The sequence below is a fragment of the Apostichopus japonicus genome, chromosome 23 (genome assembly GCF_037975245.1).
Source record: "Apostichopus japonicus isolate 1M-3 chromosome 23, ASM3797524v1, whole genome shotgun sequence".
Lineage (NCBI taxonomy): Eukaryota > Metazoa > Echinodermata > Holothuroidea > Aspidochirotida > Stichopodidae > Apostichopus > Apostichopus japonicus.
Genome location: NC_092583.1, coordinates 8,909,569 through 9,142,534, shown reverse-complemented (window position 1 = coordinate 9,142,534; position 232,966 = coordinate 8,909,569). Strand labels below are relative to the sequence as shown.

Below are 232,966 nucleotides of genomic sequence, written 5' to 3'. Positions count from 1 at the left end.
TCTAAATAAAATTAACATGGTAAGCCCTGTTCAAGAGTATACCGGTTTTTAGGAGAAACCTTAAATATATATATATAGTCTACTGCTTAAATGTTTAACTTTAAAAGTTCGTAGACAACACTGACGTTATGTAGCACCTTGGACTAGCCACAGTGTCCTTTTAGCTTGAGCTGGTTGTTTATTCTAACACTTCAAGTCAAACAGTCTATGTATGTCACCAAGAATTTGATTTTGTATTCTAATAAAACTGTTTTTGTGTTAAAAGTTCGTTATTGTTCTCACTTAAAGTAAATATTTAAATAGTTGGGTAACGCTGATGATACTTAGTCTATATGGCTACACGTTTACTGCCTTCACATTGCTGTTCCAATGCAGCCTGTCTAACATAATACCATATACACATGGCACCGTTTATGGAAAGTTCACAACGAAGTTTCCCCATCCTGTATCTATAACAAGACCATTTCCACGCTGCGCGTGTAGAAATGAACGCATCGCGACCAAGGTTAAAAGTGACGTAGATTTCTTTTTGACATTTGGGGGGGGGGGGGAGAGTTGGGTGATCCGCAGATTTGAGATGAACGCAAACGCCAAACAATCGCCTGAGAGGGGGTTGAGGGGACGGGTGTCTCCTCCCCCTTCAGAAATTTAAGACAATGTAGAATAATGAATGGCACGGGTTCAAATCCCGGTGGAGGCTGGAAGTTTTTTCACTGTTCTGGATTTCCAACTCACTACTATTTCAATGTATTATTTTAATGTAATTATATATATATATATATATATAGTAATTCAATAAAGAATAACACACCAGAAAAATTCCACTTCACGACCGGTGTCGTCCTTTTGGGACTCATCAGGCGAAGGTAGGAATCGAACCCCGGATCTTCGTGTCACGAACCGAAGTCCGTACCACTCGACCACAGTGATTCTACTGGTGTGTTAAAGCGTATAAATTGGCTTTGAATAACTGTCATGAAGGGCGTATTACCCAAGTGTTATGATTGTACAGAGTGCACCCCTGGCGCTTTAAATCTGACAATATATATATATATTTATATTGTTACGAAGTTGTGATTCACTAAGTCTTATGAGAACGTATAAGGTCAAAGTTGATGTTCTTATTATCAACCAAGATTTTGAGTTACAAACTGCTATACAACTTATTATCTAACTTGGACAAAACAAATGTAATTATGTTATCTTTTCCATATTTGGATTAGTCGTTCATTGACTAGTTTATTGATTGACATAAACCGTTCTTATTTAAAGCGTACATCATATCTATAATTTTTAATTAATGGCGGTTTGCTAACCTTGAATATTTTTGCATTCCTAAGATGATTTTGAAAGGTTTTGACCGCGTACAACTTTCCAGTTTTCATGCTTTTCATTAGTGTTACTACTCCATGCGCTCCTCTGCCAAGGGTAATCGGTTTGTTAGTGGTTGGATGTAAACCATGCTGAAGATCACTCTGCAATAACAACTCACATTCTGGAAATAAACGTTGTAGCTTTGGCGTTTTCTTTACAGCGGTTGTTTTCCTAAATTGAAAAAAAAATAAGGAAACATGAAGAGACTGTTATTAAAACTCGACCATAATTCTACTTTTTAGTATATATTAACATATGAGTGTTATTTCTCGTCCCGGAGTACAAACATCACACAAAGTTCTCCAATTAATTGAATATGAATCTTTTCACGAAACTATGCGTTCAATTCATCATTGCTTTTCCTTCGCTGGTTGACATCACTCTGGGTTAGGGACCTATCTTTCGAAAAACCTCAGAGGGTTCCCTTTACATAAATTTTAATTTTTTCCATTGTGTTAATGGCCAAAAATATAATTTCGCGTAATTAAAAAGGTGTACTCTTTTTATAAAAAAGAGTGCCTCTTTGATGAGAAATTTAAAAAGATATTATTAAAAAGTGCTCTTTATCGCGAGAGTAAAAATTATAATTTAATTTCCGTTTGGTTGAAAAATGCATCAAGGACCCATTTTGTCGAGCCGTATTGAGTTGAGTTTGTGTCTGTCCCATCGAATCAGTTAGCATGTCTCAATGTCCCTGTGCTCATTCTCAACGTACCCAAATTAAACTTCTTCCTCTGCCTCTGCCCTTAGAATAGAATCAATGAGAAATATTGATCTCTACCATATAAATCCTCCCCGCTCAGATCTAACACCCCCCCCCCCCCACTTCTGCTTCATCGTCTAACTCGTCAGAAAGTACAGAAGCATTAAGCTTAGTATAACTTCCCACATTCTGTCCCATTTCGCGTTCCATACGTCAGGTCTATAGAACAATATTCGATATAGATCGTCACTCAAGATGTTTCATATTCAACTTCGTCAGTTGGAATGCTGGTCATTTTGTTCATGTGACAATTCAATCAATGTAAATTTGTCCATATACAATCGTTCGCTCATGCTTTCCCTTTTCCAATTCGTTATTATTTGTCATCGTAATCCACGTGACTATTGAGTAACCTGCATGTTCATAATATCTGTCGACAGTTTGGATTATTCTGGACAGATTTTAATCCCATTGTAAATCAAAGAAATTCATTTAATTCATTTTTCAACTGGCGGAAACAAACAAACTTAGTCTCACCTTACAACAATTTTCTTTTCCTGAGTCTGCGTAGACTTGATCGTGACTGGTTCAGCCGTTGCTTTGACCGGTTCAGCCGTTGCTTTGATTGCTTCAGCCGTTGCTTTTTGTGGTTTAATCGTTGCTTTGAGTGGTTCAATCTTTACATGGTGATTATTGTGGACGGATTTGGCAGTAGTAATCTGCAGGAATAAGCAATATCTACAAACGATTGTCCGTTTCGATTAGCTTTAGTCTGATAATCTGTCCCGGATTAGATTTTATATGAAGTATGTACATCAGTTTGTCCGTCCGTCCGTCTCCTTGGTCCATGAGTGGTTGTGACTGCATTTTGTAGCGTTAATTAACCCTCGGAAAGCTTCGCCTTTGGCTACGCCTTGCCTAACTGCTTTACGTCCAACCAAATTCACAGACGATCGCACGATTCTACCATCACCACCTTTGACCCTGGATACATTTGGGGGCGGCTGTGTAGGGACTGTGGGTGGTCTCATTGAACTACCATCTAGATTCATCTCTTTGATAACCCCAACCAGGGAGCTGCTAGAGTAGCAGCTCCCTGCCCCAACCACGAATTATTGTAAACGGTAACTTAAATTGTTATGACTGATAATGGTTGGGTTTGGTTCCTGATTTGGGACAGTTAACCCTCCTGGCAACAAATGAGATGTTGGGATTTTTTCTGGGGCACGGATTTGGTTTAATTACTCTTTGGACAAATCGCTTGTTGCTTCTGCTATTTCGTACATCGGGTATCTTGCAATGACTAAGTGCAAATGAAATATGTGTGACGTCACAAGACTCCGGTGGTTTAATTTGTCCTTGTAAGGCCACATCGGGTGTATATGTTATATTCGCTTGATTTGTATAAGACAAGCCTGAAGAACTTTCTTTTCTTATGTCAGGTCAAAGCAGAAAGTAAAAGATGCAATTGTTTCTCTTAGGGCACCACAGGCTGATAATATAGTAACTGATAGTCAGGATCTCGCAGATCTTTTGAACAACTATTTTGTGTCGGTTTTCACAAGGGAAGATACGAGTAGTATTCCAGATTTTCAGGGGGGCAGTGATAGGCCTTAACTGGATACGGTCTTATTTTCGAATGAGGTTGTCTTAAAGGAGCTGCTTCGTCTAAATGTTTCTAAAGCTTCTGGACCGGATGCAATCCATCCGTATTTGTTGAAGACTTTTGCACATCATTTCTGCGTTCCACTCTCGTTGGTTTTTAGTAAATTTATGGATGAAGGTTATGTTCCTAGGGACTGGAGATGTGCTAATATTACCCCAATTTTCAAGAAGGGTGATAAGTCTAAGCCCTGTAATTATAGGCCCGTTAGTCTCACTAGTGTAGTTTGTAAGGTCATGGAGTCTATTGTTAAAAGGTCTATGGTCTGTCACTTCAGCAGTCAGTCTTTGACCAGAGAGTCTCAACATGGCTTTTGTCAAAAAAGGTCTTGTCTCACTAATATCCTTGAGTTTATGGAAGATGTAGCAAGTTCACTAAATAGGCAGAGGTCTGTAGATGTCGTGTTCCTGGATTTCCAGAATGCCTTTGATAAAGTTCCCCACCAGCGTCTTTTACTTAGGCTGAAGAGCATGGGTGTCATAGGGAATTTACTGTCTTGGATCGGGAATTGGCTTGGTAATACACTGCAAAAACTCGGGTGTTAAATTTAACACCCATGGTGTTAAATTTGTATTCTTTTTGGAGTGCATATTTGCCAACACCAGCGGGTGTTAAATTAACACCAAGTTGAGAATCCTTTTCTTTACACCACAAAGGGTGTTAAATTCATTATCTTTGGTGTTGATATTGTTACTCTGGTTGGTGTAAAATTAACACTAACTGAATTGATTTTAACACCAAAAATGGTGTTATTTAGATCTTCCCACTGATGTTGAATTGCAAGTTTCTTTATCCAATCCAGATCGTGTTAATTCTGTATTTTGTAAAACACCTTTCCAAGGTATCGCCAAAGTCTGGGCTGGACAATACGCATAAGCAATAAACAACAGATAAAAGCCATAGATGCCATTTTAAATGTGTTACACGTTTTTTATATTCATCTTAGAAGCATCAGTTGTACAGAAAACACCTTATTAAGTGCATAAACAAGAATGAACAAAAGCTTGTCTAACATGAGCAAGCCCATAAACTGATTAGAAACTTATTTTTTAATGAAGATAAATCAGATCATAATGCTTGCATATTATAAATGCTTAAAGTTAATATTATACCTTTGTCTTAAACTGATAAACACATGCATGGAAACCAATGATATCACACTTTAATACCCGGATGTATGTATACAATGTACACTGTGTATTCGTATCTTTACACTTGAACTATAACACAGTGTTACTTTGATAATTATATGTTTGAACATAACTGAACCATTGGCAATCACATAACACTGATTAAAAGGTAATTTGTAGCATGTTCTCTAATATTCTAGCTGGCGAAACAATTTAATAACTGTTCACAGATAAAAACAATTGTTAGAAACGAACACTGACTGGGTTACTTCAGCCAAAAAATGTGCAAAATTAACTCATTGAAAAATTATGTGCCTTGGACAGACATAAGTGTATGATCACATCTGGATTGAATCCTCAGTAATGACAGTGGTTTGAAGTCAACAAGTTCACTGGTTTTCCTGACAGAAGTCTGCTGAGGTACTGCCTCTTTCACAGCAAATCCATGAAACAATGGTTTGTAAAACAGTGTGCTACAAACAAAACTCTAACAAAGTTTTTTATGGTGGAGTATAAGGATCGCGAGATACAATGTCTCAATTTGACAAAGAAAACGTGGTGAAAATGACTGATTGAAGGTCAATTTTGACCGAAAATGTTAGGTCACTCGCAAATTATAAGAATATGTGAAAATGAGAGTGCGACAGTTGGAAAGTTTAAAGTGCGACAGTCGCAACCCCCACACCCCCTCTAGCGACGTCCATGCCCATGACAGACATATCTCCCCCGCACACTTGTAAATGCATGCAATCCACAGTCTAATAGCATACATGACACCAGTCAGAATACTTTGTGTCATACTCACAAGGCCTCGAGTAATCTTGAATTGTGGAAATTCCTCTATTATATGCCCTGCTGAATTCATAGCATTGACCATGTTTCTCCTCACTAATAGAGTATTTTTCATCCTCTCAGAGACCAAATTAGAATCTGTAGATACAGCAGGGGTATGTTTCATCCAGTTTACATCTGCTGTAGTGTTATCTTCAGATTGCAGGTTATCAGACACAGCATGTAATGGCCTTTTAAGCATGGGGTCTCCATCTTGCTTGCAGGCAGGGTCCTTTGGAGTTATGTTTGATTGTTCAGAATGATGTTCTCCTCTATTGACGTTTTTTTATCCTTGCTGCAAGGAATCCTCCTTTGGTTCTTTCATCATAAAAAGCTTCCTGAAAATAATAATGAAATGTACTTAGTACTAGCTGTGGTTCATTTTATGTACCACTCTCCAGTTGGAGATTTCTTAATAGCATTTCCCAAGTTAAGCTGTAGGTTGAAAATTGCTAGGAGTTTTCATAAGTAGCTTCCAAGACATCTTTACCATCAAAAACACTCTCAGAAATTATGAGTATGTGGCAGTAATTTTAGTTTGAACTAGCAAAACTACAGCGCTTATACAAGAGACCTTTAACCACAACTTCCTCTGTTTCTACTGAAGTCATGGGCATCTAAAGGAAGAATTGCAAAGGGGGGGGGGGGGAGATGAAATGTTTTCCATGGCAATGTCCAGTTCCAAATCATGCATGTCCCAACATTTTAAGTGAGAAAAAAAGTTCTCCTCTTGTCCTGGAAAGATCATGATACCTATAATGTAAAATTTGACTGGCCCTGCATTAGACAAACCATTTCCCCTCCTATGCATGTATGCCTTTTCCCTGCATTTAATGTTAAACTATGATACTGCAGAACAACTGTTTTGAAGTATAGTTCCAAAATTTACAATAATGTCCCTATGACAGCAAGTGTTTAATCCAAAAACCCTTGGTGGGGGTTTTGGGTCCTCCTGCAGTTTATTTAAATTAATTACTTACATGACCTGTTGGTGTGTATGGGTCTTGAAGGTTTTCAAACAGGTTGACAATACCGACTGCATTTTTCTTTTTTTCTTTTTGTGACCGTAGGTGGCGTCCGTCTGTGATGGTAGATGTAGGGGGAAATAAAGTGTATTATAATATGGTGTAATAGTATATTATATCATAATAAAGTGTGATATTAGTGTATTAGATGTTTGCCTTACTAAATGAGTGATTACTTAAAGGCCCTTTTCTCTCACCACAAATCTGCCATAAACCTGCAATACTGGTCAGTTCAAATGTTGTGTATTCTTAAAAACAACAATGGACCAATGCTGAATTTAATAACCTGGGTCTTGAAATTCACTTGCACAGAGGAGAAAGGGGTCTTTAAAGGCGCTCAGCTATCTGCTGTATTGGTCAGAGCTCCCAAATATAACATGCTATGAACTAGGAAAGTTTCTAACATAATGAAATTGAACTGCCTGGGTTAGCCCAACTAAGTTTGTGTACACAATTTCAATAACATGTGTCTTTCAGCATATGGTATTGTCTGTGGAGAATATTTAAAATGAAAAGCAATACCTGGTGTTCAATGGTTAATACTGATCATGTCACATCACTGTCCTTGAAAGCAAACACATTTTTTCTATTATTGTGCTAATTTGGGGCCAATGCAGGAGATCTTTAAGGCTAAGTTTACAATGGATCCCCAGCTCAGGATCAGATCTGACAAAGCAACAGACAACTCATTCTGTAACAGGAACATACCAATTAGCCTGATTAAAAATTGGCACAAGTGTGGCAGTCAGAAATTGTTACTGCCACTCTCCAATTTCCCAACTATCTTCATGGGTTGACCAGCTAAATGTTTCATCAATGGAGCACTTACTTACTTACATGTGTCAATTAATCCATGTTCATAGACATGTTAAAGTTTTAAGCATTTCATTGCAGCAATCATGATTTTCTCTGTTTACAACTACAAAAATAAAACTTACCCATGTACTTCCATCATGTTAGCAACTACAATGTTTACCAACAATCTCCTGGACTTTTCGTTCAGACACTTTTGGGCTCTGTATTCAGCTAAAACAGTGGCTCCACTTGCACTTTTTTTGAAGAACTGCACTTAATAAAGTGTAGAAAAAAATACAAGGATTCTTGAAAGTTGTAATGAACTTTAGAGATTCATAATTAGAGCTTTTGTAACATAAATTAGTAAAAGACCTTCATTCTTTTTATTTTAATATTAGTATTATTGTTTTCTAATGTCCTTTGAAATCCTAAATTGGATACCCAAAGACCATTCCAAATCCAGAGATGACTTCTACAGGAGATCTTCCCAGCATCAAAACGTCAGTCCCACTTATTTTCCCACCAAATCCATTCATATTTTACATTGGTGACACCCACCTCAACCCATAATGCTTAAGGCTACATCAATTTGTTAGGTTACTGACTGTTCAGAATCTTAAAAATTAATAGCAAATATGAAAATCTCAAAAGTAATATTTCTGTTCAGTCCAGATGTCAAACCCCAAATCCAACACCAATGTATGCAGCTCTTGAGTTGTTTTATGCTATATATCCAAAGTCTTTGGGAGCAAAGTGGATTCAAGCATTATTAATAAATACAATACATTGTCACAAAGATTGTTAAATGCAAAGGAGGATACCAAAACTTTCTAATTGGAGCAAATGTTTTGCCATGTTGTAGGTTTCCATTGAATGGTATAAAGCCCTCAACATTAAAAGAAATGTTTAAATGTGATTACCTCAGCTGCCTCATCTGTTGTTGCTTCTGTTTCCTTAAATCTTTTCATGGGAGGTGCAGAACTGGTGGAGGGAAGATTAGCATAATCTTGAGTATCATCTTCCTCAGAAATTACATCAGTATCTGAATTGCTGTCTATTTTAACCCTTGCAGCTGCTGGAGATACTAAATAAAAGAAAATCTGCTGTTAAGCACATAGCTAGAGATAGGTGAACACATTTCTTGTAATGAATAGGAATGTGCATTTTCTAACAATCCATGAACTGATAACCGGTCAAATTTTTCAATCGGTTAACCAGTAATCAATCCTACAACCACACAAAAAATGGCAATTAATGTAACACATTGATTTCAAAACTTCACAGAACTAGCCATAAGAACCAGACATTAAAACTGCTGCAGAGCTGCTACCCCTTAGTTGCAATTAAGTCTTATCTGTTTTGCTGTACTTGCATATACCCTCACTACATGAGACATTTCTTCAAATCTTCTGTGTTTTGCGTTTGGGAATTGCCAAAATTATGGGAAAAACAGTACAACGCTGATAAACTGCAGTCAAAATTCAACGTTCAACCCTTGTTATCTTGACCATATGATTGTGACTGCCACTGTATAAACTATGCTTACACACTACTCTCAATGTGGTATGGAAAGTAAACAAAATTCCCAATTTGAAATGCTGGGGATCAAGGAGCCAGTCTGAGGTGTTATCCACCAAACGAGGCGAAAACAACAACAAATGTCATTTTTGAGGAACCTCTGGGATCTTTTCTGTGACAAAAGGTATAGGCTTATTCCTAATTAAGGAATTGTTGTCAGAGATCCCACCACACTAACCTTCATTTTCCCATTGGAAATTATTGGTTATTCATGTAAGCAGAGTATTTTGCATTGTCTGTAGCTCCTTATTTGCCACTAACCCCACTTTTCACCTCTCTTTAACACCATGATGGCTGTGTTTTGCTCCATTTCAAGGAGAGGTACAAGAGAATCTTCATCAAACTCTGCTCCATCCTCTCTATCCACAAGTATCACATCTTCAGCAATTTTGAATTTCTTCTTTGCTGTATCATATATGAAAGAAAATAGAATAAACCAGCAAGTATCATACTTTTGATTTAGTCATGCATATATACTTAAGTCTATTTTGTTAGGACTAAGCCCTGAAATAGGTCTGTACGCATTAAATTTAACAGCCCTTGACCTTGTATCATTAAATTTACTCCCTTAAGTTGGCCTGCACAGAGAGCGTCATGTCTAACTCATGCTCAAAGTCATTTTTCTCAGCAAATTGCATGTTTGCAAGATAGTATACAAACAGAAACATAGTGACCAAAAGTTGGGGCTTCATTTGTCTGAATTTGTAAATCAAATGGTAAAAACTGCTGATTTTTTAAGAATTTGCCCTAACGAGGCAATTAGCCAACATTTAATGGTAATAAAACTACCATATAGACTGCAATACATTCACCCTACACATGCCTTGCAGAAAAAGCCTACAGTGAAATCACTTAGACCTGCAGTACAAGTTTTACTTTGAAAATCAAGATTGACAATGTAAATATGTAATGAAGTGCTTCAAAATTATCTACTTTTTTGCCTTTCTAAGCATGTACGCTAGACATATGCTTCCTTTCGCAGTCAAAAGTTGGCCAAAACCAACATAACAAACAAGCTTTACATAGTTTCTTTTAATCTAAGATATGCAGTCTGTCATCAATTGGAAATATTGGAAATCATATAAGGCCTATCACATATTTGGTCTTTGTGTTGGCTAAATCTGCATCAAATGTTCTTGTGGATTATTGAGGGATGCAAGCTACTAGGCATGAAATTTGATGCCCTATGGCTTTCCAGTGTAACAATTTCATTTAAGTCTACTAACTACTTATAATAAAAAGTCTATTCATGAACACAGAGATGATTAGACATGCTCAACAGCAAGAGATTCAATGCAACTTATTTATTATGTCTTTCGACAGCAGCTTAATGCAGCACGAAACGATTGAGAACCCACCTCAAAATTATATTGCTTGCATTATAATCAGTGTGATGATGAGTGTGAGGCTATTTAAGGACCTTACTCTAGTTTTGTTGGTGGCCAATAGAACTGTAGGCTTCAACTTACAGTAGGGGTACGTCCTTATTAAGTTAAACTAGCTGGGGCGTAAACTATACATATAGGCTAGGTCAAGTCGTCGACGACCCTTTGAACTGGGCTAGGCTACATCATACATGCATTATATTCGAGACTATGGAGTATGGAGTAGGCTAATGGTATAACTATCACTCTCCATTTCACATTGAATTAGTAAAAGGGAAAGAAGTACTCTTAATTTAAAAGTGATACATATAATAGTGATACACAGCCCTGTTCAAGGGAAAGTAGTAATTAAACTGCCAGCTCTATAGGCTTACGCAATGATTTATAACGTTACAAATGATCTATAGGCCTAGGCTTTGGGCCTGTAGAGGCTATAGGGCCTTCGGCAACAATTAGCCTAGGCCTAGGTTACGCAATAGGCTTCCGTTAGGCATCTGCCTATGATGAAGTTATGAAAGGCAACCTTCCCTTGCCTCCGTGGATTGCCTATCATTTCACGAGAAAGTTAAAACCTATAGGCTATACACAGCTTATCTCCAAAAGAATGCATACCTGTTTCAATCAAATCTCTGAATTCCTTGAACACCACAACTTTCCTTTCTTCATTTCTAAAATAAACGAACATATTGCCCCCTTCGTTTGCACCTCGTCTGCTTTGCGCAACTTTGGCTGTAACAGCTTCGCCGACAATATCGATATGATAATTACTGCCACTACTATGGACCAATTAGGAGTCCCGATTTCTATGACATCATGTATTTACGCGTTAAGGAGAGTAACTTGGAAAAGGATTGGCTGAAACTTCTACCTGAACGAGGTTGAAGGTCAGATTGCATTCTCTTTGGTGTCAAATCAACACTGAATTCAACACCGACAAGCTAAATCCAAAATGTTAACACCGGAGTTTTTGCAGTGTAGGGAACAGAGGGTGGTAATTAAAGGCTGTGCTTCTTCTTGGCAGAACGTTACTAGTGGGGTTCCACAAGGGTAGGTCCCTTGTTGTTTGTTGCCTATATAAATGACATGACGGAGATATTTTGTGTAAAGCTAAGAAGTTTGCTGATGACACCAAATTGTATTCTGAGGTCTCTTCCAAAAGCGATTCTGAGAAATTTCAAGCGGATTTGGATAAGATTTTTTCCTGGTCTCAGGGGTGGCAAATGCTTTTTAATATTGATAACTGTGAGGTAATGCATATTGGTAGTAGTAACCAAAAGTTTACATACAATCTTAATGGTGTGGAGTTACAGGAGGTCTCTGTTGAAAGAGACCTAGGTATCTACATTGACTCATCTCTGCAACCTTCTAAACATTGTCTTGAAGCTGCTAAAAGAGGTAATAGGGTTTTAGGTATGATCAAGAGGAACTTCAGTTTTCTGAAAGAGGACATCGTAGTTAGGCTTTATAAGCAGTTGGTTAAGCCTCATCTGGAGTATGCTGTGCAGGCTTGGAACCCTTACTTTGCTAAGGATAAGGAAGTACTTGAAAAGGTCCAGAGGAGGGCTACTAGGATGATTAGTTCCTTAAAGAGGGTTCCTTATTATAGGCGGTTACAACTGTTGAATCTCACCACACTGGAGCTTAGGAGGTTACGTGGGGACTTGATCCAGGTTTTCAAGATTGTGAATGGTTTCGACAATTTATCCTTTACCGAATTTTTCTTGTTTGCTAACAGTAGTTGTACTAGAGATCATTGTCTTAAACTCCAAAAGTCGCATAGTAGGATTAATATTCGGCATAATTTTTTTCTAATAGGGTTGTGAATGAGTGGAATGGTTTGCCTGAGAAAGTTGTACTTGCAAGTAGTGTGAATGGGTTTAAGAATGCTTTGGACAAGCACTTTAAGCATTGTAATCGGGTCTGAGTGTCTGTGTGTTCATGTTTTTTTTCTCTCTCTCTCTATAGGGTCCTTGATGGGGACTTAAGTGTCCCTCCTGATCCTTTTTTCTACTAAACTAAACTGAACTAACTACATAATAATTGTCTTGTGATAGTTTGGTTTTGCGAATGATAAATTTCCATCACTTTGTTTTAATTGTATTATTATATTTTCCTTAAAGTACAGTTTACAGTATCTCTCATTATACACAACGCCACGTCATAATCAGGCTACGTTGGATTTGTATCACTTTTACGCACCAGTGTGCTGTACGTCATACTCATCGAATTTTATAAGATTTATATATTCAACCCTCGATTCAAGTCGCTGTATGACTGAAATATAATTCGCGTACTGAGATAGGGGTAATATCATCAATATACCACCATCACATCCACGCATTATAGTTTCAATTTTATTCCGAGTTGAATCGAGTGTCGAATTTGAAGGCGGGTGTTGGCTGGTCTCTGCAAAGTAGCGTCGACCTATTGGAGGCATTTTAAAATTATTTCAACAACTGTTCACAGTTTGAACATGATGTTAGGTCAGTGGGTGAAAGTGGGCAGTATTTTAACCCACTCGGAAGGGGGTCAAAAAGCTTAATAGAAATACGGTACGTATTAATCTTATAAAATCATCTTAATCATTTGTCCTTAACACAACAATCTTTGCTCTGCCAAACATTCGGTTATAAAAACAAAAACTTCCCATGTAGTTTGCTTTATTCCGTTTGTCGTGTTAATGATAAAATTGCAGGAGTTTAGGTTTACGTGCTGAGAGAATTTTGAGTAACAAGGTTAAGTCTATTTTGAGATTTTTTTTATTAGAGAAATGTTCTCTTTTGTTATAGTTCGCCCTCACTTGCAGTTAAAATGTGTTTAGTCATGGAATACAGCATGTTGCAATGAATGGCTTAAACGGCTTGTAAGCTATTAACTTATAGTTAGCAGGCCTGACGAAGAGGGAGACATATAGGGAGGGTTTTTTGTTCCGGCCTACATAGGCTGGCCGGTAACAAATATGGGATAAAGAACAAGATATTCTTATACCAATATGATATGATTCATTTAAAAGAACGTTGTAAAAATGGCGACCCAGCAAAGAGTTTCTTCGTTGTTATAATACTGTTTCATTCTTTACAAGTTATGTTAGTTAACCCGACTTAGTTTTCAAAACAGCCACATTAATTTTAATTGCGTTTTATTCAAAATCCGAGATAAAACAAATTTGTCATCCCTATACTTACATATTGTTCTGTGTTTTTAAAATTCTTAAATATTTACCTTGGAAACCTTACAACAATTACACGATCGATAACCGATCATTAGTAAGACACGTTTCAAGATATTTATCTTATAAGTAACAATGGGAAAATTACAAACATTACACATATACAAAAAAGCAGTTCATGTTGTAAAGAGGCAAAGATTAATGATACATTGTCTAATATCTTGCATTTCTATGTTTACTTTATGCCATTATTCATAGATTCCAGCAGCCAGCCTTGGCAGATAATCTCTTAAATAAATCTGTTATGAATAAAGATAGATGTCTGAATCTTTTGTGAGTGCATGTGATTAATTTAAATTACAGAAAATAAAAAATCTTGTTGCTTGTTTTGCTCAACGAAAACAACGTTTGACGATAAACTGTGTTACAAACACAGAAATTTGCGTAAGTGTGTGGAGTAGAGAAAGAGAGAAAGGGGGGGGGGGGGTTCATTCAGCCGGGAATAATTAGTACGCCATCTTTTCAACCACACACAAAGAACAAGAGTGTTTATCAGCACAACCTTACGTATAGAGCTAATTATAAACCTAACCTATAGATTACAAATATACCTCATAATACACCATTTGACGTCTTATTTATTTCTAGGTAAAAACCCATTCATTAGTCTTAAAAGTCTCTTCCGGATTCATCTCTCCTATCTGACTTTTCCTTCTCATCTCTCTCATAATTTTCTTTATCTCATTCTTTTCTGCAGTCTCTCCGATCTATCTCATCTGTCCATTTCTGTCCTTCATCTTTCTCCTCCATCTTATCCCTCATATTTGTCTCGCCTGCCTCAATCGCACCATCTATCTCATCCCTCTTATCAGTCTCAGTCTTACCATCTATTTCATCCCTCTTATCTGTCTAAGTCTTACCATCTATCTCATCCGTCTTATCTGTCTCACCTGTCTCACTCTTACCATCTATCGCATCCGTTTTACTTGTCTCACTCTTACCATCTATCTCATCTGTCTTATCTGTCTCACCTGTCTCACTCTTACCATCTATCTCATCCGTCTTATCTGTCTCACCTGTCTCACTCTTACCATCTATCTCATCCGTTTTATCTGTCTCTGTCTTACCATCTATCTCATCCGTCTTTTCTATTTCAATCTTAGCACCTATCTCATCTGTCTTATTTGTCTCACCTGTCTCAATTTTACCATCTATCTCATTCGTCTTACCTGTCACACTCTTACCATCTATCTCATCCGTCTTATCTGTCTGATTCTTACCATCTATCTCATCCGTCTTATCTGTCTCAATCTTACCACCTGTCTCATCCGTATTATCTGTCTCATCTGTCTCATTCTTACTGTCTTATTAGCGTCACCTGTCTCAATCTTACCATCTATCTCATCCCTCTTATCTGTATCGTTCTTACCATCTATCTAATCCGTCTTTTCTGTCTCACCTGTCTCACTCTTACCATCTATCTCATCCGTTTTATCTGTCTCAGTCTTACCATCTATCTCATCCGTCTTTTCTATTTCAATCTTAGCACCTATCTCATCTGTCTTATTTGTCTCACCTGTCTCAATCTTACCATCTATCTCATCCGTCTTACCTGTCACACTCTTACCATCTATCTCATCCGTCTTATCTGTCTGATTCTTAACATCTATCTCATCCGTCTTATCTGTCTCAATCTTACCACCTGTCTCATCCGTATTATCTGTCTCATCTGTCTCATTCTTACTGTCTTATTATCGTCACCTGTCTCAATCTTACCATTTATCTCATCCCTCTTATCTGTATCGTTCTTACCATCTATCTCATCCGTCTTTTCTGTCTCACCTGTCTCAATCTTACCACTTAGATAAGTGGTAAGATTGAGACAGGTGAGATCATCCGTCTTATTTGTCTCACCTGTCTCAGTCTTACCATCTATCTCATCCGTCTCATCAGTCTTACCTGTCTCACTATTACCATCTATCTCATCAGTCTTATATGTCTCACCTGTCTCAATCTTACCATCTATCTCATCCGTCTTATCTGTCTCAGTCTTACCATCTATCTCATCCGTCTCATCTGTCTTACCTGTCTCACTCTTACCATCTATCTCATCCGTCTTATATGTCTCACCTGTCTCGATCTTACCATCTATCTCATCCGTCTTATCTGTCACACTCTTACCATCTATCTCATCCGTCGTATCTGTCTCATTCTTACCATCTATCTCATCCGTTTTATCTGTCTCAGTCTTTCCATCTATCTCATCCGTCTTATCTGTCTCACCTGTCTCACTCTTACCATCTATCTCATCCTTCTTATCTGTCTCACTCTTACCATCTATCTCATCCGTCTTATCTGTCCCACCTGTCTCACTCTTACCATATGTATGTGTGTACGTGTGTATGTTTGTAAATATATATCTATATATCTATATATATATATATATATATGTATATATATATATATAAATATATATATATATGTGTGTGTGTGTGTGTATATATATATGTATCCACAAGAAAAAATGGAAAAAATGATACTTTCATTTCCAACTTTATTACTTAGAACGTTAAATCGGTTACAAAATATTTCGAGCATCAACACGGCTCTTCTTCAGTTGCAGTAATGAAATGGAAGAAACTAGACCTTATTGGTATTTAGCTTAGCATATATACTCCTAAAAGAGAGATCTCTGTTGAGCCCATTGTTGTGTGTGTTTTGATCTAAAAATGCAGATAGTTTTCTGTTCATTTTTGTATTAAGCCGTCAAACCTCCGTCACTAAAAAATCCCCTCTATAGTATAGTGCACAATGAAAAACAGGTCGTATGTTTGTCTAATCACATTCTGGCTTTCGTTATTTTTGGTATTTTGGCTATTCTGTTTACTACGCCGTAGTCAGAATTTTTTAAGAAGAGTTACACAAAAAAATAGTAATCATTTTCGTAACAATAAATTTGAGTACGCACAATGAACCTAAGGCCAAAGTTTCTTCCGCATTGCTAGCCGCACATCATTGCTATTCTATTTCATTCGATGTGGTCACCGTGTCAAACCCATATGTGAGTTCGTATTTTAGCAGCACACTAGCCAATGGTAGTGCCATGGTGAGGTGAGGGTGGGATGGGGGCGGGGTTAAGTGATGATAACGGAGCTACGTTTGGGGTCAATTTTTAAATATGGCTTTAATATTTAAAATACAATAAATGGAAGATCATAGATAATAGTTTTAGATTTATTTTTAATTATTTTAATTTATTTCAGTTTAAAATTTCTTAAGGCATTGTCAAACATTGTTTTATATTCATTGTTATCGTATCATGTTGTTACGTGGGCTAAGGCATTAAGTTTTGTTTGGAAAGGTTTTTATTTGAAAGAGAAATATTGCTCACCGTATAGATGCATTCTTTAATATAGTAAAAAAAATAATACTTTGAAGAACACAATTGACAGGACATTAACTAAACAATATGGACGTTGCGTAAATGGACTCCAAAGAATCCCTCATGTGTCGCGTTTTTCTCGAAGTTGCTGGAACTAATCGAGGGCGCTATGTCGTATATCAGCGTTACTCGAGAATTTTGTGTGTAAAAGTTGATTTCACACGGCGGAACTCTGTGAAACATTACGTCACAAGGCAAAATCCTCTAAACGATAATCATTGTTTATTTAGTTTTCATAAAGTTTCTCGGCCGGATGCCATCCATGTGACGTCATTGTCTAGCATTGCTTCCTCCCTATATATGACGTCAGTTCCTCCTTGAGTTTCTTCATCGTTGGTCTCTGACGAAAATCGTCATGCATGCACATTTTGCCAATCTTTTTCAAATATTTAGATCGGTCTCCGGCCATTCTAATGAAGATCTTACCTAATGAATACATTTCTGAATTTTCACTGTATGGCAATAACCCTAGGACTACTTCCGGGGCGATGTGGGCGGACCTTTGGAGGACCTCACCTTGCCTCTCTGGTGTGAGATGTTCGTATTTTGGTTTATTAGCCGTGCTTACTGCTCTTCCAAAATCGATGACTTTGATATGAGGATCTTGCCCTCCTTGAAGCTCAGGCATCAGCATTATATTGTCAGGTTTAAGGTCACAGTGAAAAATTCCTCGTGATTGAACATCTATGAGGGCTTTAACGATGCTCAGAGCAACACGAACGATAATATCAGCAGAAAAGATCTTCTTGCGAATAGCGGTTTTAATAGTACATGTCATTAGAGTGTCTTGGTCACCGATAAATTCTTGAACGACAGAAGGAACCCCGGTGTTCCCCTCTGCTGGAACAATACCGAACAGTTCTGGGACGCACTTCAAACCGCGTAGTTTAGTTAACATCTGAACCTCCACCTTTGCGTCCTGTCCAAAGGAAAAGAGAATCAGTTATTACACAGTGAGTAAAGAAAAGATGAAGATACGGACAAAAATAATCTTTGATATTCGTTTCATATTTTATTTATTTTTTCTAAACTGGCTTTCGAACTTTGTTAGCATTTGTAAGGAACGCACAAATTATTAAATATGCATATTTATCAATTTACGATAACTGATGGAGATGTCCTGCAGCGGAAAAATGAGAATTGAACATTCAGAAAGTAATGTGGGCCCTTATGAAAAGGTGGAATGGTATGGTTTATTTTAAAAACTAAACCTACCGAGATCGTAAATCTTATTCATTTCAAAAATTATTGTTATAAATTATCTTTGTTACAAGTATTAACAGACACATCACAATTAAACTGAATGTTTATTGGTATATTGAATAATTTATTTCTAATACTATTTTTTTTTAAATGAGTGATTTTCTTGATATTCGTTTGCAGTACATATCATTTCAGATTATATATGTAATAACGAACAATTATTACAAAGATAAGATTTCCTACACCTTCTTGGTTACCAAAGACATGATAGTTTCGATGCCATAATATTTTGTCAATTTGATATACAAAATTAATTAATTAATTAATAAAGCCATAAAGCCGTAAACTGAAGTCATAATCGTGACGTCAGAGAAAACACGCCACAAAACTCTGACGTACCGTATGAGATCAAGTTTGGTAAACTAAATTTTTTCGCTTTGCTAACCTTGAATATTTTCGCATTCATAAGATGATTTTGAAAGGTTTTCACAGCACAAAGCCTTCCAGTTTTGATGTTTTTCATTAGCCTTACTACTCCAAACGCTCCTTTGCCAAGAGTTATCGGTTTGTTGGTGGTCGGATGTAAAATATGCTGAAGATCACTTTGCAATAGCAACTCACATTCTGGAAATAAATGCTGTAGCTTTGCTGCTGTTGTTTTCCTAATGAATGAAAATAGATTATTAGAAGCTGTTATATGCAACGTTTATGAAGGTGTTCTACTTTCTCATCAAGATCAAGTATACCAGATGAAATAGAATTAGAAAAAATTGAGATGAGTGAAATAAAGTAAAGCAGAACATTATTTATTGCTTTTTAATTATTTGTCACCATTGCAGAACCCCACCCACCCCTCCCCACACCCTTACTAAGACAACGGAGAAAGTTAATGCTGACTTGGCAAGTAACAAAAAGTAAGTTTGAAAATCCTTACAAACATTTAGCTAGATTTTTCAGAACATTTTGCTCACCTCACAACAACATTCTTGTCTGGAGTTAGCGTATGCTTGGTCAAGACTAGTTCAGTCATTGCTTGGACTGGTTTAGACTTTGCATTAACTTGTTCAGCCGTTGTTTTGATTGGCTTGACAGTTTCTTTGACTGGTTCAGCCGTTTCTTTCACTAGTTCAGCCTTCGCCTTGAAAGGTTCAGCGATTGCTTTGACTAGTTCAGCCGTTGCCTCGACTGGATCAGCCGTTGCCTCGTCTGGTTCGGCCGTTGCTATGACTGGTTCAGCTGTTGCTTTGATTGGTTTAGCCACCGTTGCCTCAACTGGTTCAGTCGTTGTTTCGGTCTTAATTGGGGCAGGTTTGGTAATAGCAAACTGGAGGCATAATCGACAAACAAGTTGTTCAGCCGTTACTTTGAGTAGTTCAGCCGTTGCTTTGACTTGTTCAGTCGTTGGTTTGACTGATTTAGCCGTTGCCTCGTCTGGTTCAGCCGTTCCCTCATCTGGTTCAGTCGTTGCCGTGACTGGTTCAGCCGTTGCCTCAATTGGTTCAGCCGTTGCATCGGTGTTAAATGGGACAGGTTTGGTAATAGCAACCTGGAGGAATAATCGACAAACAAGTTGTCCAGATATAATTAAAAGATCTACAGATAATTACAGATGACCGATAATGAAAGTGGAAGACTCAAATTGTGAACTAACGTAAAGCTACTATTATGAAATGGGTTGAATTAAAATAAATTTAATGGACTAATCATGAAGCTAATACGGACTACTGTTCAGTTTAAACATTTGCAATTGTTTAGTATAATCTATTGGTGTTACAATGTAAATTTTTAATCAATTTTCATTCGATGTGAAAAATAATCGACGAAATCCACGTCTGAAAGTCATTATGTTTATTGTTTCATTTCTTATCGTTTGTTTTTCCTCTTGTTGTTCCTAGATTTATTTATTTTTGGGTGTTTTTTTGCAACATTATTCATCGAAATTTCTACAATTAATATCTGTGAGCCTGAATACCTTTCGTGGCTGTGACCAGTTGACATTTGGATGTATCAAAGGCGCTTTCTCCGAGGGTAACTCATTTCTTGATACTGATGGATATCGGGCAATGTTGACATTTCGTATCAGGACTTTATGTGTTTTGGCTGCATACCCGTCTAGTTCCACTTCGCTCCTTGAGCCTGCTACCAACCCATCCACTCGTGAGGCATCGCCATCTTGTTTGTTAATCGCTAGCTTTGGCTCTTGGCCTGGGACTAACTCTCTCGGTACAGGAAGAGGTGTTAGCTTCAAAGGTTGCTCACTATGGCTTCTGGCTCTGGTTGATGAATGTGGTTTAATGGGTGTTTGGATGATGTGATTGATGCTCCCGTTATTCTGTGCGTTGCGTACATTGACTAGGTCAATTGCTAGTGGAATATGGCTGACGTCACGAGGTTTTGGTAAGGCGGTAGCGTGTGCTAGGGTCACATCTTTTGAACAATTGAAGTTTACATTGTTTTCCTGATCTTGAAGTCTTAAACAGGATGATTGAGGCTGGAGAGCTAACGCCTGAGGTAATGCCGGTGATCGAACTGCCTGACGGCATAAAGAGGGCAGTATTTGTAAATGGCGTTGATCAAACTCCTGGTCAAGCCCGACGGCGTGGCATGGAGTCTTTGCTTGACACCTTAAAAAAGACTTGATGAAGGATTTCTGCCGTTTAATTGTTTCATTCAAAGATTCTTGACCGTCTGGTGAAAGAGACTGTAAAGTATGAAAGCTGATCGACTTTGCATATTTGATGATGGTCGAAACATCTTTCAGATCGATACCACGTGACTGGCATCTTAGTTTGGTCGTCCCTGATTGGTTGGTGAGAGGAGGGCGCCCTTTATTTACCAGGGTGTTGGTGGGCTGGATAAGAGTGACCTCTCTGTTCTTTGGAGAGGTCTGACGCTTTCTTGAGCTGGAAGATGTTTTTACCTTCCGTTGAACCTTTGGTGTTGCGTTTAGCGGCGACTTTGGTTTGGTAATTAGGTTGAAAGCTTTCCGTTGTCAAGGGTGAAGATCTTTTCCCTTGCCTGTCGGTCACATGACCAACTCTCTGCTGTGAGCTGTTTCTCGATCCATGAGATGAAGTTATGGAAACTGATGAAGGTCTTGGTTCATACTGGTCCGGAACTTCGTAAGTATTAGATCGAGAATGGCCACAGCAGTTCAAGGTCGAAACGACCTTCTTCCAAACCGAGCGTCTATAAAATGAAATATATAGAATCGTCTTAATTAACCATGTCAAAATGTAGAAACTATTAGCAATTTCTTTTTTCGTTTTGATAAAATCACATTCTTTGTAATTAAATATACATATATAATAAGTGTGTTGTTTATTTGGGGGTGGGGGTTGCAGCTCCATGTCACGTGTTGAGTATGTTTTGTGACTTTTTTGCTCGGAGTCACCGATGTAAAATTGTCATCCTGCTCACATGTAGGGTCAAAGTTGCAACCAGCGGGGAATAATTCCATAAGGATACTGATCATTACAGTAGCCTAGTATGTAAATTCTTCAACCATACTGGCATACGTTTCATTGCTAACGTTATGTAACATCTACCAATTCCCATTAAGTTTACTAAGCTAACGACACAAGGCTCCTCGATACCACTACAAAATATTTCTTGCAATGAACGGGTAACGGATAAATAATTATTCAAGTACCGAATATTCCAACGTATGCGAATTTCGCCTTTGCTTACGGAAATCAGTTTTAAATTAATGATATAAAATTGGCTGGACGAGTTACGCATCAGAAAAGGATATTCCATTCCACAGCCAATTTTCATACAGACTTTAATCTAATATACAGTAAACAATGAATTTAATATACAGTAAACAATCAATATAATATATATATAAACAGTCGATACAATACATAGTAATCAACCCGTATAATATACAGTAAACAATCAGTATAATATATATGAAACAGATTAAATAATATATAGCAAACAATCAGTATAATATACAGTCAACATTTGATATCATATACAGTAAACAGTCGATGTCATATACAGTAAACATTCGATATAATATACAAAAAAAATCAAAATAAGATACAGTTAACAATGTTCTCATGCGCATACCATTAATGCTAAATATACATAAATTAACTCCATTTACCTATGAAGAGCCGGTTGGGTTTGGTGGTGTTGGAATTCGTTCATATGTCTGGATAACATTGTTACCAACTGAAATTTAAAAAAAACACAGTTTACAACCATAAAAGTGTGTTATATAAATATATAGATAGCTTGTATATACATTGCGAGTGTTTCATGTGTGTATTTCATGAGAACCAAAAATCTAAACAAAGTATGGGTTGTTGCTTTGCAACAGAAGACTGATTTCGTGAGGGGTCGCATTTGAGGCGTCGAATGGAGGACATTCCACATCTTAGTCCTTACGTCATGAGGATGGCTATTTGAGTCTTACATTTTCTTCGATATGCGATAGCTAGTCAAGACCTCGGGAAAGACAAGGCCAGTAATGACAAAGTTGTTGTTAGGTTATGCAAAGTAAACATATTGTTAGCTGTTATGCTATGCTAGGTTAGGTTTAATATAGCTGAACTGAAATTACGATGCTATGATATGCTATACTATTCTGTGCTATGTTAGACCGACTTGTGGGTAATACATGGTTATGCCACAACTAGAGGTTAAACTTGTCTGGATTGTTGGCTTTTCTATGCAAGGCCATGTTACGCTACCCTCGAGCTGATGTAGGCCTATAGACCTTCTAAGCGTATACCTATGTACGCTAGGATAAGCTTAACTTGGCTAAGATGTAGTGTGGGTAAACTTGCCATTAAATTATTACAGGATATTTTCTTTAGATATACTAGTACTTGTAACTACATAATGTTGTTCGAAGGGAGATTAATGTAATAAAACTAACGGTTTCTAAGGACTGTTTAAATAATTGTATCATTCAATATTGCAATGATATAATTATGACATAGGGCTAAATGTCTATTTTCTATGTATGGTTTTATTAATGAGTTGAAATATACCGCATATACCGTCGACCAGGTAATGACTATATAGTACCATCTTCAAGAAACAATGAACTCATTATCCCGAAGTGCTGACGTTTATGTAGTTGGTTTCATATCATTTACCCATTCACAAGGCGTGGGGATGAAAACCCCACCCCCCCCAAAAAAAAACTATTTATAAATATTTTTCCCAGGAATTAGGTTCTGCCTGCCCCTGGAAATTTTTTATCCCCCTCCCCACACCCGAAAGAATGAAGTCTAGCTATGCCCCTGGGTGTCCATATCAAATTTAATGAATAGCAAGCTCAGAATTATAACTATAAGGAATATTCATTACACCAAACTATAGCTGCATGTAATGCAGCAATGCGTGGCAAATACAGTAAATATTATTATTTTCTGTAAGCAAACGCTAATCAAATTGATTTAAAGAGAACGTATACTCACCAGAAATATGAATTTGAAGCAGTGGATTCCAGTTTCTGGAAATAAATCGCTGTATTCGCTAGGTAAAGCAAGTACTATGTGTTCGTGATGCTAGGCAAATTGAACTGAAGGATACCGTTGTCAAGGTATACAATACTCTTAGTTTTATGCCTATGTGACGTCAGTAAACCTGCGTGAAGAAAGCGTTGACTTTTGCGCGCTCGAACGCACTAAAGGCATCATATAACATGCCTTAAGTAGCAAAGCCTAATCAGTGGTTGGGATGGAGCGACGGTATCATGTTCAACCCAAAGAATTTGCGTAACGCCAAAAGCGCTAGATTGATAACTCTTATAAGTCTTACACACAACAAAGTGAAGCGAGTACACGCGCGCGCCTGTGTACGCAAGTTTTATTTCTTGCATCGCGTTCGTAAATAAGGGGTTAATCAACGGTCTAGCGTGCGTTACTCACAGGATTAATGCACGATCGTCGGGGGATAATGCAAGCGATGCACGAGGGCGGAGCCCGAGTGCATCCAGCCATAGCAGTAATACCCGGAGTGCATTAATCATGTGAGTAACGCACGCTAGACGGTTGATTAACCCCGTTCATTCATACACTACCATTTGTGTGGGGGAAAAATCATAAAACAAAACATTTTTGGTTACATATAACCAAAGATTTATTAAAGTGATGCCCCGTTATTTTACCGTGCGTTACTCACAGGATTAACCACGGTCAGCTGACCTGAATGGACCAATAGGATTTAGGAATCTTTACTAAGTATGAATGAACACTTAATGATGGAGCCAACTTGCACTTATACGCACGCGTATTCGTTTGATCTGGCCGTTCGTTTCGTGACACTGCTTTGCCGTATTTCTACGATGGCACTTAGTTTTTGTCTTCGTAATATAGATAAGGAACCGTAACAGTTGGATTAAACAAGAACTCAAGCAAGATTTTGATGTTCATTATGACTTAAAGACAGGAAATAATGATTCTAAGGAGATATAAGGGATGTAGAAAGAACCATTGGAGAATCAGACGGGAATATCCCAATTTATATGCAGCCTTACTATTCACCTAATCAAAATATTCCTTATACGGCAAAAAAAAAATACAGTAATGCTTCACTTTCAGTGAGAAGTCAAATATCTGATGACTCCTATACATCTTAAACAGACAAAAAGAGAAGCGAGGAGTCTGAGGAGTGTTAAATTATTCTCGACTTCAAATTGAAACTGTTCTGAAATGTAACTTTTACTCCAGAGACGCGGATTCTAGTATGCTATATACAGTAAATATGCCAAGTTGTTTGATACGGACGAGGCCGTGAATGAGGAAATATATATATAATATATATATAATATATATATATATATATATATATATTTATATATATATATATGTATATATATATATATATGTTTATATATATATGTATAGATATATATATATATATTTATATATATATATATATATATATATATATATGTATATATATATATATATATATATGTATGTATATATATATATATATATATATCTTTAAGATGCATTCCCATAGGACTTAAAGGAGTAATTGCTCTTACTTCATGTGACGTCACTTCCTGAGTGTTCGGATCCAACGATGATGTCGTCGTGAATGGCGTTGTAACGGCGCCACGGCGGGCGTGGTGTTCTCAGAGGTATCTGGTGAACCAAATCGATCCTTTATTTGTTCGACTGAGCGGACACTTGTATAAATTTAACCAATAGCACACAAATAACTTATAACCATCTAAATGGGGTCATATCAAGGGCGTTGTAACCGGGGGGGGGGGCAGTGAAAATTGTGGGGGGCGGAAGTATCATTCCCCCATATCCCCCCCGGTTCGCAAGTCAGAAAACCCCTTTTTCATTTCCAAATGAGCAAAATATCTCATTTGGAGCACCAAATTGCATCTAAGGCCATGTGAAAATACAAGTTTACAAAATGGAGTGGGTGTTGAAGTGTGCTATATTGCACCAAATTGCATCTGAGGCCACCTGGAAATGCAAAAAAATCCAAAGGGGAGGGGGACACCCCCTTCCCTTAGACCCCTCCCCCAGGCCGGCCGTCAGTCTTCAGCCCCCCCCCTCAAAAGTACCTTCCTACGCCACTGGGTCATGTTAAAATGTATACGCCACAATGCCTCATGCACCCCCCCCCCACCTCACTGAAGTACGTACCAGTTAGTTACTTTCATGTACATCTTCAAGTAGTACTTGCTCTTACGTTATGTCATTACGTCATTTCCTGATTGTTCGAATTCAAAAAAGAGTCGAAGTGAATGATTTTGCAAATATCGTGTATTTTGTCACTTGTGAAATTGTCTTCCCATAATATTGGCACTGATGGGTGGGAGCAGGAGTCTGCAAGAGGGGAGGGGGTGGCAGACCCATTTGCCCGGGCCTGGCTGTACCACCACACTGTTTTCCTTCAAAGTAATTAATGATACAATGCAGTTGTCAAGAAATGCCCACCCCATCTCGACACTTATAAGTATTATTCATGTGTAAAACTCAACGAAAACATCGGAAAATGAAAACAAGGGAAGTGTGATTTTGCAAAGCTAATGAACGATATTGTAAAGGGTGTATCGTAGGCTTTTTTTTAATTTAGGAAGTGGACATCACAGGGGAACAGCTGCCTCTTGCCCCCACCCCCCCCCCCTCCCTTGCACACAGGCTACGGCCGTGCGGTTCACATAAAAATAATCACAAAACAGCAAAATGCGAAGATTAATTTTATTCTCTATATACAGTTTCTATATACATGTTCTGGCTGTGTTCAAATATATCCCAAACTATCCAAGATATCGACAAGTCAAGGATGAAAAAGTTATAAATATCAATATTCATTCTTAAAAAAAAAAACTTTTAAATCACCAAAGCACATAAGATATCGCGTTGAAAGGAGAGTAAAAGTTGTCGTTAACAGGTTGAGGTCCCACTTGCTGGGTCACATCAAGAGAACTAGTACTAAATGAATAGAAGAGTTACTTGATACATGTGTAGGAGTTAATGTTTGCCCGAGTTTCTATAGGAATGCCCCCCAAAAAAATCTGTTCAACAAAGGTATATACGTATGGAAGGGTTGTGGTTTTTTTTAAAAAGGGTCATGAACGAATAGGTATGCCAAAGTAAAACCTATAATCAAGGTCTTCATGAGAACCATTTGATCTCTGTACTTAAATGAGTATTGAGAGTCCTGTTGTAATGTATTTTGAATCTGTTACTTCCACTTTATCCAGAGATACATTTGGTAATGGCATAGTCCCCCTCCCATCACCCTTAAACTTAGAGGTAATACCAACTCTATACATTCATAATCAATGATTACTGAGTTTGTTTATGTATTGTCAATAAAATAAAGTGAATATGTACATTTCTTTGAAAGCCAGATAGTTCATCAGCTCTCAGCTTTTATTGAAGATTGTTTATACTTCTATACATACATGATATAGATACTATGAAGAACAGAACACATTCAGCTCAATTACCATCATGACATTCATTCTGTTAATTCCAGATGCATTCACAACTTACTACGATCATATTTAACAAATTCATATCTTTCTACAAAGATAGGCTATTCGGATGTGGTTTGACCAAAGGAAGCAGTAATTATCTAAGAATTGTTTGATCCACCGAATATACCTTTCAGAAGTAGCCAATCGTGATGGGAATTGTCAAACATCATCTTTAAGTAACAGGTTGATGTACAAACTGACACATCAGTCCAAGTGTGACAAACAATGGACCTTCCATATTAAAACTCTTTCAAAGTTACTATTATTCTGATATAGAACGATTTCACATTTTGCCATATTTGGAACTTATATGACCTTTGAGAGCCACCACAACATTCACAACATTGTAATCACAATAGGGAAGCTATACATCAATAGTATCAGGATTGTCAACATTAATAATGTGGTTGAGATATTATGTTGACAAAGTACGGCATCTTACACGCACACACATACTGAAATGGTTGCATATGATACTTGTTATTGTTTGCCTATTAAAGGCAAGTATACCAATATGGACGTAGTCACATAGAGTATATATATATATATATATATATACATGACCATATTATACAGAGAGGAGAATATTTCATGTAACTCCTACATTTGTAATTACACTTATAGTCCTGTGCTTATAAGCTCTGATTGTAAATAACAGTTTGTACAAAATGCCTCACAGACTTCCGCACCCCCTCTCAAGTGAATAAATTCCTGGGTACAGCTCCACTGGTGATATGATGTTCATATTCATCATTATTTGCTTACAATAACCCACAACATGTTTTCAGTCATTATTCTGGGCACATTGTTGCTTGAACTACAGGATTTTTACTTCTGAAGTTTCTGACAAGTTTTGCACATTCTTCATTGCCTTGTTCTGTTAGGGCATTTTCCAATTTTGTAATGTTTGTGGGAGATATCAGTGATTTTTTGGTCAGCTTCTCTAACAAAAAAATTCCTGGCGTTTTGTGCTTCTTGATATCAGAGATTCCTTCCTCGGGAAGTTTGAAAATATTTGCCAGCAGGGTAGATTGGTCTACATCAAGGTGTTCTGATAAGTTCTGCTTTAGCTGATCAAAAGAGTTGATGATGGCTGTGAGGTTGAAAGAAAAGGAAATTGTTCATATTAAATATATATTACTCTACATACAGTAAAATCAGCAGAACCTGTTTCGTGCAAACAATATTCAGAATTGTGAGACAGCAGTGATGTGTTTCTTACACACACGGGCAAAATAGACAAATGTATATTTTGAAACAGGTTGTTGAATTTCATGAATTTTTAATTTTTACTGCAGTGAGACTTCAATACAGTATATATATATATATATATATATATATCAAGTCTTTAAGTGTTTTGCTTTGGTGTCAAAACTGATGTTTTCTTAATATCAAATATTGCAAATAGCTGATAGTTGGTCTACCAGTTGACATGGCAACTGCACCACGGGACTCCTCTATGCAAAGGAGGATTAGGTGTATACATCTCATATGTAAGGAATTATAGGCAGTATGTAAATATTGATTTATGAAAAGTAAGATTGCATGTATACATCTCATATGAAAGGATTGTAAAGCAGACATCAACACTTAACATATAGCATACAGTTAAGTACATGCTTTTAAATATCGTAATTAATTACTCACATTCAGGTAGGATGAGCTGGAATGGAGATGTGATTTGGTCAATATGTAGTAATTTGTCTATCTGTGAAGAGGAAATGAAGAGGAAAAGCTTGATGATTCTCTTAGAAAATTAGTTTGTGCACCTCTTGAAATTGACAGTTTGTATCAAAATGTGGTTTAAGCGATAATGTTAAGATATGCTAAGTAGTATTTACTGTTAAGGATATTTCGTATGTATTACATTTGTGATATGAAGACGGCTTGTCATATGGATTTTTGCTTTGTGTAAAATTGTCACATAATATTTCAAACCTTTATTATGGAAATCACTTCATTAATTTAGGCAAACAAAGTAGAAACTTCAATAGAAATGGAAACATGACTTAGAGAATGTAATAATGGTAATAATGGTAAAGACACAAAAATAAATAAGTATAAAAGAAATCTCAGTAGATAAGAAAAATCCCAAAGTAAAATGTTAAACTCATTGTATTAAATTTTTCTTTGTGTTAATTTAAACCAAAATTAAGTTACCTGCAACTGAATATCCAGCTGGAATAGACTCTTCATGGACATCCCATATCTTGCTTCTATTTCCAGATTGACAGTATCTTTGATCCCTTCATTCTGAAGATGGAATTCTACCTTGTGTCTGTTGTTTACCCATAGGGTTTCCATAGCAACATCCTTTAAGAGAGAAAAATACAGAGATGATTAATTATTATTTAATTTACCTTTTGAGAGCCTTGAGCACGATGGTAAACTTGTTAGGGCACCAGGCTTGCAATTTAAAGAATGCAGGTCCCAGTACTGGTCGACTGGACAGTAACGACCTGGCATTGAGCAAGGAATTAACCTCAATTGCCAGTCTTTATCCAGGTGTATACATTGGAATATGCAAAGTAATTTGTAAATATAGCTGTGTGCTAGACTTTGACCGCACACATGTCTCCCAGTGGGAACACATATGGTGAACTGAAGTACTTTCAGACCAACTAATGGAATTAGGCATATTGAGATTGATGGATGTTGTAAATTCATTTGACCAGGCTTTGGCCTTGAGACTATAAACTATCAACATCATATTCTATTCAGCTCATATAAGCTTTGAACAGAATGATTATTCGTATTATCAACAACATACAAGACAAGTAAGAGACCATAACAGTTACACACACATTAAAAAGTACTTATATAATTAATACATGGACAGTCAATGAGGATGGAATGAAGGACTAGTCCATAATGAAATCAACTGTATAGACAACTGCAGCCGGGACCTTTTCATCCATTGCATATCATAGGGATGATAGAAGGAGACAGTTTTAAAATTCATGATGTTTATTTGTATAACAACATATGCTTACACCATATACATACCACTCAACATATGCATAGAACTATACTTCCAACAAATGCAAATTACCTGTGGAACAGGAATTAGATGCATTCATTGCATTTTGCCGACACATAAAAAAGAATATTTTACAAGTATTACTAACCACTTTTCTAGGATGTGGATTACACTGTGATGTACTGGAGTTAGTGCTAAGATGTAAAGTTGAAGTCATAGATTTGAGTTGAAAAGATAGAGGATCATGAATTATTGTTCCCTTTTGCTGGTAGATTTCTTCATTGAAAAGACTCTATTAACATGAAAAATGAAACAATTTAATATTATATTATTATTAATGTAAATTTGAATATTAACAACAATGCACACACTGCTTAGATGTCCTATGTACGACCAAGAAGCAAAAGGAACTGCTCCCAGAAAATGGCCCACCTGGTCATTCTTCGAAAAAAAAGGAGATAGAATGGAATGTCTGATAGGATGCATTATCAAAGATCATTAATAGTCTAACAGCCTTTCTTCTGAACTATAAATCTTTTCTGTCTCATCTTGAACACCTGGTCAAGGTGTGTTTACAAACGTGTCTGTAATCACAAGTTTGTTGTCAGTTGTCAATGACCACCAACAATAAATTATTGAACACTCAGTTTTGTTCTCGGACATTTTATCATTGTGTTTTTGACCACTGTAAAGTTATAGTTTTCAACCATTAATGACCACAGATAGCCTTAAAAAGCTTATCTCACTTGACCCTTCCCTTAACTATATCATCACAATTTGACTGTCGGAGAGATTTGAGCTTGTAGGGTATCAAGCTAGAATTTAATCATTTCCATCGCTAAATAGCAATGGCTAACGATGTATTAACCATGTACAATTCTGTGTATGAACCATGTGTCATTCAGAAAGACAGACAACTGGAATCCATGAGATAATTAGCAATACCACTCGAATGACAAAGCTGTTACTTACTTCATGCTCCAGTGTATCATCATTATGAAACCAAAGATGGATTGTCAATTGATCCCCCGGATCAGAAACTCTGTTTATGATCGGTAGAATACAAACACGCTTCCTCATCTTAGGTACGAAAGGGACATGAAGACCAATGAGACAGGGTTTCTGAGCTTCAACTGCAAGGTGCTGACTATTCATAGAACAGCTGAGGTGTTTCCTTTCTAAGCTCCATTTGACAGATTTATCTGAAATTCAAAAACAGTTTGCTAGTAAGTGTTTATAAGATGATGAAAGGTATAACACCAATCCTAACCTATACCATAGATGATTTTAAAGGGACAATCTGGTGGTAGAAAATGCAGCACTGCATATAGAACATCGAAATAGTACGATATCATGTGTCTAACTCTATGTATGGATGCAAGGTCACTGGATGAAACCCTCAAGTTTAACATAGCTTTAAGGATATTATTTCCCTTTGGAAATGTTGCTTATTTCTCCCGAAAATGTGCAACATTTGAAATGTTTGCTCTCAAGGTACAACTGAAAGGTTCCTTGAAATGGGAAATATCTGTCTGAACCTTACCTCCTTCGTGAGATATTGACGTTTACATCACACAGAACCAGAAGGCTTAGTGATTTTTGTTCCTATATTGTGTTTGTGTACTTAGATGGCTTCACATATCAATGTCACTATCCTTCTTGCTTTACTTTAGCAGTTATGAAGGTTTTGAATGTTTTCAGGCTTTGACACATATTAACCTCAAATGACCTATTAACCAGAGCAAAACACTTTAAATTTGTTTCACATACCCTAGTGGATCCGAATAGTACATATATGTTCACAAAACCTTTGTTGAATCATTAATTGTGCTTACAAATGTTTTAGAATTTTACCTCAACAGATAAGCATGGATTTGTATTCATTTAATATGGCACCACACTCCCAGTGTCAAATAATTCAATTATGCACTTTCAACTATCATGTCAAGAGATGGTACACACAAGCTCATAAACATACTTCTGTTAATGAGACAAATGTTAGTAACTTTACATCAAGCTCACTGGAGTAGAAAAACACAACACAACACAAGACAAAATAATGAAACAGACCTTTTCGTAAGACACCAGAGTACACATTAATACCCATCTGGTTTGTTGTAGTAAAAGCACAGTGTGGAATAATCACGGTGACAGGCTTGTGAAAGGTAAGACTTTCTGGACCAAATTTCACAAAGGGGGTCAACCTCAGACTCTTGTTTGAGAAAGGTCCTTTAATGGCAGGTTCAGTAGAAACCCACAGACTAACAATCCTTCCAGTGTGTAGTGCCCCAGCTGGAACACGCAGAATGACACCTGCGATAACCACCTCTCCTCCACGCTGATCAAAGTATTGTTCTTTATATAGATTTGACCCAGGGAACAAAGGAAGTCTCTCTGGAGGAGAAAAGTTATATGTTTCATGTCAAAGGAAAGTATTTTGCCACTATCATTAAACATCTGTTAATTACATATACTGTTTCAATTCACATCATGAAAATAGCCTCTCTTACCCAACGCTGCTTCTATTGGATATTTGTCTACAATAATGAAGAATCAAACCATACTTGACTGTGGAAGAGTGAACATTAGACATGTTCGATGCGATTCATGGAAATAGATATAGAAGAGAATTTTCATTAACGGTGACAAGAATTAGGTTTATTTACCGCATCTAGATTATATTCTATTTTTCAGCTATTTTTTGCGTAATATTCCTACAAAAATAAATAACAAAATCCTTTTCTTTCCATGAACACTGAAATAGACAAGGGCATGAAATGAGGTCCTAGAATGTCATATAAGATTGAGGTTGATTAAATCAGGAAGACATAAATAAGAAATACCAATGTAGCTGAATATATGGGTACTTTACCATGCTCTTCCTTAGCAAGCAGCAATAGCCGTCTTCCCAAGTCCAGCTTTCCATGAGACAATTTCAAGGCTCCTTGGATATCCAGTCTCTTGTATCCCTCTTCTATCAAAATTTTGAAATTTACTGACAATTGTGGTTCCCTTTTTGACATGACTACCTGTTTCTCTGGAACTTTTACCTGAAGGAATAATGTTGAAATATTAAAAATTGTTTATAAAATTCACATTTTATTATTCTGTCATGAATATAGAAAACTAATTACTGCATTTGATTTGGCTTAGTAAATTTCTACACACACTTCCTGTACATTTGATCTCTACAAATGTAACTTTAGGTAAGCAAAAACTGTTACAATTAGTGGAAGGAAACATTTCAGACAGACTTGCATGAGAGTAAAATGAATACTTTACATATCAGAAATAACAGTCTGTAATAGGCCTTCTAATCTTCTAAGATCTTGATTTCATGCAAAAGTGACATTTTGTTTTGCTTTCACGCTTTAATTATTATGTCTTAACAAGGTTTTACTAAGCACATACTATTTTCTTATCATCTTTCGCTCCTTCCTTTTCCTTTCCATTCTTCTTCTGTGACGTATCAATGTACTTCAGCACCTTTGTTGCCACCTTATTAAAGTGAATAGCTTTCAGTCCTTCATACAGTCCAATCATTCTATCTGGCATGATGAGTTCTCTTTCATCCAATATTTTCATCAGTATCTCTCCAGATTCTGGTGTTTTCTGAATTGTTTCTTTTTCTGCTGGTGTGAGCCCAAAGAACATGCCTAGCTGTTCACAATGTTGTTTATCCAGAAGCTTTGCAATCTCTCCTCTCCTCTCTTCATATTTGTCTAAGTCTGAAGTGAGGACAACAACATTCACAATACATTCAAATGAGAGAAAAGACTAGATTCACATGTATAACTAAGAGTGCATGAATCACAGGCTACTTGTGTGCCCGGTTTGAACAATGATCAATGTTCACAACTAACATGCACAAGTAAGTACACAACTGGCCCACAAAAAGAACGTTGGTGCGTGCACACAATAAATTGGTTAATGATACTGTCCAAACCTTTCCTGCAACTTTCAACTTTTACCCCTCGTCTTGTGCATAAATTCTAGTCTTGTTTACAGTTTCATTTTCCAAAGTAGATTTGAGCTACAAAGTAGCTTTTGATTAAATGTGTCCCAGTAACCTTAGTTGTTATAAGTGACACTCAGGTGTGTCTACTTGTAAAACCAAATGCTATTACATTTTCACGTCTATTTAGACACTCACCTGGGTCCATGTTCTGTATGTTTGCTTACTTTTTCATCTCCACTAACACATGCTTACCTGGTGCATGTCTAGGATAATGAGCATTCATTTTAGTTTTTGTGCCAACTTCACTTTAGATGCAGGTCAGAGTGGACTTTTAAATTACCTAAATCCAACCATTCATTAAAATTCCACTTAAAAACTTACCTAGATGTAGTTCTCTGAAAAGAATTTTCTGACTTTCTGGAGATAAGAGAATGTTTTTCACCTGAAGAAAAACACAAAATATATGACCGATTAAAACGTTTAATGTATGAATGTTTAACATACAATATTGCAGACAATCTATCACACCCCTGTGGGTGATACGGTTTAAAGTAGAAACGTAATGTAGAAAAATAGGGCTGAAACAGACATTGAACAACACATAATCAATGTGTGAAATCCCAAGGGAACGGATTATGTTTATGACAACATATACCTATCACTTATGGAGTATTTAATTGGTACCTAAGATACCCACGAAACAAAGTTTCAAGTAACTGTTGACCAGTGCATAGCATAAAACACTTGTGATATGTAAATTGTTTTCAGCATTTCACTGCATTTTGAGTTAAATATTTTTAACAAAACACCAAAGACTCCGAAAACGGTATCAAAATAAGAAACTTAGGTACACCAGTATGCGACTGAAAAAAAAGATAGTACTTGAATAACAGACTATTATAATTCAATTAAATTCAATTGTCGTCCACCATCAAGTTTACAAAGAAAATGATTCATGAGAGAACATGCCAACAAATAACTAGAATTCAGTCACAGCACTACATTATTTAGTATACCTGAAAACAGTTGCAAGACTTCCAACAGACAGGACATTATGATCAGAAGAGAGAATATGCCACTTAATATTACATAATGAAGAAACATATGAGAACCTAAACAGTTGGAAGACAATCAGCAGACAAAACTCACCTTTGATTTTAGGATAAGGGCTGTCTGGTTCTTCTCATGTTGCGATACTTTTAACTTCACATCAACCATGTCAGTGTCTCCACCGATGTTTCTTTCAAGTCTGAACTGATGAGAGACTCTACTGGCAGCGCAGAGGTGATCAATGTCTACATGCTAATTGATAAAAGATATTGAAAATCAATTATACTGAGGATGAGAATGCTTGATATGTACTCAAAGAAACAATGCCACAAACATATAAAAGAATTATGGAAAAATTGGTCAGGAACCCCCAAACAGGCGCGTAGCCAGGACTTTGCCAAGGGAGGGGCGAACCTGTCGGCAAACCATCAGAGCCATAGATTCTGCATTGAACACTATCTAAGCGTAGCGCCACCATGAGTTGGCGCTACGCGTACAAGAAAATCTTGGCTGTAAAAGCCTCCCAGATTGCTGGAAATGGCACTTCCCAGGCCTTGTAAGTTGCATCTAAGCTTGAAATTACTAGCGATATCATAAAAACACACACAAAAATATGCTCAAGGGGGCGGTCGCCCCCTTTGCCCCCCCCCCCACCCTCGGCTACGCGCCTGCCCCCAAGACATGTGGCCATGTACAAAATCCTCATATTTCATGGGCAGGTAATGAAGATTACACTCTCTGTTTTAATAAAGAATTCCGTCACAACATTCAGCTTTATTATGTCCCATGGGATAGGAACCCTTCAGAAATATAGTCGAGCCATGGATGTTCATGTGATTGTAGATGTATACCAGCTATATCAATCCTTCTGTTTTCAATGAGTGTTCAGAGAATTACTAGGAGGGCATGTAATTAGCTAACTCATTCCTGCTCACATGACAGCCACCTTCTCAACAATACTTTAAATACAAAGGGAGGTGAATTAAAGACATCCCAATTGATCACCATCTGAGTGCAGCCATGATGAGTGAAGCTTTTTATGAAACAATGTGATACAATATAGGACCGAACTTCACAATTCATGAACCGAAATACCAACCCTCACAAAATTCTGCTCAACAACACTGCCCACCAGAATTTGTGCATAGATTTTGGTCCCTGTTGGGTTTTTTTATAACCAGAAAGTAGTAGTTGTAGGGCCAAAATTCTAACCACTAAAACATTTTGATCCACTTTATGTAACCAATCCTTAACTACAAGTCTTACTTATAATGTTAGGAGACAAATTTGAATAGCATTGGTGATTACAAACCTTTGTTGATTCTTCCTTCATCATATGGTAACTATCACCGGGCGATGACATCATCAGATCAATGTAAGAAGCAGAATCTCCGCCGTCATTCAATGTCCGGGTAACTTGAAATGTTGTATAGTTTCCTAGACTCAGTTTGGACTGGTAGTCTTCTAACAACAACTAAAATATCAGAACATGGAATAGTTAATCAATTATGCAATTTGTTGTGCGGCTTCAGTATTCTCCATCAATACTGCATTAGTAAGTAACAGCAGCTTCTGTTCCAAATGAATAAAATTACCAATTAATGTTGATTGTTTCTATCAGATCCTCTTCCTTGTTGCAAATTAAGCGTAAATGTTTGTATTTCAAATGTAACAGTGCTTTCCTTTTTATGTGCTATTGTGAATCAATAAATATGTCACACAAATGCACCATTAACCAGTCACTTCATAGTTTGCGAGTATAACATGATAAAATCCATCTTACAAATCGTGAAAGAAAGCAAGATTCCCAGTATCCGACTTATAGGTCACAGTAAGAAGCAGAATTCACCTCAAACTGCTACAGATATCACCATAGTAACAGGGGATTATCCTCACCTTGTAATCTTCATCACTGTCCTTACAGAAACAAACAGTTATTAAGACATCATCTTTGCTATCAAGTATCCCATCGATAAATGGAACAATACGGAATATATGCTTCTGTTCCGTTTCTTGGCTGACTAAATTAACAAACACGTAGCTCAGGGTGTTAATATCAAGACTGATCTTCTCCCGTTCTAGCTTCGAATCAACAGATTTCTCTTCAGTCCAAGTTATTTCACCTATGATAAGTAATAGCATACAAAATATATTACTTGGTAATCCTAAATACAGTAAATATCAATAGATTATTAAGTAAAATATATTTTACCATCATCATACTGAATCATACGGATTCTGAGTATCTAACTCATTTTACTTCTCCTGGTAAATTCATCAAATGCATTTAAAGTGCTCTTTGTTCACCATATTTACCTTCTTGTAAATGTTCTTTTCTTTTTAAGCCAGTGAAGATGATAACATCATGTCGATCTGGCTCAGGGATAATAGCCGAGTGAGGAATAGTCAGATGGGCTGGCTTGTTGAGGGCGAGTCCTTCTGGCTCTAGTTTTATCAGGGGTGTCATTCTGCCTCTACAAGCACTTCCAGGAAGGTGTATGGTGGGATCATAAATCACTTTAACAGAAATTACACCTTCACCGGATAAAGCGTCTTTAGGAATAGTCAGATGTACCCCCATGACGCTAATGGTTCCACCTTCACATTTTATCCTATGTTCAATGTATGAGTGATGATGCCTCATTTCAAGTATTTTTGAATGTTTTTCTTGTTTTGGTAGTTCTTCTCTCTTTGTTCTCTCCATCAAACTCTCCTTACTTTGGTCATAATCTTCCTGTCTTTCATCAAAACCTTGTGCTGCTGTCGATTTGTCATCAGGGACAAATGTATCATTTTCAGCTAAAAATAATATAATGGAAACACTGGTAACGGAAGCATTGACATACAATAAAAAAAAATTGCCATACTGAGCATCGTGAATAAAACGTTCTTCAACAATACAATAGCCTTGCCAATGATTTATGAAAGAGGTATTATTGAAGGAATCATAATAAAAAATGTAATAGATATGTTTCACAAGCTTTATGTTGTTAGAGAATTTGACGAGTGGCAGCAGATAACAGGATTATCAAAAGAATCCAGCATGGTGTATGAGGATCACCAGATGGCTTAAATGGATCCTTGGCTAATCCTTGGGACCTAAACTAGGGATAATCTTTGTATTTTAAATCTTATTTACGATAAAGATATGAACCAAATGGCAACAAATAATTGGTCAAAAGATGTACTTGATTCCTTTAACCTTACATACACCGTGATAGTTAATAGTTTAAATCAACACTTTGCCTGAAAGCTGAATATTAACCCCTGACTAACACACATTTCTAGAGTTTTACTGTACTGGACTATTTTTGTTTATGTTTTCTGATTGCATCCTTACATTTGTTCTTACCTGGCCAGTCAAGCAGTTCTGGTGATTGGTTTTCTTCAAACTGAAAGGTGTCAATTTTAGCCTGATATGGAGCTAATATGTATTTATTTGTTTGGTTTCGCTGAATATAAACCAAACCCTTTTGTAGGTTAGTGACATCGTACATGTTGATGATGTTTCGTGTTTTCATGAATTTAATCAGAGTGATTCCTGGTGTCTCTATCAGAGAGACCCGGCGTAGCATATCAATTTCTGCCGGTGGTAGACCAAACAAAGTTGCTAATTTCAGAGTGCTGTCTAGAGTAAGATCTTCAGCAACATTGACCATCAATCTGCCATAATCAGCTGAGATGTAAAGAAAATAAAAAATCATAAAATGTAGTTAAAGATCACACTCAGCACAACAAACCAATTGATAAAACTGATTAATAAATAATGGATAAGATCACATTTTCCTATTTATCATTTGATTATAAGAAAGCTTTATATCGCATTAATCTATAACAACAAAAATACATTTCTTTACCACAATGCAAAAATGCATAGTGGTTATGATGATGTAACATGAGCAGTTCTCTTCATGAATCTGTCATAATGTAAAGTGAGGGTGTACAACATACTTGATCTGCGTAATACAGTGAAAAGCAGTGTGATGTGACAACAAAAAATTCACAATGACACAGGCTGACCTGGAATGACCATTGACCTGAACAACAGGCTTCTTGTACAAAATGAGATAGATACATCAACATACTTAATATGAAATATGTCGTTGTTGAAATATTGTGTAAAGCATGGTTTTCACAATTTGACCCCTGGTGAACTCAAATGACCATTGACCTTTGCCCACAACATTAGGCTTCTTGTACTCAATGTGGTACAATTACATACCAAAAAAATTGCGATCTGTCCAAGCTTCCCTTGTAATATTATGATTAGGAAGGTGTTCTAGTGTAGGGAGACAGGTCAGAGGGACGTGAAGTAAATTTTTGGCATTTGTTTACTTCAAATGACCTTTGACCTCCACCAAAAGCAATAGTAGGCTCCTTAAATATGAGGTCTGCCAAGCTTCCCTTCTTGAGATATCATGTTTACAAGGTTTTCACAATTTGACCCCTGGTGACCCCAAATGACCCTTGACCTGCACCAAAAGCAATAGGCTTCTTGTACTTAATGTGGTAAGTCTACACACCAAATATGAGGTCTGCCCAAGCTTACCTTCTTGAGAAATCGTGTTTACAAGGTTTTCACAATTTTACTCCTGGTGACCCCAAATGACCTTTCACCTCCACCAAAAACAATAGGCTTCTTGTACTAAATAATAATAATAAATAAGACTATTATAGCGCCAAATCAGTAAACAAAAGTCACTGCTCAAAGCGCTTTACAAAGAAAGTAAAATTAATTTACAAAAGAACATGTGAAAAAATGGGTCTTAAGTAGACTTTTGAAAGTAGAAAGTTTATAGCATGTTCGAATGTGATCTGGTAACTTGTTCCAGAGATAAGACCCAGAGTATTGGAAGCTTCTGTAACCATAGTTCTTCAATCGTGGTTTTGGAACAGTTAAATACAGTTTGTTGGAGGAACGAAGTGTGCGAGTTGGAGTATATGGCAAGAGAAGTTGTGACAGGTACACAGGCCGTTCCAGATGATGAGCACAGAAGATGAGAAGAAGTAGTTTCTACTGGATTCTGTAGCTGATAGGTAGCCAATGAAGTTCCTTCAGAAGTGGGGTGGTTCGGGATTTTCTTCCTTTCCTTTTCACAATACGGGCAGCGGTGTTTGAGATCTTTTGGAGATTCTGGATGGTCGAATCAGGAAGGCCGAATAAAAGTGAATTTAGAAAATCAAGCTTTGATGTCACAAACGCATGGACCAGTATCTCGCAAGTCTTATTATCGAGGTAATTCCTCATCAAACTGATTTTCCTCAGTTGCCAATTTGCAGAACGACAGAGATTAGTAACGTGATTTTCAAGTGACATGGTCTGGTCAAAATATGCACCAAGGTTTCTAACAGTCGAGGAGATATTAATAGAGTCTTTACCAACAGTAAGTGGTGGAAAATTAGGTGTAACTTCAGAGAAACGTGATCGAAAAACAATAAACTCTGTTTTATCACAGTTAAGTTTCAACTTATTAGTTGTAAGCCAAGTGTTTACAGCACTTATACAGGTTTCCATTTTATGAAAAGCATTTGGCACATCATCCTTATCGAAAGCAAGAAGTAATTGAGTCTCATCCGCATAATGATGGAAATGAACACCATGGTGCCGAATAATATCACTTAACTCCGCAAGATATAAAGAAAAAAGAACAGGTCCAAGTACAGAGCCCTGTGGAACACCAGTAACTAATGGACGAGGAGACAAAAGAACATCATCAATTTTCACCTGTTGATAACGCTCAGTAATGTAAGAAATGAACCAGGATAGAACAGTACCACATAATCTATACTTTGACTGCAGTCTTTCTAACAAAATGGAATGATTAACTGTATGAAAAGCTGATGATAAAAGAACTAAAAGGATAAAGCAGTCTTCATCAAGCTTGGATGTAATAAAATAATGAACTGCATTGAGGGCAGTTTCCGTACTGTGTCCAGACTTATAAGCTGACTGGTATGGTTCAAGAAGATTCTCCTGTGTAAGATAATCCATTAAGCGAGATAAAACTGTCTTTTCCAAAACCTTTGACACGAAACTCAAGTTCGAAATAGGGCGATAATATTTTAAGCAGTTTCTATCTAAGCTGGTCTTTTTAAGTACAGGAGTCACATGAGCAACCTTAAAGGAATCAGGTACTGTTCCTGTTGACATGGAATTATTGACAATGTTCGTGATGAGAAGAATGAGTTCTGTTGAACAACCTTTAGCTAACCATGTTGGCAGCGGATCAAGCATACACGACTTTGATGGAGAGTTTTTGATAATTTTAAGTATTTCATCTTCAGTAGCTTCAGAGAAACTGTCAAACGAAGATGCAGGTGATGGCTCAGTCAAACAATTTGCAGTTGGATGAAGGCCTTGACGATTTAACATAGTACAAAGTTCCAAGATCTTCTTGGAAAAATAAACTGAGAATCTCTCAGATAACTCTGATATATGGCAGGAAAAGTTCGGCAGAATGGCACACTTCTGTTTATCTGAAAGAAAATCAACAGTCTTGATTCTTTTACACACCACATATGACCCCTGGTGGCTCCAAATGACTTTTGACCTCCACCAAAAACAAAAGGCTTCTTGTACGAAATGTGGTACATCTACACACCAAATATCAAATTGGTCCAACCTTCCCTTCTAGAGATATCGTGTTAACAAGCTAGGCATCACGAACGCACACACACAAACGCACGCACCCACACACGCCATCATGAATGCAAAGGTTACGATTATTTTCGAAACCAATAAACAATGATGGTGCAACAGATTTTCGAAGTGCCATATTGATGCAGGTAGGTAGGACAATGTTTCTGCTATATGTATATATAGACTTCAAAATGACATTAAACCAAAGTAAGCGATAAACAACATATTATTTGCGAAAAACAAAGCAATCACCCAGTTAGTGATTATCTATTCTCTAAACTAGGTCACACTTGCTTATCGTTTCTCTTGTACAGCGAATAGTTTATCTATGGCTAACACTGCAAACTCATCAAACCTGGACATATTTCATTTCCCCCGTGAGAAGGAAATAGCGCCTTCTCTTATTGAGAGAGTTCCGGAAATTTCAATGACGAAGAATTGCAGGGTCTTTACTTAAGCGGACACCAAAACTAGCCATTCCACAATATCTTTCCCCGCTACGTAAGCGCGATATCTCTCAGGTTTCATTGAATCATTGCGATCGGTAGAGAATCAATTTCATCGATCAAAGTGGCAGTATCCCCCCCTTCAGATGTACTCTTCTGCTAAATTTCCTCCTCCACCACCCATCATCATTTGAATGTAAAATAATGAAACTTACACGACAGAGATGTTTAAATTCTACATTCAGTTCAGGTGTAATATCGAACCCATTTCCTTTGCACCCATGCAGACATGGCTCCTCTCAATAGTTGAGAATCTTCTTTACCGTATAAACTTAATTTTCACCGATAGAAAGAACACCTAATTTGCGACTGATGTACATACTGTAGCTACTGTCGGTAACCGCATGTTAAAAGTTGCTGAGGGTGTCACGTTTAAGGGTGAATTTAACAAACAATTAATGTCAATGAATTGGGGGCTGATAATGACAATTATGGCAGTCGAATGCTAAGTAAGGCTTGCAGGATATATACAGTTGATATATACTATATTGTATATGAAAATGTCACAAGTATATTGAATGAATTTTGAATAACGTTTGCATTTTCATTCCAAAATATTCCTACTTGACCTTAATGCCACAACTATGAGTGTTCACATAATTGGACAACAACGGATAGAACTGAACAATGTTTAAGCCTTTACTACAAATCCTCCACAATATGAAGGATCCCATCTTCAGTTCCTTAAAGTAAGTTTGATTCAATATATTGACATGAAGAGATTGAAACATTGGCAAGGAGCATCATATTATTTCTTAACATTATTCAAGAAAGTAAACTAACTGTTAATATCAAGCATAATTGGTATATGCATCACAAAGAAATACAAGCACTAAAGAGACAAAAACATCATTGTGGACAGAACAAAATTTGCGGTACAAGATGGGAATCAAACTATTTATTACTAATAGGATTATTATTCAGAGACTTCAAGTCCAAACCAACTAAAACAACCCACTTACTTAATTCTTTTGACCATTCCAACATTCATTCACACATGCATATCGTCTACTGTGAATTTGTTCAGATCTTGTAAATTCCGTAAATCATTTCCACTTAATAACATCACTGCTTGTTTGTTGAAAATCTCCTCACTAGATGATATCACGTTTTCGTTAAAAGTAATGAAAAATTTATAAAAGCTTCTTAGATGTGCAGACAAATGTAGGATTCTCATAAACTATCGTGAATAAACTGAAATAATCTTTCGTCTGATAAAAGTATTCAAACCATAGAAGTTGAATAATATAATGTATAAGGGGACAGATTACTTATGTTAACTTCTTCATTACACATGGTGATGTTTCACTAAAGCAATATTAACGATGGCTACAAATTATGAAGAGACATTAAACCTAACAGGCATTGGGAACATGTTAACTAATACCACCTTCTGCTATGATCTGAAAATGACAAGTTTGACAAGCCCCACACGTGGCAGGCATTCCTAACACAAGCTATCCAAACTTGAAATTTCCTCAATCTTGAATAATTATCCTCGGATGGTACTTCTAAAGCCACTACAGTAACTGAATCTGAAGGATACAATTTTGTTTACTACAATATATATATAGCTGTCCGTGAGAAGAGGGGCTACTAAAGCTGAGAAGTCATTAACAAATTTTCCGATTCAGTTTTGAATTCACGCCGGCAAAAGACAAAAGCATGCGTATTACTCGAGTCTACCAATAAAGTTATTTAAAACTGAAATGTAGTATCCACTTTGACACTAAATCACATAAGGTGTAATTTACATGTTGCCTTGAGCTAACTTTAATATTATTCGAATATTCAAGCTACATCAGGTGATTGGACTTATGTTACTTGTTTTTTTTTTTAAATTAAAACAATATCTTATGTTCCTTATAAATTATAAAGATTTCATTTATTGCTATTCGCCCTTCCAGAAAATAAATAACTTTAATTGATATCAGACAGCACGGAGAAGGAAAGGTATATTTGTACAACATGATTACCGAAACGAACGATATACAGAGTCACATATAGGTTTGGTTTACAGGGTAAGTCAACTATCATCATTCCAAGCTAGTACAGCCAACAGCATGGCGATTTCAAGACATATAGTGTGCATGTTCAAATGATTAATAGAAACCCTGACCACCGTACAAAGGAAAATACATATAATCCTCAAAATGTATTTTGAGGAATATGTAATTAATTCGTTTGGCTGTTTTACCATGTTATTGAACACAGACTTTACTTGGGAGAACTTGTTTTGCATTTATAGGATACACTATGCAAACAAAACTCCTGTTTTTACATATACAATCATGAATAGTACTGCAAACACAACATGCTAGCAGACAATTGTATTGATCTGGTGGTGGTCCCTGGTGCTTCTACACTTGTTTTGAATTACCATACCCACAGGAAAGAAGGAGGTATAAAAGTTAGACAATACAAGGATCCACGGGTGGGGTGGGGAGGGGGGCTAGGAAGGGCGCTGGGTTGGTTGTGTTTAACACTGCCAACACCGAGAAAACAAAAGGATGCATATGATGGGACCATCATTACAGATTTGAACATCCCTGGTAGGCAGAAAAGGTTTGTTGATAATGGGTAGGATTAAATTCATTACCAGTGACTGTAAAGTTGTTGGTCTTTATTGAACTAGGGCTATGGATGGTTTGGAAGTCACATATGACCTGCTTAAAGGAGAGCAGGTTCACTGTTAGCTCACTTTTAAGTGAAAAGAGTAAACATAGGGTAATTAAAGGCTAAAGTATCAATGCATCGTCCTTCTTGTAAAGCATCTTTACGAGCTAATGAAAGGTTACTATCAAAGAGCATTTATAACAGATATTCCAAGATGCCCACCTGTCTTAGAGGTGGAATAAAAAGGTGGAAAATAAATAGTCCATGTATTTATTAGTTCCAAAAGCAAAGCGCATCGGAGATGAGACTAGTGTGTATTGAGCACACATCAATTTTTATTGTTGTTTCTTTGTTGTTTAACTGTAGATCAATAACAATGGATTTGAATCGAGCGAAAGCAAACTCTTGCAAATCTGGCGTTCACTGTAAACTGCCTTTCTGTACAATATTATATCTTTATAACTTTGATGAAATATCACTATTTACCAATTAACCTTTAATCTTAAAACTAAACCATTATCATTAGAACTGTGCTGCAGGTTGTCCATAAGTTAATGGAGAAAGTTTTGGCTTAGTTCCATATACAGGGGAAGGAGTGGAGCATTTGTGCAGTTAGCTACTTTTTAAAAAAGATTCACATCCCTCTTCACGTCTCAACCAGAGTGATTTACAACCCTAAACAGTTGACCTCACCACAGTGTTTTAAATTAACCTTTAACTATCCATAAGGAGAGCTAATCAACCACACATCACTCCTCTGAATACTTTATAGATGCCAAAAAAGAAATGTTTGAAAAGCTTTGCAAATGTAACTCACGGCTTGATCATATGTGCAAAATACACTTTGACCCATAATCCTCTCATCATGTACCAGTTGCTACCGACTTAATATAGAAAGAGAGAAATAAAACACACAACGACCAAATGAAAGTTTACATACATTCCAATCACAGGCTGACATCCTCCCACGATTGCAATGATTTTTCTCACGATGACAAAGATATAGTCAATGCTTCTGGGTAAACAAATAAGAGGAATGCAGGAGATTTGTTTGGGAAGAAGACCGCCATTAGTACCCGAAAAGTCCCTTCCAACCCCCCCCCCCCCCCCCGAAAAAAAAATATTGAGTCATTCGAGTGTTACACAAAAGACCAGCAGCAATACAATTAATTTTCAAGGTTGAATAATCGCGCAGGAATTCCGCTCTTTGATCGCAATGGTATACGTGTTTGACATTGCTTGGATACGAATGGAATACATAATATTAAATTTAAAAATTTGGTTAAGTAGTCATACGGTTGAACGGTTCCTTTCTGCTGAATTGAAGGCCTGCTGCTATTGTGGTGTTTCTTATTGTTGTTATTCTATGACGGTTGAATATCGCTGGCATAGATTGACAAAGGGACTCAATCGTGTGTGAGTAGCACACGCAAACCTTAAGATAAGTATTAAGTTTGGCACGTTTGGAGTCACCAACACACCATGCAGTAGTTATACAACTCTTAATGAAAAAAAAAACAGTGTGGGAAAAAGAACAACTTTGGGTGGTACAATGAGAAGGGGAGCACGGATCAAAATTATTATAATTAATATTATTACAATAGAATAGATAATGTTGAAGTGTCTTATATAAGTTGAAATTGATTTTATCTTCATAATGTTTTCACTTATAGAATTCCAGAGGGAAACATCAGAACATCTAAGCTGAGCATTATAAAAACAAGTCCTCCTGTTCATTCTTCTATGACGCAGTGTATTTCGATCAATAGTGACAATCAAACAAAGTTGGGCGTCCATAGCTTCATAATGGTTTACACTGCACTTGTTCCTATTCACGATACCCCATTCAAATATAGCGATGGAATTTCCCCTTCAAACCCCTTCGAGGCTATTGTTGTCTCACCGCACTCGAAAACATAGGTCAATTAGAACAACTCTATTTGTATACAAATAGCATAGGTGTAATTGCAGTGCACGGTGAAGGTGGAAGTTAGCTGTTGATATTCAATGGAAGGGTCTTTGTAACTGCAACCCGAGAGCAACGTAGAGCAAAGTTAGGCTATATTGTTTAATGTTTATAAACATTACTCTAGCTAGCATGCGCCTGCAATATAAACGAAAAAATGAAAACTAAAACCATCTCAGATTAACCGGACAACCAAGCTGTCAATCAGAATTAACGCCGGTTTCGGACGTGAGAGAGAGGTGGTTTACACCGTAGGCCTAATTAAAGCCCGGTATATTTCCCAGAATGCAAAAATGCATTGTGGTTCCTATGATGTAATATGAGCAGTTTTCTTCATGAATGTTACGTAATGTATAGTGAGGATGTACATGTTTACAAGGCTTTCACAATTTGACCTATGATGACCCCAAATGACCTTTGACCTCCACCAAACACAATAGGCTTCTTTAACTCAATGTGGTACTTCTACACTAAATTAGAGGTCTGTCCAAGCTTCCAGTATTGAGATATCGTGATTACAAGGTTTTCAAAATTTGATCTTCGGTGACCTCCATATGACCTTTGATCTCCACCAAAAACAATAGACTTGTTGTACTCAATATGGTACTTCTACACACTTAGTATGAAGTCTGCCCATGCTTCCCACCTTGAGATATCGTGTTTACAAGGATATCACAATTTGACCCCGAGTTACCCGAAATGAACTTTGACTTCAACGAAAAACTTTAGGCTTTTTGTACCTACTGTGGTACTTTTACACACTAAATATGAGGTCCTCCCAAGCTTTCCTTCTTGAGATATCTTCTTTACAAGGTTTTCACAATTTCACCCCTTGTGAACCCATACGACCTTTGACTTCCACCGAAAACAATAAGCTTCTTGTATTTATTGTGGTACTAATACACATTATATATGAAGTTGGTTTGATCTTCCCTTCTTGAGATATCGTGTTTACAAGGTTTTCACAATTTTACCCCTGGTGACTCTAAATGACCTTTGACCTCTATTGAAAACAATTGACTTGTTGTACTTATGTGTTGCTTCTACACACCAAATATGAAATTGGTCTGATCTTCCCTTCTTGAGATATCGTGTTTACAGGATGGGCGTCACAAACACACACACACACCCACTCGCACCCATACACAATCATAAATGCAAAGGTTACGATTATCATCAAAGCCAAAAATCAGTTCAATAGTGGAAGAAGATATAATTTATGTGGAATATGAATAAATTTAGTTCCTTTTTGAAGTACTCTTGATGTAACTGCTCATCTACACTACAAGCATATGTGATACCATAGCTACTTAACTGTCACCTTTTTAGATGAATATTGATTTCAAATCTTAAATATACTTTACCGTTATAAGGAGGGTGTGATCTACCTCACTTGATGAAAGAAAAGTAGAAACATAATAAAGAGGAATTAGGTGGGGCTTTTAATTTCTACAATATTTCACAAGAAATACATTGCAGGTGTTGATATGCCTTATGTTATTTGCTTGTATGTATATATATATATATATTTATATATATATATATATATACAAGCAAATAACATAAGGCATATCAACACCTGCAATGTATTTTGATCACATTAGTTGTAAAAGGGATACATTTATACAATCAATATGATAGAAGTTATAAGTCTTACCATTGAGCACATAACATGACCCTCCATGGTTGTTAAGTTTATTTTTTACACATCTCCTATTTGACATATTAAAGTGGTCTAGTCTCCCTAATATGTCTATGATCAACTCCCAAATGACCTTAGTTTCATTGGTACAAATTTGTTACAGAAATGCAACAGATACCCTGATGTGTTATACCCCTTGATATAGTTACTCACTAAAATGCTCACTAGAATTGCAATAGTATATCTCAACATGATCGACAGTATAACAATGCATCTATACTTATTAAATCAACTCAATGCCCACCCCCTTTGTCCCTCTTCCTACATCTCACCTGACAGCTTTGAAGATCTGCAGGTTGGACTCTTTAAGAACAAAAAGACATATAAGGAAACATTGTACTGCCTGCTTGATATTTACATCGAGCAACAGTAATTATTTTTCATTGTGATCCTACCTGCCAAAGTTGATTCCTGTGATACGTCTGGAGTTTCACACTCTTCAAGTAGGGTTTCTTCCCCCGTAACAGATGCAAATGAAACCTGCATTGTAAAAACATAGGAAAGATATCTTATTTGATGAGACCAGAGGGAAACGCCTCCCAGCGGTTACCTGCCTTGATAATCCAACCAAAATGAAAGGGTTCTTGTACTCACTATAAGAAAGACACATGCCAGATATCAGCTATGTCATGTAACACATTTAGACATAATATGTTTACAAGGTTTGTTTATAAGGCATTAAAGAATATAACCTTTGATGACCCCAAATGACCTTTGACCTCCACCACAAGCAATACGGTTCTTGTATTCATTTTAAGGAAGCCACAAAGGAGAGCCAACAAAGTTTCCTATTTTGAAGATATTTTTTTTTACTCCTGGTGACCTAAAATAAACTCTTGACGTACACCAAATTGTGAAGAAAAAATGTGCAACTACATAAGGCTATCATACAATGCATATGATCTCCTTTGATGTTCAAGTTGTGGAGATTTTTTGAGATTTTCACATTTTGCCAGCTATGCTGACCCGAAATGACTTTTTGACCCCCATTAAAACCAATAGGGTTATTTTGACGAATTGTGGGGAAGCCACATGCCAAATATGACAACTGCAGAGGTTACCGATCTTGAGATCTTGATTGTGTTACTAGCTAGGGCGTCACATGGACACAGCACACCCTTGCACCCACACACACGAACAAGCCAACTTGACTGCATAACCTGTTTTCATATCTTTCAACTGTCAAGTTACACCAGTTATGCCTTCAGCTGACACAACCAACTGATTTTAGCATAGGTGAATGTACATTTCTTAACTCATTGAACAATTTTCTGTAAAGCTCGAGATTATGTTTTCACCTTGTAATACCTTCAACTGTGGAATATTTTATAATAAATTCAAAGCATTAATAATTTAGTCACAATATGATCCTAACCTTCATAAACACAAACTTCTTGTCTACTGATGGTATACTGGGTACACATACACACTGTTATAAAGTAATAATTCACTTTCTAAACTTAATCATACTTTTAAAGCACATTTCACACCTTCCCAGATGACGCGCGCGGTAAATTAATGTAAATAAATGAAATTAATGTAAATTAATGCAGAGAACTGTAACCTAACTTCCAAAAGGAACTTCCAGAAATGGTGGCCGAACAACTGTCTTAGAAAAATGAATGTAGGCCTATCACATTGAAAGACAGACCTTCAATTACATCAATTCGTTTGATTAATTTTCTGTTTTGTTGGTCAAAAAGTCACATGATATGCTCTAATCTACTACATATTGTGCCATAGAACATGCAGCATTCCCCTGTTTAGTTTTGCTAGTCAACTTAAACTATCACTTGTTACTAATTAGTTAGAAAAATGCAGTGTAACTTCAGTTTAATAGAGAACTTACACATAAACAAAGCACACTACCATGCATTGCAAACTCTCTAAAAGAGACTTCTAGATATAAAGGGAATAAATATTTTTACCTGTGTGAAAAAGAGAGACGTGTAGGCTAGGTGTAGCACTTAAAGATTCAAATAAAATAGGGATCTTGTACTTGCAAAAGTTTCATGCCAAGAAAGATCTTTTTCAAAAATCCTCTTCTTGATTTTCATACCTTTCCATGTTTTGATTGACCTCGTTTAATCTCAAATGATCTTCGACCTATATTAATATGTGTACATTTAATGTACATCATATGAACTAAATATCATGCTTGTATAACATTTTTGAGAAAAAGAGCTGTTAAAAGTTTGCATCATTGGACCTCTAATGTTGGACATCATAAACATTCCCTAATTTCAGAAAATACATGTTGTGTTTGGAATGGTAAACTAACAATTCACTGCTACACCACTAGATCAAACAGAATGATCATCTTGTTCATAGTAAATACATTTCTCATGACCCAAGTTAGGTAACTTGGTCATCAGATATCTATAATCACATGCTATGTGAAGTCTAACCTCTTTCTGCTGCTGAAGTAATTCTTCTTTTTCATCTTCCAATGTTTTCAGTTTGTTCTCAGTTGTATTCAATCTATATAAGAAATGTTGTCTTTCCTCATCTTTTGTCTTAAGTCTTCCGGTCAACTGTTGTCTTTCCTCCTGTGTTGTCTTTAGTGTTTCATTCAGCTGTTTTCTTTCTTCCTCTGTTGCCTTCAATACATTGTTGAATTGCTGTCTTTCCTCCTCTGTTGTCTTTAGTCTTCCTATTACTTGCTGTCTATTATCTTCTGATATTGTTAGTTTATCACTGAGTTGTTGTCTCTCTTCCTCTGCAGCGTGAAGTCTTCCAGTAATTTGATGCTTTTCACCTTTTGATATTGCTAGTTCATCAGTGAGTTGTTGTCTTTCCTCCTCTGTTGTCTTTAGTTTGTCAGTGAGCTGTTGTTTTTCATCTTCTGATTCAGTAAGTTTGTGATAGATCTCTTGCCTTTTGTCTTCTAATGCCTTTAGTTGATCCTTTAGTACTGTTTTCGTAAACTTTGAATCTGAAACAAACACATGATATGCAAATATGGTTAAAGATTATCTTCTACATAAGAGATATAGTTATGTTAATAACACAGTTCAATGTATCTTAATAATGTATGCGGTTAACTTCCAGGAAAATGTTGTGACAAACTTGCACCAAATTTAGTGAGCTCACATTTTGGTCCAACTTTAGCATGTTATTTGAGGTAACACTGTCAATCTTTCACTTTCCTTGGTGTTGATTTTGGCCATGCTTCTGAGCAATTGAACACAGTCAAGTCCCTTCAATGATCCTCCAAATTATCAATTTCAAAAGGAAAGGAAATTCCAAACTTTTACCAATCTTGTCTGAACATATCCCAAATCAAACGTTTGAGTATATCCCATAAGTTACAGGCTTATGCACATATTTGACTGTAATGCAAGACCTTGACATTGCATGAAACATTTAGTGTGGAATAATTACTCTTCTGAACATCCAAATTGGATTCTCTTTCACTGGTTATTCAATTCCTTGCCAACACATTTATCACCTTATCTGTATCAAGGTCATGGGTGGAGTGTCCATTTTTTCTATCAACAGTGGGTTAGGTAAGTAAGTTAATACAAGCATATTACCTCAAATTGTATATATTCTTTGTGTTGGTAATGCATTTGAATAATTTGCGATTCATAACATATTGAACCTTTAAAGCAGCATTTTGCGTCCTTTTCTATGATTTTTCTCAACCTCACTGATTCCACTTTGCCATAACGACATACATAACTAGCTAATCTATTTATATTTTACTTCAAATGGTGGCATAAAAGTCGAAAAAATTGCAACTTTCAACTTTGTTGTTCTCCAAGATATTTTCCGTTGGGAACCCAATAAACCTCGCCCATAATATGAATATTTAAACACTACGAACGTCATTGACAGATACGTAATATAACACCACGCTTGATTTGTGTACAGTCTATATGGCAGTTGTACCAGGGAGTTGCATAACAACTCCCTGGTACAACCAACGCGAAGTCTTGAATCTATTTTTAGCAACGGCTCATAACTTAACCTGCATCTCTGATTGGTTGAATTCAAACTAGTGGGTTTGGCGGAATTGTATGCGATTAATTTTAACTGTGAAATTTGTCGAGGACACTCTTCTCATTTATCGACATAAATCGTTAATTACTCGCTAATTAACGCTCTTGGCAGGGTGAAACTTGGATGGTATCTTAGATTGCTGTTTTATGATTGATACATGTAAAAAAAATCGATGCACATATTAAAAAAGTGGAAAAAAGCGACCCAACGCAAAATGCTGCTTTAAGCTCTCTGATATAAACATACATTGAGCTTGTTGGAAGAGAGTCAATACTGCCATCAATTTACTCAGTCCATTGTCAGAGCAAGCTGCCATTAAATAGTTGATGTCATCAGAAGAAACCTCCCCTGCCTCTTTGAGATGGTGGACAAGAGATGAAAAGGGTGTACCACTCTTCATAATGTCCTTTGATGTCTTGGCTGGAACTTCAAGGTAGGCAAGTAGCTTCTTACAGTCATTTTTTTCAATCAATAACTCCAATGATGTGAGGCTGTCAAAGAGGATGTCACTCTATAGCAAAAAGACAGCAAGAAGAAAATGAAATAAATATACTGGTGGTAGCAGACTATAAAACAACATAGATGTAGAAATTTGAGGTGTTGAGACAGCAACACATATATTTAAAGAAAGGGAGTTATTTCAAAATAATGAAGGTATGGATTATGTGACTGTGATTTACCTGAGTTCCTTAAAGTACAATATTATATGTATTTCAGAATAAATTAAAAGTATTGATTGATTGATTTTTAAGACTGTACAGACAAATGCTTCTATTCACGAAGCTGTATCAGTCAGATTGTTGTTCATCTATATATTCATGATGCCACCAACTTATATAGTTATATTGGGCTAAACATTATTCTCCATATTTAACCAATTGGGACCCATTTGTCTGGGAATGTGATCATAAAAATAGAATAACTAACGTGACTTCTATGTAGGTGATCAGTAACAGTAAAGTTATTAATTTAAAACACACACAAACAACCCTCTCACTACCCCCCCCCCCCCCCTTCTTACGTCTAACAGTTTCCTTAATTATTAACAGTGTTGTTTTATATGAGTATATATACTATGTCAATCATTGATGCAGTATTGTATTTTACACTGTATTTTACTTACAGAAGATTAATTTATTTAATCCTAAATGCTTGTAACTTACACAGCTAAACTACATGTGCTGCAGCTCAATGGCCTGAATAATCAAAGTCCAGTTGCACTGTCAAGACTTTTTAAGACTGGTGTATAGTGTATACAACTAACTTTTATGTGAGACTACTGCAGTATGAGATATGCACAGCCTAATGACAAAGAATGCATGTAGTGAAACATTTAATGATTGCAAACTTAAGTGCAACTATCAACTATAATGCTAAACTAAGTTTCCTGGATTACTTAATCCCATTAGACATAAATTACTATTTTATGGTGTGGCCTGATGACATGTTTTAAGACCTTTAACAGGCAGACCAATGTTCTTTCACGGGTTGACATGTGGTAATGCTTTCTCATGCAATGGGTAGCAATGATCATGTTTAATCCATGTGCATATAGCAATTGCATACATTACACTGTGGGCTTGGTGACAGCTAATAAATGGGGGGTCTTCACTTTTTACAGTTAATCGTTACTGTCACATAACTGACAGGAATACACAGCAGTAACTAATTACCTTCTTAGTTACCTTCTTAATTTTAAAACGTAAAAATCGACATAATTTTCAAAGTAGTTAACCTTTGCCTCCTTTCTCCTGCTTAATCCCATATGACCTACATTATGAGTGAATATTACAGCTAAATTGTACCTACTTCTTTTTGTCAGGAATTAATCCAAAATCTGTTACTTATTGTTACTTATATGGACTGCATTACACCGAACATTCTTCATAATGGAAATCATAGGCCATAAGTGAAATGAACCACTTGAACAGAACAGACAAAAAGACTGACAACTGACTCAATGTAATCCCTATTAAAGTAAAGCCTTTACTTAGCTACAACTTTCTCTCCTCAGAAGTAATGAAAAGTGATTTCAATTGCTGTGTGAATTTTGCAGTCTTTACTCTGTTGACAATATGAAAATAGCACCACAAGGCTAAGGTCACATTTTCCCCTTCTATTTCTTTATTTTTGACTAATTTGCACTTAAATAAAATGCACTACATCCCAAAATAGAATCAAGATTGTGTCAATATCATTTTATCAAGACTTAAATACTGTCATCAAATCAAGGTATGATCACTGTAGTATTTGCTATACATGTGCACTAGTGTCACTATGGCCTAAATTAAGATTCACTTATACCAAACTTGTAAAAATTAGCAGCTTGTAAGCTCAGAAATAAGAAAAAAACATTTTCAAAATTTGGTGTGTTGTTCTAATCTTGCAAAGTGCAACAAGAATCCAATGCCCTAAATTTTTCATAAAATTTTGCACTCACTTTTCCACCATTTGGATCTCACTCTTCAAAAACAAGTAATATTATTCTATATTTGAAGTAATGAAGACTGCGAAAATAAGGAAAACCAATTTTACTTGTACATTGACAGTACAAAACACTTCCATGACAACCTTACCAGAATCAGCAAAGCCCAAGAAAAAAAATGTCCTTATTTTTCTTTAAATTTTGCAAAGCAGATCTCAAAACATATAAGAGTTTCTTCTCCTTACTTGTTCGCATAGAATGATACCCAACTTGTTGAGCTTCAACCAATGGATTGCTTTAATGAAAGTGATAAATAGTCCTTATTTTTACCATAGGCCTGTAGTGACCGCACTGCAAGCGAGCCTATATATTCCCTCTCGCAAAGTGGAACAGCCTACGTATTTTGTTGATAGACATTCTGTCGCCCAACTTTCTTGCTTGTCTCCACTCCCATTTATAATAAACTTGAACAAAGAGGACCCGTGTCCAACGAGAGAAAGTTTTGGGGTCATAAGTTCAAGTGTACAGCGACATATTTTATCAGTCACTTCGTTCAGTGAATCGGTCAGCGAAGGTTGTTTCCTAAGCCGTATTACTTTAGCACTACGATATATACCATCGCCTACACCACAGCGATAGCTGGCTAAAAAGGCCGATACTTCATATACTTTTCGTATGTTCTTTGGGAATCCACCGGACATTTTATGTGTGGGATGTAGCAATGCAACCCACCAATTACTAGCGCTTCGGATTCAGTTATACAATTATTCAATTATAAGGATTTTGCTATATATATATAAATACGGATCTATCTTGTAACTGGCAGTTCAAGTTCCCTGGACTGACGCCAAGGAGGGTTAAACTAGACAGAACTATTATTAAAGGTTAGTAGTATTTATTTATTATTATTAACAAGACCTCTAAAGGCCTATATCCTGTATTAGTACTTACTGTGTGATATTCATATACTTCTCCAGTTCCAGTAACCACAAACAATCTGTTTATGCTATTATTGATCCTGATTCTCAAAGAATTACCAGGAACTTTAAAAGAAGCCAATATATGACCCCCATAGATGAAAGAATGACCCACAGAGATGGGAGAATGACCCCCAGAGATGGGAGAATGACCCCCAGAGATGGAAGAATGACCCCCAGATAGAGAGTAAACAACAACTTGACTACCCTCACCACCAAACCATAATATAAATATTAATCCTTTCTCTTCACTGACTGTTATACTATATGCATGTCTGAACTGTGTGTGTGTATATTCTTGTTCTACTTCTCCCTCACTATTGTACATTAAAGCTCTCGCACCATAGTATGTACAAATAAACAGTTCTGTATTACTAACTGTTATATCATAGGGCCAGTCTCTACTATCTAATCCTTTTAAGGTGATTGTCTTCATTATTCTCAATTCTCTCGCATCTAAGACAATCACCTCATTGGATTTTAAACCGACATACACTAAACCATCTCTGGTTGTCATACACGAGGCATTACTGTAAAACAACTCCCCTTGATTGACCAGACCGCCATTATCACTATCGCACAATGCTATCGTATTCTTACAACACGTTAAAAACAGACGATCATCCAGGAAACAAAAAAATCGCCATTCTGAACCAAACTCGGTAAATTCCTCAGAATAGTACGGCTCTGACGTCAATAATAACGGTTTTTCTTGAGAATCAGGATCTAATTGTAACATAAAAAGATCAATAAAGCTGCATTTTGTCCAGTAATTATGTCCAGCGACAGCCAAACGGCCTGTATCTAGCACGTCCATTGCCGACACACTGTAACCATCTTGCACAGTAAATCGAGGTATCGTTGTATGCACTCTGTGTGTGTGGAAGGCAAAAAGTGAAAAGTTAGGTCAGGGTTGGAAGGTTGTATCCGTGGTAACGAAGAATTTAGAGTTGATTTTTAGATCGAAGGAAATGTTGATGAACAGCTCTCAGCCTGCTGAGTAGCTATACAGCCCAGGTCTTACAAACGGCACTAGATTATTTGAAAAGCTGTTGATTTATGCATGGAACTACAAAGTCGTTACCCACAATAGCACTAAATGTCCAGAGCAAACTATTCGACATTGTAATATCGAAGATATAAGAGATGAGACGTTCAAGGCCTAATGTAATAATAAGGATACTGGCCTGTAGATCCATGACGTAAACTTATGCTGTATTGGCCCCAAATATGCTAGATATTCAAATATGGTCACCTTTGGTCAACATTCTTAAACTGACTTTATTACAACCTTCGAGGAAATTTTCCTCACTGGGACCTTCAGTCATCTTGTGTGTTCCTAAAAATGTCTGAGAACAATTTGGATAATAAAGGCCTGCAGGAAAATACTTGTCGAAAACTTCTAGCAATTATAGCATTTTCTCATTAAGACCCTCTCCCGCATAAACGTGAAGAAAATACATTTCCGCATGAATGTATATATGGCGAGCGGAGTTAAAAAGTGCTAGAAATTGGAAAATCGACCGAATCAAATACTTTCCTAGTAAATTTTCCTATTAATAGAAAAACATTTGAAATTAGTAACTGTGTGCATATGAAATATTCCTTTCACAAATGTTCTCTCACATATAACAACACCGACTATAAGAAGCTTGTTAATAAGTCAGTTTCAGTCAAATTGATGAAATTGCATAGGCTATATTTAGTTTATCTTCAACTTCCATCGTTATCATATGTATCATCGTTATCATATGTATGTCTTTATGTAACGTTCTGATTCAACTTTTCCAGGGTGTTGATGCATGAAGTACATTTTTAATAATTTTCATTTAGCGGCCGAAAAAGGAGAGAGAGAAAGTAACGCACAAGTTTGTAAATGGTGGCGCTATTCAAAGAAAACTGACTGTCAACAAGCTCCGCTAATTAAAAATAATGGCGCTATTAAAGTAAGCCAACCAGAGCCGTATATCTCTCTATACGGCTCGCGTATTATTTTTTTCCCAGGACGAATGTGGGCATCGGCCAATCAAATACCTGGTTTCCAAACATGTGACGCTTTTCAAAAGACATGTTCTGAATCTTTTTTCCTAGTTTTGACCCCAGACTATGAACGACTTGGAACTCGATCTGTAACCCACTTTCTAAACCCTAACTCTGATTTCAAACGAATTTGTAAATTCCTGAAAAACCTGAAACCCTAATCCGTCCTGGGAATAAAAATTAGGCATACGGCTCTGGAGCCAACCAGAGCCGTGAATACAGAGAGGATCCATTATATTGACGATTTGAGTTGGCTTTGTGCTTTAACTCCTCAATGCAACAACACTGTGATGTCCTACTACCCTTCAACACTAAACCCTTTCCCGTATTTCAGGAGTTATCTGAAGAATGAACAGCCTGTTTATTTTCAGTATAAAACAAGGGTGGGCAACCTTTTTGAATGAATGGGCCAGATATAAGGAGTGAAAGATTGACTGCCTGTATGAAGGACAATGTAAAGTAAACAAATAATCAATACTTTTTTATATTGCCATGTAAGATTGCCAAGTATATAAACCCATTTCGATCTTGTGTTAGTTTTTGTTAATAATTATGATAATACTTACGAAGTTTTTGCGCTGGCCATTTTGATAGGCCTATGTGGTTTATTAGTTCAACGAGAATTATATTTAATGCAGCTGGAGTCCTGATCTGCGGAGAAAATTAGAAACATTTTTAAAAAACAAATACGACTTTCTAAAATAATTCTTATCGAGGAATATCGCAATAATCACAGAGATCATAGGGAAACAAAAGAAGACTTATGCTGGGTGAATCCTGTGGCCTGTTTTGATGATTAACGAGCAACATTGAATTTAATATAATGGATGAAATGATGGTTTTGGTCATCCCCGATTCTAAAATCACACTGTCTACGATCAATAAAGAAGTTTACGTTACAGTTATATTTGTTCATGCTGGATTGCGAAAAAATCGGCGAAAGCGTGAGAAAATGTTTGGAATTGCGAGAAAATGTACGATGATCAAAAGTGGAGATTTTCTCTAAAGAAATTTACATTTTTTATCCAAAACAGGTATGTTGTACAATTTAGCTATACTTCCCTAAACTGGAGTGCTGTTTATAAAAAATCAATAAATGTTTTATTTTACTTACAATGACAGACGTCTGTGTTGGACAGGTGCAGGTGAGGTACAGCTAATATTCTTCGAAAGGTCTTGAATATAAACTTGTGCTTGATATAATTCGTTTTGTTTTTTATGTTGAGTCGCTGGCACGTCAAGAAAGCGAGAAGTGATAACACAGATTTCAAACAGAATGCCCTTTTATTTAGATCACATAAAAGACAACGAAATGCTCTGACTTTGATCAGAGAATCAAACAAATTCTCAACTGAATATTAGGTAATAAACGCTGAAGTGTGGAGCACGAAAGAGAGTTGAATGCTTTAGTAAAAGAGGAGGACAGACTTGATCTGAACTGGTATATATAGCAAATGAATCAAATAATAAATTACGCCCACTAACCCTTGACCTTTTAGATATAACCATATCGCGTGATGTTTGAGTCAATATTGAACTTAAAGCAGTTCGGTGAGATTTTCATATTTTTTCATGTTTAACTGAACCACTTTGAGTGTAATTTTGAATGTTATGACGTAGTTAATAAATATATCGAATTTCCAAAACTGAAAGGAGAGAAGGGAGGAGGGAGGGAGGAGGGAAGGGGGTTCGTAAAGTCAATACAGGTGATCTGCCTGTCTACAGACTCCACAGACCCTACAGTCTACAGACCATCGAGATAATCACATAACCTGAGATACCCCCCCCCCCCTCTCCCTCTTCCTCAGTATATCTTCCATTGAGTTAGTGGGCCACTATTATTTGTCTCCCTAACCAGTCCAACATATATGTCTGGAAATGACGAATACAGTTATAGTGTCTTTCATTTAATTGCGGCCGATTTGTGTGGAAAACGGTCCTATAGTCTTCTCTATAATAGTGGAATATTGAAAACTCTACGATTTCCCCGTTATTATTCAAAATAGAAACCTGACAAAATAACTCAGTATATTGGACTATTTGGATAGGTGGGGGAATGTCAACTGGTTGACCTCCGGGTGACCTTTGTGTGTGAAGTTATGTATACAAGTTCAAAGTTAATTTTTAGACATTTAATGCAATTAAATCCCAATGCCAAGGTGTGACACGGTTGATATTTTGGGACAAGTTGTGAATGGGGTGGTGGAACATTTTCAAACTTAAAGGTCATGTCATCTGAGGTCACCAATGTTATCATATCTGTTGACCCGCTTGTAGGTGACCTTATATTTCTTACGTTTTCGAAGCCATATTTAGATCTCAAAAGTGCCTATTGATCAAAAATCCGATCACATTTTGTGATCACAAAAGTGTTGGCTATAGTGTTGGTTACTTTATAGGTACATGTAGGACCACAATTACTTGGACTATTTGAGCCCAATCTTGCTTGATAATATCATGTGTATTGTCATATACCCCAAGCAAGGAACCACAGTGCCCTTTGGGCTCTTGTTTAGGAGAAACCTTAAATATATATATATATATATATATATATATTTATATATATTTATATATATATATATATATATATAGTCTACTGCTTTAATATGTAACTTCAAAAGTTCCTAGACAATTCTGCCATTATCTAGCACCTTTGACTAACCAAGTACTATAAAGGTAGTTTCGTTTTAGCTCTAGCTGGTTGTTAAATCAAACAATTCAAGTCAAACAGTCTATGTACGTCACCAAGAATTTGATTTTGTATTCAAATGAAACTGTTTTTGTGTTAAAAGATCATTATTGTTCTCACTTAAAGTAAATATTTGAGTAGTTGGGTAGTGCTGATGATAATAAGCATAAAGGGCTACAAGGTTATTACATTCACACTGTTGTTCCATTGCAGCATGTTTAACGCAATACCCTATACAAATGGCACCGTTTATGGAAAGTTCACAACGAAGTCTCCTCATTTTGTATCTATAGTAAGGCCCATCCCATTTGAGATTAATGCGATCGCCAAACGATCGCCGAGAATGGGTATGAGGGGAGGGGTACCCTCCTCTCCCTTCAGAATTTTTAGAAAATCGAGATATTATTAAATGATGAAAAATGGCGCAATTTGGAGATGATTTTTTTTGCACTTTTTCTTCACATATACCGATACCACACAAAAGTTTCATATTTGAGATGTGAAAATGAAAATATCCAACTTTGTAACAATTCAACACAAAATTAAGCCTCTTTAGCCTCTTCAGTCAATGATAGACCAAAGGTGTCTGTTACGGCCATATAATTATCAAATTGATTGTTTCCAATGGTTATCCTGAAGTAATTAATATTATTGATTCATTGATTAATTATGAGGAGAGAATAAATCATCCTGAAATTAACAGAATTTTTATCGTTTCTTTGACTGGCGCTTCTTAAGCAATGGATCTAGGTTTCCGTTAATAAAGACAACGACGTTTGACGTATGATGTCTTTTTTTCAGTTCGAGAATAACGAACCAAATTAGAGAATTTGAGGTATTGTTTTGAAGAAGTGTGCTACTAAATGAGAACTATGGTTTAATTGTTCGCCGACACAATTCTTTGCAAATCCGGGTCTAGATTTTGTCCTTCGTCCCAACCTTTGATTTTTGAGATTGCTATGAAAAGTGTATATTCAGCTGGCATTCACGTGAAAAATGTAGATTCCTAATACATGACACGATTCTAAAGGGCGGCCGTCTTTTTAAATAACAAAAGTAGGCATAATTCATAAAATACAATGTCGCAATGTTTGGCGTTGGATTAATTTGCAACAGGGGATTGTATAGCAGCACAGCTAGTCACTGAATGCTATAAAGTAAAAAAATGTTTCTCATTGGTACGTAAATTTGATGCATGGTGTTAGTTGTTTACACCTTTTTAGGGAAATTTATTTATTATAATGAATGGGACAGGGAGGGTTTCTCTAGCAGGTTGTTATCCTTTCGTGAAACAACACACAAAAAAAGGAAAGAGGTCAGTTGGCTTAAGTACCTTTTGGTGAAATAAAACAACGAAATAAGAGGTCAAGCAGGAGTTAGTAAAGAAAAAGTAAACAAATAAAACTACGCGCAACAAACTCATTATACGCTGGATGTAAAGACTAAAACCTAATCATATTTCTCTGCGCCATGAAGACTCATCCCGACGGAAATCACATTTTTACTCGATGAAGACTGCAACTAAAATAACTTCCATCTACTTCACATGCCCGGATTTTGCATAACAGACAGAAGGCTACACCCCTATATACTTCAGGCAGCTCTCAAGGACAAACATTTCATTCTTAGACACCAAAAAAAAAATGGCACAGCATGAATTTGAACTGCTTCTTTCCCCGCAAAAGAAATAATATATATATATATATATATATATATATATATATATATATATATATATACGAATATATACTGCATAAGAACGTAACATGGCATAATACAATTATCTATTCCCGTTCTATTGGGTTTAAGTCTAATCATTAGGTAATGTACATGACGTTAGTCCTTTTCTCAATGGATCTGAATGCATCTACCCACAACTATGGCAAAGCTAACGAATGATATCACGTGATCATTGCTAAGTAACCGGCAATAACATTTAAACGTACACAATGCCATAATCTTATGAAGTTACCGTTATTAAACTGTTACATAAATATTGAACCATATATATATAGATATTTCTGACAAACAACTGCATACGAAGCGTTAGCAGAATCGCAATTGAAACGATATGTGTAAACACCAGTTAGAATTATTAACAGAGGTTGTTTTTGCTTTCGATGATAATCGTAACCTATGCAGTCGTGCAGGCGGATTTGTGTATGTATGTGTGTGTGTATGTGTATTGTCTCGCTTGTAAACACGAATCTCAAGAAGGGAAGCTTGGACCAATCTAATATATAATGTTTATGAGTAACACTTTGAGTAGAATAACCCTATTGTTTTGTGGGGAGGTCAAAGGTCATTTGGGGTCACCAGGGGCCAAATAGTGAAAATCATGTAAACACGATATCTCAAGAAGAGAAGCTAGGATTACACTTATTTTTCGTAAGTAGAAGGACCTTCTTAGGAAAAAAGCCTATAGTTTTGTGTGAAGGTCAAAGGTGATTTGGCGTCACCAGGGGTCAAATTGTGAGAACCTTGTAAGTACGATATCTCAAGAAGGAAAGCTTGGATCAATTTCTTTTTCGTGTGAAGGAGTGCCACATTGAGCTCAAGATCCCTATTGCTCTTGGTGGAGGTCCAATTCATGTTGGGTTACTCGGGTCAAATTTTGAAAACCGTGCACACGATATCTCAAGTAGGGAAGGTTGGACGAATTTCATATCAGTATGTAGTTGTGGCACGTTCAGTACAAGATGCAAATTGTGTTTTATTGAGGTCAAATGTCATTTGTAGTCACCAGACGCCAAATTGTCGTAACCTTGTTTATGAGCTACCGTATCTCTCACCGACCAACCTTTCCAATAACATGTGCGTTGCGCCTCCTACGAATAGGAGGCTATTGGCAATTGGAAATATGCTCATGGGCATCCGTAGAATCTAAAACTCAAAACGGACAACTCGAAAATATTTGCATATGCTTCAAAGTGCCGCTCGAAAGTCTTACTTACCCTCTTCCGTCGTATTTCAGGTTGGATGTAGGTTGGATGTAGTTTCGTTGTGACCAGGCGCCCTTAATGAAACTTAACAGTTCATCTAATTAGATTTTCCAGTATGACCAATCTCAATGCAAACAATTGTAGAAAACGGTCTTAGTTTGGCAGTGAGTTCAAGATTGCTTTGCTTTAATGGAGTAATCGGAGGTACTTTTCGCAGCTAATAGACAATATAAATATTGGGGCAAATGTAACATCTTCTTTCCTGTTGATTTTGTTGCTTACAAAACCTGTAAAAACGCGTAAAGACAGATGACATGAATATATATATATACAATATATATATAATTAAATATATATATATATAAAAATATATATATATATATATATATTATGACAGATGTATGATGATCGCTCAACGCGTGAAACTCTGAGTACATATGTATATATATGTATCCGACGCTATATAAATTGGTTCTATAATGGGGTTCGAAAAATAAATTAATTCCAGGAAAGAAAATAGATTAAGAAAGGAGACTGGTCAGTTAACTAACGAATATTTCTGCCTAATTTTCCTAATTCTGCGACCTATCCCAAAACACACAACAATATATGTTTGGCAATAAAAAATATTTTTATAATACCATTGGTCACAACTGATGTAGTTTTTACTCCATCTAAAGTTGTTTTTACGTTTATCATCCATACCAGCAGATGTAAGAATATCCGCATTGTATTACAATTTCTTAGGATCATGGTTATAATACAAATTATACATAGGTATCATTTTGCCACCTTGTTATTCTCCCTTACACCCTATACACACCCAACGAGAGACGTGTTGAAGGAGAAACGGAGGCCCTGACCATGACGTTGTATTTAACCGTAAGTTTTCAATATGAGAGAAAGAAATCAGCAGGTTGCAAATTATTTACCAATTGAATATATCTAAATATATGAATAGAGAGTAGAGTTCACGCCTCCACACACCCCCACCCCCTCCCACTAAATGTTTCCCTGAATAAGTTATAAAATTCTACAAAGGTTGGACCATTGTGGCCAACAGAAGAACACACATTTGTCTGTACTTTTGTTAAAGTAATTTACATCTTTCAGTACATTAATTACATTTGTATTGATAGGGGGCCTGCTAGACCTAGCATCAGTAGCTAACATTGCTCCAACATGCCAGTTCATGTCATTAGTTCCAAGATACATCAAACCATAATTTTAACATACAATGTAGAAACGGCCTATTGTTAGACCTTATGGGCTTTAGCCAAAGTTCGAATTACAGTAGAGGGCCTAGCACTAACTTACGCTGTGTGATTTATGTCCTAGTACTTCATAAAAATCAAAGTTTCACCTTATTATATGTCATATGAAAGTGAGGTGGAGGAGGGGTGGGTGTTATTAAAATGTTTTCTTGATTACTTGCATATGCAACCCTGTGTTTTGGCAGCTGTACAGTATTACGCATTTTACCTCATATACAATTGATAGGTTCAAGCCTAACTTAGACCTAGCCTAATGACTGTCTCCCATTGGCATTGCCTGAGCTTGTATTGAAATACGACGGTGGCATGAAAACAGATTTGTGAAGGCCTAAAGGTCATGTATACTTAATCCATTTAACTATGTCGGCATTACACATCAAAACGTGATAAAAAGAAAATTGTTCGAATGATGCAAGCGGGTGTCAGATTTCGCTGACAACCTTTACTTTAAATTCGCACCTATTGTACAAAGTTATGCAGCTTACGTAGTCTAGCCAAAGTTCACATAATATCTCAAATATTTAACTTTGCCACCCTCTTCAAACTATGTCTTATAAGCTTATCTCAGACGGTAACGTATTCACATGGTCGAGAAATCCACTGTTATGAATTGATTAAAACAGAATTCCCTGTGTCACCTCCGGAATACATCTAAGGTTTCCGACAAACGTCTAAAGTTTGCTTCAATTTCAGAACAAAACGTTGCCAAATTGTTTACAGCATTGCCTTGTCGTTCAAGAGCAAACAGCGTGAATATTATACCACCATGCGCCCATTGTTTACTGTATACTGTTTACTTAGCGTGTTAACATATACGTAGGCGCCAGCCAACACGATACTTGGATATTTTCAGTCACCAAAGAAATCTATAAATTTGACTTCAATTCGCATCTCTTTCAGAATGAATGGTTTAGGTTACCAAAATTATATTCAGTGTTTTTGCAGATTGTATGACTTCGCACAGCCTGTTTTAACTGGAATAATTTTTTTCAACTTGGGCAAAACAGAGGAATTTTTCTTTAATTATTATTGCAACAATTATCATTATTTTCATTTATCAATTTAATTTCATGCTCATAAAATAATGATCCTTTACTTAAAGGAACAATAATTCAAATCTTACCCAAATGCTAGCCATGTAGCTGAGCGTGTGGCTATGTTGATTGTATCTACCACAATATAACATTACTGTTCAAACTCATTAAGCCTATGTATGCGTTTTTCATTACAATAATCGATGGGCGAAGGACGAAAAAAACACGGCGATTATGACCAAGGTAGTGCACAACACCAGCGCCGATTCACTGGGCCTAGCCAGTATACAGCTCCGTATGTAGCGAACACTTCACGGAAGCATACTACGATCCCTCCTATTTTATGAAATAAAACAAAAACGGGTCGACATAAACGATTTGTTCTTCTGTAAAGTGTTCCACATTAAACACTCCTAAGACTAGATTGGAGAACAGAAAACCTCCAATGGGGCAAGTGGTGATCATTGTACATGTATATGAATACATAGCCAACACAATGTACATGTGTGTTGTAAGTCACCGTAACACAACGCATAATACGGTTTAGGGGGTTCCACGAATTCCAACAACACATGCACAAAATGGACTGGATTTGTTTTTAAATGCTTCGTTAATAAATTCTTACCACGTTGAATGTTCCGAACGGGTTTGTTCTTCGATATGTTGTGGAGCTTTAATTTGGGCTCGTTTAACAGGCTCGAACTGATAGGGCCTACGGTTCTAACACCTCAGGTCAACCCTCAACGTTCGGTTCAATATTGGCATGATCATCGCCTTCACTCTCTGCTTCGAATATGAGAAAGGGCACTCTAATTATAGCCCAATTTCACTACCTGGTGAAGAACCACTATCACTCTGAACTTCGGTTGCCGCATTTGGTTTTAAATCTGACATTCCAAGGGGAATTTCGATCTGATTGCGCGCCGACTTGTTATCGATTGTTTTGTGTATTTATGTACACTTGTCGTACTGTAAGTATGATATGTGTTCGGAGGAAGCAGCGAGAGTTAAATCGTGTTCATAACATGACGTTATCAGATTAGGAAAATTTTCAGCCGAACAAACTTTTCAAGCCCGAAGAGGGTAAATTAAATCTCAATTTTCGAAGGCCAAAATCAAATTTTTAACTGACAAAATGTTTGATATATGTTCTAGAGGGCATGCTTAGATGGATTCTAAAAAGACAGGACGTTGAAATTGTCGTGTCCTGGCCACTTTAAAGTGTACCATTTGTTGTATAAATTGTATGATTTTGTCTGGTAGAGGTGGGGTAGGGTGGAGGACTCCTTGAACCTTGACACCATCTGCATGATATAGTTCACTTCAATGACTTAATACCGCACTTTGCCTCTCCAAAGTGCTGGATTCGCCTCTTACGTAATCAGAACCGATAAAGCGAGGCTTGTACGTTTCAAAGTTGTTTAGTAATTTAAAAAAAAAGAATACATTGAATTGTCTGACTGCATTAAACTATTAATATCTAGATATATTAAGAAGTAGCTAAATGGTTGAAAACACTCTTTAAAACATAAATTACTCATAGTAAGATCCAAGATTTTGTGTGAATATTTCATGATTCCATTAGAATTATACAAAGTTATATAACCCAATACAAAATTTAGCCTTAACAAGTGACTGAATATACCCAATGAAATAGAATTCTCAATTGTCGCTTGACATTGCCCATCTCGCTTGTTTCTCTTACTATTTGCTTTCGCTAAAAAGTACCATTGAATGCGTCATAGCTTTTGTTTATATGTGGGTGGCGTGGTAAGGTAAGGGAGAAGTGAAGGGGTAAAAACAAGTATATCATGACAGGAAAGATGAAAAAGGGAAAGAATTTCTTTCTTATTAATGTTTTTATATTATCGTATGATTGCATTTCGACTTTAGTTAAAATCATAGCAATTTTATATGTATGAAACAATATTATTGTTATATATTTGTTCCAAGTGATCGTTGTTACAGAGACATTGGTAATGATCCGCGCTGATGCCGTACCACATGTTTTTGTCGTAATCATAAGATGCTCTTGGTTGCCAATCGCCGAGACGGCAATCTTGGCAATCTCGGCGTACATACCGCCCTCGTTTTATGACGTAAAGTTTTTTATAAGATACCTATGTATGTCGTCAGTAACATCAGGACATTGTCCTTTGTTGATCTTTGAACAAAGTTCTTATTCACGCACATTTCGCCAGTATTTTTCAAGTATGGAATCTGGTTTCCTGCCATTTGCATGAACATCATACCGAGTGAATATATCTCTGAATATTCAGTGTATGGCATTGTCCCTAAGATGACCGCCGGGTCGATATGGTAGCACCTTTTAAGAACTTCTGCTTGTCTCTTTAGTCTGAAATGTTCATATTTTGGCTTATCGGCCATATTAACTGCCTTCCAAATCGATAATTTTGATTTGAGGATCTTTCTGGTTTTGAAATCCAGTCATCAGCATGATATTGTCAGGTTTAAGATCACAGTGAAGGACACCTCTGGAGTGAACATCAATAAGGGCTTTAACGATGCTCAGATCAATACGGACAATTGCAGCAGTGGAAAGGATCTTCTTCTTGAGAGCGGCTTGGAGAGTCCATGTCTTCAAAGTGTTTTCGTCACCGATAAATTCTTGAACGACAGAAGGTACCCCGGTGTTCCCCTCTGCTGGTACAATACCGTACAGTTCTGGGACGCACTTTAAACCGCGTAGTTTAGTTAACATCTGAATCTCCAACTTTGCATTCTAAATATAAGCAAAAGAATTTTTCTTTATTTTCCATTTTGAGCATATTTGCATTTAAGAAGCAACTATATTATGACACTATGGCGTTGACTCACTAATTCTATGTTTGACTCGAGCTGCATAGCTATCTTTGCAGCAAGATCTTAAAAGAACATTTGTTCAACCATTGGGTTCTCTTCAACCAACACAGTTTATAAGCAAATAAGTATAATGTTAATATCTGCTATGACAATGCGATACAGAATATGGAGAGGGCTCAGTGAGGTGGGAGTGGGAGAAGGCTTTAAGGGAGGGAGCTTTGAGGGAGGGGGATTTGAGGGAGGAGGATTTGAGGGAGAAGGAATTGATGGAGGGGGACTTGAGGGAGGGTGCTTTGGGGGAGATGAGGTGGTTGGTCGTAATGTCAACAGAAAATGATCACTTACTCTACCGTAAGTGTTTTAAGAAAACGGTCATGGGAAAATGTAGGTGGTAGCAAAGAGAACACAATTTATTGTGCTACATTTGGGCGCGATGTGTTTTGGTGGTTAATAAAACAGGCAGGGGTTGGTTGGGGGAGGGGGAAGGGTAGGCGGGGAATGTTTATCGTCTTTCCAACTCATGTCCCATGTCCCCCTTCGCCATCATATCTCTACGGTATGATTGCAGTCGACTATATGTATTCTTTTGTAAAAAGCGTATGCTACCTGGGATTGGTGGGTATGGTTGAAGTCAAAAAGTTCGTTCTAATGGATATTCATGTATATAAATCCTAAAAATTGTTGATTTTTCATGGGAAAAGTAACGTTAATGTTAAAACTGTATTATTAATTCGGTTGTTACCGATTTGCTGACGAACAAATAAAAATTACATGTTAACTTTTTGATACAATTTTAAATATATGAATTTGATGTTGACTAATGATATATCGATATTATTTGATACATTATTATATCAATAAAAAGTTATCATCAATTTTTAGTTCAATTTAATTGGTTTGCTAACCTTGAATATTTTCGCATTTCTAAGATGATTTTGAAAGGTTTTTACAGCACAAAGCCTTGCAGTTTTGATGTTTTTCATTAGTCTTACTACTCCAAACGCTCCTCTGCCAAGAGTTATCGGTTTGTTTGTGGTTAGATGTAAAACATGCTGAAGATCACTCTGCAATAACAACTCACATTCTGGAAAGACACGTTGCAGCCTTAGCATTTTCTTTGTCTTCCTAAATGGAAATGAAATATAAAAAAAAAGTGATAGCTAAATGTGCCTTACATTGAACGTTTATTATACCGTCTTACAAGTATAACGAACACGCGTAAACGTGGAATCAATTGTATGTGAGTCTTAACTAAACATATGTTAAATGCATTGTCGTTTTCGAATAATATTTTTTCGCTGTCGGATTATAATTAATGGGAAATGATCATCCATTCCACACATTAAAACCTCCCTGCAATCACTCCGCCTCTGCCCGCATTACCCCTCCTACACCCCTTCTCCTCCTCCTATTCCACCTGAATTTACGGAAACATTATTTTAGGACAGGTCTATACAGAAAAATCCCAGCTGGTACCATTTTGTAGGCTTGAAACATTGATCTTTATTTATTTTTAATGAAAATAAAGTCGTTCTTTCATGTTTTCCAATCCGTATTAATCACTAATATTTCATCAAAATCCACCATCGATCATACGAAAACAGTTACAGTAGCCCAGTATGTATTCTGTATTGTTTTAGTTTCCTATCTCCAAGTGTTTGGCGACAATTTCACTGGGTTCTTATATAATTGTTATCTACAGCTGTCGATAAACTTTGCTCTTCTCTGTTCTAATGTGACAACTCATGTCAAAATACTACTTAACTGAATGAAACCAAATATTTGGTCTCACCTTACAACAACTTTCTTTTCCTGAGTCTGTTTAGGCTTGAACATCTTTGGTTCAGATAGTGCTTTAACTGGCTTAGTCGTTGCTCTGACTATTTCAGCCATTCCTTTGACCGGTTCAGCCGTTCCGTTGACAGGTTCAGCTATTCCTTTGACTGGTTCAGCCGTTGTTTTCTCTGGATCAGTCAGATTGATACCACTTAGCTGGCATCTAAGTTTGGTCATATCTTGTAGCTTGGTGGGATGACGGCGCCCTTTATTATTTACAAGGGTGTTGGTGGGCTGGATAAGAGTGACCTCTGGAGAGGTATGAATCTTTCTTAATGGGCTGGAAGATTTCTTGACCTTCCGTTGAAGCTTTGGTGGTTCGTTCAGAGGCGACTTCGCCTTGATAATGCTGCACTTTGTTTGAAAGCTTTGCGTTTCCAAGGGTGGAGATGCTTTCCCTTGTAGGTCGGTCACGTGACCGACTCTCTGTTGCGAGTTGTTTCTCGATCCATGAGATGAAGTTTGGGCAGATGATGATGGTCTTGGTTCATACGGTTCACAAACTTCGTAAGTATTAGATCGAAGATGGCTACAACAGTTCAAGGTCGAAACGACCTTTTTCCAAACCGAACGTCTGCAAAGAAATTACGAAGCAAGAGTTAACAATTTTACGTCGGATTTTTAGCCTTCTTAATTGTAATATTTCTCATTCAGATGACATACCTATGTTGTTATCGAAACTCTAAATATAATCGATGTACCATATACATGTTTAATAATCCTGAATAAATAGGGGAAAAAATTGTAATGTTTCTCACTTCCCAAAAGAATGGTTAATTAAGATGACTCGTATACATTTACAATGCGAGATGGGGTGACAGGGAGAGGGGCTATATTTTCGCTTTGTGGCTCTGTTTATAACATTGATTCAAACATACTTTAACTCAAGGAACTAAACAAGAAAACACAAACACGCTGCGAAATGTTCCCCCATTAATAATGAAATTTACGAGAAATTATTCGCAAATGTTTAGTTATTGACGAAGTAAGTACCACCCTGATTATTATCTATGGAAATTAGTATTTTGTTCTGGAACATCTGTTGTGACATGAAAGTATTCATTTATGACATTCCATTAATGACAGACCACAATACGTATTGCACACATGGAGCCCCTTAAAGTAACTGCGAATTTATATACAGACCTAAAACTATATACAATTTGTTTATTTGTCGCCCCAATTCATAATTTAAATCGAAAAGGTTTATTGAACTTACCTAAAAAGAACCGGTTGGGTTTGCTGGTGTTGAAATTCCTTCATATGTCTGGATAACATTGTCATCAACTGAAAAGTAAAGAAAAATTTCATAGTGTTATACGTAAATATCATTGTTTTATAGTTTACTTTTAGTTTGAAAAGGTCTCACTTTTTCCTAAATGTAAACAAAGTAAACAAGACAGGCACTTTGTAAGAATGAGTGGACTATGTTAGGGATATAGTCTATGCTAGGATAACCTATAGCCGGCGTGTAAGTTATTCTCAACAAGGTCACACATTAGCCTATGCAGCGTATATTGTAAAGTACAACACTTTTGTTAGCCTCATAGATAATTAAAAGGTATCGGTTATTTACTTTTTTATTTATGACAAACCGGGAAAACCAAACATATAGGCTACAAACGCTACACACATACAAAATTGAAATAGCGCGATAAACAAGGCTGAACAAAAGATGATTTGTTAACAAAATATTTTTAATGCATTCTAATATTAAGTTTATTGTTCTTGCAACATGTTCCTTTTTGTAATGTGTAATTGTTATAATTCCGAGAGACCTCCACCAACCCTACTCCCTAATCCCAACCCCACTCCTCCACCACTTTCACACTGCTGAATCAAACCGTCCGATATGTTAGCATCGGGCCTTAATTGTTAGAATTAATATGGTGGAAATATTTAGTTTTAAACAATAAAGTATTGGAAAATCGTACGCATAATGAAACCCCTATCACACACCATATAAAGGTGTACATCTACGGTAAATAAGCTAAGTTCTCAATATTTTCTGGTGGTAAATTGTGAACAAAATTATCTAAAGAAACTTTATACTCACCAGAAATATAAATTTGAGGCAGTGGGTTCCAGTTTCTGGATATAAATCGCTGTATTCGCTAGGTAAAGTAAGTACTATGTGTTCGTGATGCTAGGCAAATTGAACTAAAGGGTAAGTTGCCACGGTATCCAATACTCGTAGTTTTCGTCTGTGTGACGTCATGAAAACCCTGCGTGGCGACCATGTTGACATGTGCGTGGTGGAACGCACTGCGCATCGTAGTGCTCAACACAATATACTTGCAATGCGTTGACATGGTCATCGATACGCATTGATATAGCGTCTTCGGAACTTCTGGAAAGTTCTGTACAGTACAGTTTCAGATATATATGTACAGCGCGTGAAACATCTTTGGGTGTAGTTATATGTTGGCTGAGTACGGGTATGCACTATATGCTTGCGGGTTATGTTACAACAACGCGTATAAAGATAATGTAAAGCGTCGATTGCGCTCAATTCATAACTCCTATACTTTCCACAAAAAAAATATGAAGAAGCTACACGCCAGTGTCGGCATGCGCACTGAAATATATATTGCAGGGCGCTAGTTTATATGATGAAGCCAGCTTATAGTAGTAGTAGTAGTAAGTTGAGTCTCGTCTATTCGACATGCTCAGTGATTAACCTCCGCCACGTTTTACGATCTTGCGCAAGGTTTATTGCTTCCTCGAAACTGTTAATATTAATGTCCTTGAATTACGACTTTATTTTTCCAAGCAAGGTAGTCACGGGCCTTCCAACTGGTTTAGCAGTATGTCTCAGTGCTTCTCTTAGAGCAACCTTTGCTGGAGCGTCCTCTTGGAGTCTTGCTACATGACCGAAAAATCTCAATCTTCTATGTGCGACTATCGATGACCAAGGTGTTTGGTTGGTTTCGTTGTAGAGCTCATCATTTGATAACCAATTATTATTGGTCCATCTAATGTTGAGAATATTTCGAAGTAGTCTCCTTTGAAAAGTGTCAATTTTGCGATCAAGATCCTTCGTTGTGCCCCACAGTTCGCAATTGTACACAAAAATACTCTTTAATAAAGTCTCAAAGATCCTGAGCTTAATTTTCCGGCTTATGTTTTTGCTTTTCAAAATGCTTGACAGTGTGTTGAAGCACCGTTGGTTATACCAATTCTTCTGTTAATGTCTTCTTCGGTTCCCAGCAAGCTTCCAACATATTTACATTTCTTCCAACTGTCATTTCCTTTTCTTGTGATTGTAAATTTCTCAGTTTTTGTGCAATTGATTTTCAGATTTCTTACTCAGTTGGAAGTCTGACCTCAATATATGACCGTTACTAGCAAATTTTCGAGCACAGCTACTTGACACGGAAGTAATTGTTTCGCGCAAATCCGGTTCTACGGACTTCGGTTCGCTACTTCCATGTATGGATGTAATCGGTAAAATTCGCAAACATCCCAATGTCATTCGGGTTTACGAGTATCGTAGCTCGATAAAGGATACTTTAGAGATTCAAATACGATCATTTCCGGAAAGAAACGAAGATTTTACCAATAGAACAGTGCATTTTCTTATCGACGACCAACGCAAAAACATAAAGGTAAGTCAAATCGAGTCGACGTCTATCGTTATGTGACTTTCGCGTCTTAGACAACTTTCAACCGTAAAAATAGCATTTTTGTAATATATAAGCTTGAATCTTACTCATATTTGTCAGAAAAGTTGTAACTCCCCCGAAAAGTGTGATTTTTTGGTCAACGAAAATGGTGCTCCTATGTGGTTTTGGTTGCCCCTAATACATGTATCCTAACGTACATAATACACATATACACGAAAGTACCGTATCCTATAACGTGCAGCCTAGCGCTATATGTCGACTATGATGTAGCAAATGCTAGATTGCAACGTCTCGTATTTTTCGTAATCTTTCTATTCGGCATAGATTCCCTTCATTTTTTTGCGTTAATATGGAAAAATCAGGGAGTTGATAAGTCACGGTACTACTTATGGCTACTAAATAGTTAAAATTTAAAAATTCGAGGGCATAGCGGACAGTAATATTACTGTACTAGGCCCCTAGCCGATAGGCCTAGTACTTTTGTATTTACTAAAGTAATATACTACGACAAGTTTTTACTACAGGTAGGCCCTAGCCTAGTTTTAGTAATACTAGAATACCTGCATAGTTTAGTCCAATTTTAATAATGGACTAAGGCTTATAACCTTTAGTTCTTAGCCTACGCCTTCTTGTCCTTGTGGAATAATTCTAAGGGGCCTGTTCTTGAAAAGATTTGGACTGCATAAGATACAATTTAGTATTATTATTATTATACAAAAATTATTAGTAGTACTTGTAGACTGCCTTTGTACTATGTATAAGTTAAGATCATGGCTTATTATGAGTTTTATTAAAGCTGGACTGGGTGAAAATTTCCTCCATCCTGGGATCGGGATCCATTTCAATGTCACTTTGTTACAAGTGTTCAAGACCGGTATTAGATCCATGACTTAAGTCTAGGCCCAATTCCCTATGCTTAATATGTAGAGCAAGATACGTAACACAGAAATAAAACTAGCTTGCTTTATACTGCTTACACTTTATACTTATTGCTATTACAGTTAGACCTACTGCTGGTACTTGAGAACAATTGCACCTCATAGAGCCATGTAGTTGTACATAGCTACTTATAATTCCAGGTGACTTAAAACAATATCAGGGATCATTTTGTGACAACATGTTTTGCTGTTAACGAGAGTTTACGATCTTTTTATTGTTATGTTGTTTTCTATGATAGGTACAGTAGTAGAAGTACTTAGTTAGTCATTCACGTGCAGTCTTCCCTATGTGTGTGTGTGTCACACACAGATTTCTCTAAGGTGGTGCTTTCCCATGTATATATGACCAAAAAAAAGTTATTCCCAAAAAGAAGAAAAGTTTCATTCACTATTAGATTTGTTTTGTTATGTATAATGACTAACATTGCAAAATGCAGTTCCACTGGTATTAAGTATTAGCCCAGAGAGCTTTTAGAGTTTATTACATCCTCATGTTTATTATCCTCATATCTGAAGTCTTCATATAAGAGTTTATTTATAGAAATCTGTTAATAAATGTAGTCTCACATTCTATTTAATACTATATATCTTTTAAGTTCCTAGCTCTGTTATATGTACCCGTAGTAAGAAGGAATGCAGCCTGTGGATCAGTTAAGTGCCTGTTGTTACAACTCTGCTCCAAACTATTGTTTGTTTAATCAGGTTGTATTATTAGTGTGCTACCTTTAAGCAATTTTGTTTTCTATATATATGTAATTTACATTTTTCCTCAGTTTCTGTTATACTCTTATAGAAAGAACAAGTTGTGTGCAGCAGCAGGCTGTAATATACTCAGCAGTCTCATGCCTATTCTCTAGCTAACTCGAACAGGTTATTGGCCCAGACACATACACTGGAAGTTAACTGTGTACAATAGATTGTTGTTTGGAATTTATGTGCTGATTTTGGAACCATTTCTTGGGAAATGTCGGTACTTAAATTGGTTAATTTAGTCGTGACAACTGACCAATATGGCTGGAACAACAGAAGATATGACGTGGAAAATTAACAAAATGGATGGAGTGAACTGGCTGACATGGAATTTCCAGATGAGACATTTGTTTCTTGCAAAAGGCCTGTGGGCTATGAGGATGGCTCATGAAAGTTGGGGGTTACTGTATGTGAGAAGTAGAAGAGTGCAAACTTGAAAAAGACACAACTGGCATTTTTCACCATTGTGCTTGCAATAGCATCTAGTCAGCTGGAATTAATTACAACAAGTGACAAACCAAGTGATGCTTAGGATGCCTTGCGTACTCTGTTCGAAATGGATTCTCTATCCAACAAAATTCAACTCAAGAAAAAGTACCTCAGAACTGAAATGGCAGAGGGCAAGTCAGTTGGAAATAATTTGAATTATATGAAAGGAAGTATAAACGTTCGGATGCTATTGGTGCTCCTATTTCTGAAGAAGACCAGGTTGTTAAAGTTATATGTCAAGTTTGGACTTATTTATTTACTTTCTACTCTTACCTTTTACTTTTATATATTTGTCTTTTAATGTTAATCTTATGCTATATGTCACAGGTATATCTCACCATTTCAAAGTTACAAAACTATCCATCCTGCCACCTGAACTGTTTTTGCTATGTCATGCCTTCACTATGCCACCTTGAAATACCCCTTCCAGTCATAATGCACTTGACATTGTGTGTGATTTTTTTTTCAGACAATATTATTGTATGAAGTCTTCACAGTATGAAGTGTGTTTCATTTCAAGAAGTGTTCAAAGTTTGTTAAGCTATTCCTTCCATTTGAACAAAGTATTTCACTTTGAAGTGATCGAAGTAATTTATTTTTCATGCCCATATTTTCACAGGACATTAAAACATGTTCTTTCATGGAGAGTGTCACACCAAATGTTTTTTGTTTTCTTTTTTCTGTTGCTTAAAGTGCCTTATTGTTACAGTTATAAAATCAATAAAAGACCAGGCAACTCTATTTCCACTGTTGACTAATGTTCTACTATGCATGTGCAAAAGAAAAAGAAAACAGCCCTACTCAAAATATTTGGTCAGAGTATCCATAGAACGTGATGTATCCAAACGCGTCCTGTGTACTGAAAGTCCGCTTTTAATTAAAGTCCCCATATGTGGCAAAACCACCTCATCCCTCCAAAATACCCTAACTCTTCCCAAAGCTGGTGAACACCACACCCATCCCAAAGCTGGGAAACTCCAAACCCTTCCCCAAATCCGCTAAGCACCACATTCCCTCCCCAAAACCCCTAAAAACACCACACCCCTCCCCTAAACAACACACCCCTACCCAAGCCACAATACTTAACTTCAATATTGGCAAGTGGTTATGTAGTGTGATACATGAACCAAACAAGGATTGGTATTGACTGGAAAACTGTTAACTGATATTTATTGATGAATATAAGCAACAGATGAGTACCCAGCTTTGCAGAATCTCACTGAGTAAGGGCTACTGTGGAATTATGGTAAGTGGGTAAGTATAAATCATTTGGTATTGTTGGAAGTTCCTTAGAAAGCAACTAGAAATAAGGTTTGGCCTAGGCCATGTTACCTTTGTATATTCGACATGTGGTATGACCCCTTCAGTTTTGACAACAGACTCAGGAAAATTTGTGTTACCTTAATAGTTACCACCATTAATTTAGCTAGAAAGGAAACACCATCTCCCTTGCCCCCTCCCCCATTTTGTCTCTCTTACCCCTCCCATACGCAGCTCTCAGTAATTTCACATTTTACCTAATCATATATTAGAGTTTGGGACAAAATTTCTTCCAAACCTTAGCACAACTTATATTACTTAATTTCACGCCACAAAACCTAACATTCCTAATAGACCGTACACTAAAGGAATGGGTTCCACTACATTGAAAACGATTTGAGTGAAGTCTTGTCGGTAGTAGCCCATAGCATGAAAACGGCTTGGCGAAAGTCTATCTAATTTCAAAATGGCGGCGACAGCAACAAAATCGCCGATTCGAGGTAATCGTTTTGTGACTGGCCGTCTTAGACAACCATTTCACCGAAACTTTACAGCATCATGTAGGAGAGTACAAGATCCACAAATGGGAGAACTTTTTTGCTGTAACTCTCTTTCGTTGGTTCGTTTTGACCTATTTTGTGTCAGTTAGGAATACATGTGTGAGGACGAAGTTGGATTGCAATCGTTGTTTCATAGGTTTTCGTTGATTTTTTCTCGGGTATCTTTGTCCTGCCATACATCGGAATTACTTTTAATCCATTCTGTGAGGTTCCGGTAAGTTGTAAACTATCAATGTCTGTAAATTCTGTGAGTGAAACGTAGGACCGACTTTACGTTAAATGCGGGCAAATTCAAATTTAATGATATGCGTGATCGTTGATCATTCTTCGAGGTCACGGGGTCAGACTTCCAACTGTACTGCCAGTTTGTCAGAGACTCGTTTTTCGATGTCTTGCAGTATATGCTGACCAGTTGATGCCCAAGAGATATCATCAGCGTATTGTTGGTCTACTGTGAAAAAAAGAATTAGTGGTGGAAGTGCTGTAATCATGATCAACTAACTGCGATGGCAGGATAACTGCATCGATATCATTATCATCTGATTTCATAAAGTTGGCTAGATAAGTTATAAAAAATAGTGCACTTGCACTATCTCCTTGTGGTGAACCAATGTTAGTGTTAAAAGGAAGTCCTAGTTTGCCCTCTAATTTGACGGTGTAGGAGACGTTATCGATTAGTAGTGATATCAGGTGAAGTTCGTCGTTGTCAAGAACCTGTTCTAGGTCAGTTAGCAAGGATCCTCTTTGAATTGTGTCGAACGCCTTGCTCATATCTAGCATCAATAGATTTATAGTGTAACCTATGGATGTTATAGCTTTTTCTGCTAACACTTTAAAAGCGAAGACAAGTTCAGCTGTGCAACGTCCTGAAGTGTAGGCAGTTTGGGTAATGGGGAGGATATGCTCATCAATTGACGGACGAATCCTCCTGGCCACACAAACCGCAAGAATTTTCCTCAGTGTTGATAATAAAATTACTGGTCTTAAGTTTTCTGGTGGACCTTTAGTCTTTCCCGGTTTTTGGATAGGAGTTAGGATTCCTTGTTTAATTTCAATTGAGAAATCTCCTGATTCGGCTATACTATTTAAGATATTTGCTATGTGTTTGTGTGTGCATGGGGCATATTTGAGATGTTCGGCTGTGACCTTGTCACAACCTGGGGTTTTATTATTTTTTAAGGATGAGACTGCTTGTTTAATTTCATCTTCATCAAAGGGCGTGTTTAGTTTCTCTGGAAACACGTTTGGTTTGGGATCTGGAATATTGCAGTTAAAAGTCTTTTCGAAATGTTTGCTGATTTCTTTAATTTTTGCGTCGGTATCTCCTATATGTTTATCGCCAATTTTAATTGTAATAGGGTCTCTCTTACTCTTTTGTTGTACTATTCTTATTGCTTTAAAGAAACGATGGGAGTCATCCTTACAATTTTCAATTTCGGAAATTTCGTCAATTAATTTTTGTTCATGGGTAGTTTTGACTAGAAAATGTTGTTGTTTAATTATTTTGTTCCTTTTAGTTTTTAAATTTCTCTTTTGATCAATATCTTTACAGTTGTCAATCTGTAGTCTTAGGTCTTTTTTTTTCTTGGATAAGCTTGCTATTTTAGTATTATTAAAACGTACTTTTTTTGTTGGTGGATTTAAGTTTCGGGCATTGTTTAAACAAACTGTTGACAGTTCCTTCCAATACGTAGCTGGTGATTGGGAAAAATTGGTTTAGTTTAATGTGTTAAATACGTTTTCATTATAGTCAATTTTGTTTGATTTAAGATGGCAGGAATTACTACTTTCAACAGTCTTATTGACTGGATAAATTTGTCTTCTTGTTGAGCTATTCAGGGTGAAACTACTCATAATGATTTTGTGATCAGTGTTAATATGAAGGCCATTATAAGCTCGAGCATCAATATTAATAATTTTGAAGTTTAATGGGGCTATGATATAGTCAATTTGGCTCCTGATTGGGTTTCTGTGATTATTGGGTATAAAATTACTTGTATAAGTGTTGATATGCTCAAGTTTGTGTTTGTAGAAAGTATTACATAAGTATAGATCGTTACGTACAATTAGGTCTGTTAAGAAATCACCACTAGTATTAGTATTTCCAGTGGTGTATTTTCCAATATGATTAGGAAAGAAAGGATTTGATGAGCCAACTTTTGCATTGAAATCACCACATATAATCACTTCTTTTTTATTGACAGTATTTAGTAGATCTTCAAGATTTTGGTAAAATTGTTCGGTTTCTACAGGATTCTTATAAGTTATTGCTGATGTAGGGGCATAAGCATTAATAATATGTAGTGGGTGGACTTTATTATTATAAGTTCTATAAATTGTCAACAGAGCAAGGCGATCAGATATGGTTTTAAAAACACAATCAATTCCTCTCTTAACAAAGAAACCGACACCGTGATATAAATTGCTACAAGCTGCTTTAAAAAATGTATATGAATTGGATTGATCTGACCTTGGTAGTTTGACCTCTTCTGGACCTCTAATCTTTGTTTCTTGCACAGCGGTGATGTCAAGATTGTATCTTGTGATGTCTTCAATTAATTCAAGTTGTTTTTCTTCTTTGGAAATCCCACGACAGTTAAGAGTACCGACTTTAATAATCTGTTCGTTTTTACGCATTCCAATAAAGAGAATGAATCCAAAATAGACAAGAAATATTCACTCCTGTGGTAGGCTATCGTATAGGCTGCTAAAATATGACTGATAGGTCAGAAACGCGTACGAATTAGATGATTTTGATATAGGCTTCGTTAAACTGCTTAGGCGTAGTGCTAAGATAACTAACGAAACTATGTGTCTTTTGTAGTTCACATACGGAGCCGTAACAGCAGGGTAAAAAGGAAATCAGATCAGTATTCCCAGTTATTGCAAGGAACTATAGTGTCACTTAGAAATGTAGGGTAAGTTGTAAAATGTTTCACAATATCCACTGTTCGTTAACTATTCTACAAGTAGATTAAAACTTTAAAAATCCATTGCTGCGAACAATCATATACATTTAGCAATTTAATGCAAATCAAACCGTGTTGAAAGAAATAAACAAAAATATCAAATAGTTGAAGATTTGTACTCAGTAACTACTAATCCAGACTTGTGATACTCGATTCTGTACTCGTTCTTGAGTACATTTTTCCCACTCGAACTCGTGGGTTTGTATTTGGCGTTCACATTCAGCAAAACTTGAACTTTCGTACTCGACTTTTAAATTGTTCGTACAATGTCCCAAACACTTTATGAAATCTACTCTAGTATGACTCAAGTTATGGAATTAAATAATCTCTTTAGCATATCTGATGGTTTTTATTTACTTACTTTTACACATTCTCTTACACAGGCTCTCAAGTGTATAAGCAGTTTGCTAACATTTTTATTCTATTTTGGTGTTTATTAACGTTAGACTAGGACAGTGTACAGTAGAGGCTACCGTACTTATATAAATCGAAGAATAAAAAATTATTAATTACATGCACGAAATTATTATAGCGCCACATCTAATTTTTAAAATTCCAATGGGATCAAACATCAATATTAGTGTACAAAGTATGCCGCAAACGTTCCCTTAAACCTCAAGTTGAAACTTGGTAGGCGCATGAAGCCTGAGCATTGGATGCTGTGCCACCTTAGAGTATAAGGTTATACATCAGAGGTCCAAAGTCGTAATATCTATAAACAAATAGTGCATTGCAATTCCCTTAAACGATCAACTGATTGAGATAGTAGGTTGATTACATTGCTTTGTTGGTATGAGGTGGATATTCCACGAAATGATGCAGTAACGGTGTACTTATCACTGTGCTTACGGACTCACTCACTCTAAGGGGGTGGGGGAGGGGGGGCTTGGCAGGGCCCTGGTAGCGGCCTCATTATTTACTAATAAATATAAAACATATATAAAAGAAGATAATAAGAAACGGAAAATCTATGCAGTTCATTGCTGACACTGCATATAGTTACTGATATATCACAGTGAGATCATGTGTCGTAAAAGATGCCACATCTGAATTATTTAATACAGATGGGACTAAGGACTAACTTTTGCGTTTGTTTTCTTTTTCAGGTTTCCAGTTACATGTGGCACTTTCATGGCAACTGTTGTCGATAATGCTGCTTTATTTCTTCATTGCGAGTACTGAATTGTAATTAAAAGGTGGAAGGCCATTAATATTACGAGTACCGCATTCTAATCAAATGTGGAATACCATTACCACTACTGAGTTGTAATCAAAGGTGGAAGGCCATGACTTGAACATTTTCTGTTTTTTTTTTCTGTAGAGTGTTATGGTACTAGATATATCCGAAAAGATTTTATATGTAAGATAATAAAGATATAAAATACCGTTTACATATAATCAAAATATGAATATTTTTGGTACAGTAGTTCTCTTTATGGTATATATTTGGATATGTTTAAACAGAACTCTTTCTTCATATCTCGTGTAAGATTCTTTAAAACCTCTGTTGTTATTTTCGTTAACATTATTATAGAACGATTGCTCTTAATAAATACAGTTTTTTTTGTTGAAGTTTCATTGATATTAGCATTCCTATAGCCACCTGATTTCAATGGCGTCCGCAAGGAGGCGGGTGAAGGGGGACATGTCCTCCATCGCCATTTTTAGTCGGATGTCAGATCACTCCTCCGGGCCCAGGAGGACCTGGGACGCGAATACAGAGTTTGTGGGAGGTGGTACATTCCCATTCAAACACAGACAATAGTTTCCGCATAACATTGGCTTATTTGGTTTTTTGTTGTTGTTTTTTTTTTGGGGGGGGGGTTAGGGGTGGAGTCCAAATAATTTCACAGTAAACTTAATAATCCTGGCAATTTTTCTTTCCTCTTCTATACTTCACTCTACTTTCAGGTACATTTAAAATATTTTATTTACTTCCCCTCCAACTCCATAACACCGTACGTTTCCATTCGTTTATCGTCGATTATGTCAGCCGGTAGATGTCTGAATAACTAAATATATCATAGCAATTAGTAGGGGAAGAACCGGATGAAAAGAGGGCAGGGAATGAGAAAGGAAGGGTAAGACATAAGGAAGTTTTAAGGAGAACATAGGACGGGGGAAGGGAATTAGTTGAAGTGAGTTCAGAAAGGGAGATAGAGAGGGGGGGGGGGTGTTTAATTCCACTAATCCCTCCCCGTTAGATAGTTGGAAACCTCTTCATCGGGAACTTAACTTGCATTGAAAGCACAATAAAAATGAGGAAAATGCGATCCATGACCTTAACGTTTCCAGTCCTAAATGACAGTAACGCAGAATAAATTATTCACCAAAAAAATAAACACTTCATAACAGTTTATTCTTAAAAAAAAATGAACAATAACAATTACAACAAATCACGTACAATTTTGGAACGGTATAATTGAAAAAGACTTTTATCCGGTGGGCGGTTTCCTTTTCAACTGCGATGAACACAAATTAACTAAGATTAAGCCGCAAAATAAGCTCATATCGAATATCCAGGTTTTGGCACACAGTTCAGAGTTAGGACATGTCAGTTAGATCTACTTGGTTGACGTAAAAAACAACGACGCATAATCTAACTAGCCAATATGTTAATCAGACCAAAACAGTTGGACGACAACGCATGCGCGTTTGTGACAAACCATCGATAAAGATGACTTCTTATGACAGCTTTTAGTCAAAATTAAATGAAAATTAACAATAAACGTAAATATGAAAACGAAAGAAAAAAGAACCAGAGGAAGCTAGTAAGCTTTTCTAGTCCGGTCCTTTAACTGAGTTGGCCTTCATTACGTACACCACTAGATTATAAAAAACAAACATATGGATATGACTCTTTTGCATTTAGCTCGAAAATAAATAACAAATTATTGCTAGTTGTCTATGTCTCTTATTTTAATCCAGATACTGTACTCAATTCAAATACATGATGAGATACATTTCTTTAAATATTTCTTAAATAGATAAATATATGATCAACACTGGTAGGTATTTACAGTAACCGCAGCACCATCATTTGACGTACATGAGAAGACCGTTGGTATATATGTTAGTGGAATTGCAAGTATTGGTAGAATGGCGGAGATAGCTTGGAGTAGAACGAAATGCTACATTTTTTCCAATGAAGATTCCCTCCCCCCCCCCCCCCGACAAAGCCGACTGCGAGCTATTTATACTCACTGCTGAATTATATCATTAACATAACATAACATAACAATTAATATTTATATAGCGCTATTCCATCTAGATCATAGCGCTTTATCATTATGTTCCTATACCTTGCATTATATGCCTCCTAAATTCATTTATGCATCATAGTTTTCTTTATTTGTCATATCAATCCTATTATTGTGTGTTCTTAAGAGTATTCAATAGCATATGCTTATGATCATAGGTCATTGCCTATCTTTAAATATCTGACCATAGCTTCTGCACCAGCGAAGAATTCTTCAGCCGAGGGTTGAATCTGATCCGCGGGGAGAGCAAACCCGTACTGACCCCTGTCTCTCAACTCAAGAGCGTATGAATGTTTAATGCCTGCTACATCATAGGCCCAGTCCACTGACGAACCACTTGCCACATCTGGAACGCGAAAACAAAAACAAACACAAACATAGGTGTATTCCTTTTTCATCTTTCCTCTGATGTCCTCTAGATATGTGTGTATATTTCACCCAGTTCAAGCTACTACACATTACGATTGTTCAAATCAAGGGGTTAATTGGCAAAATCAAAGACTAAGCGACACTATCAAAGAAACAGGGTTTTTTTCATGTCTTTTGCTAGAAAAGATGCAATTTTTAAATAGTTTGGTGTTGCGCCACTGTATCAGTCACTGTGGTATCTACAAGCAGGATACACGCATCAACATGCCACCAAAAGATCAATCTGATACATTCCATAAATGTTTTTGAAACCTCATAAATAATGAACTTCTATTGGAACAATTGTACTGTGTTTAAAGTATAAACCGTACCGGCACGCATCATTCTCTTTACTTACATATCACATTAGCAATGCTGCCGTATTGGAACCATTTTCCATGGGTAGCACGGATAGCCTGGACGGCTGGAAGCACCATACTGTTGGGTGGGGAAGAAAAGAACGAATTGAATGAAAATTGGATATAATGAAATCAATATTGTTTGTACAAAATTCCAAGAACTGAGGATATAAGAGAAGAAAAGAGCGAGAGATAAAACAGAAGAGTTGGTAAGAGAAATGAAGAGGGTCTTTATTACAGACGAGCGGTCTGCAGTGTTTTCTTGGTGTTTGTTTTATCCGATTTTTTACGTTAGAGAATAGGCAGCCACTAATTGTGCCATCGAGACAATGAATATCATACAAATCACACGTTTCTTATGCTAAGTAATAAAGCTTGCTCTATTTGAGGGGTTTTTGTTGGAAAATTATTGCTACTACTTCACGTGATGAAAATGCATTTTCTTTTTGTTTTCATTGGTATTGCTTGTGATTTGACTAGTATAGGCCTTTATCTGTATACCTAAAGCACGTTAGTCTATTTCTTCCTTTAAATAGCAGCGGCATGACATGTATTTCCTGACATGTCACCACGTAACATCAAATGGTATACTCTTCAATTACTAAGTTTTCTCCTTTTGCATGCTAACAGTTATCCTTTATGAAAACGATACTGGGGGTCTCACATCATTTATCCCCCCCCTCTATCCCTTCCCTCAGCACCCTCACATATAATATGAAATAGATCCAGGAACATATTTCAAATTTCTTACTAAATCATCGTTATCTTCAGGTAGTTCGGTTGAATACCCATAAGGGTACATCCAGTACTGGCTGTAAGCATGGACGTCCATGAATATCTTTACTCGATCTTTGATAGAGAGAATGTGGTTCTGCAAGTTGGAGACTTTAATCTCAGAGGCTGGCTTGGTTCCCATGTAGGTATCTGAACAGGGGGAACTACTGGAGCCCCCAGCTTAAACACAAAACAAGAGGAAAATAAAATATAATCGTACATATCGTTTCCTAATAGATTGAAAAGAAGCATGCTCGAAGACATGCTGTGTCGCAGCCGTGAGGTAGGGAGGTAGGGGGTATGGGTTGTGTGTGGGGTGGTGTACCCCCATTCAAACTAAGGTTCCCCCTCACATACCACCACGTGGACGCAAAACTTCGCAAGTCACCTTTTTAAATTGTTGGTGCCTCAACTTAGAATTCTTGGCTGCAGGCTTGAAGAGAAGTATAGTATGGTTTGAGAAGGGGGCTTAATAAACCAGGAAGGGGGTGTCAGAGATTCTAAGATAGAGATTTCCTATAGAGTGAAATGGTGTGTTTTAGAGTAAATCTTTATTTACCTCTACCTTGAGGTAGCGTCTAAACTAATAATATATTATTCGACGTAAAGTGACAACATTGTTTGGAATGCTGGGTACAAATGGATTCAACAAAGTTTGTGTACAATATGTTCTTCAATTACAAGTAAATTTAAGTGTTATAAATAAAATAATAAGTAACATTATGTCAGGGCTACGAATGTTTCCAAATCGGATGTCAGATAGTCTGATAAAGTGACCAAATAAAAAGAAGCAGAAATTGACTCTAAAGAACTTTTAATAACCAATAAACGATGACACAAGCATACGTAGCGTCGATGTTGCTATGGTTACTTAATTTGATACTCACTTCCCCATTGACAATCAAAGTTCCTGTTAGGATCAGTTCCGTCGCATCTAAACGAGGAGGGAGATCTGGTCTTGCGCCACATTCTGTCCTAAAATTGTGTGAAAGAACAATATTCATAATGAATGTTTTTTCTGCTCACCTAATTATACCAATCCATAAAATAAATTAAACTTCAAAGACAAGACTAAAATATGGACCAAAATCACAATTGCGTGACAAAAGTATCCGCGCGTTCCACGAGGGACAATAAAGAAGAGGGGGGAGGTAGGGATGATATATATAGCCTTTCTGTCCTGGCATGTGATAATGGTATACATGTGTATAATGGTTGCCAATTTTTTGAAACTTAACATATAGCATAGATGGAGCAATTTTTGGTGTCCCAAAACCTAAGGCTGCAGTATGATTAACGTGCGGAAAAATTGAAATCGAAATAATCGTCCGTTGGAGCTTACAAATATCCATTCACTTACATTAGTCCACGTATATTCGTAGCCGTCTTGGTTGAATACTGGAACAATATGGAACTCCATGATATCTAGTAAATTATCTCTCTTTGATGAGTCATACTGCTCCACTAGCTAAGAGAAAGGGAAAAGGAAAATACAACTTATACCGAACATTATACAAAAGAAACCTGATATGAAAGTTGCACATATGTAATTACATTTTTAACTATGGTTTTCATGAATGAAGAAAAGAGCCTGTTGAATCCTAAAGTATAGGTAAGAAGTCTGTTTCTGGTTTAGACTTCGTCTGGATTGAACCGTGAAGAGGTACATGGAATCCAAAACGCGAAACAGCAGGGCCAACTCTGGCTGGTATACAATAACACGTAACTGCTGTTGAACTGACAATATTGTCTAAAAGTGTTAAGAGAGATAGTAAACATTTGAGATAAAACTGGGGGGAATGCACCGCATACGAGCAGCTGCCTACTCTCTAACATTACACCTAATTGAAAGACATAAAACAGGTGGAAAGAGGTTCTAAACTTACAAACTTGGCAGTGTACATCATAGTAGCTGGCGTAATCCATTCTCGCGCATGCGTACCACCAATGATGAAAAATACTGGCTTCGATTGATCAGACAAATCCGAGGAGAGCTAACAGAACGAATAAAGTAAACACAAAATGACTTAAAAATAGAGGAAATATGGGAAATTACGGCTACGTAATTTCAGAGAGTTTGCGGTGACTACTGTAACACATTGAAGGCTCGTAACGGGATGGAGATTCAAAGACAACGATGAGTCTACTTTCATGAAAATTTCAGCCAGTTTGGACAATTTCCTACTGCTATTACTACTCTATGCTGTCCTCCCATACCATGCTCCAAAACACTATTACTGACAGTACAAACAGTTCCTAACCTTTATCTGATAGAATCATGACATTCATACTGTCACAACGATTGCTTTGAAACGGGACATGAAAGTACAGAACATTGTCCTATTCGAGTGAAACCAACTCAATTTGTAATGTTGATCACCTCTTTCAAAGGTTTTTTCACTAACCGAAAATGAATAAAGTAAAAAAATAATGATTTAAAAATACGTAATTTCAGAGAATTTTCAAAAAAGTTTAAGAAAATATGATTTAAAAAAGATACTGTAAACATTGAAGTCTGGTCAGCCAAAAGGGATGTGACACAAGATGAGCGCACTAATAACATTTAATCACATTTTTGTTCCTTCGTTTATTATCATTTATCATCATGTAATCATAATTTGCTTATGATTTGTAATATAAATTCATCATTTTTTAAGTATGTTACACGAAACAACACCTTGCGAGTACATGTAAAGTAGGAAAACATGTTCAAGTAGGAAATGGAATTGAAATAAAAACCAAATTGAATAAATCAGGACACAAGGAAAGGGCGTGTCACAACTTCACAAAAGTAACGTAATATGTTTCCTTGATCTGCAAGTTCTTAAATAGTTGAACCATTCAATACTAATGATGGATTTGAATATAAAAAAAAACCTCATCGACATTTAGTCCGCTTATCATGACCAGCAGTTGGTTTTATCGACCAATAAAATGTCTGTAATCTTAATCCAGTTACATAGGCAACATAATCAGCGGGAAAGGTGGAGAAATCTCCAACCCCGAAAAGTCCAATGCCCGCTACCTTTTACGCCAGACGCAAATTGTCCTGACATCATTCACACAGTTATCTCAGATAAAAAAATCATGTTACATTGACTCGCTGCTTCAGTAAAAATAATTGTTTTCTCTTGTTGTGAATTTTTCCTTTTAGTATTTATATTCATTCTGTCCTAACGGCCATGAAATATGGATTACTTCTTGCTTTTAAATTTATTTAATTTCAATTTACCTTTATTTTGTTCACGGATCTTCCCTCATACGTCTTAGCAAATGCCTCTAATTCTGCAAATTCATTGTACTCAGCAACAAAATCCGTCATCCACGCGTTGATCTAACATATGCGATGAAAATAAAAATCAATCAAATCTTGTAAGCATGGATAATATGGCTTTACATGAAGTGCTAGGAAAAACAACAAATCCACAAAACATGGCTGCAACGTTTTACATTAGAGAACGAGCCAGTAGTTTAGAGAAATACACATTTAGGTACAGTAGTCAATGTTCATTGGGCGTAAAATCAGTACCAAAATATTTTCCTTCGTGCTATATGGTTCAGTGAAAACAGTTTGTTTTGTGATAATATTTCTTGTTCCTCTCAAATTATATTATAAAATATTCACAAATAATCATAATAATGGAATTTTCATCCTACGTTTACATTATCCATAAGGTTGATCACAACATATTTCTTTAAACCTACGGATTATTTTCGATAAACATTAATAAAATTTATAAAGAAAAACGTGACTGGTATTGTGTTTGTACAATCGCATTGACATATACCGGCAAATTTCTGTTCACATTGACGGAAAACGATCAATAAAACGGAGGGGAAAAAATACATTTACCGGTAAAACACATTGTCGAAAATAAGTGACATTTCTTCTCTTGTTAAAATAACAAAATCACATCACTGTATAGATAAATTAAATCAACCTGGATGTTTGTTTATACGCATCTTATCGTTAATCACGCATACATCATATATACAAGCAAGTGATATTTCAGACAGTCTAACAAAAGAACAGAATCAAAAGCAGACATAACAAAGTGAGTATAGATTTCGCAGAATTGGGTATTTTCTACCATTTGTATATGTTTGCTGAAACAAAGCGTATCAATATGACACACTATCTGTTTTAATTTTTCCTCAAATAATATATTCCTTCTTTTTTAACAGAGAATTTATGATTTGGTATTCCATTAAAAATACTTGCGCATTGGATTCAAAATTACTTAATGTGACGTTAGTTTAATATCCTTTATCCTTACCTGAGAAATATCAATAGAAGATATATCATTAATATTTTAGTTAGTAAAAAAAGAGAACAGCAAATATTTACATATTAAAATTCCTGATGTATGTTACGCATCGCTTTGCGCTTAGTATATGGCGAAAGTAGATCATATTGATTTCACTTACATTTTTTGTGGGGGTTATGTTGTTTGAAGTTGTTACTACAGAATATTGAAAACAAGTATCAGGAATTGTTTAAACTGATGTTTTAATTTTTATATTTTAGCTATCAATGATAACAACAAAGATTTTGTCCAGCCTGGTATTTGACCTGATAATCATAAAGAAATATATGCTTAGTTACCTTCTACTTCGTCATTTTATATCAAGACAAGATCATGAAATAAACCAAGGTTGTACATGTAGGTAAGCTTAGCTTTATCTTACGTTCATTCCAAAATTTAATTAATTAATTTTATTATTACATATCAGATCAAATTGCCATTTTCTTCATTATACTCTTCTTGTTTTTACGAAAGGTTGCACATTATATAGCCAGGACAACTAAAGCCTTATTTTAACATCAAGTTGACATGTTACGCTAACGTGACGTCAAATTGTCAAGTTTCTGCGTTACGTCAATAATACTCGACATTTGTCAAGTTGACAAATTACTCGACAACATATTTTCGACGTATTGTCGTTTTGTATAACACGTACGGTAAGTCTACAATTCGTCTGTCCCTTAAGGACTACCGTAGTAAAGTGAACCAACAAGTAAATGAATATCGCAGTGGTAATCAATATTAGGTAAACGTCTGCACTAGATTCAATTAAATCACCATGGCAACAATGTGAACACAAAGCAATGAACAACATGTAAACCTGCTGCCTTCAAAATTGTCCATTTAAGTGGCCATGGTAACATATCTAGCAAGTTTTAAGCCATCGAAATATAATTTCTTTAAAATGAGAACGCAATAATAAGCATCAAAACAATAAAAATATATAATAATAAAAACAATAAAATAACAATGACTCCTTACGTCATCCAAATTATGATAACTGTCGTAGTCAAAAATTGTCCGTTTAAGTGGCCATGGTAACATATCTAGCAAGTTTTAAGCCATCGGAATATAATTTCTTTAAAATGAGAACGCAATAATAAGCATCAAAACAATAAAAATATATAATAATAAAAACAATAAAATAACAATGACTCCTTACGTCATCCAAATTATGATAACTGTCGTAGTCAAAAATTGTCCGTTTAAGTGGCCATGGTAGCATATCTAGCAAGTTTTAAGCCATCGAAATATAATTTCTTTAAAATGAGAACGCAATAATAAGCATCAAAACAATAAAAATATATAATAATAAAAACAATAAAATAACAATGACTCCTTACGTCATCCAAATTATGATAACTGTCGTAGTCAAAGGAAGCGGATGTAGAGGGTATCTTTTGGAGGTCAAATAGAGGTTGTACGTCATCAATCATCGTCATGACGTCATAGCCACGTTCCTCCAACTCTGATGCTAACCAAGGATGGTCTTCGGCTGACACCATAATATCAGCGGTTGAACCAACCTCTCTGGATTCTTGCCAGAAGTCAAACTTGAAAATGAGAGAAACTTATCGATAAACCAACAGAAATAGTGATCATTTTTGATAAACAGAAGATAAAATGTGTATTCGAGAATTGTTATGCTATGTGCTTAGAGTGAACACTTCTTCCATTATTAAATGTAGTAAAGTAAACATCTAAAGTCAATTAATAGAACAACAAAACACGAAAAATACAGTCAATACTCAAAAAAATGTGTCTTCAGGTTGAAGAAGAAGCTTAAAATAGAAAACGCAATACACATGACATTAAGTTACAGTTAAAACTCATGCAAAAGTAAAAATGTTCATAGGTCCAAGTCATATCTAAAAAAATCATAGAAAGAAACTCCAAATACCAGACGCCGACAATCAATATCCAAAGAAGGACGGGGGGTAGGGGGAGGGGTTGAACAACCGCTTCGTGTATATTAAGCCCTAGCCAGCAAGTACTCAAAAACCCATAAAATTATTACAACTGAACAATAGGCAGAAATGTGTACTTTTCAAAGTTTATGAAATGAAGTTATGGTACCGTGAATGAAGATATACAGTGCCCGTGTCAGGTCTATGCAGGCAAGCAGCTAGCCCCCTTTGAACATGTTTTCACAAAACATAAGCCTGTTATAAACTTAGTTTGATCATAACAAGTACGGCATACGCAGTGGTTGGACTTTTAGCACGCCTCGCACAAATGATTTTCTTCCACGTTACCGATGTTTTCTTATATAGGTTGTATAATGTCTTTATGTAGTACATGTAGTACAACTCCCCCAACACCATCCTCCCATACCCTTGGACAAATCCAGGATCTGCCATAGGTAATAAAGAAAGTTACAACCAGAACGAACATTTAACAATTACGTTACAGATTAATATAACCTATAGAATGTAGGATTCTTAACCTCCAAACCTGACCCCCACCCCCTATACTGCCGTAACTCACACACACACTACACAAACCACCCTCTTCAGTTTCCTTATCAGCATTGTTTGGGCAAGAATAGTCTGTTGTTGGTACTGTACAATTACTAACAGGTATACTTTACTTACCTCTCCTGCTAAGCCATGGAGATTATGAAGTGCCGATTCTTCTCGTGGGATAACGCGAATGACTTTGTGTCTGCAATAAAAGTTAAACGTGTATATGCATGTATGTGTGTGTGTATATATATATATATATATATATATATATATATATATATATATATATATAAATATATATATATATATATATATATATTTATATATATATATATATATATATATATATATATATATATTTATATTTATTTATATATACAACTTAAACCTTTTGTCCCATATAAAATTTTTGCTTCGGATAATATTTTAAGGGTTGCATGTTCAATCATACTAACATTAATGCTGTATGTTGTATGTTAGTATGTAGGGTTCGACTAAAGTTTCTCATCTGGCAAATTTCATGCTAAAAGCAGCTGCCTTTAAGGCGCTTAATTCCGTCGGTGCTGAAATTAACTTAAAATCTACATTGTATAAGCTGATTTCCTTATAATTATTATCTTAACTATTTTTTAACTTTGATATTTCACAAGGTGTTCTTGCTGTTCAATGATGTTATTTACAGTCATTGGCACTTACAGCGTTGCAGTGAATCTTTAGAGACTGTTTCAGCCCGCAATGTAAGCTATGCAAATGATATTCAAAGAGCGATTGCAGATGTTTCCATCCGTCTATTTGCTGATGATATCGAACACACAAAAACTAAAAAGGTTACATGTTAGGCGGGTATTCATACGTATATCTCATATTGTTACACAAATAATGTTTTATTTTAACTTACTATAGAACGGCAAAGAAACACACACTTAAATCATCGAACACATCAAGTGTATAGCATTGCATATACAACTATGTTTCATCTGCTTTTCGAAGCTGCTTTTAGGAAAAGTGTAAGTTTATCTATTTGATGCGTTCATCGATATATAATTGTAAAATAATCAAACACGCAAAGTATGTATGAGTACACGTATGTGAAATAGATTTTTGAAGCATACACGGGAAAAGTTTTTACGGGAGATTTATGAACAGTAGATAAGTGATAGGATTTATTCATTATATGATCGCATTCAGCTTCAATTAGGCCTTATTGCTTATAAACAGTAAAGATGGGTACGCATTCCAAAGTTCTGAGCAGGTTTCTAAAATTGTGATTTTTTAATAAGTTTCACCTGTTCTAATTTGACGGTTACTTGGTTTACAGTTTAATTGTTTTTATTGTAATTATTTGGGTTGTTAACCGGCTTTTGAAAACCAGAGATTTGTTTGCTTCTCCTACGGATTTTTCTGTTCGGCGGACTTTCCTGATTTCACCAGACTTCCCAATCTCCTCAATGTTTGTGAGTAACTGGGATTTGCATTTAACCCCGCAAAAAGTATTCCCCCCCCCCCCCTCCCGTCACCCAAGAATATAAACAAATCAAAATAATATGAGACTCATCCACATTTGATCATTGATTTCATGCAATTTTGTTGGTATACAGTATGCAAATGTAGCATATCGCAATTTTTTGAAGTATTTATGTTCAAGGTTTAACATTTTTATGATTTTTCCACTGCAATTGGCAATATTATTGCACTAAAATGGGATCCCCACTTTGAAGACCATGGCCTTAAGTAGAAGGAACCATTTTCTCGGATTTTGGTTAAGTCGCCTTGACAACTCGGTATATTGAACTGATTTTTTACCATAGCAGTGGCGAAATGATATACGTGCCCTTCTATTGTTCACCGATACGTACCCCTTCCCCCTCGATAATGTATCTTACTAGCAACAACAGCCAGAAACGTATTTAGTCAGTAGGGCTTGCCTATAAAAGGGGCTATAAACAGGGAGAACCTGAAAATAATTCAAGTTGTTGCTAAGAAACATATATTTTCAGAATATGATTTTGCCAACGTGCAAATATTGCACACTACTGACACTACTTCCATAGTCCAATAGACTATTGAACTATGGATAAAAATATATTTATGCTACAAATATGAATGTTCCTTTTACATATTTATAACGTTTTTACAGTCTAGAATAATTTAGATATCACCTTATTCCACTGAGTAGCCGTTAAGCAAAACATGGGACACAATTATATATTTTTTCAAGTGAGTTTGTTAATAACTCATACAATCAAAACATACGTTACAAACATGAAGTTTTGAAATTCTTACCCTGAATAATCCTTTGCGGCTGCAAAACTCGTCAGGACAGCGACGAGGAAGGTGACGAGAAACATCCTAAATCAGTTGTAGATGACAATTAATGTCAATATCGTTCCTTCAAATTGGATATAAGCTGTTTTATAGTACTCATGGGATGTGATAACCATTGCGCTTGCGTCTAACTTTAAATCACATGGTGTCGTGTGCAAAGAAAGACGTGGTCTTAACGTAATGTTGTACCGCAGTGGCAACATGTAGAAAACGGTCATTAAAATAATGAACCGTGAAAGTGAAATCAATATATTGCAATGTTGTGTAAATACTTGACATATGTTCTTTTTTCAACACAGCTATATCGAGACAGATATGTGATTTTTTTTCTTCATTTGTCTTCATTGTTTTAATGTGCATAAACCGCGCAATTATGAAAATGTTGTGGCAATTGTGATAACAACGAGCAAAAAAAAGACGTAAGGTGTCCTTAAGTTAATATCATAGATCCAGCAGCGTACTCATCGGTGGTGAAGGGGGGGGGGGAGGTCAGCCCCGAGAACCAGTCTTTGGGGGTCGCCACATGTTCATGATATAATCAGTTAAAGTCTTTGTAAAAGATAGCACCATTTTCCATCAAATCCATCTTACATAAACAAAATGTCTCAAACGAGAAGGGGGCATCCCTCTTCTTACCCCCTCCCCAGGACGGCATCCCCTGCATGGGGTGACAAGGAAGCAAACGCCGGGTCGCCATCTATACTAGGTATACCCCACATGCATAACCAATATTGGTATTACGAGATAGCGAGAGTTGTCAATGCAGCTCCAACTCAAGAAAGAAACAAAAAGTAACTATAATTTAATGGGTTCTTTGGATATCTGTTAGAGGGAGGTACGTCATTATTTATATACACTCACATGTAGGCTATTTCATATATAACTGATGATCGGCAGTTGCAGGGTACTTGTCTCTAGAGTCAGCCGTTCTATCTGTTTTCCAACTGCAAAGAAGTTTACAGGAATGGTACGTTAACACAGTTGCAAAAGTGGTTCCTTTGGAATCTTCCTCTTATACTTATTTCTTTATCTTATTTTCACCCAAAAGTAAGAAAACTGGAATGATTGTGCAATACACTACAACGAGCTTCTCCGGTCATATTTTTAAGTAATACGAGGTTTACCACAGATCATTTGATACGCGGAATAAGTGTGTGAAACTTGACCCGAAAATATCTACGCCAGTGATTGAGCAATGGGAATATCCAGCCGCGCCCTAAATCGACAAGGGCGAGTTAATATTGGTATTGTCTAGTTCCTCGAATCTTGACAAGTTGCAGTCTCTGAAATCACCGAGAATTACTTTGTGATGTATGTTTAAAGCGCTACACAAAATCTTTAAATATCTGTAATTGGGAAGATCACGCACTTTAGGACCCAGAGCTGGACTACGGCACTGTTATTACCAGAGCCATCTCTCTACACGGCTCTGGTTGGACCAAAGCCGTATATTTAGAATTACTCTGGTTTGGACAACATGATAGCGCCCTCGATAGGAACGCTGAAATATCCACATTGCAAAAGAAACAAGTTCAAGGCGATGTTTAACTTCACGTTTAGAATTTGCACGACGCAGTCTGTTATGTCATTGGGGGAGGGGGTATTCGGGTCCCTCCCACTGCAAAGACACGGAACTATGACGGACGGCAACAGAGGAGAGTGAACTGCCAATATGGACTGTCACTGGACTATGTTAAAGTTTCTTTAGCGAGATGATATGAGTAATGGCGGCACCCAAACATCTGGTTACATAGGGAATTTTCGAATACAATATGAAATGAAGGAAATCCGATTTATGTACAAAAGAAGTATTTTCTTTTGGAAATTGTGGATAGCTTTGGTCATAAGTAACTACATAGTAAAGCAGTCCATCTTTGGAAAATACTAGATTGAAAATGCTGCGATAAGAAAATGTCAGGACACATACGAGACATTTACCACGTCAATATATACGGCGTGGGACAACAACAGGTGTGTGGTTGGATGCTAATGGCTAAAGAAGCTCTTCTGCAGAAAACAAATACTACTTTAAGGGGATTTCTGGATTAATCTTATTAAGGCATTTAAATCCTAAACCTCCCTAGGATTATATAGTTGTTTTGCGAAACAATAACACAAATGACGTAACAACTGGTTACTGCTGGTTGAGACAAGGATGTAGCAGTTGAAATTGTACACGAATATAAGGAGTGCAAGCGACGGGTAGAAGTGGCGAAGGTTAACGGTATCCCGTATACAATATATATATATATATATATATATATATATATATATATATATATATATATCAGCCACAATAGGGAGAAGAGTGAGACAAGGATGTCTTATGTCTCCAGTCCTATAAAACATTTACGCAGATGCCATGATAACTGACGCACTTGATGAAATTCAAGAAGGAATACAAGTTGGAGGACAATGGATGAAGTCGGTACGTTTTGCAGATGACCGGGCAATGTTAGCAAGCGTGGAGGCTGGACTTCAACGTATGATGGAGAATACCAACAGAGTTTTCAACCAGTATGGGATGAGGATTAACATCAAGAACACGAAAGTCATGAAGATTGGAAGGGAACAAAGAAGAGTTCATATAGAGATAGAGGGGAAGGAACTTGAACAGGTCAGACACTTCAAATGTCTTGGTAGTCTACTGGCGGAAGATGTATATTGTGAAACCGAAATCAGAGCAAGAGTGGCAATGGCCAAGGAAACTTTCAAACCACACAACTCTCTTTTTACTGCTAGTCTTGAGTTACAATTAAAGAAGAGATTAATGAAATATTTTGTGTGGGGTTTATTCCTGTATGGCTCAGAAACCTGGACACTTAGGAAAGAGGACAGAAAAAGAATAGACGCATTGGAGATATAGCTTAGGAGAAAATCTGAGAACATAAAGTGGTCAGACAGGGTCACAAATGAGGAAATTCTACAGAGGGTTGGTGAGGTCCGCAGGCTGGGAGAAACTATTAAGCTGAGAAAGAAAAGGTGGATTGGGCACATCTTGAGACATGACGGACTACTGAAAGATGTGCTTGAAGGAAGAATGAACGGGAAGCGACCAAGAGGGAGAAAGAGAATAATGTTGATGGATGATATCAGAGATGGCAGAAATGCAGAAGAGCGGTTCTTATGATTTTGTGTTTGGTGAGGGACCCGCCTTAAGGCAGATCACCATTAAAGAGAGAGAGATATAAAACATATACATGTGGGGGCAGAAGTTTGTACGAGGGGGAGTGGGAACAGACCCCTGTGCCCAGGCGGCCTGTACCACCACAATTTTCCTTCGACATTAATGATACGATGCAGATTTCAATACCCCCTCACCCCACCCCACTCCGACGCTCTTTTCTTATTAGAATTATTCATGTGTAAAACTCAACGAAAACATTTTATGCCTTCAAATTTTAATTCTTAAACAGAAAATGAATTGAAGTGTGATTTTGTAAAGCTAATGAACGATTTTGTTAGGGTGTTTCCCATTTAGGAAGTGGAAGTCACAGGGGGACAGCTTCCCCCTACCCCACTCCCTGCAAACAGGCTACTGCCATCCAGTTTACATAAAAGTAATAATACAGCAAAATGCGAAGATTAGTTTTATTCTCTATATACATGTTCTATATACATGTCCTGGCTGTGTTCAATTATGTCACAAACAAGTCCAAGATATCAATAAATCAATGTAATAATTATCAATATTCATTCTTAAAAATACTTTTAAATCACCAAAGCACACAAAACATTGCGTCGAAAGAAAAGCGATGATTGTCGTTGACAGGTTGAGGTCCCGCTTGCTGGGTCACGCAAAGAGCACCACTAATAAATGATTAGAAGAGTTACTTGATACATGCTTAGGAGTTAATGTTTTCCAACCTGTCTACAGGAATGCCAAAAACCACAAGTTTCCACAAAGGTATATACGTCAGCAAGGGTTGTGGTTTTTTTCCAAAAGGGTCAAGAACGAATAGGTATGCTAAAGAAAGACCTATAATCAAGGTCTTCATGAGAACCATTTGATCCATGTATTTTAATGTGCATTGAGAGGTCTGTTGTAAAGTATTTTGAATATGTTGCCTCCACATTATCCAGAGATAAATTTGGCATTTCCATAGTCTCTTCCATCAACCTAAAAAATCGGGGTAATAACAACTCTAGGAATAACCCATGGTTACTGAGTTTGTTTATGTATTGTCAATAAAATAAAGTGAATATGTACATTTCTTTGAAAGCCAGATAGATCATCAGTTCTCAGATTTTCTTGAAAATTTGTATACCTCTATACAAACATGATATGGATACTAGGAAGAAAAACAGAAACACTTTCAGATCAATTACCATGATACCATATGCATCCACAACTTACTATGATCAAATTTAATAAATTCATATCTTTCCACACAAAAAAGGCTATTCGGATGTGGTTTGGCCAAAGGAAGCAGTAAATATCTAAGAATGGTTTGAGCAACCGGAATATAGTTTTCAGGCCAATCTTGATGGAATTTACTGAACATCATCTTTAAGTAAGATGCTAAACATCAGTACAGACATCAGTCCAGGTGCGAAATGTTATCCAACGTTATCAAATGACAGAGAAATCTGTATAAGGTGTCTAGAAGATTGGCAATTTTTGCATTTCTTAAGACACCATGTTTACAAAATTTGTCAGGTTTCAACATCTGTTGACCTCAACCCATCTTCATCAAACAGAACTGTTAGATATTCTAAAAACAATGCGCCTTCCATATTCAAACTCTGTCAAAGTTACTATTATTCTGATATAGAACGATTTAACATTTTATGCTATTAAAGGTATAAGTATACCAATATGGACTTGGTCAAATAGAGCATATACATACATAACAGTGTTAAGAAGGAGAGGAGAATATTTCATGTAACTCTTACAGGTGTAATTACACTCATAGTCCTGTTTTTATGAGCTCTGACTGTAAATAACGGTTTGTACAAATGTCTCACCAACTCCCCCCCCCCCCCCCGCTTTTAAGTGAATTAATTCCTGGGTACATCACTAATGGTGATATGATGTTCGTATTTATCATTGTTTGGTTACAATGAACCACATTATGAATTCAGTCATTATTCTGGGCACATTGTTGCTTGAACTACAGGATTTTTACTTCTGAATTCTCTGAGAAGTTTCGCACATTTTTCATTTCCTTGTTCTGTTAGGGCATTTTCCAATGTTGTGATGTTTGTGGGAGATATCAGTGATTTTTGGGTCAGCTTCTCTAACAAAAGAGTTCCTGGTTTGTTGTGCTTCTTGATATCAGAGATTCCTTCCTCGGGAATATGGAAAATAGTTGCCAGCAGGGTAGTTTGGTCTACATCAAGATTTTCTGATATGTTCTGCTTTAGCTGATCAAAAGATTTGATGATGGCTGTGAGGTTTAAAGAAAAGGAAATTGTTAATACTATATATATATATATATATATATATATATATATATATATATATTACTCTACATACAATAAATTCAGCAGAACCTGTTTCATGCAAACAATATTCAGAATTGTGGGACAACAGTGATGTGTTTCTTACACACACGGGCAAAATAAACCTTAAAAGCTCAGAGTTTTCAATGATCCTAAATATAAAATATGATTTATCTCCAGAATGTTTTTTTTTAAAGAGGTGGTTGTATTTCATTAATTTTTATTGTTCACTGCAGTGATACTTCAATACAGTATACATACTCAGTCTTTAAGTGTGTTGCTTTGGTGTAAAAACTGATTTTCATTAATATCAAATATTGCAAATAGCTGACAGTTGGTCCACCAGTTGACATAGCAACTGCAGCCGGGACTCCTCTATGGAAAGTAGGATTAGGTGTACACATCTCATATGTAATGATTGTAAAGCAAACATCAACACTGGTCTTCGATTTAATAACATGCCTTTAAATGTTAATAACGTTATAAAGTACTCACATTCAGGTAGGGCGAGCTGGAATGGAGATGTGATTTGGTCAATATGTAGTAATTTGTCAATCTGTGAAGACAAAATGAAGAGGAAAAAAATGATGATTCCGCTAGAAAATTAGTTTGTGAATATCTCACCTCTATCATCTGACAGTGTGTATCAAAAAGTAGTTTAAGTGGTAATGTTTAGATATGCTAATTAGTACTAACTGTTTAGGATATTTTATATGTATTACATTTGTAATATGAAGAGAGATTGTCACAAGGCTGTATTTTGTGTAAAATTGTAACATTATATTTCAAATCGTATATTGGAAATTAGTTCATAAATTTAGGCAAAATGAAGTAGAGATTTCCATAGAAATAGAAACTTGACTAAACTAGAGTATAAAAAACAAGTATAATACAAGGTAAACATAAAACGAGTCTCATTAGATAAGATAAATCCAAAGTGAAACATTAAATTCCTTGTATTCATTTTTATCTGTGTTTATTTAAACCACATATTAAGTTACCTGCAACTGAATATTAAGCTGGAAAAGATTCTTCTCGGACATCCCATATCTTGCTTCTATTTCCAGAGTGACAGTATCTTTGATCCCTTTATTCTGAAGATGGCATTCTACCTTGTGTCTGTTCTTTAACCATAGGGTTTCCATAGCAACATCCTTGAAGAGAGAAATTAAGAGATGATTACTTATTCATTTGTAAACCTTTTGAGAGTCTTGAACATGGTGGTCAAGTTGTAAGGGCAATGGGCTTGCAATTTAGAGAATGCAGGTGCCAGAACTGGTCTACTGGAATGTTACAATCTAGCCTTAGGCAGGGAAATAACTTCAATTGTCTTCATCCAGGTGTATACATTCACCCGATACTCATAGCTAGTACAGTAACTACTGTCCATGTTTCACAAGCGTGCATCAGTAACTACTGCGCTGTGTTTGCAACACTGTAAAACACGTATTACAGTTGGCACAGTAGTTATTGAAAGCTGTTACACGTGAACTACGAGTCTGACAGTTTAAAATTTGCAGTAATTTTAAATGAAAAAACATAAACGTTACTTTTTTTTAATTTTTAAAACTTAAAATTTGTAATTTGAAATTTGCAGTATGAAAAAACTTGCAGTAATTACTTTGCCAACACTGTCACACATGTTACCGTGTTACAAATACAACGCAGTAATTTATACTGATGCACGGTTGTGAAACATGAACAGTAGTTACTGTACTAGCTATGAGTATTGGCTGATACATTGGAAACTGCAAGGTTATTTGTAAATATAGCTGTGTCCTTGACTTTGACTATACCTATGTCACCCAGTGGACAAATACATGGTAAACTGAAGTACTCTATGACCAACTAATGGAATTATGCATATTTAAATATAATTGGCATTGTAAATCAACTTGACAAGGCTTTGGTTTTCAGGCAAGACTATAAACTATCAACTTCATATTCAAATTCAAGTCAGCTCTTATAAGCTTGAACAGAATTATTTTCGTATCAGCAAAAAAAAAAAAAAATAAGAGACCATCACACTCATTTCAAAGTATTTATATAATCAATACATGGACAGTTGATGAGGATGGAATGAAGGACTAGTGCAGATTGAAATCAACTGTATAGACAACTGCAGCTGGGACCATCTGACCCCATTTTCATTCATTGAATATTAGGAATGACAGGAGACAAGTTTTAAAATTAAATGTTTATTTGTATACAAACATATGCTAACACCATATACGTACCACTCAACAGTACATATAACTATTCTTCCAACAAATGCAAATTACTACCTGTGGAACAGGAATTTGTTGCTTCAAATAAATAAGTATATTTAACAAATATTACTAACCACTTTTCTAGGATGTGGGTTACACTGTGATCTGCTGGAGTTAGTGCTAACATGTAAAGTTGAAGTCATAGATTGGATCAGAAATGACACAGGATCATGAATTATGGTTCCCTTTTGCTGGTAGATTTCTTCATGGATAAGACTCTATTAATATAAAAAATAAAACAATTGTAGATTTTATTATTATTTATGTAAATGTTAATATTAATATTAACATCCATGCACACACTGCTTAGTGGTCCTATGTATGACCAGGAAGCAGAACTGCTCCTCAGTATGGCCCTATCTGGGGTGGTCATTGTTTGATAAATAAGGGAGATGTTGTTAATATATAATATAATGAGGTGTGACTGTCTGGTATGATGCATTGTCAAAGACCATTAATAGTCTAACAGCCTATGTTCTGATATAAACATCAGTGCTGTCTTATCTTGGACACCTGGTTAAGGTGTGTTTATGTGTCTGTAATTACAAAACTTGTTGCCAGTTGTCAATGTTCAACAACAATAAATTATTGAAGATTCAATTTTGTTCTAGGACAATTGATCAGTGTGTATTTGAGCAGTGCAAAGTTATAATTGTCAACCATTGATGACTACAGACTGCCTTAACCAGCTTATCTCACTTGATCTTTCCCTTAATTATATCTTCACAAGTTGACTGTCGGAGAGGTTTGAGCCTGCAGGGTGCATCAAGCTATAACTATTTCATTTCCATAACTAATATGGTTAACAATGAATCAACCTGTATAAATCTGTGTATGAACCATGTGTCATTCAGAAAGGCAGATATTAAACTGGAATCCACGAGATAATTAGCAATACCACTTGAGCTGATAAAATCTGCTACTTACTTTATGTTCCAGTGTGTCATCATTGTGAAACCAAAGATGGATTGTCAATTGATCCCCCGAATCAGAAACTCTGTTTGCAATCGGTAAAATACAAACACGCTTCCTCATCTTAGGTATGAAAGGGACGTGAAGACCAATGTAACAGGGTTTCTGAGCTTCAACTTCAAGGTGCTGGCTATTCATAGAGCAGCTGAGGTGTTTCTTTTCTAAAGTCCATTTGACAGATTTATCTGAAGAAAAATTCAAAAACATTTTGCTAGTAAGTTTAATAACATGGTGAAAGGTAGAACACCAATCCTTAACTATACCATAGATGACTTTAATGGGACAGTCTGGTGGAAGAAAATGCAACACTGCATATATAGAATATCAAAATAGTAAAATATCATGTTTCTAACGCTATGTATGGATGCAAGGTCAATAGATAAAACCCTTAAGTTTAACACAGCTCGAAAGGTACTATTTCCCTTGGGTAATGTTTATTTTTCCCTTAAATGTGCAACATGTCAGAAGGTACAACTCATACGAGAAAGGTTCCTTGAAATGTAAATGATTTGTCTGGACATAGCCACGTTCTTGAGATATTGAATTCAACATTTCACAGAACCAGAAAGTTTAGTGATTTTCTTCTCAATATTGTATTTGTGTACCAGATGGTTTTATATATTAAGTGTGACTTTCAGTCCAGCTTTACTTCAGCAGTTATGAAGGTTTAGAAGGTTTTCAGGCTTTGACACATATTGACTATAAATGACCATATGACCAGCACAACACACTTTAAATTTGTTTAACATAACCCATCGAATCTAAATAGTACCAACGAAGTTCACACAACCTGTTTTGAATCATTGTGCTTACAAATGTTTCAGACTTTGACCTCTACAGAAAAACAGGGTATTTTGTATTCATTTAATATGGAACCACACACACAGTGTCAAATAATAACCTTATACACTTTTTGGCTATCATGTTTACAAGTCGAACAAGAGGTGGTACACACAAGCTTATATGCATACCTCTGTTGATAATACACATTTTAGTGACTATATATATACATGTTCACTGGAGTAGAAAAACACATGGTAAAAGAAGAAAGGAACAGACCTGTTTGTAAGACACCAGAGTACACATCAATACCCATCTGGTTAGTTTTAGTTAAAGCACAGTGTGGAATAATCAAGGTGACAGGCTTGTGTAAGGTAAGGCTCTCTGGGCCAAATTTCACAAAGGGGGTCAACCTCAGACTCTTGTTTGAGAAAGGTCCTTTAATGGCAGGTTCAGTAGAAACCCACAGACTAACAATCCTTCCAGTGTGTAGTGCACCAGCTGGTACAAGCAGGCAAACACCTGCAACAAACATCTCTCCTCCACGCTGATCAAAGTATTGTTCTTTATAAAGATTTGACCCTGGAAACAAAGGAAGTCTCTCTGTAGGAAAAAAAGTAATATATTTCATGTGAAAGGAAAGTATTTTGCCACTATCATTAAACATCTGTTAATTGTTACTGTTTATTTTTTAATTTGTTTAAATGTTTACTGTTTCAATTCACATTATGAAAATAGCCTCTCTTACCCCACACTGCTTCTATTGGATATTTGTCTACAATAATGAAGAATCAAAACCATACTTGACTGTGGAAGAGTGAACATTAGACATGTTTGATGCGATTCATGGAAACAGATAGAGAAGAGAACTTTTCATTAAAGGTAACAAGAATTAGGTTTATTTACAGCATCTAGATTATATTTCTATTTTTCAGCTATTTTGTGCGTAATATTCCTACAAAAATAAATAACAAAATCCTTTTCCTTCCATGAACACTGAAACAGCCAGCGGCATGAAATGTTGTCCTACAATGTCATATAAGATTGAGGTAAATTATATCAGGAAAAAATAAATAAGAAATACCAATGTAGCTGACTATATGTGTACTTTACCATGCTCTTCCTTAGCAAGCAGCAACAGCCGTCTTCCCAAGTCCAGTTTTCCATGAGACAATTTCAAGGCTCCTTGGACATCCAGTCTCTTGTATCCCTCTTCTATCAAAATTTTGAAATTTACTGACAATTGTGGTTCCCTTTTTGACATGACTACCTGTTTCTGTGGAACTTTTACCTGAAGGAATAATGTTGAAATATTAAAAATTGTTTATGAAATTCACATTTTATCATTATGTCATGAAGATAGAAAACTAATTACTGTATTTGATTTGGCTTAGTAAATTTCTACACAGATTTCCTGTACATTTGATCTCTACATATGTAACTTCATGTGAGCAGAAACTGTTACAATTAGTGAAAGGAAACATTTCAGACAGACTTGCATGAGAGAAAAAAAATATATACTTTACATATCAGAGATTACAGTCTGTACTAGGCCTTCTAACCTTCTACGATCTTGATTTTATTCAAAGTGACTTTTGTTTTGCTTTCACGCTGTATTATGTCTTAACAAGTTTTTACTAAGCGCATACTATTTTCTTATCATCTTTCGCTCCTTCCTTTTCCTTTCCATTCTTCTTCTGTGACGTATCAATGTACTTCAGCACCTGTGTTGCCAGCTTATTATAGTGAATAGCTTTCAATCCTTCATACAGTCCAATCATTCTATCTGGCATGATAAGTTCTCTTTCATCCAATATTTTCATCAGTATCTCTCCAGATTCTGGTGTTTTCTGAATTTTTTCTTTTTCTGCTGGGGTGAGCCCAAAGAACATGCCTAGCTGTTCACAATGTTGTTTATCCAGAAGCTTTGCAATCTCTCTTCTCAACTCTTCATATCTGTCTAAGTCTGAAGTGAGAACAACAACATTCACATTACATTCAAATGAGAGAAAAGACTAGATTCACATGTATAACTAAAAGTGCATGAATCACAGGCTACTTGTGTGCCAGGTTTGAACAATGAGCAATGTTCACAACTAACATAAACAAGTAAGTACATAACTGGCCCACGAGAAGCATGCAACCTGCATGGAGAACGTTGGTGCGTGCACACAATAAATTGGTGAATTATACTATCCAAACCTTTCCTGCAACTTTTCAACTTTTACCCCTCGTCTTGTGCATAAATTCTAGTCTTGTTTACAGTTTCACTTTCAAAAGTAGCTTTGAGCTACAAAGTAGTTTTTGATTAAATGTTTCCCAATAACCTTAATTGTTTTAAGTGACACTCAGGTGTGTCTACTTGTAAAACCAAATGCTATTACATTTTCACGTCTACTTAGACACTCACCTGGGTCCATGTTCTGTATGTTTGCTTACTTTTTTATCTCCACTAACACACACTAACCTGGTGCATGTCAAGGATAATGAGCGTTCATGTTAGTTTTTGATCCAATTTCACTTTAGATGCAGGTCAGGGTGGACTTATAAAACCCCATGTCCAACCATTCGTTAAAATTCACTTAAAAACTCACCTAAATGTAGTTCTCTGAAAAGAATTTTCTGACTTTCTGGAGATAAGAGAATGTTTTTCACCTGAAGGAAAACACAAAATTTATGACCGATAAAAACGTTAAATGTATGTATGTTTAACAACAATATTGCAGACTATCTATCACACCCATGTGGATGGTACGGTTTAATGTAGAAACATAATGTAGAAAAAAAGGGCTGAAACAGACATTGAACAACACATAATAAATGTGTGAAATCCCAAGGAAGCGGATTATGTTTATGACAAAATATACCTATCACTATGGAGTATTAAATTGGTACCTAAGATACCCACGAAACAAAATTTCCAGTAACTGTTGACCAGTACAAAGCATAAAACACTTGTGATATGTATATTGTTTTCAGCATTTCACTGCATTTTGAGTTAAATATTTTTAACAAGACACCAAAGACTCGGAAAACGGTATCAAAATAAGAAACTTAGGTACACCAGTGAGCGACTGAAAAAAAGATAGTACTTGAATAAAAGACTATTATAATTCAATTAAATTCAATTGTCATCCACCATCAAGTTTACAAAGAAAATGATTCATGAGAGAACATGCCAACAAATAACTAGAATTCAGTCACAGCACTGACATTATTCAGTGAGCCTGAAAACTGTTGCAAGACTTCCAACAGACAGGACATTACTAAGCAAAGAAATGATCAGAAGAGAGAAGACGCCACTTAATATTACATAATCAAGAAACATATGAGAACCAAAACAGCTGGAAGGCAATCAGCAAATATAACTCACCTTTGATTGGAGGATAAGGGCTGTCTGGTTCTTCTCATGTTGTGATACTTTTAACTCCACATCAACCATGACAGTATGTCCATCGTCGTTTCTTTTAAGTCTGAACTGATGCAAGACTCTACTGGCAGCACATAGGTGACCAATGTCTATATGCTAATGGATAAAGGATATTGAAAATCAATTATACTAACGATCAGAATGCTTGATATATACTCAAAGAAACAATGCAAAATACATGTAAAAGAATTATGGAACAAGAGCCCAAGGGCACTGTGGTTCCTTGCTTGGGGTATATGACAATACACATAATATTATCAAGCAAGATTGGGCTCAAATAGTCCAAATAATTGTGGTCCTACATGTACCCATAAAGTAACCAACACTATAGCCAACGCTTTTGTGATCACAAAATGTGATCGGATTTTTTATCAAAAGGCACTTTTGAGATCTAAATATGGCGTCGAAAATGTAAGAATAAAGTCACCTACAAGCGGGTCAACAGATGTGATAACATTGGTGACCTCAGATGACATGACCTTTAAGTTTGAAAATGTTCCAACCGTGTCACACTTGGCATTGGGATTTAATTGCATTAAATGTCTAAAAATTAACTTTGAACTTGTATACATAACTTTACACACAAAGGTCACCCGTAGGTCAACCAATTGACATTTTTGATTGGTGACACCTTAATAGAGCATCAAAACTGTAAAATTTCAAACGTTTTTTCTTTGCCCATTTTCTCCCCCAAAATACTAGTTTTTTAACATCATCTGACCTTTGATGACCTTGGATCACATGACCGCTAAGTTTGAAAATATTCCCCTATACCATCCGCAACTTGTCAAAAACTAGAGCAACAATGGTGCAGAAGCTCATACCTTTTCAAGCTTAAAAATGTAGGGCCCACAAAACTTTATGGCCCACCAAATTTCAGGCCATTTTTCAGATTCCACCAATTTTGGGCCCATGAGGCATAACCCCCCCCCCCCTCAGTTAGCAGAATCCTGGCCACACCACTAGCTATAATTCCTATTTTCCCCCTTAAAATCCTGTTTTACCCACTATCTCAAACAATACCTTTCCACTGACCTACCCTATTAAACTTTCTCCCCTCTACCTTAGCAGACCTGAAGCACTCCTTGCCAAAAGTTTGGCTGGCTGCCTACATACCTCAGGCTCAAAGACTTCTAAGAATGGGCAAGTGCTGATTGGCTATAGGGCTCTCATGCTTACAGTTCAACAGTTAATAACAACTCCCAGTCCTGCTTTAATTCCACTAACAGCCTCTGCAGAGCTTAACCACAAATGTAAACAAGCACTGCAGAGACTGGGAGACAAATTAAAGGAGCTTTGGCAAAAGGTGAAAGCTCAGATTTTTTTAAACAATGGGGATTAATTGTAATTAATTAACTTTTGACCAAAAATTATTAGGCATCACCTTATTTATACATAATCCAACAATCATCAGTTCAACTTTGAATATGATCCATCAAAATCTTGAGGAGATTGAGATATTTGAAAATATTACAAAGAATGACCCAGATGACCCCCTAAATGACATTTGACATCAATTTTCCGAACAACCCTCGTAACTCTCATCCCGAGGAACGTTGTGACCAAGTTTCATTATAACTGGCCATACACTGTACGAACAGGAGCATTTTGAAAGTATAGGGCCGCGGCCCGGGCCACAAAAGACCCCTAGTTGATCTTTGATCTCAAATTCATGAACACCCTGAAGGTAAAACTTCCATAGTACTATCGTGACAAACCCTCAACATTGTACCATGGAATCTGTAGGAGAAGAAGAATTTTGCGTATTTCCACAAAATGGCCCAATATGGCCCACAGGTGACCTTTGACCCCAAATTTTGGACCATCTCTGAAAGCCCTATACCTAATGGTCCTTGTGTCCAAGTTTCATGAAACTCCATCGAACACTGTGCGAGTGGGAGCGGTTTTACCAATTGTTGACGGATAGAGTGATAGACGCCGCACTGTAACAATATCTCACACCAGCATGCTGGTATGAGCTAAAAATCAACCTTGTCACACCTTGGCACTGGGAGTTATTGCATTAAATGTCTGAAAATTAACTTTGTATAACCTAGTATAACTTCACACACAAAGCTCATCCGGGGGCCAACCTTTTGACATTTACGATCAGAAGGTACCTTTAACATCTGAAAATAGCATCGAAACTGTAAAAATCCCAAAACGCGAAAAGGTCACCAGAGGTCAAATTGAGGTCAAGGGTCACCCAGATGCGGGTCGACAATTGGATTACATTGAAGCAACTCCCAACCCTAACTGACAATTCGTTCTCAAGTTATCACAAAAATACTACTTTTTCATCATTAATTGACCATTGGTGACCTTGGATCACATGACCGTTAAGTTTGAAAATATTCCTATGTACCATTTGCAACTACTTCAAAAATATCAACTGTGTCATACCTTGGAACTGGGAGTTATTGCATTAAATGTCTGAAAATTAACTTTGACCTCGTATAACTTTGCACACGAAGGTCACACGGGTGTCAACCCATTGACATTTATAATTAGAAGGTATCTTTGACATCTGAAAACAGCATCGAAACTGAAAAAAATCCACAAAACACGAAAAGGTCACCAGAGGTCAAATTGAGGGCAAGGGTCACCCAGATGCGGGTCGACAATTGGATTACATTGAAGCAACTCCCAACCCTAATGGACAATTTCCTCTCAAGTTATCGCAAAAATACTAGTTTTTTATCATTAATTGACCTTTGGTGACCTCGGATCACATGACCGTTAAGTTTGAAAATATTACCCTATACCATTTGCAGCTTGTCCCAAAACATCAACCGTGTAACACCTTGGCACTGGGAGTTATCACACTAAATGTCTGAAAATTAACTTTGACCTCATATAACTTAACATACAAAGGTCACCTTGGGTCAACTTATTGACATTTTTGATCGGTGAGACCTAAATAGAGCATCAAACTATACAAATTCAAACATTTTTTTATTTGCCCATTTTCTCCTCCCAAAATACTAGTTTTTTAACATTAATTGACCTTTGGTGACCTCAGATCACATGACCGTTCAGTTTGAAAATATTCCCCTATACCATTTGCAACTTGTCCAAACATATCAACCATGTCACACCTTGCAACTGGGAGTTATTGCATTAAATGTCTGAAAATTAACTTTGACCTCGTATAACTTCACACACGAAGGTCACACGGGTGTCAACCCATTGACATCTTTGATCGGAAGGTACCTTTGGTATCAAAATGTAGCATCAAAACCAAACATTTTCTTTTTTGCTCGTTTCCTCCCAAGATAAGCACATTTTTTTTTAATATGACCTGTGACCTTTTGACCTTGGTTTCAGATGTAGTTTAATCTCCTGATTCCAAAAAAAAAACGACAAGTCTGTACAACCATCCTAACTCCGACCAAAAAACTTTGACCCCATAAAACTTCGCACACGAAGGTCACACGGGGTCAACCTATTGACATTTATGATCAGAAGGTACCTTTGACATCTGAAAATAGCATCAAAACTGTAAAATCCCCAAAAACATGTAAAGGTCACCAGAGGTCAAATTGAGATCAAGGGTTACCCAGATGTGGGTCGACAATTGGATTACATTGAAGCAATTCCCAACCCTAACGGACATTTCGTTCTCAAGTTATCGCAGAAATACTACTTTTTTATCGTTAATTGACCTTTGTTGACCTTTGAACACATTACCGTTATGTTTAGAAACGATCCCTTACCCCATTCACAACTACTCCCAAAATATCAACCATGTCGGACCCTGTCAATGGGAGTTATTGCTGTTTTTAATATATTGGTTTTTGGTATCTAACTGACCTTTGGTGACCTTTGCAGGCACCAAATACAATAGGGATCTTCCTCTTACTATGGGCTATCCACCCAACAAGTTTCATCATGATACATCATTTCCTTATTAAGATATCGTGTACACAAGCCAAGCGTCACATACACACACACACCCTAGCACGCACACACACGCCAAGTTGAACGCGTAGTTTCCTTGCTTGCTTGGAACCCCCAAACATGCGCGTAGCCAGTAATTTGCCAAGGGAGGGGCGAACCTGTCGGCAAACTATCAGAACCATAGATTCTGCATTGATTCTGTATTGTGTTGGCGCTACGCATACAAGAAAATTTGGCTGAAAAAAAAGGTGTGAAAATGCCTCCTAGATTGCTGGAAATGGCACTTCCCAGGCCTTGTAAGTTGCATCTAAGCTTGATATTACTAGCGATAACATGAAAACATACAAAAAAATATGCTCAAGGGGGGCGGTTGCTCCCTTTGCCCCCCCCCATCCTTGGCTACGCACCTGCCCCCCCCCCCCAAGACATGTAAAAGACCATGTAAAATATCCTTATATTTCATGGGCAGGAAATGAAGATTACACTCTCTATTTTAATAAAGAATTCCATAACATCATTCAGCTTTATTATGTCCCATGGGATAGGAACCTTTCAGAAATAAAGTCGACCCATTGATGTTCATGTGATTGTAGATGTATACCAGCTATATCAATCCTTCTGTTTTCGATGAGTGTTCAGAGAATTACTAGGAGGGCATGTAATTGTCTCACTCTTTCCTGCTCACAGGACAGCTACCTAATCAACAAGCTATTCCTGCAACTGCAAATCTGCCACATCACCTGAACAATAACTAAAACTACAAAGGGAGGTGAATTAAAGACATCCCAATTAATCACCACCAAAGTGCAGCCATGATGAGTGAAGCTTTTTAGGAAACCATTTGAAACAATATAGGACCGAACTTCACAATTCATGAACCGAAAATACCAACCCTCACAAACTTCTGCCCAACAACACTGCTGACCAGAAGTTGTGCATAGAATCTGGTCCCTGTTGGATTTTTTTATAACCAGAAAGTAGTAGTTGTAGGGCTAAAATGCTAACCAGTACAACATTTTGATCCAGTTTAGGTAACCAATCCTTAACTACAAGTCTTACATATAATGTTAGGAGACAAATTTGAATAGCATTGGTGATTACAAACCTTTGTTGATTCTTCCTTCATCATATGGTAACTATCACCGGGCGATGACATCATCAGATCAACGTTAGAAGCAGAATCTCTGCCGTCATTCAATGTCCGGGTAACTTGAAATGTTGTATAGTTTCCTAGACTCAGTTTGGACTGGTAGTCCTCTAACAACAACTAAAACATAATAATATGGAATAGTTAATTAATAAAAAAAAGCAAGAGTCAATTATGCAATTTGTTGTGCGGCTTCACTATTCTTCATCAATACTGCTATAGCAAGTAACAGCAGCTTCTGTTACCTTAAATGAATAAAATTACCAATTAATGTTGCTTGTTTCTGTCAGATCCTCTTCCTTGTTGCAAATTAAGAGTAAAAGTTTGTATTTCAAATGTAACAGTGTTTTCCTTTTTATGTGCTATTATGAATCAATAAATATGTCACACAAATGCACCCTTAACCAATCACTTCATAATTTGCCAGTATAACATGATAAAATCCATCTTACAAATCATGAAAGAAAGCAAGATTCCCAGTATCCGACTTATAGATCACAGCACAAGGCAGAATTCACCTCAAACTGCTACAGATATCACCATGGTAACAGGAGATTAGCCTCACCTTGTAATCTTCATCACTGTCCTTACAGAAACAAACAGTTATTAAGACATCATCTTTGGTATCAAGTATCCCATCGATAAATGGAACAATACGGAATATATGCTTCTGTTCCGTTTCTTGGCTGACTAAATTAACAAAGACGTAGCTCAGGATGTTAATATCAAGTTTGATCTTCTCCCGTTCTAGCTTCGAATCAACAGACTTCTCTTCAGTCCAAGTGATTTCACCTATGATAAGTAATATTATACAAAATATATTACTTGGTAATCCTAAATACAGTGACTATCAAGAGATTATTAAGTAAGATATATTTTACCATACTAATTCTGAGTATTTAACTAATTTTACTTCTCCTGGTAAATTAATCAAATGCATTTAAAGTGCTCTTTGTTCACCATTTTTACCTTCTTGTAAATTTTCTTCATCTTTCAGACCAGTGAAGATGATAACATCATGTCGATCTGGCTCAGGGATAATAGCCGAGTGAGGAATAGTCAGCTGGGCTGGTTTGTTGAGGGCCAGTCCTTCTGGCTCTAGTTTTATCAGGGGTGTCATTCTGCCTCTACGAGCACTTCCAGGGAGGTGTATGTCAGGAACATAGATCACTTTAACAGAAATTACATCTTCACATGATAAAGCGTATTCAGGAATAGTCAGATGTACCCCCATGACGCTAATGGTTCCACCTTCAAACTTTATCCTATGTTCAATGTATGAGTGATTCTGCATCATTTCAAGTATTTTTGAATCTTTTCTTTGTTTTGGTAGTTCTTCTCTCTCTGATCTCTCCATCACACTTTCTTTACTACGGTCATGATATTCCTCTCTTTCTTCAGAACCTTGTGCTGGTGTCGATTTGTCATCAGGGACAAATGTATCATTTTCAGCTAAAAATAATATAATGGAAACACTGGTAACTGGAGCCTTAACATACTAAAAAACAAATTTGCCATACAGAGCCTCGTGAATAAAACGTTCTTCAACAATACAATAGCCTTGCTACTGATTTATGAAAGAGGTATTATTGAAGGAATCATAATAAAACAAGAGCCCAAGGGCACTGTGGTTCCTTGCGAAGGGGTATATGACAATACACATAATATTAGCAAGCAAGATTGGGCTCAAATAGTCCAAGTAATTGTGGTCCTACATGTACCCATAAAGTAACCAACAGTTTAGCCAACACTTTTGTGATCACAAAATGTGATCGGATTTTTGATCAAAAGGCACTTTTGAGATCTAAATATGGCGTCGACAATGTAAGAAATATAAGGTCACCTACAAGCGGGTCAACAGATATGATAACATTGGTGACCTCAGATGACATGACCTTTAAGTTTGAAAATGTTCCACCACCCCATTCACAACTTATCCCAAAATATCAACCGTGTCACACCTTGGCATAGGGATTTAATTGCATTAAATGTCTAAAAATTAGCTTTGAACTTGTATACATAACTTTACACACAAATGTCACCGGTAGGTCAACCAATAGACATTTTTGATCGGTGAGACCTAAATAGAGCATCAAAACTGTAAAAATTCAAACATTTTTTCTTTACCCATTTTCTGCCCCCAAAATACTAGTTTTTTAACATCAGCTGACCTTTGGTGACCTTGAATCACATGACCGCTAAGTTTGAAAATATTCCCCTATACCATTCGCAACTTGTCCAAAAAAAGCAACCTTGTCACACCTTGGCACTGGGAGTTATTGCATTAAATGTCTGAAAATTAACTTTGACCTTGTATAACTTCGCACACGAAGGTCACACGGGGGTCAACGCATTGACATTTATGATCAGAAGGTACCTTTGACATCTGAAAATAGCATCCAAACTGTAAAAATCCACAAAACACGGAAAGGTCACCAGAGGTCAAATTGAGGTCAAGGGTCACCCAGATGAGGGTCGACAATTGGATTACATTGAAGCAACTCCCAACCCTAACGGACAATTTGTTCTCTAGTTATCGTAAAAATACTAGTTTCTTATCATTAATTGACCTTTGGTGACCTTGGATCACATGACCGTTATGGTTTAAAATATTCCCCTATTCCATTTGCAACTTGTCCCAATATATCAACCGTGTAACACCTTGACACTGGGAGTTATTGCATTAAATGTCTGAAAATTAACTTTGACGTCATATAACTTAACATGCAAAGGTCACCTTGGGTCAACTTATTGATATTTTTGATTGGTGAGACCTAAATAGAGCATCAAACTATACAAATTCAAACATTTTTTTCTTTGCCCATTTTCTCCTCCCAACATACTAGTTTTTTAACATTCAATGACCTTTGGTGACCTCGGATCACATGACAAGCTTTACGTTGTTAGAGAATTAGACGAGTGGCAGCAGACAACAGGAGTATCAAAAGAATCCAGCATGGTGTCTGAGGGTCACCAGATGGCTTAAATGGATCCTTGGCTAATCCTTGAGCCCTAAACTAGGGATAATCTTTGTATTTTCAATCTTATTTACGATAAAGATATGAACCAAATGGCAACAAATAATTGGTCCAAAGATCTACTTGATTCTTTTAACCCAACATACACTGTGATAGTTAATACAGTAGTTTAAATCAACACATTGCCTGAAAGCTGAATATTAACTCCTGACTAACACACATTTCTAGAGTTTTACTGTACTGTACTATTTTTTTTATGTATTCTGATTGCATCCTTACATTTGTTCTTACCTGGCCAGTCAAGCAGTTCTGGTGATTGGTTTTCTTCAAACTGAAAGGGGTCAATTTTAGCCTGATATGGGGCTAATAGGTATTTATTTGTTTGGTTTCGCTGAATATAAACCAAACCCTTTTGTAGGTTAGTGACATCGTACATGTTGATGATGTTTCGTGTTTTCATGAATTTAATCAAAGTGATTCCTGGTGTCTCTATCAGAGAAACCCGGCGTAGCATATCAGTTTCTGCCGGTGGTAGACCAAACAGAGTAGCTAATTTCAGAGTGCTGTCTAGAGTAAGATCTTCAGCAACATTGACCATCAATCTGCCATAATCAGCTGAAATGTAAAGAAAATAAAAAAACATAAAATGTAGTTAAAGATCACACTCAGCACAACAAACCAATTGATAAAACTGGTTAATAAATAATGCATAAGATCAGATTTTCCTATTTATCATTTGATTATTAGATTGCTTTATATCGCAATAATCTATAACAACAAAATACCGTTTCTTTACCACAATGCAAAATGCATAGTGGTTTTGATGATGTAACATGAGCAGTTCTCTTCGTGAATCTGACATAATGTATAGTGTTGGTGTACAACAAATCTGAGTAATACAGTGAAAAGCAGTATGATGTGACAACAAAAACTTCACAATGACACAGGCTGTCCTGAAATGACCATTGACCTCAACAATGTGGCTTCTTGTACTAAACGAGATAGATACATCAACATACTTCATATGAAATCTGTCGTTGTTGAAATATTGTGTAAAGCATGTTTTTCACAATTTGACCCCGGGTGAACTCAAATGACCATTGACCTCTGCCCACAACATAAGGCTTCTTGTACTCAATGTGGTAAAAATTACGTACCAAAACAATTGCGAACTGTCCAAGCTTCCCTTGTAATATTATGATAAGGAAGGTGTTCTAGCGTAGAGAGACAGGTAAGAGGGGATTGAAGTAAAGTTTTGGCATTTGTTTACTTCAAATGACCTTTACCTCCACCAAAACCAATAGTAGGTTCCTTAAGTATGAGGTCTGCAAAGTTTCCCTTCAAGGTGGTGACCCCAAATGACCCTAGACCTCCACCAAAAACAATAGGCTTCTTGTACTAAATGTGGTTCTTCTACACACCACAAATGACCACTGGTGGCTCCAAATAACTTTTGACCTCCACCAAAAACAAAAGGCTTCTTGTACGAAATGTGGTACATCTACCCACCAAATATCTAATTGGTCCAACCTTCCCTTCAAGAGATATTGTGTTAACAAGATAGGCATCACGGACGCACACACACACAAATGCACACACTCGCACCCATACACCATTATAAATGCAAAGGTTACGATGATCATCAAAGCCAAAAATCAGTTCAATAGCGGAAGAAGATATAATTTATGTGGAATATGAATAAATTTAGTTCCTTTTTGAAGTACTCTTGATGTAACTGCTCATCTACACTACAAGCATATGTGATACCATAGCTACTTAACTGTCACCTTTTTAGATGAATATTGATTTCAAATCTTAAATATACTTTACCGTTATAAGGAGGATGTGATCTACCTCACTTGATAACAGAAAAGTAGAAACATTATAAAGAGGAATTAGGTGAGGCTTTTATTTTCTACAATATTTCACAAGAAATACATTGCAGGTGTTGATATGCCTTATGTTATTTGCTTGTATATATATATATATATATATATATATATATATATATATATATATGCAATATAAATATATACTGTATATATATATATATATATATATATATATATATATATATATATAATTGTTTCCATCTTCATAAACACTCATCAATACACAGAAGAGTGAGGAGAAACTTTAGTAGTAAATTAGTACCAGTGTATTGCTTCAATGATCTCAGGTAAGAAAGAAGATCCGACAGAACCAGGAATAGATTAACAAGGTAGACTACACATCTTGTACAATCATTTCCGTACCAAGTCTGCATCTGGCATAATATGTCACAAATTAAAATATCTCTGGACAATTTGCTTTTAATAAAGAAGTTACCTGTTTCAGTAATACCCCTTGATATATTGACACCTGTGCACAGCTCACTAGAATTGTAATATCTCAACATGATTGACAATGCATCTACACTAATTTAATTGACAAAAGGCCCACCCCACCCCTCTGTCCCTCTTCCTCAGTGGCAGAGCGTCCATACAGTCAGGAGGGGCGGATGCCCACCCCTTGATGGACTCAAATGGGCTGCTGGCGTCCTTTTCAGCTTTTAACACTTTTTACTTCTTCGCGATTATTGATTTTTTTTTATTGCGCTCTGATCTACCAATTGGCATTTGTCACATTTTGTTGGTGTAATTTTCTGACAAAATGCTCTAACAGCGGTCTTTAATTTACGGCACTTTCCGTTGTACAAAACTATTTCCATGAACTGTACGGGGTTTTCGATCTATTTTAAGACGATACGCCACGCACAGTGGCTGAAATAGTAATAAACACCAACTTTTAAGTCGGCATGCAGTCCATGATCAGTGTGTTGATTAGTGCAGTAGGTAATTTGTTAGGATAAAAATGATAAAAAACTACCTTCGATCAACCATGGGTCAGACTAGGCTCTATAATCTTGCTATTATAAGCATGGAGCGCAATATAGCTGACCAACTTGATTTGGACAATGTGATTGATCGATTCTCAAAATCAAAGGGGAGGAAAATGAAGCCAAGATAACACTTTTTGTGCTTGTCGAATGTGAATGTTCCCATGTCTCATGAATGATTGATCGTTGAGGTATGCTTCTTTTTCAATTTATAGTAGTATATTTTAAGTATCATACTATCATGTGACATATTTCTGTCAATATAGGTGTTGGCAAAATGTCGTCCCCCAGATGTGGTATTGTTGGCATTTACAGGTCCAGAATACCTAATAGGCACAACAGGCATTGTGTCAGGGCTACGAAAACATGAGCACTCACATTGTGATGAAGCGCAGGTACTTTCAACACTCATATAAACTTTCGAGTTGTCACAAATGGCGATGACACCTATTTATTCGTCGTTTATCTGCAAATTAGCAAGGTCCGGAAAGGGTCTTTTCCGGCGATCTAGGGAGGATCTTTACTCAAGAAATGCCTGTACGCTCCGCGCCAACCTGTGGTGGCGCTCCGCTTAGGTAGTGTCGAAAGCGCCCCTACAGACCATTCCTGTCCCCCCCCCCCCGACGACCAATACCCCTAGCTCCCCAACTGCTCTTCCTACATCCCCCTGGCAGCTTTGGAGATATGCAGGTAGGAATGTTTAAGAACAAACAGACTGATATAAGGAAACATTGTACTGCCTGCTTGATATTTACATTGAGCAGCAGTAATTATCTTTACATTATGATCTTACCTGCCAAACTTGATTTCTGTGATATGTCTGAAGTTACATTTTCTTCATGTAGGGTTTCTTTCCCCGGAGCAGATGCATATAAAGCCTGCAAATAAATACATACAAAAGATATCTTATTTGATAAACTGAAACTAACAACTCCCAGCGCTTATTTGCCTTGACCTCCACCCAAAATAAACGGTTTCTTGTACTCACTATAAGGAAGACACATGCCAGATATGAGCTATGTCATGTAACACATTTGATATATATCATGTTTACAAGGTTTGTTCATAAGGCTTTAAAGAATATGACCTTTGATGACCCCAAATGACCTTTGACCTCCACCACAAGCAATAAGGTTCTTGTACTCATGTTAAGGAAGCTACTAAATAGAGCCAACAAAGTTTCCTATTTTGAAGGTATTTTTATCCCTGGTGACCTTAAATGAATTCTTGACGTACACCAAATTGTAAAGAAAAATGTTTAAACTTCATAAGGCTATCCTACTATACATATGAACTCCTTTGATGTTCAGGTTCTGGAGATGTTTTTAGATATTCACATTTTGCCATCTGCTGACCCGAAATTACTTTTAGACCAGCACCAAAACCAATAGGGTTATTTTTATGATATGTGGGGAAGCCACATGCCAAATAACTGCAGAGGTTACCGATCTTGAGATAATGTGTTTACAATTGCTAGGGCGTCACATGTACACAGCACACCCTTGCGCACCCACACACACGCACAAGCCAACTTGACTGCATAGGTTTCTCGCCTGCCTGGCAAGTAACCAAAAAAAACTGTTTTCCTATCAATCAACTGTCAAGTTACACCAGTTATGTCTTCAGCTGAAACAACCAACTGATTTTAGCATATGTGCATGTACTCATACTAACTTTACACTGCATGTAATCAAATGGAGCATGAATAAAGAACATTTCTTAACTCATTGAACTGTTTTCTGTAAAGCTCAAGATTATGTTGTCACCTTGTAATACCTTCAACTGTGGAATATTTTATCATAAATTCAACACATTAGTATAGTCTAGTCACAATATTTTCCAAACTTCATAAACTTCTTTTCTACTGATGGTAAACTGGTGCACATACACACGATTCTATAGTAATAGTTCACTTACTAAACTTAATCATACGTTTAAAGCACATTTTACACTTTACCAGATCACACGCCCGGTCTTGGCTGACCGGTACATCCGGCATGTGATCTGTGGTCTGATCTGCCATGAACCGAGAGGTTACGTAGCTATCTGTGGCAACCCGTACCGATCTGTAGCGGCCTTCAGATACGTGGAAAAGTATTGAAAATGTTTAAACACTTTCGAGTCTAACCAAGGATCAACAAGAGCCGAAGGGCACTGTGGTTCCTTGCGAAGGGGTATATGACAATACACATAATATTATCAAGCAAGATTGGGTTCAAATAGTCAAGTAATTGTGGTCCTACACGTACCCATAAAGTAACCAACACTATAGCCAACACTTTTGTGATCACAAATTGTGATCGGATTATGATCAAAATGCACTTTTGAGATCTGAACATGGCGTCAAAAATGTAAGAGATATGAGGTGACCTACAAGCAGATCAACAAATATGACAACATTGGTGACCACAGATGACATGACCGTGAAATTTGAAAATGTTCCACCACCCCATTCACAACTTGTCCCAAAATATCAACCGTGGCATTGGGATTTAATTGCATTAAATGTCTAAAAATTAACTTTGAACTTGTATACATAGCAACACACACAAAAGTCACCCGGAGGTCAACCAATTGACCTTTTTAATCGGTGAGACCTAAATAGAGCATCAAAACTGTAAAAGTTCAAACATTTTTTCTTTGCCTATTTTTCCCCTCAAAATACTAGTTTTTTTAACATTAATTAATTTGTAACATTAATAACTTTGCACACGAAGGTCCCACGGGGGTCAACCCATTGACATTAATGATCAGAAGGTACCTTTGACATCTGAAATAGCATCAAAACTGTAAAAATCCCCAAAACAAGTAAAGGTCACCAGAGGTCAAATTGAGGTCAAAGGTCACCCAGATGCGGGTTGACAATTGGATTACATTGAAGCATTATCCAACCCTAACGGACAATTCGTTCTCAAGTTATCGCCAAAAAACTAGTTTTTTATCATTAATTGACCTTTGGTGACCTCGGATCACATGACCGTTAGGTTTGAAAATATTCCCCTATACCATTTGCAACTTGTCCCAAAATATCAATCGTGACACATCTTGGCACTGGGGGTTATTGCACTAAATGTCTGAAGATTAACTTTGACCTCATATAACTGAACCCACAAAGGTCACCTTGGGTCAACTCATTGACATTTGTGATCGGTGTGACGTGAATATAGCATCAAACTATAAAAATTCATACATTTTTGTCTTTGCCCATTTTCTCCCCCCAAAATACTAGTTTTTTTTTAAATTAATTGACCTTTGGTGACCTCGGATCACATGACCGTTAAGTTTGAAAATATTCCCCTTTACCATTTGCAACTTGTCCAAAAATATCAACCATGTCACACCTTGGCAATGGGGGTTATTGCATTAAATATCTGAAATTTAACTTTGACTTTGTATAACTTCGCACTCGAAGGTCACACGGGGGGTCAACCCATTGACATTTATGATCAGAAGGTACCTTTGACATCTGAAAATAGCATGGAAACTGTAAAAATCCCAAAAACAAGTAAAGGTCAACAGAGGTCAAATTGAGGTCAAAGGTCACCCAGATGCGGGTTGACAATTGGATTACATTGAAGCAATTTCCAACCCTAACGGAAAATTCGTTCTCAAGTTATCGCCAAAAAACTAGTTTTTCAACATTAATTGACCTTTGGTGACCTCGGATCACATGACCGTTAAGTTTGAAAATATTCCCCCATACCATTTGCAACTTGTCCCAATATATCAACCATGACACACCGTTGCACTGGGAGTTATTGCACTAAATGTTTGAAGATTAACTTTGACCTCATATAACTGGATCCACAAAGGTCACCTTGGGTCAACCCATTCACATTTTTGATCGGTGTGACGTGAATATAGCATCAAACTATAACAATTCATACATTTTTGTCTTTGCCCATTTTCTCCCCCCAAAATACTAGTTTTTTAACATTTATTGACCTTTGGTGACCTCGGATCACATGACCGTTTAGTTTTAAAATATTACCCTATACCATTTGCAATTTGTCCAAAAATATCAACCGTGTCACACCTTGGAACTGGGAGTTATTGCATTAAATGTCTGAAAATTAACTTTGACCTCGTATAATTTCGCACACGAAGGTCACAGGGGTGCCAACCCATTGACATTTTTGATCGGAAGGTACCTTTGATATCCAAATCTAGCATCAAAACCAAATATTTTCTTTTTCGTTCATTTCTTCCCTAAATAAGCACATTTTTTCTAATGTGACCTTTGACCTTTTGACCTTGGTTTCAGATGTAGTTTTATCTTCTGATTACAAAAAACAAAACGACAAGTCTGTACAGCCATCCTAACTCCGACCGAAAAACTTTGACCCCTTATAACTTTGCACAGAAAGGTCACACGGGGTCAACCTATTGACATTTATGATCAGAAGGTACCTTTGACATCTGAAAATAGCATCGAAACAGTAAAAATCCCCAAAACACGTAAAGGTCACCAGAGGTCAAATTGAGGTCAAGGGTCACCAAGATGCGGGTCTACAATTGGATAACATTGAGGCAACTCCCAACCCAAATGGACAATTCGTTCTCAAGTTATCGCAAAAATACTAGTTTTTTATCATTAACTGACCTTTGGTGACCTCGGATCACATGACGGTTAAGTTTGAAAATGTTCCCCTAAACCAGTTCACAACTTGTCCCAAAATATCAACCTTGTCGCACATTGGCACTGGGAGTTATTGCAGTTTTAATAGTTTCTGTTTTTGGACCATAACTGACCTTTGGTGACCTTTGTGGGCACCAAAAACAATAGAGCACACCTTCTTCATATGGCGGATCTATAGTCCAAGTTTGGCCTCAATCCAACATTCCCTTATTGAGATAGAGCGTACCCAAGCAAGTGTCACAGACGCACACACACACACACGCGCACACGCACACATACACACACACACACACACACGCCAACCTGACTGCATATGTCCCTTTTGCTAAAGCAAGGAACCAAAAACACTGTAGGAGGACCCGTAGAACCAGTAGACAACCAGTAGACGCTATGTAGCAACCCTATGTAGTGGACCATGTAAGGTGTGATCATGTGATCTGTTGTTACATATAGAAACAGATCGTGCCAAGTATTGGTACGTATAAACTACGGCTTGATACAACTTGCTACGGGTTTGAACATGTTGTGAAGGGTTGGTAATATTAAACCCGTCATTGATATGTAACAGCCCGTAGAAAACAATATTGGAACCCGTAAGTTATACGTACATATACGGGATAGACCCGGGAATCTATCTGTAACAATCCTTATCAACCTGTAACAACGCCGTAGTAACCCATACTGGACCCATATCAACCCGTAACAACCCGTTCTGGGTGCGCATCATCGCCTTGCACTACGGATTGTTCCAAATCGTTGCCCGATCTGGGAAAGTATGAAAGGGGCATTACCATTTCTTTCTGATTCAAGGCTTCCCTAGTCTGCTTCAAGACCTCTTGTAAGACCATGGATTCTGTGGCATATTCCAATTGAGACTTCACAAGTTCATCTTTTGTAGCTCTCATACTTGATTTAGCCTCTTCCAGCTCCTGTAATGTAAATAGCACAGTGAATGAGACAAGAGGGACGCACCTCCCAGTGATTACTTGCCACATATTAAAATGTATACTAGCATTGAAGTATCTCCGGTCTAAAGGGAACATATTCTCCAAGTTGACAAATTTCTTCACATTATTTTCAGGCAGGCTGAACTGATAATATTTTGATCTTTACTTGAGGATGTGACTGCACATTTACTACCTGCCTCAGAGAAATCACATGTTCAAAGTAAATTAATGCAGAGATCTGTGACCTAACTTCCAAAAGAAACTTCCAGGAATGGTGGCCGAACAACTGTCTTTGTAAAATGAATGTAGCCCTATCACATTGAAGGACAGACGTGCAATTATATAAATTTGTTTGATTAATTTTATGTTTTGATGGTCAATGAGTGCCATAATATGATTTAATCTATTACATATTGTGCAATAGCATATACATAGTTTTGCTAGTGAACTTTAACAATTGGGACAATGTTGTAAAACTTCAGTTTAGTAGAGAACTTCCATATAAACATAACATTCCACCATACATTGCATCCCTCTGAAAGATGAGTCACTGATATAAAGAAATTAAATATTTTTACCTGTGTGAATCAAGAGAGACCTGTATACTAGGTGTAGAACTTAAAGATTTAAATACAATAGAGATCTTTTACTTGTGATGTGAAAGTTTTACGCCTAGAAGGATCTTTTTTCAAATTTCCACTTCTTGATTGTCTTACGTTTACATACTTTGATTGACCTTGCTTAACCCTCAATGACCTTTGACCTCTATTAATATGTAAATACTAAAATTTACATCATATGAACTAAATATCACGCTTGCACAAAAATCCTTGAGGCAAAGAGCTGTTAATATGTTCATCATTGGACCTCTACTGTTGAACATCATAAACATTCCCTAATTTCTGAAAATACATGTTGTATTTGCAAATGGTAAACTACAAATTCACTTTAACACCACTAGATCAAACAGAATGGTCATCTTGTTGATAATAAATAAATTTCTCATGACCCAAGTCAGGTAACTTGGTCATCAGATATCCATATCACATGTTATGAGAAGTCTAACCTCTCTCTGCTGCTGAAGTAATTCTTCCTTCTCATCCTTCAATGTCTTCAGTTTGTTCTCAGCTGTATTCAATGTTTGTCTGAAGTCTTTGTCTGTTGCCTTCAATGCATCTTTCAATTGTTGTCTTTCCTCCTCTGTTGCCTTCAATGTTCTTTTCAGCTGTTGTCTTTCCTCCTCTGTTGCCGTCAACGTATATATCAATTGTTGTCTTTCCTCCTCTGTTGTCTTTAGTCTCCCAGTCAGCTGTTGTCTTTCCTGCTCTGTTGCCTTTAATGTATCTTTCAATTGTTGTCTTTCATCCTCCGTTGTCTTTAGTCTTCCAGTGAGCTCTTGATTTTCATCTTCTGATTCAGTTAGTTTGTGAGAGAGTTCATGCCCTTTGTCTTCTAATGCCATTAGTTGATCATTTAGTACTGTTTTGGTAAACTTTGAATCTGAAACAAACATTTAAGATGCAAACATGGTTAAAGATTTTCTTCAACCCAAGAGATTTGGTTATGTAAATATACACAGTTCAATGTATGTTAATTATTTATGCTGTACAACCTTTCCGGAAAATATTGTGACAAACATGCACCAAAGTTAGTAAGCTCAAATTTGGTCCAACTTTAGCATGTTATTTGAGGTAACACTGTAAATCTTTCACTTTCCTATGGTGCTGAAACAAAAATATGAGATGCAAATATGGTTAAAGATTGTCTTCTACATAAGAAATTTAGTTATGTAAATAACACAGTTCAATGTATCTTAATAATGTATGCGGTAAACTTCCGGAAAATATTGTGACAAACTTGCACCAAATTTAGTGAGCTCACATTTTGGTCCAACTTTGGCATGTTATTTGAGGTAACACTGTAAATCTTTCACTTTCCTTGGTGTTGATTTTGGCCCTGCTGCTGAGCAATTGAACACAGTCAAGTCCCTTCAATGATCCTCAAAATTATCAATTTCAAAAGGAAAGGAAATTCCAATGTTTTACCAATCTTGTCTGAACATATCCCAAATCAAACGTTTGACTATATCCCATAAGTTACAGGCTTATGCACATATTTAACTGTAATGCAAGACCTTGACATTGCATGAAACATGTATTGTAGTGTGGAATAATTACTCTTCTGAACATCCAAATTGGATTCTCTTGCACTGATTTTGAAGTACTATACAGGCCATTGCGGTTATTCAATTCCTTGCCAACTCATTTATCACATTATCTGTATCAAGGTCATTGCTGAAGTGTCCATTTTATCTATCAACAATGGGTTAAGTAAGTGAAGTTAATACAAGTATATTACCTCAAATTGCATCTATGCTTTGTGTTGGCAATGCATTTGAATATTTTGCGATTCATAACATATTGAACCTTTAAGCTCTCTGATATAAACATACCTTGAGCTTGTTGGTAGAGAGTCAATACTGCCATCAATTTACTCAGTCCTTTATTAGAGCATGCTGCCATTAAATAGTTGATGTCATCAAAAGAAACCTTCCCTGCCTCTCTGAGATGGTGGACAAGGGATGAAAAGGGTGAATCACTCTTAATAATGTCCTTTGATTCCTTGGCGGGAACTTTAAGGTAGGCAAGTAGCTTCTTACAGTCATTTTTCTCAATCAATAACTCCAATGATGTGAGCCTGTAAAAGAGGATGTCACTCTATAGCAAAAAGAAAGCAAGAAGAAAATGAAATAAATATACTGGTGGTAGCACACTATAAAACGACATAGATGTAGAAATTTGAGGTGTTGAGACAGCAACACATATTTAAAGAAAGGTAGTTATTTTAAAATGATGAAAGTATGGATAATGTGACTGTGATTTACCTGAGTTCCTTAAACAACAATATTATATCTATTTCAGAATAAATGAAAAGTATTGATGGATTTATTTTTATGCCGCCAACTTAATAATTTATTGGGCTTAACATTATTCTCCATATTTAACCAATAAACATTCCAATTGCGACCCGTTTGTCTGGGAATGTGATCATAGAAATAGCATAACTAAAGTGACTTCTATGTAGGTGGTCAGTAATATTAAAAAATTTAATTAAAAGCACACACAAACAACCCTCTCCCTCCCCCCCTCCCCACCCACTCCTCCCCTTCTTACGTCTCACATTTTCCTTAATTATTAACAGTGTTGTTTTACACGAGTTTGTTGAGTCCATTTGCACTGTCAAGACTTTTTAAGACTGGTGTATACACTACCTTTGGTGCAGCTACTGCACTATGAGATATGCAGATCCTCATGACAGGGAATGCATGCAGTGAAACATGTAATGATTGCAAACTAAGTGCAACTATCAACTATAATGCTAAACTAAGTTTCCTGGGTTACTTAATCCCATTGAGATAATTTACTATTTTATGGTGTGGCCTGATGACATGTTTAAAGAACTTTAACAGGCAGACCAATGTTCTTTCACGGGTTGACATGTGGTAACTCTTTCTCATGCAATGGGTAGCAATGATCATGTTTAATCCATGTGCATAGCAATTGCATACATTACACTGTGGGCTTGGTGACAGCTAATAAATGGGGGTCTTCACTTTTTACAGTTAATTAATGTACTGCATATTTAGACGATTGGGCAGGATATTGTGTATCGTCACATACACAGAGTGATGTCCATAATCGTTAGTGTCACAAAACGGACAGGAATACACAGCAGTAACATATTACCTTCTTAGTTACCTTCTTAGTTACCTTCTTAGTTTTAAAACGTAAAAATCGACATACTTTTCAAAGCAGTTAACCTTTGCCTCCTTTTTTCCTGCTTAATCCCATATGACCTACATTATAAGTGTAGTACAGCTTAATTGTACCTACTTAGTATTGTCAGGAGTTCATCCAAAATATGTTTACTGATTGCTACTTATAAGGACTACATTACACCGAACATTCTTCATAATGGAAATCATAGGCTATCAGTGAAATGAACCACTTGAATAGAACAGACAAAAAGACTGTCAACTGACTCGATGAAATCCCTATTAAAGTAAAGCCTGTACTTAGCTACATCTTTCCCTCCTCAGAAGTAATGAAAATGATTTCAATGGCTGTATGAATTTTGCAGTCTTTACTCTGTTGACAATATGAAAATAGCACCACAAGGCTAAGGTCACATTTTCCCCTTCTATTTCTTTATTTTTGACTAATTTGCACTCAAATAAAATGCACTACATCCCAATATATAGAAGCAAGATTGTGTCAATATCATTTTATCGAGACTTAAATACTGTCATCAAATAAAGGTATGATCACTGTTGTATTTGCTATACATGTGCACTAGTGTCACTATGGCCTAAATTAAGATAAAAATGTTGCCCTTAATTTTTCTTGAAATTTACCTCTTTTCAAGGAAAATTGCACCTGTTGTGTTCTTAACAATAGTTTGCATTGTTTTGTGCATTTTTTTTTATTTTAGTGGACTTTGACTGTCAAAATTCATGGTAAAGGAACTACACTTATTTGTCTGAGCTGTATGCCATGCAACATTCATCTTGCATCACTTTTCATAGAATTTTAGGCCTAGGTTATCATGATATAGATATCATTGCGCAAGAAATAGCACTTATTGCGTTATTAAAAATAATTAGCATTCACTAATATCAAATTTTGCACAAAAAAAATGTCAGCTTGTTGCCTAAATTTTTCATAACAGTTTGTACTTAGTTTTCCACTACTTTGATTTCCCTCTTAACAAACAAGTAATAGTTGTCTTCAAATTTTGTGTGTTGCTCGATTATTGCAAAGGGCAACAAGCATCCAATGCAGGCTTGGGGTAATCGTAATCAGTAATCGTAATCGATTACAATCGATTACATTTTTTGAAGTAATCGTAATCGATTACTTTTGTGAAAATTACAAAGTAATCGTAATCGTAATCGATTACAAGGGCAAAGTAATCGTAATCGTATTACATTTATGATTACAGTGAAATTTGAATGAGAAGGGCAAAATTAGTAGAAATGATTAAAACTAATTCTTACTATTGGCTTTTAGTGTGACCAAAGAAGTGTTCCTGCTTCTAGAATTTGGTGGATCAGAATTTGCTTTACCAGAGTTGAGCACTTTTTGATGAAAATAATTTACTTTTACTTTGGCCTTCCATGTCCCATGTACTGTGGAATGCCCCATTTCAAAGCTGTTTAGTTTTATTTTGGGTTATAATGTAAAAGAGTTTTTAGTTTTGCTGCTATGCAGAAATTATTAGTTTACAAAATATATTGTTGCATGAAAATCTTCATTTGTTTTACTTTAGTATATGTCTGTTTACTCTTTGTCTGTTTAAATTGTATTTTTTACTGGACTTATGGGTTACACATCTTAAACGTGTTAAGGCATAAATGTGTAATGCCTGGTAGGAATTGTAGATATACAGTACTTCCACAATTTTGTCCGTACATACTGTAAATGCCCTTCCTTTGCCCTATTTCATTGCCCTATTTCCCGGCAGAGAGTTATATTAAACAGTTATGCAGAGGATTGTGCAAGTAACCACAATGTAATCATGAGTGTAATCACGATTACATTACAATGTAATCGTAATCAATTACTTCAACTTTAGGCTGTAATCGTAATCGTAATCATACATTCTCAAGTAATCGTAATCGATTACATTCAGATGTAATCGCCCCAAGCCTGATCCAATGGCCTAAATTTCTTTAAAAAATTTTGCACTCACTTTTCCACCATTTTGATCTCCCTCTTAATCAACAAGTAAGAGTTGTGTTCTTAATCAAATTCCGCATTCACTTATACCAAACTTGTAAAAATTATCAGCTTGTTAGCTCAGAAAATAAGAAAAAATATTTTCAAAATTTTGTGTTTTGCTCTAATCTTGCAAAGTGCAACAAGAATCCAATGGCCTAAATTTTTCATAAAATTTTGCACTCACTTTTCCACCATTCTGATCTCCCCCTTAACAAACAAGTAATATTTGTGTTCTTAATCAAATTCCGCATTCACCTATGACAATTTTGTCTATATTTGAAGTAATGAGGACTGAGAAAATAAGGAAAACCAATTTTACTATTACACTGACAGTACGAAAAACCTTGATGAAAACCTTACCAGAATCAGCAAAGCCCAAGAAAAAAATGTCCTTATTTTTCTTTAAATTTTTCAAAGCGGATCTCAAAACATAGAATAGTGTCTTCTCCTTACTTGTTAGCATACTGTAGAATGGTACCCAATTTGTTGAGCTTCAATTAAAGGATTGCTTTAATAAAAGTGATATATAGTCCTACTTTTAACCATAGGCCTATACATCCTGTATTAGTACTTACTTTGTGATATTCATATACTTCTCCAGTTCCAGTAACCACAAACAATCTGTTTATGTTATTATTGATCCTGATTCCCCAGGAATTATCAGGAACTTTAAAAAAAGCCACGATATGACCCCCAGAGATGGAAGAATGACCCCCATAGATGTAAGAATGACCCACAGAGATGGAAGAATGACCCCCAGATAGAGAGTAAACAACAACTTGTCTACCCTCACCAGCCCTCCATAATATAAATATTAATCCTTTCTCTTCACTGACTGTTATACTATATGCATATCTGTACTCTGTGTTTGTATATACCTGTTCTATTTCTCGCTCACTATTATACATTAAAGCTCTATCATAGTATGTACAGATAAAAAGTTTATCATTACTAACTGTTATATCCCAGGGACAGTCTTCTTCTACTAATCCTTTTAAGGTGATTGTCTTCTTTATTCCCAATTCTCTCGAATCTAAGACAATCACCTCATTGGATCCTAATAAACCGACATACACTAAACCATCTCTGGTTGTCATACACACGGCTTTACCGTTTAACTTCCCTTGATTGACCAGACCGCCATTACTACTATCGTACAATGCTATCGTATCCTTAAAACACGTTAAAAACAGACGATCATCCAGTAAACAAACAGACCGCCATTCTGAACCAAACTTGGTAAATTCCTGAGAATAATACGGCTCTGACGTCAATAATAACGGTTTTTCTTGAGAATCAGGATCTAATTGTAACATAAACAGATCAATAAAGCTGCATTTTGTCTTGTGATTATATCCAGCGACAGCCAAACGGCTTGTACCTAGCACGTCCACCGCCGACACATTGTAACCATCTTGTACAGTGAATCGTGGTATCGTTGTATGCACTCTGTGTGTGTGGAAAGCAAAAAGTGAAAAGTTAGGTCAGGGTTGGAAGGTTGTATCCGTGGTAACGAAGAATTTAGAGTTGATTTTTAGTTTGAAAGAATGTTGATGAACAGCTCTCGGCCTGCGAAGTAGCTATACAGCCTAGGTCCTACAAACGGCACTAAATTCATTAAAAGCTGTTGATTTATGCATGGAACTACAAAGTCGTGACCCACAATAGCACTAAATGTCCAGAGCAAATAATCGACATGGTAATCTCGAAAATATAAGAAATGAGACGTTCAAGGCCTAATAATTAGGATACTGGCCTAACTGTAGATCCATGACTTAAACTTATGCCGTAAGGCCCCAAATATGCTAGATATTCAAATATGGTCTCCTTTGGTCAAAATTCTTAAACTGATTTTATGACAACCTTCGAGGAAATTTTCATCACTGGGACATTCAGTCATCTTGTGTGTTCCTTAAAAATGTCTGAGAAAAATTTGGATAACAAAGGCCTGCAGGAAAAAACTTGTCGAAAACTTCTAGCAATTACAGCGTTTTGCCATTAAGACCCTCTCCCGCATAAACGTGAAGAAAATACATTTCCGCATGAATGTATATATGGCGAGCGGAGTTAAAGTGCTATAAATTGGAAAATCGACCGAATAAAATACTTTCCTATTAGAGTATCCTATTAATGGAAAAACATTTGAAATTAATTACTGTGTGTTTATGCAATATTCCTTTTACAAAAGTTCTCTCACATATAACAACATCGACTATAAGCCTTGTTAATTAGTCAGGTTCAGTCAAATTTATGAAATTGTATAGGCTATGTTTATAGTTTGCTTGAACACGATTTATTTATCTTCAACTTCCATCGTTATCATATGTGTGTCCTGATGTAACGTTCTGTTTCTACTTTTCCTGGGTGTTGATGCATGAAGTACATTTTTAATTATTTTCATTTAGCGGCCAAAAAGGAGAGAGAGAAAGTAACACACAAGTTTGTAAATGGTGGCGCTATTCAAAGAAAACTAACTATGTCAACAGGCTCCGCTAATTAAAAATAATGGCGCTATTAAAGTAAGCCAACCAGAGCCGTATATCTCTCTATACGGCTCGAGAATTATTTTTTCCCAGGACGAATGTGGGCATCGGCCAATCAAATACCTGGATTCCAAACATGTGACGCATTTCAAAAGACATGTTCTGAATCTGTTTTCCTAGTTTTGACCCCAGACTATGAACGACTTGGAATTCGATCTCTTACCCACTTTCTAAACCCTAACTCTGATTTCAAACGAATTTGTAAATTCCTGAAAAACCTGAAACCCTTATCCGTCCTGGGAATAAAAATTAGGCATACGGCTCTGGAGCCAACCAGAGCCGTGTATACAGAGAGGATCCATTATATTGACGATTTGAGTTGGCTTTGTGCTTTAACTCCTCAATTCAACGACACCGTGATGTCCTACTACCCTTCAACACAAAACCCTTTCCCGCATTTCAGGAGTTATCTGAAGAATGAACAACCCGGTTTATTTTCAGTATACAACCAGGATGGGCAACCATTTTGAATGAATGGACCAGTATAAGAATGGGCCAATGGGCCAATATAAGAAGTGAAAATTGACTGCTTGTATATAGGACAATGTAAAGTAAACAAATAATCAATACTTTTTTATATCGCCGTATATAATTGCCAAGTATAAACCCATTTCGATCTTATGTTAGTGTTTGTTAATAATAATAATAATAATAATACTTACAAAGGTTTTGCGCTGGCCATTTTGATATGTGGTTAATTAGTTCTACGACAATTATATTCAATGCAGTGGGAGTCCTGATCTGCGGATAAAATTAGAAAAATTCTTAAGAAACAAATACGACTTTCTAAAATAATTCTTATCGAGGAATATCGCAATACTTACAGAGATCATCGGGAAAGAAACGAAGACTTATGTTGGGTGAATCCTGTGCTCTGTTTTGATGATTAACGAGCGACATTGAATTGAATATGATGGATGAAATGATGGTTTTGGTCATCCCCGATTCTAAAATCACACTGTCTACGATCAATAAAGAAGTTTACGTTACAGTTATATTTGTTCATGCTGGATTGCGAAAAAGTCGGCGAAAGCGTGAGAAAATGTTTGGAATTGCGAGAAAATGTACGATGGTCAAAAGTGTAGATTTTCTCTAAAGAAATTTACATTTTTTTATCCAAAACAGGTATGTTGTACAATTTAGCTATACTTCCCTACTCTGGAGTGCTATTTATAAAAAATTTGATAAATGTTTTATTTTACTTACAATGACAGACGTCTGTGTTGGACAGGTGCAGGTGAGGTACAGCTAATATTCTTCGAAAGACTTGAATATAAACTTGTTCTTGATATAATTCGTTTTGGTTTTTATGTTGAGTCGCTGGCACGTCAAGAAAGCGAGAAGTGATAACACAGATTTCAAGCAGAATGCCCTTTTATTTAGATCACATAAAAGACAACGAAATGCTATGACTTTGATCAGAGAATAAAACAAATTCTCAACTGAATATTAGGTAATAAACGCTGAAGTGTGGAGCACGAAAGAGAGTTGAATGCTTTAGTAAAAGAGGAGGACGGACTTGATCTGAACTGTTATATATAGCAAATGAATCAAATAATAAATTACGCCCACTAACCCTTGACCTTTTTGATATAACCATATCGCGTGATGTTTGAGCCAATATTGAACTTAAAGCAGTTCGGTGAGATTTTCATATTTTTTCATGTTTAACTGAACCACTTTGAGTGTAATTTTGAATGTTATGACGTACTTAATAAATATATCGAATTTCCAAAACTAAAAAGAGTGCAGGGAGGACGGAGGGAGGGGGGCTGGGGGTTCGTAAAGTCAATACAGGTGATCTGCCTGTCTACAGACTCCACAGACCCTACAGTCTACAGACCATCGAGATAATCCAATAACCTGAGATACCCCCACCCCTCTCCCCCTCCCTCAGTATATCTTCCATTGAGTTAGTGGGCCACTATTATTTGTCTCCCTAACCAGTCCAACATATATGTCTGGAAATGACGAATACGGTTATAGTGTCTTTCATTTAATTGCGGCCGATTTGTGTGGAAAACGGTCCTATAGTCTTCTCTATAATAGTGGAATATTGAAAACTCTACGATTTTCCCGTTATTATTCAAAATAGAAACCTGACAAAATAACTCAACATATTGGACTATTTGGATAGGTGGGGAAGGGATTGTGGGTGGGGATCCAGGTGGGAGTAAGTAGGGTGGATGAAAATATGTTCAAATTCGGTTCATCGTGTATGTCAGTGCACATGGATGTGAAGGATGCTGAGCTTCCTGTATGAGCTACGTTCTTAAATGGGTCAGCCTAAATGTCATTCCCATTGGAACACAATTCCGGCCTCTAAATACAATTAACATGGTAAGCCCTGTTCAGAGTATATCGGTTTTTGGTTCCTTGCTTTTTGCAAGCAAGGAACCTATGCGTTCAACTTGGCGTGTGTGTGTGTATGTGATGCTTGGCTTGTGTACACGATATCTCAATAAGGAAATGATGTATCATGATCAAACTTGGTGGGTGGATAGCCCATAGTAAGAGGAAGATCCCTATTGTTTTTGGTGCCCGCAAAGGTCACCAAAGGTCAGTTAGATGCCAAAAACCAATATATTAAAAACAGCAATAACTCCCATTGACAGGGTCTGACATGGTTGATCTTTTGGGAGTAGTTGTGAATGGGGTAAGGGATCATTTCCAAACATAACGGTAATGTGATCGAAGGTCAACAAAGGTCAATAAATGATTAAAAACTAGTATTTTTGCGATAACTTGGGAACGAAATGTCCGTTAGGGTTGGGAGTTGCTTCAATGTAATCCAATTGTCGACCCGCATCTGGGTGACCGTTGACCTCAATTTGACCTCTGGTGACCTTTACGTGTTTTGGGGGGTTTTTAGTTTTAATGCTATTTTCAGGTGTCAAAGGTACCTTCTAATCATTAATGTCAATAGGTTGACCCCGTGTGACCTTTTTGTGCGAAGTTATATGGGGTCAAAGTTTTTCGGTCGGAGTTAGGATGGTTGTACAGACTTGTCGTTTTGTTTTTGGATTCAGGAGATTAAACTACATCTGAAACCAAGGTCAAAAGGTCAAAGGTCACTTTAGAAAAAATTGCTTATTTTGGGAGGAAACGAGCAAAAAAGAAAATGTTTGGTTTTGATGCTAGATTTGGATATCAGAGGTACCTTCCGATCAAAATGTCAATGGGTTGACACCCGTGTGACCTTCGTGTGCGAAGTTATACGAGGTCAAAGTTAATTTTCAGACATTGCAATAACTCCCAGTTCCAAGGTGTGACACGGTTGATATTTTTGGACAAGTTGCAAATGGTATAGGGCAATATTTTCAAACTTAACGGTCATGTGAACTGAGGTCATCAAAGGTCAATTAATGTTAAAAAACTAGTATTTTGGGGGAGAAAATGGGCAAAGAAAAAAAAATGTGAATTTGTATAGTTTGATGCTCTATTTAGGTCTCACCGATCAAAACTTTCAATAATTTGACCAAAGGTGACCTTCGTATATGTTAAGTTATATGAGGTCAAAGTTAATTTCAGACATTTAGTGTAATAACTCCCAGTGCCAAGGTGTTACACGGTTAATATTTTGGGACAAGTTGCAAATGGTATAGGGGAATATTTTCAAACTTAACGGTCCTGTGATCCGAGGTCACCAAAGGTCAATTAATGATAAAAAACTAGTACTTTTGCGAGAACAAATTGTCCGTTAGGGTTGGGAGTTGCTTCAATGTAATCCAATTGTCGATCCGCATGTGGGTGACCCTTGACCTCAATTTGAACTCTGGTGACCTTTTCGTGTTTTGTGGATTTTTACAGTTTCGATGCTATTTTCAGATGTTAAAGGTACCTTCTGATCATAAATGTCAATGGGTTGACCCCCGTGTGACCTTCGTGTGCGAAGTTATAGGAGGTCAAAGTTAATTTTCAGACATTTAATGCAATAACTCCCAGTTCCAAGGTGTGGCACGGTTGATATTTTGGGACAAGTTGCAAATGGTCTAGGGGAATATTTTCAAACTTAACGGTCATGTGATTCAAGGTCACCAAAGTTCAATTAATGATAAAAAACTAGTACTTTTGCGATAACTTGAGAACGAATTGTCCGTTAGGGTTGGGAGTTGCTTCAATGTAATCCAATTGTCGACCAGCATCTGGGTGACCCTTGACCTCAGTTTGACCTCTGGTGACCTGTACGTGTTTTGTGGATTTTTACAGTTTCGATGCTATTTTCAGATGTTAAAGGTACCTTCTGATCATAAATGTCAATAGGTTGACCCCCGGATGAGCTTTGTGTGTGAAGTTATAGGAGGTCAAAGTTAATTTTCAGACATTTAATGCAATAACTTCCAGTGCCAAGGTGTGACAAGGTTGATTTTTTTTTGGACAAGTTGCGAATGGTATAGGGGAATATTTTCAAACTTAGCGGTCATGTGATCTAAGGTCACCAAAGGTCAGCTAATGTTGAAAAACTAGTATTTTGGGGGCAGAAAATGGGCAAAGACAAAATGTTTGAATTTTACAGTTTTGATGCTCTATTTAGGTCTCGCCGATCAAAAATGTCAATTGGTTGACCTCCGGGTGACCTTTGTGTGTGAAGTTATGTATACAAGTTCAAAGTTAATTTTTAGACATTTAATGCAATTAAATCCCAATGCCAAGGTGTGACACGGTTGATATTTTGGGAAAAGTTGTGAATGGGGTGGTGGAACATTTTCAAACTTAAAGGTCATGTCATCTGAGGTCACCAATGTTATCATATCTGTTGACCCGCTTGTAGGTGACCTTATATTTCTTACATTTTCGAAGCCATATTTAGATCTCAAAAGTGCCTATTGATAAAAAAAACCGATCAAATTTTGGGATCACAAAAGTGTTGGCTATAGTGTTGGTTACTTTATGGGTACATGTAGGACCACAATTACTTACTTCCTATGTTTGTTAATGCCATCTATCATATATATATATATATATATATATATATATATATATATATATACATATAGTCTACTGCTTTAATATGTAACTTCAAAAGTTCCTAGACAATTCTGCCATTATCTAGCACCTTGACTAACCAAGTACTATAAAGGTAGTTTCGTTTTAGCTCTAGCTGGTTGTTAAATCAAACAATTCAAGTCAAACATTCTATGTACGTTACCAAGAATTTGATTTTGTATTCAAATGAAACTGTTTTTGTGTTAAAAGATCATTATTGTCCTCACTTAAAATAAATATTTGAGTAGTTGGGTAGTGCTGATGATAATAAGCATATAGGGCTACAAGGTTATTACATTTACACTGCTGTTCCATTGCAGCATGTTTAACGCAATACCATATACACATGGCACCATTTATGGAAAGTTCACAACGAAGTCTCACTCATTCTGTATCTATAGCAAGGCCCTTCCCACGCTGCGCGTGTACAAATGAACGCATCGCGATAAATGTTAAAAGTGACGTAGATTTCTTTTTGACATATGTGGGGGTTCAGATTATCCGCAAATTTTGAGATTAATGCGATCGCCAAACGATCGCCGAGAATGGGTATGAGGGGAGGGGTACCCTCCTCTCCCTTCAAATTTTTTAGAAAATCGAGATATTATTAAATGATGAAAAATGGCGCAATTTGGAGATGATTTTTTTTTTGCACTTTTTCTTCACATATACCGATACCACACAAAAGTTTCATATTTGAGATGTGAAAATTAAAATATCCAACTTTGTAACAATTCAACACAAAATTAAGCCTCTTTAGCCTCTTCAGTCAATGATATACCAAAGGTGTCTGTTACGGCCATATAATTATCAAATTGATTGTTTCCAATGGTTATCCTGAAGTAATTAATATTATTGATTCATTGATTAATTATGAGGAGAGAATAAATCATCCTGAAATTAAAAGAATTTTTATCGTTTCTATGACTGGCGCTTCTTAAGCAATGGATCTAGGTTTCCGTTAATAAAGACAACGACGTTTGACGTATGATGTCTTTTTTCAGTTCGAGAATAACGAACCAAATTAGAGAATTTGAGGTATTGTATTGAAGAAGTGTGCTACTAAATGAGAACTATGGTTTAATTGTTCGCCGACACAATTCTTTGCAAATCCGGGTCTAGATTTTGTCCTTCGTCCCAACCTTTGATTTTTGAGATTGCTATGAAAAGTGTATGTTCAGCTGGCATTCACGTGGAAAATGTAGATTCCTAATACATGACGCGATTCTAAAGGGCGGCCGTCTTTTTAAATAACAAAAGTAGGCATAATTCATAAAATACAATGTCGCAATGTTTGGCGTTGGATTAATTTGCAACAGGGGATTGTATAGCAGCACAGCTAGTCACTGAATGCTATAAAGTAAAAAAAAATGTTTCTCATTGGTATGTAAATTTGATGCATGGTGTTAGTTGTTTACAACTTTAGCGAAATTTATTTATTATAATGAATGGGACAAGGAGGGTTTCTCTAGCAGGTTGTTATCCTTTCGTGAAACAACACACAAAAAAAGGAAAGAGGTCAGTTGGCTTAAGTACCTTTTGGTGAAATAAAACAACGAAATAAGAGGTCAAGCAGGAGTTAGTAAAGAAAAAGTAAACAAATAAAACTACACGCAACAAACTCATTATACGCTGGATGTAAAGACTAAAACCTAATCATATTTCTCTGCGCCATGAAGACTCATCCCGAAGGAAATCACATTTTTACTCGATGAAGACTGCAACTAAAATAACTTCCATCTACTTCACATACCCGGATTTTGCATAACAGACAGAAGGCTACACCCTTATATACTTCAGGCAGCTCTCAGGGACAAACATTTCATTCTTAGACACAAAAAAAAAAATGGCACAGCATGAATTTGAACTGCTTCTTTCCCGCAAAAGAAATACTAATATATATATATATATATATATATATATATATATATATATATTTATATATTTATTTATATATTTATTTATATATATATATATATATATATATATATATATATACGAATATATACTACATATATACTATATATATAATACATAAGAACGTAACATGGCATAATACCATTATCTATTCCCGTTCTATTGGGTTTAAGTCTAATCATTAGGTAATGTATTTGACGTTAGTCCTTTTCTCAATGGATCTGAATGCATCTACCCACAACTATGGCAAAGCTAACGAATTATATCATGTGATCATTGCTAAGTAACCGGCAATAACATTTAAACGTACACAATGCCATAATCTTATGAAGTTACGGTTATTAAACTGTTACATAAATATTGAACCATATATATAGATATTTCTGACAAACAACTGCATACGAAGCGTTAGCAGAATCGCAATTGAAACGATATGTGTTAACCACAGCTAGAATTATTTGCAGAGGTCATTTTTGCTTTCGATGAAAATCGTAACCGATGCAGTCGTGCAGGCGGATTTGTGTATGTGTGTGTGTATGTGTATTGTCTCGCTTGTAAACACGATATCTCAAGAAGGGAAGCTTGGACCAATCTAATATATAATGTTTATGAGTAACACATTGAGTAGAATAACCCAATTGTTTTGTGGGGAGGTCAAAGGTCATTTGGTGTCACCAGGGGCCAAATAGTGAAAATCATGTAAACACGATATCTCAAGAAGAGAAGCTAGGATTACACTTATTTTTCGTAAGTAGAAGGACCTTCTTAGGAAAAAAGCCTATAATTTTGTGTGAAGGTCAAAGGTGATTTGGCGTCACCAGGGGTCAAATTGTGAGAACCTTGTAAGTACGATATCTCAAGAAGGAAAGCTTGGATCAATTTCTTTTTCGTGTGAAGGAGTGCCACATTGAGCTCAAGATCCCTATTGTTTTTGGTGGAGGTCCAATTCATGTTGGGTTACTCGGGTCAAATTTTGAAAACCGTGCACACGATATCTCAAGTAGGGAAGGTTGGACGAATTTCATATCAGTATGTAGTTGTGACACGTTCAGTACAGGATGCAAATTGTGTTTTATTGAGGTCAAAGGTCATTTGTAGTCACCAGACGCCAAATTGTCATAACCTTGTTTATGAGCTACCGTATCTCTCACCGACCAACCTTTCCAATAACATGTGCGTTGCGCCTCCTACGAATAGGAGGCTATTGGCAATTGGAAATATGCTCATGGGCATCCGTAGAATCTAAAACTCAAAACGGACAACTCGAAAATATTTGCATATGCTTCAAAGTGCCGCTCGAAAGTCTTACTTTGCCATTTTTCCGTCGTATTTCATGTTGGATGTAGGTTGGATGTAGTTTCGCTGTGACCAGGCGCCGTTCATGAAACTTAACAGTTCATCTAATTAGATTTTCCAGTATGACCAATCTCAATGCAAACAATTGTAGAAAACGGTCTTAGTTTGGCAGTGAGTTCAAGATTGCTTTGCTTTAATGGAGTAATCGAGGTACTTTTCGCAGCTAATAGACAATATAAATATTGGGGCAAATGTAACATCTTCTTTCCTGTTGATTTTGTTGCTTACAAAACCTGTAAAAACGCGTAAAGACAGATGACATGAATATATATATACAATATATATATATATATATATATATATATATATATATATAAATATATATTATGACAGATGTATGATGATCGCTCAACGCGTGAAACTCTTATTATATATGTATATATATGTATCCGACGCTATATAAATTGGTTCTATAATGGGGTTCGAAAGATTAATTCCAGGAAAGAAAATAGATTAAGAAAGGAGACTGGTCAGTTAACTAACGAATATTTCTGCCTAATTTTCCTAATTCTGCGACCTATCCCAAAACACACAACAATATATGTTTGGCAAAAAAAATATTTTTATAATACCATTGGTCACTACTGATGTAGTTTTTACTCCATCTAAAGTTGTTTTTTACGTTTATCATCCATACCAGCAGATGTAAGCATATCCGCATTGTATTACAATTTCTTAGGATCATGGTTATAATACAAATTATACATACGTATCATTTTGCCACCTTGTTATTCTCCCTTACACCCTATGCACACCCAACGAGAGACGTGTTGAAGGAGAAACGGAGGCCCTGACCATGACGTTGTATTTGACCGTAAGTTTTCAATATGAGAGAAAGAAATCAGCAGGTTGCAAATTATTGACCAATTGAATATATCTAAATATATGAATAGAGAGTAGAGTTCACGCCTCCACCCCACCCCCCCCCTCCCACTAAATGTTTCCCTGAATAAGTTATAAAATTCTACAAAGGTTGGACCATTGTGGCCAACAGAAGAACACACATTTTTCTGTACTTTTGTTAAAGTAATTTACATCTTTCAGTACATTAATTACATTTTTATTGATAGGGGGCCTGCTAGACCTAGCATCAGTAGCTAACATTGCTCCAACATGCCAGTTCATGTCATAAGTTCCAAGATACATCAAACCATAATTTTAACATACAATGTAGAAACGGCCTATTGTTAGACCTTATGGGCTTTAGCCAAAGTTCGAATTACAGTAGAGGGCATAGCACTAACTTACGCTGTGTGATTTATGTCCTAGTACTTCCTAAAAATCAAAGTTTCACCTTATTATATGTCATATGAAAGTGAGGTGGAGGAGGGGTGGGTGTGATTAAAATAGTTTCTTGATTACTTGCATATGCAACCCTGTGTTGTGGCAGCTGTAAAGTATTACGCATTTTACCTCATATACAATTGATAGGTTCAAGCCTAACTTAGGCCTAGCCTAATGACTGTCTCCCATTGGCATTGCCTGAGCTTGTATTGAAGTACAACGGTGGCATGAAAACAGATTTGTGAAGGCCTAAAGGTCATGTATACTTAATCCATTTAACTATGTCGGCATTACACATCAAAACGTGATAAAAAGAAAAGTGTTCGAATGATGCAAGCGGGTGTCAGATTTCGCTGACAACCTTTACTTTAAATTCGCACCTATTGTACAAAGTTATGCAGCTTACGTAGTCTAGCCAAAGTTCACATAATATCTCAAATATTTAACTTTGCCACCCTCTTCAAACTATGTCTTATAAGCTCATCTCAGACGGTAACGTATTCACATGGTCGAGCAATCCACCGTTATGAATTGATTGAAACAGAATTCCCTGTGTCACCTCCGGAATACATCTAAGGTTTCCGACAAACGTCTAAAGTTTGCTTCAATTTCAGAACAAAACGTTGCCAAATTGTTTACAGCATTGCCTTGTCGTTCAAGAGCAAACAGCGTGAATATTATACCACCATGCACCCATTGTTTACTGTATACTGTTTACTTAGCGCGTTAACATATACGTAGGCGCCAGCCAACACGATACTTAGATATTTTCAGTCACCAAAGAAATCTATAAATTTGACTTCAATTCGCAACTCTTTCAGAATGAATGGTTTAGGTTACCAAAATTATACTCAGTGTTTTTTTCAGATTGTATGACTTCGCACAGCCTGTTTTAACTGGAATAATTTTTTCAACTTGGGCAAAACAGAGGAATTATTCTTTAATTATTATTGCAACAATTATCATTATTTTCATTTATCAATTTAATTTCATGCTTATAAAATAATGATCCTTTACTTAAAGGAACAATAATTCAAATCTTACCCAAATGCTAGCCATGTAGCTGAGCGTGTGGCTATGTTTATTGTATCTACCACAAAATAACATTACTGTTCAAACTCATTAAGCCTATGTATGCGTTTTTCATTACAATAATCGATGGGCGAAGGACGAAAAAAACACGGCGATTATGACCAAGTTAGTGCACAACACCAGCGCCGATTCACTGGGCCTAGCCAGTATACAGCTCCGTATGTAGCGAACACTTCACGGAAGCATACTACGATCCCTCCTATTTTATAATGAAATGAAACAAAAGAAATGAAATAAAACAAAAACGGGTCGACATAAACGATTCGTTCTTCTGTAAAGTGTTCCACATTAAACACTCCTAAGACTAGATTGGAGAACAGAAAACCTCCAATGGGGCAAGTGGTGATCATTGTACATGTATATGAATACATAGCCAACACATTGTACATATGGGTTGTAAGTCACCGTAACACAGCGCACAATACGGTTTAGGGGGTTCCACGAATTCCAACAACACATGCACAAAATGGACTGGATTTGTTTTTAAATGCTTCGTTAATAAATTCTTACCACGTTGAATGTTCCTTGCAATAGTTCCGAACGGGTTTGTTCTTCGATATGTTGTAGAGCTTTAATTTGGGCTCGTTTAACAGGCTCGAACTGATAGGGCCTACGGTTCTAACACCTCAGGTCCACCCTCAACGTTCGGTTCAATATTGGCATGATCATCGCCTTCACTCTCTGCTTCGAATATGAGAAAGGGCACTCTAATTATAGCCCAAGTTCACTGCCTGGTGAAGAACCACTATCACTCAGAACTTCGGTTGCCGCATTTGGTTTTAAATCTGACATTCCACGGGGAATTTCGATCTGATTTCGCGCCGACTTGTTATCGATTGTTTTGTGTATTTATGCACACTTGTCGTACTGTAAGTATGATATGTGTTCGGAGGAATCAGCGAGAGTTAAATCGTGTTCATAACATGACGTCATGAGATTAGGAAAATTTTCAGCCGAACAAACTTTTCAAGCCCGAAGAGGGTAAATTAAATCTCAATTTTCGAAGGCCAAAATCAAATTTTTAACTGACAGAATGTTTGATATATGTTCTAGAGGGCATGCTTAGATGGAATCCAAAAAGACAGGACGTTGAAATTGTCGTGTCCTGGCCACTTTAAAGTGTACCATTTGTTGTATAAATTGTATGATTTTGTCTGGTAGAGGTGGGGTAGGGTGGAGGACTCCTTGAACCTTGACACCATCTGCATGATATAGTTCACTTCGATGACTTAATAGCGCACTTTGCCTCTCCAAAGTGCTGGATTCGCCTCTGACGTAATCAGAACCGATAAAGCGAGGCTTGTACGTTTCAAAGTTGTTTAGTAATTTAAAAAAAAAGATTACATTGAATTGTCTGACTGCATTAAACTATTAATATCTAGATATATTAAGAAGTAGCTAAATGGTTGTAAACACTCTTAGAAACATAAATTACTCATAGTAAGATTCAAGATTTTGTGTGAATATTTCATAATTCCATTAGAATTATACAAAGTTATATAACCCAATACAAAATTTAGCCGTAACAAGTGACTGAATATACCCAATGAAATAGAATTCTCAAATGTCGCTTGACATTGCCTATCTCGCTTGTTCCTCTTACTATTGGCTTTCGCTAAACAGTACCACTGAATGCGTCATAGCTTTTGTTTATATGTGGGTGGCGTGGTAAGGTAAGGGAGAAGTGAAGGGGTAAACACAAGTATATCATGACAGGAAAGATGAAAAAGGGAAAGAATTTCTTTCTTATTAATGTTTTTATATTATCGTATGATTGCATTTCGACTTTAGTTAAAATCATAGCAATTTTATGTGTATGAAACAATATTATTTGTTCCAAGTGATCGTTGTTACAGAGACATTGGTAATGATCCGCGCCGATGTCGTAACACATGTTTTTGTCGTAATCATAAGATGCTCTTGGTTGCCAATCGCCGAGACGGCAATCTTGGCAATCTCGGCGTACATACCGCCCTCTTTTTATGACGTAATGTTTTTTATAAGATACCTATGTATGTCGTCAGTAACATCAGGACATTGTCTATTGTTGATCTTTGAACAAAGTTCTTATTCACGCACATTTCGCCAGTATTTTTCAAATATGGAATCTGGTTTCCTGCCAGTTGCATGAACATCATACCGAGTGAATATATCTCTGAATATTCAGTGTATGGCATTGTCCCTAAGATGACCGCCGGGTCAATATGGTAGCACCTTTTAAGAACTTCTGCTTGCCTCTTTAGTCTGAAATGTTCATATTTTGGCTTATCGGCCATATTAACTGCCTTTCCAAAATCGATAATTTTGATTTGAGGATCTTTCTGGTTTTGAAATCCAGTCATCAGCATGATATTGTCAGGTTTAAGATCACAGTGAAGGACACCTCTGGAGTGAACATCAATGAGGGCTTTAACGATGCTCAGAGAAATACGGACAATTGCAGCAGTGGAAAGGATCTTCTTCTTGAGAGCGGCTTGGAGAGTCCATGTCTTCAAAGTGTTTTGGTCACCGATAAATTCTTGAACGACAGAAGGTACCCCGGTGTTCCCCTCTGCTGGTACAATACCGTGCAGTTCTGGGACGCACTTTAAACCGCGTAGTTTAGTTAACATCTGAATCTCCAACTTTGCATTCTAAATATAAGCAAAAGAAATTTTCCATTTTGAGCAATATTTGCATTTAAGAAGCAAATATGCTATGACACTATTGCGTTTACCCACTAATTTTATGTTGACTCGAGCTGCATAGCTATCTTTGCAGCAAGATCTTAAAAGAACATTTGTGCAACCATTGGGTTCTCTTCAACCAACACAGTTTATAAGCAAATAAGTATAATGTTAATATCTGCTTCGACATTGCGATACAGAATATGGAGAGGGCTCACTGAGGTGGGAGTGGGAGAAGGCTTTAAGGGAGGGGGATTTGAGGGAGAAGGAATTGATGGAGGGGGATTTGAGGGAGGGGGCTTTGGGAGGTGAGGTGGTTGGTCGTAATGTCAACAGAAAATAATCACTTACTCTACCGTAAGTGTTTTAAGGAAACGGTCATGGGAAAATGTAGGTGGTAGCAAAGAGAACACACTTTATTTGCTACATTTGGGCGCGATGTGTATTGGTGGTTAATAAAACAGGCAGGGGTTGGTTGGGGGAGGGGGGAAGGGTAGGCGGGGAATGTTTATCGTCTTTCCAACTCATGTCCCATGTCCCCCTTTGCCATCATATCTCTACGGTATGATTGCAGTCGACTATATGTATTCTTTTGTAAATAGCGTATGCTACCGGGGATTGGTGGGTATGGTTGAAGTAAAAAAGTTCGTTCTAATGGATATTCATGTAAATCCTAAAAATTGTTGATTCTTCATGGGATCAATTTTTCATTAAATTTAATTGGTTTGCTAACCTTGAATATTTTCGCATTTCTAAGATGATTTTGAAAGGTTTTGACCGCGCACAGCCTTCCAGTGTTGATATTTTTCATTAGTGTTACTACTCCATACGCTCCTCTGCCAAGAGTAATCGGTTTGTTGACGGTTGGATGTAAAACATGCTGAAAATCACTCTGCAATAACAACTCACATTCTGGAAATAAACGTTGCAGCCTTAGCATTTTCTTTGTCTTCCTAAATGGAAATGAAATATAAAAAAAAAGTGATAGCTAAATGTGCCTTACATTGAACGTTTATTATACCGTCTTACAAGTATAACGAACACGCGTAAATGTGGAATCAATTGAATGTGAGTCTTAACTAAACATGTTAAATATATTGTCGTTCTCGAATAATCCTTTCTCGCTGTCGGATTATAATCAATGGGAAATGATCATCCATTCCACACATTAAAACCACCCTTCAATCACTCCTACTCTGCTAACATTACCCCACCTACACCCCTCCTCCTCCTATTCGACATGAATTTACGGAAACATTATTTTAGGCCAGGTCTGTATACAAAACAATCCCAGCTGGTACCATTTTGTAGGCTTGAAGCATTGATCTTTTTTCTTCTTTTTTTTTGAAAATAAAATCGTTCTTTCATGTTTTCCAATCCTTATTAATCACTTATATTTCATCAAAATCCACCATCAATCATACGAAAACAGATTACAGTAGCCCAGTATGCATTCTGTATTTGGTTTAGTTTCCTGTCTCCAAGTGTCTGGCGACAATTTCACTGGGAATTTATATAATTGTTATCTACAGCTGTCGATAAACTTTGCTCTTCTCTGTTCTAATGTGACAACTCATGTCAAAATACTACTTAACTGAATTACACCAAATCTTTGGTCTCACCTTGCAACAACTTTCTTTTCCTGAGTATGCTCAGGCTTGAACATTATTGGTTCAGATAGTGCTTTAACTGGCTTAGTCGTTGCTTTTACTATTTCAGCAGTTCCTTTGACAGGTTCAGCCGTTCCCTCGACAGGTTCAGCCGTTGCTTTGACTGGTTCAGCCGTTGTTTTCTTTGGTTCAGTCAGATCGATACCACTTAGCTGGTATCTAAGTTTGGTCATATCTTGTAGCTTGGTGGGATGAAGGCGCCCTTTATTATTTACGAGGGTGTTGGTGGGCTGGAAAAGAGTGACCTCTGGAGAGGCATGAAGCTTTCTTAATGGGCTGGAAGATTTTTTGACCTTCCGTTGAAGCTTTGGTGGTTCGTTAAGAGGCGACTTCGCCTTGATAATGCTGCACTTTGTTTGAAAGCTTTGCGTTTCCAAGGGTGGAGATGCTTTCCCTTGTAGGTCGGTCACGTGACCGACTCTCTGTTGCGAGTTGTTTCTCGATCCATGAGATGAAGTTTGGGCAGATGATGATGGTCTTGGTTCATACGGTTCACAAACTTCGTAAGTATTAGATCGAGGGTGGCTACAACAGTTCAAGGTCGAAACGACCTTTTTCCAAACCGAACGTCTGCAAAGAAATTACGCAACAAGAGTTAACAATTTTACGTCGGATTTTTAGCGTTCTTAATTGTAATATTTCTCATTCAGATAACATACCTATGTTGTTATCGAAACTCTAAATATAATCGATGTACCATATACATGTTTAATTATCCTGAATAAATAGGGGAAAAAATTGTAATGTTTCTCACTTCCCAAAAGAATGGTTAATTAAGATGACTCGTATACATTTACAATGCGAGATGGGGTGACAGGGGGAGGGGCTATATTTTCGCTTTGTGGCTCTGTTTATAACATTGATTCAAACATACTTTAACTCAAGGAACTAAACAAGAAAACACAAACACGCTGCGAAATGTTCCCCCATTAATAATGAAATTTACGAGAAATTATTTGCAATTGTTTAGTTATTGACGAAGTAAGTACCACCCTGATTATTATCTATGGATATTAGTATTTTGTTCTGGAACATCTGTTGTGACATGAAAGTATTCATTTATGACATTCCATTAATGACAGACCACAATACGTATTGCACACATGGAGCCCCTTAAAGTAACTGCGAATTTATATTTAAATTTATATACAGGCCTAAAACTATATACAATTTGTTGATTTGTCGCCCCAATTCATAATTTAAATCGAAAAGGTTTATTGAACTTACCTAAAAAGAACCGGTTGGGTTTGCTGATGGTGAAATTCCTTCATATGTCTAGATAACATTGTCATCAACTGAATAGTAAAGAAAAAATTCATAGTGTTATACGTAAATATCAGTTTTATAGTTTACTTTTTGTTTGAAAACGTCTCATTTTTTCATAAATGTAAACAAAGTAAACAAGACAGGCACTTTGTAAGAATGAGTGGACTATGCTAGGGCTATTATCTATGCTAGGATAACCTATAGCCGGCGTGTAAGTTATTCTCAACAAGGTCACACATTGGCCTATAGGGTCAGCGTAAATTTTTAAATTGTGAAGTAAAACATTTTCGTTAGCCTCATAGATAATTGAAAGGTATCGGTTATTTACATTTTTATTTATTTTTTATTTATGACAAACCGGGAGAACCAAACAAATAGGCTACAAACGCTACACACATACAAAATTGAAATAGCGCGATAAACAAGGCTGAACAAAAGATGATTTGCTTACAAAATATTTTAAATGCATTATAATATTAAGTTTATTGTTCTTGCAACATGTTTCCTTGTTGTAAAGTGTATCAACCAGCCAATGACCACACATTGTTATAATTCCGAGAGACCTGCCTCCACTCCACTCCCCCAACCTCCAGGCCCAAGCCTCCACCATTTTCACACTGCTGAATCAAACCGTCCGATATATTAGCATCGGGCCTTAATTGTTAGAATTAATATGGTGGAAATATTTAGTTTTAAACAATTAAGTATTGGAAAATCGTACGCATAATGAAAACCCTATCACACACCATAAAAAGGTGTACATCTACGGTAAATAAGCTAAGTTCTCAATATTTTCTGGTGGTAAATGGTGAACAAAATGATCTAAAGAAACTTTATACTCACCAGAAATATAAATTTGAGGCAGTGGGTTCCAGTTTCTGGAAATAAATCGCTGTATTCGCTAGGTTAAGCAAGTACTATGTGTTCGTGATGCTAGGCAAATTGAACTAAAGGGTAAGTTGCCACGGTATCCAACACTCGCAGTTTTCGTCTGTGTGACGTCATGAAAACCCTGCGTGGCGACCATGTTGACTTGTGCGTGGACGCACTACGCATCTTAGTGCTCAACACAATATACTTGTTATGCGTTGAAATGGTCATTGATACGCATTGATATAGCGCCTTCGGAACTTCTGGAAAGTTCTGTACAGTACAGTTTCAGATATATTTGTACAGCGCGTGACACATCTTTGGGTGAAGTTATAATGTTGGCTGAGTACTATATGCACTATATGCTTACGGGTTATGTTACAGCAACGCGAAAAAAGATATCGTAAAGCGTCGATTGCGCTCAATTCATAACTCCTATACTTTCCACACAAAAAGATGTAGAAGCTACACGCTAGTGTCGGCACACGCACTTCACTATATATTGCAGGGCCCTCGTACCGTTTATATGATGAAGATTGCTTATATACGCGCGCGAATTATATGAGGTTGATATAGGCTTCGTTAAACTGCTTAGGCGTAATGCTAAGATAACTAACGAAACTATCTGTCTTTTGTATAGTTCACTTACGGAGCTGTAACAGCAGGGTAGAAAGGAAATCAGATACAATTCAGATCAGTATTCCCAGTTATTGCAAGGGAACTATATAGTGTCACTTAGAAATGTAGGGAGAATAATAAATGAGTATATGCAATGCAGAACCCCTCCACCCCTCGGCCCCAAAGAAAAAACTGAATTCCGTCAGAAAACCAATTAGCTAGCGCTAAGGCGCTACGACAGGTATCTTTCGGCGACTTGATTGTCAAGTTGCGATTCAACTCAGCCTAAGATTCAACTCGTCAAACAACTGAAAGTTAACTCGCGCAATGGGACACACAGCCATCGCTGCAACAACTATACCATTTTGTGCATCGAGTCGTAAAATGCTTAACAATATCTAATGTTCGTTAACTATTCTACAAATAGATTAAAACTATAAAAATCCATTGTTGCGAGCAATCTTATACATTTAGCAATTTAATGCAAATGTAATCGTGATAACTTGACGAAACAAATAAACGAAAATATCAAATAGTTGAAGATTGGTACTCAGTAACTACTAATCCAGACTTGTGATACTCGATTCTGTACTCGTTCTTGAGTACATTTTTCCCACTCTAAATCGTGGGTTTGTATTTGGCATTCACATTCAGCAAAACTTGAACTTTCGTACTCGACTTTTAAATTGTTCGTACAATGTCCCAAACACTTTATGAAATCTACTCTAGTATGACTAAAGTTATGGAATTAAATAATCTCTTTAGCATATCTGATGGTTTTTATTTACTTACTTTTACACATTCTCTTACACATGCTCTCAAGTGTATAAGCAGTTTGCTAGCAGTTTTATTTTATTTTGGTGTTTATTAACGTTAGCCTAGGACAGTGCACAGTAGAGGCTACCGTACTTATATAAATCGAAGAATAAAACAAATCATTAATTACAAGCACGAAATTATTTTAGCGCCACATCTAATTTTTAAAATTCCAATGGGATCAAACATCAATATTAGTGTACAAAGTATGCAGCAAACGTGTCCTAAACCCCAAAGTTTAAACTTGGTAGGCGGATGAAGGCCTGAGCATTGGATGCCATGCCACTTAGCGTATAAGGTTTTACATCAGAGGTCCAAAGTCGTAAAATCTATAAACAAATAGTGCATTGCAATTCCCTTAAACGATCAACTGATTGAGATAGTAAGTTGATTACATTGCTTTGTTGGTATGAGATGGATATTGCACGAAATGATGCAGTAACAGTGTACTAATCACTGTGCTTACGGACTCACTCACTCTCAGGGGGTAAGGGGGGGGGTCTTGGCAGGGCCCTGGTAGCGGCCTCATTATTGACTAATAAATATAAAACATATATAAAAGAAGATAATAAGAAACGGAAAATCTATGCAGTTCATTGCTGACACTGCATATAGTTGCTGATATATCACAGTGAGGTCATGTGTCGTAAAAGTTGCCACATCTGAATTATTTAATACAGATGGGACTAAGGACTAACTTTTGCGTTTGTTTTCTTTTTCAGGTTTCCAGTTACATGTGGCACTTTCATGGCAACTGTTGTCGATAATGCTGCTTTATTTCTTCATTGCGAGTACTGAATTGTAATTAAAAGGTGGAAGGCCATTAATATTACGAGTACCGCATTCTAATCAAATGTGGAATACCATTACCACTACTGAGTTGTAATCAAAGGTGGAAGGCATGACTTTAACATTTTCTGTTTTTTTTTTCTGTAGAGTGTTATGGTACTAGATATATCCGAAAAGAATTTATATGTAAGATAATAAAGATATAAAATACCGTTTACATATATTCAAAATATGAATATTTTTGGTACAGTAGTTCTCTTTACGGTATATATTTGGATATGTTTAAACTGAACTTTTTCTTCATATCTCGTGTAAGATTCTTTAAAACCTCTGTTGTTATTTTCGTTAACATCATTATAGAACGATTGGTCTTAATAAATACAGTTTTTTTGTTGTTGGAAGTTTCATTGATATTAGCATTCCTATAGCCACCTGATTTCAATGGCGTCCGCAAGGAGGCGCGTGAAGGGGGACATGTCCTCCATCGCCAATTTCAGTCGGATGTCAGATCACTCCTCCGGGCCCAGGAGGACCTGGGACGCGAATACAGAAAGTGTGGGAGGTGGTACATTCCCATTCAAACACAGAATACAGTTTCCGCATAACATTGACTTATTTGGGTTTTTTGGGGGGGTTGGGGGTTGGGGGGAGTCCAAATAATTTCACAGTAAACGTAATTATCCTGGCAATTTTTCTTTCCTCTTCTGTACTTCAGGTACATTTAAAATATTTTATTTACTTCTCCTCCAACTTCCATAACGCCGTACGTTTCCATTCGTTTATCGTCGATTTTGTCAGCCGGTAGATGTCTGAATAGCTAACTATATCATAGCAATTAGTAGGGGAAGAACCGGATGAAAAGAGGGCAGGGAAAGAGAAAGGAAGGGTAGAACATAAGGAAGTTTGAAGGAGAACATAGGACGGGGAAGGGAATTAGTTGGAGTGAGTTCAGAAAGGGAGATAGAGAGAGGTGGGGTGTTTAATTCCACCAATCCCTCCCCGTTAGATAGTTGGAAACCTCTCCATCGGGAACTTAACTTGCATTGAAAGCACAATAAAAATGAGGAAAATGCGATGCATGACCTTAACGTTTCCAGTCCTAAATGACAGTAACGCAGAATATTTTAGTCACCAAAACATATAAACACTTCATAGTTCAGTTTATTCTAGACTTTAAAAAATATGAACAATTAACAATTACAACAAATCACGTAGAATTTTGGAACGATAAAATTGAAAAAGACTTTGAAGGGCGGGTTTCCTTTTCAACTGCGATGATTACAAATTAGCTAAGATTAAGCAGCAAAATAAGCTGATATCGAATATCCAGGTTTTGGCACACAGTTCAGTGTTAGGTCATGACAGTTAGATCTACTTGGTTGACGTAAACACACCGATGCATAATCTTACTAACCAATATGTTAATCAGACCAAACAGTTAGAAGACAACGCATGCGCGTTTGTGACAAACTATCGATAAAGATGACTTCTTATGACAGCTTTTTGTCAAAATTAAATGAAAATTAACAATAAACGTAAATATGAAAACGAAAGAAAAAGGAACAAGAGGAAGCTAGTAAGCTTTCCTAGTCAGGTCATTTAACTGAGTTGGCCTTCATTACGTACACCACTAGATTATAAAAAAAACATATGGATATGACTCTTTTGCATTTAGCTTGAAACTAAATAATAAATTATTGCTAGTTTAATATATATTATTTTAAGCCAGATACCGTACTCAATTTACATACATGATGAAATACATTTCTTTAAATATTTCTTAAATAGATAAATATATTATCAACAAGGGTTGCAGACACATCTGTCACACTGGTAGGTTTTATCAATAACACCCAGCAACATGAGTTGACGCAGATAAAAATACCCTTTGGCATATATGTGCGTGGAATTGCAAATATGGGTTGTTGGAATGCGGAGATAGCTTGGAGGAGAACGAAATGCTAACAAATTTCCCATGCAAATTTCCCCCAACAATTCCGATTGTGAACTATTTATACTAACTGCTGAATAATACCATTATGTCTCATACCTTGCATTCGTAAGGTGTACACTCGGAATAGTAGCATATACTATAAAAGTTGAGGGCGTCATCCATGTTCAGTTATAATTTGCATCTGGGCTACGGCTTCCGGCATTCGTCACATGTCATTTCAATCGTCGATTTCGAAATCGCACTTTTGAGAACCCAATTTCGTAAGTTTTACCTTTTATCATTAAATATTACATGTATTAAGAGTAATATCAGTTGCATTAATGTTTAAGGAAAACCTATATATTGAATTTAGTGTTCGACAAGCCATATTCGCCAAGATTATTTTAGACTTTGCCAAGTCATTTTTCTTCGTCACCATTCGTATATTAAGCGTCAGATTTCTCGTAAAATGTTCTGTAATTTTAACTGTAATTTCAAACCTGTAGTATCTAGGTTAAGACATATTCATTCCCATGTGTATTATTTCCTTTGCTGTTTAAGTAATTATGAACCATGTTTGATGTAGACATTTAAGATACAATTTTGTCTATTTTCTTTATAGATTGAACCATCACCACTACCACACCATAGCTATATACCGTACTAGACTACGTGCATATGTTATACAAGGTTTTACGTTACGCCATCATTATTTTTGTTGAACAGTGCGTTCAACAAGTGTCAAGAGATCAAACAATTATTTCGTCATTTCTCCGCAGTCGTGTGTTTTTCTGAGTCAAGAGTTTGTACCGCTAACATAAGGTCCTAAATTCTTTAATGCATAATATTTTTCTTTATTTGTCATATCAATCCTATTATTGTGTGTTCTTAAGAGTATTCATTCGCCTATGCTTATGATCATAAGTCATTGCCTATCTTTAAATATCTGACCATATCTTCTGCACCAGCGAAGAATTCTTCAGCCGAGGGTTGAATCTGATCCGCGGGGAGAGCAAACCCGTACTGACCCCTGTCTCTCAACTCAAGAGCGTATGAATGTTTAATGCCTGCTACATCATAGGCCCAGTCCACTGACGAACCACTTGCCACATCTGGAACGCAAAACAGAAACGAAAACAAACATAGGCATATTCATATTTTTTATTTTTCCTCTGATGTCCTCTAAATATGTATGTATATTTTACCCAGTTCAAGGTACTACACATTACGATTGTTTAAATCAAGGGATTAATTGGCAAAATCAAACACTAAGCGACACTATCAAAGAAACAAACTGTTATCGAGGAGGGAAGTTTTAGGGATTTTTTTTTTCATGTCTTTTGCTAGAGAAGATGCAATGTTTTAAAAGTTGGTGTTGCACCAGTGTTTTAGTCACTGTGGTTTCAAGGAGGATACACGCATCAACATGCCACCGGAAGATCAACCTGATACATTCCATAAATATTTTTGAAACCTCATGAATAATGAGCTTCTATTGGAACAATTGTACTGTGTTTAAAGTATAAAACCATACTGGCACGCATCATTCTCTTTACTCACATATCACATTAGCAATGCTGCCGTATTGGAACCATTTTCCATGGGTAGCACGGATAGCCTGGACGGCAACTCTGGAAGCACCATACTGTTGGGTGGGAAGAATGAACGAATTGAATGAAAATTGGATTATAATGAAATCAATCTTGTTTGTACAAAATTCCAAGAACTGAGGAGATAAGAGAAGAAAAGAGCGAGAGATAAAACAGAAGAGTTGGTAAGAGAAATGAAGAGGGTCTTTATTAGAGACAAGCGGTCTGCAGTGTTTTCTTGGTGTTTGTTTTATCCGATTTTTTACGTTAGAGAATAGGCAGCCACTAATTGTGCCATCGAGACAATGAATATCATACATATTACACGTTTCTTATGCTAAGTAATAAAACTTGCTCCATTTGAGGATTTTTTTTTTTTGAAAATTATTGCGACTATTTCACGTGATGAACATGCATTTTCTTTTTGTTTTCATTGGTATTGTTTGTGATTTGACTAGTATAGGCCTTTATCTGTATACCTAAAGAACGTTAGGCTATTTCTTCCTTTAAATAGCAGCGGCATGACATATATTTCCTGACATGTCACCACGTAACTTCAAGTGGGATACTCTTTAATTATTCAGTTTTCTCCTTTGCATGTTAACAGTAATCCTTTATGAAAACGATATTGAGGGTCTCACATAATTAATCCCCCCCCCCCCATCCCTTCCCTCCGCACCCTAACAAATCATATGACATAGAACCAGGAACATATTTCAAGTTTCTTACTAAATCATCATTATCTTTAGGTAGTTCGGTTGAATACCCATAAGGGTACATCCAGTACTGGCTGTAAGCGTGGACGTCCATGAATATCTTCACTCGATCTTTGATAGAGAGAATGTGGTTCTGCAAGTTGGAGACTTCAATCTCAGAGGCTGGCTTTGTTCCCATGTAGGTATCTGAACAGGGGGAACTACTAGAGCCCCCAGCTTAAAAACAAAACAACAGGAAAATAGAAGTACAATATAATCGTACATATCTTTTCCTAATAGATTGAAAAGAAGCATGCTCGAAGACATGCTGGGTCCCAGCCGTGAGGTAGGGAGGGGGTATGGGTTGTGTGTGGGGTGGTGTACCCCCATTCAAACCAAGGTTCCCCCTCCCATTGGTACATCACGTGGATGCAAAAACTTATCGGGTCACAGAGCAGAAATACTTTACACCTCCTTTAAATTTTTGGTGCCTCAACTTAGAATTCCTGGCTACAGGCCTGGAGAGCAGTATCGTATGGTTTGAGAAGGGGGCTTAATAAAGCAAGAAGCGTGTGTCGGAGGTTCTAAGATAGAGATTTCCGATAGAATGTAATGGTGTGTTTTAGAGTAAATCTGTATTTACCTCTACCTTGTGCTAGATTACGTATGCATATAAGTCTTATTTATTCGTATGCTCCTTAAACTCGTAGCATGATATTACGACGATGTTTTAACCAACGTGTTTTATACTCTAGCTGACGTATATATACCATTTTTTTAAGTTGGAATCAGGGTGGGGTCTGTAATATTTGTAACCGTCTAAAATGTTACTATATTAGTCGACGTAAAGTGACAACATTATTTGGAATGCTGGGTACAAATGGATTCAACAAAGTTTGTGTACAATACGTTCTTCAATTACAAGTAAATTTAAGTGATATAAATAAAATTATAAGTAACATTATATCAGGGCTACGAATGTTTCCAAATCGGATGCCTGATAGTCTGATAAAGTGACCAAAAATATGAAGCAGAAATTGACTCTAAAGAACTTTTGATAACCAATAAACGATGATACAAGCATACGTAGCGTCGATGTTGCTATGGTTACTTGATTTGATACTCACTTCCCCATCGACAATCAAAGTTCCTGTTAGGATCAGTTCCGTCGCATCTAAACGAGGAGGGAGATCTGGTCTTGCGCCACATTCTGTCCTAAAATTGTGTTGAAGAACAATATTCATAATGAATGTTTTTATCTGCTCACCTAATTATACCAATCCATAAAATAAATTAAATTTCAAAGACAAGACTCAAAAATGGACCAAAATTACAATTGCGTGAAAAAAGTATCCGCGCGTTCACGAGGGACATGAAAGGGGTGGGGGAGGTATGGCTGATATATATAGCCTTTCTGTCCTGGCATGTGATAATGGTATACATATGTATTATGGTTGCCAATTTTTAGAAAATTAACATATAGCATTTATGGAGCAGCTTTTGGTGTCTCAAAACCTAAGGCTTCAGTATGATTAACGTGCGGAAAAATCGAAATCGAAATAATCGTATGTTGGACCTAACGAATATCCACTCACTTACATTAGTCCACGTATATTCGTAGCCGTCTTGGTTGAATACTGGAACAATATGGAACTCCATGATATCTAGTAAATTATCTCTCTTTGATGAGTCATACTGCTCCACCAGCTAAGAGAGAGGAAAAGGAAAATACAACTTATACCGAACATTATACCAAAGAAACCTGGTATGAAAGTTGCACTTATGTAACTACGTTTTTAACTATGGTTTTCATGAATGAAGAAAAGAGCCTGTTAAATCCTAAAGTATAGGTAAGAAGTCAGTTTTCTGGTTTAGACTTCGTCTGGGTTGAACCGTGAAGAGGTACATGGAATCAAAAACGCGAAACAGCAGGGCCAACTCTGGCTGGTATACAATAACACGTAACTGCTGTTGAACTGACAATATTGTCTAAACGTGTTAAGAGAGATAGTAAAAATTTGAGACAAAACTGGGGGAAATGCACCGCATACGAGCAGCTCCTACTCTCTAACATTACACCTAATTGAAAGACATAATACAGGTTGAAAGTGGTTCTAAACTTACAAACTTGGCAGTGTACATCATAGTAGCTGGCGTAATCCATTCTCTCGCATGCGTACCACCGATGATGAAAAATATTGACTTCGATTGATCAGACAAATCCGAGGAGAGCTAACAGAACGAATAAAGTAAAAACAAAATGACTTTAAAATAGAGGAAATATGGGAAAATAGGGGGAAATAGGGCTACGTAATTTCAGAGAGTTTGCAGTGACTACTGTAACATATTGAAGGCTCGTAACGGGATGGAGATTCAAGATGAACGCAAAGACAACGATGAGTCTACTTTTCATGCAAATTACAGCCAGTTTGGACAACTTCCCAATCCTATTACCACTATATACTGTCCTCCCATACCATGCTCCAAAACACTATTACAGACAGTACAAACAGTTCCTTAACTTTATGTGATAGAATCATAATATTCATTGTTACTGTCACAGCGATTGCTTTGAAACGGGACATGAAAGTACAAAACATTTTCCTATTCGAGTGAAACCCACTCAATTTGTAATGTTGATCACCTCTTTCAAAAGTTTATTCACCAACCAAAAATGAATAAAGTTAAAAAATAATAATTTAAAAATACGTTATTTCAGAGAGTTTTCAAAAAAGTTTAAAAAATATGATTTAAAAAAAATACTGTAAACATTGAAGGCTGGTCAGCCAACAGGGATGTGACACCAGATGAGCGCACTAATAACATTTAATCACATTTTTGTTCCTTCGTTTATTTATAGTTCATCATCAATGTAATAATAATTTGCTTATGATTTGTAATATAAATTCATCATTTTTTAAGCATGCTACACGAAACAACAGTTCGCGAATACATGTAAAGTAGGAAAACATGTACAAATAGGAAACGGACAGAATCGAAATAAAAACCAAATTGAATAAATCAGGACATAAGGAAAGGGCGTGTCACAACTTCACAAAAGTAACGTAATATGTTCTTGATCTGCAAGTTCTTCAATAGTTGAACCATTCAATACTTATGATGGATTTGAATATAAAGAAAAACTCATCGACATTTAGTCCGCTTATCATGACCAACAGCTGGTTTTATCGACCAATAAAATGTCTGTAATCTTAATCCAGTTACATAGGCAACATAATGAGCGGGAAAGGTGGAGAAATCTCCAACCCCGAAAAGTCCAATGCCCGCTACCTCTTACGCCAGACGCAAATTGTCCTGACATCATTCACACAGTTATCTCAGATATAAAAATCATGTTACATTGACTCGCTGCTTCAGTAAAAATAATTGTTTTCTCTTGTTGTGAATTTGTCCTTTTAGTATTTATATTCATTCTGTCCTAACGGCCATGAAATATGGATTACTTCTTGCTTTTAAATTTATTAAATTTCAATTTACCTTTATTTTGTTCACGGATCTTCCCTCGTACGTTTTAGCAAATGTCTCTAATTCAGCAAATTCATTGTACTCAGCAACAAAATCCGTCATCCACGCGTTGATCTTAAATATGCGATGAAAACAAAAATCAATCAAATCTTGTGAGCATGGATAATATGGCTTTACATAAGGTGTTAGGAAAAACTACAAATCCACAACACATGGCTGCAACGTTTTACATCAGTGAACGAGCCTGTAGTTTGGAGAAAACACATGTAGGTACAGTAGTCAATGTTCATTGAGCGTAAAATCAGTACCAAAATATTTTCCTTCGTGTTGTACGGTTCAGCGAAAACAGTTTTTTTTTGTGATGATAGTTCTTGTGACTCTCAAATAATATTATATAATATTTGAAAATAATCACAATAATGGAATTTTCATCCTACGTTTACATTATCCATAAGGTTGATCACAACATATTTCTTTAAACCTATGGATTTTTGATAAACATTAATAAAATTTCTTTAAACCTATGGATTATTTTTGATAAACATTAATAAAATTTATAAAGATAAACGTGACTGGTATTGTGTTGGTACAATCGCATTGACATTTACCGGCAAATTTCTGTTCACATTGATGGAAAACGATCAATAAAACGGAGGATAATAAAGACATTTACCGGTAAAACACATTGTCGAAGAAAAAGTGACTTTTCTTCTCTTGTTAAAATAACAAAATCACATCACTGTATAGATAAATTAAATCAACCTGGATGTTTGTTTATACGCATCATATCGTTAATCACGCATACATCATATATACAAGCAAGTGATAATGACAAATAGTCTTACAAAAGAACAGAATCAAAAGCAGACATATCAAAGTGAGTACAGATTTCGCAGAATTGAGTATTTTCTACCATTTGTATATGTTTGCTGAAACAAAGCGTATCAATATGACACACTATCTGTTTTAATTTTTCCTCAAATCATATATTCCTTCTTTTTTAACAGAGAATTTATGATTTGGTTTTCCATTAAAAATACTTGCGCATTGGAATGAAAATTACTTAATGTGACGTCAGTTTAATATCTTTTTTTTCTTACCTGGGAAATATCAATATAAGGTATATTATTAATATTTAAATTAGGAAAAAAAGAGAACAGCAAATATTTACATATTAAAATTCCTGATGTATGTCACGCATCGCTTTGCGCTTAGTATATGGCGAAAGCAGATCATATTGATTTAACTTACATTTTTTGTGGGGGTTATGTTGTCTGAAGTTTTTAGTACAGAATATTGAAAGAAGTATCAGGAGTTGTTTAAATTGATGTTTTAATTGTTATATTTTAACGATCAATGATTACAACAAAGATTTTTTCCCAGCCTGGTATTTGACCTGATAATCAATAACAAATATATGCTTAGTTACCTTCTACTTCGTCATTTTATATCAAGACAAGTTCATGAAATAAACCAAGGTTGTACATTTAGTTAAGCTATACTTCGTTTTACGTTCTTTCCAAAATTTAATTAATTAATTTAATTATCACATATCAGATCAAATTGCCATTTTCTTCATTATACTCTTCTTGTTTTTACGAAAGGTTTCACATTATATAGCTAGGACAACTAAAGCCTTACTTTAACATCAAGTTGACAAGTTACGCTAACGTGACGTCAAATTGTCGAGTTTCTGCGTTACGTCAATAACACTCGACATTTGTCAAGTTGACAAATTACTCGACAACATAGTTTTGACGTATTGTCGTTTTGTATAACACGTACGGTAAGTCTACAATTCGTCTGTCCCTTCAGGACTACCGTAGTAAAGTGAACCAACAAGTAAATGAATATCGCAGTGGTAATACATTTAGGTAAACGTCTGCACTAGAGTCAATCAAATCACCATGGCAACAATGTGAACACAAAGCAATCTACAACATGTAAACCTGCTGCCTCCAAAATTGTCCATTTAAGTGACCATGATAGCATATCTAGCAAGTTTTAGGCCTTTGAAATATAATTTCTTGAAAATAAGAACCCAATAATAAGCATCCAAACAGAAAAAGTAAATAATAATAAAAAATAATAAAAAACAATGAATTCTTACGTCATCCAAATTATGATAAATGTCGTAGTCAAAGGAAGCGGATGTAGAGGGTATCTTTTGAAGCTCAAATAGAGGTTGCACGTCATCAATCATCGTCATGACGTCATAGCCACGTTCCTCCAACTTTGATGCTAACCAAGGATGGTCTTCGGCTGACACCATAATATCAGCGGTTGAACCAACCTCTCTGGCTTCTTGCCAGAAGTCAAACTTGAAAATGAGAGAAAGTTATCGATAAACCAACAGAAATAATGATCATTTTTGATAAACAGAAGATAAAATGTGTATTCGAGAATTGTTATGCTATGTGCTGGGAGTGAACACTTCTTCCATTATTAAATGGGGTTTTCAAAAACGCGAAACCATAAAAGTAAACATCTAAAGTCAATTAATAGAACAACAAAACACGAAAAATACAGTCAATACTCAAGGAAATGTGTCTTCAGGTTGAAGAAGAAGCTGAAAATAGAAAACGCAATACACATGACATTAAGTTACACTTAAAACTCATGCAAAAGTAAAAATGTTCATAGGTGCAAGTCAATATCTAAAAAAATCATAGAAAGAAACTACAAATACCAGACGCCGACGATCAATATCCAAAGAAGGACAGGGGGAAAAGGGGGGGGGTGAACAACCGTTTCGTGTATATTAAGCCCAGCCCAGCAAGTACTCAAAAACCCATAAAATTATTACAACTGAACAATAGGCAGAAATGTGTACTTTTCAAAGTTTATGAAATGAAGTTATGGTACCGTGAATGAAGATATACAGTGCCCGTGTCAGGTCTATGCAGGCAAGCAGCTAGCCCCCTTTGAACATGTTTTCACAAAACATAAGCCTGTTATAAACTTAGTTTTGATCATAACAAGTACGGCATACGCAGTGGTTGGACTTTTAGCACGCCTCGCACAAATGATTTTCTTCCACGTTACCGATGTTTTCTTATATAGGTTGTATAATGTCTTTATGTAGTACATGAACTCCCCCAACACCATCCTCCCATACTCTTGGACAAATCCAGGATCTGCCATAGGTAATAAAGAAAGTTACAACCAGAACGAACATTTAACAATTACGTTACAGATTATCATAACGTATAGAATGTAGGATTCTTAACCTCCAAACCTGACCCCCCCCCCCCCCCACTGCCGTAACTCACACACACACACTACACAAACCACCCGCTTCAGTTTCCTTATCAGCATTGTTTGGGCAAGAATATTCTGTTGTTGGTACTGCACAATTACTGACAGGTATACTTTACTTACCTCCCCTGCTAAGCCATGGAGATTATGAAGTGCCGATTCTTCTCGTGGGATAACGCGAATGACTTTGTGTCTGCAATAAAAGTTAAACGTGTATATGCATGTATGTGTGTCTATATATATATATATATATATATATATATATATATATATATATATATATATATATTTATATATATATATATATATATTTATATATATATATATATTATATATATATATATATATATATATATATATATATATATATATATATATATATTTATATATACAACTTAAACCTTTTGTCCCATATAAAATTTTTGCTTCGGATAATATTTTAAGGGTTGCATGTTCAATCATACTAACATTAATGCTGTATGTTAGTATGTTAGTATGTAGGGTTCGACTAAAGTTTCTCATCTGGCAATTTTCATGCTAAAAGCAGCTGCCTTTAAGGCGCTTAATTCCGTCGGTGCTGAAATTAACTTAAAATCTACATTGTATAAGCTGATTTCCTTATAATTATTATCTTAACTATTTTTGAACTTTTATATTTCACAAGGTGTTCTTGCTGTTCAATGATGTTATTTACAGTCATTGGCACTTACAGCGTTGCAGTGAATGTATAGAGACTGTTTCAGCCCGCAATGTAAGCTATGCAAATGATATTCAAAGAGCGATTGCAGATGTTTCCATCCGTCTATTTGCTGATGATATCGAACACACAAAAACTAAAAAGGTTACATGTATACGGGTATTCATACGTATATCTATATTGTTACACAAATAATGTTTTATTTTAACTTACTATAGAACGGCAAAGAAACACACACTTAAATCATCGAACACACCAAGTGTATAGCATTGCATATACAACTATGTTTCATCTGCTTTTAGGAAAAGTGTAAGTTTATCTATTTGATGCGTTCATCGATATATAATTGTAAAATAATCAAACACGCAAAGTATGTACGAGTACACGTATGTGAAATAGATTTATGAAGCATTCACGGTAAAAAGTTTTTACGGGAGATTTATGAACAGCAGATAAGTGATAGGATTCATTCTTTATATGATCGCATTCAGCTTCAATTAGGCCTCATTGCTTATAAACAGTAAAGATTTGTACGCATTTCAAAGTTCTAAACAGGTTTCTAAAATTGTGATTTTGTAATAAGTTTCACCTGTTCTAATTTGACGGTTACTTGGTTTGTAGTTTAGTTATTTTTATTGCTAATTATTTGGCTTTTGCAAACCAGAGTTTTTTTTCTTCTCCAAGGTTTTTTTTTTCGGCGGACTTTCCTGATTTCACCAGACTTCCCACTTTCCCCAATGTTTGTGAGTGACTGGGATTTACATTTAACCCCACACCAAGTATTCCCCCCCCCTCCCGTCATCCAACAATATAAAAAAAATCAAAAGAATATAAGACTCATCCACATTTGATCATTGATTTCTTGCAGTTTCTTGCACATGTGGTTATATCGCAATTTGTGAAGTATTTTTGCTAAAGGTTTTTTTTCCATTTTTATGATTTTTTCCAACAAAAATTGCCAGTATTATTCCACTAAAATGGGATCCCCACTTTGAAGACCATGGCCTTAAGCAGAAGGAACTATTTTCTCAGATTTCGGATAAGTCGCCTTGACAACGCGGTATATTTGAAATGATCTTTTACCATAGCACTGGCGAATTGATATACGTGCCCTTATATTGTTCACCGATACGTACCCCTTCCCCCTCGATAATGTATCTTACTGGCAACAACAGCCAGAAACGTTTATAGTCAGTAGGGCTTGCCTATAAAAGGGGCTATAAACAGGGAGAGCCTGAAAATCAGTCAAGTTGTTGCTAAGAAACATATATTTTCAGAATATGATTTTGCCAACAAATATCGCACACTACTTCCATAGTCCAATAGACTATTGAACTATGGAAAAAAAAATATTTATGCTACAAATATGAATGTTCCTTTTACATATTTATAACGTTTTTACAGTCTAGAATAATTTAGATTGCATCTTATTCCACTGAGTAGCGGTTAAGCAAAATATGGGACACAATTATATCTGTTCAAGTGAGTTTGTTAAAAACTCATATAATCAAACATACGTTACAAACAAGAAGTTTTGAAATTCTTACCCTGAATAATCCTTTGCGGCTGCAAAACTCGTCAGGACAGCGACGAGGAAGGTGACGAGAAACATTCTAAATCAGTTGTAGATGACAATTAATGTCAATATCGTTCCTTCAAATTGGATATAAGCTGTTTTATAGTACTCATGGGATGTGATAACCATTGCGCTTGCGTCTAGCTTTAAATCTCATGGTGTCGTGTGCAAAGAAAGACGTGGCCTTAACGTAATGTTGTACCGCAGTGGCAACATGTAGAAAACGGTCATTAAAATAATGAACCATGAACGTGAAATCAATATATTGCAATGTTGTGTAAATACTTGACATATGTACTTTTTTTCCACACAGCTATATCGAGACAGATATGTGATTTTTTTTTCTTCATTTGTCTTCATTGTTTTAATGTGCATAAACCGCGCAATTATGAAAATGTTGTGGCAATTGTGATAACAACGGGCAAACAAAGACGTAAGGTGTCCTTAAGTTAATATCATAAATCCAGCAGCGTACTCATCGGTGGTGAAGGGGGGGGGGGGAGGTCAGCCCCGCGTACCAGTCTTTGGGGGTTGCCACATATTGATGATATTTTCAGTTCAAGTCTTTGCCAAAGGTAGCACCATTTTGCATCAAATCCATCTTACATAAACAAATTGTCTCAAACGAGAAGGGGGCATCCCTCTTCTTACCCCCTCCCCAGGACGGCATCCCCTGCATGGGGTGACAAGGAAGCAAACGCCGGGTCGCCATCTATACTAGGTATACCCCACATGCAAAACCAATATTCGTATTACGAGATAGCTAGAGTTGCCAATGCAGCTCCAACTCAAGAAAGAAACAAAAAGTAACTATAATTTAATGGGTTCTTTGGATATCTGTTAGAGGGAGGTGCGTCATTATTTATGTACACTCACATGTAGGCTATTTCATATATAACTGATGATCGGCAGTTGCAGGGTACTTGTCTCTAGAGTCAGCCGTTCTATCTGTTTTCCAACTGCAAAGAAGTTTACAGGAACGGTACGTTAACACAGTTGCAAAAGTGGTTCCTTTGGAATCTTATTGTCGTATTGTCTAGTTCCGCGAATGTTGACAAGTTGAAGTCTCTGAAATCACCGAGAATTACTTTGAGATGTATGTTTAAAGCGCTACACAAAATCTTTAAATATCTGTAATTGGGAAGATCACGCACTTTAGGACCCAGAGCTGGACTACGGCACTGTTATTACCAGAGCCATCTCTCTACACGGCTCTGGTTGGACCAGAGCCGTATATTTAGAATTACTCGATGTTAAACTTCACGTTTAGAATTTGCACGACGCAGTCTGTTATGTCATTGGGGGAGGGGCTATTCGGGTCCCACTGCAAAGACACGGAACTATGACGGACTGCAACAGAGGAGAGTGAACTGCCAATATGGACTGTCACTGGACTATGTTAAAGATTCTTTAGCGAGATGATATGAGTAATGGCGGCACCCAAACATCTGGTTACATAAGGAATTTTCGAATACAATATGAAATGAAGGAAATCCGATTTATGTACAAAAGAAGTATTTTCTTTTGGAAATTGTGGATAGCTTTGGTCATAAGTAACTACATAGTAAAGCAGTCCATCTTTGGAAAATACTAGATTGAAAATGCTGCGATAACAAAATGTCAGGACACATACCAGACATTTACCACGTCAATATATACGGCGTGGGACAACAACAGGTGTGTGGTTGGATGCTAATGGCTAAAGAAGCTCTTCTGCAGAAAACAAATACTACTTTAAGGGGATTTCTGGATTAATCTTATTAGGGCATTTAAATCCTAAACCTCCCTAGGATTATATACTTGTTTTGCGAAACAATAAGACAAATGACGTAACAACTGGTTACTGGTGGTTGAGACAAGGATGTAGGAGTTGAAATTGTACACGAGTATAAGGAGTGCAAGCGACGGGTAGAAGTGGTGAAGGTTAACGGTATCCCGTATACAATATATATATATATATATATATATATATCAACCACAATAGGGAGAAGAGTGAGACAAGGATGTCTTATGTCTCCAGTCCTATTAACAATCTACGCAGAAGCCATCATAACTGACGCACTTGATGAAATTCAAGAAGGAATACAAGTTGGAGGACAATGGATAAAGTCGGTACGTTTTGCAGATGACCAGGCAATGTTAGCAAGCGCGGAGGCTGGACTTCAACGTATGATGGAGAATACCAACAGAGTTTTCAACCAGTATGGGATGAGGATTAACATCAAGAAAAACGAAAGTCATGAAGATTGGAAGGGAACAAAAGAGAGTTCATATAGAGATAGAGGGGAAGGAACTTGAACAGGTCAGACACTTCAAATATCTTGGTAGTCTACTGGCGGAAGATGTAAATTGTGAAACCGAAATCAGAGCAAGAGTGGCAATGGCCAAGGAAACTTTCAAACCACACAACTCTCTTTTTACTGCTAGTCTTGAGTTACAATTAAAGAAGAGACTAATGAAATGTTTTGTGTGGGGTGTATTCCTGTATGGCTCAGAAACCTGGACACTAAGGAAAGAGGACAGAAAAAGAATAGACGCATTGGAGATGTGGCTATGGAGAAAGTCTGAGAACATAAAGTGGTCAGACAGTGTCACAAATGAGGAAGTTCTACAGAGGGTTGGTGAGGTCCGCAGGCTGGGAGAAACTATTAAGCTGAGAAAGAAAAGGTGGATTGGGCACATCTTGAGACATGACGGACTACTGAAAGATGTGCTTGAAGGAAGAATGAACGGGAAGCGACCAAGAGGGAGAAAGAGAGTAATGTTGATGCATGATATCAGAGATGGCAGAAATTATTTCACTATGTAGAGGAATGCAGAAGGGCGGTTCTTATGATTTTGTGTTTGGTGAAGGACCTGTCTTAAGGCAGATCACCATTAGAGAGAGAGATATATATAACATATACATGTGGGGGGCAGAAGTTTGTACGAGGGGAGGGGTGACAGACCCCTGTGCCCAGGCCGTCTGTACCACCACAGTTTTCCTTCAACATTAATGATACGATGCAGATTTCAATACCTCCTCACCCCACCCCACTCCGACGCTCTTTTCTTATTAGTATTAGTCATGTGTAAAACTCAACGAAAACATTTTATGACTTCAAATTTTAATTTGTAATCGGAAAATGAAATGAAGTGTGATTTTGTAAAGCTAATGAACGATATTGTAAGGGGTGTTTCCCATTTAGGAAGTGGAAATCACAGGGGGACAGCTTCCCCTATACGTCCAACCCCCACTCCCCGCAAGCAGGCTACGGCCGTCCGGTTTACATAAAAATAATCACAAAACAGCAACATGCAAAGATTAAATTTATTCTCTGTATACATGCTGTGTTCAACTATGTCACAAACAAGTCGAAGATATCAATAATCAAGGATGAACATGTAATAATTATCAATATTCATTCTTAAAAATACTTTAAATCACCAAGGGGGACAGCTTCCCCTACACCCAACCCCCACTCCCCGCAAAAAGGCTACGGCCGTCCGGTTTACATAAAAATAATCACAAAACAGCAAAATGCGAAGATTAATTTTATTCTCAATATACATATTCTTTATACATGTCCTAGCTGTGTTCAACTATGTCACAAACAAGTCGAAGATATCAATAATCAAGGATGAACATGTAATAGTTATCAATATTCATTCTTAAAAATACTTTTAATCACCAAGGGGGACAGCTTCCCCTACATCCAACCCCCACTCCCCGAAAACAGGCTACGGCCGTCCGGTTTACATAAAAAAAAATAATCACAAAACAGCAAAATGCGAAGGTTAATTTTATTCTCAATATACATGTTCTATATACATGTCCTAGCTGTGTTCAACTATGTCACAAACAAGTTGAAGATATCAATAATCAAGGATGAACATGTAATAAATATCAATATTCATTCTTAAAAATACTTTAAATCACCAAGGCACACAAAACATCGCATTGAAAGGAAAGCGAAGATTGTCGTTGCCAGGTTGAGGTCCCGCTTGTCGGGTTACGCAACGAGCACCAATAATAAATTAATAGAAGAGTTACTTGATACATGTTTAGGAGTTAATGTTTGCCAACCTGTCTACAGGAATGCAAAGAAAAAACCATCTGTTTCCACAAAGGTATATACGTCAGCAAGGGTTGTGTTTTTTTTTCCAAAAGGGTCATGAACGAATAGGTATGCTAAATGCTAAAGAAAAACCTATAATCAAGGTCTTCATGAGAACCATTTGATCTATGTACTTAAATGAGTATTAAGAGGTCTGTTGTAAAGTATTTTGAATCTGTCGCCTCCACATTATCCAGAGATACATTTGGTATTGGCATAGTCCCCCTCCCATCAACCTCAAACTTAGAGGTAATACCAATTATATAGGAATAATCAATGATTACTTAGTTTGTATCTTTATTGTCAATAATATGAAGTGAATATGTACATTTCCTTGAGAGCCAGATAGTTCATCAGTTCTCAGATTTTCTTGAAGATTTGTATACCTCTATACAAACATGATATAGATACTATGAAGAAAAACAGAACACTTTCAGATCAATTACCATGATACCATTCATTATGTTAATGACAGATGCATCCACAACTTACTATGATCAAATTTAATAAATTCATAACTTTCCACAAAAATTCGGATGTGGTTTGGCCAAAGGAAGCAGTAGATATCTAAGAATGGTTTGAGCCACCGGAATATACTTTTCAGGCCAATCTTGATGGGATTTACTGAACATCATCTTTAAGTAACATGCTAAACATCAGTACAGACATCAGTCCAGGTGCGAAATGTTATCCAACGTTATCAAATGACAGAGAAATCTGTATAAGGTGTCTAGAAGATTGGCAATTTTTGCATTTCTTAAGACACCATGTTTACAAAATTTGTCAGGTTGACCCAACCCATCTTCATCAAACAAAACTGTTAGATATTCTAAAAACAATGCACCTTCCATATTCAAACTCTGTCAAAGTTACTATTATTCTGATATAGAACGAGTTAACATTTTATGCTATTAAAGGTATAAGTATACCAATATGGACTTGGTGAAATAGAGCATATACATACCTAACAGTGTTAGGAAGGAGGGGAGAATATTTCATGTAACTCTTACAGGTGTAATTACACTTATAGTCCTGTTTTTATGAGCTCTGACTGTAAATAACGGTTTGTAAAAATGTCTCACCAACTCCCCCTCCCCCCCCCCCCCGCTTTTAAGTGAATTAATTCCTGGGTACATCACTAATGGTGATATGATGTTCGTATTCATCATTATTTGGTTACAATGAACCACATTATGAATTCAGTCATTATTCTGGGCACATTGTTGCTTGAACTACAGGATTTTTACTTCTGAATTCTCTGACAAGTTTCGCACATTTTTCATTTCCTTGTTCTGTTAGGGCATTTTCCAATGTTGTGATGTTTGTGGGAGATATCAGTGATTTTTGGGTCAGCTTCTCTAACAAAAGAGTTCCTGGTTTGTTGTGCTTCTTGATATCAGAGATTCCTTCCTCGGGAATATGGAAAATAGTTGCCAGCAGGGAAGATTGGTCTACATCAAGATTTTCTGATAAATTCTGCTTTAGCTGATCAAAAGATTTGATGATGGCTGTGAGGTTTAAAGAAATGGAAATTGTTAATACTATATATATATATATATATATATATATATATATATATATACATATATATATATATATATATATATTACTCTACATACAATAAATCCAGCAGAACCTGTTTCATGCAAACAATATTCAGAATTGTAGGACAACAGTGATGTGTTTCGTACACAAACGGGCAAAATAAACCTTAAAAGCTCAGAGTTTTTAATGATACTAAATATAAAATATGATTTATCTCCAGATTTTTTTCTTTTTTTGAAAGAGGTGGTTGTATTTCATTAATTTTAATTTTTCACTGCAGTGATACTTCAATACAGTGTACATACCCAGTCTTTAAGTGTGTTGCTTTGGTGTAAAACTGATTTTCATTAACATCAAATATTGCAAATAGCTGACAATTGGTCCACCAGTTGACATAGCAACTGCAGCCGGGACTCCTCTATGGAAAGTAGGATTAGGTGAACACATTTCATATGTAATGATTGTAAAGCAAACATCAACACTGGTCTTCCATTAATTAACAAACCTTTAAATGTTAATAACGTTATTAATTACTCACATTCAGGTAGGACGAGCTGGAATGGAGATGTGATTTGGTCAATATGTAGTAATTTGTCAATCTGTGGAGACAATATGAAGAGGAAAATTTGATGATTCTGCTAGAAAATTAGTTTGTGAATATCTCATATCTATCATCTGACAGTGTGTATCAAAACGTAGTTTAAGTGGTAATGTTTAGATATGCTAATTAGTACTAACTGTTCAGGATATTTTATATGTATTACATTTGTAATACGAAAAGAGATTGTCACAAGGCTTTATTTTGTGTAAAATTGTAACATTATATTTCAAATCGTATAATGGAAATTAGTTCATAAATTTAGGCAAAACGAAGTAGAGATTTTCATAGAAATAGAAACTTGACTAAACTAGAGAATTAAAAACAAAACAAGTATATTACAAGGTAAACATAAAACGAGTCTCATTAGATAAGATAAATCCAAAGTGAAACATTTAATTCCTTGTATTCATTTTTATCTGTGTTAATTTAAACCAAATATTAAGTTACCTGCAACTGAATATTAAGCTGGAAAAGATTCTCGGACATCGCATATCTTGCTTCTATTTCCAGATTGACAGTATCTTTGAGCCCTTTATTCTGAAGATGGAATTCTACCTTGTGTCTGTTCTTTAACCATAGGGATTCCATAGCAACATCCTTGAAGAGAGAAATTAAGAGATGATTACGTATTCATTTATAAACCTTTTGAGAGTCTTGAACATAGTGGTCAAGTTGTAAGGGCAATGGGCTTGCAATTTAGAGAATGCCGGTGCCAGTACTGGTCTACTGGAATGTTACGATCTGGCCTTAGGCAGGGAAATAACTTCAATTGCCTGTCTTCATCCAGGTGTATACATTCACCTGATACTCATAGCTAGTACAGTAACTACTGACCATGTTCCACAAGCGTGCATCAGTAACTACTGCGCTGTGTTTGCAACACTGTTAAACACGTGTTACAGTTGGCACAGTAGTTACTGAAAGCTGTTACACGTGAACTACGAGTCTGACAGTTTAAAATTTGCAGTAAATTAAAAAAAAAACATAAATGTAATTTTTTTTTATTTGCAGTAAGAAAAAACTTGCAGTAATTACTGTGCCAACACTGTAACACATGTTACCGTGTTACGAATACAACGCAGTATTTACTGGTGCACGGTTGTGAAATATGAACAGTAGTTACTGTACCAGCTATGAGTATTGGCTGATACATTGGAAACTGCAAGGTTATTTGTAAATATAGCTATGTCCTTGACTTTGACTATACCCATGTCACCCAGTGGACAAATACATGGTAAACTGAAGTACTCTATGACCAACTAATGGAATTATGCTTATTTAAATATAATTGGCATTGTAAATCAATTTGACAAGGCTTTGGTTTTCAGGCAAGACTATAAAATATCAACTTCATATTCAAATCAGCTCTTATAAGCTTGAACAGAATGATTTTCATATCAGCAAAAAAAAAATAAAAGACCATAACAGATACACACATTACAAAGTACTTGTATAATCAATACATGGACAGTCAATGTGGATGGAATGAAGGACTAGTCCAGAATGAAATCAACTGTATAGACAACTGTAGTTGGGACCATCTGACCCAATTTTCATTCATTGAATAATATAGAAATGACAAGAGACAAGTTTAAAATTATATGTTTATTTGTATACAAACACATGCTAACACCATATACGTACCACTCAACAGTACATATAACTATTCTTCCAACAAATGCAAATTACTACCTGTGGAACAGGAATTTGTTGCTTCAAATAAATAAGTATATTTAACAAATATTACTAACCACTTTTCTAGGATGTGGGTTACACTGTGATGTGCTGGAGTTAGTGCTAACATGTAAAGTTGAAGTCATAGATTTGATCAGAAATGACACAGGGTCATGAATTATGGTTCCCTTTTGCTGGTAGATTTCTTCATGGATAAGACTCTATTAATATAAAAAATAACACAATTGTAGATTATATTATTTTTAATTATGTAAATGTTAATATTAATATTAACATCCATGCACACACTGCTTAGTTGTCCTATGTATGACCAGGAAGCAAAACAGCTCCCCAGTATGGCCCTATCCGGGTTGGCCATTGTTTGATGAATTAGGGAAATGTTATAAATATATAATATAATGGAGTGTCTGATATGATGCATTGTCAAAGACCATTAATAGTCTGACAGCCTATGTTCTGATATAAACATCATTGCTGTCTTATCTTGGACACCTTGTTAAGGTGTGTTTATGTGTCTGTAATTACAAAACTTGTTGCCAGTTGTCAATGTTCTACAACAATAAATTATTGAAGATTCAATTTTCTTCTAGGACAATTGATCAGTGTGTATTTGAGCAGTGTAAAGTTATAATTGTCAACCATTGATGACCACAGACTGCCTTAACCAGCTTACCTCACTTGATCTTTCCCTTAATTATATCTTCACAAGTTGACTCTCGGAGAGGTTTGAGCCTGCAGGGTGCATCAAGCTAGAACTATTTCATATCCATAGCTTATATGGTTAACAATGAATCAACCTGTATAAATTTGTGTATGAACCATGTGTCATTCAGAAAGGCAAATATTAAACTGGAATGCATGAGATAATTAATAATACCACTTGAGCTGATAAAATCTGCTACTTACTTTATGATCCAGTGTTTCATCATTGTGAAACCAAAGATGGATTGTCAATTGATCCCCTGAATCAGAGACTCTGTTTACAATCGGTAAAATACAAACACGCTTCCTCATCTTAGTTATGAAAGGGACATGAAGACCAATAAGACAGGGTTTCTGAGCTTCAACTTCAAGGTGCTGACTATTCATAGAGCAGCTGAGGTGCTTCCTTTCTAAGCTCCATTTGACAGACTTATCTGAAGAAAATTTTAAAACATTTTGCTAGTAGGTTTAATAACATGGTGAAAGGTGGAACACTAATCCTAAACTATACCATAGATGACTTTAATGGGACAGTCTGGTGGTAGAAAATGCAACACTGTATATATAGAATATCAAAATAGTAAAATATCATGTTTCTAACGCTATGTATGGATGCAAGGTCATTAGATAAAATCCTTAAGTTTAACACAGCTTGAAGGGTACTATTTCCCTTCGGTAATGTTGTATATTTCTCCCTAAAATGTGCAACATGTCAGAAGGTACCACTAATATGAGAAGGGTTCCTTGAAATGTAGATGATTTGTCTGGACATAGCCACGTTCTTGATATATTGATTTCTGCATTACACAGAACCAGAAAGTTTAGTGATTTTCTTCTCCATATTGTATTTGTGTACTCAGGTGGTTTTATATATTAAGTGTGACTCTCATTTCAGCTTTACTTCAGCAGTTATGAAGGTTTAGAAGGTATTCAGGCTTTGACACATATTGACTACAAATGACCATTTGACCAGCACAACACACTTTAAATTTGTTTTACATACCCCAGCGAATCTAAATAGTACAAACGAAGTTCACACAACCTTGTTTGAATCATTGTGGTCACAAATGTTTCAGACGTTGACCTCTACAGAAAAGCAGGGTATTTGTATTCATTTAATATGGAACCACACACACAGTGTCAAATAATACCCTTATACACTTTTTGGCTATCATGTTTACAAGTCAAGAGATGGTACACACAAGCTTATATACATACATTTGTTGATAATACAAATTTTAGTGACTATATATATATATGTTCACTGGAGTAAAAAAACACACGGTAAAAGAAGAAAAAACAGACCTGTTTGTAAGACACCAGAGTACACATCAATACTCATCTGGTTAGTTGTAGTAAAAGCACAGTGTGGAATAATCAAGGTGACAGGCTTGTTTAAAGTAAGGCTTTCTGGACCAAATTTCACAAAGGGGGTCAACCTTAGGTTCTTGTTTGAGGAAGGTCCTTCAATGGCAGGTTCAGTAGAAACCCACAGACTAACAATCCTTCCAGTGTGTAGTGCCCCAGCTGGTACAAGCAGAATGACACCTGCGACAAACATCTCTCCTCCACGCTGATCAAAGTATTGCTCTTTATAAAGATTTGACCCTGGGAACAAAGGAAGTCTCTCTGTAGGAGAAAAGCAATATATTTCATGTGAAAGAAAAGTGGTTTGCCACTATCATTAAACGCCTGTTAATTACATATATTGTTTCAATTCACATAAAAAATAGCCTCTCTTACCCAACACTGCTTCTATTGGATATTTGTTTACAATAATGAAGAATCAAACCATACTTTACTGTGGAAGAGTGAACATTAGACATGTTAGACATGTGATTCATGGAAATAGATAGAGAAATACATTTTTCATTAACGGTAACAAGAATTAGGTTTATTTACCGCATCTAGATTATATTCTATTTTTCAGCTATTTTGTGCGTAATATTCCTACAAATATAAATAACAAAATCCTTTTCCTTCCATGAACACTGAAACAGCCAAGGACATGAAATGTGATCTAGAATGTTATATAAGATTGAGGTTAATTAAATCCGGAAGACATAAATAGGAAATACCCATGCAGCTGACTACTGGGTACTTTACCATGCTCTTCCTTAGCAATCAGCAACAGCCGCCTTCCCAAGTCCAGTTTTCCATGAGACAATTTCAAGGCTCTTTGGACATCCAGTCTCTTGTATCCCTCTTCTATCAAAATTTTGAAATTTACTGACAATTGTGGTTCCCTTTTCGACATGACTACCTGTTTCTCTGGAAATCTTACCTGAAAGAATAATGTTGAAATATTAAAAAATGTTTATAAAATTCACATATTTTATCATTAGAAAACTAATTACTGCATTTGATTTGGTTAATACATTTCTGCACAGACTTCCTGTACATTTGATCTCTACAACCGTAACTTCAGGTGAGCAGAAACTGTTACAATAAGTGAAAGGAAACATTTCAGACAGACTTGCATGAGAGAAAAATGAATATTTTTCATATCAGAAAGTACAGTCTATACTAGACCTTCTAACCTTCTACGATCTTGATATAATACATAGTAACATTTTGTTTTGCTTTCACGCTTTAAGTATTATGTCTAAACAAGTTTTTACTAAGCACATACTACTTTCTTATCATCTTTCGCTCCTTCCTTTTCCTTTCCATTCTTCTTCTGTGACGTATCAATGTACTTCAGCACCTTTGTTGCCACCTTATTAAAGTGAATAGCTTTCAATCCTCCATACAGTCCAATCATTCTATCTGGCATGATGAGTTCTCTTTCATCCAATATTTTCATCAGTATCTCTCCAGATTTTGCTGCTTCTTGAATTTTTTCTTTTTCTGCTGGTATGAGCCCAAAGAACATGCCTAGCTGTTCACAATGTTGTTTATCCAGAAGCTTTGCAATCTCTCCTCTCAACTCTTCATATTTTTCTATGTCTGAAGTGAGGACAACAACATTCACATTACATTCAATTGAGAGAAAAGACTAGATTCGCATGTATAACTAAGAGTGCATGAATCACAGGCTACTTGTGTGCCAGGTTTGAACAATAATTTGGTGAACTATATATACTGTCCAAACCTTTCCTGCAACTTTTCAACTTTTGCCCTCGTCTTGTACATAAATTCTAGTCTTGTTTACAGTTTCACCTTCAATAGTAGCTTTGAGCTACAAAGTAGTTTTTGATTAAATGTTTCCCAATAACCTTAGTTGTTATAAGTGACACTCAGGTGTGTCTACCTGTAAAACCAAATGCTATTACATTTCACGTCTACTTAGACACCCACCTGGGTCAATGTTCTGTATGTTTGCTTACCTTTTCATCTCCATTAACACAGGCTTACCTGGTGCATGTCTATGATAATGAGCATTCATTTTAGTTTTTGTGCCAACTTCACTTTAGATGCAGGTCAGGGTGGACTTTTAAAACTACCTAAATCCAACCATTCGTTAAAATTCCTCTTAAAAACTTACCTAAATGTAGTTCTCTGAAAAGAATTTTCTGACTTTCTGGAGATAAGAGAATGTTTTTCACCTGAAGAAAAACACAAAATATATGACCGATGAAAACGTTAAATGTATGAATGTTTAACATACAATATTGCAGACTATATATCACACCCCTGTGGATAATACGGTTTAAAGTAGAAACGTAATGTAGAAAAATAGGGCTGAAACAGACATTGAACAATGACTGAAATCCCAAGGAAACGGATTATGTTTATGACAACATATACCTATCACTTATGGAGTATTTTATTGGTACCTAAGATACCCACGAAACAAAGTTTCCAGTAACTGTTGACCAGTGCATAGCATAAAACACTTGTGATATGTTCCTTTTTTTTCAGCATTTCACTGCATTTTGAGTTAAATATTGTTTACAAAGCAACACCAAAGACTCGGAAAACGGTATCAAAATAAGAAACTTAGGTACACCAGTGAGCGACTGAAAAAAAGATAGTACTTGAATAACAGACTATTATAATTCAATTAAATTCAATTGTCATACACCATCAAGTTTACAAAGAAAATGATTCATGAGAGAACATGCCAACAAATAACTAGAATTCATTCACAGCACTATATTATTCAGTATACCTGAAAACAGTTGCAAGACTTCCAACAGACAGGACATTACGATAAGCAAAGAAATGATCAGCAGAGAGAAGATGCCACTTAATATTACATAATGAAGAAACATACTAGAACCAAAACAGTTGGAAGACAATCAGCAAACACAACTCACCTTTGCTTTGAGGATAAGGGCTGTCTGGTTCTTCTCATGTTGTGATACTTTTAACTTCACATCAACCATGTCAGTGTTTCCATCATTGTTTCTTTTAAGTCTGAACTGATGAGAGACTCTACTGGCAGCACAGAGGTGATCAATGTCTACATGCTAATGGATAAAGGATATTGAAAATCAATTATACTAAGGATGAGAATGCTTGATATGTATTCAAAGACGCAATGCCACATACATAGAAAAGAATTATGGAAAAACTGGTCAGGAACCCCCAAGCAGGCGCGTAGCCAGGAATTTGCCAAGGGAGGGGCGAACCTGTAGGCAGACTACAGTACCGCTCACGTATAACTGGACATGTGTACGCGCACAGAATCGTATAAACACGTACACTCGCGTATAAACTCGTTGACAAAGAAATTGCCGCGTAGACACCGCGTATAATCCCTCTACGAGTTTATACGCAGGAAATGCTATTGTGCTCAATGAATAGGGATTAAAGTCGCCGAAAGAGTTAGTGAGATGTTTAAAACAGCCGTTTCTTACATCGTAGTTTAAGAGGTGATATTCACTTTGCAGCGAAGGGGACGAAGGTAAAGTGTTTGATGGCATAGAATGTTTTTTGTTAATTGGGTTTCTATTCAGTGTTTCTTTCCCCGACTTTATTTTTCAGTTGTAGAGGTTCTGTTCCACGGAGGATTAGTTTACTTTGAATAGTTGTCAACATTTTGAAGAAATAATAAAGTATTACTAAGCGTTTCGTTGTCAATTTTTATTTAATTTACCGTTGGTTCGTTGGAACTGAAGCAGGGCCGGTTGAATCCCGGCTGTCTATTCGGATTACAAGCAATCTAAACTATCATTAAATAATATTTTGTAAAGGAAGCCACGTATTCCGAACTAGTATTAAAGCAATGAAAAGAAAAAATAATGGCCTCCCGTTTTTTTTTCAGATTTCGTACGAGAAACAATATTTTATTTGAAAAAAAAGAACAACTCAAACGTATGGTAATTCTTTGTCGCAAGAAGTGTGTTATTGGAAAATATGTATTGAAAGAGGCAGAGAATTTGCCGCAAAACGGCGGACCTTTCATATGAAAATATGTAAACCTTCATTGAACATTCTGTTCTCCCTCAGTTGATTTGAGTAGGCCTATGCTAAAACAAAACTTTGAACAAAAAAAGAGGTGTTACGTAAAAAAAACTTATACTTCTTAGAATGTAGGAAAACAGTTTCCAATTGCATGACTTTTTCCCTTGAATGTCCGTTTGCCAAATAAAAAACATTTAGGATCCACAGACTGATTGGCCATGACAAAAGTCTTCGAGCACAATTTAAAATGGCGCTAAGATGCTTACCAGCTCCATTCAACTTGACATTATAAAAGAACCAGTTGTAACCGAACATCAGAAGAGTAAAATCCACGTATTCCAACAGTTTCATTTGAGGTTTTCGTTTTCCCATGTCTTGCGTACTAAAACGTGATCACCAAATATCCCAACTGCAGGTGCGCGCGCGGAATATTGACTACCCTGGAAATCTAGGTCATGTCCTGGTTTCTGCTCACAAGCCTGACACCTGTTAATTTGCATTCCATTCTGACCTAACAAGGAGTTGTTACAACCCTGGCAAACTGCCAAAAACCTGCAACACTATATTAACCCGTCTCGTAAGAGAGGAGGGGTGGCCCAAGCAGTCTCCCAGGTACCTTGCTTAGCGCGTGTGAGCTCAACCTTTGCAGCAACGAGCTTTACCCTGAATTCCTGGAAGTTCAAGTATGTTCGTGACATTTTACGCCCTGGGATTTGTTTCTCAATATGTTCAAATTTTGCGAATAACATTTCCTCATTGTCAAAAACAAACTTCGATAACCATTGAAGATAAAAAAAAGGAAAATAACCGGACGATTGAACGGTGAGAAAAAATACACTTAACGTAGGGGTAAAACGTTCGTTACATTTGCATATTACTAGTACTTTCAGATGTTTCCGACTTTTTAAACAGTGTTACATTTCGTGGCGCCTTGTGTGTCTGGTAATGGCGGTACGTTCGGCGTTATCAATAAAAAGCTTAGCAACTTTTAAGGAGCTACGGGAGTGACATGTTAAAACATTGAAATTATTTTTTTTTAAAAGTTCAATACGTATCTCCGTGTTACATATTAAACATTAAACATTTTCGGTTGTGTCGGCAGGAGGTAAACATTAAAGTAACGATGCTGTAGTGTACCGTATTTATATTCGTTGTTCAGTCTGGGATTTATTGGATTACTTCATGTGTACCGTTGTTTTGAAAAATATTTTGTGCGACGTTTTGAGCCTAGGTAAAACGATGGCCATTATCATCAATATGTCGATATTTCTCTTATTTCGTGTTACTGCTCCCCACTCCTTCTGCTTGAATTTTTGTTTCAAAAGGTTAGTAAATAGTTATTGTACATTGAATGCTTTTGTCAAAACATGACGTTACTTCAATATATTTCTTCGCAGCAATTTTGTGTTCAAAGTTGTATCACCTTTGACTTTGTTCAAATCATTAATTCACCTTACACGATTTTTCAACACTTTCTGAATGGCCAGGCCGCGTATTTTTTTCCCAGGACGAACGTGGGCATCGGCCAATCAAATCCCTGGATTCCAAACATGTGACGCTTTTTCAAAAAAACATGTTCTCAATCTTTTTTCCTAGTTTTGACCCCAGATTATGAACGACAATCCTGAAATTTCATAGAATCTGTTTCCTTAACCCACTTTCCAAACCCTAACTGTGATTTCAAACGAATTTGTAAATTCCTGAAAAACCTGAAACCCACGTTCGTCCTGGGAAAAAAAACGCGGCCATCATCTTATTTGCTAAGGGCATCTATGGTCAGGCTCAGATCCCTATTGACTGCCTAAGAAAGCCTCTGCGTAGGAGTCGGAACATGCATGATATGCATTTCTGCCAACTGTATGCCAGTACCAATTGCTATAAGTATAGTTTTTTCCAAATACAATTAGGGATTGGAATAGTCTGCCTTCAGACCTCATTAGTAGTTCCAGTGGTTCTGTGAATCCTGTCACTTATATCAGTACTCGGGTCAGATTTAACTAGTTTTTCTCTTGACGTGTGTGTGGTGAGATATTGTCCCTTTTGCGGATGTGTCACCGTATCGAAGACGAAGACGAAGAGGCCTATGTACTTTCAATATAAGATACCAGCAATGGCCCTTGTGGAAAAAGCAATACACTGCATTTCGAAATATTTTGTTTGGCATCGTGCCAGGAGTGCAAAATAGAAACGCTACATATACAGTAGGAAAAGTATCCAACGTCGCTTATGTTTGTGTTTACGATAACATTTTATTAAAAAGGCAACCAATCATAAATTTCGACTGATAAAACTCTTTCGTTCCCATGGTGAAGTGAACCTGGGCAAGTTCGAATGTCGATGACCGGCAAACCATCAGAGCCATAGATTCTGCATTGAAAACTATCTAAACGTAGCACCACCATGAGTTGGCGCTACGCGTACAAGAAAATTGTGGATGAAAATGCCTCCCAGATTGCTGTAAATGGCACTTCCCAGGCCTTGTAAGTTGCATCTAAGCTTGAAATTACTAGCGATATCATAAAAACATACAAACAAATATGCTCAAGGGGTCGGTCACCCCCTTTGTAAAATATCCTTGTGTTTCATGGGCAGGTAATGAAGATTACACTCTCTATTTTAATAAAGAATGCCATAACATCATTCAGCTTTATTATGTCCCATGGGATAGGAACCTTTCAGAAATAAAATCGAGCCATGGATGTTCATGTGATTGTAGATGTATACCAGCTATGTCAACCTTCTGTTTTCGATGAGTGTTCAGAGAATTACTAGGAGGGCATGTAATTGTCTCACTCATTCCTGCTCACAGGACAGCCACCTTATTAACATCCCACTCCAGCAACTGAGAGTTTGCCACATCATCTCAACAATACTTTAAATACAAAGTGAGGTGCATTAAAGACATCCCAATTGATCATCACCTGAGTGCAGCAATGGTGAGTGAAGCTTTTTATGGAACCATGTGATACAATATAGGACCGAACTTCACAAATTATGAACCGAAAATACAAACCCTCACAAAATTCTGCTCAACCACACTGCCCACCAGAAGTTGCGCATAGATTCTGGTCATTGTTGGGGTTTTTTATAACCATAAAGTAGTAGTTGTAGGGCTAAAATGCTAACCACTACAACATTTTGATCAGTTTAGGTAAGCAATCCTTAACTATAAGTCTTACATGTAATGTTAGGAGACAAATTTGAATAGCATTGGTGATAACAAACCTTTCTTGATTCTTCCTTCATCAGATGGTAACTATCACCGGGCGATGACATCATCAGATCAATGTAAGAGGCATAATCTCTGCAGTCATTCAATGTCCGGGTAACTGGACATGTTGTATAGGATCCTAGACTCAGTTTGGACTGGTAGTCCTCTAACAACAACTAAAACATAAGAGCATGGACAAGTTAATTAAAAGCAAAACAGAGCCAATTATGCAATTTGTTGTGCGGCTTCACTATTCTTCATCAATACTGCTATAGCAAGTAACAGCAGCTTCTGTTCCCTTAAATGAATAAAATTACCAATTAATGTTGCTTGTTTTTATCAGATCCTCTTCCTTGTTGCAAATTCAGCGTAAATGTTTGTATTACAAATGTAACAATGTTTTCCTTTTTATGTGCTATTGTGGATCAATAAATACTGTATGTCACATAAATGCACCCTTAACCAATCACTTCATAATTGGCCAATACAACATGATAAAATTCATCTTACAAATCATGAAAGAAAGCAAGATTCCCTGTATCCGACTTATAGATCACAATACAAAGCAGAATTTACCTCAAACTGCTACACATATCACCATGGTAACAGGAGATTATCCTCACCTTGTACTCTTCATCACTGTCCTTACAGAAACAAACAGTTATAAAGACATCATCTTTGGTATCAAGTATCCCGTCAATAAATGGAACAATACGGAATATATGCTTCTGTTCCGTTTCTTGGCTGACTAAATTAACAAAGACGTAGCTCAGGATGTTAATATCAAGACTGATCTTCTCCGGATCTAGCTTCGAATCAACAGACTTCTCTTCAGTCCAAGTGATTTCACCTATGATAAGTAATATTATACAAAATATATTACTTGGTAATCCTAAATACAGTAACTATTAAGAGATTATTAAGTAAGATATATTTTACCATACTGATTCTGAGTATTTAACTAATTTTAATTCTCCTGGTAAATTCATCAAATGCATTTAAAGTGCTCTTTGTTCACCATTTTTACCTTCTTGTAAATTTTCTTCATCTTTCAGACCAGTGAAGATGATAACATCATGTCGATCTGGCTCAGGGATAATAGCCGAGTGAGGAATAGTCAGATGGGCTGGCTTGTTGAGGGCCAGTCCTTCTGGCTCTAGTTTTATCAGGGGTGTCATTCTGCCTCTACGAGCACTTCCAGGGAGGTGTATGTCAGGAACATAGATCACTTTAACAGAAATTACATCTTCACATGATAAAGCGTCTTCAGGAATAGTCAGATGTACCCCCACGACGCTAATGGTTCCACCTTCACACTTTATCCTATGTTCAATGTATGCGTGATTCTGCATCATTTCAAGTATTTTTGAATCTTTTCTTTGTTTTGGTAGTTCTTCTCTCTCTGATCTCTCCATCACACTTCCTTTACTACGGTCATGATATTCCTCTCTTTCTTCAGAACCTTGTGCTGGTGTCGATTTGTCATCAGGGACAAATGTATCATTTTCAGCTAAAAATAATATAATGGAAACACTGGTAACTGAAGCCTTGACATACAAAAAAACAAATTTTCCATACTGAGCCTCGTGAATAAAACGTTCTTCAACAATAAAATAGCCTTGCTATTGATTTATGAAAGAGGTATTATTGAAGGAATCATAATAACAAAATGTAATAGATATGTTACACAAGCTTTATGTTGTTATCGAATTTGACAAGTGGCAGCAGACAACAGGAGTATCAAAATAATCCAGCATGGTGTCTGAGGGTCACCAGATGGCTTAAATGGATCCTTGGCTCATCCTTGAGCCCTAAACTAGGGATATTCTTTGTATTTTCAATCTTATTTACGATAAAGATATGAACCAAATGGCAAAAAATAATTGGTCAAAAGATCTACTTGATTCTTTTAACCTAACATAGACTGTGATAGTTAATACAGTAGTTTAAATCAACACATTACCTGAAAGCTGAATATTAACTCCTGACTAACACATATTTCTAGAGTTTTACTGTACTGTACTATTTTTGTTATGTATTCTGATTCCATCCTTATATTTGTTCTTACCTGGCCAGTCAAGCAGTTCTGGTGATTGGTTTTCTTCAAACTGAAAGGGGTCAATTTTAGCCTGATATGGGGCTAATAGGTATTTATTTGTTTGGTTTCGCTGAATATAAACCAAACCCTTTTGTAGGTTAGTGACATCGTACATGTTGATGATGTTTCGTGTTTTCATGAATTTAATCAGAGTGATTCCTGGTGTCTCTATCAGAGAAACCCGGCGTAGCATATCAGTTTCTGCCGGTGGTAGACCAAACAGAGTTGCTAATTTCAGAGTGCTGTCTAGAGTAAGATCTTCAGCAACATTGACCATCAATCTGCCATAATCAGCTGAAATGTTAAGAAAATAAAAAAAATCATAAAATGTAGTTAAAGATCACACTCAGCACAACAAACCAATTGATAAATTTGGTTAATAATGGTTAATAACCAATTGGTTAATAAATAATGGATAAGATCACATTTTCCTATTTATCATTTGATTATTAGATTGCTTTATATCGCAATAATCTATAACAACAAAATACATTTTCTTTACCACAATGCAAAATGCATAGTGGTTTTGATGATGTAACATGAGCAGTTCTCTTCGTGAATCTGACATAATGTATAGTGATGGTGTACAACAAACTTGATCTGAGTAATACAGTGAAAAGCAGTATGATGTGACAACAAAAACTTCACAATGACACAGGCTGTCCTGAAATGACCATTGACCTCAACAATGTGGCTTCTTGTACTAAACGAGATAGATACATCAACATACTTCATATGAAATCTGTCGTTGTTGAAATATTGTGTAAAGCATGTTTTTCACAATTTGACACCTGGTGAACTCAAATGACCATTGACCTCTGCCCACAACATAAGGCTTCTTGTACTCAATGTGGTACAATTACGTACCAAAACAATTGCGATCTGTCCAAGGTTCCCTTGTAATATTATGATAAGGAAGGTGTTCTAGCGTAGAGAGACAGGTAAGAGGGGATTGAAGTAAAGTTTTGGCATTTGTTTACTTCAAATGACCTTTACCTCCACCAAAACCAATATTAGGTTCCTTAAGTATGAGGTCTGCCAAAGTTTCCCTTCAAGGTGGTGATCCCAAATGACCCTAGACCTCCACCAAAAGCAATAGGCTTCTTGTACTAAATGTGGTTCTTCTACACACCACAAATGACCACTGGTGGCTCCAAATGACGTTTGACCTCCACCAAAAACAAAAGTCTTCTTGTACGCTTCTTGTATATATATATATATATATATATATATATATATATATATATATATATTTATATATATATATATATATTTATATATATATATATATATATATATATATATTTATATATATATATATATATATATATATGTATATATATGTATATATGTATATATATATATATATATATATATATATATATATATATATATACACATATATATATATATATATATATATATATATATATATTATTGTTTCCATCTTCATAAACACTCATCAATACACAGTAGAGTAAGGAGAAACTTTAGTAGTAAATTAGTACCAGTGTATAGCTTCAATGATCTCAGGTAAGAAAGAAGATCCGACAGAACCAGGAATAGATTAACAAGGTAGACTACACATCTTGTACAATCATATCCGTACCAAGTCTGCATCTGGCATAATATGTCACAAATTAAATTATCTCTGGACTATTTGCTTTTAATAAAGAAGTTACCTGTTTCAGTAATACCCCTTGATATATTGACACCTGTGCACAGCTCACTAGAATTGTAATATCTCAACGTGATTGACAATGCATCTACACTAATTTAATTGACAAAAGGCCCACCCCACCCCCTCGATCCGTCTTCCTCAGTGGCGGAGCATCCATACAGTCAGGGGGCGGATGCCCACCCCCCTGATGGACTCAAATGGGCTGCTGGCGTCCTTTTCAGCTTTTAACACTTTTTACTTCTTCGCGATTATTGATTTTTTTATTGTGCTCTGATCTACCAATTGGCATTTGTCACATTTTGGTGGTGTAATTTTCTGACAAAATGCTCTAACAGCGGTCTTTAATTTACGGCACTTTCCGTTGTACAAAACTATTTCCATGAACTGCTCGGGGTTTTTGATCTATTTTTAGACGATACGCCACGCACAGTGGCTGAAATAGTAATGAAAGCCAACTTTTAGTCGGCATGCAGTCCATGATCAGTGTGTTGATTAGTGCAGTAGGTTATTTGTAGGATAAAACTGATAAAAAAAACTACCTTCGATCAACCATGTGTCAGACTAGGCTCTATAATCTTGCTATCATAAGCATGGAGCGCAATATATTGTAGCTGACCAACTTCATTTGGACAAGGTGATTGATCGATTCTCAAAATCAAAGGGGAGGAAAATGAAGCCAAGAAAACACTTTTTGTGCTTGTCGGATGTGAATGCTCCCATGTCTCATGAATGATTGTTCGTTGAGGTATGCTTCTTTTTCAATTTATAGTAGTATATTTTAAGTATCATACTATCATGTGACATATTTCTGCCAATATAGGTGTTGGCAAAATGTCGTCCCCCAGATGTGGTATTGTTGGCATTTACAGGTCCAGAATACCTAATAGGCACAACAGGCATTGTGTCAGGGCTACGAAAACATGAGCACTCACATTGTGATGAAGCGCATGTACTTTCAACACTCATATAAACTTTTGAGTTGTCACAAATGGCGATGACACCTATTTATTCGTCGTATATCTGCAAATTAGCAAGGTCCGGAAAGGGTCTTTTCCGGCGATCTAGGGAGGATCTTTACTGAAGAAATGCCTGTACGCTCCGCGCCAACCTGTGGTGGCGCTCCGCTTAGGTAGTGTCGAAAGCGCCCCTACGGACCATTCCTGCCCCCCGACCAATACCCCTAGCTCCCCCACTGCTCTTCCTACATCCCCCTGGCAGCTTTGAAGATATGCAGGTAGGAATGTTTAAGAACAAACAGACTGATATAAGGAAACATTGTACTGCCTGCTTGATATTTACATTGAGCAGCAGTAATTATCTTTACATTATGATCTTACCTGCCAAACTTGATTTCTGTGATATGTCTGAAGTTACATTTTCTTCATGTAGGGTTTCTTCCCCCGGAGCAGATGCATATGAAGCCTGCAAATAAATACATAGAAACGATATCTTATTTGATAAACTGAAACTAACGCCTCCCAGCGCTTATTTGCCTTGACCTCCACCCAAAATAAACGGTTCCTTGTACTCACTATAAGGAAGACACATGCCAGATATGAGCTATGTCATGTAACACATTTGATATATATCATGTTTACAAGGTTTGTTCATAAGGCTTTAAAGAATATGACCTTTGATGACCCCAAATGACCTTTGACCTCCACCACAAGCAATAAGGTTCTTGTACTCATGTTAAGGAAGCTACTAAATAGAGCCAACAAAGTTTCCTATTTTGAAGATATTTTTATCCCTGGTGACCTTAAATGAATTCTTGACGTACACCAAATTGTGAAGAAAAATGTTTAAACTTCATAAGGCTATCCTACAATACATATGAACTCCTTTGATGTTCACGTTCTGGAGATGTTTTTAGATATTCACATTTTGCCATCTGCTGACCCGAAATTACTTTTAGACCAGCACCAAAACCAATAGGGTTATTTTTATGACATGTGGGGAAGCCACATGCCAAATAACTGCAGAGGTTACCGATCTTGAGATAATGTGTTTACAATTGCTAGGGCGTCACATGTACACAGCACACCCTTGCGCACACACACACACGCACAAGCCAACTTGACTGAATAGGTTATGCGCCTGCCTGGCAAGTAACCAAAAAAACTGTTTTCCTATCTATCAACTGTCAAGTTACACCAGTTATGTCTTCAGCTGAAACAACCAACTGATTTTAGCATATGTGAATGTACTCATACTAACTTTACACTGCATGTAATCAAATCGGGCATAAATAAAGAACATTTCTTAACTCATTGAACTATTTTCGGTAAAGCTCAAGATTATGTTGTCACCTTGTAATACCTTCAACTGTGGAATATTTTATCATAAATTCAACACATTAGTATAGTCTAGTCACAATATTTTCCAAACTTCATAAACTTCTTTTCTACTGATGGTAAACTGGTGCACATACACACGATTCTATAGTAATAATTCACTTACTAAACTTAATCATACTTTTAAAGCACATTTTACACTTTACCAGATCACACGCCCGGTCTTGCCTGATCGGTACATCCGGCACATGATCCATGGGTCTGATCTACCATGAACCGGGATGTTCCGTAGCTATCTGTGGCAACCCGTACCGATCTGTAGCGGCCTTCAGATACGTGGAAAAGTATTGAAATTGTTTAAACACTTTCGAGTCTAACCAAGGATCAAAAACACTGTAGGAGGACCCGTAGAACCAGTAGACAACCAGTAGACGCTATGTAGCAACCCTATGTAGTGGACCATGTAAGGTGTGATCATGTGATCTGTTGTTACATATAGAAACAGATCGTGCCAAGTATTGGCACGTATACACTACGGCTTGATACAACTTGCTACGGGTTTGAACATGTTGTGAAGGGTTGGTAATATTAAACCCGTCATTGATATGTAACAGCCCGTAGAAAACAATATTGGAACCCGTAAGTTATACGTACATATACGGGATAGACCCGGGAATCTATCTGTAACAATCCTTATCAACCTGTAACAACGCCGTAGTAACCCATACTGGACCCATATCAACCCGTAACAACCCGTTCTGGATGCGCATCATCGCTTTGCACTACGGATTGTTCCAAATCGTTGCCCGATCTGGGAAAGTATGAAAGGGGCATTACCAATTCTTGCTGATTCAAGGCTTCCCTAGTCTGCTTCAAGACCTCTTGTAAGGCCATGGATTCTGTGGCATATTCCAGTTGAGACTTCACAAGTTCATCTTTTGTAGCTCTCAGACTTGATTTAGCCTCTTCCAGCTCCTGTAATGTAAATAGCACAGTGAATGAGACAAGAGGGATGCACCTCCCAGTGATTACTTGCCACATATTAAAATGTATACTAGCATTGAAGTATCTCAGGTCTAAAGGGAACATATTCTCCAAGTTGACAAATTCCTTCACATTATTTTCAGGCAGGCTGAACTGATAATATTTTGATCTTTACCTGAGGATGTGACTACTGCACATTTACTACCTGCCTCAGAGAAATCACATGTTCAAAGTAAATTAATGCAGAGATCTGTGACCTAACTTCCAAAAGAAACTTCCAGGAATGGTGGCCGAACAACTGTCTTTGTAAAATGAATGTAGCCCTATCACATTGAAGGACAGACGTTCAATTATATAAATTTGTTTGATTAATTTTATGTTTTGATGGTCAATGAGTCCCATAATATGATTTAATCTACTACATATTGTGCAATAGCACATACATAGTTTTGCTAGTGAACTTTAACAATTGGGACAATGTGGTATAACTTCAGTTTAGTAGAGAACTTCCATATAAACAAAACATTCCACCATACATTGCATCCCTCTGAAAGATCTGTCACTGATATAAAGAAATTAAATATTTTTACCTGTGTGAATCAAGAGAGACCTGTATACTAGGTGAAGAACTTAAAGATTTAAATACAATAGAGATCTTTTACTTGTGATGTGAAAGTTTTACGCCTAGAAGGATCTTTTTTTAAATTTCCACTTCTTGATTGTCTTACCTTTACATACATTGATTGACCTTGCTTAACCCTCAATGACCTTTGACCTCTATTAATATGTAAATACTAAAATTTACATCATATTAACTAAATATCACGCTTGCACAAAAATCCTTGAGACAAAGAGCTGTAAATATGTTTATCATTAGACCTCTAATGTTGACATCATAAACATTCCCTAATTTCTGAAAAAAAACATGTTGTGTTTGGAATGGTAAACTACAAACTCACTGTTACACCACTAGATCAAACAGAGAGGTCATCTTGTTGATAGTAAATAAATTTCTCATGACCCAAATTAGGTACCGTGGTCATCAGATATCTATAATCACATGATATGTGAAATCTAACCTCTTTCTGCTGCTGAAGTCTTCCCTCCACTGTTGCCTTCAATGTATCTTTGAATTGTTGTCTTTCCTCCTCTGTTGCCGTCGATGTATATTGTTGTCTTTCCTCCTCTGTTGTCTTTAGTCTTTCAGACAGCTGTTGTCTTTCCTCCTCTGTTATCTTTAGTCTGTCAGTGAGCTGTTGTTTTTCATTTTCTGATTCAGTTAGTTTGTGAGAGAGTAACTGTCTTTTGTCTTCTAATGCCTTTAGTTGATCTTTTAGTACTGTTTTGGTAAACTTTGAATCTGAAACAAACATATAAGATGCAAACATGGTTAAAGATTTTCTTCAACCCAAGAGATTTGGTTATGTTAATATACACAGTTCAATGTATGTTAATTATTTATGCTGTACAACCTTTCCGGAAAATATTGTGACAAACTTGCACCAAATTTAGTGAGCTCAAATTTGTGTCCAACTTTAGCATGTTATTAGAGGTGGCACTGCAAATTGACTTGGTTTTGATTTTGGCCCTACTTCTGAGCAATTTACCAAAGTTAAGACCCTTCAATGAACCTCCAATCTATCAAAGATATTGAGTTATCAATTTCAAAAGGAAAGGAAATTCCCAAATTTTACCAATCTTGTCTGAACATAAACTTTTGAGTATATCCTATTATAAGTTACATACCTATCCAAAGATTTGACTGTTATGTAAGACCTTGACATCTACATTGGTTTCTCTTTCTGGGTTTTAAGTATTTTACAGGCAATTGCTGTTATTAGATTTTTCCCCAACTTATTTACCACATTATTTGTATCAAATGGTGTTGATGGAGGGTCTTTTTCTTATCAACAATGGGTTAATAAAGATAAGTTAATACAATGATATATTACCTAAAATTGCATCTATTATATGTGTTGGCAATGCATTTGAATTTTTTTTCAGTTCATAGCATATTTAACTTTCAAGCTCTCTGATATAAACATACCTTGAGCTTGTTGGTAGAGGGTCAAAACTACCATCAATTTACTCAGTCCTTTGTCAGAGCATGCTCTCATTAAATAGTTGATGTCATCAACAGAAACCTTCCCTGCCTCTTTCAGATAGTGGACAAGAGATGAAAAGGGTGTATCACTCTTTATAAAGCCCTTTGATTTCTTAGCTGGAACTTCAAAGTAGTCAAGTAGCTTCTTACAGCTTTTTTTCTCAACCAATGACTCTGAGCACATCAGGAGGTTCTGAAAAGTCATGATGTCACTCTATAACAAAAAGGAAGACACAATATTAAATCAAATACATATAGCAGACCATAAAACAAAATAGAAGTAGAAATTTGAGGCATTGAGACAGCAACACATATTCATAGAAGATTTTATTATGATGAAGGTGTTGATTATGTGACTGTGGTTTATCTGAGTTCCTTCAACTACAATGGAATATATTTATTTCAGAATAAATTAAAAGTATTAAAAGCTGACAATTGGATGGATTGATTTTTATGCTGTACAGGAACATCCTTCAATACATGAAGTTGTATCAGTCAGATTGTTGTAGATTTATTCATGGCGCCACCAACCTAAAATGAAAGTTTATTGAGCTAAACATTATTCTCCAACTTTAACCAGTAAACACTACATTATGACCCATGATTGTGTGGGAATGTGATCATGGACGTAAACTACTTAAAATGTCTTCAACTCTGTACAATGTAGGTGGTCAGTAACATTAAAACACACACAAATCACCCTCTCCCTACCCCATTCTTACCTCTTACATTCTCCTTAATTATTAACAGTGTTGTTTTTCATGAGTTAACATATTAAATACTATGTCAACCATTGAGGCAGTGCTGTATTTTACACAGGTTTTTACTTACAGATTCATTTATTTAATCCTACAATCTTGCATTAGATATGGTAAATCAGACAGGACTGAATCAATACACTACTACAGTAACTTAGAAGCACTATAGGCTGGAAAGTATGGTGAATGCTTGTAAGATGCACAGCTGAACCACATGTGCTGCAGCTCAAATGCCTGAATAATCAAAGTCCATGTGCACTGTAAAGACTTCTTTTAAGATTGGTGTATACACTAAATTTTATGTGCAGCTACTGCACTATGAGTTTTACACAGCTTCATGAAAAAGAATGCATATGAAACATTTAATTATTGAAAACTATGCGAACTTATCAACTATAACTCTAAACTAAGTTTCCTGGGTTTATTAATCCTGTTAGACATAATTTACTAGTAAAAGGTCTGGCCTGATTACATGTTTAAACAAAATGCAAAAGTTCTTTGTGGTTTCGATGATGTTTCATGAGCAATTTTCTTTGTGAATGTGACGTAATGTATAGTTAGGGTGTACATGTTTGCAAGGGTTTCACGTTTCAAACTCTGATGACCCCAATTGACCTTTGACCTCCACCAAAAACAAGAGGCTTCTTTAACTCAATGTGGTATTTCTACACACTAAAAAAGAAGTCGGCCCAAGCTTCCAGTATTGAGATATTGTGATTACAATGATTTCACAATTGACCCCTGGTGACCCCAATTGACCTTTGCCCTCCACCGAAAATAGGCTTCTTTTACAGTATGTGGTACTCCTACACACCAAATATGAGGTCTCCCCATGATTCCCTCCTTGAGATATCGTGTTTACAAGGTGTTCACAATTTACCCCTGGTGACCCCAAATGACCTTTGACCTCCACCAAAAGCAAAAGGCTTCTTTAACTCAATGTGGTATTTCTACACACTAAATTAGAGGTCGGCCCAAGCTTCCAGTATTGAGATCGTGTTTACAATGTTTTGACAATTTGACCCCTGGTAACCCCAAATGATCTTTGCCCTCCACCGAAAATAGGCTTCTTTTACAGTATGACGGTGGTACTCCTACACACCAAATATGAGGTCTCCCCATGATTCCTTCCTTGAGATATCGTGTTTACAAGGTTTTCACAATTTACCCTTGGTGACCCCAAATGACCTTTGACTCCACCAAAAATAGGCTTCTTTTACAGTCTGAGATACTCCTACACACCAAATATGAAGTCTGCCCATGCTTCCCATTTAAGGTATCGTGTTTCCAAGGTTTTCACAATTTGACCACCGGTGAGTCCAAATGACCTTTGACTTCAACAAGGAACAATAGGCTTCTTGTACTAAATGTGGTACAGTATATACTCCTACACACCAAATATGAGGTCTCCCCATGATTCCCCACGATAGGCTTATTGTACTCAATGTGGTACATCTACACATTAAGTATGAAATTGGTCTAATCTTCCCTTCTTGAGATATCGTGTTTACTAGCTGGGCGTCACAAACGCACTCAGTCACACACACACACACACACGCACGCACGCACGCACACACACGCACGCACACGCACACATACGCCATCATAAATTCAAATGTTACGATTATCATCAAAACCAAAAAGGCCTTTAACAGGCAGACCATTGTTCTTACACTGGTTGACATGTGGTATAAATGCTTTCTCATGCCATGGGTAGCGATGATTATGTTTAATCCATGTGCATAGCAATTGCATACATTACACTGTCTGCTTGGTGACAGCTAATAAATGGCGGTCTTCACTATGTAGTTAATTAATGTAATTCATATTTAGACGATTGAGCAGGATATTGTGTATCAATACTTACACAAAAGGATATCTATAATCTTTACTGTCACAAAATTGACAGGAATAATGTGACATTTTACCACTGAAATGAACTACTTAAAATAGAACTGACATAAGACTGCCAACTGAATCGATGGAATCTCTATTAAAGTAAAGCCTGTACTTAGCTTCAACTTTTTCTCCTCAGAAGTAATGAAAAATTATTTCAATGGCTTTGTGAATATTGCAGTCTTTACTCTGTTGACAATGTGAAAATAATCAAATTTTCCCTTCTTTTTTGCCAAGTTTGACTAATTTGCACCTAAATAAACCACCCTACATCCAAAAATAGAAGCAAGCTTGTGTAAAACCATTTCATTAAGACTTTAATACTGTCATCAAATCAAGGTCTCATCACTACAGTATTTGCTATACATGTGCACTGGTGCCAAGCTAATCACCATGGCCTCAATTAAGATAAAAATATTGCCCTTCCTTTTTCTTGAAATTTTTCTCATATCATGGAAAATTGCACCTCTGGTGTTCTTAACAATATTTTACATTTATTTATGTCACATTTGTATATTTGACAGCCAAAATTATTGATAAAGGAACAAACACTTTTTTGTCTGAGCTGTATGCCATGCAACATTCATCTCGAATCACTTTTCATAGAATTGTTGGCCTAGATTTTCATTATATAGACATTATTGCCAAACAAAATGCACTTATCGCACTATTGAGACTATTTTGCATTCACTAATACCAAATTTTGACAGCTTGTAAGCTCAGAAAATAAGAAAAAATCCTTTCCAAATTTTGGGTGTTGCTCCAATATTGCAAAGTGCAAGAAGCATCCAGTGGCCTAAATTTTTAAAAACTATTTTGCATTTACTTTTCCACCATTTTGATCTCTCTCTGAACAAACAAGTTTTAGTTGTGTTTTAAAGAGAAATTCCGCATTCACTTATACCAAATTTGTAAAAGTTAGCAGCTTGTAAAGCTCAGAAAATAAGAAAAATTATTTGCCAAATTTTGGTTGTTGTCTATTATTGCAAAGTGCAATAAGCATCCAATGGCCTGAAGTTTTAAAACAATTTTGCACTCACTTTTCCACCATTTTGATCTCTCTTTTAATAAGCAAGTATATTTGTGTTCTTAATAAAATTTCGCATTCACTATTTAACAGGCCTGTAAAAGGTCGGTAAACGGGAAGCCCCTTGCCGGGAAATCTTGATAACTCGAGTGAAATCTCACACGCAGCAAAAAAAAAAAACAAGGTTAGAGAAAGAGCCAAAGAGAAAATAAAATTGAAAAAAAGATGATAATAAAAAACCAGAAACATTTATTAGTGTCTGGGTGTCTTTATTTCTCACTTGAAACATCCCAAAATAGCATCATAATTATTTAATACACTCAAAGGCATCGCCGCCGCAAGCCCGCTGAATCTCTCAAGCCAATGTTGGAAAACCTTGTTCAATTTCCCGCGAACACACTGCAGATTTCCCGCCGGTGTTCGTGCAGTACCTGGGAATTTTCCCAGGTACCTTGCCAAACAACTGTGAGCGCTTCCCCTGTCTAACACCTGTTGGTTAAACTTTTTTTTGGCACGTTTCCAAGGAACGTTTTATGTAGTACACGAGGCACAGCCAATACCATACATGCATATCACGATATCAAGGCCCCCATAGCTATGGCCATCTTTATTATGAAAGTAAACCACCGGTGTGAAGGTAAATACTTATTCCCCGTTCCTCGTTCGACATTCGCGAATGAGAAACTGCTACCTATTCAGTTACGTATTCTACGATGGTATCGACGTAACACCTCTGGCATGACAAAAGCTTTCTTACAAAATGTTCAACATTTGGTCGTGGTAAGAGGTTTATCTATGGGTCATATACTCTAATGACTATTAACAATGGTACCATAATGCATCTTGTCCGGTCCAAATAGTTCTTCACCAACTAAACTGACCACTACTTCATCAGTTCTTAAATTAATGTAACGGGACCTGAAAAAAATCACTTTAGGCCCTAATCACGACTAGAACGCCTTGGACCACCCAACTAATGAATCATCGGAACTCTAAAGACATTGTAGAAGGGTACCATAATGCGTCTTGCCCGGTCCAAAGAGTGCTTGACCAATTTAAATGACCACTAAATCATTACTGCTTTAATGAGTGTAACGGGACCATGAAAAAGCTTTGGGCCCTAATCCACGCAGCACGCCTTGGATCACCAAACCGATGATTAACATGAACTCTAAGGACATTGTAGAAGAGTACCATAATGCGTCTTGCGCGGTCCAAAGAGTACTTGACCAATTTAAATGACCACTAAATTATTACTTCTTTAATGAGTGTCATGCGATTCATTCAGGATGTTTCCTAGAAGTTTTCTGGAAAATGGGAAATAGTCACAATTTTCTTCGTTCCTTGTTTGAACGTTACTGCATGTGCCATTAATGCATGGTAGGCCTAGGGGATTGTTCATTACTTTGATTGTTTGTCCGGTTATAAGCTTCAGTTGAGCTTTGATGACAGTGCATGCCTGCTACAAGCCTGCCACAAACCTGCCACAAGCCTGCCACAATAACCACAAGCCCGCAACAAGCCTGCTACCAACCTGCTACAAGCCTATTACAGCCTTGCTTTAGCCCTGGTCATGGGCGGCGATCCGTACTTCAGAGTGGGGGGGGGGGGATATGACCTTGTTGACTATCTAAGCGTAGCGCCACCATGGGTTGGCGCGAAGCGTACAAGAAAATTTTGGGATTTACAAACCCTCTAGATGGCCGGAAACGGCACTTCCCGAGGTTTCCAAGCGGCATATACCCAATTATAGGGATATCATGTCCGAAATATCTTATAATCAGGATCCAAAATACTTCTTTTTTTTTAATATCGGGTGTTATTTTGGGAAAATTGCCCCTGTCAATCTTGTTTCAGGCACTACGTTAGAATGTTAGAGAGCTCTTTTCTATTATTCCATGAAGAAAATGGCCTCATGCAGGCTATTATAGGCCTATACACATGCAATACACAATTACACATAGTTACATTCCTAGGTACCGATTGCTAGGGCATCCAGGTAAAACGTGTATTAAGCATTACCCTGGTAACATGAGATTCTCAGCTGTTCGAGGGAACATACATGTACGTGTGTAGGCCTACTATAGGGCCTATATGAATACTATGAGGGTGCATATATGTACGATATCAATACGGTGGGCGCAATAATACATTTTGTTGTTATAGGGCCAATGAAGCCTACAGTCAACTATTCTTGCTTTATAAAGACGGTTTATTTGAAAATATCGCACTGCGTTTATGGTAGGCGAGAAATGAAGCTAAAAAAGAGCCGTACATTCACGATGATGCATATAAAGGCATGAAAATATTCTTATTCCCTGGCATTTGGTGGGGGGATATGGTGTGTTACATCCCCTCCACCCATTTTCATGGGGGGATATATCCCCCTTCCCCCCCCCCCCAGGATCGCCGCCCATGGCCCTGGTAAGATGCTGTCGCTTTATGCCACTGTGTCCAAATAACTCCCACATTGCAATTTTCCTCTTTGATTAGGCCTGAAATTTCGTAAATGATTTGCGCAAGTTAAAGTGTTATATATGCTGACATATCAATGAATTCGGAAGTTATTTAGAGGTAACGTTCTAAAATTGTAAAAGCTTTCCTACAGAATTTGGCCATATATAGACATGCGGCCAGGGACGTCGCTAGAGGGGGTGTAGGGGGTGTTCCCCCCCCCCCAATCTTGGTAAAACTGACGATAGTTGGAAAATTTGAGTGCGACAGTCGGAATTCCCTACTGTCGCACTCTAATTTTTCCGACTGTCGCACTCTAATATTCATATATTCTTGAAATTTGTGAGTGACCTAAAACTTTCGGTCAAAATTGACCTTTAATCAGTCATATTTACCACGTTTTCCTTGTCAAATTGAGAAATTGTATCTCGTGATCCTTATACTCCACCATACAAAACTTCGTATGATTTTGAATACTGTAAAAAAAATGCCTAATAGAAATACCGTACATGGTATACAATTAAAACGCTCAATGCTAATCTACGGAAGCTTAAAAATGCCATCAACATAAGAAACACTTTGCCCTATAAGGTGAAATTTTTTAGTAAATTGTTTAGAGTACAAGATAAAATCTTATCAAAAAACAGAAAAATGTTAGATTGCTCAGTTGCTTTAACTGAGCAATTGAACAACTTTCTGAAAAATGTTTATTTGACAACTTATCATATCTCGTGTATTGGACGTTTTGCTGCAAAATGTTCAAATGTTCACTTCATTCCATCTGAGCAACTAAAAAATTTTCTGCAAAATGTTTAATTGACAACTTACCTTATCTCGTCAAATGGACATTTTTTGGCAAAATGTTCAATTGTTCACTTCATTCCAACTGAGCAATTGAAATATTTTTTGGGCAATATGTATAATAGACAACTTATCTCGTCAACTCAACCGTTTTTCTCCAAAATTTTTAATTGTTCATTTCATTCCAAATGCTCCAAATTCCAAATCCTTTTTCATGTGAGTGATAAATAGTCTCACCCCCTCCCCCCCCCCCCCAAGAAAATAATATTAAGCGTGCTAGGATAAAGCACTGCATTTTGGGGTAATTTCACTATGTCGTCGAATATAACTTGTTGAAAGTTTGTTGTTTTCCTCTTTGTTAGCTTTTGTAGTTAGTAGTCTATGTAGCCTATCAAGCAGATAACTTATACTCAGTTGCTTACTCGCTTAACCAGAGTGATTATAAGTTTGTGAAGTGAGGGCAAGGGGTACAACAGTACCGAAAAAAAGTTCGGAACAAAAAAGCAGTCGCGAAAGATAGGGTGTCTGACTGACAATGACCGTATCGTTGACGAGTAGTGCTGGGGGAGGGGGGGGGGGGTACAAGGCAGCAGTCGGAATTTTCCGGCTCCAAAACCCATCCAGTTGGAATTTCAGCCACTACACCCCCCCCCCCAATCATCAGACCTTAGCTAAGTCCCGACATGCGGCCATGAATAAGAATTCATATGACCCAATGGTTGGGTGGTCCAAGGCGTGCTAGCCTTGATAAGTGCCTAAAGTGATTATTTTCGTGGTCCCGTTACACTAATTGAAGAAGTAATTATTAAGTGGTCATTTAAGTTGGTCAAGCACTCTTTGGACCGGGCAAGACGCATTATGGTACCCTTCTACAATGTCCTTTGACTTCTTATGACCTATTGGTTGGGTGGTCCAAGGCGTGCTGGTTTTGATTAGGGCCCAAATGTTTTATTTCAGTTCCTGTTACATTTATTTTAAAAATTGTTGATATAGTGGACATTTTAATTGGTCAAGCACTCTTTGGACCGGGCAAGACGCATCATGGTATCCTTCTACAATGTCCTTAGAGTTCATGTTAACCATCGGTTTGGTGATCCAAGGCGTGCTGCATGGATTAGGGCCAAATGCTTTTTCGTGGTCCCGTTACACTCATTGAAGAAGTAAGGATTTAGTGGTCATTTAAATTGGTCACGCACTCTTTGGACCGGGCAAGACGCATTATGGTACTCTTCTACAATGTCCTTAGAGTTCATGTTAACCATCGGTTTGGTGATCCAAGGCGTGCTGCATGGATTAGGGCCAAATGCTTTTTCGTGGTCCCGTTACACTCATTGAAGAAGTAATGATTTAGTGGTCATTTAAATTGGTCACGCACTCTTTGGACCGGGCAAGACGCATTATGGTACTCTTCTTTAATGTCCTTAGAGTTCATGTTAATTATCGGTTTGGTGATCCAAGGCGTGCTGCATGGATTAGGGCCCAAAGCTTTTTCGTGGTCCCGTTTCACTGATTAAAGAAGTAATGATTTAAAGGTGATTTAAATTGGTCAAGCACTCTTTGGACCGGGCAAGACGCATTATGGTTCTCATCTACAATGTCCTAATAGTTAATGTTACCGATTAGTTAGGTGGTCCAAGGCATGCTGCATGGATTAGGGTCCAAAGCTTTTTCGTGGTCCCGTTACACTAATTGAAGAAGTAATGATTTAGTGGTAATTTTAATTGTTTAAGCACTCTTTGGACCGGGCAAGACGCATTATGGTACTCTTCCATAATGTCCTTAGAGTTAATGTTACCCATTGGTTAGGTGGTGCAAGGCGTGCTGCATGGATTAGGGCCCAAAGCTTTTTCGTGGTCCCGTTTCACTCATTCAAGAAGTAATGATTTAATGGTCATTTTAATTGGTCAAGCACTCTTTGGACCGTACACGACGCATTATGGTACTCTTCTACAATGTCCTTAGAGTTCAAGTTAACCATTGGTTTGGTGATCCAAGGCGTGCTGCATGGATCAGGCCCAAAAGCTTTTTCGTGGTCCCGTTTCACTCATTAAAAAAGTAATGATTTAATGGTCATTTTAATTGGTCAAGCACTCTTTGGCCCGGGCACGACGCATTATGGAACCTTTCTACATTGTCATGAGCGTTCATAGGACCCATTGGTTGGGTGGTCCAAGGCGTGCTGCATGGATGAGGTCCCAAAGCTTTTTCGTGGTCCCATTTCAGTCATTGAAGAAGTAATTATTTAGTGGTCATTTAATTTGGTCAAGCACTCTTTGGCCCGGGCAAGACGCATTATGGTACCCTTCTACAATGTCCTTGGATTTCCTATGAACCATTGGTTAGGTGGTCCAAGGCGTGCTGGTCTTGACTGGGGCCTAAAGATTTTTGCAGGTCCATTTACATACATTAAGGTAGTGATGATTAAGTGGTCAGTTTAATTGGTCAAGCATCCTTTGGACAGGGCAAGGCGCATTATGGATCCCTTCTACATTGTCACTAGCGCTCATATGACCCATTGGTTGGATGGTCCAAGGCGTGCTGCATGGATTAGGGCCCAAAGCTTTCTCGTGGTCCCGTTTCAGTCATAGAAGAAGTAATAATTTAGTGGTCATTTTAATTGGTCAAGCACTCTTTGGACCGGGAAAGACACAATATGGTACCCTTCTACAATGTCCTTGGACTTCCTATGGCCTATTGGTTAGCTGGTCCAAGGCGTTCTGGTCTTGACTGGGGCCTAAAGATTTTTGCAGGTCCATTTACATACATTAACGTAGTGATGATTTCGTGGTCAGTTTAATTGGTCAAGCACTCTTTGGACCGGGCAAGACGCATTATGGTACCCTTCTACAATGTCCTTGGACTTCCTATGACCCAATGATTGGGTGGTCTAAGTCGTGCTGGTTTTGACTGGGGCCTAAATGTTTTTGCAAGACCATTTACATACATTAACGCAGTGATGATTTAGTGGTCTGTTTAATTGGTCAAGCACTCTTTGGACCGGGCAAGGCGCATTATGGGACCCCTCTACAATGTCATTAGCGTTCACATGACCCATTGGTTGGGTGGTCCAAGGCGTGCTGCATGGATTAGGGCCCAAAGCTTTCTCGTGGTCCCGTTTCAGTCATAGAAGAAGTAATAATTTAGTGGTCATTTTAATTGGTCAAGCACTCTTTGGACCGGGAAAGGCACAATATGGTACCCTTCTACAATGTCCTTGGACTTCCTATGGCCTATTGGTTAGCTGGTCCAAGGCGTTCTGGTCTTGACTGGGGCCTAAAGATTTTTGCAGGTCCATTTACATACATTAACGTAGTGATGATTTCGTGGTCAGTTTAATTGGTCAAGCACTCTTTGGACCGGGCACGACGCATTATGGTACCCTTCTACAATGTCCTTGAAATTCATGTTAACCATCGGTTTGGTGATCCAAGGCGTGCTGCATGGATTAGGGCCCAAAGCTTTCTCGTGGTCCCGTTACACTCATGAAAAAAAGTAATGATTTAGTGGTCATTTAAATTGGTCAAGCACTCTTTGGACCGGGCAAGACGCATTATGGTACCCTTCTACAATGACTTTAGAGTTCATACGACCCATTGGTTGAGTGGTCCAAGGCGTGCTGGTTTTGATTAGGGCCCAAATGTTTTTATTTCAGTTCCTGTTACATTTATTTTAAAAAATTGTTGATTTAGTGGTCATTTTAATTGGTCAAGCACGCTTTGGACCGGGCAAGACGCATTATGGTATCCTTCTACAATTTGTTAAGAATTCCTATGACCCATTGGTTAGGTGGTCCAAGGCGTGCTAGTCTTGATTAGGGCCTAGAGTGATTTTTTTCAGGTCCCGTTACATTAATTTAGAAACTGCTGAAGTAGTGGTCATTTTAGTTGGTCAAGAACTATTCGGACCGGAAAAGATGCATTATGGTACCCTTCTAAATATTCATTAGAGTATATGACCCATAGATAAACCTCTTACCACGACCAAATGTTGAACATCTTGTAAGAAAGCTTTCGTCATGCCAGAGGTGTTACGTCGATACCATTGTCGAATACGTAACTGAATAGGTAGCAGTTACTCATTTGCGAATGTCGAACGAGGAACGTGGAATAAGTATTTACCTTCACACCGGTAAGTAAACCTTGTAATAACTTATGTTTTAGGCCACTTGGCATGATTAACTAAATGCTAAATATTGTTTCCAAGTTCTTGTAGAAAACGTTAACTTCGCAAAATACAATTAGTTGTGTGTTTGTAGTTACGTGAGATCAGTGGCGTGGGAAGGTACTTTTGAGTGGGGGCTGAAGACTAATGGCCGGCCCGGGGAGGGGTCTAAGGGGAGGGGGTGTCCCCCTTTTTGGAATTTTTTTGCATTTCCAGGTAGCCTCAGATGCAAATTGGTGCAATATAGCACACTTCAACACCCACTCCATTTTGTAAACTTAATTTTGTATTTTCACCAGGCCTTAGATGCAATTTGGTGCTCCAAATGGGATTTTTTTTCTCATTTGGAAATGAAAAGGGGTTTTCTGACTTGCGAAGCGGGGGGGGGCGGAATGATACTTCCGCCCCTCCACATTTTTCACTGGGGGAGGGGGGGGCTGATTTTCACAGTTTTTTCTCCATACAGTTAAGTGAATACGTTGTGTATTGAGTATAAATTTATCGCGAATAATAATAAAGGCTTACTGGGCGTCCTTTCTAAAGGATTTTTATTTCATTTGTTTTTATTTTTATCGTGAACCATATCCCATCTATCTCTCTGCTCCGAGCCATGCGGCACACTGTGCGTAAAAACTCATAGCATCCATCGCGCACTCGATTGCTAAACTACACGTGCTCGCTCCAGCTCCCACTGATGTGTAGCGATCAGTGGCTCACTTGCATCTCATGTAACTTTACGATGTTTGTTTACATTACATAATTATAATTGATGTGGTACAATGTGACAGCCGGGGTATAGATTTATAATAAATTATTATCAGACTGGTTTGATTACGTGAGATGAGACTACTTTGAGTTTTGTCAAGGTAGTAACTCGAGAAACTGACACACTAAAATAGTTTGTTTTAAAAATTATATTTATTAGCTTTTTAAGTTCAAATTAGCAGGCGCGGATCCAGAGGGGGGTCCAGGGGGTCTGGACCCCCCTGCTCTTGGCCAAAAAAAAAGGGAGAAAAAAAAGAGAAAAAAAGAGAGAGAAAAAGAGAGAGAGAAAAAAAAATTAAATTAAACATCCACGGCATTTGTTATCTCCAATCTACCATGAAGAGAGATCATCAATAAAACTAGCTAACTCGTACTGATGCAGATACATTTCGAGTGAGTAGGTGTGTAGGTGCTTTGCATGTCTAAATTGAAGGGGGTTCCCTGTTGTACTTAAATATCCAAGAATTTTACAAAGGATAGAGGGAAACCCACTCCCCTTAGACCCTAGGATGACTGGAGGCCAAACCCCTCACCCTTCCAGAATCCTGGATCCGGCCCTGCATCAAACAGTGGTGACGGAACGGTAGGGGGACTGGGGGCTAAAGGCATTATGATTTTTGTATCATCTCACTCATCTGATTTGTATTACCATATTTCATAGATTGTTTTTTTCTCATCAATTGAGAAATTGGAGACATAAGATCCATATTTTCAGGCTAGGTACATGCAGCTTAGAGTACTCGGGAAGTGCCGTTTCTGGCAATCTGGGGGGTTTGTAAAGCCAAAAATTTCTGGTACGCTCCTCGCCAACCGATGGTGGCGCTCCGCTTAGATAGTCTTATACGTTCAGGCGCGGCTGGACCAGTCAGACCCCCCCCCCCTGTCACAAATCCTGCATCCGCCCCTGATTAGCACTGGTCTTCGATGATCGCAAGTTGTTTTAAATCGCCAAAAAGGTGCACCAAATGGCACCAATTACATCCTTATTTTTCAAAAATCTGTACCTTGCGAGGGGGGCACATCCCCCCTCACAAACCCCCTGCTCCGCTGGGTGGTACAATGGCTGTTTCACAGCAATATGGTTCGAGGGAATTGATACCTTCCTTGCCGGGAAAAAAAACATTTTTTACAGCCCTGTTCACTAATGCCAAATTTGTAAAAGTTAGCAGCTTGTAAGCTCAGAAACTAAGAACAAATAGTTGCCAAATTGTGTGTTTAGCTCTAATATTACAAAGTGTAAGAAGCATCCAATGGCCTAAATTTCTTTATAAAAGAAAATTGCAATAACTTTTCCACCATTTTGATCTCCCTCTTAACAAACAAGCAATAGTTGTGTTCTCAATAAAATTCCGCATTCACCGATACCAAATTTGTAAATATTAAGCAGCTTGTAAGCTCAGAAAATAAGAAAAACTATTTTCCTAATTTTGTGTGTTGCTAAATTATTGCAAAGGGCAACAAGCATCCAATGGCCTAAATTTCTTTATAAAAGTTTGCACTCACTTTTCCACCATTTTGATCTCCCTCTTGATAAACAAGTATTAGTTGTGTTCTAAATAAAATTCCGCATTCACTGATACCAAATTTGTAATAATTAGCAGCTTATAAGCTCAGAAAGTAAGAAAAAATATTTTCGAAATTTTGTGTGTTGCTCTAATCTTGCAAAGTGCAACAAGAATCCAATGGTCTAAATTTTTCATAAAATTTTGCACTCACTTTTCCACAATTTGGATCTCCCTCTTTGAAAACAAGTAATATTTGTGTTCTTAATAAAAATTCCGCATTCACCAGTAACAATTTTGTCTATATTTGAAGTAATGAAGACTAAGAAAATAAGGAATACCAATTTTACTTTTACATTGACAGTACGAAAAACCTTCATGAAAACCTTACCAGAATCAGCAAAGCCCAAGAAAAAATGTCTTTATTTTTCTTTAAAATTTGCAAAGTAGATCTCAAAACATGTAAGAGTGTCTTCTCCTCAGGCTTGTTTGCATAGAATGATACCCAATTTGTTGAGCTTCAATCAAAGGATTGCTTTAATAAAAGTTAAAAATAGTCCCAATTTTTACCATAGGCCTATATATCCTGTATTAATACTTACTGTGTGATATTCATATACTTCTCCAGTTAACTTGGTAACCAAAAACAATCTGTTTATGTTATTATTGATCCTGATTCTCAAGGAATAACCAGGAACTTTAAAACAAGCCAAGATATGACCCCCAGAGATGGAAGAATGACCCCCGGAGATGAAAGAATGACCCCAAGATGAAGAGTAAACAACAACTTGTCTACCCTCACCACCAACATCAGCCCATAATATAAATATTAATCCTTTCTCTTCACTGACTGTTATACTCAGTGCATCGCTATACTGTGTGTTTGTATATTCCTGTTCTATTTCTCCCTCACTATTGCACATGAAAGCTCTCATATAGCCTGTACAGATAAACAGTTTATTATTACTAACTGTTATATCCCAGGGCCCTTCTCTATCTATTAATCCTTTAAAGGTGATTGTCTTCTTTATTATCAATTTTCTCGCATCTAAGACAATCACCTCTTTGGATCTAAACAAACCGACATAGACCAACCCATCTCTGGTTGTCATACACGAGGCGTCACCGTTAAACTTCCCATGATTGACCAGACCGCCATTACTACTATCGTACAATGCTATCGTATTCATACAACGCGTTAAAAACAGACGATCATCCAGTAAACAAACAGACCGCCATGATGAACCAAACTCGGTAAATTCCTCAGAAAAATAGGGATCTGACCTCAATAATAACGGGTTTTTTCGAGAATCAGGATCTAATTGTAACATAAACAGATCAATAAAGCTACATTTTGTCGTGGTGTTATATCCAGCGACAGCCAAACGGCCTGTATCTAGCACGTCCATGGACCACACTTTATAATCATTTCGTACGGTGAATCGTGGTATAGTTGTATGCACTCTGTGTCTGTGGAAGGCAAAAAGTGAAAAGTTAGGTCAGGGTTGGAAGGTTGTATCCATGGTGACGAAGAATTTAGAGTTGATTTTTAGATCGAAGGAAATGTTGATGAACAGCTCTCAGCCTGCGAAGTAGCTATACAGCTAGGTCCTACAAACGGCGCTAAATTCTTTAAAAGTTGTTGATTTATGCATGGAACTACAAAGTCGTTACCCACAATAGCACTTAATGTCCAGAGCAAACTATTCGACATGGTAATCTCGAAGATATAAGAAATGAGACGTTCAAGGCCTAATAATTAGGATACTGGCCTAACTCTAGATCCATGACTTAAAGTTATGCTGTATTGGCCCCGAATATGCTAGATATTCAAATATGGTCACCTTTGGTCAAAATTCTTAAACTGATTTTATTACAACCTTCGAAGAAATTTTCCTCACTTGGACATTCAGTCATCTTGTGTGTTCTTTAAAAATATCTGAGAACAATTTGGAGAGTAAAAACCTGCAGGAAAATACTTGTCGAAATCTTCTAGCAATTATAGCGTTTTCCCATTAATTAAGAACCCTTTTCTTGCATAACACGTGAAGAAATTACATTTCCGCATTAATGTATATATGGCGAATGGAGTTAAAAGTGCTAGAAATTGGAAAATCGACCGAATAAAATACTTTCCTATTAAAATATCTTATCACTAGCAAAACATTTGACATAATTACTGTGTGTTTATGAAACAAAATTTCTCTCACATATAGCAACACCGACTAGTCCTTGTTAATAGGAATTTTCAGTAAAATTGAAGAAATTGCATTGGCTATATTTTGTTTGCTTGAACACGACTTATTTATCTTCAATATTCATCGTTATCATACGCGTGTACTGATGTAACGTTCTGATTCAACTTTTCCTGTGTGTTGACCACATGCATGCAGTACATTTTAATTCATTCGCATTTAGCGCCAACAACTGAGAGAAAGAGACACACTGTCACAAGTTGTAAATGATGGCGCTATTCCAAAAAGCTAACTGTCAAAAGGCTCCGCTAATGATGATTGGTGGCGCTATTAAAGAAAGCAAACTTGGTCTAAATTTTTCCCGGGGGGGGGGGGGGACTTCAGACAGAAGTTTAGTCTTGAGTTTTTGACGTATTATAGTCCAACAAAAAACAAAGGACAAGTTTCACTTCTAGTAATTATGTTTCTACACTGAAAAAATAAACTAGTCAATATTGCCACGGACTAACGTTAAATTAGTCTGTAACGTTAGTCAATGCACACGGACTAGCAAAAATCTTCGTTTCATCGCTGCTTCTTAGTTAGTTTACACTGACTAAGGAAAATATAATCGCAGCTTAGTCGGTGGCGACGGACTAATGTATTTTAACCCATGGACTAAGAACGATACGGACACCCGATTTACGCCATAATCGTAGCTTAGTCGGTGTCGACAGACTAATGTATTTTAACCCAATTCGATTCACTTCAATTTGGAAACCGAGAGGCAACGGCAGCTTGCTGGGCTTGGCATAGTTTCATACGATCACTCTAAGCAACTTTCAACCGTAAATCACCCAAGAAGGTCTTTAGAAGAATGGAGGTATTAACTGCATCATCGGCCTACCTGTTATTCCTTTAATTTGAAGGTAAAATTAAAGTTAATTGTTAGGCCACTGGCACTAGTACTGTATTATGGTTAGTGTAACGCTACCGTTGTCACGTTGGCGTTTCGCAATACACAAGTGCAATGACAGTGAGTAGCCTATAGGCTTCTACTGGGTACTGCAGTGCATTCTCAACACTAAAGTGTGCATCCTAAACACCAATTAACAATGTGTTATGTGTGTATTGGGCTAGATTGAACAGTGGCATATAATCTTCTTATTTATTCCCAAACAAATGCTGGAACTATAAGGCTCAATAGTTTATTTGAAGTCTACACTCATTTGGTAAAGATTTCCTGTAATTTCCCATGTGAATCTAAATGGGTAGGCTTTGTGATATTGAATAAGCAAGGCTAGACCTTCAAACGTACAGTCACAGTAGGCTGAACAAATTATGTTGGCTAGTCAACGGTATTATATGTTGCGAGCAGTCAGGATGCACGCTTCAGTTCTATTTAACCTTTTCATTTATCATTTTTTAGTATTTAATTTCCGGTCACGCCCAGGAAACAATTGCGACATTCCTTCACGGTCGACTTGCTTACTGTAAGAAGTATTAACCGTTTTTTCTCAGGAAAGCTTGATAGTCTGAAGTTATTATAACATGTGCTTTTAGTATACTGCCAAAAGAGTAAGTTGTTGTATTTGTATTGATATTTTATGTAGAACTAACGGAAAATTTAGTATGTTTAGTTTGGTCTAATTGCACGTTTTTTTTTTCTGTCCAATGTAGTGCAGGGTTCACTTGCGCGAATTCAAATTATTCTGTTTATGTATATGTATATGCATCGATTCTTAGATTATGATGTTTTTTTGACATTTATTTGTAATTCAAGCATATCTGTTTAGAAGCAAAGTTTAAAGGTTAAGATTAATTAGTTTTCTCTTTTTGATCCTAGATTGAATGAAACTCATTGGCGTAAATAATAGATCAGATGATACAGTTTAACGCAGTTGCTAAAACTCTGGGTATTCTCTAGTCTTCGCCGGTCCATTATATACTTTAGTACTACTAGTAAGACTATATCAAAACGACCGAAGACAAACTTAGTGTAACAAAGTACTGATTCTCCTCTAGCCTAGGTCTAAACAGGCTTGTTATGTGAGCAAGCAAAATAACAACTAAAAACGATTAGGCCTTTAAATAAGTTGGCTCAGTGCATTTCTGTTTCTAAAATTTTATATTTTTAAAGATCATAAAAACAAACAAAGATTTAGCCCATGTTTTATTATCTCTGTATTCTGGGCATTTGATTCTGGTTGCAATGGTGATGACACTCTCGTTCAAATTTTCAGCTTTATACAGTCTGCTTCAAACTTTGGGATTGTTTTTTGAGACTATAGTGGAAGCAAATCTCACATAACTTTGTGGTGACAACTTTATTATTTTTTTTTTCAAATGATGAATACTTTGCTGTTTCTTTCTTCCAGCAGGAATTGAAAAGCCAAATATCTAAGTCAAGGGTGAGCTTTCCTGTGATGTACGACACCAGTGTGGAGGCAACAACAGAAGAGGAGAACTGTGTTATATATGGCTTAAAGACATGTTTTAAGATGATATATTGGTACCCTTCGCAGAACAAAAGAGTTTATCCAAGAGTCCAAAAAGCAAAGGAACAAGTACCATAGAGAAAAAAGATGGAAGAGTGAGTTTAACTATTGTACCCAACTGTTTAATGATATTTAAGATACTTTTCATAACCTGTTTTAAAAAAAAACCAGTCTAGTATATCATTTACGTGCAAGCTTCATAAGTTTGGTCAAATTTTCACTGATCTGTAGAGCGGGAGTCCAGAGGGTTTGGTTAGCTGGGAAGGTAACCAATTGCCTGGTACATCACAATGTTCACAATGCATTCCTGTATATGAAACCTGATGACTGGCAAACCGACTGTGGTGGATGTGGCTGGAAGAGCAATTTTAAAGTCACCTAATAGCTAACCTAGAGCAGCTTTCATGGTAACCACATCAAAGTAAGAACAATGTGTCAGGTGTGGCCCCAAGAGCAACAAATGGCCATTGCCAGTAATTATTGGTGGTGGGGTACCCCTGCCAGTGATCTATAATTGACCCCTCACGGCTGACCTAGGTCAGCTCATGAGGTAACCACTTGAAACCTACTGGAAAATGTTGGTTAGGACTTCAGATACAAGGGATGGGCATTGCCAGTAATTTTTATTGGTGGGGTACCCCTGCTAGTAGACCCCCAATATGCCCATCCCCTCATTGACCTAGGTGAGCTCATGATTTGACCAGTTGAAACCTACAGGAAAATGATAGGTATCACTTCATATGTAAGGATGGGCATTTCCAGTATTTTATATTGGTGGGCCACCACTGCCAGAGTCCGCCCATCCCGTACATATAGAATCCTGTCAAAAATTTTCCAGTAGTATTCAACTGGTTAAATCATGAGCTGACCTAGATCAATGAGGGGGGGGGGGCTTTTTGGGGGTCTACTAACAGGGGTACCCCACTAATATAAATTACTGGAAATGCCCATCCCTTACATATATATAGAGTCCTGCCAATCATTTTACAGTAGTTTTCAACTGGTTACCTCATGAGCTAATCTAGGTCAGTGGGGGATGGGCATTTTGGGGGTCTACTGACAGGGTTACCCCACCAATGTAAATGACTGGAAATGCCCATCCCTTACATATGAAGTGATACCTATCATTTTCCAGTAATTTTTCAACTGGTTATCTCATGAGCTGACCTAAGTCAATGAGGGAATGGCCATTTTGGGGGTCTACTGGCAGGGGTACCCCCCCCCCAATATAAGTTACTGGAAATTCCCATCCCTTACATATGAAGTGATACCATTTTCCAGTAGTTTTCAACTGGTTACATCATGAGCTCATCTAGGTCAATGGGGAATGGGCATTTTGGGGGTCTACTGGCAGGGGTACCCCACCAATAAAAATTACTGGCAATGCCCATCAGTTGTATCTGAAGCCCTAACCAACATTTTCCAGTAGGTTTCAAGTGGTTACCTCATGAGCTGTCCTAGGTCAGCCTTGAGGGGTCAATTATAGATCACTGGCAGGGGTACCCCACCACCAATAATTACTGGCAATAGCCATTTGTTGCTCTTGGGGCCATACCTGACATATTGTACTTACTTTGATGTGTTACCATGAAAACTGATCTAGGTTAGCTATCAGGTGACTTTAAAATTGCTCTCCCAGCCACACCCACCACAGTCGGTTTGCCAGTCGTCTGGTTTCATATACAGGAATGCACTGTGAACATTGTGATGTACAAGGCAATTGGTTACCTTCCCAGCTAACCAAACCCTCTGGGATCCCGGTCTATTGGGATCATTATTAACATGATTAACATAATTATTAAGCTTTGAGAAATAACTTGGTGTTATGCTGTGCAAAGCTTATAATAATTTGGTAAAGCTGCTATTCCTGGCTTATAATTTGAGGGACCTAGATTTAAATGTATACCTCCCAATATGTTATAAAATTTTAATGTAAATGTATGTTTATGATAATGTGAGTTATCATGTGCTATATCTGTATCTGTGCTTACACGTATATCATATTTTCTGTTCACAGGTCAATAATGGTGCAGATTTTGGCTTCCTGAAGACAAGTGGGAGGCCATTTGTAGTTAAGAGAAACACTCTTTGTTCGTGAAGACTTAACTGGTGTCGATTTGGGGTACCACTTTAAAACGAAAGTCATGAGGAACCCTTGCCCAAGACTCAACTTTGCATTATTGTGCAGTGCTATACTTTTGCGATTCATGTTTGATCCATTAACTTGTCTTAACTTTGTTGGAAAAAAAATCAGATTTTCAGATTTTATTTACAGTGATTTCTTCTCTATCTGTCGAAAGTCAGCCTTTTGTAGACATCAGAAGTTTTATCAGAAATAAATACTGCCAACGTACACATTATTTGTGTTTCTTCTGCTCTCTTTTCTTTCAGTGATACTAGTCAGTGAAACTAGTCGGGTTTAATTCTTTCAGTGAATCTAGTCAGTGCAACTAGTCAGTTGATACCGACTAAGAAAGGTTAGTCGGGAGAGGCACCATCCTGACTAATGTAAAACCTGCTATAAACTAGTCGGTGGCTCATATAAATTAGTCGGTAAAGACCGACTAATGTCACCAACTAATGTAACTGACTAATAAACATTTACCGACTAAAAATTGTTGATCGACTAAGCTGACGGACTAAGATGACCGACTAAGAAATCCAACAGACTAAGGAATAAATTAGTCGGTATAGCAACTGACTAAGGCTATGTTAGTCGGGAGAGGCACCAGATGGACTAACGTTTTGTTAGTCGGTGAACCAATTTAAGTTTTCAGTGTATAGTTACACAGGTTTCCAAAATATTTACCTTCAAAATATGTTAAAACTTTGGAATGATCACTTAAGGGTCCAGAGATCGATGACGTGAGCGCCTCAGTGCAATCCTAAATCCATTGTTAATCCATTGTTTAAAATTCTATCAAATCCACCAGAACATGTACTTTATCTCCACAAAAGCAACAAAGCACCATTGGGTGACATCGAAAAATTTGCAATGAATCTTAATTTGGCATTTGAGGCCATAAACGTCTTTACGGTGAGTTTTGTGTTATAAATGAGAAACTAACCTAATGGTCTTTGTATAAGGCTAAATACGGTCAAGTACTTTCAAAGGGATGAACCTCATTTATATAAAGGTACATCCAACATGGGCTGATAACATATGTGTTTAAAGGTCTACAACATATCGACTTTAATTATGCACCTAAAGTCATCCTCTATGTCTACCAGGCTAAGCTTTGACATTAAACATTTGTGTTTAATCCAGGGGCGATTGACACGATGCGGGGGGATCCGATGGGCAACGTTTGTAACAAAGACATTAAAAAATGCTCCGTTTCATAGATTAGATGTACCCACTTTGAACAAGTACCGTACTTTTTCATTTTGTATTTTTTAAAAAGAGAGATTTTTTTTGAGACATTTAGGAAAAGTGAAAACAGGAAGTGCCATTGTGCTGATAAATTAAAGTAATCAATCGGAATGTGCTGTATCGTTGTCGTATTAAAATTATTGTTGTGGTACAAAATGCAGAGAGGGTCCATTTTATCGGCGATTTGAGTTGGCTTTGTGCTTTACCTCCTCAATGCAACACCTTGATGTCCTGCTACCCTTCAAAACTAAACCTTTTCCCGCATTTCAGGAGTTAGAAGCCCGGTTTATTTTCAGTATACAACATTGCCAATATATAGGACAATGTAAAGTAAACACATAATTTATACTTTTTTATATTGCCATGTATTATTGCCAAGTATAAACACATCTCGATCATATGTTATTTTTTGTTAATAATAATAATAATACTTACGGTTTTGCGCTGGCCATTTTGATATCTGGTCAAGTAGTTCTACGACAATAATATTTATACAGAGGGAGTCCTGATCTGCGGATAAAAATTAGAAAAATTCTTAAGAAACAAATACGACTTTCTAAAATAATTCTTATCGAGGAATATCGCAATACTTACAGAGATCATCGGGAAAGAAACGAAGACTTATGTTGGGTGAATCCTGTGGTCTGTTTTGATGATTAACGAGCAACATTGAATTTAATATAATGGATGAAATGATGGTTTTGGTCATCCCCGATTCTAAAATCACACTGTCTGTGATCAATAAAGAAGTTTACGTTACAGTTATATTTGGTTCATGGTTGGATTGCGAAAAAGACGGCGAAATCATGAGAAAATGTTTGAAATTGCACGAAAATTATAAATTCATATATACGATGGTCAACAGTGGAGATTTTCTTTAAAGAAATTTATATTTTTATCCAAAACAGGTATGTTGTACAATTTAGCTATACTTCCCTACACTGGGGTGCTAGTTATAAAATTCAATAACTGTTTAATATTACTTACAATGACAGACGCCTGTGTTGGACAGGTGCAGATGAGGTACAGCTAATATTATTCGAAAGGTCCTGAATATAAACTTGTTCTTGATATAATTCGTTTTGTTTTTTATGTTGAGTCGCTGGCACGTCAAGAAAGCGTGAAGTGATAGCACATATTTCAAACAGAATGCCCTTTTAGATCACTTAAAAGACAACGAAATGCTATGACTTTGATCAGAGAATGAAACAAATTCTCAACTGAATATTAGGTAATAAACGCTGAAGTGTGGAGCACGAAAGAGAGTTGAATGCTATAGTGAAAGAGGACAGGCTTGATCTGAAATGGTATATATAGCAAATGAATCAAATAATAAATTACGCCCACTAACCCTTGACCTTTTAGATATAACCATATCGCGTGATAGTTGAGTCAATATTGAACTTAAAGCAGTTCGGTGAGATTTTCATTTTTGTTTATTGATCCAATTTGAGTGTAATTTTGAATGTTATGACGTACTTAATAAATACATCGAATTCCAAAAACTGAAAAGAGAGGAGGGAGCAGGGGGGGGGGTCGTAAAATCAATACAGGGGATCTGCCTGTCTACAAGACGCAGACCCTACAGTCTACAGACCATCGAGATAATCACATAACCTGAGATACCCCCCCCCCTCTCCCTCAATTTAACTTACATTGAGTAAGTGTGCCACTATAATTTGTCTCTCTAACCAGTTCAACATAAGTCTGGAAATGGCAAATACAGTTATAGCGTCTTTAATTTAATTGCGGCCGATTTGTATGGTAAACGGTCATATAGTCTTCTCTATAATAGCGGTATATTGAAAACTCTACGATTTTCCCGATATTATTCAAAATAGAAACCTGACAAAATAAGTCAGTATATTGGACTATTTGGATAGGTGGGGAGGGAGTGGGGTTGAGGGAATCAGACGGGAGTAAGTAAGGTGGATGAAAATATGTTCAAAATATGGTTAATCGTGTGTGTCAGTGCTCATACATGCGAAGGATGCTGAATTTCCTGTATGAGCTACGTTCTTATATGGATCAACCTTAATTTCCATTCGCATTGGAACACTATTCCAGCATCTAAATAAAATTAACATGGTAAGCCCTGTTCAAGAGTATACCGGTTTTTAGGAAAAACCTTAAATATATATATATAGTCTACTGCTTAAATGTTTAACTTTAAAAGTTCGTAGACAACACTGACGTTATGTAGCACCTTGGACTAGCCACAGTTTCCTTTTAGCTCGAGCTGGTTGTTTATTCTAACACTTCAAGTCAAACAGTCTATGTATGTCACCAAGAATTTGATTTTGTATTCTAATAAAACTGTTTTTGTGTTAAAATTTCGTTATTGTTCTCACTTAAAGTAAATATTTAAATAGTTGGGTAACGCTGATGATACTTAGTCTATATGGCTACACGTTTATTGCCTTCACATTGCTGTTCCAATGCAGCCTGTCTAACATAATACCATATACACATGGCACCGTTTATGGAAAGTTCACAACGAAGTTTCCCCATCCTGTATCTATAACAAGACCATTTCCACGCTGCGCGTGTAGAAATGAACGCATCGCGACCAAGGTTAAAAGTGACGTAGATTTCTTTTTGACATTTGGGGGGGGGGGGGGTTGGGTGATCCGCAGATTTGAGATGAACGCAAACGCCAAACAATCGCCTGAGAGGGGGTTGAGGGGACGGGTGTCTCCTCCCCCTTCAGAAATTTAAGACAATGTAGAATAATGAATGGCACGGGTTCAAATCCCGGTGGAGGCTGGAAGTTTTTTCACTGTTCTGGATTTCCAACTCACTACTATTTCAATGTAATTATATATATATATATATACATATATATATATATATATATATAGTAATTCAATAAAGAATAACACACCAGAAAAATTCCACTTCACGACCGGTTTCGTCCTTTTGGGACTCATCAGGCGAAGGTAGGAATCGAACCCCGGATCTTCGTGTCACGAACCGAAGTCCGTACCACTCGACCACAGTGATTCTACTGGTGTGTTAAAGCGTATAAATTGGCTTTGAATAACTGTCATGAAGGGCGTATTACCCAAGTGTTATGATTGTACAGAGTGCACCCCTGGCGCTTTAAATCTGACAATATATATATATATTTATATTGTTACGAAGTTGTGATTCACTAAGTCTTATGAGAACGTATAAGGTCAACGTTGATGTTCTTATTATCAACCAAGATTTTGAGTTACAAACTGCTATACAACTTATTATCTAACTTGGACAAAACAAATGTAATTATGTTATCTTTTCCATATTTGGATTAGTCGTTCATTGACTAGTTTATTGATTGACATAAACCGTTCTTATTTAAAGCGTACGTCATATCTATAATTTTTAATTAATGGCGGTTTGCTAACCTTGAATATTTTTGCATTCCTAAGATGATTTTGAAAGGTTTTGACCGCGTACAACTTTCCAGTTTTCATGCTTTTCATTAGTGTTACTACTCCATGCGCTCCTCTGCCAAGGGTAATCGGTTTGTTAGTGGTTGGATGTAAACCATGCTGAAGATCACTCTGCAATAACAACTCACATTCTGGAAATAAACGTTGTAGCTTTGGCGTTTTCTTTACAGCGGTTGTTTTCCTAAATTGAAAAAAAATAAGGAAACATGAAGAGACTGTTATTAAAACTCGACCATAATTCTAATTTTTAGTATATATTAACATATGAGTGTTATTTCTCGTCCCGGAGTACAAACATCACACAAAGTTCTCCAATTAATTGAATATGAATCTTTTCACGAAACTATGCGTTCAATTCATCATTGCTTTTCCTTCGCTGGTTGACATCACTCTGGGTTAGGGACCTATCTTTCGAAAAACCTCAGAGGGTTCCCTTTACATAAATTTTAATTTTTTCCATTGTGTTAATGGCCAAAAATATAATTTCGCGTAATTAAAAAGGTGTACTCTTTTTATAAAAAAGAGTGCCTCTTTGATGAGAAATTTGAAAACATATTATTTAAAAGTGCTCTTTATCGCGAGAGTAAAAATTATAATTTAATTTCCGTTTGGTTGAAAAATGCATCAAGGACCCATTTTGTCGAGCCGTATTGAGTTGAGTTTGTGTCTGTCCCATCGAATCAGTTAGCATGTCTCAATGTCCCAGTGCTCATTCTCAACGTACCCAAATTAAACTTCTTCCTCCGCCTCTGCCCTTAGAATCAATGAGAAATATTGATCTCTACCATATAAATCCTCCCCGCTCAGATCTAACACCCCCCCCCCCCCCACTTCTGCTTCATCGTCTAACTCGTCAGAAAGTACAGAAGCATTTAGCTTAGTATAACTTCCCACATTCTGTCCCATTTCGCGTTCCATACGTCAGGTCTATAGAAAAATATTCGATATAGATCGTCACTCAAGATGTTTCATATTCAACTTCGTCAGTTGGAATGCTGGTCATTTTGTTCATGTGACAATTCAATCAATGTAAATTTGTCCATATACAATCGTTCGCTCATGCTTTCCCTTTTCCAATTCGTTATTATTTGTCATCGTAATCCACGTGACTATTGAGTAACCTGCATGTTCATAATATCTGTCGACAGTTTGGATTATTCTGGACAGATTTTAATCCCATTGTAAATCAAAGAAATTCATTTAATTCATTTTTCAACTGGCGGAAACAAACAAACTTAGTCTCACCTTACAACAATTTTCTTTTCCTGAGTCTGCGTAGACTTGATCGTGACTGGTTCAGCCGTTGCTTTGATTGCTTCAGCCGTTGCTTTTTGTGGTTTAATCGTTGCTTTGAGTGGTTCAATCTTTACATGGTGATTATTGTGGACGGATTTGGCAGTAGTAATCTGCAGGAATAAACAATATCTACAAACGATTGTCCGTTTCGATTAGCCTTAGTCTGATAATCTGTCCCGGATTAGATTTTATATGAAGTATGTACATCACTTTGTCCGTCCGTCCGTCTCCTTGGTCCATGAGTGGTTGTGACTGCATTTTGTAGCGTTAACCCTCGGAAAGCTTCGCCTTTGGCTACGCCTTGCCTAACTGCTTTACGTCCAACCAAATTCACAGACGATCGCACGATTCTACCATCACCACCTTTGACCCTGGATACATTTGGGGGCGGCTGTGTAGGGACTGTGGGTGGTCTCATTGAACTACCATCTAGATTCATCTCTTTGATAACCCCAACCAGGGAGCTGCTAGAGTAGCAGCTCCCTGCCCCAACCACGAATTCTTGTAAACGGTAACTTAAATTGTTATGACTGATAATGGTTGGGTTTGGTTCCTGATTTGGGACAGTTAACCCTCCTGGCAACAAATGAGATGTTGGGATTTTTTCTGGGGCACGGATTTGGTTTAATTACTCTTTGGACAAATCGTTTGTTGCTTCTGCTATTTCGTACATCGGGTATCTTGCAATGACTAAGTGCAAATGAAATATGTGTGACGTCACAAGACTCCGGTGGTTTAATTTGTCCTTGTAAGGCCACATCGGGTGTATATGTTATATTCGCTTGATTTGTATAAGACAAGCCTGAAGAACTTTCTTTTCTTATGTCAGGTCAAAGCAGAAAGTAAAAGATGCAATTGTTTCTCTTAGGGCACCACAGGCTGATAATATAGTAACTGATAGTCAGGATCTTGCAGATCTTTTGAACAACTATTTTGTGTCGGTTTTCACAAGGGAAGATACGAGTAGTATTCCAGATTTTCAGGGGGGCAGTGATAGGCTTTAACTGGATACGGTCTTATTTTCGAATGAGGTTGTCTTAAAGGAGCTGCTTCGTCTAAATGTTTCTAAAGCTTCTGGACCGGATGCAATCCATCCGTATTTGTTGAAGACTTTTGCACACCATTTCTGCGTTCCACTCTCGTTGGTTTTTAGTAAATTTATGGATGAAGGTTATGTTCCTAGGGACTGGAGATGTGTTAATATTACCCCAATTTTCAAGAAGGGTGATAAGTCTAAGCCCTGTAATTATAGACCCGTTAGTCTCACTAGTGTAGTTTGTAAGGTCATGGAGTCTATTGTTAAAAGGTCTATGGTCTGTCACTTCAGCAGTCAGTCTTTGACCAGAGAGTCTCAACATGGCTTTTGTCAAAAAAGGTCTTGTCTCACTAATATCCTTGAGTTTATGGAAGATGTAGCAAGTTCACTAAATAGGCAGAGGTCTGTAGATGTCGTGTTCCTGGATTTCCAGAATGCCTTTGATAAAGTTCCCCACCAGCGTCTTTTACTTAGGCTGAAGAGCATGGGTGTCATAGGGAATTTACTGTCTTGGATCGGGAATTGGCTTGGTAATAGGGAACAGAGGGTGGTAATTAAAGGCTGTGCTTCTTCTTGGCAGAACGTTACTAGTGGGGTTCCACAAGGGTAGGTCCCTTGTTGTTTGTTGCCTATATAAATGACATGACGGAGATATTTGGTGTAAAGCTAAGAAGTTTGCTGATGACACCAAATTGTATTCTGAGGTCTCTTCCAAAAGCGATTCTGAGAAATTTCAAGCGGATTTGGATAAGATTTTTTCCTGGTCTCAGGGGTGGCAAATGCTTTTTAATATTGATAAATGTGAGGTAATGCATATTGGTAGTAGTAACCAAAAGTTTACATACAATCTTAATGGTGTGGAGTTACAGGAGGTCTCTGTTGAAAGAGACCTAGGTATCTACATTGACTCATCTCTGCAACCTTCTAAACATTGTCTTGAAGCTGCTAAAAGAGGTAATAGGGTTTTAGGTATGATCAAGAGGAACTTCAGTTTTCTGAAAGAGGACATCGTAGTTAGGCTTTATAAGCAGTTGGTTAGGCCTCATCTGGAGTATGCTGTGCAGGCTTGAAACCCTTACTTTGCTAAGGATACGGAAGTACTTGAAAAGGTCCAGAGGAGGGCTACTAGGATGATTAGTTCCTTAAAGAGGGTTCCTTATTATAGGCGGTTACAACTGTTGAATCTCACCACACTGGAGCTTAGGAGGTTACGTGGGGACTTGATCCAGGTTTTCAAGATTGTGAATGGTTTCGACAATTTATCCTTTACCGACTTTTTCTTGTTTGCTAACAGTAGTTGTACTAGAGATCATTGTCTTAAACTCCAAAAGTCGCATAGTAGGATTAATATTCGGCATAATTTTTTTTCTAATAGGGTTGTGAATGAGTGGAATGGTTTGCCTGAGAAAGTTGTACTTGCAAGTAGTGTGAATGGGTTTAAGAATGCTTTGGACAAGCACTTTAAGCATTGTAATCGGGTCTGAGTGTCTGTGTGTTCATTTTTTTTTCTCTCTCTATAGGGTCCTTGATGGGGACTTAAGTGTCCCTCCTGATCCTTTTTTCTACTAAACTAAACTGAACTAACTACATAATAATTGTCTTGTGATAGTTTGGTTTTGCGAATGATAAATTTCCATCACTTTGTTTTAATTGTATTACTATATTTTCCTTAAAGTACAGTTTACAGTATCTCTCATTATACACAACGCCACGTCATAATCAGGCTACGTTGGATTTGTATCACTTTTACGCACCAGTGTGCTGTACGTCATACTCATCGAATTTTAAAAGATTTATATATTCAACCCTCGATTCAAGTCGCTGTATGACTGAAATATAATTCGCGTACTGAGATAGGGGTAATATCATCAATATACCACCATCACATCCACGCATTATAGTTTCAATTTTATTCCGAGTTGAATCGAGTGTCGAATTTGAAGGCGGGTGTTGGCTGGTCTCTGCAAAGTAGCGTCGACCTATTGGAGGCATTTTAAAATTATTTCAACAACTGTTCACAGTTTGAACATGATGTTAGGTCAGTGGGTGAAAGTGGGCAGTATTTTAACCCACTCGGAAGGGGTCAAAAAGCTTAATAGAAATACGGTACGTATTAATCTTATAAAATCATCTTAATCATTTGTCCTTAACACAACAATCTTTGCTCTGCCAAACATTCGGTTATAAAAACAAAAACTTCCCATGTAGTTTGCTTTATTCCGTGTGTCGTGTTAATGATAAAATTGCAGGAGTTTAGGTTTACGTGCTGAGAGAATTTTGAGTAACAAGGTTAAGTCTATTTTGAGATTTTTTTTATTAGAGAAATGTTCTCTTTTGTTATAGTTCGCCCTCACTTGCAGTTAAAATGTGTTTAGTCATGGAATACAGCATGTTGCAATGAATGGCTTAAACGGCTTGTAAGCTATTAACTTATAGTTAGCAGGCCTGACGAAGAGGGAGACATATAGGGAGGGGTTTTTGTTCCGGCCTACATAGGCTGGCCGGTAACAAATATGGGATAAAGAACAAGATATTCTTATACCAATATGAAATGATTCATTTAAAAGAACGTTGTAAAAATGGCGACCCAGCAAAGAGTTTCTTCGTTGTTATAATACTGTTTCATTCTTTACAAGTTATGTTAGTTAACCCGACTTAGTTTTCAAAACAGCCACATTAATTTTAATTGCGTTTTATTCAAAATCCGAGATAAAACAAATTTGTCATCCCTATACTTACATATTGTTCTGTGTTTTTAAAATTCTTAAATATTTACCTTGGAAACCTTACAACAATTACACGATCGATAACCGATCATTAGTAAGACACGTTTCAAGATATTTATCTTATAAGTGACAATGGGAAAATTACAAACATTACATCTATACAAAAAAGCAGTTCATGTTGTAAAGAGGCAAAGATTAATGATACATTGTCTAATATCTTGCGTTTCTATGTTTACTTTATGCCATTATTCATAGATTCCAGCAGCCAGCCTTGGCAGATAATCTCTTAAATAAATCTGTTATGAATAAAGATAGATGTCTGAATCTTTTGTGAGTGCATGTGATTAATTTAAATTAAAGAAAATAAAAAATCTTGTTGCTTGTTTAAACACCTCAACGAAAACAACGTTTGACGATAAACTGTGTTACAAACACAGAAATCTGCGTAAGTGTGTGGAGTAGAGAAAGAGAGAAAGGGGGGGGGGGGTTCATTCAGCCGGGAATAATTAGTGCGCCATCTTTTCAACCACACACAAAGAACAAGAGTGTTTATCAGCACAACCTTACGTATAGAGCTAATTATAAACCTAACCTATAGATTACAAATATACCTCATAATACACCATTTGACGTCTTATTTATTTCTAGGTAAAAACCCATTCATTAGTCTTAAAAGTCTCTTCCGGATTCATCTCTCCCATCTGACTTTTCCTTCTCATCTCTCTCATAATTTTCTTTATCTCATTCTTTTCTGCAGTCTCTCCGATCTATCTCATCTGTCCATTTCTGTCCTTCATCTTTCTCCTCCATCTTATCCCTCATATTTGTCTCGCCTGCCTCAATCGCACCATCTATCTCATCCCTCTTATCAGTCTCAGTCTTACCATCTATTTCATCCCTCTTATCTGTCTAAGTCTTACCATCTATCTCATCCGTCTTATCTGTCTCACCTGTCTCACTCTTACCATCTATCTCATCCGTCTTACTTGTCTCACTCTTACCATCTATCTCATCCGTCTTATCTGTCTCACCTGTCTCACTCTTACCATCTATCTCATCCGTCTTATCTGTCTCACCTGTCTCACTCTTACCATCTATCTCATCCGTTTTATCTGTCTCAGTCTTACCATCTATCTCATCCGTCTTTTCTATTTCAATCTTAGCACCTATCTCATCTATCTCATCCGTCTTATCTGTCTCACCTGTCTCACTCTTACCATCTATCTCATCCTTCTTATCTGTCTCACTCTTACCATCTATCTCATCCGTCTTATCTGTCCCACCTGTCTCACTCTTACCATATGTATGTGTGTACGTGTGTATGTTTGTAAATATATATCTATATATCTATATATATATATATATATATATATATATATATGTATATATATATATATATATATATATATATATATAAATATATATATATATGTGTGTGTGTGTGTATATATATATGTATCCACAAGAAAAAATGGAAAAAATAATACTTTCATTTCCAACTTTATTACTTAGAACGTTAAATCGGTTACAAAATATTTCGAGCATCAACACGGCTCTTCTTCAGTTGCAGTAATGAAATGGAAGAAACTAGACCTTATTGGTATTTAGCTTAGCATATATACTCCTAAAAGAGAGATCTCTGTTGAGCCCATTGTTGTGTGTGTTTTGATCTAAAAATGCAGATAGTTTTCTGTTCATTTTTGTATTAAGCCGTCAAACCTCCGTCACTAAAAAATCCCCTCTATAGTATAGTGCACAATGAAAACAGGTCGTATGTTTGTCTAATCACATTCTGGCTTTCGTTATTTTTGGTATTTTGGCTATTCTGTTTACTACGCCGTAGTCAGAATTTTTTAAGAAGAGTTACACAAAAAAATAGTAATCATTTTCGTAACAATAAATTTGAGTACGCACAATGAACCTAAGGCCAAAGTTTCTTCCGCATTGCTAGCCGCACATCATTGCTATTCTATTTCATTCGATGTGGTCACCGTGTCAAACCCATATGTGAGTTCGTATTTTAGCAGCACACTAGCCAATGGTAGTGCCATGGTGAGGTGAGGGTGGGATGGGGGCGGGGTTAAGTGATGATAACGGAGCTACGTTTGGGGTCAATTTTTAAATATGGCTTTAATATTTAAAATACAATAAATGGAAGATCATAGATAATAGTTTTAGATTTATTTTTAATTATTTTAATTTATTTCAGTTTAAAATTTCTTAAGGCATTGTCAAACATTGTTTTATATTCATTGTTATCGTATCATGTTGTTACGTGGGCTAAGGCATTAAGTTTTGTTTGGAAAGGTTTTTATTTGAAAGAGAAATATTGCTCAGCGTATAGATGCATTCTTTAATATAGTAAAAAAAATAATACTTTGAAGAACACAATTGACAGGACATTAACTAAACAATATGGACGTTACGTAAATGGACTCCAAAGAATCCCTCATGTGTCGCGTTTTTCTCGAAGTTGCTGGAACTAATCGAGGGCGCTATGTCGTATATCAGCGTTACTCGAGAATTTTGTGTGTAAAAGTTGATTTCACACGGCGGAACTCTGTGAAACATTACGTCACAAGGCAAAATCCTCTAACGATAATCATTGTTTATTTAGTTTTCATAAAGTTTCTCGGCCGGATGCCATCCATGTGACGTCATTGTCTAGCATTGCTTCCTCCCTATATATGACGTCAGTTCCTCCTTGAGTTTCTTCATCGTTGGTCTCTGACGAAAATCGTCATGCATGCACATTTTGCCAATCTTTTTCAAATATTTAGATCGGTCTCCGGCCATTCTAATGAAGATCTTACCTAATGAATACATTTCTGAATTTTCACTGTATGGCAATAACCCTAGGACTACTTCCGGGGCGATGTGGGCGGACCTTTGGAGGACCTCACCTTGCCTCTCTGGTGTGAGATGTTCGTATTTTGGTTTATTAGCCGTGCTTACTGCTCTTCCAAAATCGATGATTTTGATATGAGGATCTTGCCCTCCTTGAAGCTCAGGCATCAGCATTATATTGTCAGGTTTAAGGTCACAGTGAAAAATTCCTCGTGATTGAACATCTATGAGGGCTTTAACGATGCTCAGAGCAACACGAACGATAATATCAGCAGAAAAGATCTTCTTGCGAATAGCGGTTTTAATAGTACATGTCATTAGAGTGTCTTGGTCACCGATAAATTCTTGAACGACAGAAGGAACCCCGGTGTTCCCCTCTGCTGGAACAATACCGAACAGTTCTGGGACGCACTTCAAACCGCGTAGTTTAGTTAACATCTGAACCTCCACCTTTGCGTCCTGTCCAAAGGAAAAGAGAATCAGTTATTACACAGTGAGTAAAGAAAAGATGAAGATACGGACAAAAATAATCTTTGATATTCGTTTCATATTTTATTTATTTTTTCTAAACTGGCTTTCGAACTTTGTTAGCATTTGTAAGGAACGCACAAATTATTAAATATGCATATTTATCAATTTACGATAACTGATGGAGATGTCCTGCAGCGGAAAAATGAGAATTGAACATTCAGAAAGTAATGTGGGCCCTTATGAAAAGGTGGAATGGTATGGTTTATTTTAAAAACTAAACCTACCGAGATCGTAAATCTTATTCATTTCAAAAATTATTGTTATAAATTATCTTTGTTACAAGTATTAACAGACACATCACAATTAAACTGAATGTTTATTGGTATATTGAATAATTTATTTCTAATACTATTTTTTTTTAAATGAGTGATTTTCTTGATATTCGTTTGCAGTACATATCATTTCAGATTATATATGTAATAACGAACAATTATTACAAAGATAAGATTTCCTACACCTTCTTGGTTACCAAAGACATGATAGTTTCGATGCCATAATATTTTGTCAATTTGATATACAAAATTAATTAATTAATTAATAAAGCCATAAAGCCGTAAACTGAAGTCATAATCGTGACGTCAGAGAAAACACGCCACAAAACTCTGACGTACCGTATGAGATCAAGTTTGGTCAACTAAATTTTTTCGCTTTGCTAACCTTGAATATTTTCGCATTCATAAGATGATTTTGAAAGGTTTTCACAGCACAAAGCCTTCCAGTTTTGATGTTTTTCATTAGCCTTACTACTCCAAACGCTCCTTTGCCAAGAGTTATCGGTTTGTTGGTGGTCGGATGTAAAATATGCTGAAGATCACTTTGCAATAGCAACTCACATTCTGGAAATAAATGCTGTAGCTTTGCTGCTGTTGTTTTCCTAATGAATGAAAATAGATTATTAGAAGCTGTTATATGCAACGTTTATGAAGGTGTTCTACTTTCTCATCAAGATCAAGTATACCAGATGAAATAGAATTAGAAAAAAATGAGATGAGTGAAATAAAGTAAAGCAGAACATTATTTATTGCTTTTTAATTATTTGTCACCATTGCAGAACCCCACCCACCCCTCCCCACACCCTTACTAAGACAACGGAGAAAGTTAATGCTGACTTGGCAAGTAACAAAAAGTAAGTTTGAAAATCCTTACAAACATTTAGCTAGATTTTTCAGAACATTTTGCTCACCTCACAACAACATTCTTGTCTGGAGTTAGCGTATGCTTGGTCAAGACTAGTTCAGTCATTGCTTGGACTGGTTTAGACTTTGCATTAACTTGTTCAGCCGTTGTTTTGATTGGCTTGACAGTTTCTTTGACTGGTTCAGCTGTTTCTTTCACTAGTTCAGCCTTCGCCTTGAAAGGTTCAGCGATTGCTTTGACTAGTTCAGCCGTTGCCTCGACTGGATCAGCCGTTGCCTCGTCTGGTTCGGCCGTTGCTATGACTGGTTCAGCTGTTGCTTTGATTGGTTTAGCCACCGTTGCCTCAACTGGTTCAGTCGTTGTTTCGGTCTTAATTGGGGCAGGTTTGGTAATAGCAAACTGGAGGCATAATCGACAAACAAGTTGTTCAGCCGTTACTTTGAGTAGTTCAGCCGTTGCTTTGACTTGTTCAGTCGTTGGTTTGACTGATTTAGCCGTTGCCTCGTCTGGTTCAGCCGTTCCCTCATCTGGTTCAGTCGTTGCCGTGACTGGTTCAGCCGTTGCCTCAATTGGTTCAGCCGTTGCATCGGTGTTAAATGGGACAGGTTTGGTAATAGCAACCTGGAGGAATAATCGACAAACAAGTTGTCCAGATATAATTAAAAGATCTACAGATAATTACAGATGACCGATAATGAAAGTGGAAGACTCAAATTGTGAACTAACGTAAAGCTACTATTATGAAATGGGTTGAATTAAAATAAATTTAATGGACTAATCATGAAGCTAATACGGACTACTGTTCAGTTTAAACATTTGCAATTGTTTAGTATAATCTATTGGTGTTACAATGTAAATTTTTAATCAATTTTCATTCGATGTGAAAATAATCGACGAAATCCACGTCTGAAAGTCATTATGTCTATTGTTTCATTTCTTATCGTTTGTTTTTCCTCTTGTTGTTCCTAGATTTATTTATTTTTGGGTGTTTTTTTGCAACATAATTCATCGAAATTTCTACAATTAATATCTGTGAGCCTGAATACCTTTCGTGGCTGTGACCAGTTGACATTTGGATGTATCAAAGGCGCTTTCTCCGAGGGTAACTCATTTCTTGATACTGATGGATATCGGGCAATGTTGACATTTCGTATCAGGACTTTATGTGTTTTGGCTGCATACCCGTCTAGTTCCACTTCGCTCCTTGAGCCTGCTACCAACCCATCCACTCGTGAGGCATCGCCATCTTGTTTGTTAATCGCTAGCTTTGGCTCTTGGCCTGGGACTAACTCTCTCGGTGCAGGAAGAGGTGTTAGCTTCAAAGGTTGCTCACTATGGCTTCTGGCTCTGGTTGATGAATGTGGTTTAATGGGTGTTTGGATGATGTGATTGATGCTCCCGTTATTCTGTGCGTTGCGTACATTGACTAGGTCAATTGCTAGTGGAATATGGCTGACGTCACGAGGTTTTGGTAAGGCGGTAGCGTGTGCTAGGGTCACATCTTTTGAACAATTGAAGTTTACATTGTTTTCCTGATCTTGAAGTCTTAAACAGGATGATTGAGGCTGGAGAGCTAACGCCTGAGGTAATGCCGGTGATCGAACTGCCTGACGGCATGAAGAGGGCAGTATTTGTAAATGGCGTTGATCAAACTCCTGGTCAAGCCCGACGGCGTGGCATGGAGTCTTTGCTTGACACCTTAAAAAAGACTTGATGAAGGATTTCTGCCGTTTAATTGTTTCATTCAAAGATTCTTGACCGTCTGGTGAAAGAGACTGTAAAGTATGAAAGCTGATCGACTTTGCATATTTGATGATGGTCGAAACATCTTTCAGATCGATACCACGTGACTGGCATCTAAGTTTGGTCGTCCCTGATTGGTTGGTAAGAGGAGGGCGCCCTTTATTTACCAGGGTGTTGGTGGGCTGGATAAGAGTGACCTCTCTGTTCTTTGGAGAGGTCTGACGCTTTCTTGAGCTGGAAGATGTTTTTACCTTCCGTTGAACCTTTGGTGTTGCGTTTAGCGGCGACTTTGGTTTGGTAATGCCGTAATTAGGTTGAAAGCTTTCCGTTGTCAAGGGTGAAGATCTTTTCCCTTGCCTGTCGGTCACATGACCAACTCTCTGCTGTGAGTTGTTTCTCGATCCATGAGATGAAGTTATGGAAACTGATGAAGGTCTTGGTTCATACTGGTCCGGAACTTCGTAAGTATTAGATCGAGAATGGCCACAGCAGTTCAAGGTCGAAACGACCTTCTTCCAAACCGAGCGTCTATAAAATGAAATATATAGAATCGTCTTAATTAACCATGTCAAAATGTAGAAACTATCAGCAATTTCTTTTTTCGTTTTGATAAAATCACATTCTTTGTAATTAAATATACATATATAATAAGTGTGTTGTGTATTTGGGGGTAGGGGTTGCAGCTCCATGTCACGTGTTGAGTATGTTTTGTGACTTTTTTGCTCGGAGTCACCGATGTAAAATTGTCATCCTGCTCACATGTAGGGTCAAAGTTGCAACCAGCGGGGAATAATTCCATAAGGATACTGATCATTAGAGTAGCCTAGTATGTAAATTCTTCAACCATACTGGCATACGTTTCATTGCTAACGTTATGTAACATCTACCAATTCCCATTAAGTTTACTAAGCTAACGACACAAGGCTCCTCGATACCACTACAAAATATTTCTTGCAATGAACGGGTAACGGATAAATAATTATTCAAGTACCGAATATTCCAACGTATGCGAATTTCGCCTTTGCTTACGGAAATCAGTTTTAAATTAATGATATAAAATTGGCTGGACGAGTTACGCATCAGAAAAGGATATTCCATTCCACAGCCAATTTTCATACAGACTTTAATCTAATATACAGTAAACAATGAATTTAATATACAGTAAACAATCAATATAATATATATATAAACAGTCGATACAATACATAGTAATCAACCCGTATAATATACAGTAAACAATCAGTATAATATATATGAAACAGATTAAATAATATATAGCAAACAATCAGTATAATATAGAGTCAACATTTGATATCATATACAGTAAACAGTCGATGTCATATACAGTAAACATTCGATATAATATACAAAAAAAATCAAAATAAGATACAGTTAACAATGTTCTCATGTGCATACCATTAATGCTAAATATACATAAATTAACTCCATTTACCTATGAAGAGCCGGTTGGGTTTGGTGGTGTTGGAATTCGTTCATATGTCTGGATAACATTGTTACCAACTGAAATTTAAAAAAAAAACAGTTTACAACCATAAAAGTGTGTTATATAAATATATAGATAGCTTGTATATACATTGCGAGTGTTTCATGTGTGTATTTCATGAGAACCAAAAATCTAAACAAAGTATGGGTTGTTGCTTTGCAACAGAAGACTGATTTCGTGAGGGGTCGCATTTGAGGCGTCGAATGGAGGACATTCCACATCTTAGTCCTTACGTCATGAGGATGGCTATTTGAGTCTTACATTTTCTTCGATATGCGATAGCTAGTCAAGACCTCGGGAAAGACAAGGCCAGTAATGACAAAGTTGTTGTTAGGTTATGCAAAGTAAACATATTGTTAGCTGTTATGCTATGCTAGGTTAGGTTTAATATAGCTGAACTGAAATTACGATGCTATGATATGCTATACTATTCTGTGCTATGTTAGACCGACTTGTGGGTAATACATGGTTATGCCACAACTAGAGGTTAAACTTGTCCGGATTGTTGGCTTTTCTATGCAAGGCCATGTTACGTTACCCTCGAGCTGATGTAGGCCTATAGGCCTTCTAAGCGTATACCTATGTACGCTAGGATAAGCTTAACTTGGCTAAGATGTAGTGTGGGTAAACTTGCCATTAAATTATTACAGGATATTTTCTTTAGATATACTAGTATTTGTAACTACATAATGTTGTTCGAAGGGAGATTAATGTAATAAAACTAACGATTTCTAAGGACTGTTTAAATAATTGTATCATTCAATATTGCAATGATATAATTATGACATAGGGCTAAATGTCTATTTTCTATGTATGGTTTTATTAATGAGTTGAAATATACCGCATATACCGTCGACCAGGTAATGACTATATAGTACCATCTTCAAGAAACAATGAACTCATTATCCCGAAGTGCTGACGTTTATGTAGTTGGTTTCATATCATTTACCCATTCACAAGGCGTGGGGATGAAAACCCCACCCCCCCAAAAAAAAAACTATTTATAAATATTTTTCCCAGGAATTAGGTTCTGCCTGCCCCTGGAAATTTTTTACCCCCCCCCCTCCCCACACCCGAAAGAATGAAGTCTAGCTATGCCCCTGGGTGTCCATATCAAATTTAATGAATAGCAAGCTCAGAATTATAACTATAAGGAATATTCATTACACCAAACTATAGCTGCATGTAATGCAGCAATGCGTTGCAAATACAGTAAATATTATTATTTTCTGTAAGCAAACGCTAATCAAACTGATTTAAAGAGAACGTATACTCACCAGAAATATGAATTTGAAGCAGTGGGTTCCAGTTTCTGGAAATAAATCGCTGTATTCGCTAGGTAAAGCAAGTACTATGTGTTCGTGATGCTAGGCAAATTGAACTGAAGGATACCGTTGTCAAGGTATACAATACTCTTAGTTTTATGCCTATGTGACGTCAGTAAACCTGCGTGAAGAAAGCGTTGACTTTTGCGCGCTCGAACGCACTAAAGGCATCATATAACATGCCTTAAGTAGCAAAGCCTAATCAGTGGTTGGGATGGAGCGACGGTATCATGTACAACCCAAAGAATTTGCGTAACGCCAAAAGCGCTAGATTGATAACTCTTACGTCTTGCACACAACAAAGTGAAGCGAGTACACGCGCGCGCCTGTGTACGCAAGTTTTATTTCTTGCATCGCGTTCGTAAATAAGGGGTTAATCAACGGTCTAGCGTGCGTTACTCACAGGATTAATACACGATCGTCGGGGGATAATGCAAGCGATGCACGAGGGCGGAGCCCGAGTGCATCCAGCGATAGCAGTAATACCCGGAGTGCATTAATCATGTGAGTAACGCACGCTAGACGGTTGATTAACCCCGTTCATTCATACACTACCATTTGTGTGGGGGAAAAATCATAAAACAAAACATTTTTGGTTACATATAACCAAAGATTTATTAAAGTGATGCCCCGTTATTTTACCGTGCGTTACTCACAGTATTAACCACGGTCAGCTGACCTGAATGGACCAATAGGATTTAGGAATCTTTACTAAGTATGAATGAACACTTAATGATGGAGCCAACTTGCACTTATACGCACGCGTATTCGTTTGATCTGGCCGTTCGTTTCGTGACACTGCTTTGCCGTATTTCTACGATGGCACTTAGTTTTTGTCTTCGTAATATAGATAAGGAACCGTAACAGTTGGATTAAACAAGAATTCAAGCAAGATTTTGATGTTCATTATGACTTAAAGACAGGAAATAATGATTCTAAGGAGATATAAGGGATGTAGAAAGAACCATTGGAGAATCAGACGGGAATATCCCAATTTATATGCAGCCTTACTATTCACCTAATCAAAATATTCCTTATACGGCAAAAAAAAAATACAGTAATGCTTCACTTTCAGTGAGAAGTCAAATATCTGATGACTCCTATACATCTTAAACAGACAAAAAGAGAAGCGAGGAGTCTGAGGAGTGTTAAATTATTCTCGACTTCAAATTGAAACTGTTCTGAAATGTAACTTTTACTCCAGAGACGCGGATTCTAGTATGCCATATACAGTAAATATGCCAAGTTGTTTGATACGGACGAGGCCGTGAATATATATATATATATATATATATATATATATATATATGTATATATATATATATATGTATATATATATATATATATGTATATATATATATGTGACGTGGGAAATTCAAATAATAAATTCCCACTCGGGTTCTTTTAACTCTTATGAAAAAAAAAAGATGAAATGTAACAGTATGCTTATAAATAACGAAAATTTATTATTGTACACTACAATTCACATAAGCTGCTTTGCTAGATTAACTGTCTTTTACATAACAAAATCTTAACGTTTACTGGTGCCCTTCTTTTACTCAACAGAAAATGTTTCTTTTAACTAACGAAGTCGGGTTTTTTCTCCACGACAATTCTCTTATTAACTAATCTGTCGTTAGTCGATATCTCTTTTAAATAATGCTTTCTTGCGTATAACCATATATGATGTTATCGCCCAATATACAGACGGAGGGAGGGCCTCAACGTTGGCTGCTATACGCACGGATCTTCCGTCTCGTGGCTCCTCTCTAAATTAAACAGGCTCTGACTTAACGTTCCCAGTATCCTAACAACAAAACGGAGCACTGAGTTTCGTCTCCCAGGAAATGGTACACTGTAATAAAATTGATACAATGATGTTTCCTCTTGTCAGTAAAATGAATAGTTTACATCATGTACTCAATCCCCCTAGCCGCTCTAAATAGGACAACATTATCGTTATACAGTCATAAAAGTGGACTATCCCTGAAATTAACATTATTATCATATAGCGAATTCCCAACCCTTCAAATCGAAAACGGATTTGTCTCTCCGGCAATTAATATTCAAACAATGCATTTCAAATTAACCCTCAGTCATATACTATAGT

The 232,966-nt window shown here is 36.8% G+C and overlaps 9 protein-coding genes and 4 long non-coding RNA genes across 15 annotated transcripts; 4 read left to right on the top strand and 9 right to left on the bottom strand.

Moving 5' to 3' along the window:
* Positions 1-4,901: 4,901 nt before the first annotated feature.
* On the bottom strand, positions 4,902-7,798 carry LOC139964778 (uncharacterized). The gene is made up of 3 exons (XR_011792086.1): positions 7,665-7,798; positions 6,682-6,782; positions 4,902-6,039 (listed from the first exon to the last, which is right to left on the bottom strand). It is a non-coding gene; the product is annotated as an uncharacterized lncRNA (long non-coding RNA).
* Positions 7,799-21,290: 13,492 nt separating this feature from the next.
* LOC139964900 (uncharacterized) lies at positions 21,291-23,894 on the bottom strand. The gene is made up of 3 exons (XR_011792122.1): positions 23,737-23,894; positions 22,413-22,480; positions 21,291-21,487 (listed from the first exon to the last, which is right to left on the bottom strand). It is a non-coding gene; the product is annotated as an uncharacterized lncRNA (long non-coding RNA).
* A 2,582-nt stretch (positions 23,895-26,476) lies between these two features.
* On the bottom strand, positions 26,477-59,603 carry LOC139964437 (uncharacterized). The gene is made up of 20 exons (XM_071965993.1): positions 59,255-59,603; positions 58,707-58,791; positions 56,075-56,972; positions 52,945-53,209; positions 51,102-51,628; positions 49,089-49,173; positions 38,616-38,939; positions 37,580-38,062; positions 37,160-37,386; positions 36,576-36,737; positions 35,363-35,515; positions 34,595-34,655; positions 33,667-33,983; positions 33,128-33,305; positions 32,326-32,649; positions 31,228-31,457; positions 30,404-30,547; positions 29,436-29,588; positions 28,923-28,983; positions 26,477-28,368 (listed from the first exon to the last, which is right to left on the bottom strand). The coding sequence occupies exons 2-20, from the start codon at positions 58,724-58,726 to the stop codon at positions 28,067-28,069; spliced, it is 4,914 nt and encodes a 1,637-aa protein (XP_071822094.1). The 5' UTR covers positions 58,727-58,791; positions 59,255-59,603; the 3' UTR covers positions 26,477-28,066.
* Positions 59,604-67,978: 8,375 nt separating this feature from the next.
* Positions 67,979-72,906, bottom strand: LOC139965004 (uncharacterized). Its single transcript, XM_071967146.1, has 5 exons — positions 72,795-72,906; positions 71,958-72,025; positions 70,695-71,312; positions 69,808-70,027; positions 67,979-68,822 (listed from the first exon to the last, which is right to left on the bottom strand). Exons 2-5 carry the CDS (start codon positions 72,020-72,022, stop codon positions 68,469-68,471), a joined length of 1,257 nt encoding a protein of 418 aa, XP_071823247.1. The 5' UTR covers positions 72,023-72,025; positions 72,795-72,906; the 3' UTR covers positions 67,979-68,468.
* Positions 72,907-74,039: 1,133 nt separating this feature from the next.
* Positions 74,040-77,282, top strand: LOC139964786 (uncharacterized). Its single transcript, XR_011792088.1, has 2 exons — positions 74,040-74,346; positions 76,076-77,282. It is a non-coding gene; the product is annotated as an uncharacterized lncRNA (long non-coding RNA).
* Positions 77,283-83,211: 5,929 nt separating this feature from the next.
* On the bottom strand, positions 83,212-95,276 carry LOC139964935 (carboxypeptidase B-like). Its single transcript, XM_071967022.1, has 10 exons — positions 95,187-95,276; positions 93,033-93,102; positions 91,782-91,991; positions 89,364-89,465; positions 88,018-88,125; positions 87,492-87,599; positions 87,019-87,106; positions 86,065-86,311; positions 85,357-85,436; positions 83,212-84,936 (listed from the first exon to the last, which is right to left on the bottom strand). The coding sequence occupies exons 1-10, from the start codon at positions 95,249-95,251 to the stop codon at positions 84,743-84,745; spliced, it is 1,272 nt and encodes a 423-aa protein (XP_071823123.1). The 5' UTR covers positions 95,252-95,276; the 3' UTR covers positions 83,212-84,742.
* A 2,314-nt stretch (positions 95,277-97,590) lies between these two features.
* LOC139964933 (uncharacterized) lies at positions 97,591-98,094 on the top strand. Its single transcript, XM_071967019.1, has one exon. The coding sequence runs from the start codon at positions 97,591-97,593 to the stop codon at positions 98,092-98,094; it is 504 nt and encodes a 167-aa protein (XP_071823120.1).
* A 1,584-nt stretch (positions 98,095-99,678) lies between these two features.
* On the bottom strand, positions 99,679-133,619 carry LOC139964932 (uncharacterized). The gene is made up of 20 exons (XM_071967017.1): positions 133,600-133,619; positions 131,351-131,843; positions 127,067-127,331; positions 125,681-126,114; positions 124,459-124,596; positions 119,822-119,906; positions 116,442-116,765; positions 114,142-114,624; positions 113,738-113,964; positions 113,131-113,292; positions 108,069-108,221; positions 107,290-107,350; positions 106,345-106,661; positions 105,809-105,986; positions 104,975-105,298; positions 103,871-104,100; positions 103,018-103,161; positions 101,675-101,827; positions 101,169-101,229; positions 99,679-100,618 (listed from the first exon to the last, which is right to left on the bottom strand). The coding sequence occupies exons 1-20, from the start codon at positions 133,617-133,619 to the stop codon at positions 100,317-100,319; spliced, it is 4,554 nt and encodes a 1,517-aa protein (XP_071823118.1). The 3' UTR covers positions 99,679-100,316.
* A 21,273-nt stretch (positions 133,620-154,892) lies between these two features.
* LOC139964435 (carboxypeptidase B-like) lies at positions 154,893-165,600 on the bottom strand. Its single transcript, XM_071965990.1, has 10 exons — positions 165,473-165,600; positions 163,352-163,421; positions 162,081-162,290; positions 159,983-160,084; positions 158,609-158,716; positions 158,084-158,191; positions 157,612-157,699; positions 156,519-156,721; positions 155,761-155,845; positions 154,893-155,312 (listed from the first exon to the last, which is right to left on the bottom strand). Exons 1-10 carry the CDS (start codon positions 165,535-165,537, stop codon positions 155,119-155,121), a joined length of 1,233 nt encoding a protein of 410 aa, XP_071822091.1. The 5' UTR covers positions 165,538-165,600; the 3' UTR covers positions 154,893-155,118.
* A 2,140-nt stretch (positions 165,601-167,740) lies between these two features.
* LOC139964931 (uncharacterized) lies at positions 167,741-168,310 on the top strand. The gene has a single exon (XM_071967016.1). The coding sequence runs from the start codon at positions 167,741-167,743 to the stop codon at positions 168,308-168,310; it is 570 nt and encodes a 189-aa protein (XP_071823117.1).
* A 1,865-nt stretch (positions 168,311-170,175) lies between these two features.
* Positions 170,176-214,558, bottom strand: LOC139964432 (uncharacterized). Of its 3 annotated transcripts, XM_071965986.1 has the most exons (22): positions 214,262-214,558; positions 213,710-213,784; positions 205,832-206,699; positions 191,809-192,079; positions 190,954-191,121; positions 190,841-190,917; positions 189,615-189,752; positions 187,821-187,905; positions 184,773-185,096; positions 183,732-184,214; positions 183,328-183,554; positions 182,719-182,880; positions 178,404-178,556; positions 177,629-177,689; positions 176,774-177,090; positions 176,248-176,425; positions 175,447-175,770; positions 174,346-174,575; positions 173,496-173,639; positions 172,192-172,341; positions 171,682-171,742; positions 170,176-171,106 (listed from the first exon to the last, which is right to left on the bottom strand). In XM_071965986.1, the coding sequence occupies exons 2-22, from the start codon at positions 213,724-213,726 to the stop codon at positions 170,805-170,807; spliced, it is 4,740 nt and encodes a 1,579-aa protein (XP_071822087.1). In that variant the 5' UTR covers positions 213,727-213,784; positions 214,262-214,558; the 3' UTR covers positions 170,176-170,804. The 3 variants fall into 3 exon arrangements, with proteins under 3 accessions (XP_071822087.1, XP_071822084.1, XP_071822085.1); XM_071965983.1 differs by having other exon boundaries at positions 190,841-191,121; XM_071965984.1 differs by lacking the exons at positions 213,710-213,784; positions 214,262-214,558 and adding an exon at positions 207,131-207,179 and having other exon boundaries at positions 190,841-191,121.
* On the top strand, positions 207,892-212,692 carry LOC139965032 (uncharacterized). The gene is made up of 3 exons (XR_011792158.1): positions 207,892-208,981; positions 209,782-209,996; positions 211,919-212,692. It is a non-coding gene; the product is annotated as an uncharacterized lncRNA (long non-coding RNA).
* A 9,421-nt stretch (positions 214,559-223,979) lies between the features above and the next one.
* LOC139965005 (uncharacterized) lies at positions 223,980-230,896 on the bottom strand. The gene is made up of 6 exons (XM_071967147.1): positions 230,809-230,896; positions 229,481-229,548; positions 227,331-228,555; positions 226,331-226,905; positions 225,805-226,021; positions 223,980-225,075 (listed from the first exon to the last, which is right to left on the bottom strand). Exons 2-6 carry the CDS (start codon positions 229,537-229,539, stop codon positions 224,434-224,436), a joined length of 2,718 nt encoding a protein of 905 aa, XP_071823248.1. The 5' UTR covers positions 229,540-229,548; positions 230,809-230,896; the 3' UTR covers positions 223,980-224,433.
* Between the last annotated feature and the right edge of the window lie 2,070 nt (positions 230,897-232,966).

What these genes read in the sequence shown, in the direction of transcription:
- LOC139964432 (XM_071965983.1), bottom strand. An exon ending in GACTTCAGCAGCAGAAAGAG is followed by an intron (nt 189,753 to 190,840) that starts GTTAGATTTCAC and finishes TTTACATTACAG; the next exon opens with GAGCTGGAAGAGGCTAAATC. An exon ending in AGAACTGCTTGACTGGCCAG is followed by an intron (nt 184,215 to 184,772) that starts GTAAGAACAAAT and finishes TATTATTTTTAG; the next exon opens with CTGAAAATGATACATTTGTC.
- LOC139964931 (XM_071967016.1), top strand. Translation starts at nt 167,741, where the DNA reads ATGAAGATTGGAAGGGAACAAAAGAGAGTTCATATAGAGATAGAGGGG.
- LOC139964435 (XM_071965990.1), bottom strand. Translation starts at nt 165,537, where the DNA reads ATGTTTCTCGTCACCTTCCTCGTCGCTGTCCTGACGAGTTTTGCAGCC. An exon ending in TCCATGGCTTAGCAGGGGAG is followed by an intron (nt 162,291 to 163,351) that starts GTAAGTAAAGTA and finishes CTCATTTTCAAG; the next exon opens with TTTGACTTCTGGCAAGAAGC. An exon ending in TTTATCATAATTTGGATGAC is followed by an intron (nt 160,085 to 162,080) that starts GTAAGAATTCAT and finishes CGCATATTTAAG; the next exon opens with ATCAACGCGTGGATGACGGA.
- LOC139964933 (XM_071967019.1), top strand. Translation starts at nt 97,591, where the DNA reads ATGATAACTGACGCACTTGATGAAATTCAAGAAGGAATACAAGTTGGA.
- LOC139965005 (XM_071967147.1), bottom strand. Translation starts at nt 229,539, where the DNA reads ATGTTATCCAGACATATGAACGAATTCCAACACCACCAAACCCAACCG. An exon ending in ACCCAACCGGCTCTTCATAG is followed by an intron (nt 228,556 to 229,480) that starts GTAAATGGAGTT and finishes TTCATTTTATAG; the next exon opens with ACGCTCGGTTTGGAAGAAGG. An exon ending in TGAATGCGAAAATATTCAAG is followed by an intron (nt 225,076 to 225,804) that starts GTTAGCAAAGCG and finishes TCCTTTGGACAG; the next exon opens with GACGCAAAGGTGGAGGTTCA.
- LOC139965004 (XM_071967146.1), bottom strand. Translation starts at nt 72,022, where the DNA reads ATGACAATGTTATCCAGACATATGAAGGAATTTCAACACCAGCAAACC. An exon ending in ACCCAACCGGTTCTTTTTAG is followed by an intron (nt 71,313 to 71,957) that starts GTAAGTTCAATA and finishes ATTTCTTTGCAG; the next exon opens with ACGTTCGGTTTGGAAAAAGG. An exon ending in GAAATGCGAAAATATTCAAG is followed by an intron (nt 68,823 to 69,807) that starts GTTAGCAAACCA and finishes GCTTATATTTAG; the next exon opens with AATGCAAAGTTGGAGATTCA.
- LOC139964932 (XM_071967017.1), bottom strand. Translation starts at nt 133,619, where the DNA reads ATGGCCAGCGCAAAACCTTT. An exon ending in ACTGTCCCTGGGATATAACA is followed by an intron (nt 127,332 to 131,350) that starts GTTAGTAATGAT and finishes TTTTTGCTATAG; the next exon opens with AGTGACATCCTCTTTTACAG. An exon ending in CCTTGAATCAGAAAGAAATG is followed by an intron (nt 119,907 to 124,458) that starts GTAATGCCCCTT and finishes ATTTATTTGCAG; the next exon opens with GCTTTATATGCATCTGCTCC.
- LOC139964935 (XM_071967022.1), bottom strand. Translation starts at nt 95,251, where the DNA reads ATGTTTCTCGTCACCTTCCTCGTCGCTGTCCTGACGAGTTTTGCAGCC. An exon ending in TCCATGGCTTAGCAGGAGAG is followed by an intron (nt 91,992 to 93,032) that starts GTAAGTAAAGTA and finishes CTCATTTTCAAG; the next exon opens with TTTGACTTCTGGCAAGAATC. An exon ending in ACGAATATACGTGGACTAAT is followed by an intron (nt 87,107 to 87,491) that starts GTAAGTGAATGG and finishes ACACAATTTTAG; the next exon opens with GACAGAATGTGGCGCAAGAC.
- LOC139964437 (XM_071965993.1), bottom strand. Translation starts at nt 58,726, where the DNA reads ATGGCCAGCGCAAAAACTTC. An exon ending in AAAAGAACATTTACAAGAAG is followed by an intron (nt 37,387 to 37,579) that starts GTAAATATGGTG and finishes TACTTATCATAG; the next exon opens with GTGAAATAACTTGGACTGAA. An exon ending in ATGATACACTGGAGCATGAA is followed by an intron (nt 30,548 to 31,227) that starts GTAAGTAACAGC and finishes TCATGTTAATAG; the next exon opens with AGTCTTTTCAATGAAGAAAT.